Source organism: Esox lucius, chromosome 2 (assembly GCF_011004845.1).
Source record: "Esox lucius isolate fEsoLuc1 chromosome 2, fEsoLuc1.pri, whole genome shotgun sequence".
Classification (NCBI taxonomy): Eukaryota; Metazoa; Chordata; class Actinopteri; order Esociformes; family Esocidae; genus Esox; species Esox lucius.
Window position 1 is genome coordinate 34510279 of NC_047570.1, and position 276722 is coordinate 34787000.

A 276722-nucleotide genomic window follows, 5' to 3' on the forward strand; every position below is an offset into this window, starting at 1 on the left:
GTATTACAGAGGGTTCAAAGTTCAGCCTGGGTGCTGTATTGCCTTGAATTGGTTGTGGGGAGTGTTTGGTGGTTTCTTGTGAACAGGCCTATCCACCTGGATGTAGGTGATTGTGCTTTCAGGTGACTCTCTGTGAATTTAGACAGTCCTCTGATCCGCGTGGGAGGCAGTGTCTTGGCCAGGGTTGAAATGCTTCCAGTTCACAATGAAATTGCTCTGACGTTCTTGTACTACGAGCTTTTAATGTCCCCTCTTGTTGAGCATACATCACAGGTACGTCTTGTTGACAACCCCATGGAGGGCCTAGTGAACGTGGGGTTTGATTTCTTCCTGTCAATTGGTGACCAGTTGAGACCCATACAACCAGGTGAGAGGAGATCTTAACTAATTAGTCACCTGGTTAATCAAGTACGAGGTAAGAGGAGGAACCTGCAGACACTGGGCCCCCTGCGAAACCGGTTTGACACCTGCAATATACTTGATCCTATGTTAAATTCCTATCCAGGCATCTGTAATGTGAATCCCCACTAACCTCACTGCTGATGTCATCTCACCTGATCATCATTTGGTCAAGTTCTACAACATATCTCCTTAAAAATCCTTAATGTAACCCAAACCACACTGCTGAAGATATGCCTAAACACGTTTTTTTTTATATATTTTTTTTAATAATCTTTTTACAATTGCAAGCTTGACCCCCCTGAAGTGGGTTACAGAGGTGTTGTGACCATAATTACAATGTAAATCTACAGACTGATGTCATTGGCTGGAAGAGGACCTCAGTCAGGAAAGGGTCCAATGAGCGCTGGCCGCATCAATCGTTGACAGCCGAGAGCACCAATACCAGAGTGGTGCAACTATGCAAACGTGAAACAAACGTTGCCGCTGCGAAAGCTGAAGAATGTATCAGTGAACCAACCCAGCAGTTGCACTGGACAAAATAAAGCACGGCCTCGCGAAAGTAAAACATGCGACATACATGTCAATAGCTTTAAAATAGCTGTCCTGTCGGTCTCTGTGTACCTGTTGTGTTTTTAGGAAGCCTACACAATGTTCTGTTGCGTTTAGGCCGTTGTGACACTTCATCTGACATTTCTGTTGAACGTCTCGTGTTGTTTACGTGCCTCTGTACCCAGACGTGTCTGTGGATCTGATGAGATTATCAACGTACTTGACTGGATCCTCGGGATCGTCTCCGACTAAATAAAATCTGTAGAAATAAAACCTAGCCGAGGTGTGTGTGTGTTTGCCTGATGTGCTGAAATTGCTCTGTACTTGTCTTTTTATTGTAAATCGATGTAGGAGAAAGCACCCTCTACATTGAATATTGTCTCTGAGAAACTAAGGCGGAGTTATAAAAAAGCAGTTACAGTAGATCTGTACGTGGTTTTAATCCCAAAACAAAAAAAACCCCACAATCAGCTTTCAGTATTTTAATCCCAATCCTCACCCACACTCACACTTGCTCATCTCAATCAACAGAACACTCCCTTTTACTGAACATTATAAAAAATAATTTAATCGCAGCTTGGATTGTAAGTACAGCATAAGGTCAGTTTTCTATGGTCAATACATTACTTTTGCATCCACCTTACCCACCTCACAAGTGTATCGCACAGGTACTGTATAACATATGACTCTACAATACTGACGACAATAACACAACGGTCACAAATGGGCGGCTTCAACTACACCCCTTATCGGTACTCTAAGGACACAAGAACACATGAGACGTCAAGCTGCTGTACTACTGTGCACCTGTAAAACCGTCCGCGTTGTCTTTGTGTGTTAAGAATGAATCACTAAAAAATAATAAAACTGGCTGTGTTGACATTTATCTAGGTCATGGTATTTGTGTCATGGAGGGCTAGTTCTGCATCCACTCCCGCACAAGAGACCGCGGTCGTGCATTTCGACGAAGACAAGAACGGCACAGCGATAGGTGTTCTGGTGAAAGACGAATGTAATCCCCAGACCCAACACAGACCACACAATCACTTCTGTGATGTAACAATTAACGGATTCCCCTTGACTCGCTGTGCCAGGATACATTGTAACGGACGATTGTACACAGTTTTGGCGGTGATGATTTCGAGGACCTACACTTCATCCGCCTCTTCTTCCTCTCTGTAGCATGATTGACCACAGTGACCATGATGCTCTGCGCAGTGTGACATAGCCGCTTTTATCTTTGCAAGTTACGATGTTCCCGGAACTCACATAGGTGCTGCATCTCCTTGTCAATCGTCCTGTTCTAGCATTCACTTATTGATGCATCATGGGTAAACTGTGACTAACTAACTGATCTACAAACAATAATCGTGTAATCATGAGTCCGTTTTTTCTTTTTTTTCTTCTTGTTTTCGGATCAGTCTCGTCACGCCGCCCCCCTCATCAATAAACCGGTTGACCCCTGAACACCTGCTCTTCTGGCGTCGACCTCAGATGGACACGGGACATACGATGATACGATCCTCCAGCATGACGCTGAGCACCAGGAACACGAAGTACAGCATGAACATGGTGAGGCCCAGGACCCGGCTCATCTTCCACCGGCACGCCGCGATGCTGATGATGACGAAGAGCAGCATGACGAAGAGCAAGACGATGGCGCAGAACAGTCCGTTGGAGTTGACCGCCACTGGCACGCCGCCGTGGATCGCGGAGAAGATCAGCCACGGCACGGGCAGGCTGGAGGGGAGGAAGGAGAGGGAGGAAGGGCGGGAGGGGAGGAAGGAGAGGGAGAGGGAGAGGAAGTGACCCCTGTGATGAAACCGGACTGATAATCCCTTGGTGAACGTTAGCCGCGGTGGTGCGTACTCACCCCATGGTGATGTCGAAGATGTTGGATCCCACTGAGCTGGACACAGCCATGTCGCCCAGGCCTTTCCGGGCCACGATGACACTGGTGATGAGGTCAGGGATGGAGGTGCCCGCCGCCAGGATGGTCAGACCCATGATCTCCTCGGAGATTCCTATGGTCTCACCCACCTAGGGAGACGACGGCAGGAAGTCTGTAAACCAACACGATGCCCGGGACTCCCATCAAGCCCAATGGATTTCCTGTGGTCTCTTGGACCCATGTGTGTCTAGATTAATTCATTGTTTCCCCCATTATTAATAGTGATTTATCCAAACTAAATAAACGTTTTAAAAAAATTTGGCCACTTAGTGCTCATTTGTGGTTTTAAATTACACCTTTTGCTTTTCAGTCTTCTTAAAATAGCCTGTGTAGCAGGACAACAGTTAGAACACTAACAAGAGGAGGTATTGTGATCTAAAGTCCTCGCCCAGGTTTACCTGATGTGCCCACCAGACCATCAGATAGGAGAACACTGCGATCCATGTGATGGAGCCGATGAAGGTCATGGCAAAGTACTTCCTGGAAGCCTGAGGGGTGACACCCGCAGAGGAAAACGTCAGCTTTGCTTGCACCTTACCTCGGGGTGCCGTCAATGTTCACAGACCAAATGGCGCCGATGAGGCCCGGACGTGTGTGGCGTGTACCGGGTTGCGGACGTCAGGCACAGTGAGCCACAGTGGAAACACTATGGGAAGCAGCAGGAGATACGTGGCCTGTTTACGCCTGGTGTCTGGCCACTCCAACGACAGGGGCTCCTCATTCTCCTCATCATCATCCGGCCCCCCTGCCGCTTCTCCCTCTTTGTTTTCCTCCTCTTCCTCCTCTTCCTCGCTCTCGTCCTCGCTCTCGTCCTCCTCCGAGCTGTCCGACCCTGCCGAGTCGACAGGCACTTGGTCCTAGTGAGGAGAGATGGGGGGGGGGGCAGTGGAAGGAGGGGAGATTAATAAAAGGATGTGGGTGGGAAGAGAAGTGTTATAGTGTCTCACACGGTCTCTCTTTTGCTCTTTCACACTCTGTACTCTGTATTCACACTCTGTGTATTCACACTCTGTACTCTGTATTCACACTCTGTGTATTCACACTCTGTGTATTCACACTCTGTGTATTCACACTCTGTACCTCCTTTGCCTCTGGCAGGTCTGGTTTCTCCTCATCCTTAACTGGGGGCTGGGAGGTGGAGGGTTCGGTCGGGGCAGAGGGCGACACCTGGACACTGACAGAGTTAATCTGCTCACTCTGGGTCTTGTCGTGTCCAGCTGAATATGAACAAGAAACGATGAGACCACAGTGGGATTAATGGTTCATGTGTCGTGGACGTATCATAACAAGCAAAAAAAATAAATGTTGCTGTAAATTAACATCCCAGAGAATCAAGAGGAAAACGCTGTAGCAAACTGAATAACAGCATCACACATTTACTTTACGCACATGACAACAAACCTCATCAAAGCAACAAAATCAATGCTTTTAAGTTACATCTTGAATTAATCAAACAGACCTGAGCAAGAGTATGAGAACAGTGGAATGACACTCATTTGGTCGGAGCGCAAAGCGGTTTAAACAGTATTCCTCATCCTTCCTCAGCCTCCTATATTTCCGCTGACCCTACGACATACGGTTGAAGTGTAAAGTGCTTCTTCTCAGACGGCCAACTTCAAAAGCAAATCGTTGCCTAGATAATACCGCAAGTAGCGATGCCTGCGAAAAGAAATGTATTGAGCGAATATTGAGCGAGCATCGAGTGATTCTCAGGGAAGCTGGGAAATTAACGCGGACCCCCTTGCATCGAGGAGCGCTCAGTGAGAGACGAGTGGGAGTGCAGACGGTTTGCCTTCGCTCACATAACTCTAGGCCTTAAGCGCTGGACATCAAGACAACAGTAGCCTACCAGCTCAGAGTAATGTGACCTGCGGGAGTACCCAGACTCACACCCGTCGGTACATAATGGACTTGAGTCCCAGAGAGACAGTGGCCAGAAACACTACACGTAGACGAGTAGCATTTTAGAAAACCCCATCTACCTGGACAATGGACAAAATGAGTAACAGAACAACAAGATGAAAAATAAACATTAAAATGAAGACAAAAAAATAATGCACATTTATAATAACAAAAATGAAGACAAATTATCTGAAAAGATATTTGTATCAATCCTCTCTGAAGGCATAGACGGCCCTGAAGTGTCCCCACAGAACCCAGGTCCTCCTCTGGTTGTTATGTGACTGTTGATTGGGGTCTGTCTGAGGGCCACTTCAGTTTGTGGTGCTCCTAACCCTGTCCTCTTCACACTGAGAGCCTGTGATGGCCTGAACAACTGAAGATCCTCATTAGGCCTTTCTGTCTCTCTCGCCCTTGCTCTCTCACACACACACATACACACACACATAAACATTCACACACACACGTCTATTATTTCAAGGTATATGAAAAATCTGAACCCTAACCTCATCTCCATTTACAAGTCATACAACAGATCAGCGACTGACAACAAAATTGTTGTTGACCACAAAAAAAGTAACTAAAATGCCCATGATTTCCAAATCACTTTTTTTCCCTTCAAATGCACAGTATACAGCGGGATATGGCAGTGGTCTCCAACTCCAGACCTCCAGTACCAGGACAGTACACATTTCTATTGCAGCCCCTTAGATGCACACCTGAATCAACAGGTCAACCAATCCCGGAGCGAGTAATCGGGAGAACTGGGACCATTCCCACTGGGCCGCTGGTTGTGGGGCCGGTGACGAGATTCGAGAAAGCAATTTTATCATTGCTATTGTTGCAGCGTTGCGGGGTGGGCCACCGGCCGGCCGATTTGCGGTAGTGCGCCACACTAGCGCTCCTAAGTGGCCTACCGCAACTCCTGTGCCCCAAAAATGAGCAGCCCCAATTACAAGTTTACATTCGAGAGACAGACTGATAAAATGTTTACAAATGCATAATATATAGAGAAAATGAGATGCAGAAAAGACAAGGTAAAAATAAAAAAAGTTGTACTGTAATTTATCATTTAACTTTTTTAAATGATTATGGGTGTGTCAAAGTTCACGAGTAAACGCGTGCGATTAATTGAAAATAGTTTTGCCTAATGTAGGTATTTTTTGTCGCCGTTAACGCGACAGAGCCATCCATAGTTAGAGTTTTACTTACTATGGAAGCTGTCAGGATTGCAGTACTCGCGGGCACTTGTTGTTTACCGGTAAATATATTGCCAGTTGACCTGAACGGTGATGGCGAAATGAGTCTGAATCTCTAAGGCTTTCCAGGCAATTGTGCCGCACATTATCTCATTCAACACAGTGCACAAAAAATAATTTCAAGCAACCAAATCGTAAAAAGTGTACTAGTGCCGAAACCACAAATGATTGTGATGTCGCATTATAATGTACTAAGAACCTGTAGTTACAATCATTAGGTAATTAATTATTTTGGACAAAAACATCTTCCACTTTGTAATGTCTCGATCACAGTACCTACAAACCCGATTCCAAAAAAGTTGGGACACTGTACAATTGTGAATAAAAACAGAATGCAATGATGTGGAAGTTTCAATTGTCAATATTTTATTCAGAATACAACATAGATGACATATCAAATGTTTAAACTGAGAAAATGTATCACTTTAAGGGAAAAATAAGTTGATCTTAAATTTCATGGCATCAACACATCTCAAAAAATTTGGGACAAGGCCATGTTCACCACTGTGTGGCATCCCCTCTTCTTTTTATAACAGACTGCAAACGTCTGGGGAATGAGGAGACAAGTTGCTCAAGTTTATGAATAGGAATGTCCCATTCTTGTCTAATACAAGCTTCTAGTTGCTCAACTGTGTTAGGTCTTCTTTGTCGCACCTTCCTCTTTATGATGCGCCAAATGTTTTCTATGGGTGAAAGATCTGGACTGCAGGCTGGCCATTTCAGTACCCGGATCCTTCTTCTATGCAGCCATGACATTGTAATTGATGCAGTATGTGGTCTGGCATTGTCATGTTGGAAAATGCAAGGTCTTCCCTAAAAGAGACGATGAGAGAGCGCTGATAACAACTTGGGTTGTCCTTGTCCTCTTTAGTCCAGATGACATGGCGTCCCAGTTTTCCAAAATGAACTTCAAATTTTGATTCATCTGACCACAGAACACTTTTCCACTTTGCCACAGTCCATTTTAAATGATCCTTGGCCCAGAGAAAACGCCTGCGCTTCTGGATCCTGTTTAGATACGGCTTCTTTTTTGACCTATAGAGTTTTAGCTGCCAACGGCGAATGGCACGGTGGATTGTGTTCACCGACAATGTTTTCTGGAAGTATTCCTGAGCCCATGTTGTGATTTCCATTACAGTATCATTCCTGTATGTGATGCAGTGCCGCCTGAGGGCCCGAAGATCACGGGCTTGATCAAGGTTTTCCGGCCTTGACCCTTACGCACAGAGATTGTTCCAGATTCTCTGAATCTTTGGATGATATTATGCACTGTAGATGATGATAACTTCAAACTCTTTGCAATTTTTCTCTGAGAAACTCCTTTCTGATATTGCTCCAATATTTTTCGCCACAGCATTGGGGGAATTGGTGATCCTCTGCCCATCTTGACTTCTGAGAGACACTGCCACTCTGAGAGGCTCTTTTTATACCCAATCATGTTGCCAATAGACATAAGTAGTTGCAAATTGGTCCTCCAGCTGTTCCTTATCTGTACATTTAACTTTTCCGGCCTCTTATTGCTACCTGTCCCAACTTTTGTGGAATGTGTAGCTCTCATGAAATCCAAAATGAGCCAATATTTGGCATGACGTTAGAAAATGTCTCACTTTACAACATTCGATATGTTATCTATATTATTTTGTAAATTAAATATACGTTTGAGATTTGTAAATTATTCCATTCGTTTTTTACTCACAATTTGTACAGTGTCCTAACTTGTTTGGAATCGGCTTTGTACATATCCGCAGCCGTGTGCACTACCCACAACTCCAAATAGCTACGGGGGAAGAGCGCTGGTGTAAACAGGCGAGGAAAATGAATGTGCTTTTGTAATTGGGTCCAGGTGCTAATGGATAATTCCTCATTGGATTATTTTTTTTTTATGTAGATAGCGACCAGAACTGTTTGGTTTATAGCGGTTATGTCCCAAAATCCAATATCAAATCGTTTCTCGTTCATCGTGTCGAAACGAAAAATGAATTGGCAGAAAACAAGTTTTCCTGGACATGTTTCATTGTTTACATTTCCGATTTTAACGGAGCTGTCACCAACCTGATGCATTTCCGTATTCTCGTTATTCGTTTTATTCCAAAAACGGAATAACGAGAAAACTAATAGATTTTCATTATATCTACTTTTTTCTAATACCACTAAGCGGTTTAACGTTTCCTTTCTGAAAAGAGGGTGGGGTTCAACGTGAAATGCCTGTCATTGGCCAATTTTAAAGCTAAAACTTAGGTCTACTTCCTTTCAAAATAAGAGTTGGACTTCATTTATAGTTTTAATCTACAATCTTGTAACTAATCAATACAAACATTTAATTATTAATAAATGAATACCAAATAGAAATCTCTTATCCAATACATTGATCTCTTTATAATTATTATTTAATTTATGTCGGTGTTAATGTTTAGCACTAAAATGTAATCCTATCAGTGTAACCTACATTTTTTGTCTTATGTCAATTCTTTCTGAATAGGTGAAATGTAGCAATGCTGGTGCTGTCATTCCATTGAATGTGCTCGGGAAAGGAGGACAGTATACTTTTTCTGTCAAGGACAGCATTCAACAACAGTGTTGAAATAAAGTATGTTGAGAGATTTAAATGAATAAGACCAATATATTACTTTCTAGGCCTACTTTCTCACAAATAAAGTCATAAAACAATTGGCCTCATAATATAAACACCATATTAGTCATGATAACTTGTATATTATTATACAGGCGGGTGACCAATGATAGGAAACACCAACTTGAAGTGTCTCAGATGTTGGGCAACCACAAGCCACCGGAACATCATCTATGTACTTTGCATAGATTCTACAAGTCTCTAATTCGACTTGGTGGATTGAACACAATTCATGCAAAACATATTCTCTCAGTTGGTGTTTTGACAATGTTGGTGGAGAATGCTGTGTGATACATTAATCTAAAATCTCCCATATGTGTTCAATTGGGATGAAATCTTGTGTTTCACATTTACCTTAATGTCTATTTTCACATTTCATTTTCATCACTCAACAAACCATTCAGTTAACCCTTGTGCCCTGTGAATGGGGACATTGTAATCCTGGAAGAGATCCCTCCCATGAGGACATAAATGTTTCATTAAAGATTAGTCTTTGCTCTATGGTGACACATGGACACAAACCATGCTAGGAAAATTAATCTATGTAAAGATTTGTTAGTTTCCTCCACTCATTTACTAAGGGTTTTCCTTTATTTTGTAACCTTTCTTTAATTTGGTCTGCATCTTAAAGTGCACTTTCTATGCAAGCATATCAAGACAACTCACAGTAATTCTTCCTCTAAACTGAATTGTAACTTTTGTCCTTAACACTGTAGTCAAAAGACAACTTGATCAAAATTGGGACATAAAAAATGTCCATTGGTGTAGTGGTCTCTTAATTTTTTCCAGAGCTGTATGTTTTATACAGAATTCTAACATTGCAGGTGTTGTACTTGGTACCTTAATTAAAAGAACAATATTCAGATTCCAATTCAAGCACCGTCCATATTTTACAATAGAACACAGTATGTCTTTAACATAATCCACTGATTTTTAAACAAAAGTGTGTATTAATGTCAAACCTTGAACACATACGGAAATATAAATTAATGGCGATTAATTACAGAAGATTGAGGGATTAATCAGAATTGATTATTTCAAGCGTATGACAGCCCTATATAAAATATGTTTTGTTATATATTTTATTCAAAAGCATTTCTGTATTACCTATATTCATATTTGTAATATAATACAGTTGTTAATTGCCCAAAAAAGCATGTCGTTTTCATTAGTACATTATACCTCACTCTAGCCCCCTATCTAAATGGGCTGGTGCACCATGCAACTCCCAGGCTGAAAAAGAGTCTCACTCTGGCCCTGATGTCAACAGTCAAGCTCCCTCGACTAAGACGTCGCCCGGCGCCACGCTGGACACAAACTAGTGGCTTCGCTACACACTTAACGCCCTCCTTGAAAACATTCCAACCGTTTGCAGAAAGATGGTACCAATTGTATAGCCCCTTCAGCGACATTTCAAGCTAGCCGTGGAGTGGGGCTTATGGTGTGTTCTCAAATCTGTTAAATACACAACACAAAGATTCATCAAAATGCAATAACAGGGGGCAGATTAAAACGTTAAATAGACTTAGAGCTTAAACACTCATGGCAGTATTTAATAAGTAGCTATTTTTCCTAATTGTCAAATTAACTCACAGGCTGGACATTGGAACGTTTTTACCAGGGTAATCGTCCTCACAGTTTAAACTTTAGAATTAGAAGTGTAGGGGAATGGGAATATTATTTTTCAATAGCTTTGAAATTATAAAGACAATGGGTGTAAATATTGCTACGGTGGTTTGAATTAATCCTAACATGCCCATATTAAGTAATTCAACAGTAAAGCAAGTGTGAATCAGGAACATGCTGAGGAAAAGCCTGGCAGACATTGTCCGGTAGCTCAGTTGTTCTCAAACCTCGAACAAGCTCAACTAATTCACCTAATCAAGGAAGTGATAATTAGTTCACAAGTTTAATCAGGTGCGCTAGCTCTGGAAAAGTTTTAAAACATGTCTGGTCCCTGAGGAGAGGTTTGAGAAACCCTGCTGTAGCACATTTAATTGTCTGTATCCATGGAGACATGGAATACGAACACACAACAGGCCTGGAACTCACCTGCGGGTTTGCCCTCGGTCCCGCTGGCAACCCTCTTTCCATCTGGTCTCATCGCCTCGGCCTTCACTCTATTCTTCACTGCAACATTACACAGAAGCACGCTCACTCAACGAACGAGCCGGGCCGCGAGACAAGTCTCACTGCGTATGCTTTACTGGGAGCTCATAGTCAACAACAAGACACCACAATAGTTTGCTACACACAGGGCTACATTCAGATTTCAGAAGAGTGGATGTATTTTTTTTATTTAAATCAACCTCAAAAGCCCAACAGCAGGACAATATTAGGAGGACAATATTTGCAATATAAACACTGAATGTACAACACAACACGCAAGTTATAAAAACAAGTACGGAACATATAAAACTCCATGCACAGTGGCACGACAACATCCACTTACATTCAGATAGATAGGCAGACCTACATTTGGACACACGGCACCCTCCAAACCACTGTGGACTACACCAAGACCGAGACAACAGCAAACGCCAGAAAAAAATGAGAACACAGTCCAGCACACCAACACACTCCAACTGTAGCAGGCACTTGGACCAGAGAGACAGACAGACAGAGGGAGAGAGTGAGCATATGGTTGGCCTTACCTCTCTCCTGCACTGACCCCTCAGCAATCGCCTCCCCATTAAAGGCTGTCGTTTCTAAATGGCCGTGGTACAACAGGCAGAGTTACAGCACTACCACACAAACCAATCCTATCCACACCCTAACAGTGTACCATTTATCCATCCCCACTCAAACAGTGTACCATTTACCCATCCACACCCAAACAGTGTACCATTTACCCATCCACACCCAAACAGTGTACCATTTACCCATCCACACCCAAACAGTGTACCATTTACCCATCCACACCCGAACAGTGTACCATTTATCCATCCCCACCCAAACAGTGTACCATTTACGCACTCCCCCAATGTGTGACTGAATCAGGGCACAGAATGCATGCACTTCTTCTAGGCGAGACTGAAAGACAGCAGAGATGAGATCTTACACGTTATGGCTTCCGAAGGGCAACCCAATGAAGTGATAGAAGCAGACTGATTTAATATGGAAATGTTGATCAAAAGCATGATGGTCAGGGTTACCAGTTGATTCAGGAAGAACACTGACATTTTAATTCCCATCAATGCTTTAACTTAAACCAAATCAATTTTTTCTCCCTTCCCCAATTTATTAATTCCCAATTCTATGTACCGCCCAGTCTCATTGCAACAACTCCCAACAATTTCAGGGGAGTTGAAGACGTTGTCAAGCACTAAACCATTGTTATTTTGCACATTGCTTGTCCAACTAGGAAGGACAGGTACACTCACTCACTTGACAACCTCAGACAGCTTTGACCCTGCTGATGATCCTTCCCACTCCCAGGGTGATGTTGCCCAATCAGAATTGCCCATTAGGGTTCCCAGCCAATCAGCTAGCAGCAAAGGTATGTCTTGAAATTATGCTTTTTGTCAGCTTCATGCTATAAAAATGAACCTAAAAAAGCTGCCCCACTGGGAGGTCCAGACATTTCAATAAGGAAAATGTGGGTATACTTTCTTGATTTGACTGGAATTTAAAGGAAACTGACCCCGACCCTGATGGAGGCTCTGGAATGACATGACAATACGAGAAGGTGACATGTTGATGTCCCTCTTACCTCGTCTAGCTTTCCTCTGACCAGGGCCTCTAACATCTCTGCTAAAGCCTGTTTCTACAACAGAGAACAACGGGAGAGACAACATCCAGTTAAACGAGGTAGTTTCAGTTACCGTCCCCATTCTTCCACTGTCACAGCCCCCTGGGTCTGGTTCTCCCTTGGCCATAGAAACCAGTAGTAAAATACCTGATTGAGCAAATCTAGAGAATGAGGATTCGTTTTAATGTTGAATCAGGTGTTTTACTCCTGGGTTAAAACAAAATCTTATTACCAGTTACTCTCCAGGACAAGTGCTGATGACCCTTGACAAACACCAGTGAGAGTAGTGACTAACAGAGCTGTTACCTCAGAGTCCAGTGCAACAAGAGCTAGTGTTATTGAGATAAAGAGATTGGGTGGCCAGTGGCTGGCTCTTAACCAGCTTTTATTAGCCTGCATTAAAAGCTGATTAAGGATCAGCCACAGTGCCTGGGAGACTGCAGTTGAAAGAGTAGAAGGAGGAAGGAAGGCCAGGTGCCCTGACAACCAATTCAAGGTCACTCTGTTACAGTACTATACATTTCATTTTCCAAAAATGATGGTAGGTTTCCAGACACTGGTGAGTTTACATAAATCCTAGTGGAAAATCCCTTGAATTTCAATTTTAGGAAGTCCTTGGGGATGAGGCTAATCTACATTGGTACCAAATTTGGTTATTTTATCTGAATGTGCAAAATTGGTCCGGATTTCCTTTTTGCTTAGCTGCCCCACTAGAAGAAACAGGAGTGGCAATATGCCATTGCCAACAGGTCGGCTGATGCAGAACATCCCTGCTAATCCTTCAACATGAACCCTACAAGGGGACTTTGCCTCTTGACTTGTCACTCATTGAGGACGCTGAACCAATACATTAATAAAAATATAAGAGGATATCAATACATACCCTAGATAATAAAGACACTCTTATATAACCTAGATAATGACGAAACCAATATATACCCTGGATAATGAAGACACTCTTTCATACCTTAGATAATGAATGCACGCACACATCCCCACAGATAATAAAGAGAGCAATACATGCCTTAGATTCCAGGTAATTTTAGTAGCCTTTCACAAAAACTAAAATAATAACAAGCTGCCAGTTGCTAACCCCTGGTTTTAAAGGTTTCAATGCCAAATGATAGAAAAACTAATACATTTCAGAGTAGAACACTGACGTTTTCCTCTGTTACACTGAACCTTTGATTAGGAAAAACCTAGAATTGCTCGGTCATCTTTCAGAGAAGCAATAAGCAAGGTCCTACATTTATTTATTGCGCAAAAAGGGATGTTTATTTAGTCTTTTGGTTAGACGTGGAACCATTTTGGGACCATGTCGAAACTTCTGTGGAAAGAGTTCTACTCTGAAATAAAAAGGTGCAAAATATTAACGAAAAATGGTCTCCTCAGAATGTCCTACTGAGCTCAAGTAACAATCTTCCTTTTTAATGTCTATATTCTGTTTACTAATACTTACTGTTGTTGGCTCATCCTACACTCTTACAGTATTTGTAGCCAAAGCATAAAAATTCTTATATATAATGTACAATAATATAACCACACACCATTATAATGTACAATTGACTATTACCACACACCATCATAACCTTAATAATTTTAAACATGTTTGGAAGGGAAACGACTTTGCTCATATTGTAATTAATTATAGGTCGTATTTCACATAAACTTGGTAAACACTGGACATTACTTTAAATGGAACATTATAACATAAAAGTACCACAAATATTTCCATGCCTGTAAAATTTAGGGTCTATACCTTCTCCCAGGGGGTCCAAGGTGTGAATCATCAGCTGGAAGATGGTGTTTCTGTTGGTGCTGTTGTGGAGAGAAGCATTACTGCCTCCTCTCTGGAGAGTTGGCTTTACCTGAGAAGCATCATAGTAAACACACACACAAACACACACACACACACACACACAATGTACTGCTTGTTCTTGATTGTGCATGTATTCCTAATTATCAAAACAATAATGAATCTAAGCCACCACAGTTAACCAGATAACATCCAGGTAAATATGTATTTTTCTGGTCCCTAAAATTTAAGAAAAAGCCCTGTTTATAACCAGTTGTATCTTGCAAACATTTCGATTTTGCTCTCATTGTGCAGACGATCGAATGACGCATTGTGATCAGTGCACAGAAGCGTGAACAAACGAGATCTGATAAAACATTTTTTTTTTAAGAAAGTCTGCATGTCAAAACCAGCTAAACAGGGCTTGAGAAAAACAACCTTGTACAATCGGTATACAACCACATCATTGCATCATAATCAAAGAGTGTTTCCGACCTTCAATTTTGCTGTGTCTCTGTTCTGGGGTGTGTCTTGAGTTTGGGGCTCTCGTTTGGGCTCTGGTGCGACATTGTTTTGGGGGGGATCGGTCGGAGGACATGCAATGTTTGGCTGCAAATACAGGAACACTTTACCACACATGCCCAACACAAACAGAAAGACGGGTATAGGAATAGTTCTAGACCACTACCCAGTTGGCAAAATATATCATCTGGCCAGGTTGTATACTGATTGTAAACCTTTCGGTTGAAAAAGATGTGGTTACTTTGTAGTGATCTGATGTTTATTCAACCAGAAATGTACATATTGATGTCGTCCCATGACAACTTTTGCCCGCTGGGTAGAGAGTGTTGGGTGCCTACTGACAACTAGGATTATATAACAACAGTGACATTAGTGAGAATGTGTGTGTTTTGTGGATTACCTAAAAGTACCAGAATACACAGCATCAAGCGCAGCTTCCAATGCATCTGAAGTCCTTATTTAAAGGCTTCATCCATGCCTAATGTGGTTCTACTGGTCACATACATGCGTGTTAACAGGTTCACATGCATGTGTTGTTTTTTTTAAAGCAAGCCCACGCCCAATCAAGCGGTAGCATCAGGGGAGTTAATACAGGATGAATCATATTAAACGATTCCTCTGCTGAGAAAACAAAAAACAAACGACAACTCAGGGTTCTCCATGCTGAGATGATTCAGACTGAGTGCAAACTGGTACTATATTCTCTATACGATTGATGGAGAAGGGATGCACATTTCTGTCACATCACCTAAAAGCCATCTACCTACCTTACTTGCACAGAGGTTGACTCCATTCAAATAATTATGTGACTTCTAAAGATTAGGCCTATTGGCTGCGCCACAGCTCATTCAGGCGTGTCATAGCAAAGGGAGAGAAAACTTATGCAATCGATTACTTTCTGCTTTACATTTGTATTTCAGAGCAATTCATTTTTCACATTGACATCATGTTTCGTGTGTTGATCAGTGTAAATCCTTGATTTTATGCTGTAACAGAAAATGTGGAAAAGGCGATACTAACTGTCCATACTAATCTACTGTACTTTATACTAATCCACTGTACTTTTCAATACTGTACTCTTCCCAATCAATTTATAACTGATTTATAAATTAGCCATCAATTTACCCAATGGCTGTGATCACTGCCAAAGTGGCTTCTAGAAAGTACTGAATAAAGGGTCTGAAAACTCATGTATGCTTTTGTCATTATGGGGTACTGTGTGTTGATTGACGGGCATAACAATAATAGATTTTTTGTTAAGTCTTTAACATAATGTAGAGAAAGCAAAGGGGTCTGAATACTTTCCAAAAGGCATTGTAAGCAATACAAATAAAGTACACTGCTCAAAAAAATGAAGGGAACACAATCATCACCGTAGAACACCAAGTCAATTATACTTCAGGGACATCAATCTGTCCAGTTAGGGAGCATAAGTGATTGTGAATCAGTGTCACCTGTTTTGGTGCAAATGAAAGTGACAACAGGTGCACTGGAGAAGCAACAGCAAGACAACCCCAAAAAATTGAATGGTTTTGCAGGAGGTGGCCACAGACAATTGCTTTCTCCTTATACTTCCTGACTGATTCTTCTCTTCTTTTGCGGCTTGCTAGTGTCCTTGTCACTACAGGTAGCAAGAGGTGGTACCTGCAGCCCATTCAGGTTGCACAGGCAATCATATGTGCATTCACAAGGTTAGCTGTGTGTCCCACTACAGTCTCAAGAGCATGGAGGAGATACCAGGGCACGGGCCGTTACACGAGGAGAGATGGACAGGGCCATAAAAGGGATGAACTCGCCAGCAGGGCCTGCATGTGTTCCTTTGTGCAAGGAGGAAAAAGAGCAGCACTGCCAGAGCCCTACAAATTGACCTCCAGCGGGCTACTCAAAATGTCAGAAACAGACTCCATGAGGGTGGCATGAAGGCCTGACATCTTCTAGTGGGACCTGTGCTCACAGCAGAGCACCATGCAGCTTGATTGCCAGAGATCACCAGAATTGGCAGGTCTGCAACTGGCGCCCCGTTCTCTTCACAGATGATAGCAGCCTCACACTGAGCACGTGTGAAAGCGTCTGGAGACGCCGCGGTGAACGTTCTGCTGCTTGCAGCATGTTTGGCTGGTTTGGCGGTGGGTCAGTGATGGTCTGAGGAGGCATATCCTTGGAGGGTCGCACAGACCTCCACGTTCTAGCCAACGGTGCCCTCACTGCTGTTTGGTACCGGGATGAAATCCTCAGACCCATTGTCAGACCTAATGCTGGTGCAGTGGGCCCTGGGTTCCTCCTGGTGCAGGACAATGCCCGGCCTCATGTGGCCAGAGAGTGTAGGTAGGCAGTTCCTGGATGATGAAGGCATTGATGCCATTAACTGGCCCTCATGTTCCCCAGACCTGAATCCAATTGAGAACCTCTGGGACGTTATGTATCAGTGCATCCGACTCCAACATGTAATGCCACAGACTGTCCAGGAGCTTAAAAATGCCCTGATCCAGGTCTGGGAGGTGATCCCCCAGGACACCATCCACCATCTCATCAGGAGCATGCCCAGACACTGTTGGGAGTTCTTACAGGCATGTGGAGGCCATACACACTACTGAGTCACATTATGAGTTGCCGTGATTATAAGTCACGCAAGTTGGAACAGCCCGTGATTTCAATTGTTTACTTTGATTTTCACTGCGAGTTGGAATCCAGCCCTCAGTTGGTTGGTGATTTTGGTTTCCATTGACCGCTGTTCCGTAATTCTGTTCTCAACGAATTACCCAATGTATAGTGATCTTTGATCTTTAATATATTTTGATCATCGAGACCAGATGTGTGATTTAAGTGTTCCCTCAATTTTTTTGAGCAGTGTATTTCAAGTTTGACTCGTCTTTTTACTAGGTACAATTATTCATCGCAGCGCCTAATATGCTAGGAACAGATTTGTATTTACAGCAACAACCTGAGAGTGATTAGGGTTAACTGTCTTGCTCGTACAGAGCAACACACTGGCTGGCTGATGGGTACTGGGTTTTTAAGGGCTGTTGAAAAATCCAACACAATCACAGGATTTGCATGATGCAAATTTGTACCTTTGAGAATTGAAGAATCTTACGCTGTCGGGTAATCAATGCCTGTGTGTGTGTGTGTGTGTGTGTGTGTGTGTGTGTCAAAGAGGCTACTTAATTCCGTGCAACTGCATTTGCTGCCAATGAATATATAATGAAACAGAAAATGCGTATGGAAACAAAAAATGGCCATCTCACCGCGATGAGAGGCTCCAGGTGTACGCCTGTTTCGAATTAATAATAGGCTCCTCCAATATAAACGTGGCACAATTACGGCTGACATTACTTTACATCTCATCAGGGTTACGGCACGCCCGCCTAAGCAGGCCTGTCCCTCTCTAACCTCAGCCAGCCGGGCTCTGACACCTGGGATCCATTCAAGGGTTCAGTCTCAATCATCAAAGGCGCCCGTGGCTGGCTGTCACACAAACACACATTCTCCGACCGGCACAACGGGCAGATGAATAAACACGGGACAGTCAAGAGAAATAACCGTTCCCTATCTCTCATCTGGACGAGAGAATTAACCGTTCCGTGTCTATCATCTGGACGAGAGAATTAACCGTTCCGTGTCTATCATCTGGACGAGAGAATTAACCGTTCTGTGTCTATCATCTGGACTAGAGAATTAACTGATCCGTCTCTCATCTGGACGAAAGAATTTACCGTTCCCTGTTTCTTCTGGGCAAGAACGTCTCTGTGCCAGGTGATCTAGGTGATATAGCAATGGGTCTCGTTCAGTATTGCCTTATTATGGTTTATGGTGGAGTTTTTCCCTTGTTTATTTCTCTGTCAGTCTGCCTGCCTGTAAGTCTGTCTGTCTGTCCTTGTCTATTGGTCTTTCTGTGCAGGTAACAGTGCCTACAACACTACTAACCTTCTTGGGTTCCTCCTCTTCCTCAGGCAGGATAACTTTGACGATGCTCTTGTGTTTGTTGATCTGGGTTTTGACCAGGTGCTCTATCTGAACGTTGAACTTCATGAAGCAGACATACGCCACGTAACCTGACACCAGCATCATACTCTCCCACCACATTATGGTGTTGTCCAGGAAAAACACAATTAGCATGATCAGGTCTACGAGAGAGGAAGAGGAGGAATGGAAAGAGGAGGCGTAAAAACACAATGATGTCGTCCAGTTAGAATAAATGGATCACAACCAGGTGGGGGATGGAGGCTGGACTAAAGGGAGGACACACCAGCCAACAGGGGAGGTATTATTATTATTTATCATCATCATCATCATCATCATCATCTATGGTATAGAAGATGTCTCGGAACAGGGGCCACCAGGTAAGGTATTATATTATTACCTAGAATATAGAAGGAGACGTCTCTGAACAGGGGCCACCAGGTGAGGTGAAGCATCTCTCTGGAGAAGATGGCGCACATTCCGATGACAAAAAGGATGTTAAACACCGCCGAACCCACAATCGTCCCGATACCCACGTTGCTATGGGAGATGAACACGCCAATCAGGGAGGTGAACAGTTCAGGGGCGGAGCCTCCGGCCGCCATAAAGGTGGCGCCGGCGACATCCTCCGAGATGTCGAGCTTCACGGTGATGACGCCGAGCGCCGGCACGAAGAACTCGTCGCAGACGATGGCGAGTGAGACGAACATGTAGACCATCCCTAAGATGTGGAGGGTGACCCACCCCTGCCTCCTCTGCTCCACCGTGAACAGATCCTCCGGGTACTCTCCCTTCCTGTGGGGCACCACCTCAGGGATGCCGGGTGGGGTCACCAGGGGAGGGGGGCTGCTGGCAGGAGTCAGAGGGGAGGTTGGAGAAGGCTTAGCGGGAGGCTCAGGGACCTCCTCCACATAGATGCAGTGTTTTATGTCCGTCCTGTTGACAGTTATGACCACGATGTCATCACCCTTGACCTCTACAGGAGCCCCGGTGATGAAGTCGTCATTGTACAGCTCGGTCAGATTCGACGGATTCAAGGTCACGACCTCTCGTGACTCTGCCTCCAGAGTTCCACTGCCGCCACTGTCACCCATCTCGTCGGGCAGCACTGTCCCATGATCCTCTCTGGCGGCCTGATGGGCCATCCACGGCTCCTCCAGCCGGGCCTTGAACGTCACAGTGTAGACGCAGCACAGTAACACTCCGGTGAGGAAGAAGAGGATGCGACTCCGATTGAGTCTTCGTCTTTGTGGCAAATGCATTTTTCACTGGCAGCCAGAAAGGTGTTGATTCCTAAAGCAGACTTTTATGCCTATCTCAGGTGCATGGTTGAGAATGGGTTTTTATGGGCCAGTGGCGTTACTCTGTCTAACTACACCGTTCATGGATGATGAAAGCACACTTTTTCTTTTGCATGCATAGTAATAATTTCATAGTCCAGGCATGATATCCAGGGCTTAGACCTACGAAAATATGTAAATAAATCAGTAGGTAAACCAGTTGTGACATTAGATCTGATTTTCACATTGTGAATTAACATCAGTGTAACACTACAATAACAAAAACCTAATTGTGCTATTATATTCTCTGTTGTTCATTAAAGTACTCATTAAATTGCGCGTTCACGTGAAGGCAGCCGCAGGAGCGCGGATGATGGAGATAGAGACACCTGTTACTATGGCTACATAATTGCAGTGCGCTGCTCTGCCGAGCGGTGCACGGATTAAAACACACGTGTAATGAAATGTTTAAAAATGTTTGTCAGAGAACAATTACACTCAAACAACGTCGAGTAAACGACAACTATCGTGTTTTTATTTTATTTACAAACGTGTGGGCGTTAAGACCAAGCTAATACGCGCTCCTCGAAACAGCATGTCAGCATCAGTAGTCAACACGACTATTTGTCACAATATTCAATCATGCAGTTTTCACGTATGCAGTAAGATTTGTCAGTCGAGTAAATATTTAGAAATTATGATAAATGTCAATGAAAGTTATATTGGAAAATTCCAGGTAAGGGACAATCCTCCATAATGACTAATTTACAAGTAGGCTTCCACAAGGTCAATGCAAATTATTGTAGCGTGCCCAAGTCCCTTTTTACTAAAAACACATAAAGCGCACATTTAAAAAGAAGTCTCAATAAAACGTACCTTTAACCGCTGAGTGGTGACAGATATTCTAGAAGCGAGGTCTCCCTCTCCAGCTGTGCGCGCGCTAAGGTGAAAGGGATTGATTGAGAGATGCTGACTCTAGTTTTTGGTGAGCTACAAGGGCGCCCCGCAGGACGTCTCAAACCGCCTCGCCAAGGCTCAGTATAATACCCGGTGCCTTTTAAGAGGATTAGAGTGCTCACACAATCTATCACGTTCTGACTAACACACTGAAACTGCATCAGCTCAACGCATCCCAACGCGACGGTTAACCATCCACCAAATGTATGCTGCAGTGACTTCCCACTGCAGAAAAAAAAAACGTGTCTGCGCCCCTGAAGTGGAAGTCGGCTGTCAAGGCATAATTGCAATTATGAGTGCTCCTTCATGTAGGCGGGCAGGCGGGGTTTTGGGAACAGAAATGCGACGGGAGGTGAGGTGAGTCATTGACCACACGATGAACTCTAACGGAGTTCATGCATTATATTTAGGACGATAGAATAATAGATAGGCTTTGAAAGCCTATAATATGCCTGTTTTTCTTCACAAAACTAGTTAAGGCATTTCAATAAATAACTATGCACGTCTACTTCTTTTCACACAAATTTATTGTTTATAATAATATCCCACATCGTAATTTACCCTTTAACCCCTCCAATCCAGTTAATAAAACACATGATTGCAGACAGTTCTCTCCTTCCTCAAGTCTATCAATGTCTATTTCCCTGAGGTTCTAGGCTCTGGCAGGTTCTCAAAACATGGCATCAATCAGCCTTTGAACATTCATCAAGGATGAGGGAATGGGTTTGTAGATTTCAAGGGGAGCATAACATCACTTGAGAACACAACAGCTTGCGCCCCAGAATGCAGTCTGAATCTATACTTAAGGAAAACACTGTTGGCACACATCAGTTAAACTTAATCAAAGTAAAGCATTGGGCAGGATGATGAAAAAATGTCATGTCAAACGAGAGTGCCGCTCTGTGAGACTGTTACATGAGAGAGATAAGGGTCAATTCACTTTCATATTCAGCCAAGAAAGTGTGTTGAAAATCAAATACTGATATGAAAGTGCCCCTCCTGAAATAAAATGGGCAGTTTCAGTTCACTTTCAGATTAAAAAACAAAAAAGGCAGGTACGTGTTGAATTAAGATTACTGCTCCAAAAAGGTGTTTATAAAATACATAATAGTGTGTGCGCTGTGGACAGAACAGTTTATAATAATATGGCTCGGATAAATAGTACAGTACATATGACGTATATAAATCAGAGGGTGGCCATCCCGGTCCTGGAAAAGCCACTCCACATTATAGATTTAACCAACCTGGAAGAACAGGCAGCAGGTGCTCAATCCAAGCAATCAATGAACTGATCAATTAGCCCTGATGGTCAGGTGGGCTGCCAGGTTGGAACAAAATCATGCAGCGCCTTCAGGCCTCCAGGAACATGGCTGCCCACCCCTGACCTACATCATTACAGGTGTGTGACATATTAATGCACTTGTGTCAGACGGACAGAATGGGGAACGAAGAGGAAGGAAGGAGCAGGGACAGTTGTGGTGTGTGTGTGTGTGTGGTAAAGTCTGTTGGAAGGGACCCTGATTCACTGGGCACAATATCAATGGCCCACCTCTCCTAACGGTTTCAGAACGTCATGTAGATGAAATGGTGCGGTGGCGAAAAAAACGATGTTCTGCAGTTATCCACATTTTGCCAGGGGGCCGAGACAGCCTTTCATTAAATACTTAATGCAAGCCAATTCATTTTCGCCAAATCACAGAAAACATCTGCTACTTGACAGCAAATCCTCTTCAGTTCATTACAGTTTGCCAAGGGGCCGAGATATATTTCCTAAATGCAATTTGAAGCAATTCTACACAACTCGCCGTGGCATTAACCGTGTTTAATGCAATATCTGGACATCAGGACCATGTTTTTAGCCGGTGCTCATTATAGAGCGATTATTACTACAGGGCTAAGAAAGCTGGCTAGACTCACTACCAATGGAAACACTGTTTCCATTTGACGGGACAGACTGCGGTTGACGGACAAAACTGGACTGTAGCGTCCTGGGGACCCAGGCAGCTGCCTATTTGACCTATAAGGCGCTGAGGAGGTTATGGTTGACAATTAATCAGTGAAAAGACCGGAGGGGGTTGGATAGAAGGGGAGGAGAGCAGGAGGGGAGCAGCGAAGGAGGGGAGGAGCGAAGGGGAGGTGAGGAGGAGGGGCAGGTGGAGGCCGTAGTCCAGAGGCTTGTCTTTCGGACCCTCAGTTCATCTTCCTCTTCCGGGAGCGGAATCGCCGCCTCCTCTGGCGGAAAAGGTGCCGGAAGTTGATGAAAAGGCCTGGGAAAAACACATGGAATGCTAATGGGAAACACTGGCTACTTGGCATTCCTATATAGCAAAGTCAAGAGCTCACAAAGAAACTCCTGTTATTTCTATCCCAATCCCACAATTGTCCAGCTAGAGGGACAAACTCCTCCAGAGTTTGTGTTGGGTTGGGTTCTGGTGAAGGGGTTTGGGTGTAGGTTGTAGGGGTAGGGTGTATGGTTAGGGTGTAGCTCAAAAACAACAAATAATTTTTTTTTTTTAAAGTCTGCTAATTAGCCCCGACAACTTTGATGATTTTCAGTGAATCAGTTAATTTGGGTTTCTGACACTAACTCACCGAGGAACATTAGTGCAAGGTAGAGCTTCAATGTGTAAGAAAAGCTGAAGGACGAGCCCAGGACCTGGGGTAGAGGGACACTGTACAGACGGGTCTCATCGAAGACAGGCATGGACTGGATCACAGCAACAGCTAACAAGTAAAAAAAAAAGAGGAATACTCATTAGACAATTGGATATTTTGGTGAAAACTACCAACTAGTTGCTACTCTATTTCATTTTCTTATTTAACCTTTATTAAGCCAGACCCAAGAGAGGTGTGACCAAACAGCAGCAGCACGTTAAAACTACTAGCAATAAGCAAACAAAAACTACAGGTTCTAACTAACCAGGGAGAGGGAGCTATGTCCCTGTGTGTGTGTGTGTGTGTGTGTGTGTGTGTGTGTGTGTATGGCCCACTGACCCTCTGCTAGGGTCCCCAGAGGGTAGAGGGGAATCCAGATGGTGTATCTGACCCAGGTCAGTAGCTTCCATTCTGTGTCAATACAGGCCAGCATGTAGAAAGGGTACCTGGGAGAGAACACAAACAGCTTACATTGACATTAGCCCCGCCAGCTAGCTACACAACCATCTAAGAAAATGCAATGGAGTTACCGTAACTCCCCGTTTATAAACCCCGGCTTATACACCGATTTGGAAAACATTTTCCACCACAGTGGTTAATACACAAGTTTACATTTTTAAAACTGATTCGACCCACAACCTTTTTTTCCACAGATGACTGCTTTGACGACATAGAGGTCTCAGAAACTCATGTAGCAAATACGATATAATTGGCGTTACAGGGTTTTCAAAAACATATTTTATTCTTCAACAAATTCATTTTGGTAGAGCCCTATGACAGATGTTTAATATTAATGTACAAGGTATGTACCAGTCATAATTCGCCAGGCAAATGAGGTTTATATATCGGTGCGGTTGATACTCGGGTTTGTATCATACGAAATAAATGGTGAGGTTTATACACGATGTGGGTTATAAAAGGGGAATTACGGTATTCCTTCTTCAATATATCAATGCAGTAACCTGTTTAATTGTTAACTTTGTGAAACCTGAAGTATTGGCTTTGTGAGGGCAAGGTCAGCACTAAGGCTTTATGATTGGTGAGAAGTTGAGGGGTTTGTATTGGCGCACTAAGGCTTTATGATTGGTGAGCGGTAAAGGGGTGTGTCTATTGGAGCACTCAGGCTTTATGATTGGTTATAATCATTGCAAACTATCTACTGCTTTTCATATTCTGAGTAAATCGTCAATAACCTTCGATTTAAAAATAATATTTAAAGGAAATGTATTGCGTTGTCACGTGTCTTTGTTGCGGTCCCATAAACATGTAGCTGACCTTGATGCATCGGCACCTTCTTCTGTAGTTTGTCTTCTTTAGTTTCGGACAACACATGACAAAGCAATGCATACACTGGAAAAGTCCAACCGACGTGACACCCTGCGGGCTCTGCAACCCAGTCCGGCAGTTTGCCCTCCCTTGCGATGAATGGACTACCGCATTGACGCTCACAATACAACACAACCTGACTGCACTCAGCCTAAGGCCTGATGAGAAGGATAGAGACAGTGCGTCTATTGAAAATGAATGTGAAGAACACCTGAAGATCTCTATGCTGCTCCAGAGATAGAAGACAAAGAAGACCACAGCTTTGTTCTGCATGTCCTGCAGGCTGCCAAAGACCACGAACAGGATGACGTTCCTCCCCACCACCTGGACAGCACAACAGCACACGACATTAAAGGGGTAGTTCATTCGAAATACAAAGGACTGTCTAAGGACTGGGCAAGAAGAGATCCCACTTTATTTAAAACCGGATTTTAAATGCATCTCCTAATTATTCGAATTACATTTTACATTGACAACGACTAACAGGATGCAGAATTTGAAATCATTGTGTACTTACTGGCTTAATAAGTTCCCCATCATTTTGATAGTGTCAAAGTCATGTTTCATGTCTCTTGTCAAAGTCATGTCTCATGTCTCTTGTCAGTCAAAGTCATGTTTCATGTCTCATGTCTCTTGTCAGTCAAAGTCATGTTTCATTTCTCATGTCTCTTGTCAAAGTCATGTTTCATGTCTCATGTCTCATGTCAAAGTCATGTTTCATGTCTCATGTCAAAGTCATGTTTCATGTCTCATGTCAAAGTCATGTTTCATGTCTCATGTCTCATGTCAAAGTCATGTTTAAGGTCTCATGTCAGTCAAAGTCATGTTTAAGGTCTCATGTCAGTCAAAGTCATGTTTCAGGACTCATGTCAGTCAAAGTCATGTTTCAGGACTCATGTCAGTCAAAGTCATGTTTCAGGTCTCATGTCAGTCAAAGCCATGTTTCAGGTCAGTCAAAGTCATGTTTCATGCTTCCGGTCAGTCAAACTGCAATGAACTGTGGTGGTACGATTAACTCTAATTCAAGTTTCGAACTGAATAAAATTCTAAAATTCCCTGAAACCTGGAAACCAAAAGCTACTAGAAGTCAATGTATCACAAATCTGCATGCTTTATCTTTTAAGCTGGGGTCGTTGCAAGCGGATTACTGGTGTGTTTGGACTGCACCATACCTGGATCATAGCTGGGAAGACTCCTGTCTTGACCAAACCAAGTAGAGGGTTAATCACCTCAGCCGCCGCCATCATCTGACAGAAGTACATCATGTCAGCAATGGTGTGAAACGTGTCGTAGAAGGAGTCTGGGCAGAGAATGTAAAAATTTGAACGTAAGAGAGGATTGAAAGAAAGGCTAGGACAGGAAAAATGTGACGCGTCTACATGGTTGTCAACAATGTGACGCGTCTACATGCTTGTCAACAATGGGACGCGTCTACATGCTTGTCAACAATGGGACGCGTCTACATGCTTGTCAACAATGTGACGTGTCAATGTTTGTTAGGCACTGCACATCGTAAGCACCAGCATCACTGGTCACATTATTTAGATAATGGAGTCTAGTGGTTCTCAAATTGTTTTAGGTACTCTAGTCCAACTACATTTAAAATGCTGCTCCCCAAACCCCCGGAGGAGTTTACCACTAGGCCTATTACCTTATGTGTTCCTCAAGTATGTACTTGTAATTTGTAAAATAATCCAGCAAAAGGAAATGTAAATGATGTGGAGTATCATTTTGTATGGGTTGATGTGTATCTTTTTATCCTAGTGCAAATTAAGTCGGACAAACAACACATTTTAGATTATCTTTTTTTTCCAAAACATAGAATACACTTCAATTAGGTGCACCTGAGTGGAGCAGTGGTCTAAGTCACTGCCTCCAGTACAGCTTTACAGTGGTCTAAGTCACTGCCTCCAGTACAGCTTTACAGTGGTCTAAGTCACTGCCTCCAGTACAGCTTTACAGTGGTCTAAGTCACTGCCTCCAGTACAGCTTTACAGTAGTCTAAGTCACTGCCTCCAGTACAGCTTTACAGTGGTCTATGTCACTGCCTCCAGTACAGCTTTACAGTGGTCTAAAGGCTATAATCGGGACATTGGAAAATTGGGGTACAATGTGTGTGCATTTTTTAAAAAGAATAAAGTATCCAGCGTCTCTATTGTTCGCTGCATGTGATACAGGGCCCCATTGCTAAAGACACATTGGTGTCAATAGGACTTCCATGCCTAATTAAAGGCTGAATAAGCCCTGCAGATAGGACAGGCACACCAGTTACACACTGAGATGACCCACGCAGAATTCTACAGATGCAACACAGAGCCCACAGAGAATCTAGTTGCCTACCCCTGAATAAATGGTGAAAACAGGTCACTATTATATCATATTTATATTGTTTTGTATTTAGGATTGAACTCAATTCTGTTCTTTCCAATAAACATTTTTTGTAGTATTGTTTCCTTACCAAGTATATTTTTTTAAGAGAAAAAATTTCAGACAATCACACTATACAGTATTCCAGTTCCTAGGCTATACAGAGCTGTTTCAAAGCTATTTGCAAGACAAATGACTCTACTGCACAGGCTCAGAGTAAACAATCCCATTCTCATATTCAAATTGACATCTGTAAAATAAAAACACTTGAATATCTCAAAGAAATTAACACACTGGCTTGAATTGTCAGTTCCAAATTGTCGTCATTTTTTAAATCTGTTTCTCAGATTAGCTGTCATACTAAATCTATCTCAACTTGACATCTTTCAGTTAAAAATAACAGGAAGTCCATGTATTTAAATGTGTGTGTTATTGAAGTGTCAGTATCGAGGAAGGAAGTTATTTGCATAGCCTTTATGATGACTGAAAAAACACTGAACCGACCTCCTCATTGGACGTGAATGTATTTCCGCTGTATTGAAATTGCTACATAACGTGTCTGTAAACTCCCAAAAAATGTCACTGACTCATCGAACGATAACCCACCCACCCAGAAGCCACCACCACTGACCTTGTCCCAGGATGAAGAGGCGGACAGTCATGTTGACAAAGATCCAAGAGAAACCTAGGAACTGGACCAGGTTGTACATGAACAGATATCCCTTTTTCAGGGCCAAGTATGCTGAGAAAACAAAACATGACCATTGTCATTTAAAAGACAATAACACGACCTATGTAGGTTTGTAAATTATTTGAATGAGATTTGCAATTTTTCCAAATGTCTACACTTGGACGTAGCCTGCACTTCATCTATGACACAACTGTAATCAACATTGTTAACAGGAAATAATCATTGGTGCACAGTTTAGCACATACGGTCTTTATGGATCTTCGACTCAATGCTCACTCGGTTAATGATCTCCTCTTCCTGAAAGCAAACGAATAAGGCACAGGCTGTATTACATGTCACCACAGGAGAAGCACAAAAAATAAAAGCATTACATTCCACATTTCATTATTACCTGAGCATGAAGCTCCATCTCTGCGTCTGATTCGTCGAGCCACCGATCAAAGTCTGGCGCCAGAAACAGTGGTTTCCTTTCCTGCAGAGTGAGTCTGTCCCACCAGCACTCCTCCTGCTTCCTCAGTGTAATGTTTACCAGGCGCTGGGTTGACCGGTGAGTCACCTAGAGAACACACGAAGACAGGTTATAATACAATATGCATCAACTGTATCATAAGAGTTGTTCCTGTATTATAAGAATAAAAAAAACATTTACAACATTACTCAAAACAGGAAATAATAGAACACAATATATTGAAATACCTCTGGCTTTACTGGCTGCAGGAATTCCAGACTGAATTCATAGTCATTATCTCCTTTGGCTCCATGGCCATGTGCTAAAGAACCAAGATTTAGAACCAAGATTCAGGATGTTGCAAAAATACATGTTATGTCTTGCAAACAAAAACATAAATTGGAGTAATTCTGTTCCAGGATAACACTGCAACAAACCTTTGAATTGCAGGGTGTTGCCTTCCACGCAGATATCAAGATTCTGAAACAAAACCCAAAATGTTTTAGGTTCCCCTTATTAGGGTTAGGGCTGGCTCCGCTGCTCTTACAATAAGTGCCTTGTGCTGTTGCATGCAGGTCTCCGGGAACACACAAGATAGCCAACTTAAATATTTCATAACATACATTACGTTATGGTACAGACGGACCACTAGGGGCAGTGGTAGGCATATTTAGAGTTAGAGTGGCATGTTTGGAACGGTGTTCTGGTCGCAGATGGATGGGCAGAGACACCTCTGAGCTTCACTCCAACGATTGCATGTACCATTCCACGGAAATACAATTGTTGTTGTTTTCTAATCCCCATACTGTAATACCTAACATATCTAATTTGCGGCATAGTACACTTACATTTAATTCGTAACAAACGATGCGTTTTTGCGCATTCGGGGTTACAGTTTTCGGTATGACATGTAACGTATTCCCCTGAGACCATTTAGACATTTGACCGTTACGCAATATTGTTCGTTGAGTGGCAAATTGGATCTAGCAAATCACCATGGCAATTCTTGAATATTTTATGAAGAATGACATTTGGTAGATGCACTATTCAATATTAATTAGCCTACAACAGCATACTACTGTAGCTACCTAGCTGGATCAAACAAGTTTGTTAGGTAACGTTTTAATGTTAGTACCTAGTAACGTCCGTATGTCAGTGCTATTTATTGTCTTGAATCACATTGTTATCACTTGGTATAATAATTTACAAGTAATTACTATTTTGCCATCGTTGACGATAATTAGCTACTGCAACTAGCTAGACAAGAATGTTTGCAAGTGCATGTCCAAGCAAAGACTTGATCTGCCAATACTTGCAAAATATCTTCAAGGAACGTAGATTATGCCGATAACGTGCTGCCCGGACCGGTTATATGGATCTACAGTAGTTATGTTTAATACTAGCTAGTTATCTTATCATTATCAACAAATCTACCAAATTGCAATGTTTTGGCAGTTCGCTGCATACAGCCCGGCAGCATCTGCCAAGACTAGCTTAGTTTGCTAACGTTACGTACCTTAGCGTCGCTCAGCTCCACACGCAAATAGATCTCTCCATGACGCTGTGCCCAATACACGTGCGGTGTAAGGGTCTGCATTGTGATATCCAAAGTTAGTGTTAATAAATCTACTACAATATTAATATCATATCATAAGAAACGATGGAGATCTTCTGCATCATTCATCCCGCCAGCAGCTGGCCAGCCAAGATACGGAAACAGCTTTCCAAGTTCTTTTTTTGTGTGGAACAGCTGCTGTTACGTGTGCACTCCCTCGGCGTAGGAACGTGCTCGTGCACAGACATAAATAATACACATGTATAAAGTGATTTTTTAATGAATAAAAAAAGGGGGAACGGGTTTGTCTAATCAGCCAGCCGTCACAGGTTATGTTTTTCTTTTTAGGGTTTAAATTCTTTTTTGAAACTTTAGTTATATCTGGGTGTTACCTACCATTTCGCCTGTTATCAAGGTGCATACAAAAAACAACAACATACAAATAAAAGGTCAGGTCTCAAAAAATACAATTTATTTTTCCATGAGTGAATGTCACTCAATATGGCCCTCATGAAACAGATGGTAGTGTGTTACCGTGATAGAAGTATTTCTACCTACGGATAAAACAGGAGAGATGTTGATTGGGCAACAAAACAACAAGAGGGAAGGGGGGTTAGAACATACACGACAGGAATACACCCCAATTGGTTGTCCTAGTCAATTGAACCGCTGCCAATACGTGCGCGCTCCCTCGACAAAGGAACGTGCTCGTGCAGAGTCAGATCAACAATACACATAAAATGTTATTTTCTAACGAGAAAAAAAAAAAAACTCGGCTATAATGAGTCTTTTGAGACGTATTGGAGAGTACAACCTGACAATTGAAGGCAGATGTTTTGCAGGGCTTACTCCTGCCCTCATAATTCATGTCACCCGAAATCACATCTGGCAAGTTAACAAGTGACAAGGCTACTGCAGCTTGTTCTACATCAAAGAGCTATACCGCCTTATGGATGTGTGCATCACTGACTGGACATTAGCTAATCATGTAATTCAGATGGGAAGTTGAGCATGCATGTGAGCAGAGCCAAGATGGTCTTCAAGAATTAATTTCATTAAGTCTAAAGTAAACAAATCAAAACCAAAATTCCTTTTTAATGACATTTATTTAAATAGGACATTTTTTTTTGTTTGTAAGAATGGTTATAATACATGAAAGCAACTGTATCTGAACTGCATTTCCCAGAGGGTATCAGAGATACAAATGTTGATTTTCCAGGACGATTCACGCTCTGGTGAAAACGTCTCGTTGTTTTCGGTCTTGCTGGCCACATCAACATCAAATGCCAGGCTCTTGTCTTGGAGGGCTACGGTGCATTGGGGGCAACAAGTACTGACAGAGACAGCTTTGGACCTTGTAAGCTAATAAAAAATTAAATAAAAATAAAAAAAACTGAAAGTGTTACGAAGGTTATTGGCATCAACATGTCACCATGTTGGATGTATCTGAAACGGCACCCAGTTCCCTGTTTGTATTGACCTCCTCGTTGTTTTGCGGTCTAAGGTAGTGGACTCAGGGCCCGGAGCATCATTTCAGACACACCCAGCGTAAACACCACCCCCATGGCCGTAGAGTAGCCCAGATGCCAAAGCTTCACAACAAGACATTAAAAAAAAAAGCATCTCCTCTCATGCCAGTTCTGTGATTAAAAATGCGGCCATCAAACAGGGGACTCTGCTCTTGAAGCGCATTCACCCAATTGCATGGTGCTACTGAAAGCAATACTCCTTTACAGAACACATGAACAGAGGCGGGAACAGGTGAGTCTTATCAGCCAGCTGCCACAGCTTCTATTTGTCTTTAGGGGCCTAGGACTAGGTAATGGCATGCCAACTGACTTGAAAGTTCATACAGTGCTTTCTGGGTTTTAACTCCCGCCTCCCACGTTACCAAGGTGCATACAAAAAAAAACATACAAGTAAAAGCTCAAGTCTGAAAAAAGAAAGACAATTACTTTATTTTTCAATGAGTGAATGTCACTCAATTTGGCTCTCATGAAACAGGTGGTAGTGTGTTATCTTGAAATTAGTACTTCCACGGATAAAACAGGAGGGCTGGTAATTGGACAACAAAACATCAAGAGGGAAGGGCGATTAGAACAGACAACAGGAATGCATCCCAATTGGACATCCTATTCCATATATAGTGCAAAACATATTGGGTAAAAGTTGAGCATTATATAGAGAATAGGGTACAATTTCAGCTGCACCCTGCCCCCTTTCCAAGTAATTCTCTAATAAACTCTCAAGACCCCTTAGGTGCAATTAGCCGATAACCTCTGAGGGTTGCATTGTTGCTTGAATAAAACATTAACTCCACCACACCTGTCTGAGTCACTGATAAAAATATGGTTCCTTCGTCAGTCCCACTCTCACCAACACAAATGCCATCCCTTTAATAGATTTTGTTTTGCCAGAATTGCTTTAAAGCTACTTTAACCCAGAGTTCGGTCACGCAGTACTTAGCAACCTTTTCGTTTCTTGTTCACCTGGGTAAAGCTACAAAACTTCCAAAACACTCACAAATAATAGATCTTAAAACAAGCGGTAGGGACCTTGTCTTCTACACAGCAACTGTATTGAATATTTGCAAAAGAATAAATATTGTTCTAAAAAAAAAAAAAAAAGAAAAAAAGGGAAAAATAAATCAGCGTGCCACACTTGCTGTTCCATGCATATGCCTTATTTACAAATTGAAAAAATTTTCATAATTTTTTTTGCACTCCCTATGCATTTGTCCTGTCGCCCCCCAACAACCCATATGGTTTTGCACCTTACAATCAGCAAATCAACATTCAAAAAAACTAAAACGGGATATAAACACTACAAACATGGCTTGAACAGTTGGACTGTGCTGAACACGACCCCATGTCCCACTCAAGGGCACTCGCAATAAAACAAAATGAATCTCACTGGAACTGAACAGTGGTGAAAAGGGAGTGATGTAACAAGTGACCAATCGAAAGAAGGGGAGGCTTTTTTTTTTTTCTCCTCACAATCAAATCTGCTACAAACAATACTGTTGTACGATTAAAGTTTTAAATATTCTACCTTTTTTTTATTTCGATATAATTTATTTAAACGTATTAATGGAAATTTTATTTTTCCATTAAACAAAACCCAAGAAAAAACAAAACAAAAAAAAAACGCAATATTGGGAAGATCAGCAGCGATAGCTGAAAACCAGTGCTTCCCCGTGGCATTGCATCAGCGCTCTAGTCTGTAGAGGATTTCAGTAAAGAGTCTGTCCTTAATCTTCGATGTACTCCCACAGGTCCTTCTCATAGCCCTCGTGCACATGCTGCAGCAGCACCCTCCGCCGGCTCTCACAGTATCTGGAGTAGACGACAAAACAAATGGCAAACAGTGGCCGGTTAAACAAACACAGAGGGGAGGGAGGGGGGGTTGGTCCAAATTGGTCCAGTCTCGTTCTGATATGTACGGCGAAGTGGCCAACAGACCACCACCTTTGATGTGACAGTGTCCTGAGGGGCGTTGCTGGGACCGAATGGTAGGTCAAACCTCTGAACCAACAACCGGTTTGCAAGGTGCTATTTTTTCAGCTGAAGGGAGACTTCAGAGGGCTTGCCACAGGACCGGTGTGGCTCTAAAAATCTGATTACCCACGATGCATTTCAAAGTTAACGCACAGAAAATAGCATTTGTATGACAGTGCCGTTATTTCATGAGATCATATGATCATGTAGTTATATAATCACCATATAGCCTGAGGAAGAAAGTTGTCTACACCTGACAGGCCATTTTATATTCTTAATAAAGAATACGTACTATACGAGATGAATGGTCCTTGCGCCATGTAACATAAAAACAAACATGGTCCCCTTGTGCTAGGATCCACCAAGGCATTGAAAAGTGTCCAAAATGTGTATAAACATGTAATAACATTGTTATAATTACATAAAGCATATAATTACATAAAGCATAATTTTGACATTACCAAACCCCTGTATTTAACTCACCTGTATTTGTCCTGTACTTTCTGTTTGATGTCCTGCAGAGAATCCTGGGAGATGTCCCGCTCCAGATATCCAGACAACACCTCAGTGGCGTTCTCCAAGTCAGCCTGATTGTTCTGAAGAGGACCACTTGGGCTCAGTCACAGAACATATAGGTCCACTGCTTCTTTCAATTAGCTAACTATGTACCGTAACAATATCAAGAAAAGAAAAAAAACTAGGCAAGTCTAGTCACATGTACTACTTGTTAATCAATCAACATCAAATATTTTAATATTTTCATGTAGTTCTATCAAGCCGATTAATTGGGATACATATGTTTCATTGACCCTCACTCTAACCTGCTCTTCCTGGGTGAGAGAGCAGTGTTTCATGACACACAGTCCAACACTTCAAGTGATTTATGATGTTGAACATGTTGGTTGCAGGTCATCCATTGCAACATAACCATAAACCATTTTATTTTGGTTTACTATATGTAGCTACTGAAGCTCGTAATCAGTGAACTTTTAGTTATTCCTCAACTAATCCTAATTTGTTTTGCGTCACAAACCATTACACTATTTAACAATGTCAAATAGCCCAGTGACATTCGCTCTTCTTGCATTATTCAGACTCAGAGTTGAAGTTTCTTTCCAAACGGCGCGCTTGCGCTTGCCAGCTCAGGAGCCCCACAACCACGTTGCACCCATGTTTGGAAAGACGGCCCCGTCGGCTTTCCGACGAATTTGTCTAGAGGCGCCTCGGAAACAGATCGCCGCGATTCAAAGCACGAGTCTCCATCTCACCTCGAAGATGATGGACTGGTTGTTCTTCTTGAGGTAGAAGGCGAAGACGTAGGTGAACATGAGGGTGGAGCGACACTGACACAGGACGTCCACGGCCTTCTTCAGGAACTGCACCTCGATCCAGGACATGTTGTGCTGCTGCATCTCCTCCATCTTCTGCTTCACCTGGGCGTAGAGCTTGTGCTCGAATCGCAGCGACTGCATGTGGTTCATGTAGCGGTTGCAGTAGAACAGGTACCTCTGCAGGGCAGCCCTGGAGCGCTGCAGGAGAAGGGACAAGGCCTGGCTCTTATTCATAACAAGAAGCTAGCCTGGGGGACTGGGTCTACCAGCAACATGCGCACACGCGCCATTACCCCTGTATCACAACACTGGTTAGTACCATGACAAGTATTAAACCAGAGGGTCGCATGGCTCTTCAGGAGAACAGGTAGCATGTCTACGGGATTGAATATATGTAAGAATTGGCCGGTCTTGGGTGGGGGACATGGACACTATGACTCATATTACCTCCTGGGCATCCCTGGCAGCCTTGGCGTCATCCTCGTTGTAGCGATTACAGTTGTACCTGGAAAACACCACAAGCAATTAATGACAGGAAGACAATGGGAACTACATGAAGAGTTACAGAAAATAATTGCAAAGCGACAGAGAGTGTCAGACGTCCAGCAACTAATGTTGAAAACCGGTTAATAACTGAAAGCTACAATGTACAGTCGTGACATCAGCCGGTCAGAAATAGATACTACTGTTTGAAAAAGATTCCACGTACGGGAAACTATTTTGGATGTAAATTGGTAAATGAGTTGTCCAGCAGGAGGTGGTGTCTGAAAGCAATTTGGCATCAGTGAACAGCAGGAGTGTCTGCAATGGAGTTTGAAGGAGGATGTGATCATGTATTTAGATTTAAATGTTGTGTAGGTGAAGTTACGTTTCAGAAGCTCCACAACTCTTGTGGACAGTTAGAATAATTATTAAACATTCCACATGGGCTTTTATGAACCTACATTTGGGCACTTGCCTGGAAAATCAGAATGCGTGCGCATTTCGGGAAAACAAACGTGTAGAGCCCTCCTACCACATATACCTTTCTTGACTCAACGTTTCAAGTTCGAGACTTCTTTATGAATATACTAAGATGTAGAGCATGACACCCCCAACAGACCGGCGATGGCCCGTAACATGAAATGCTTGGGAAGAGGCAACGTTCAGTGCCAGTTTTCAGTCAACCCAAAACAGGCATTTTGTTTTTTCCAGAGGAAAAAGTTTTGACCCTGGCACAAATCCACACAACTTACATCCTATTATCCCTCAGTCCTGGCATCTCCCGGGTCAGCTGTGTCAGACCTAGGATCTCCCCTCCCCTCCAACCTCACTAACATGCATTCATGTCTGTCTGGCAGAGGAGTTAGAAATGCAGTTCCATTCCTATTTATTGGACAATAAATGCACGGTGGTCTACCACAGCCACACCGGGCAGTAAGAAGCAGCTCCACCCACCAGGCAGAGCCATGAGGCTCCCACGGCCCCAGGCACACCCAGCAGAACTCAGCCTTGCAGTTCTGGTTCCGACACACCATGTGGTTGCAGCCTCCGTCCTTCTCGATGGTCACATGGCATTTGGGGCACTCCTGGGGGGGTTGGGGGGGGTGGACACGGCTCAGTGGACGCACACAGTTGCTCACACATGACATCAGCGGCACATTTACATGAACACAGGTCAGGCCAAGGACATCCGAAATGCACAAAGTAAAAATGCTTATCCACCCGTAAAAAGAAAATTGCACAGCGCGCTCTTAAATACCCTCGTGTTTGCTGCGATCCAGTTAGACGTCTCGCTGTCGTCATCACACTTCTTGATCCATTTCCGTAACCACTGAAGAAGAATGTGGAATGAATAAAGGTTCAAAGTTAACAGAATCAAAGACGTAAAAAAAATAAATGCACAAGTATAACTCCACTCATTTCAGCAGCTCTGGTCCATCACTATTTACCCCCAAAACTACGAGTGCCCAGTCCAGGGCCCTGTCCAGAACCCAGACAGTCACTACAACAGGTCCAAACGTCTTGGCCAAAGATAAACATGATAATGCCCAGGTTAAGCTTCTACCACAGCAGTCATCCAATCCATCAGAGGGTGCTGTGACGTACCTTACACTTGACAGGATCGTGCCAGTTCTCACCACAATTGAAGCTGCAATGGTAAAATTAGTGTCTTCAAATATTCATATTTTCACAATCGACATCGCAAAAGACATCAAGCATTTCAAAGACCTTGGTTACAGTGCATTCACATTATTAAAAAAATAAATAAATAAATAAATAATTAGTGTTGATGAAACATTGCACGCTAATGAAAGTGTGACAAACGAATGGCAGCGTGGCGGTCGCTTACCAGAACTGTCTGCCGCATTTGCATCTCACAGGTTTGGCATCTGGGTACTGGACCTTTACAACGTGATGACAGTCTGGCGCAGGGCACCATTTTAACAGTCGATTGCACTGGGAGGACAAGGATATTGGGAGGTTGGAGCGGGAGGGAGAGAAGAAGAGCATAAGAGGCTGGTACTAACACACCCATTGGACTACTTGTTATTTCCACTGACATGGCAAAAGGTTGTTTTTTTTACTTTTCACATCATGGGAACTGTGGCAAAACACTGCAGGCAACCGCGACAAAGCGTGCGCTTGCATACCATTTCTTTGAAACAAGACCACTGTGAGAGACATCTTACCTCTACAAAACTATTGGTAATCAAGTGTTGGTACTTCAACTTCACCTTTGACTCTGTGATCAGTCGCCTGCAGGAAAATCATAGGTCATCAAAACCAAATGGGTGGCAGCTAGCCTAGCCGCTAGAGCATTGGGCAAGCTACTGAAAAAGTAACCAGAAGCATGTAAGAGAAATTAAGCTAATTGGCAGTAAAATGGACTTAACATGGGCTTGTTAGGGACTGAACATAGAAACGGTATTAGTTTGTAAGTAATTAAAGTCTGTAAACATTAAAATAACAGTTTGGAAAATATCTTAATTTTGGGATTGCTACATTAGGAAGGATAATAGACCATGATGAATGTTACTGTGTGAGACGGAGAGCCAAATACTACAGACTTTTTGGAATTTGGACTTTCTTTCAACAGAAACTACAGCATATTGCATATTTGCAGGTTGACTTAATAGTACATCCAATCCGCCCAGGCACCACACCGAACATGTAGATGTTTTCATGTAAAAACCGTTTTAGTAAAAGTCTTACATAAAATGTGGTTAAGGTGCAAAAGCAACAGGACACATTATTATTCATCACATCCAGAACCGTTTGGGACGCCGCCGTTACAAAAAAAGACAGGACAATGAAAACCGACAATGAAAGGGAGATTACGCGACACCTTGAAGAAAGCTGCCTGTCAAATCCCCAGCAACATTATCCATGGGAAAGCATTCAGTTGTAAATGGCTTCAGAAAACCTACAGTGAGTGCCTCTGCAGCTGTATTAGGCAGAGACAGTATGGATGTTCTAGACAGTTCTAGACAGTTCTAGACAGTTCTAGACAGTTCTAGACAGTTCTAGACAGTTCTGGTGAAGCACCAGCGGGAGGGATTTCACGCTGCTGCAGCAGTACGCGTGGGCCGGCCGTAACAGCTACAGGATCATCGGCAGGCCACAGGGGAACTAAGACTGACCGTCGCGTGGAAATGCCCTACTAAATTTCTTCCAACTGTTACAGAAAACATGGTGTGTATGATCAGAAAAGGTCATGTGAGTGCTCAGACACGTAACGGAGGACCTGACCTCGTAAGCATGGCAAATACAGGGAACACTTACATGACTGTGCTATCGTCCACCAATATATCACAGTTGTGAGCAGGGCAGGAAATTGTCTTGAGGAGGGAAAAAAAGAGACAATTAATGCATTTATTTCTTTACTTCTCAATAAATGCCCGGCGAATGCTATCCCCCAGTCAAATCTTCCTTCAATCCTGACCAATCTCTCAGTCCCTGCCGCAGAGAAGAATTCCCATAGCATGATGCTCCCATCACCATACACCACTATAGGGATTAGCTAGGTGATGAGCAATAACATGTTGTTACCGAACATTGTTGTGCTTGGCACTGAGGCCGAATAGTTCAATTTTGGTCTCATCTTACCAGAGAATCGGTTTCCTCACAAGTTCTTAGTGTCATTTGGCAAATTACAGGCGAAATGTCACATAAATTTTACTCAGGAGCAGCTTTTATCTACCCACTCCACCATGAAGGCCTGATTGATGGAGCGCTGCAGAGGTGGTTGTCCTTTTGGCAGGTTCTCTCATCTCTGCAGAGAAAAGGCTCTGGCCCTTCCAGGCCGGTTTCTTAGACCGGCCGAATGACCAGCCCCAGGAAAGGTCTAGGTGCCCACTGGGCTCCTGGGAACTTTCCGTGTTTTAGCAATTTTTTGTAATTTTCCCCAGACCCATGCATCAACACAATTCTTCCTCTGACACGCACTGAAGAGGGGAACCTTATTCAGACAGGCGTGTGTCTTTTTATCAATTGGCCAAAGGCCGACTACAATCAAGGGTTATTTACATATGACATTTCCATTTCCCCATAAAAAAAAAAAAATCTCAGATTTGAAGAAATACATACATACAAACAAACAGTACAGTACCAGTCAAAAGTTTATACACCCATTCATTTCAGTGTCCAAACTTTTGACTGTTGACGGAATTTGAATACATTCTGAAGGCACTACATGTTCGGTTTTATCCAAGTGACATGTGCATTTATACAAACACATGCCTTAACCCTTGTGAGCCCCTCGGGCATTTTTGTAAATGTTTCAATTTAATTTTATTTGGGGATCATTTTGTCTGTGTTGCAGCTAGGGGCATGATTTTTTGGCAGAACTCTTATTTTTTGTTAAATTTTTTGAAATTCAATGTCTTTAACTCGTTCATGTCTTTCATACTCCGTTTATGAATTTTGCACCCCCTTGACACCTTCGTGGACAAAAATTTCCCATTGACTTCCATTAAAAACATTTTTTTTAATCTCACTGCCATTAGAGTATAAAACCATGCATTCTGTAATGTAAGCATTCCATTTTGAAGAAAAGTTGTGATATTTGAAATGTTTACTGTATTCCACCACACACACACATTTTATGTGTGCACACCAAAACTCTTGGGGCACCTTGGTAGTCACATGGCTCAAAAATAATAAAATAATGTGTGTGTGTGATGGAATACAGTCAAAATTTAATTTAAAATCCTGAAAATTATTGAATATTTGGTTGTTTTGAGAAGGTTTCAAGTTGTTTAAGAGATTTATGGAGGAAAAAAAAGGGCAGAATAAAATATTAACGTTTAAATATATTATGTCAGTTTATTGTACGGGTAAATTTTTGTCCACGAAGGTGTCCAAAGGGTAGTAAATTTGAGGGGCGCACAAGGGTTAACCTTTGTTAACTTCAATCAAGCTGACCTATTACCAGGTACCATTTGCAAAAGAGGATTCAATCCTCAGACTCATTTTTTGGGGGGTTGAAAACATAATGAAGGGTGTCTGTAGTGTTTACCTGTCCCATCCCCTCCTCAATGATTTTGGTGGTCAGGTAGTCCCCCCAGCACTGCATGCAGAACTTGTGTCCACACTCCAGGCCAGTGAAGTACTGCAGAAGAAACAGACGAGACTCAGTAAGGCTTTTAAAAAGGAGAGAAAGATGTCTCAGTAAGGCTTCTGAAAAGGAACACATTTCACTTTCTGTTTTGGCGAAGCTTGGCAGCAAACAGACTTGATCATGGCAACATTACCACTGCTTTGGCCACTGCTTTGGCAATTAAAAAAAAATAAAAAAACAGCATTGGCAGCCTGCAATAGCCATAAGCAGAGGCAAAACCCAGCGTTTTTCCTAATGATTTTTATCAGCGCCGGTGGCAATGTAATTGGGGAGGGGATTGGTGGTAGTGGTGCACAAGTTGGTGGTGTGGACAGATGGCGGTGTTAAATAGTCTGAAGCAGGCAATGCCCAAGTATTTTAAGTAATGTGTTTTGGTCCATTTGTATAATTGACCGTGAACACTTTAAATTCCCTCGAGCACTAACACACATCACTTTCTTCCTGAATACATAGTTATGTACACAAGGGCTTGGCAAAATGGCCTACAAATCATCTCAATGTATATTTAATTTCTTGGACAGCAACAACACACTCATTTGTTCCTTGAAATGTCAATAAATACAACATTTATGGAGTACAAGACTATATAATGGTAACTACTATCCAGGGGATAACTACTGGCTTTTTACATTGGCCCTTCAGTACACAGTGCATTAGGACAAATGTCATAAATACAATAAACTTCAGAATAGTACAATAATTGTTCATTCAAATGTTGCAACATGAATTCAACTAACTGCTACCGCATAGAACAATGCCATTAACAATATTATTCTCCAAATAATAATAATAATAATAAAAAACACTCACAAAAAGGAAACGGTTGACCAAAGGGTCAGCTTCTGGTTATTGACACCAGAAACAATGTCTGCATTGTGGCTTCCTGTTGGATACCGACACTACTATATGTTGAGGAGGACACTAATGTCTGTATGCATTCCACAACTTTCCTAACAGCTGCGCACACATCATTCTGAGGTGACAGAAGAGGTTGCTCATATCACCACAACTGTCACCTGACATACAGTATCTCACAAAAGTGAGTACACCCCTCCATTTTTGCTAATATTTTATTATATCTTTTCACGTGACAACACTGTAGCAAAGTGTAATTTCTTCAATGTAAAATAGTGAGTGTACAGCTTGAATAACAGTGTAAATTTGCTGTCCCCTCAAAATAACACAACACAGCCATCAATGTGTAAACCGCTGGCAACAAAAGTGAGTACACCCCTAAGTGAAAATGTCCTTACAGACAGCAGTTTTCACCTAGTGATCCAGCCATGTCAAAACAATGGAGGAAGACCACTACATTCTAACTAGTTGTCACAGCTCATCTTCACTTAGAAATACTGTGTGTCAATTTGAGCGTTTGTTTACGTTGAAACATAAGGAAAGACCAATATGTTTTAAAGAAACTGATATCACCTGGCAATTGGTATTGGCAGATTACAGGCAGAAAATGTAGCAACCGGTATATGAATATTAATGTGTGTTCATCAGCAGAAGTACACAATTTCTAGCCAACATGTTTGCAGCAACTTTACGTCCACGCCAAAATCCATGCCATGGCTTCCCATGGAATGGAAGGTATGGGCAAATCCATGCCACGGCACATATTTATTAAAGTACACAGCTTCCTACCGTCCATACTGACCCCCTCCTAATGTAAACCACATACTGAATTAGCACGGTCATTACGGATCTCTGACGGTGTTCATTCCGTTATGCCTTGTGGATACAACAGTACACGGTATGTTATCGAACCGTTCGGTACCACACTACAGTCCCATACGGCCCCCCTATGGTTCCATCCACACAGGTGAACCGCAGAGTTACGGGATGCCAGTCATTTCCCTATAATTTCCAAAACATGCTTATTGCGGTGAAAACGACACACACGTTGTAGATTTAGACACACAGAACCAGACGTGTAGCTTGTGAACAGGTAAGGCAGGCAACTGGCTTGGGGCCCCAGGCCGTTAGCGGGCTCCTGAGGGTCTAATAGAACAGAACGTAACGATGAGGGTAAGAAGACCGTAAACAAAGCACAGTCTGTAAGCATTGCTTTTCCACCGTGGGCTACTATGGTGGAATAACTTCTGACAAGATGACGTAATTCATACCGAAACCGTACCGTTAACAACAAACTGTGACACGTACTGAACCGTGGGCCCACTGCACCATTGCATCTCTAGTGGATACCTAAAAGAGAATTGAGTCATTCCCCCATGACAACATTACTCATGATCAGTGTGTGGTTCTTCATAAATTCTCATGACTCAGCACCCACTAATAAACCCTGTGATCAGTTATGGCCCCGACCCACTGTTTAGGAAGTCCTGCTGTATTTTAAGAAATCCCACTGTAACTGTAGCTTCCCACCAGACTCTCATACGTTCACTCCTCCAAGTACTCTGGCATCCTCTTCCTTTGAAAATTCATTACATAAATATCTGTGACTAGACAATTCCATAACCTAAAATATTCATTATTTTAGGGCTGCAGAAAGAATAATTTAAAACTGAAACCCTGACACCCTCAATGGAAGAGCAGGCAATATTTTTAAACATACTCCAGGATCTTCTCCCACTGTTGCTGCTTCCCACTAACACCAAAGCCCTGTCCCTTTGGCAGTGCAGTTCTACATTTATGGTCACAGATTCACCATGTTGGCACAGACAAATAGATCCATAGTTGATCTTCAACAACTCATGCAAACAGGTCACCCAGCTGTTTTGATCTACATTTCAAAAGAAACACATTTTTGAAAACATTTTGCAGTAAGATTTATCACATCATGACGACTTTCATTATATTACTGTGTTTCGATCCAGATTTTCTGTGATTTATTGCATGAAATTATACGTTATGTGGTAGTCATTTAAGAGACACTTATCCAAGGAGACTTACAAGTATACCCTACATAAAGGAGACACTGATTCAGAGACACTGGTGCAACAAACAACTCAATAGTAGGAAGTACATCCTACTCAAATTATTCCCCAAAATCGCCACCTTCCACAGGACAACATACAGGACAACATCCTGTCTTTTAGAAAAATAATTTCACTAATAACCAAGAATCCTCAATCCCACAACCGCAACTGGTAATGTGTAAACGTTTTCTTTTCCTCATCGTTCTGATTTTCTGCAAAATTACTGGTAAAAAAACCCAAACTGATCTGACTTTTCAAAATTACTGGATCAGATATGGGCTGTGTTTAAATGAAGCCTCTTGAATGCAACCTATATCCTGGGCTATCGAGTTTAAGCCTAAAAGGAGGGAATAGGCTTGTCTAAACAGTTCTGGTGGCAGACACAAAATAACATATAGGCGTTATGCATGGTCCATGAGCTTGCGCCAAAAGCTCTCTCTCAAAAACCACAGCGTGACCAAATATAGTAAAGATATAGGTAGCCACGCCAAAACCTGAATCATATTCAAGCCAAGTGTAACTGAAGAGTTCGGTGTTTCAGGTAGGAACGTAAAACGTGGTTAGGGTTGCATACAATGGTACATCTAATCCTCACTCATTTAGTAGCATGTAGCGTGCGGGATATTGACACACCATTTACCAATTTTTTAAAGTAGGCATTGATTGTGCTTAATTGTAATCTCCAGTGATAGGTATCAATGTAGTTCCGAGGAGTTATACGGCATTCCAATAAACAAAACTCTTAGAGCTTATCAGAATGTTTAGCTTGCAATGTTGCCAAAATGTTTTTTTAGCATAGCTGTGCGCAACGCAAGGCGGTAGGGACAGCGCAGCTGTGCGCAGCGCACGGTGGTAGGGACAGCGCAGATGCGCGCACGGCGGCAGGGACAGCGCAAATGCGCGCACGGCGGTAGGGATACGCAGCGCTCGTGAGCCGCTTAACACAAATGTTTCACACAAAAATGTAATTGTCCGTTAGAAAGGGAGAACTGACAATGCTAAAACATTTGAGAATTCACACTTCTAGGGACCACTACACATAGCCCATGATTGCCCTCAGCATACTGGTCATCATACTGGTCACCAACTGTGTGTACATGTCGTTGGTGAGGTTAGCTCTGAGTTCTGTGACAAGCTGTAGTTCTCAGATGCTAAAACGAGCAAGAGCAAATCACAAGGGTACCTCGTGGTTTGAATGTGTCCCAGCTCACTCAGACCTACATCAGGGGTATTAAGCTCTTAACCAGCAGGTTCAGGACCTCGTAAGGTTTATGTTCTACTTCATCAAAAAATTGCCTGCACCTGTGGTCCCAGGTCTAAATAGGTCCCTGATTAGAGGGTGGCAATGAAAAAACATGGAGGCCCAGAGTTTAGTCTGACCAGAATTGGCCAGGCAGATCGGTTTCAATACTTTCAGTACTGAGTTTAGCTCATTCTTGTCTGCTCATCTAAGGATGTTGAGGCCAGTTCCATTGCACGTTTTCATTGCAGCCCTCTAATCAGAGACTGATATAGACCTGGGACACCAGGTGGTTGCAACTGATGAGGTGTCAAAAAGTCTCTGTACCTTATTTGGTGAAGATACATTAGCAAGATGATGAGTGCCGCGGAAGCTCCCCTGCAATGCATTTTCAGTAAAAGAAAAGCATCAGGGAAGCAGTGTGCCTCCGAGCTTTGCGCACCTAGTCTGGGAGGCGGTAAACATCCGAGACACTTCAACATTACACGAACCACCAGCTGTCAATGCCCTGCAATAACCTGTGACGGTGGATGCAGTCGGTGTCTCGGTGGAACGTCTTCCGTGTTGTGAAACCAATGTTGAAATCTAATCCGCCACCCACCCACTCCAGTCAAACACGTCTTCCAATCCCAAATTGACACCCAGCTAACCGCAACAGTGGCGCACTCTGATCAGTGGCGTAAGTACAAGGGGCCGATACAGGATTCCCAAGTATACACTTTTGTTCCATTAATGAAAGTTGTGTCTACGTTGTGTTTGGGGGGTGTGGGGGGGGGGTGGAGAGGTTAAAGGTTTCGCAGTACAAAATGACATCAGCAGATCCTTTGGTCTCGTGGTCACACTACTGACTTCGACATGTAAAACCTAGTCTTTATCTCCATCGGAGACCCCGTTTAAAAAAAATACAACTAATTTTGTAACTATCAAAAAATATCTTTAAGAATATAGTTGCATAACGTGAGCCTTTTTGCGTACAATGAGATACAACCACTGCGTGTGAAAATATGGAAAATAACGTTGGCGTCCCCGGTGGGTTTTAATGTTCAGCTCAAGTTATTTCTGTCAATTTGTGATTCATGATGGAAATGGAGTTAATGTCAATGAGGTCACTATTAAACCTGACGGAAGTTTGACTGAATTTTCTGCCTGTGCAGACTTTCCATTTTAATCCTCATTAACATGAATAACAGTTCCAATGTCACACATAATCCTAGCGGCAACTGTCAAAAAACCGCAACAGCAGTGAATCGAAACGCAAACCCATATCACGACATTAAGTAGCCTTTTCCCTAGATCAAAACGGTACTGCAGAACACTGCACGTCACTATCTATGCAAAAGGACATTATTAGCACAAATATATTAGCATAAACAATCCTCTTATCAGGGACTTTTTCAGAACCTGGGATACCAGGTGGGGGACAGAAAACCCATCAGGCTCAGGAGGGTATCAGTTCAATACACCTGAGCTAGATAAATGGGTAGAGCTAGGTGGCATTATTATTAAATCCATATTGCACTAAACTGCCTTAATTGAGCGTATAAACATGAATAAAACAATATAAACATCAATGCTCTGATTATTTTTCTGAACAGACCCATAACACCATTTTGATTGTCATAGCCATTAAAATTACATTAAGATAGCAATGTGGGTTTATCAGGCCAGCTGAAGGCATAATGGCTTGGCATTATGCAGCTCTCTTCACAGTGGGGTACTGACCGAGTTTGGGTAGTTCAGGTAGCAGATTTGACAGGGCATATCCTGAGCAGAGGACCTCGTGTTCATCAGTCGTGTCCTCGACTTCTTGCTGGGGTTGATGACATGGCATTCCGAGAACAATTTGTCAAGGTTCCCATCAAAATACCTAGTGAGAGGGAAATTGACTTCACTCAGGTTGGGTCTCAAGGTACATCACAGCTTGATGGATCATACATCAGCATCCTGGCATGACTTATGGTTACAAAAAGAACAGCAATAGGTCACGTGAAGATCTAAGACAAAAGCCAATCAATAGAGTTGGCTGTGAAATTGGCAAACAGAACATTTATTTGATGAAATATCCTTTTGTGTAAGGCCATCAATTGTCATGCATGTTTGATTACAGACCATGGGCATACAATGAACCATCTAACGTTGTATTACAAAAGACAGAAATCCACTATTAATGTGGTTCAGCTTTGAATTTACAGCAAATCATACAGAAGACACTGTCAACTTACCTTTCCATCAGTTTCTCTTTGTCCCAGTTGAAGTGACTAAGAAGTATTCTTGTTATTGTTGCAGGGTTCTAAGGAGAGTAGCAAAAATTAGGCTAAACACACACACACACACACGCACGCTAATGCCTGGTTTAGTAGTATTACTGGAATACTACTAAATGAACAGCTACAATAGGCTTTAAAAATACTGAACCGTAGAAGTACTGCCATGTATTCTATTACACCAAGTTCTAATGTTAGGCTATTCCCTGATCATCCAAAGTTTCTAATAGGAATCTTAAAAATCTGCAATTCACTGCAGAAAAACTCCCAGGCTGACAGAAGTGGCCATCAAGTTTCGGCCATGTTGTTTTAGGCACTCCGGCCTTAAAAAACCCCAGACAGTACTAGCAAGTTGGCTAGCTAGCTATGATCTAGGACAAAACTATCTACATAATAGGCTGATAGGATTTAATGTAAGACAGCTAGCTTGCTCAGTACTTGAACTAACAGAGAAATACAGACACTGACAGTGTTGTAATTGCTATAGGTTCTTAACTACAGTAACAAGAAGGTTACAAACATAACTAGCTAAACTATGTGTCTGACTGGGCCTTATTTTTAACGAATTATTTCGCTGGGTCCACAGCATCTTTGTGCAGAGCTGACAGCTTATCATGCCGAGCCAGCCGTACTAGTCGTCACCCAAGACGAGACATAACTAGCTAGGCTAGGTTGTTTAGCTAACGTAGAAGCTAGGTTACTGTAGCTAGCTGACTAAACAAAAATAGACAGCTTCGCCAACGTTAAGATAGTTATTCCTAACAAGTTGGTTGGCAAGTTGGAGTGACGTTAGTTTACTGTAATATTTCCGTAGCTAGCTACACTACTAGTAATGGTAATTGCGCTAACTAGTTACTGCAACGTTACTAGTCAATTGACATACTAGCTACTGTATGCTAATTTTGAGTTAGCCAGCTATCAAATAAAGCTAACTGAAGTCGAGGCTCACCGTTACCTACGGTTATTTTTAACGGTCAGTAAACTAGCTAGCTAGTTCGGTAGCTAGCTGACAGTTAGCAAATGTTTACGTTTTACATTTGCGGCCTACCGAAACCAATAATCCTCGGGCTTTCCTTAGACCGGTCAGCCTCGAAACACCTCACCTGGATGACCTCATTGACCTCCCTGATACACTCGACCATATGCTGAAGTATCTGTTCAGCAGTCAGAACCTCGAACCGATAGTCCTCCTCGTCTTGACCAGGACCTAGGCCACTGCCCCCGGTCTCCCCACAATCATCTCGCTCTCCCACGGCCACAACAGGGTCAACCAACTCCACTTCCAGGGTGTCGTCTTCGTGATCCTCTTCAGCGCTGTCTTCGCTGCATTCCTCTTCCTCCTCGTCGAATTCATAATTGTACCCCTCGTCTGAGTCCATTACTCGGTTAATTCGATATTGTGACAAGGTAAGGTACAAACACTAGATATGAGGATTTGAGCAGGCCGCTACGAAACAAGAGACTAAATATTTCGAAAGAGAAAAATATTTCCGTAGAGAGTACAACAACATGAGCGTAGGTGCCGCTAGACCAACAAAGAGATGCGGCGTCATACAAACGAACGGACGCTCTACGTCACGTCAAATAAGGAAAATATAGTCCAAAGAAAAGTTGTGGCCGACAAAAAAAAACGTGCTCACCAAGATTAATGTTTATATATGACAACTTGTAATGTTTTAACAAAATATTTTTAAATACTGTGGTCTGCCATTCACAACTGTGTTCTCAACTTCTACTGTAGAGAAGCTGACTATTCTCTGAATAAACCTTTTCAAAATTCAGATATCCGTCAACGTATCACGTTTGTTCGTAACTGGCTATGAATATAGGGGGACACCTGAGGTTGCTATATCGTATAGGCAAATTACCCCATACTGAATTTATATATGCCTACCAGTTGAAATCAAGTTATACATTGTAACTGTAATGCATCGCCTTAGTTTTTTTATCATATTGTAATGTTGGTAGCACCTAATATCATATGTAAAAGTAGGTAAGACTAATTAGGGTTAGGTCTTGGTGACTTGATTGACAAGTATGAGGTGAAGACACCAAACCACTAGATGACAGCACAGAGTTAAGTTTTTGAACTGCATTTACATTTTAAGGGCACTCATTAAGCAATCTGGCTAACTGACCCATATATGGTGCAATTACAATGTCCTTTACCATAATTAATGGTATTTTGCAATTCATTAAGCAATTAAATATTATGTAAATTAATTACATTGGATGAAAGTAAATTCCTTATAAGCATTACTATTGAGACCAGTAGAATCAGGAACAGCTACTGTAACTGGGATTAAAAAAGAAATATAAAGGGTTATGTGTACACATACATACATTTTGGTGCAGACATGTCTTTCTAGACAATGACTGGGCAATACTTCATCCTGCATTGTAGTCCCTACTGAAATAAGGGACACAATTTTTACCTTGGATCTGTAGAGTTTACAAATGGAGCCACATTTTTCTCCACATAGATTACTTGACCGACAAGTATTTGAGATAATGGTAGCTGACAGCAGAAGGTACTTGGTTGGGTTTTAGTTACCATAGTAGTTTTGGAGTTGTTTGATGCATCGTTGATATCTGCTTATTCATATTTTATTAATCATTTGTTGTAGCATATTATTTCTTAAAGCTAGTTGTTAACCCTGAATGACAATTATAAACCCATTGTTTTCGCTTTTGAGCTTGTCTGTTGTTAGGGCATGCCTTTTGTGAAGCAGGTGTTCCTTTTGTTTTGTTGAAAGAACTGTTTGTTTTTGGACTATTTTTAAGCAAGCCACAGCAATAATCGTTGTATTACATCCCATTCTAACAATAACCCTTGGGACTTAGAGATTTGGAGTTTATACAACAGATGTCCATGACGTGAATTGTGTTGATGCAAGTGCCACTAAATATCTGTGGCAAGCTGTTTATTAGGGAAAAAAACTGAAGCAATAGCAATATTTGGATTGTGCTGTAGTAAACACAAAGTTAACATAATTAAATGAAAATGTGACATGTGTTGTAAAATAGCAGCTAGTTTGAGTAAAATATCTGTGTATGTAGAAATATTCCAATGATTAACAAAGCCATAATAGTGTTCTGCAGTCTCATATCTTTCAGTCAGTTTTGGGTCTTGAGGATGTGTGTGTACCTTTAAAACAATGCAGTACATTTAATACCTCTTACGTTGTTTCAGTGTTCTTCAATGGCACAAGAGAGACTTAGAAGACAGGAGCTCAGGGTTTAATGTGATACACCTTTAATGTGATCAGCTTCCGTCCTTCAATCCCCTCATTTCAGCCGGACCAGGAAGAACCAAAACAGAGCCTGTAAAAGCATAGGGTCACTCTCAACACAATCACTTCATTCTGCTTTGACCTGACTGACACTCAAAACGAGGATATAAAAACTCTCTTAATAACGCATCCCTTGGAATGACACCAGCCCACCTGGGCGTATACTAAACACAAGGCATGACTCAAGACATGCTAATGGCTGGGTTTGTAGTCACTTAACCCGCACGCACACGCACATGCATGCAAAAACACACATACACACACACACCAACACACACACAGATCAACCTTCTGGGTGTGGACAGAGTTACTATACCTGTAAGCCCAGGGGGGTGGCAGTGAGAGGGGCATCTGGGTGCCACGTTACAGCCCTTTGAGCCGGCGGGAACCAGGGACAATGCGGCTGTTAACACTCCTGACTTGTACCTTTGGGCCCTCTGAAACTTTAATGTGATTTGGTGAGCGACCTACTGCTCGCCGAGGTCAGAGATGAACCTGGCCCCCCTACAGCATCCTGGGGTTGCCTTGTGTCTTCGCCGCGGTAACCAGACGCCAGACCTGGCGACTGGGGCAGAGGGGGGCATCGGGTGCCGGCTCCTCTTTTTTTGAATGGATAATGACTTCGTCTGTCTTCACCTGTGGCATGGGGAGATGGGACTCAGTGTCTCTAGTAAAAAGAGCACAGGTTACCAATCTGATTTATACCAGGGAGGAAAGTGACCTGATCTACGGCAGAGGAGGCTGTTTTTTAATAATGTATACGCTGTGTTTTTCCTACCTGAAGGGTTTTGCCTCCATTCACACTAAATAATTCTACACTATTCTAACCTGGATCAATACAGAACTCTATCTGGCCAAAGTGGTTAGCATTTTTGTATTGTTCAAGTCCACAGCAGGTGTGGAAGACTGAAAGTTCCAGACATGCTTACTCAGATTCATGTCTCGGCAAGCCACTCTGCTTCTTCTCTGTTTTTACATCACTCATTGTACCACAAATTTGCAGACGGCAAACATGCGCCGCAGCCCGGAGGTGAAGGCATTCTCCTGCCAACATCCATTATCGAGCTTGCAGGTGCTGGTCCTACCATAAAAAGGTGCTAGAGTGCGACAAAACTAGGACATCCTGCCTGACATCCCCGTCAGCACGGAGCAGTACTGTTCCAGTTCTCTTGTATATCTGCTGGATACCTGGGCTCTGACAATGTGCGACTATTCGAATCCAAACACCCGGCTGTAATGACTCAGTTGTACAGCCAGACAGGGACCGAGACCACTGCTATGCTCCAGGGACTCTCTGGGTGAAGATTAAATGCTGCATCTTTAATTACTTTAAGATTATGTCAAGCATGTTTCTTTGCCAAAACTTGCATATCATTCACTGAGGATGCATTCATTTCTAATCTGGGGTCTTTCTTAAATACATCTGGGAATGAAGGTCACGCAGTTTTAGAAGACTCGTCTTTGATCCTGTTGATACTTATTATATCGATATTTTGTTTTAGCCACTTTGAACTTTCCCTTAACTACTGTCGCTACACAGGAGAACAACTAAAATGGCCGCTCAGCTCTTCTTGTTCTCCCGCCCTGGTTGTGCGGGAGGACTGACCTGGCCCCCCCTGGAGGACTTGGCCCGTTGGCTGTGCAGTGGAAAGGTGATCTCTGGCGTGTTTTGTCCCTTTGTAATCGGACAGTGACATCATCCATCATGAAAGAGGTTATTACAGCGAGTCTACAATGGGAGATAAGATAATGAGCCGGGCGACAGAGGCCCAGCCCGGATGGCCCCGTGGGGAGTGGGACAGCTCAGGTGACGGGCTAGGTTCCTCAGTACATGATCTGGCCTGACCTGGCGGGCCAACCAACACCATACTGCCCCGAGACGGGGGGAATAAGCCGGGCCGCAGTGAGAGCTGCCTGGCCAAAAACCCTGGTGTTACAATCAACTGGTTTATAGTGAGATGATTTTGCTGTGAATTGTCGTCTAAACCATTGTTTGTCTATTTTGAAATGCAGGACGGAGAACTGACAAACCATTTTAAGATGTTATAGCCTAAATGATTCGGTCAGTAATGTGGTGGACATTACTTTCAAATTCTTTGGCGCTAAGTTTGCTAATTAATCCAATGTCCAGTTTCCTCCCAGTCACAGTCATATGCATTCTCCTTAACGTGCTAACTGAAAATCAAGAGCTGATTAGTTATAATACATTTACATCTCAACTATTTATCTCTGACTCACCGAACAGACATCAATTTACACGTGTATCAGGATGGCTGAAGCACCCCCCCCCCCCCACCGATTCACTTGCATGATTGGGATCATCTTAAGACGATTACTGTAAGAGTTGCTAGCCTGGTAGAGTGTTTCAACAGGTGCCTGGGAGGGTTCACGTGTCACAGAGGTGTGTGTTGGTTGTGTGTCCGATAGGTTCCACTGTGCTGTCCGTACCACACGACACACACACACTCTCATTCACTGACATGTGCCGATAGCCTCTAATCCTGGATTGATGCCTCTCTCTAGCGTTACTATGAAAACAATACCTGACCACCGCCCAAATCTGTCTGAAGGTCTGGGCTGGTCTCTGGACATGGGTAATCTGTTATGTCTATGAGGATGGTGATCGTACCCTTATTTTAGTGTAAGAGGTTTATCTTGCATATTAAAAACACTAAACTGAGATTTTTTCCCCCGCGTTACGCAAATCTTGGGTGTGGCAAATTTAATTGGTTTGCCTCAGATTATCGATGAAATGATTATCTGAGAATTTTAGAAGATGTGCATAATGGTTGCCCAATAATAAGGTTTTATTTTTTTTTGGACTCATTTTATAAGATATGACAAATTAAATAAATATGACAAATTAATTAAAAGAGAAAAACTGCATGAGGAAAAGAACTGCTTGTTTCCAAATGGAATGTCCTGTCGCAGTCCTGCCCTGTTGTAAGCTAGAAGGTTTGATTTGGGTACATTATGTGCACAGGGGGCTCAAGGGAAGGCTGAGCAGGCTGCTTGTTTGTGAGTAAACAAGGCTGCTTGTTTGTGAGTAAACAAGGCTGCATGTTTGTGAGTAAGCAAGGCTGCATGTTTGTGAGGGACACAATATTTGTTGAATCTACTGACCACTGTTACAATGTTTATTGATTACACCATTAACTGGACACCTTTAACCAGAACTGGACAGAAACTGATTTGTTTGCAGAATCATCAAAGGTTCATATTTATACTCTTATCTCTTAATACTGTTCAAAACTTTCAAATTATGTTTAATGCATCTGTGGATATTTTAGGCAGATGGAAAAGTATCTATTTACAGAAGACTGTTTCTTTCCAATTACAATTATATAATTTTTTGGGCATTTTAAGTTTTTTGTTTTGTGTAGGCCTGTCATGTACTGTTTACTGTCATGTACTGTCTAGTTAATGTGTGTATGAATATGGTTAGTGCATTTTGTTGTGTGTTGAAGTGAGAGACCTTATTCTCATCACAACATCTGGTTAAAATAGATACACTCGATAAAAACACCCCAAACTCTGTCACAATGCAATGCTCCCTCCCTGTAATGAGCCTTCTCCTCATCAGCAGTAAATATTTTTTTTAGCTAAGTCGTCCTAATGTAATGTTTAATTTACTTGCCTGTGATATTTACTCAAGCAATTGATTTTCCCATTCTGATAATTATGGTCATCGCGGCAGATGGTTGCGGGGAGAGGGGATGGCAGGGTGAGGCAGGGTGAGAGGGGGTGGGGGGTGAGTTGGGGCGAGAGGGGGTGGGGCTTGAGTTGGGGTGAGAGGGGGTGGGGCGTGAGGTGGGTTTGGAAGACTGGTACTGGGGGATTATCCCAGTTGGCCGGTGTCCTGACCCTTTGCTATCTCCCCACCCCCGTCCACTCCCAATCCCTCCAACCTAAACTACTCCCTGCACCCCCACCTCTTCTCCAGCCCCAACTGCCCCCATCTACTAAACATGTCCCCCCTTCAGCTGTGTGTCGTGTGGTCAAGGTACTGGTGGCGCTTTAACCCGCAGGCAGCCCTGTCAGCAGTCAGGAGATGAGAGAGAAGCTGGGCTGAGGAGGAGGAAGGAAGGGGAGGTGAGAGAGAAGTTGGGCTGAGGAGGGGGGAGGTGAGAGAGAGGCTGGGGTGAGGAGCAGGAAGGGGTCGGAGGGGTGAGGCAGTTGGGGGTGATTTGTGTCAGGGTTGTGGTCAAGTGTGTTTTCAATTCTCTCAATCACCAAATCATCCATGTTTGTTTTTTAACATTTCTTTTCTTGTTGACCAAACTATCTCACTGTACTTTGGTAAGCTAAGGAATGTCTTTGTGTCTTAGTTTTTCTTTAACCAATTGATTGTCAGTATTTATTAAGGACTCTTCTCTGCCTGGCATCTCAGGCAGATTAGAAATAGTGGCCCTCTTAGATCCAAATTGCAGTTTGGTTCATTCTCTGTTTCAGTGTCCCTGTTTTGGTCATTTGGTTCACTCTCTGTTTCAGTGTCCCTGTTTTGGTCATTTGGTTCATTCTGTGTTTCAGTGTCCCTGTTTTGGTCATTTGGTTCATTCTGTGTTTCAGTGTCCCATTTTGTAAGACATGAGATTTTAATTGCAGAAACAATCCAATCACTGAGACAGTTGGCTTACTGACTCCCTGTGCTGCTGGTCGCGCTTCACACTGAAGACATTAAGCAGGTGCTCTTAGCCAGAGCCACTTACAATGGTGAGTGAACACACACTGCTATGTAACATTACCACAGGAGTCCCTGGGCCCACAAATACACCCAGTGACCACTCTGACATGTCGCCTTTTCCCCAGGCATCTTTAGAATCCCGCAGAACCTAAGTGCCAGGAAGGCCATAATGATCGGCATATAACACGAGCCACTGTATTAATCTGACCAATCTGTTCGATTACAATGAACAGTCAGATACAATAATGCTGTAATAAGGTAATTTCCCCCTGTTTCCCTGTAGCATTAAGAATAATCTGTGTGTCGTCCATATTTCCAGAAATAAAGAACCTAATCTAGATAGTAATCTAATCCCTGGTGGGTGGTGTAATCTAATCCCTGGTGGGTGGTGTTGGTGAGGGAACAGGGCTTTGGATGATGGACAACCATCTGTTTTAAGAGCCTTCTAATTAGTTTGTTTTACACACTGAGCCCCAAAATGAGATTATCGTGAGGTGAATGGGGCCGCAAATGTTCACTTCATCTTATTTCTACCAAGACAAGGACGAGGAGGTCCACTGACGATACCGTTGAGCTTTTCACTCAGATCAGCATGTTCTAATAAAATTAGCTTGGTGATCATTGTGCGCAAAGATTGGGACCTAATACATACAGCAATTGTTGTTCAGAAAGGAGAAACGAAATGGAGTACTGGTTTGAATATAATGTCCTACACTCTATCCTAGAGGACACAGATGGTGAATAGGTAATATTATACCTTACCATTGACTCATTTCAGATGACCTCTTAATATTTATCTTACTCTGGTGATGCCTCACTGTTTGTTTCTTTAAAATATAGCAATCTTTAAATCATACTTGTTGGTGTTTACAATACTGTGACCTACAGCCTTTATGTATAGGCTGCAGCTTGGATGCAAGTGTACACATTTTGTTTTTTCAAACCAAAGAAATCAACGTGAGGCGTGTGTCACCAAACTGCTCTCCCCTTAATCACTGTATCCCTCCATCAGATACTACACAAGCCATTATTACATTTTACTGGACTTTTTCTTTCACAGAGCCCTAAACATTTCTTCCCTGAGGCCTATGATTACCAGTTAACATGAATACTAAAATCCTCTTGTTCTCCGGTCTCTCAGGATGAACTACTCAAAGCAATTACATTGTGACAAACAGACAAATATTCCGATCTATTTTACAAAAATTAAAGAACCTTTTTGCTCACCTTTCATAATGTTTAACTAAAGATGAGGGAACTAACTTCAACCCAAAGATATGGGCTAATTACAATTTCAGGATGCAAATGGCCACTATAAAAGTGCTTAATGCCTAAAACTAATCGATATGTTTGCTTTTTGTGCTGTGACAATAGTTTTATATTAAATTGGCTGCCATACAGAACGAAGAAAGCAGGTGACAAAAAGTGTCCAAGTAAGCAATTAGGCTTTTGTTAAGGGTCGCTACATTGCTGACAGCATTCATGATTCACTATCTTCCAAAAACAATTTAACAGTATAAAAAGGGAGAAAAAGCAGGTTGGGTATATACTGCAGATTTTATTTGCATGTGCTTTCAGCTTTTTAACTTTGGCAGAGTAACATGGCTTTATAATATAACATGTGAAACCGGTAACGAAAATACATTATTATTCTGAGAACTTTAAGTTGAAGGAGCTTCCCCCCTCGTGTGTACATATTTCTTGGCTATTGAGATGTTGGTCATCAATTAGGAACACTTTCTATATAACTAGAGGGTCTGTTATAGCATCAATGCTTTTATATGGAGATAATACAGCATTTTCCTTTTAGCAAAATTCCATAATAGTTTGAGAAATGTACATTCATTTCTAACTGTACACAAGGCTCTGGAACTTACAAATCATGACGGCAACCAGCTACTGGCAGAAATTCTACCAGCGCGGAGAACGAAATGGTGAAGAAAATATCACACCTCATTTGGAAATGGTGAAAGAAAAATTCTGGGGAGTTCAGACTCTTCAGACTAACAATTCTAACAACATATCACAAGTTAGGAAAGTGTGGAAGAATAATTTAGTACAAAGGTATTAGTATAAGTGAATAAATGTGTAATGATAGAAAACTGCATTGTACAAATTATTGTATCGTATACACAGTTTTGTGCAAAGAGAAACTGAGAAAGTGTGTGCCTAATGTTCTGCAGAGTTGAAGTGAGACGAGGCTCAATTATAAGGAAGGAAAGACCTGATAGATGGGCATTTCCAATGACAGATTTGACACACACTGCATTTATGTGTGCACAAGTGGAAAGTTACTAGAACAGAGCATGGAGGAGTCGGTCAGCGCATGATAGCTGAACAGGAGTGTGGGAATGGAGAAATACAGACAATGTTGGAGTTAGGTAGGCTTCCCTTTTGCCAGTTTCTTAGAGACAGAGGCCCAGCTGCCTAGGACTGAGGTTGCACCCAAGGTCATGGGGTTAGAGCATAGCCTAGGACTGAGGAAGCACCCAAGGCCATGGGGTTAGAGCATAGCCTAGGACTGAGGAAGCACCCAAGGTCATGGGTTTAGAGCATAGCCTAGGACTGAGGAAGCACCCAAGGCCATGGGGTTAGAGCATAGCCTAGGACTGAGGAAGCACCCAAGGCCATGGGGTTAGAGCATAGCCTAGGACTGAGGAAGCACCCAAGGTCATGGGTTTAGAGCAAAGCCTAGGACTGAGGAAGCACCCAAGGTCACTGGGTTACATCAGAGCCAAGTAGAAACTCACAGAATATGTTGTAGACATGAAAGGGAGGAACAGTATGAGGGGTTGGGATGTTTCTATCAATGTATATAAGATGTGTGTTTCTTACCTTTCAATCCTTTGCTATCCTTCTCTATTTACACACCTTCTGTATGTTGGTACAAACTATTGCCTGCAAGCTTGTGTTAAATAATAAATCTCCGGAAATAAGGAAAATACTTCATCCTGTTTAGTCATTGTGTGTTCCAGTGTTCTGACTTGACCCTCGAAACCTAGGGCACGAAGTTGGCCAGAAACAAACTTCATCAGAAGAGGGGTCTGAAACTCTGGGCGGTAATTGTGCTCAAGCGCAAGCAGCAAGGCAGCAAGGCAGCAATGTCACTTTCCTCTGCATGTTTAGTTTCATAAACATCCCCGGTGTTTGGATTTTAATACGAAGTAGCTCAGACGTCTCCTAAATGTATGCCTTCAAAGACTGCAGAGGTAGCCGTCTGGCCATCCCCTGTAACCAAAACCCTTATGGCTTCTCCTAACTGAACCCAATCACCCATCCCATGTATTCAGAAGAACAGTGATTTTAAATATGTAAACAGAAAATATTAATAAAATAATGTAATGTAAATCTGTTATCCTCAAAAGGAAAGCTTTAATGGTAACATGCTTAAGCCACCAAACATAATAGTTCCCTATAGATACCGTGGACCGAATACCCAGAATCTTTAATCCTACTCTTTGATAAGAGTTGACATTCAAAAGGATTAGATGTAAATCTTCTTAGGTTGATTGGGAAGAAGATCTAGTCATGAACTGCACTGTGAAACTTGTGTCAGTGTCACTCAGGGACATATTCTTCACACTTCTAGACTAAATCTATAATTAATTTTATGAAATGTTGCCACAATTATACATTTATTGGTTTAAAACATTAATTTTAGCAGCTCCTGATTGTCACTTTTACTCATTACCCCAAAAAAAGCAGGGAGACAAACTTCAGACAGGTTTTCTTTAAAAGAAATATGGGAGACGGGCATGCTATTCAGGGGCTGCATTATAAAAGCTATCCCTGACACATATGTCCCGTAACTCATCATCACAAACACCCGCCCATAACTCCTCGTGCCTGCTATCGCCACGCCAGCAGTTGGCTTTGTTAAGTGCCTGTGTGGATCTCCTAAACAAGCCAAGGGGCTGTGAGCTCTGTCAAAGGGCTCAGCAGAGCTCCAATCCGACACTGATCTCCTCTCCTCCAGCCCGGCGCTGAGCCGAGGGACTGATCCGGCAGGTGTTACAAACCCCCGGCTGAAAGTAGGGCACCGTAAAGTGACCAGCGAGTGATTTGGGACGCGGGCCTGACCCTGCCGGCTGGGCGCTGGGGGCCGGGGAACCTCCCCTCTCTCCTCCCTGGGCCTTTCGTTCTGCTTAGGGCAGCACTTGTGCGGCCTTAGGAAGCAGCTGCTTACCGTCAGAGATCTAGGTCAGGACAGGAGAGACGGGAGGAGCGGCTTTAGCTGGACAGGCCTGTCCCCTATGTAGTGCACTCATTTTCACTAGGGCACTGGTTAAAATTCAGGCCTCTATAAAGGGATAGGGTGCCATTTGAGCCGTATTAATACAAAGTGGAAAAACAAAACACTGCCAGTATCTTAAACAAAGTGAACAAATTACGGCGGCGGTGTGAATGTAAAATGCCCGGGGTCAAGAACACGGGTCCCGGTTGGGCCTGGTGTACTGTTGGCCAGACTGGACCGACGGGACGGGAACTCATCGTGGCGGGTAACAGTGGTCCTGGCTCACTCCTCTGGCAGACGTTGACCAGCAGCAGATCCTCTTGAGGCAGCCGGGAACTGTGAGAGGACATTTGAAGAAGGCCGGGAACTGTGAGAGGACATTTGAAGAAGGCCGGGAACTGTGAGAGGACATTTGAAGAAGGCCGGGAACTGTGAGAGGACATTTGAAGAAGGCCGGGAACTGTGAGAGGACATTTGAAGAAGGCCGGGAACTGTGAGAGGACATTTGAAGAAGGCCGGGAACTGTGAGAGGACATTTGAAGAAGGCCGGGAACTGTGAGAGGACATTTGAAGAAGGCCGGGAACTGTGAGAGGACATTTGAAGAAGGCCGGGAACTGTGAGAGGACATTTGAAGAAGGCCGGGAACTGTGAGAGGACATTTGAAGAAGGCCGGGAACTGTGAGAGGACATTTGAAGAAGGCCGGGAACTGTGAGAGGACATTTGAAGAAGGCCGGGAACTGTGAGAGGACATTTGAAGAAGGCCGGGAACTGTGAGAGGACATTTGAAGAAGGCCGGGAACTGTGAGAGGACATTTGAAGAAGGCCGGGAACTGTGAGAGGACATTTGAAGAAGGCCGGGAACTGTGAGAGGACATTTGAAGAAGGCCGGGAACTGTGAGAGGACATTTGAAGAAGGCCGGGAACTGTGAGAGGACATTTGAAGAAGGCCGGGAACTGTGAGAGGACATTTGAAGAAGGCCGGGAACTGTGAGAGGACATTTGAAGAAGGCCGGGAACTGTGAGAGGACATTTGAAGAAGGCCGGGAACTGTGAGAGGACATTTGAAGAAGGCCGGGAACTGTGAGAGGACATTTGAAGAAGGCCGGGAACTGTGAGAGGACATTTGAAGAAGGCCGGGAACTGTGAGAGGACATTTGAAGAAGGCCGGGAACTGTGAGAGGACATTTGAAGAAGGCCGGGAACTGTGAGAGGACATTTGAAGAAGGCCGGGAACTGTGAGAGGACATTTGAAGAAGGCCGGGAACTGTGAGAGGACATTTGAAGAAGGCCGGGAACTGTGAGAGGACATTTGAAGAAGGCCGGGAACTGTGAGAGGACATTTGAAGAAGGCCGGGAACTGTGAGAGGACATTTGAAGAAGGCCGGGAACTGTGAGAGGACATTTGAAGAAGGCCGGGAACTGTGAGAGGACATTTGAAGAAGGCCGGGAACTGTGAGAGGACATTTGAAGAAGGCCGGGAACTGTGAGAGGACATTTGAAGAAGGCCGGGAACTGTGAGAGGACATTTGAAGAAGGCCGGGAACTGTGAGAGGACATTTGAAGAAGGCCTCCGGGCATTTTGAGGTTGTGAAGCTGTTCTGAGGTAGCGCGGCTTGGTTGATTGGGTTCAGGAATCGACCTGTTCATTAGTTTTTTACCTTTATCAACTGGTAAACAGGGGTGTGGTGTGATCCACATTAAGCTATTTGATGGATTTAGGAGGTTATTGAACAAATGATAAAATGGCCTGACGCCTGGGACCCATGAGCTTTGTGTGTTTACCGAGAGGTGAGGCAGGAGGCCCAGGGATTAATTACACATTATAACCTGGTTATATAACAGCTCCACCTTAAAACACACACACTACAGTCAACACCACACTCTCCTCCTCCACCCCCTACCACATTGTCCTCCTCCACCACACTCTCCTCCTCCACTCCTCCACTCCTCCCCTCTCTCCTCCTCGATCCCTCCACCCCACTGCCCTCCTCATCCCTCCTCCCCTCTCTCCCCCTCCATCCCCTACACCACTGTCTCCTCCTCCTCTTCACCGCCCTCCTCATCCCTCCGCACCCTCAACCACACTCTCCTTCTCCTCCGCTCCTCCAGCACAGCTGTTATGGGGGGGAGGTGGAGAGGTCTCTTAAGGTCATGTTCTTTAATAAATACTGGATTAAAGGAACAAAGAGAAATGTACAGAACAAGAGTAATTATTTATAAAAATGAATGTTACATTCTAACTAATTCCATGTTCATTTATAGTAAATTGAAACATTATAATACATTCTTATAGAAAGAATGCTAGAAATATGGAAATAAACTAATTAAATCATTACCAGAATAATAAAAATAGATATATATAGTTAAATGAATGTGCATACAATCTGTTTGCTATAATAGTGAATATTTTAATATAATCAAGGTCATGTCCTAAACCGAAGTATGAGGAACATAATATATCATCAATAATATTGTTACATAACGAGTGACTCTAATTATACTTTGAATTCTAATATTAGGCTCCTCCCACTATAATCTCGCCATCCTGCCATAATCTCTGCCCTGCTCATCTAAGCAACTCTACAGTCTCCAATTGCTGTTGCTGTCATCTGTACCAGGTCTGGTGTTACGTAAAGCTATCTAATGCTCTGTTCTACCTGGTCTAACTAACAGCAGGTGGTCAAGGGAACAACAGGTTGATGAATAGGATCATTTTCTATATAGAGTCCGGAGATCGTCTTTGGGTCAAGGATTTCAGTATAAATCCACACTCATATTCCTGGCGTCATACTCGAGGTCTAATCTGATATCTGTTGTTTTAGGACTTGCCTATACATATGCCTAGTATCACTTAGTTATTACATTAGTTTTCTTTCTACCCGATATTATCACAACCACTTGCATTCTTGACATATTTCATAATTTAATTTAAAAAAAATTGTTCTTTAATGAAATAGCTAGTCTTAAAAATGATCTCTCTAACCTTATTGTTCAATCCAGAATCAAAATTACTCTGAAAGGTTTTGCATTCCATTTCCTTTTTATTTTTTTTTATTTTTTTTTATAAAAGTGTGTATTTTATGCTTTTATTTGACAGGAAAGTAATAAAATATAGGAATAGTGGGTTGGACTCAATGCCAATCTGCACCCAGCACCCAGAGGGACTCAGTTCCAATTTTAAAGCCCTTTACTGCATTTCAGTTAGGAGCATTTGGAATTTTGTTTACTTTGGAATTGACTCCAAACTCGCTCTAAACACCTACTTATTCTTATGGATTATATACGCAACCAAGTATAACTATTGCATTTTTAGACACAAGCTGATTTGCAGAGAGCATATGTCTGGTTATGAACAGATTGCTAACAAGTAACAATGCGGTCCATGCATCTGTCCTGTTTACAGTGCCCTCCAGAATTATTGGCACCTTTGGAAAAGATTAGCAAAAAAGCCTGTGAAATAATTTTATTGTTTTATTTTTGCCAGCTTCATCATACACTCAAAACCTGAGAGAACTTTTGACTAATGTAAACTTTTCATTCATGACAAAATACATATTTTTGACATGACTATTGGCACTGAACCAAACCTATGTGAAATAGAAGTGAATTTGTTTCAATTGGAACTCTGGTGACACTTGCCAAATGTACCAACTTTGGCAAGGCAAGAATTTCTTTTTTATACACACCTGAAAATACCCACCTCCACTATTAGAGCATTGATAGCGTTGATATTTCCATCAACGTTGTGTTGAACCTGCTTCGAAGAGGACCATTTTTATTTCATACCCATGCAGTGAGGAGGATGCCTCATTAGAAAATTGTTGTTGTTTAAATGTTGGTATCATTGTGTCTCCAAAACTACAAATCAATCAATCAAATGTATTTATAAAGCCCTTTTTACATCAGCAGTTGTCACAAAGTGCTTTTACAAAACACTCTGCCTTAAACCCCAACGAGCAAACAACCGTAGTGCTGAATTTCAGTGGCTAGGAAAAACTTCAGAAGAAGCCCGAAATTTAGGAAGAAACCTAGAGAGGACCCAGGCTCAGATGGGTGACTAGTCCTATTCTGGCTGTGCCGGGTGAACATATTTAGAGTACAAATTTTAATAATTAATAAATGCATAAATGCATGTGAGTCCAGAGTCTATTTAAACTTAGTCCAGGTCGGAAGCATGACCAGATGGACAAGGAAAGGGACAACACAGGGGGGGAAGGAGGTGTCAGCACAGTGGCAGCTGAAATCGTCAGGTATCATCTTGATCTGCAATACAACCAGGAGGACATTGGACAGGGAGAGCAACAGGTCTTTCAAGCCTGTTACTCCTCAGGCGTGGGCCAGGACCTCATGTCCTCCTAAGCTTAAAACAGCAGGAGGCAGGAGACAGGGAACATTTTGAAAATGCATTCCTTAGATCTACAAGGATTTATAGTGGAGAAGGAAAATTGACCCTACTCCCCCAGCAAAATAATATAGTAGCGTAAGACCTTGGGGGTGAGACAGGGGGGTGCAGTGACACTGTGGCCCTATCTGGGGGAGGCCCCATACAGGGCCCAACAGGCAGGAAATCAATGCACCCATATTGCCAAGCATCAACCAAAGGGACACCCACCAACCGCAACCACCCTGAATGAGGGCCGAGTATTGCCAGCAGAGTTCACCCCAATTACACAAGTGCACAACAGAGAGACAACAACAAGCCAGTGACTCTGCCCCCGAGAGGCACTGGAGGGAGGGCATCCCAGTGGCAATGAGAGCCCACCTGGCAAGACAGCAAGGGTGGACAGTATCAAGCCTTTCTGGTCATCTTCACGCCCCCGGGCCAGGCTACACCTAATTATAAACCGTGCTGTAGAGATGAGTCTTTAGTAGACACTTGAAAGTTTACACTGAGTTTGCATTTCTAACATTAATTGGCAGATCATTCCACAGTAGTTGAGCTCTATGAGAAAACGCCCTGCCTCCAGCTGTTTGTTTGGAAATTCTAGGTACAATTAAAAGTCCTGCATCTTGCCATCGTAGGTTATGTGTAGGTATGTATGGCTAAATCATTTCAGTGAGGTAAGTAGGAGCAAGACCATGTATTGATTTATAGGTTAACAATAAAACCTTAAAATCAGCCCTAACCTTAACAGGCAGCTAGTGTAAAGAAGCAGTACAGGAGTATTGTGAGTATGTGTTTAGGGTTCTAGCAGCCGCTTGCGTTGGTAAACTCTTAAAGTAGAATTTGACCAATTAGTTTATACAGAGTAAATTCGAAAAGGTTTGGCAGGTAGCCAGTTAGGTTACAGCAAGCAGCGTACAGCATGTCAACAATCCCACAAACAGGTACCATCTCCATGCTAACAAGCTATTTTGATGTCTTGCCAGACAAAAGCCTTCATGTTCATCAAACATCAGTACCTATATTTGCTGAAGTTCTTTGGAACATATGAAACGTAAACAGAATATTTATTTTATTTTTTTATTTTTTTCATCCTTGAAGTCCTACAACTTGATTGGAGTTCAGCAATGAAAATTTTTATTGATTGGACATAATTTAAAATAGCATGGACTTGTCTATATTTGGTTCTAGTTTTCAAGTCTGATTTGACTGAAATCAAATTATTTGTATCTGAATGCCAAGGGATTTTTCAGGCTAAAAAAAGATACCGCTCAATACCAGGTTAATACCATCCCTGCAGTGAAGCATTGTGGAGGGAGCATCACTCTCTGGGGATAGTTCTCAGTTGTGTTGACTTGTCAGGATTGAGGAAAGCATGAACAGAGAAGTCTTTGGAGAAATCCTTATCGAGAATGCTCAGTACCAAAGACTGGAGCAAAGATTAATATTTAAGCAAGACATTGACCCACAGCACAGAGCCAAGACAACGCTGGAGAGGCTTTGAGTCTGTGAATGCCCAGTCAAAACCCAGACTTTAACTCCACTGAAAATCTGTGGGGAGACCTGAAGGTCACCTGAAGATCTCCAATCTGACTATTCTGTTTGAACAATGAGTCTGGATACATATGTTTTTATTTTCAATAAACGGACACTTTCTAAAAACAGGTTTTTCCTTTTTCATTGTGGGGTATTGTGTGTACTGAGGTGACTGGGTAACTGATGGCAAAAAAATATCTGATTAATAAAAAAATGTCTATAACAATAAAATATAGAGAAAGTGAATTGGTCTGAAGTCTTTCTGACAGCTCTGAATGCCAGAGGGAAAAGTCAAATTCCTACCTATTTCCTTCTCCGCGCCTCTCTTTACCTCTCCTTATATTTCCACCTGTCAATAAAAGCCCAGGTAAAATTATACAAATAACTAAAAAGTAGGAGGAAATAATCCAAAATCTCTCTGCCACTGCCAGGAGGCTACAACTGGGTCTGAAACCTTGTGTGGTGTGTTGAGGAGAGTCCACTAAAGAGGACCAAGGACTCTGAGGGATTTGGAGAGATTCTGCATTCATAAATGGTTTCAGATTCCGTACTATATGTTCTCCCACCTCGTCAAACGTTATAACAGAAGACTCAGAGCTGTTGTCTTGGCGGGGGGACGATGCACAAAGCGCTTAATAATGCCCGGGTGCCAATATTCCTGCCACGTTTTTTAGAAGAACATTTTCTGGCTAAATGTAACGATGCGGATCGGGAACATGTGCCGTCTTCCATGTCTTCCCCATCATCCTGGTCACTCAAAAGAAAATAAGACATTAACGAGATAAATCCAAGCAGTCAAAAGAAAATTGCCCGTCAGTGACTTCGGAAGACTAATTAGTTAAAGGCCAGATCTGGCAGAGGTCAGCAGAACGCAGCCATATGGCTAAAGATGCCTGTCCCCAGGATTCCGTCTTCTTTACTGCTCTTTTAATCTTTTTGGCTAATTGTTTTCTTCTCCCCCCTCCCCCAGATCACTTCTCTCCAGACCCCCCCAGCAGAAGACTACATGTTATTGTGGTGTAAGCTGATTAGCTGACTTGCGTCGTGTCTTATGGTCAAGGTGGAAGTTGCTGACATCGATGTTTAATCTGATCTCCAAGCAATTTTTGCAGTAAGACTTTTTGGATGTGTTCTATATTGTGGTGAGGATAAAACGATATAGCTGCCACTGTCTTGTGTTCCGTGTTCCCCATCCCAATCCTGTGTTCCCCATCACAGTCCCGTGTTCCCCGTTACTGTCCTGGGGTCTGTGTTCCCTGTCTCTATTCTGGGGTCTGTGTTCCCTGTCTCTATTCTGGGATCCGCGGTCCCCATCTCTTTCCTGGGGTCCGTGTTCCCTATCTCTTTCCTGGGGTCCGTGTTCCCTATCTCTTTCCTGGGGTCCGTGTTCCCTATCTCTTTCCTGGGGTCCGTGTTCCCTATCTCTTTCCTGGGGTCCGTGTTCCCTATCTCTTTCCTGGGGTCTGTGATCCCCATCCGTTCTGTCCAAATATTCACACCCATAGTTGCAACTTAACACACTCATTGATGTTTTGATTCAAACACATTGAATGTTCTATATTGCCACAGCAATTACAGGTATAACAGCTTTAATAGTCTTCCTTCAGGCAACAGGTGGTTTGGTCTATGAAACCAGAAGAGGAGGACCTCTGAATCCCTGAAAAGATGCCCATATAATAAATGACTAACATTTACAAACACATTTTATTTTCAATTATACAAAGAATGTATCCCAACCATGTTTTTTATTCCAAAGGGCATTAATTTCCTACCCTGTCATGATTAACCAGCAACGTTAATAATCGGCATGAACTGAACAACAAAAACGGAACAACAAATACAGAAGAACACAAATTGAAAAACAAAACAAAAGCAATTGTCACACTTGACAGATGTCTGATATTTGTGCGCCAAGTAGCTCCCTGCCCACCCCAAACAACGAACAAGAAACCACAAGCGGGGCCATATTGCATTCAGCGTCACGCCAGATTATTTTCTTTCACAGAAACCGGCCAACTGTATGGAGGACAAAACAACAACTCAGTCGTTTCTCTGAATGTGAATGGACTGTTGCCTCGAAGCATCAGACCTGTCCTTGAAGCAGACGCCCTGTCCCCGAACCATCATGCCTGTTCTCTAAGCATCAGACCTGTCCCTGAAGCATCAGGCTTGTCATCGAAGCATCATGCTTGTCTTTGAAGCATCAGGCCTGTCCTTGAAGCATCAGGCCTGTCCTCGCAGCCTTCTGGCCTGTCCAGGCAAAGTGTCCAAGATGAGTTTTTTCACAACATGATTACCCCATATTGCACATTTTCACTTATTTCTGCACCAGAACACATGACTGAATTAATCAAGAAAATATCATACTGTTTACTACTTAAATATTATGTGCTTGAGTGGAACTAGAACAAAATACTTGGGCAGGAGACTGGAAGACCTGACTGTGAAATACTTTCTACTAAAGAAGCCCATTTAGGATAGAAACCATAAGAAAATAAAGAATAATCACAAAAACAACATCAACACAATATAATGAGAGCTATTTTAAGTTACCACTTCTGGTCATGGCTTAAAGATGTTCCAAAAATCCTATATTGCCTTGCTAACCCTGCTAACCATGCTAACCCTGCTAACCATGCTAACCCTGCTAACCATGCTAACCCTGCTAACCATGCTAACCACGCTAACCATGCTCACCACTAAATAATGGATTGGCTTCTCCTATCCCACGACTAGAATGGAATGGTAGACAAACAACATTATTCCTACCCAAATCATAATTTAGCCATTTAATATTCTATTATTCCTCTGTGCCCCCCAGCCCCAGTCCACTATTGGACCAGGGGACGATCTCCAATCTCCCCGGACCGTCAGAAACAAGTCTAAATGGGTTCTAATGGATCAGCTGGGCAACTTGGCAAACACTGTGCATCATTATGAATGGGGAGCAATCACACAGATCATATATACAGGGTGAAATTGAGCTGGAATTCATGCTGAGGCACTGGGAGGACGGAGACGTTAGGGAGAGAGGGAGACGGGAATACAAATTGAAGGGGCCGGCAAACATAATAATGTTAGGTCCATGCAATCATCCCTTTAAACGGTGCAGACATCATAGACCACTGTTGACTGACGGATACCCTCACAGACCAGAGAGAGAGACATGGACAGATGGAGAGAAAGAGAGAGATAAAAGCCAGAGAAAGAGAGTGAGACAGAAAGAGAGAAGAACAGAGAGAGAGAGACAGAGAAATAGAGAATAAAAGATAGAGAGAAAAAGAGAGAAAGCAAGGGAGTGAAAGAGAGAACGGGGGAGAGAGAGAGAGAGAGAAAGAGAGAAAGAATTGGAAAGACAGCGAGGGAACGAGAGAGAGTTGGAAAGACAGGGAAGTCTAAAGTTACAGCCTCATGCCTGAGTGCTGGCCCACTGCATTTATCTGCATTGTTCTCGTTGGATATTTCCATCAGTATTTCCTTGGACACATGGGCAAGTCCCGCCCTCCTCTCCCACTACCACCTCCTGGCAATGTGACTGATTGACCGGACCGGTGGATGAACAGTAAAGATTAAGGGGATGAGTAACTAACAGGCAGCATGTGCTTACACAGCGCTAGGGGCTAATCCTGCCCCCACCGGTGGTCCCCGCTGTCCTCCCTTTAGAGGCGCTGCCGCCACCCAGAACCCGCAGACACACACAGCGCCGGCCCGGTGACAGGACCGAGGGAGACAACGGCCATAACCGTTGGCAACAGACCTCCATTGTTATCGGCCGAAGCCACAGCCATCCCAGAGAGCATCCAGGATCTGAGAGGGCTTGAGGGGCCGTTGCCGAGGGTTCCACGGGAAGGAAAGAGGCGAACGCTGCCCTCCACCGACTGGGTGACCACAGGGAACAAACCGGCCAGCCACCCCCCAGCCCCCCCCCACCCCACCACCAGTCTGACTGAGGACGCCAGGAGGCCGACGGTGTCAGGGGTTACCAACCATCAAAACTTTTTAAGGGCTTCTGACGCATCATCGTCACTGACAGCCAGGACAGCCATCCTTCCAGAGAACAGCCAACGACCAGCGGGGCGTGTTGACGGAATATACCTTTCCAGCTGTTTAAACTCTTGATTCCGCCGGGCAGGAAGCTTGTGTCCACGGTTACGCACCATCAGGACATCATTGGTGAATAGTATGGAGGAGCACCTGTCTAAGATCCCTGGAGGACCCATGCTCCCCTCCTCCTCCTCCAGTGACTCAGGGAGCAGTTGTACAGACGACAGCCGAGGAGGTAAAGATCTCCTTCTTCACGTAGTTTATAAACAGGTTCTGGGCCAAAAATACTCCGATATTCAATGAAGAGAAGCCTGACTGTGGGTCTCGGACGATTTTTCAGGAACTACCTTGACAATGTTTCAGTTGCAATAGCCTTTGGATCAATGATGGTTACATTCTGTAGTGTACAAATCAGGCACTTGGAACTGATTTTAACATGTCTCAGGATTTTGGATGAGGAGGATCTCAGTGCTATAAAGCAACAGATTGCTGATAGCATAGTAAACCTGAATGAACCTTCACTGAGACAGTCAAAATAAAATATTTCAAAATTAGGATTTCTAATAATAAGTCTGGAGTTGAAATGATAATTGTTTTTAAATGGTATTTCACAATGTTAATCAAATCCATGATTTAATGATGTGACCGAAAAGCAGGATGGGTTTTTACATCATATTAAATGCACAGTTTACTTTCACATTTATTTTCATATTCTGTTTAAATTAAAAAACATTCATGTTCCCAAGAGGTTAAGCGATTTCGCGATTTGAAACAATGCCACAGCACACTGCAGCCCACAATGATGTTCCCCGCTGTCACCAACCGCTACATCCTTCTCTCCCGGTCGTCCCCCAGCCAAGAGCCCGGCCCCGGGCAAAGCCCTCAGTCCAGCCCTGCTCTGCAAGGTGTGCGGGGACAGCAGCAGTGGGAAACACTACGGCATCTACGCCTGCAACGGCTGCTCCGGCTTCTTCAAGCGCAGCGTCAGACGGAGACTCATATACAGGTGAGTTTTAGACGTGGAGTTAGCAGGAAACGGAGCCAGAACAAACCAAGGGCAGCGTGTCACAGGTTTTATTTTATTATGTTATGGTGGCGCCTAACTAAGATTTGTTCGGCCACCGTGCCAATGATTTGTGTCCGACAGGTGTCAGGCAGGGACCGGCATGTGTCCGGTAGACAAGGCTCACCGGAACCAGTGCCAAGCCTGCAGGCTGAAGAAATGCCTCCAGGCTGGCATGAACAAAGACGGTGAGCGGGACACAGTTGTCTCGATGGTTGTTGTGTACATACTTAATCAAGCTAATTATCTGCGTGATAGCCTGTTGTTTCAGTAGAGCGGCTCGGAAAGTGCGTCATTCTGAGCCAAGCAGTCGGTCTCCTAGAGCAGTTCTCTCTGTGGTGTCTGAGCAGTGCATTGACTCTCTGTCTGTCCTCTTTGTTTGACTCTCGGTCCCTCCTCCTTCTGTTTGACTCACTCCACACCCCTCTCCCCCACCTTTCTCCATCCCAGCTGTCCAGAACGAGCGTCAGCCCCGCAGCACGTCTCAGGTGCGTCTGGACTCCATCGACATAGACACGGACAAGGAGCACCTGGCCACCACGCGAGAGCCCACCTCCTCCTCCTCCTCCTCCTCTTCCTCGTCCGCCTGTTCAGTGATCACGCGGCCCCACTTCAGCTCCTCCTCCATCAGCTCCTCTGCGGCCCCCCCACAGCGCTGTGCTCCCCCCAGCCCTCAGAACAACCACCGCTTCATGGCCAGCCTGATGACAGCAGAGACCTGTGCTAAACTAGAGCCAGAGGACGGTGAGGATGGTTTGGTTGTCTTGCCCTCATGTCCATTTGCCCATCTGCATGTCAGTACATCTGATCGCTTCACTGTTTCTTCTCTACGTTCCCTTTTTTCTCTTCATTTCGTGTATATTTTGTACAGTCGGTCAGTTAGCTAAAGGGGTGTACTTCCTTCGCAGTTGACGAGAACATCGACGTGACCAGTAACGAGCCGGAGCGGGCGTCGTCGGAGTACCACATGTCCCTGTACCCCTCCAGTACAGAGAATGTGTACGAGACGTCGGCCCGTCTCCTCTTCATGTCGGTCAAATGGGCCAAGAACCTGCCTGTGTTCTCCAATCTGCCCTTCAGGGACCAGGTGAGACAGGGCGCCTCTTCATTACAGGTTAACTCATAAACAGCTTATTGAACGCATCGCTACACAGTGTAGCTCAAACTGTCCCGGCAAACAGGTGTTTCTGTTTCAAATATTTTTGTATTAATCACAAAATCGTAGAAAGCGCCTATTAAAAATATAATTGGTGTTTTTTTTTCTTTTTACTTTTTACACAACAATTGCTTTTTAATGAGCTGGGTATATTTTGATACATCTTCATGTTTTTAGTCAGAACCAGATGTGAACTGCTTACACCAGAGTATCTGTTTCGAGACACCTTATTTCTGATTTAAGAAATCTGATCACCGCTTATAAAACACATTGCTGCGTGTTTCTGGCCTTTGACCCATGACCTCTAAGCCTGTGGGTCCCAACTCACCTGACTACCCGCTCCCCTCCAGGTGATCCTGCTGGAGGAGGCGTGGTCAGAGCTCTTCTTGCTGTGTGCCATCCAGTGGTCCCTCCCTCTGGACAGCTGTCCTCTGCTCTCCCTGCCCGACTTGTCTCCCACCATGCAGAGCAAGACATCCTACACCAGCGTGGATGTCCGTCTGCTCCAGGAGGTCTTCAGCCGCTTCAAAGCCCTGGCTGTCGACCCCACGGAGTTCGCCTGTCTCAAAGCCATAGTCCTCTTCAAACCAGGTGCGTAGCTTGGCTGGTCAGGGGGGGTTTTGTTTCACTCAGGCGACTCTCACAGAGGCATGTCCACTCTCAGTCCGGCCGTGTCGACGAGCCGTGGGACTGTTCTGTCTGACTGTGTTTGAGTGACGGTCCTTCTTCTCACAGAGACCCGAGGTCTGAAGGACCCAGAGCAGGTGGAGAACCTCCAGGACCAGTCCCAGGTGATGCTGGGTCAACACATCAGATCCCACTATTCCAGTCAACCTGCTAGGTAGGACCACCATGAACAACGCCTTTCATTCCTTTGGGTTGATTCCCTTAGATCTACTGTAGATTACTTAACTATCTGTGAATTACTTGATTTTGAGCTGATCTTGTTAGCTTGATAGACAACAGCATTGGAATCAGTTCAGCAAAATTCCCAAATCTGGATCTCACCTCTCTGTTCACCACTCTCCCCGTCTGTCTGCGTAGATTTGGGAAGCTCCTCCTACTTCTGCCCTCTCTGCGTTTCGTCAGCTCTGAGCGGATCGAACTCCTCTTCTTCCACAGAACCATTGGTAACACCCCTATGGAGAAGCTACTCTGTGACATGTTCAAGAACTAAGACTCTCAAGACCCAAAATGGAGGCCCAGCTTCTGCCGGGACCAGTGTGATAAAGATGAGATAGGAACTGGTGGTCTATGGGAGAAACCTTTGTTATTTACGTGTATTCGGCGGGAGTGTAGGGCTGTTTGTGGTCATATGGCGACTCGCCGCAGGTTAAGTTGCTAAGAGACACCAAGAGTCTGCATGTGAGGAAATGTTGTAAATATTGTACTGCCGCCGCTGTAAAATAGCGTTGAAAACTAGAATGTTCTGCTTTTTATGTACTTTTATGTACCGCTGTGTGTTTTGAACTAGACACGTGTAAACATTTATTTACATATCCTTACCGTGGACATAGAATTGAAAAACACATATTTTCTGTGTAAAAAAGTGTTTGAAATGCTCTCTAGCTATCCAACATGTATTTTTTTAAGGATTCAATGTAATATACTGTGTTGGTGTAATCTGTGTGGTGCTAGATATCATAGTGTACATTCATGCTTTCACAAATGTGTGCTGTATTCAATGCCTTCATAAATTGAAACACGCTTTCCATGTTTACGTAATTATTTTATTGAAACACGGACCCACACACACACACACACACACACACACACACACACACACACACACACACACACACACACACACACACAAAGACACACACACACACACACACATACACACACACACACACACATACTCAGACCTTCCTTCTTTATATCTCTTTGGAAATGTCACTGAACACTGCAGTGAAAGAATGGTATGAGTAGAAAGTTAAATGGAAAGTTAAATGGAGGACCATTAAATGGAAAGTTTACTCCAAAGTATTGCAGACATGCTGAGGGACAGGCCCGCTCACGCAACGAGCAAAAATATAAATCAGAAGAACAGTGCCCCCTCCTGTCCACTTCTAACAATTACAGCAGTAACTATTAGCTGCCACAAGAGGTCGTCCCATTGTCAACTCTGACAGTAATAATGAAATGCATTCAGAATGATAAGAATGCATAAGAAGTTATATTCTGTCAGGTTCTTATTTCCAATTAATGAGGGGAGATTGCAAGGCTGTTTAAAGATTTCTGGGGAGCATTTGTGAGGACCACACCACACCACTAGTAGCGTTACTTGGCCTGGCCAAGGTGGCCTCATCTTTAGACATTATTCTACATGCATGGAATGATAATCCAATTCCGTGAATTATCTTGGATTATTAATGAGGTAGGCACGATGTATGGATCATGCAGGTTTAAACTGTGTACTGTCGCAAGCTGCTGTTGTTTCTATGAACAATGTGTACACATGGTTGTATTTGTTGAATTGTTTGTTTTCAACTTTGTAGAAGTGTGGGGACCTAAAGCGACGCTCTTCTCTATGTTTTGGGCCCAGTGTTCGGACATAATTCTATTTTTTTGGTTTGGTTAATTTTAAAAGCAGATATTGAACACCGGCTGTGTGCTGTGATCACCAATCCTGTAGTTGTTCCTTGTCTTGTGGGACATCTATTTTACTTTTTTACACATGCATATCTTCTCGCTAATAGCCACATAAATGTTAAATACCAGAGAGTCAGAGAGTTCAGTCCATAGCTCTGAGAAGAGAGTCAGAAGTAAATGCAAAAGTGCCAACAGAGACCATTATAATGTTAAGTCTACGTGAGATCGCGTCCCAAACCACTACCTACACTCTAATGTGGTGCCCTTAGGGATGTAGTCCAACGTAGGGTACTGCTAGAGATTAGGGAGCCATTTTGGATGCTGTCTCTGTTCCACGTATCTCTCCTCAGACATCTGCCGTACCTCCCGGGTCCACGTGGCTGGGTGGGAGAACAGAGGAAATATCCACGAGTTACCCAAAGCATTCGGTTTAGAAACCAGCCTGGCTCCTTACCTCTCCGACTGAGACACGAAACATTCAGAAGTAGTCTTCTGTCCGAGCTCCAAGGAATGCCAGCCAGATAAAGACTGTCACTCAGTATTAGATGCGTCACGACTAAAAGGGATTGGTCTTTTTTTCTTTTTTTGAACAGATAAGAAACCCAGCTGGACCGGACCCTAGGGCTGCTGTGGGATGGGCCTCGAGACATCACCGGCGTGGATCAAGCAGCTCAGCCGGGAAGCAGCAAACGACGGGAACTCTCTCATCTCCCACGTACCTACTGATAATATGTATTGTGTTTGACCTCAATGCTCCAGTTATATAGTACTGTTATATAGTGCAGAAGGCACTGTACATGCTGTATTTCAGTGTGTATGCACAGTATCAAGACTCAAATGCAGACAACCGATAGGATACAAGTTGGAGACCGAGTGTTGAAATCTACGCCAACAGAAAAATTTTTAAACCCTATTCATCGGCCAAGGAATTTTTTATTTTTTTTTTCAAGCTTTCAGCTTTCAGCTCAGGCCCTGTGAGTGCCACAAAGTATAATCCCCACCAACGGAAAATCTCTGTTTCTCCCGCTTCCTCTGCTCCTGCCTCTTTTCTCCTCTTCTCTCCTCTCCTTCTCTGATCTTATGTCTTACAGTTCTTACAGATAAAGGAATTGCTAACCTCTCTAACCTAACAACCATCTCTTACTACCTTAGTTGGAGAGAGGACAGCCTGGTTGCCTTGAATGAGCAAAGGAAGTGGATGTCAATGGCCAAACTTAAGTGCCTTCTGAAGGGGCCCAAAATGCAATGGATGCACATGGCCTACTGCAGCTTGGTCAGTGAGTTAAAAGCATGTTCTCCTGTTCCACTTTATAAAATGTCGCATTAAAACAGCAGACAGAGGTTCATGTACTATTTGGGTATTTCCTTTGTCTCCTAGTCTGGAGACCATTAAATGGATAACCACTTAACCCTGGGCATCCACAGAAGACATACGAATGCTGTTTAGACCCACAGTGTACTGGAAGAAAAAAAAAAAGAATAAGAGCAAAAGCAGAAACCTCAGAAACGATTGGATGGAAGATGGCATTTAGAAAGAGGGTTGTAAAGAAAAGGCTAATTTAGCATCACCATGTGTAAACTGTTCAACATTCTCCCTCCTTTCTCTGTAACAGGCCCTTGCAAAACAAAGCTGGCCCCTATTTAGAAAACAATATTTTCATCTCATTATGAGCTAAGCTCTTTGTATCAGGCGGTGTGAGACAGGCAGGCTAACACCATGCTGCGGCACGGCCCCTGACATGTTTCTCAATAACACCCAGGCCCTTCTTAAAACCTTGTTTCTCGTGCTGATGTAGAATCAGTCCAGACCTTCACAGCGTAATAATAATAATAAAAACTGTTATGATAGATCCTAGATCAGAATTGTTTAATTTGTAAAGATCCTTTAGGAAAACTTGGCCTTGGTCAGTTGAAACCAAGCCCAAGAACCCATGATGGACCTTCCTGTAGATATCAGTCAGACATTACTGTAGATATTAGTCAGACCATAGTCCAGATATCAGCAAGACATTACTGTAGATATCAGTAAGATATTGCTGTAGGTATCAGTAAGACTGTCAGGGCCCGACTGCAGGGATGCCCTCTAGACATCTTTATGTTTTGTTTTGTTGGTCCCCAATTAGAGGCAGCTGCCCAGCATTTCCTCTAATTGGGAATCCTATATAAGTTGCCCTTAAGGACACTGTGTTGTAGATTAGTGGTTCTGCCCTTCAGTTTGTGGTTGAGGCAGTTTTTGTGGTGTAATTGGAAACCAATAAATGAATGTTCATTTATTCTTCCTCTATGCCTTGGGTCCTGCCTTCCAGCCATGGCAAAAACATCACTGTAGATTTCAGTAAGACCAACATCCAGCAGGCCCTAATATCTCAAAAAGACTGTCAGTGTACTGTACAAGTACCAACCTCCACAAACACCAACCCCCTCACCCAAACAGAACTCCCTCAATTTGCAGTAGTGGTCTGTGGTGTTATGTGGTTGGTGCGTGTGTTAGTGTTAGGTTGTGTGTTGACTGTTGGGGTATACTCTAACCTAAACTCTGGTTCGCCCCCCCACACACACCCTCCCCCTGGCTCTCCAGTACAGCGGAGAGGTCTGAACAGGTCACCTAACCAGAAGGAACATTCAGCCAGCCACTGCATTGCCCAGGCGACAGGCTACCTAACACAGCTCGGATTAAACCTGGTGAATAACAGCCGATCACGCAGCGTCATCAGTAGACTGCCACATACAGCCAGGATCACTGCTGGAAACGAGACGTGGATTGGCACTGGTGTTCCGTCTGGACGAAGCGGTCAAGATGAACAATACCACTGCGACTGAAGAGGAGCCGGCGTATAATTACTATGACTACTCAGACTGGTACTCGGACAACATGGAGCCCACCCTCCCTCCGAAAGAGTGAGTGCCTTGGTGGTTTGGGATCAGTGAAAGTGTCACCTCATTATGAGGGATTCTTCTTTTTTTTTTTACTTGAAGACGACAGATTGCTTGTTCTATACATTGTTGTAAGTTTATTACAAAGGCAGGCCTTTGAAGTTAAATCATCAGTTCTTAGATTAAACTCATTTTAGATTGATTACCGAGAGAAAAGCCAGGCTGAACAGTGTTGCGGGGGGAGGCTGAAACATACATTGTCTGACACATTGTGTTGTACAACTGTTTCAGAGTTATTCCCCTGTGCTACCCCACAGCCGAGGACCAGCTCTTTCACATCTGTATCGCTTCAATATCTGTAAGTACACATCCATCTGGTGGAAACCCGGCCCGGTACCACACATAGCTCAAATACAATTTCAAAGATGGATTTCTAGGACTTAACAGAACAGCCCAACCCTGTTCCTGGAGATCTACTGTCCTGTAGGTTTTCTCTCCAACTCTAATTTAGTACACCTCATTCTAATAACTGGTTGGATGAAAAGCTTCACCGGTTTAGTTACAAGTGGGGTTGAAGAGAGAACCTACAGGACAGTAGATCTCCAGGAACAGGGTTGGTCAGCCCTGCTCTGTAGGTAATGGGCTATTTCAAACAGGAAGTTAAGACAATTGCGGTGGTACCCACCACGACCTCAGAAAGACGCTTGGAATCCAAGTTCCATCATTAAGCCTTGGTCGGTTTCGGCCCGCGCCACTTTGCCCGGGAATCTCACGGCACAAATTGTAATCAAGCTGACATAATAGGACCATTCCCTCTGCTGTATGGAGGGCACTCAGTGGAGCAGATGGGTAGGTCAGAGGCATCCCGGTAACCGGAGCTCATCAAAAATAATTGTACTGCCGTCTGGGGTCATTTTTGAAAATGAGGACGGATAAAACTGAGCACGGTTTTGGAAAACGTAAAAAACAAATAACCTCCAAGGAATATTAAACTGAAGTTCGACTAGAGGAGCTCAATAGGGACAAGCTGTTTTCTAGAGTACATCATTGGAAGGCGGACTGCCCTCTCTAGCAAAGCCTTATGCATTAGAATGTTATACACAGTCCCTTGAAGAATTAACAAATAGAATAACAATAACTGAACTTTTCATCTCTTAGTTCGTTGTTGTGCTGGTTCTATCAGCCGTTAGAAAGAAAAACACCGTGTGTGACGGCTTCGCCAGGGGATCGCCTGGAGTGTCTAGGTAAGAGCAGGTCTTCGCCCAACTGATCAAATGTCAATAAAATGCCAAATCACTCAAAACTGCACAATAACAAGGACAACGGGCCACTCCGGCTGCATGAACAGTTTTATAACGATGTTCCACTGTGTCATTTTGTAATACCGTGCCACATTGTTGACAAGCTGCATGTGTTCTGATGTTAGCCCGGTCCTCTGTCTTCCCTCTGGGTACGCCCATAGTCCAGTGAACTTCCTGAACCAGACCCAACACAAGGGCTTGGCGGTGACTGTGTTTGGGCTGGTCTTCAGCAAGCTGTGTGTGTTGGTCCTGGCTCCTGACCCGCTACCCTTCTCTAAAGACACCCCCCAGGAAATCAAAGGTGAGCAGTCCTCTGTGGTCCTGTCCCAGCAACATGGTGACCTTCATTCTCAGTCTTCCTGCAGATCGGCCGTATGGAAATGTTTGATCCATGTCGGCTCAGATATCATAGTGGTTGAGATCAATTCAGGAAGTCAACCAAAATGCCACACACATGGTGCAATAACATCTACTGGACATGTGTTACTGATCCTTCCAGAGTACATGAAGATCATCGCCATCTTTTACTGGCCAATGCTGTACTACCCACTTCTGGCCTGTGGTACCATACACAGTAAACTGGGCTATGTGCTGGGCAGTCTGCTTTCCTGGACACACTTTGCGGTTCTGGTTTGGCAGAAGTTTGACTGTCCCAAAACACCTGAGGTAGGATCAGTTTTGGTCCAGAAGTCTTATCTGCTGCCTGTGGTGTATATGAACTGCTGCACTACGGTTTCAAATCCGGACCCCTGCCCTTTTAGTAAAACGTTTTTTTATTTATCTCTCCTTTCTTTGTCCATTTTAGAATAGAAGTATCTTAAAAATGACAGAGGTGATGAAGTGAACACGATGACAGTGAATGTGTTTCCGTCTCTCCACAGTTGTATAAGTACTACGCCCTGCTGGCTAGTCTCCCACAGATAGCCTGTCTGGGGTTCCTCTGTGTCAAGTATCCACTACTGTTCCTCAAAAGTGGGAAGGCCGGTGGATCTGAGGTGAGACCACTGTTTAACCAATGCTGCTATTGTCATGAGTTCTACCATCTAGAGTAATCCCTCTTTAAGAGTTGATAATACCAAAGTCTGTGTGTCCGGAGATAGGTTTGAAAACCCAGGGTTGCTATCATGCTTATAAATCTAAAAACTGAATGTAGCACTACAAGACTGTTATAGTTATAAAACCCATTTTCAGCCACATACCAAAGGTCTGATTACCATAAGTAGCTTTGGACTTAATTGGTTTGGTGCAATATCCCAGATTATGATCTGTCCGAGGTTTAAACAATGCCGTATTTATTTCACTGTAATCTGACTGTCTTGCTGTAAGTCGTGTGTGACTGTGGGAGCATGTGAGGGAGTCATGTATCTCTATTAGAATACACATTATAACAATACACATTATGATGCTTTACAGCACATGCGTTATAAGTGTTAAATATACATTACACACAGTGCGGTGTGTGTTGTATCAGTGCTTCTAAAACCCTGGTCCACGGAATGGCGCCAGTCCGTTGAGGGATGCCTGTCTATCTATGGCAAATCCCTCATGAGAAGTCCCATTGATTGCATTGCCGCTTCCTTCATAGAACCAAAGATGCATGCAGATTCACAGTCCACTATTTAGCTGTTGGCCCACACAAAGTGCTTTCCATTTCACCCCTCTAATGACTTTTGAACAGTTTCAGCTATCAACCCTGATCACCCCTTAAATTAAAGGTTTGACTCTTGAAAGCAATCCTTGTCATCTACTCTAAACTCAGTGATTTTACATGATAATCTTACCTAAATATTACATGAACTTCCCAATGACATATTGATGCATTTCAGAGTGCAAAACGTGGTCATGATTCCAGATTTCAGTTTGGTTGACTTACTTCAAAATAGCGTTTATTATAAATGCTGGGTTCTGACCCTACTAAGAGATGTATCCTAGGCACTGTGCATCAATTTCTTGGTGTTGCTTTCTCTGTTTGTTTTTTTGACTGGGTGACAACAGCTGATGTAAAATGGGCTTTAAAAAATAAATTTGTTTTGACTGATTAATAAAAAGTACCAAAAAGCCAAAAACATTAATTCAACCACATAATTGTTCCGAAAGCCCCAGTTTAAAAGGATATTGCTTGATGGTAGCAGTCATCATACAGAAAAGGTCAAAAATAATTTTTAAAACAAAATGTTATAAAAATCCTGGGCCAATATTTTTTTTATGCTAGCAGCCTAGAGCGGAATGAGGCCATTCTTTTGCCGTCCCTGGAAAATGTTTGAGGAAGCTCTGTTATACAGTATGTCCTGCATGTGTTCATTAGACCATGAGCTAATTATGTGTGTGTCAATCTGACAGTGTAACATTTTGCTTTAGGACCTTGACAGCAACTACTACAGAGACTACGTGAAATTGTTGCTAAAGAAGAAAAAGTCAACAAATGGCAGGTGAAAAACCAAACCAACATCAAGATATCACATGTGCTCGGTTATACATAATTCATTTTAATAACTGTATATCTTGGTTCAGCACCTCTATTAGGCCAGATAAACCCAACCTGTTGGAGATGGTGACCGACACCATCCAGTCTTACATCTACACCCCGGAGAAAGGTAGGTTTTCAGCGAGTTGACAGGAAATGTATTTGCTCATCTTTCTGATGTATAAAACACTGTAATGATATCATTGTCTTTCCTTTCTTTTTCCTAGTGTTCCGGTTTCCACTAAAGTTGGCAATTTCAGCATTCGTGTCCTGCATAGCAGTGTATCAGGTAACAATTACTGCTTACATTTGGAAATGAACATGGCAACAGTGCGGATGAAATGTTGGTCGTTAAAAAAACAAAAAACAGTCTGCTAAATATATTTTTGAACAACTGTGTGGTCATCCATTCCCCAGGTGGCGCTGTTGCTGATAATACTGGTGATCCCAACGATCCATATAGTTCGTGCTGGTATAGATGAGAACATCGCGTATCTTCTGTTGGGGTTTGGTATTGTTCTATCTGAGGACAGGATGGAGGTGGTCCAAATAGTCACACACTACACCTGGTGTCTGGAAGGTGGGTTGCTAACCTGTCACGTCCCAGTGCCAGCTCTATTGGGGGCCTTTTGGGGGCCCTAAGCAAAATCTGTTTTCGGGGCCCCTCTCCCATGCGGCTGTGGGCTCCCTAGCAGTCAGTTATATATCGCTTATGCCTAGAACTGGCTCTGCGAACACCCTAAAGGATAAACCAGCTTTTGAAGTTATTGGCTGTAAAGTTTCACAGAGCTGCAAAGTTTCATAAAGTGCTACAAAGTGTTATAAAGATCTGCAAAGTTTCACAAAGACCCGCAAATATTCATAAAGTACTGCAAAGTTTAATGAAGTGCTGCACAGTTTCTTAAAATCCTGTGAAGTTTAATTAAGGGCTGCGAAAATACTTTGAAACCTCACAGTGTTATAGGAAACTTGATTTTCCCCAAAATACAATGGCTATTGGCTGCTTTTTTGGGGACGACGCAAAGCTGAGCGTGGTTGTCTGACCTACAATTATATTTAAATTGCTGCACCAACCGTGAGTCACTGAACCAGAGTGTCTGCTAAATGACTTAACTCTTAAGACATTTTATAATGTCCCCCTTTCATGGATTTGTTTCATAGTGTGCTACCTCTGTGGTTTGACTCTGGCCTGCCTGGTGTCCCTCATAATGCAAATGAGGTCCATGATCCTTCACAGGTAAATGTTCTCCTCAGCAGATATCTGCAAATATGTTCTACAGCTCATGAAATCTTGCCAACGAATACTCTGTACGTTCAGAAAAACCAAACCAAACCATCTGTATTTTCAGTGAGCAACACAATAACGTTGTTTTTTCAAGGAACGGTTCTAGAATATTCTTATTGTGTGTTCTTTTCATGCCCAAGTGGTTCAATTCTACACAAAATCAAGTTTTCTCTTCGTGTTTATGCCGTCAGGTCAAACCTTCAAGGCCTGTACAGAGGAGATATTTACAACGTGTATAACTGCCCCAAGGCCATTCGTCCATCTCAGCCGGGCCTGGTCTGTTGGATCGGTTTCACTGGGTATCAGGCTGCTGTTGTGTCTTTAGGTATGCTAAGATGAGCCTGGTGATTTCATACTGAACAAAAGTGTAAATTAAAAATGATTGTTCCCACCTGAGCTGAAATAAAAGGTCAGAGACATTTTACATAGACACAAAAAGTGTGTTTCTATCATCCACATGTTAGGGCCTAATGCCTTTTTATATGAACTGTAACTCAGTAACAGCTCTGAAATGGATGCATGTTGAGTGTGTTTTTTAGCAGTTCCCAATGAACAGAAGTGTTTTTTTTCAACTATTTATTGTTGTATTATCAAAGTTTTTTTAAATCCAGTTAGAAGTATTTCTGAGAACGATGTGGCAGGTATATTCCCACTGTGGGCTCCTCTCTCTGACTGTTTAGTATTATTTTTGTCAGGGATGGTCCTGCAGACTGTGGTGTTCTTCATCTGCTTTGTGTGGTTGGTGTTCCTCATCATAATACCCATCTTATATGGCCACAACCTAATTCTCTTCCAGATGGCTGCCAAGTCCTGGTAAGTAGGTATACTTTTTTTGATTTGAATGAATTATTGTTCTGTCTGCCAATGTGTGGTCATACTTCAAAATCGTTGTGCTTTTCGATTTGATGGTCATACAAGTCATTTCTGGTCAGCTAGCTCATCACCACAACGGCCTTTGAACTGAACTCAACGGCTCTTGACACTCGACAATCATGGACCATTTTAACACTGTGTGATCTGATCTCTTCAGGCCTGTGTGGGTCACCTTAATACTGGCTACTGCTCTACAACACGCCACGGCCAGGTTTGCCTTCATCAAGAAGGACGCTGGGACGAGGGACTTGAACCACAGGTACTGATTTTATAAATTATTATTTGGGATTATTTAAGCGGAGCAGGTTGGCCTTTTCGCTGACACTCCCTGCTGTCGGCGGTCTCCCCAGAGGCAGTCTGTTCCTGCTGACCTACCTGCTGTTCCTGGTCAACATCGTGGTGGGGTTGATAGCAGCCATCTGGAGGACGGTCATCACAGCCCTGTACAACATCATTCACCTGGGGCGCATGGACGTCAGCCTGCTCAGCCGCGCCAGCGAAACCTACGACCCGGGTATGTGCACGTCCTTGTACACCACTCAGTGAACTCATTCGTTTAATTCCCAGAGCAGCGTTCTCCCGGAATGTATCCGCGCTTAGTCCACAGGTGCAACACACCGCTGTGTTTTACTCAACGATTGCATTTGTTTGGGTTTGTTTTGTGTGTGCGTGTTGGTTTAATGTTGCTTGTTGCTGTTTTCGGTGTGTGTAAGGCCTACGTTTTTTAATGTTTGTTTATGCCGAGCTCACCTGCCGGCGTGACCTCAGCGTGACCTCAGCGAGACCTCAGCGTGACTCCCTGTTTAAATACATCCGTGGCCTCGTTTTCTTCAGCAGCCATCTAACGATAAAACCCATCCAACGACCTGCACTGCCCAAACGCGTCTGATGGGACGAGGTTCATGCCGACCCAGACCCCATGAGTACCCGTATGCGTCCGAATCCCTCACTGACCCGTGACCTATCCTGAACTTTGACCCACAGCTTATCGTTACTATGCTCACTACCTGAAGGTGGAGGTCAGCCAGTCTCACCCCGTGATGAAGGCCTTCTGTGGGCTGGCCCTGCAAGCTGCCGTGGCGGGTGGCGCTGGGAGGAAGATGAAGGATGCGGAGGAAGGTAGATTCTGGCTCGCTGGGTTCTGGCCATTATTTACGTCACATGTATGTGTTAGCCATTCGGCAGACTAACTCCTATACATGGCCATACATGGTGGTGAGGGCAGTGTGCATGGAAGTCTTTCACATGATTGTCCCCCGGGAGAATCAAAACCTCCACACTGCCGACGCATACTTAGCCAAACGCGCATATCCACACAACAGACTTGAGGCATTCCATCCCATGTCAGCTTCCCACCTTGTTCTCCTCCTCCTCCTCCTCTCCTTCCCCAGGGATCCAGCTGGTGAATCAGGAGAAGAGGCAGAACAAGGCTGTGAATAACAGCAGGAGGGTCCGAGCCCGCTGGCAGCTCCTCTACACGCTGGTCAACAACGCGTCCCTGCTGGGGTCCAGGAAACATTTCAAGTTGCAGGTAGGTCAACCGTGTGGGTGAGGTGTGTTCGCGCTTGGCCTCGACAGTCGTCCTTGCTCTACAGGACAACCTACTACTGCCTGTCCATCTTCAGTCCTCTGACAGCTTCGTGAACGGAGTGAAGCGTAGCGCCGCGGAGGGTAGCAAGAAGGACGCCGGCAGCCAACCCGCAGCCGAGGGCGGTCCCGCAGCCGAGACATGCTCCGCCACGCCCGCTGCCGCCACGCCCGCTGCCGCCACTCCCGCTGCCGCCACGCCCACTTCCACCACACCTACTTCCACCGCGCCCACTTCCACCACGCCCACTGCCACTACGCCCGCTGCCGCCACGCCCGCTGCCGCCACGCCCGCTGCCGCCACGCCCACTTCCACCACGCCCACTTCCACCAAGCTCACTGCCGCCACGCCCACTGCCGCCACGTCCACTGCCACCGACTGAGACGCTGCCGTGCGGTCTTCACTGATGCTGTAGTATTCATGAGTTTCCTGATGCTAGAGGGGTACCGGCCCAGTAGGTTTAGGGGTACCGGCCCAGTAGGTTTAGGGGTACCGGCCCAGTAGGTTTAGGGGTACCGGCCCAGTAGGTTTCCAAGTGCTTCAGTCTTTGGGGGTAGAAGTTGAGTTCAGTGGCCTGCGTTCAGGTGCCTCGGTTTGTTGGGCTCCACATGAAGTGGATCTTTGTGTGTGCTGCTTTCGGTGGTGTACTCTGTTGTGTCTGTGACGTAAATGTTAACATCTGCTTCTTTTGTTTTGGTAAAATGCGTGGTGTCGTACCGGCACACAATGGCATGTTCGGTGAGGAGGTTTTAGTGTCCACTGTCCACCCCTTATTTGATGTCTTGCCTTTTATCAGTTGTTTTTGTAAATGATTAGGGATTGAAGTGAAAATAAAAAGACATTTTGAGATAATACATGCACACAAAAAACAATTGCTGTAACTATCCATGCGATCCACCAAAAAAAGTGTTTTTCCCCTAAGTGGGAGGTATGTGGTTTCGGGCGCTTGTTTTCATATAGACGTTACTCAGTACTTTATTACTTCAGGCAATACAGAGAATGAACAGTGAGGCATTTACACATCTCAACGCTATCTTACATTATCCAAATATAACATATATTACCCCATTAAAATGTACTGAGCAGCAGTGGCGCTTCAGCAAATCTGTGACAGAAACACTAGGTTCCACACATTGAGTCCTAGAGCATATTGTTGACATAACAGGTATACTTGCTACTTTAGAGTAATTCATAACAATGTTTTGAGACAGACAGATCAAGGTTGTTATGGCAACTGTAAAGCTGAATTTCTGTGCATGTGAAAAATCACACTGTTGCAATAGATTCACATACACATTCATGAGTGCTGCTGTTAAACAAAACATTTAATAAAAAAAAATAAAAGAGATATTTTACGGTTTAAATATTTCGCTCTCTCGTCTGAAACATACAGAAAATGGATGCTATGGAATAACTATCTCTATCAGTTACAAACAGTCATGGGTTTCAAGAAGTTCATTAATTTTAATATATATTTATACTCATGTGAAATATAAAACGTTGTCCCACAATATATTTGTATGCATTTTGTTGTATGTATTTTAATGCATGAAATACATTGGTAAATGAATTTTGAACAAAGGCATTTCTTTGACAATATATTATTACTGTTTTAAATTTCACATGTATTGAATATTTCTCACATATATACGGTGTATATACTTATATTGTTTTGTGTAGGTTTGAAGCACAACAAATACAGTAGAGCTATTGGAATTAAGCTTAAACATACATTTTTGTACCAAGACATTAAGTTATATACAGAGAAAGCATACGTAAGAACATATCTTCACCACTTCTCTGTTCCGAAGCAGAACCAGGTTTCACTTTGTCTACAGATTATATCCAAGTACTTGAAATCAGACATTTTTGAAATACGAGAAGCTCACATAGGTTTTTCGCTCACCGACAGACAAACAGTTACTGCAAGACATCACATGTAACCAAGACTGGAGACGACCAGAAGTCGTCTACTCAAGACCGTCCGTCAAACATCGACGCCACGACAACCAAACAGCGCAGGATCAACGACGCGCCTCTTTGTAGTGACCAGAAATGTTAACAGCTTCCGCCCCTAGAGGCAACTTATCGCTGTACTCCGACCCCACCTCACTGCCCTCCGTGTTCCCCTTGTACTGAGACAGAGTGAACGACTCGGTCACCACGCTCCCCTCCGCGTCTCCTTCCCTCCTGCCCTCCCCGCAGCCGCTCTCCGACCCCTGCTCCTCCCCGTCCCCCGCCTCGCTGGAGGTGATCTGCCTCTGCGACTCGGCGTAGGAGTTCCGCAGGTGGCAGTTGACCACCAGGTTCCTCTCCATGTGGTACTGGTGGTCTTTGGCCTTCATGATCAACTTGTAGGTCTTTCCCCGGTATTTGTAGACCAAGTGGAAGCAGGTGGCCCCCAGTAGGGGGACCGTGGAGACGGTGAGCAGACAGACACTGACCACGATGATAATCAGCAGGTTGGGAACTCGCCTCCTGGTTGTGAAAAGGACCTGGACCTCGCAGTCTTCCCCTGTGAAGGAGAGACACAGCGAGTAGTTGGTGCCAGGGTGGAGGTCCTGGAACAGGTAGGTGTTGACGCCATCTTCAATCCTGGACCACTGAACGGCTGAGTGACTGGGGTCAGAGGTTATACACAGATACAGCCCCGTGTCCACCAGAGTCCTCCTGGACACTTCTGATTGGTTTTGAGGCTCTACGCTGATAGCAGGCAGCCCCTCGGAGGTGCTGGGATGGTGGTCTGTGTTGTCTTTGGGAAGGAGGAGAGGGTTGAGTGTCACTTTAGCATCTGTCTCTGACAATCCCAATGCTATGACGCCAAAGTCAAATGTGTACTGCCTGACAACGTTCAGGCTTCCGTTGAAGGCCTGGTTGGAGATGTACTGTGTCTCACTGGTCAAGGTACATTTGCCACTCGCCCGGGATCGATATCTGGACCCTTTTCCTGTATGCTCAGTGTTAGCGGAGGGAGCAAGGCTTGGGAGGAGGTTGTTGTACTTTCTCTCAAAACTGGGAATATTGTATGGATCGACATGGTTACTCAGAGAGGTTTTGGTCACAGGTTGAAGCACTGATGGGATTTTTACCTTATTAATAATAACTGGTGTGTCCAAAACCTTTTTAACAGGTGGAGGGGGGGGTGGTCTTGGTACAATCTCTACTGAAAGAGAATTCTGATCTTTACCAAACTCGTTGGTGGCAAGACAGCTGTAGTTGCCATTGTTCTTTTCACTGAGGCGTGGTATGACCAGAGTGCCGTTATGAAAAACATTTATTTGACTGTCGGACATTTTTGAAACCTCACTGGATTCACTAGATTCACTGGATTCATTGGACATTTTCTCTTTGGTTGACAGAGGGTAAACTATGTTAAGTCCTGTTGTATCTACTTTCCAGATGACTTCGGGCTTTGGGTTACCTCGGATTTCACAATTAAGTATAAACACTGTGCCTTCAAAGAGTGTTGTATTGACAACGTTAGGCTCAGATGTAATGCTAACATTTGGGGCCATGCACTTTGACTCTGGCATTCTCACAATCACAACCCCTTTCATCTGCTCCGGAGTGTCACAGACGATCGCGTTCTGTTCCGGAACCGATATCCTGGTCTTTAGAATCCAGTCCCTCAGCCAGTCTATCTTACAGTGGCATGTGAATGGGTTGTTATAAATCTGTAGGTGGGCCAGGAAGACCAGCCCGTCAAATGTCCCCTCTGCCACAGTGGTGAACCTGTTGTTGTTGAGGCGAAGAGACCTCAGGTCTTTCAGGTTGGAGAAGGCATCGCCGGGCAGATGGGCCATCTCGTTGTGATTCATCTTCAGCAGCTGCAGGGCCGTGAGGTTCTGGAGATCCTGCCAGGGGAAGTCAACCATCTTGTTGTAGCTGATGTCTAAGTTACGCAGTTGGAGAAGGGGAGCTAGAGTTCCGGGCTCGATAGAGACTATCTCATTATGGGCCATCCAGAGGGATGTAACCTGGGTCACATTGTCAAAGCTGCCTGACTGCACCAAAGATATTTTATTGGCAGAGAGACTCAGAGTGGTTACGTTGGAGGGCAGACCTTCAGGGATGTCAGTCAGGTCTTTGAAGGAGCATTCAGCGAAGTGGCGTCCATACTTGTCAAAGCAGTCACATAGTTCAGGGCAACCATGTCCCACTCCAACACCAGCGCTCCATAAGGAGAGGAGGAACACAGAGAAAATAAACATTTTCCCTTCCTGTGAAGCAAAACATGTGTCAGTTTATTATCTGGTTTAATATCTGGTTCAGTTGTAAATTTTAAAGTGGCACATTCAGTCGCAGACTCTGTACCCATAAATGTAAATTTAACCTACAGTAGTACATAACTTGCTCCTAAGCAAAAATTCAGCAATGCAATTATTAATACTGATTAATAGGCAAATCAATCATTCAACTGCCAATCTCTGACTTTGCAATCCACTTAGAAGGATATCTAAGGTTTGTTTAATACATGTTTTAAACCCTTTGTGTTCATTATAGGTCGTTTTACCTTTTGTAATATTAAATTAGATCAGAATTGATGGCTACATTTTTATATAATTCAAACTATTTACAAAATGGTTTCAAAGCATCTCACACATTATTACAAATAATAGAACGATTTTTTTTTATTCGAAATCTGAACACAGGTGATCAGACTAACAAGACGACACAGTGAAAAAATGAATCGGAGAGCATGGAGCGCATGCAGTTTGTTTCAAACTACGCCACAGCATCGCCGGCGTCCTTCTTGCTCCCTGATGCTGACAGAGACAGCACCGCGCCTTACGTTAAGAGTGAATAAGGTAAAATGCCTTAAGCAAGTGTAGGATCCTATCGCCATGCATAAATCAAGGCACGCAATGACTAAAAAGACCAACGCAGCAAAAAAACAAACGCTTCGGAAGGAAACTAGAGTCACGGTGACTACATAGGTGCAGTTAGAGGTCAAAGCGCAATTAAAAGATGCAATGGCACATTGCATGAATTAGTGTACTTTCTAAACAGAAATAAAGAATGAAGACATAACCTGAAATGCAAGATCGAATATCTTACCTGTGCGACGTTTTAACCAATAGAAAAGAAGCGGTACAGTTATTCTCGTTGTAATAGGATAACAACTCTTCTATTTAAACACCAAAGTCTAAAGGCTACATGATGACTTCGGGGCAAGTTTCTGAACATGTCCGCGTACTGCACCCATCTCAAATATGAGGGTCCTTTCGTGCTCGGATGCTGATATGTATGAGCAATGCAGCGTATCTCCCTTTGCCATTGGGTTTAGCACAGTCGCAAGCCCGCCTCGGAGGAAAGACTCAATTAAAGTGATGCACCCTCCCACTTCAAACACCACCACATTTAACTGGTAGGTGATGTAAGGTTGAGACGCTTATAATTGACACATCAACACTTTTGTCTGTCACCAAAAAGACAGAGGTTTGTTGAATTATTAATGGATTTTCATTATGGTTATATCCAAATTCCATTGGAAAGATGTCAGATGAGTTGATTAGTAATCTTAATGTGTTATCACTATAGAAATCTGGACATGCTGGAATTAAAGTCTTTAAAGAGGAAACCAACCAGAACACGATGTTTGGTTGCATTTACCACCTCAACCAATTCAATATCCAGTTCTCTTTAATTGATAAATAGGTTTCAATTCGGAAAATGACAAAGAAAAATGTACCATAATAAATCAGTATGTCATGTTCTCTCCTGAAACTAATTTCCAGCTTCAACAGAGTAATAGTCTGGAACGTTTGCAAATAGTTGGGAAATGGCTTTCTCCTGCACTAAACACCATACTACTGGGTGCTGCTGTGATATGGGAACTGTCCTGTGAGAGCTTTAATAGTCAGGTTTTCGCAGCGTAAGCTGTGTCAAATATTTGAATATGTAGAACATGGGGTGAAAGATTAACCAGAAAAGAAACTAGGCAAACCTAGTTCAGCTTGCTCGCAATTAAAAGCAATAATTAGAAGCCGTGTCTCCCAAGGAATGGCGGTCTTTAATCACTACACCACGATTCTACACATCTGCCTAGTGTCGGTATAGCATATCTCGACATTAGATCATTTTGTCACGCATTAACATCACGCCACGTTTGAAACGTGTCTTATTAAGTTTACCTCCAGCACAAACTGCGTCTATGAACTGTATGGCTTTTGCCATTGGCCGTTTTAACAACGTATTAGGCAGTAACAGACTAGTATCTAACTTACAACTTGGAATATTCATAAGATTTGAGCAATTGCAAGCGAGACTGAATATGAACTTGACACAGCCAAAGAGATCTTGTGTAATTGCTCTCCTTCTCTCTCTCACACACGTAAAATTACCACCGTCACATTTACTAACCTAAAATAGGAACAGCAATGAGCTCAACGCCACTGAAGGCCACAACGAAGCGGAAAGACAACTTTTTAGAGATACAGATCCATTATATGACAACAACCTGAATAGATAAGCATGGACACACTGACACTCGTCACCATCTATATCAATCGATCCTGCACAAAAATATGACCAATGCACGGAATAATCTTCGAATAATAAAAATAACATAATTTTGTTGCAGTTCTTTTTCTTGACAACAGGCTGTGACCCACCTGCCCCTAATGACCAGTCGCCCCTGGTTCAAGGTTATATTGCCAACATTTCTGGTGGATTTTCGAAGTACGCATCTGTGCATGCATTTTGGGTCAGGATAGACAAAAACATTGCTGCATGGCTACAACTTTCAGTATAGCTACGTTATGTAAGCCTTAAATAAAACTATATATTTTGACTATTTCTGGTGGATTTCAGTCAGTCAGTGACATTCGCTCTTCTTGGCTGGCTTATGCGGTCCGACAAAAATGTGCCATCATCAGAGTATCTCTTACGCAGTGGCAGTCAAAATACTTCTAAGGGTCAGATGGTAGCAAGTTCAGTAGAACTAAACCGCAACATAACACAGCTATTCAAATGGAGGTTTCAGAAATGCTTTTTGTGATGAAAAAATTGTTGTGCCCTTTTATAACGATGGCACTTCACGTGCAGAAGTGAAGAGACATTAGGTTGTTTCACCGTGGAGTACTGACTCGCTCAAGAGCCTGAGGGTAGTTTAGGTTTGGAATTATCTTAGGGCTGTATAGTTCTTGTTTAATTAATAGGCTACGGGACTGATTTGGTATTCATTTTATTTCACACGTAATGAATAATCATTACTTTTGTGGAGTTTAGTGACGTCGTCCAGATGGGGGCGGCAATACACCGTTTAGGTTTTAGTCATCCATGAATTCCGTTTAAAAAAGGGAGGAAGAAGAATCACTAATTCCATGGCACCAGTCATAGATATAAAGCATAGATGGGACATATAGTTCTATCTGATGTCTCAATAGCTCCGCCATCTTACATGGGACCATTTCGGAAAAGTCAAGCCACTTAACACTAGTCATGGTGGTATTTTGTGCAGCAGTAATTTGGTCCAGAAAAAGGATGAATGATACAAAGGAGGTGGGAAACATTGTTCACGCATCAGCAATAGTGTAGAAATGTATAATAACATACTTAACTGTACATACCGTGTTTTTAATCAATGAACAAGAAAGCTAATCCAGCCTGATCTTAACTGTTGAGCTACGTAACTTTACAGTTTCAGAATTCATTTTTTAAAATTATAACGGTCTCAACTAGCTTGCTACACCAAACCTAGCCAGCTACAGCATGTTGCGCACAACATTATGTGAAATAATGCGTTTTTGTCAAAAAGACGTAATTACTGTGTATATAATCAGCAGATGGCAATGTTGGGTAGCCTTTGTCCACAAAAAAAAGTAGCCTTGTTAATCGTCCTCTGATTACAATGCTTCTGTTAGCAAATTCTGTGAGCTAGCTCGCTCCATTTAGAGTAAGTGATTTCTACAGTGAAATTACATTATAATATTTATATGTATATACACTACATACATGTATTATAATTTAAAACCACAGTTAATTGTTATCTTTGGAAATAAATAAATATACATTTGCACTGTATTTAAAGTGCTATCCTGTATCTTCCTACATTAGACCATAGCCATTTTGTACTCTTAAATTAATAAATTATTGAAAACCATTTCAAATTGATTTGTTTGTTAATATTCTGAAAGGTACAGTAGTTTTATTTATTATGCTATGCATGACAGTGGCTATTTATTAAGGAAATGTTACTGTTATAAGAACTGAAATGCCACTTCTACCATGTGTTTGTATTGTAGATTGTTTGGAACAGGTCCCAGGTAAGATGGCTGTCAAATCGCTCCATTTGGATTTATAGGGGCTCTATGACATCAGCCATCTACTGTTCTATTATCTATGGTACCAGTAACCATCGTCTATACCGGAGCCTTACCGGAGCTTGACTTTCAATGAATATTATTTGCTCTTGCAGTCACGTGTATGCAAACAGAACAGAAAGGAAGCAATGCAGTAGCAACATGTAGCATGACGAAAACTGCAATAAATTAGAAAACAATGAAATTATAAAAATAGCTACAAGATACGACTGATCAGTTGAGGAACCATACAATCTTTCGGGGCAAAAATACGCTCTTCCGACCGTCGAAGGGAAATAACACCCAGTGTGGAAGGTTTTGTTAGCAGGCAGTAACCGAATCGAACACGGACCAAGCCCCAAAATGACTGCAGCTGTGTTCTTCGGGTGTACCTTTATTGCTTTTGGACCTGCCATTTCCCTATTTTTGTTTACTATTGCTAGAGACCCACTCCGAGTGATCTTTCTCATCGCCGGGTAGGTTAAAGCAAATTAGTTGTGAGATCGATTTTTATATATAATAGTAACACAAATGAACAGCAGTTAGCAGAATGCTAACTAGCTAGCCCAGGACGAATGCTAATTTACAAACACAGCTGTATCATTTGTTAGCTAGCTGTGTTTCTTATTGGTCACAGATGTTCAGTACTGTTAAGATTTTATTCCACCCAGCACTATAAACATTTATTCTAATACACTAATGCTGACATCAACGGAGAGTTCAGCATCAAATCCCAAAGCTTTCCTTTTGTATTGTAATATTGTGTTTCCTGTAAAAAAAAAAAAAAAAAAGGAACACTGGTCGAAGTGTTTTTTTTTAAAAATATAAACTGACTGTTTTCTCTCATTCAGGGCTTTCTTCTGGTTATGTTCTCTGCTGCTGTCTTCACTAGTGTGGTTCATCACAGTTCAGATAAGCAACAAAGACAGTTCTTCCCAGCAGAAAGGACTTCTCATTTTCGGTGTAGTGCTTTCTGTTTTGCTCCAGGAGACTTTTCGCTTTGGCTACTACAAACTGCTGAAGTAAGTTCTAGACCGGGATTCAAATAGTATATCCTTTATACTTTGCATATTTGCCTCGTCCTGCCTAGTGGTAGATAGTCAGCAATGGCCGTTTTGATGCTATTCAACTGTTTTTTTAAGGCTGGTTTACTTTTCAAATAGTGTTTGAACCTAGGTTTGGCAAGCGGTAGGCGAGTCCCATGATTTACCACCGCTGGTCTGTAAATTCCGTCTTTGTATCTGCCGCCGAGTAGTGTTTGGACGGGGGTGAGAACTACATTGTAATGATTGACGTTTTGTTCTGGTAGTACTGGGATTCCCAAAGGACGGGGAGTGATTGTTTTGGCTATTTGGCCACGGACACTGATATTTTGTTGTTTTAAAACTGCATTGTCATGGAACTTTTTGTGTGAAATAAACATGTTGAGGTCGCAAATGTGGTAATTCTCATGTGTAAAAACACAGACATTGATCATTAATGTTTGGATTAAATGCTCTGATATTTGGTAATAACATGGCTTGATTTTTTTTTGTGTCTGTGTTATTTCAGGAAGGCAAATGAAGGCTTGCTCATGTTAAGTTCAGAGGAAACCATGCCGATCTCTATACAGCAACTGGCCTATGGTATGTGACTGGATGACTGCAATTAATTATGCCTTGAAATTCATGTGACATGTTACAGGGATTTAAATGGCATTACAGGTAGAATTATAGCCCAAACAGGCAATTACATAGACTTATGAAGTGTTTCTGCAAATGTTTGCAAAACATCTTAAATAGAGGGTAGAAGCAGATGGCAGATATTCGCTTTGAGATTGTTTCAGGGTTTTGTACTCTTCCTTGGTAATAGTTGATGTTGCACCGTAACAGAACTGGATATCGTTGTTAGGTTTGAGCATGGTTTTCTGTTTAGTCGTTCTATGTTACTGCATGCTCTGCACCTTGTCTGAAAAAGCTTGTCAGTGTTTTTTTCTCTGTTGGTTCACCAGTGTCCGGTCTTGGGTTTGGCTTCATGAGTGGGGCGTTCTCAGTGGTCAACATCCTGGCTGACTCTGTTGGCCCGGGCACGATTGGTATCCATGGAGACTCCCAACACTACTTCCTGTCCTCAGGTAAGTCACATTTTAAAATGTGTTTTGTTGTCTTATAGTGCAGTGTTATGGGGACAGGGAATAAAACGAGACGTGGCTATGCTGTGTTTTCCTCTGGCTTTTACTCTCCTTTAGGGCTCTGTTATGTCCTGCGAATATCAGTCGGGCTGTCCGGAGTGGGTGAGGGGGATATCGGTCACAGCTGCCTTGTCTTGTAGAAGTTTAGCGACTTGTATTTGTCGGTCGGACGCTGCCAGTTCAGTCGAGTTTGTTAGTGGAGTAATTGCACTCTCCTCCCAACGTGTATGTGCCAGAGAATATGTCCTGGATGAGAAAGCAGTGGGATAAAAGGGTTTGGCGAGTTGGGCTTTTGAAGGACGCCACACATGATCTTTGTCTATTCCGGACCTGCTGTTGAATTCCTGTGATGAGACAAAGCCATAATTGCGTTCTGGACATGACTGAATTGGAAAGAAAAATAAATCTTTGGATTTATCGTAAGAGTTAACCCTAATGTCCTGGCTACATTTCCAATCTGTCCTTCAAATAATCATGGTCACCTAATCATCAGCTTTCAGCTTGCAAATCATCAATAATTTAAATGTACTATAGGTACTAAATGTATGTAATTAATAATGAAAGGTTGCTTACCTATAAGACTAAAATTAAAATGTTCCTGTCTATGGCCTTTCTGTAAATACACTGCTCAAAAAATAAAGGGAACACATAATCATCACTGTGTAACACCAAGTCAGTAAAACTTGAGGGATATCAGTCTGTCCAGGTAGGAATTATAAGCAATTGTCACCTGTTTTGGTGCAAATGACAGTGACAACAGATGCACCGGAGAGGCAAGACTAACACGAAAAATGCAATGGTGTTGCAAGTGGTGGACACAAAAGGCTGCTCTCTCCTTATCCTTCCTCACTGATTCTTCACTAGTTTTGTGTTTTGCTAGTGTCCTTGTCACTTCTGGTAGCATGAGGCGGTACCTGCAGCCCATTCAGGTTGCACAGGTAGTCCAGCTGCTCCAGGATGGCACATCCCTGTGTCATCGCAAGAAGGTTTGCTGTGTCTCCCAGTACTGTCTCAAGAACATGGAGGCGATACTCGGCGATGGGCTGTTACACGGGGTGAACTAGACATGGCTGTAGAAGGGCATCAACCCAGTAGCAGAACCAGTCTCTACTCTTTTGTGCGAGGAGGGACAGAGCACTACAAAAATGACATTCAATGGCCTACTGGTGGGCATTTTTCTGACCAAACTGTGAGAAACGGACTCCATGAAGGTGGCATGAGGGCCCGATGTCCTCTAGTGGGAACTGTGCTCACTGCCCAGCACCGTGCAGCTCGATTGGCATTCGCCAGAAAACACCAGAATTGGCAGGTCCACCACTGGCGCCCCGTTCTTTTCACAGATGAGAGATGGTTCACACTGAGCACATGACAGACGTGAAAGAGTCTGGAGACACCATGGTGAACGTTATGCTGCCTGCAACATCATCCATCATGACCGGTTTGGCGGTGGGTCAGTGATGGTCTGGGCCAGGCACTTCCTAGCCAATGGTACCCTCACTTCTGTTAGGTACCGAGATGAAATCGGCAGACCTTATGCTGGTGCAGTGCACCCTGGGTTCCTCCTGGTGCAGGACAATGCCCAGCCTCATGTGGCCAGAGTGTGTAGGCAGTTCCTGGATGTCGAAGGCATTGATGCCATTGACTGGCCCTCATGTCCCCAAGACCTGAATCCAATTGAGAACCGCTGGGATGTTATGTATCGGTGCATCCAACGCCGCCAAGTAGTGCCACAGACTGTCCAGCAGCTCACTGACGCCCTGATCCAGGTCTGGGAGGAGATCCCCCAGGACACCATCTACTGTCTCATCAGGAGAATGCCCTGATATTGTCGGGAGTGCATACAGGCACATGGGGGCCATACACACTACTGAGTCACATTATGCGTTGCCGTGATGAAATTCACGCAAATTGCAACAGCCTGTGATTTCAATGGTTTATTTTGGTTTCCATTGACCGTTGTTACATAATTTTGTTCTCAATGATTTGCACGATTATTTTGATGTCTGTGATTTTTGTGTAATTTTTTATTTTTTTGAGCAGTGAAGTTATCCTGACCTATCCTGATCCTGGCTAACTATGTTATGTTAGCAGGGACTAGACAGGCTAACTGTGATATGTTAGTAGGGACTAGACAGGCTAACTGTGATATGTTAGTAGGGACTAGACAGGCTAACTGTGATATGTTAGTAGGGACTAGACAGGCTAACAGTGTTATGTTAGCAGCAGTGACCAGACAGGCTAATGGTGTTATGCTAGCTAACTTGTTGCTTTTTCTTTTTTCCTGTAGCTTTCATGACCATGGCAATCATCCTGCTACACATGTTCTGGGGCGTGGTCTTCTTTGATGCCTGTGAGAAACAGCTCTGGTGGTCCCTGGCTGTGGTCGTTAGCAGCCACCTCCTCGTCTCCTGTCTGGTAAGACATGAATGGACCCAGACTGGTGGATGTTTCTCAGTTACAGACGGATAGTGACAGGGCGATAAACGGACATATATGTTTTTCAGACAGACCGGTACACTGGGAGACAGACTTAGTTCAGATGCATAGTCTAAATCTCCTTTTTCACTAATATTACATCAAAAGCATGTCACCAAACATCTACAACTCAACTTCAGACATTCTGGAACACTCCGTAGGAATCCTCCCAGAGTTCCGTTATCACCAGCCTTTGTCTTTTCTCTCTCAGACATTCCAGAACCCTCAGTACGTGGGCAGCCTAGTACCAACCTACATCATCATGTTCCTCATGGGTCTTTGGGCGTTCGTCTGCGCCGGGGGATCACTCAGGAACCTCAAATTCTGCCTTACCTGCAAAGACAAGGACTTCCTGCTTGCCCATCACCGGCCCAGATAACGAAACAAGGCTATGCTTGAGGCACAGCACACACTCTCTGGGGAGTCCATGCAAAGATTGCACACACACACACACACACACACACATACACATACATACATACAGAGGAGTACACACTGGGTCAATTGACTTCTTTCCTATTCTCTGTTCTGTACCATTGTTTCTGCGGTGCTGGGTGCTGTAAGTAGGGATATATTGGAAAGTTAATACCTTTTTAACACCTTTTAAATTTTTTACGGCATTGGCTGTAAATAACTTGCTGCAAATTAGACTATTATTCAGCATTTACCCACCACTACATCCCTGGAAGGCACTGGTCATAACGCCTTATGCCCGTAAAAGGGGAAGTGACAAATTGTGGCTATCCCTGTGTTACAATTCATTAAAAAAATGTGTTCAGTTTTGGCCTTAAAGGGGAAGTTTACCCATTTTTTTATGTGGCCGTATGTTTGCAATTGATCTAGCAGTTTTTTTTTCTCTCTTTATGGACAATATTGGTTGAGATTTTTCGCTCATAATTTACTGTTGAATGCAATGCATTGTAAAAAATATTCTCCAAATCAAAGCATATTAAATCAGAACATTCTCCATATAAAAAAAATTATCAATTTGGCACTGCCATAAATTCATATTTGAATGATAATGAACATCAACGTTTGAGGGTTGTTTTTTTTGCGGACATATGAAGGCTGGTCCTGGACTACAAAATGAGAGAAGATTTAATCTTGATTTTTATTTTGTCCAGGATTAGACTTAATCTGTGTCTGTTATTAGAATGGTTCATAGTTTTTTAGCACTGTGTCGGCACGGGGACACACTCACCTTTCAGTCACTGATCCAATCAGGGCCAACTCCAGCCTTTTGGGGGCTCTATGCAACATTTGATTTGGAGCCTCTGACCGCTAAATCTCGCTTAATGTCTAGAATCGGCCATGGTTCCAATGCTCCCACCAACCTTTCTGCCTCCCCAAATCATGAGTAATAAATAAATATGAATTCATGGCACCAGTTGACCATTTTATCATGTAAATAATTAGTTTGGAGACGTCTACAGTAAAAAAAATAATAATGTTATAAAGTTTGTTTGCAGCATTTCAGGGCATTTTATAGTATTGTTAGACATGTTTTCATCACATTAAATTCGATGGTAAGTGATGAGTCAGCATCATGTGAAAACTTTTTAACTAAACAACAAACAACAACAAAAATGCTTTGGTCATGAATTCAGGCTGTATGTAGAAATGGGTGAACAATAAAGATACCAGACCTATACGCTCTGGGTTTGTGCCTTCTCCGGTAATGATTAGGTCTGTTGTGATCTGGGACGGTATTCATAAAGCGACTCGGAGTAGCAGTGCTCCTCTTAGATCAACACCCCCCTCACTGTGTCCATGTTATCTTCATAAGTCTATTGAAAGGTTAAACTGATCCTAGATCTGGATGGCTACTGATGGGGCATTCACATAATTGACAGCGTAAGAACGGGGTTGTCGTTGGGTCACTTTCAATAAAGGCTGTAGCTGCAGTGTGCGCGCTGTCCAAAAATACCATTCGGTTTCCGCTTGATTCCGGGAGTCACAGACCCAATTGTTCCAAGGACAAAACGGAGGATGAACTGATTTTGCTTTATGAGTTCTCAAGGCGATACAGCGCCACACTGTAAGGGCTAAGGCGATGTGTGCATCAGGTGGGGAATTTACACTCAGGTGGGACTGCCAAGCTAATAAATGTATAGCAGTGGTCACATTTCAAGCTATCCTCTTGTTTGTTCATTGATACCCAGCCAAGCTAGTTATTGAATAGGGTTGGTATGGTTTCTCGCTAATGTCAGTAGACCCGCACTGTTTTCTTTCTGTCTGGACTACTGGGCATAGAGAGCACAGTGGTATTGAGATCTGCCCCGCGACGTCAGTCCTACTCCGTTTTTTTCGGCTCCCTAATAAGGGACTTGTTTAAACCTGGGACCCCAGGCGGGTGCCATTAATGAGGCGGTAGAACAGAAGGATGAGTCCCAGATTAGGGCGTGGCAATGGAACAATGTAACTGGCTTTGAGGGGCAGATTTGAATACCACTGGCCTATCGTGAATGCCTACCAGACGTTTTGAGAACATGAGCCCTGTATTGCTGTGGCAAATGCCTCCTCCTGTTAGTGTTGAATCTGTATATTGTACCTCAGATGTTTGTGTGTATGTTTTGTCACGGTTTATTTTAATCTCCCGCTCTGTTGTTTGCGTTCTGTCAATGCCGCTGTTTCATTGTCCAGTTCGGAAGGGGCTTCTAATGAAAACCAATAAGTGCATATCAACATCTTGAATGTGGGTCCTGCTCGAAGTATTTGGAATAGTTTGATTAAATGAACACAAAAAACAACCCCTCTGTCTCAAAGAAAGAAAGTGGCATATTAAATATTTCAGATGTCTTTATTTGTTTGTCTAGATGAGTAGGCTATAATTGGCCTAGACCTGAACTTTACGTACTGATGATGAGCTTTACGTACTGATTCAAGCTGTTAATCCTTGTTTTAAGGACACTACATGTTTTTTATAATATCGCAGTCACCTAAAGGGCTGTTCTGAACTATTTCGCTAAGTACTGGTATCTTTTAATTGGCTAAACCTAATTTCCAATCAAGTGATTTACTTTACCTGTTAACTCCTATTAATGTAAATGCCAAGTTTGAGAAGACATGCCCTTCAGAAATCAATGATGAAATCTTTACATACACTACTTATATGTAAATTATTATGTTGATTTAACATGGATATGACTGGTTTAAAACACAAATCGTTAGAAACTTCAATGGACTTGATTTCAGACTAGACTATAAAAAAACGAGTGTCACTAATAGTTTCCTCGGATGACCTTTATGTATCTGAACATAGACATGATGATTACACTGACAGGGTAAATTTTCCCTCACAACCTTTTGGAATGTATATAATATTGTTTCTTAATTAAAGTATATCATCCTTAATGTCATTTCTTTTTGTTTCTGCTGTACATACTTTTGTCGCAAGGCTGTAGCCTGTAAATATACATTTCTGGGGCGTTGTCACTTATTTGGAGACAGGGATATCTGAGTGGAATTCCAGCCACTTTCTTTGGTAAAAACATTTGGTTTAAGGAATTGCTGGGTCAAAGCCTCAATCCTGTCAAAATGCTGTTGTGGGACTTGAGAAGTCCATGCTGTTTAGAAAGCCATTGAACATGACAGTTGAGGCTGTACTGTAAAGCAGGGTAGCCAAAAAGTCCTCCTAGTCCATGTAAGAGACTGACAGGAAAACACCACCCATTAAAGCTTGGGGTGTACCTACTTTTTCTGCACTATGAAATTAGATTTCTGCAGATTTTTGATTAAGAATTGATTGCAAAACTACTTTCTCTGTTGTTTGTTAAATTAGGTTGCCTTTATTTGTCACTAGTGTTGGAGTGAATATCACGTGGCATAAAGGATTTTATCACTGTACATTGCTTTTCTTTCTACCAAAATGTTCTGTCTCATTGCAAGCATTATTTTCTCACCCCAACAGCCGATTTCGTTACTTGATTCCAGATTTTTCTTCACATTTCAAGTTTTTTTTCGTAAGCCCTTTTTGCATGTTTTTTCCACAGTGTTCATCTCCACTATTGTAGCTGTCTTCTGATCCAGCCTCACAAAGCCCCACCACTGCCACCCTCCCCTTAGTACTCCCTGTCCGCAGTTTCTTCCCATCGCGACCCCCCCCCCCCCATCCTCAGGTCCAATTACAACCGGTGAAATCAGACTCACAATGGCAGATTGATACAAAGCAGCCGTGGGACATGGGAGCACCCCAGGAACTCTCTGAGGGGATTTGGTCATGGTCCTCTTCTCTGTGAGAGTCCGGCTACGACAGTCCGACACAGACCCACTTCCTCCCTGGGCAACCGGAGCCCTGTCCAGGCCCGGCATCCCCATTCACATTAAAATGCTACACTTGAGATCAGGGCTGCTCGGCCATGTTTGGCGTTCACGTTAAAGCGTTTAAAAGCTGTTGGGTATCAGGATTAATTTGAACAACTTTCCAAGATTGGTGATCTCGCTATGCGTGAACCTGATGGTCCAGCCAGAGGATGAAGGAAGGGGATTGATGCCTTCTTTAGGCATGTGTGTTGTTATTGGGTATTAATGATATTTCTCTTCTCTCATGCCCTAGTCATGAAAATTCTGCTTACCTGGACTTTATCTATTTTTTATAATAGTATAGTAATAATAATAATATTATATTTGTTATAACATATTATATTCTCTATCACATAATTCTTGACTTTTGATTTGGTACCAAGATTCTCTCACCCCCTTTTACTCACTCTAGAACTCTTCTAGTTTGAATTATTAATTTATACTCTTTGTATAAACCCAACCGTAATTTGGCAACAAAGTAGTTCACAAAACTAAAAGAATTGTGCTATACAACGTTTTGATTTCAAACATTTAATCAACTTCATATTAAACCTGTCATCTGAGCACGCCTATCTCCTCCGGAAGGTCGAGGTTTCACTGTATTCATTATTAGATTCTGAAAACTTTATCAGTATTAATTAAAGAGAACGGGGTTCCGTTACCAGAGCTTAGTTTTGGTTTTCTGGGAATTTCCCATTCACCACTCTCAAACAATGATTAGGCTTTATTTTGTAAAGGATCACATTTACTGTATTTGTTCTGGACCAGCCTCTTCTGACATCGGCTGAGTGTGGCAAGTGGGGTTGGTCGAGTCAAGAAGGCTAAGATCGAGGTTAGGATCTGTAGAGAAATGCAGATACGTCAGGTTCTTCTCAAGGTTTTCTTTTTATAGATTGCCAATGGTGTTCTAGGGTGGTTAGGTACTACGCGTTTGGTTTTTGAAGTGCAGCGACAATAATTACTTAACTGAGGGTGGTGAACTGGGTTCCGATTAGGGGCTTTCAGCAGGCCCTGCCAAAGCAGTCCTGACATCCTGCGTGCGTCCGAAGTCATGTCGAGCCTGGGGAAGGTACCATACAGGAAACGACTGAGTCAAAATATCTCCGTCTGATGGAAATGTTTTTAGCCTTGTAATATGTTTCTCAATGCATTTTGCGCCTGACAGAATGCTTGTTAGTGCGGACTGTACTATGACAGTAAGGACACATGAGGGCGCTGTCGAGGCAGCGTTAATACTTGCAGGTGTGGATGTGGACTCATTTAAGTTCAACAGCACTATCAGGTGTGAAATAAAACGTCACGTGCCCCAAATATAACATTTCGAAACACATTTGGCATGTTTAGGTGGTTTATAATGCAAGTTGCGTTTGATAGATATTATTGCATACCAACATTAGGGCTATTTAATTAGTAATCTAAGTATTCCTTAATTAGGACTAGTTAGATTACAAAGATAGGGTATTTATAAGTCACAAAATAGACGTTTAATAAAATTTTCACTCAACACGTTGAAGTGGTTTGCGAAACATTTGAATCCAAGTATAAATATTGGCCTACATTACACCACGTAAGAATCCGTGCCAATCTCTGTTCTCGCGCCTCTAGCTTACCTACTGGCTGCCAATTATGCAAATTGGCAAGTCGGGCGGGTGACTCCAAGGACCGAGGATGTTCGCTCGGAATAAACCGAATGGAAAAAGAGAGCGAAGGAGAAAGACTCTGTGCGGAGGAAATTATCCACATGTTATCAGAAAAAATGTATCGATGGTGCAGCTAAATTCCATTTTACCTGGCAGGGGAGAAAGCGATTCCACTGACCGTGGGTCGTATGAATCACGAATGGATCCTAATTTAATTTTGAGCAGGAAAAGATTTTTGCATTTTTTATCCTATTTTATCCTAATTTATCATGGTATGTCCCGTGTTCATTATTTTATTTGCACAGTCTAATAATTGGATAAACAATATGTTAATGTGTTTGCTTTTATATTTGAAGATGTATTTCAAACTGGTATAGTAATGTTTTCCGCAAGAATGTAATTTGTCAAACGCTTTCTGTTGATGCACACCTGTCACGAGCTTTATGTGCGTACCTTATGTTCATAGAAATTAACTAATTGATTGATCCAGGATATTTTTCTAATGTTTTTAATTTCATGTTACCGATTTTCATTTCCCTTTTTCCATTTTCCTTATTTATATTCGGCATATAACTTGCATTTATCACTTTCATTATTTGTTTTCATTTCAGCGCATATTTCGTGGTGCATTGACGCAGTGAACATAACAGAGTGGCATGATTTTGATAAGTAAGTTTCATTCATTTTATGATTAATTTACCATTCAGTTAGGATCTATTATTATTGTTATTATAATTAATAGTAATAAACCCATGTCTTAATTCTTAAATGTAACATACATATTACTCATAATACACGTTTAATTTGAAGTAAAATGTAACTACATGGTAAGACGATAAATATAACGAAAATATTCAGCCTTTATTCTCAGACCTTTAGTCACTGAGTAGTCATTTTCAGCTTATTCTGTTGATGTCACGGAAAAGGTCTTTGTCTTTTTGCGCAGTGGTTCTTTTCCCCGACCAACACAAGAGCTGATTACCTGCTGTGAACAAACCTTTCCTTGTTCTGCCTTTCTCCCAACAGCAAAAGCAGCAGTATAATGCTGGCGAAATGGGATACCGCTTCCCAAAGAGGACAGGTAGGCGAGCGGAGCCGGTGTTTTGAAACGCTGCATTGATAGATCACGTTAAATACGTCGGGCAAAGACACCAGCAGTCACGACTAATGACCTGAGCTTTTTATTCCCAGATAAATACTGAACATATCCCTGGTTTTCTTTCTTTGCTAAAATACTACAAGCTCGTTTTTATAAGTAGGTCTGTGCATTAAATTGGAGAAAATGCGTTTGCCAAAGTTTGAAGTTCGACATTTTTAACTGGCTATGCTTTAGATATATATTTTTTGTTAATTATGTAAAAGTTAATTCATTTTTAAATTTTATTATGTTATTAGTTATAAACACAATGAGATATTAAATGCACGAAATAAATGAAAATGCATGAAAAAACGAAATGCATACAAAATCTGTATATTACATTTCTGTGCTACTGGTTTATTCTGCACATTAGATCTATATGTTATTACTGTTCAATCCTAACAACAAATTCCACCTGATACTTTGTCTTCTTTATCGTTATTTTAACACTTAGTATTTAGTCAGTAATGTATATTTTAAAAAAACACAGCATCTTTATTTTATAAAATAGTTTATGCCTTAAACTTTAGTTCTTATATGGTCCCAATAGCATTGTTAGGGGAAATTACTTCAAAAAATATAATTAACCAAGCAACCATTTACCAAAGAAAAGTGTATAGCCCCTGTCACCACTGTTTGCTGTTCTTTAAATATTTTCACTAGTTAACTATACACTACATAGTGGTAACCTAGTTATTAACAACTAAAAATGCTACCCAGATGCACAACATTTTATTAAATTACTGCATTAGTTAACTATTGTCAAACACTGTCCCTTAGCCTATCCCTAAAGAAGACTGTATCCAAAAGACAAATCTCAGCTATTGCATGCAGAATTTCTTTCTAGACATTAATCTGTATTTCCTCCCATATCTATGTCTTTATTTGGCCTATGTGCATTTTTCAATAATTAACATGCAACATCTTGTTTGTCAGGGGTCATTATAAGGAGACACATCTGTTGTTGTACATCAGTGATTCTCAATTAACCATTGCCTGCCAAACTGCTGTTAATGATCCGTGGTTAATAATGCAGACCAGCTCAGACCTTCCCCTCTCTCTGTGTGTGTGTGTGTGTGTGTGTGTGTCCCCGGTGTGGTCTGGGAGAGGTCTGGGAGATGAAAGCAGGGGTTAGTGAGCTCCGGTGTCAGGGCTGGGGTGTAGCGGCTGGGTTGGGGAGCAGGGCTGGGATAGTGGGGGTCTGGAACCCAGTCCCTGGGGGAGTAATAGGCCTATGTGCCGCAACTACAGGGACTTGGCAGGAACTTGCAGGGATGGAACCCCACATTCTGTGGCAGCGGATACAAACTGAACCCTTTCAAGACCAACTTTGATCACTTCTAAACTGACGCGTCCGAGGATCTAGATTCCACTAGAGCGACCGGACCCTCTCTCATATTGTCCATCTCGGGTGTGTGTGTGTGTGTGTGTGTGTGTGTGGGGGGGGGGGGGGGGGGGGGGGGGGGGGGGGGGGGGGGGGGGGGGGGGGGGGGGGGGGTGGGGGGGGTGGACGGACGGGACGACACCCAACACTTTGAGACTGGTTTTGTAGTTTCAACGGTATAACCCACAGCCCTCTAGCAACAAAAACCCTACGAACACTCAGAAGGCAAAGGACGTAGAGGAGAATAAGGTTCTTAGAGTAGAAATAGCGTTACATTCAATTTGCTGTTTTTTCATTTAAAATAACCTTTCAAGAAATGCCCAACCTTTCAAGAAATTCACCATCCCAGTGTAGTGCTCTTTTCTTCCACTTGCCTGGAATTTTGTATATATTCAGTAATTTGGCTCATTCTCTTAATCCATACTGATTCTAGAATTCTTCCAAACTGAACTCTCCATCATGTCAACTGAACTGCGGTCAGACTACAAAGTAGTTCACTGTAAATCTCAGAGGAATGTAACTAAAACATAGAATGGCTCCATGAAACGTTTGTCAAAGATTTAATCAACTTTGTATTAGACTTGTCACCTGAGAACACAATTATGTTCTCCAGATGATCAAAGTTTCACTGTGTTCATTACTAAACTGAAACTTTAACGCTGTCAATTTATGACAATTGGGTTCTGTTACAGGAGCTTAGTTTTGGTTTCCTGGGAATTACCCATTCCTCACTCTCAAACACTCATTTAGACTTTATTGTGTAAAGGATCATGTTTAATTCAGTTGGTCAGGACTAGTCCTTTCCTAGAGGTGTTGGCCAGCAAAACTCTGGTCAACTCGGGACATGTGTATGACATTCTGAGTGCCCGTTACAGTGAATTACATTGCATTGACATGTATTTTTCTTTCTCCATTTCCTTAAAGGAATTTCATAGAATGACAGATGCATTAGCAACCAATGAGTTGTCAGCCAGCGAGTCAACCAGCATCGCCTCAGTTCGCTCAACTTCCTCCAACTCTTCGTCCGTCAACCTGACATCTGTCAACTCCTCCTCTGTTGTTGAGTTGCACTACTTCAACACGACTTTGGTGGTCTCGTCTTCAGGCTCCAAGGCAGCACTGAGGTCGACCATAGACAATCTCAAGGCCACAGGTACTGTAACAGAAAGCTTGGACACAGAAGAGATGATCTCTCTGGGTTTTCTTCTACAGGCATGGAAAGAGACAGTTGGGAAAGATAGAAAACCGAGTTTATAATATCCCATAAGGGTGTTTGTTTGTCTGAATGTTCAGAGTTGTCATTCCGCTCCCAGAACTTCCATCTGTTCTGAGAACAACTGACCCCCTGGTCCTGCTTGACTCTCCTCTCTACAACAGCCAGTGTGAGACGGAGACACTCAAATCCACTGAAGCCTTGCTCAGTTCAGCTGGTCTCTAATGTCAGGTGTATGTCTATAGAATGTCTGGGCTAACTGGTTCAGAGCCCCCCCCCCCCGCCCCGCCCTGCCCGACTCCTCAGACCACTGACCACATGTTGTCTGGGCCAGATAAGGAGGCAGAGCGCTAGCTGCTCAGCTGGTCTCAGTGTGCGACGGCTGGAACTGTTCTGGAGCTTAGGCCCACCTGGGCGTAACGCTGACATAAAGGTCAGGCTAGATGAATGAGGAGACGGAGGCAAAAGGGAGGTGCAAAAGGGATAAGGGGAGGCAGGGAAGGCAGAGGTGGGGTGGAACAGACTTCCCCGGTCACATGCTGCCTTATGGCCAATAGTGACACATGGTTAGGTGGAAGCGGTTTCAATAGAGAATTCAATAACACTTTATCATCTTCAGTACCCTTGTGTACATGTAGAGTAAAGTGTATCACACAGGTGTATCATATAGGTTGGCTATGAAGGTGAATCATATAGGTGTATCATATAGGTTGGATATGCAGGTGAATCATACAGGTGAATCATACAGGTGTATCATGCAGGTGTATCATATAGGTGGGCTATGCAGGTGTATCATACAGGTGTATCATATAGGTTGGCTATGCAGGTGTATCATACAGGTGTATCATACAGGTGTATCATATAGGTGTATCATATAGGTGGGCTATGCAGGTGTATCATACAGGTGTATCATACAAGTGTATCATATAGATGGGCTATGCAGGTGTATCATATAGATGGGCTATGCAGGTGTATCATACAGGTGTATCATATAGGTTGGCTATGCAGGTGTAACATACAGGTGTATCATATGTGTGTATCATATATGTAGGCTATAAAGGTGTATCATATAGGTTGGCTATGCAGGTGTATCATACAGGTGTATCATGCAGGTGTATCATATAGGTTGGCTATACAGGTGTATCACACAGGTGTATCATATAGATGGGCTATGCAGGTGCATCATACAAGTGTATCATATAGATGGTCTATGCAGTTGTATCATACAGGTGTATCATATAGGTGGGCTATGCAGGTGTATCACACAGGTGTATCATATAGGTTGGCTATGCAGGTGTATCATACAGGTATATCATGCAGGTGTATCATATAGGTGGGCTATGCAGGTGTATCATACAGGTGTATCATATAGGTGTATCATATAGGTTAGCTATGCAGGTGTATCATGCAGGTGTATCATACAGGTGTATCATATAGGTTGGCTATGCAGGTGTATCATACAGGTGTATCATATAGGTTGGCTGTGCAGGTGTATCATACAGGTGTATCATATAGGTTGGCTGTGCAGGTGAATCATATAGGTGTATCATATAGGTTGGCTATGCAGGTCAATCATACAGGTGAATCATACAGGTGTTTCATACAGGTGTATCATATAGGTTGGCTGTGCAGGTGAATCATATAGGTGTATCATATAGGTTGGCTATGCAGGTCAATCATACAGGTGAATCATACAGGTGTTTCATACAGGTGTATCATATAGGTGTATCATATAGGTTGGCTATGCAGGTGTATCATACAGGTGAATCATACAGGTGTTTCATACAGGTGTATCATATAGGTTGGCTATGCAGGTCAATCATACAGGTGAATCATACAGGTGTTTCATACAGGTGAGCTGTATATCAGTAGTGAACTGGTGAATATGGTACATGTACTGTACAGGTGTGTGTATGACCCTGTAGGTCACAGGTGTATGAGCGTATGTTACTATCTCACAGGTCCCTGTGTGTCTCCATGTCTGAACGGAGGTCACTGTGTTCATACGCAGTCATGTGACTGCAGTTTATACCAGGCAACAGGAACACACTGCCAAACAGGTAAAAACCCATTACATACATTATGTGTCTGGTGCCAGTGACATGCCTCCATTTTACTTTCCACATGGAAGATCAGAGAAAAGTAGAAATAAAATGCCTTATTCTGTCTCTCGCTCTGTCCATCTGTCCATCTGTCTCTCTGTCTGTCTGCCTGTCTGTCTGTCTCTTGGTCTGTCCGTCTGTCTGTCCGTCTGCGTGTCTGTCTCTCGGTCTGTCTGTCTGTCTGTTTGTCCGTCCATCTGCCTGTCTGTCTCTCGGTCTGTCTGTCTGTCCGTCTGTCTGTCCGCCCATCTGCCTGTCTGTCTCTCTGTCTTTCTGTCCGTCCGTCTCGGTCTGTCTGCCCGTCTGTCTCTTGGTCTGTCTCTCGGTCTGACTGCCCGTCTGTCTCTCGGTCTGTCTGTCCGGCTGTCTGCACCATCTGCCTGTCTGTCTAGTTCCCAACCTAGGTCTGGAACGAGAGATGACGTGTCGGTCATGGGGCCAGTATAATTATGAGACGTTTGACGGGCTGTACTATCACTTCCCTGGTAAATGCACCTATACTCTGCTGAGGGACTGTGAGGACAATGCCCAGGGCAGCGTTATCGTGCAGGTAAGCCCTGGTCAGAGGATGCTGGGGTATAGAGTCCCATTCTTCCCTGGTTTCAACTGTCCCACAGTGTTTTTCCAGCCACCATTCGTCAGCTCTTGTTGGTGCCTGCTGTTTGGGGTCACCCAGGCTGGGTGTCTGTAAAAGCACTTTGTGACACATGCTAATCGATTGATTTCATTGGAAGCTGCCGTTATTGATCAGGCTGCCATTGTCAATCAAGCTGACTGGGACACATAATATTACGGATTGGATATCTTCTTCTTACCCAGCATCCAGTTCCCGTTAATTGTGGTTAGACAATTATGTGATGAAGTAAAACATTGTTCAGTCTAATTTACTGAAATGATTACTATAATAATTTTATTTTACTTTCCCACCTCAGGAACTATATAAACAAAAAGCCAGTATTTTTCTTTCCTGAGACCTGCTGTTTATGCTAGTCTGTGGTCTGTTCTGAGAACTGGCTTTAGAAGAGTACAGTACTGCCCTAAGGGTAACAGCTCTGAAGATTAACTGAAAGCCGTCTCATTACTGGACTCATTTATGGCAATTACCATTAGAGTACTGCAATTACCCACAATGCTTCTCACTCACTCACAATGTTGTTTCAGAAACAAGCTGGGGAATCTGTTCCATGGGAAAACAAGAAATGTTAGAAGTTTATTGCGTCTAGTAGCAATTTTAAGTGAGAATTTCATGTGACACCTGCATCAAAGAGATGCTACTGAATTGGGTTTTTCCTTCAGATCTTTAGCCATGCACTGTTACTTTGTTATTCCAGGACAGACTGGCAGTAGGGCAATTCTGGCAAACACTAGATGGGCTGGTCCATCTTGTGCTTAGTGGTCCTGGAGGGGTTTAGCAAGAAAGTTTCATTATTTGTCTGATGTAGAAAATTAGTTTTTTGCAAATAAGTCCAGTTTATGAGAAGTGCTGTCTGTTTCTGAAACGTTCTCTGTTCAATAGAAAATAAAAATGTAAACCCCAAAACAACAGATATGGGGTGTTATAGTATTTTTCCTGTGGACATGCAGGTTCACAATGACCCAGAGTGCCGCTCCTCTCCCTACTCCTGCACACGCTCAGTCAGTCTCTTCCTGCCCTGGGAGGGAGAAATCAGGTTGCACAGGTCCAAGGTGACCTTCAAGGGACAGAGGTAACTGAGGATTTGATTAATTGACTGATTGATGGTTGATGTGGTGATTGGTTGATGTATTGATTTTTTGATGTATTGATTGGTGTGTTGAATTGTGTGTTGACTGATAAATGTGTTGAACACTTGATGTATTGATTGCGTGATTAATTGATTATAGGCCTGTTTAATGGAAAACCTGCTCCTTATTGTCTCTACGTAGCATTGCAGGCCTGGATCCATGGGGTGGGGGGGGCATTGCCCCCTCAGGTTGAAAGTCGCGCCCCCTCAGTTTTGTGTCCCAATATACACAGTCAATCGTATATGAACACAACTCGGTCCGATCGCCAAAGTCAGTACGTTACGAACAACGCGTTTCGGTCCTCTTTATATGCTTATACATACGTTTCAAAAAATTTCGTCTGGGGGGGTGGGTTGCGCAGTGATTAGACAAGCCCCCTCATTTATACAAAATGCACCCTCAGTCATGTGATCCTGGTGCCGGGCCTGTAGCATTGGGTTCTCCAACTCTTCTGGTTCCACAGGGGTTCTGGTGTGCTTTAGGGTGTTCAACGTCTTGTCTACTTCAACTAATTATCCCATCCCGCCGTGCGTTTCGTCATCCTCTCCTTCTCTCCACTCCGCCCGTCCTCTTCTCCCTTTCTCCTCTGCGCAGCGTTCAGCTGCCTCACCACATCCACGACGTGGAGCTCGAGCGGATCTCGGGCTATGTCCTGGTGACCCAGCAGCACGGCTTCACCCTGGCCTGGGACGGACACAGTGGCTCGGTCTACGTCAAGCTCAGCCCGGAGTGGGTGGGCCGCGCATGCGGTCTGTGTGGCAACTTCAACGCAGACTTACAGGACGACCTGAAGACCAGCTACGGTACGGGAAGACAAGGGATGATGGGCATGCAAGGCACTACCGTCGGTTCTAATGGTGGCTCCATCTGTAAAGCTGTGATGTCTATGTAGGCATTTGATCCAACTCTGATTCAACTCTTGATTGAACTCTTGATTGAACTCTTGATTCAACTCTTCACAAATGCACCCTGATTCAGCGAATAATGATCCTGATAACGAGTGTAATATAGAATGGAGTGTTAGAGCAGGGCCGGATCAGAAACCTGCCAGTGGCGCTAAGCTGTTGTATTGTAGTAAGCTGTTCTATTGTAGTAAGCTGTTGTATTGTAGTAAGCTGTTGTATTGTAGTAAGCTGTTCTATTGTAGTAAGCTGTTCTATTGTAGTAAGCTGTTGTATTGTAGTAAGCTGTTGTATTGTAGTAAGCTGTTCTATTGTAGTAAGCTGTTCTATTGTAGTAAGCTGTTGTATTGTAGTAAGCTGTTGTATTGTAGTAAGCTGTTCTATTGTAGTAAGCTGTTGTATTGTAGTAAGCTGTTGTATTGTAGTAAGCTGTTCTATTGTAGTAAGCTGTTGTATTGTAGTAAGCTGTTCTATTGTAGTAAGCTGTTGTATTGTAGTAAGCTGTTCTATTGTAGTAAGCTGTTCTATTGTAGTAAGCTGTTCTATTGTAGTAAGCTGTTGTATTGTAGTAAGCTGTTGTATTGTAGTAAGCTGTTGTATTGTAGTAAGCTGTTCTATTGTAGTAAGCTGTTGTATTGTAGTAAGCTGTTCTATTGTAGTAGCTGTTCTATTGTAGTAAGCTGTTCTATTGTAGTAAGCTGTTGTATTGTAGTAAGCTGTTGTATTGTAGTAAGCTGTTCTATTGTAGTAAGCTGTTCTATTGTAGTAAGCTGTTCTATTGTAGTAAGCTGTTCTATTGTAGTAAGCTGTTCTATTGTAGTAAGCTGTTGTATTGTAGTAAGCTGTTGTATTGTAGTAAGCTGTTGTATTGTAGTAAGCTGTTCTATTGTAGTAAGCTGTTGTATTGTAGTAAGCTGTTGTATTGTAGTAAGCTGTTCTATTGTAGTAAGCTGTTCTATTGTAGTAAGCTGTTGTATTGTAGTAAGCTGTTGTATTGTAGTAAGCTGTTCTATTGTAGTAAGCTGTTGTATTGTAGTAAGCTGTTCTATTGTAGTAAGCTGTTGTATTGTAGTAAGCTGTTCTATTGTAGTAAGCTGTTGTATTGTAGTAAGCTGTTCTATTGTAGTAAGCTGTTCTATTGTAGTAAGCTGTTGTATTGTAGTAAGCTGTTCTATTGTAGTAAGCTGTTGTATTGTAGTAAGCTGTTGTATTGTAGTAAGCTGTTGTATTGTAGTAAGCTGTTCTATTGTAGTAAGCTGTTCTATTGTAGTAAGCTGTTGTATTGTAGTAAGCTGTCCTATTGTAGTTGGGCTGATGGTCTGTTTCCTACTGCAGGTGTGGTGACGGAGGACCTGGCTGTGTTTGGGAACAGCTGGGTGGAGGAGGAGCCCCACCACTCCAGATGTCCCATGGTGCTCTCCATGTACCCCTCACCCTGCTCCTCGCGAGACCCACACATTTTACTGGTGAGCCACTTGAACCCTGACCCTAAACCTGACCCTAACCCTAATCCTAACCCTGACACTATCCCTACGGCAGTGGAATTAAATATGGGTTCTGGTGACCCCAAACACTCCTGACCCCAAACACTCCTGACCCCAAACACTCCTGCTAGTTTATTGAACGGTGTCTCATTGTTTATTGATCTGGTGCCTCAAATTTGGGTTCATGATTAGCAGGATAGGATGAAAACCAGAAATGTTTTAGAAGTGAATGCCAATGAATACCAATGTTTTGGAAGTGAACAACCATGAATACCAATGTTTTGGAAGTGAATACCAATGAGTACTAATGTTTGGAAGTGAATACCAATGAGTACCAATGTTTGGAAGTGAATACCAATGTTTTGGAAGCGAATACCAATGAGTACCAATGTTTGGAAGTGAATACAAATGAATGCCAATGTTTGGAAGTGAATACCAATGAGTACCAATGTTTTGGAAGTGAATACCAATGAGTACCAATGTTTGGAAGTGAATACAAATGATTACCAATGTTTGGAAGTGAATAACATTGAGTACCAATGTTTGGAAGTGAATACAAATGAATACCAATGTTTGGAAGTGAATACCATTGAGTACCAATGTTTGAAAGTGAATACAAATGAATACCAATGTTTGGAAGTGAATACCAATGAATACTAATGTTTGGAAGTGAATACCATTGAGTACCAATGTTTGGAAGTGAATACCAATGAATACCAATGTTTGGAATTGAATACCATTGAGTACCAATGTTTGAAAGTGAATACAAATGAATACCAATGTTTGGAAGTGAATACAAATGAATACCAATGTTTGGAAGTGAATACCATTGCCCTATGGTCTGTTGATCCCGGCAGCGATGTCTATTCCTTGGTCCCTAATTTGCACTGGAATGGAACATGACATTCTCAATCTTCTCTTTTTATTATTTGTTTGCTATTTAAAATATATATATATATATATGATTTTTTTATGAGACTACTGTTTTGTTTCCCCAGAAGGTGAAGGAGGTGTGTGCCATGCTGCTGGAACAACCATTTACAGCCTGCCATGAGTTTGTCAGTCCTCTGAGTTACATGGCCAGCTGCTCCAACGACCTCTGTCTGTAAGCACAACTACACCAATTAACTACCGTGGTCCAAAAGGCCTTGCACGAAATTAGACCAGTGGGGAAATAAAAAATCCTATGAGAAACAATGTTTCTATGTTCTTTTACAGTATGACACAATTTGAAATGGGATGCACCTTTGCTGGTCCCATGAGAATGATTTATCTTCAAGTTCCTCCGTGTGATATCGCTGCGTTGTCTTGACCTTTGTTGTCTTCAACCTGGCAGCAAGTGCTTCCTGCATTCTGGATTCAACTTCTAGATTGCACAGCAACATTCTGCCCACCCACCTCTGCTCTCCCTTTGGTGAAAGAGTTCTTTTCTGCCCCTCCTGCCCTTAATAAAGGTCGGGTCCCAGCAGTGATGAGGTATGCCAGGTGTTGACAGAGTACGCTCGGGCCTGTGCCCACGCTGACCACCCACTATTGGACTGGAGGACACACATACCACAGTGTGGTAGGTACCCTAATGATCCTACCGTTGATCCAACCATCCTACCATTATCCTTTTATTATCCTACTCTCTCAATGATACTGACCATAATCCTACAATAATCCTATCACCAGTGATCCTTGTGCTCTTGTGGTCTCAACTGTCCTTCCATTGTCCTACGATTATCATGCACTCTCAATGATCCTACCATTCTACTACCTCTATCCTATACACATTGATCCTTCCACTGTCCTGCAGTCTCAGTGATCCTTACATTATCCTACTATTATCCTACAGCCTCAATGATCCTTACATTATCCTACTATTATCCTAGTCTCAATGATCCTTACATTATCCTACTATTATCCTATAGCCTCAATGATCCTTACATTATCCTACTATTATCCAACAGTCTCAGTGATCCTTACATTACCTTACTATTATCCTAGTCTCAATGATCCTTACATTATCCTACTATTATCCTACAGCCTCAATGATCCTTACATTATCCTACTATTATCCAACAGTCTCAGTGATCCTTACATTACCTTACTATTATCCTAGTCTCAATGATCCTTACATTATCCTACTATTATCATACAGCCTCAATGATCCTTACATTATCCTACTATTATCCAACAGTCTCAGTGATCCTTACATTACCTTACTATTATCCTAGTCTTAATGATCCTTACATTATCCCACCATTATCATACACTCCTATTGATCTTAACATTATCCTACAGTCTGAACAATCCTACTGTGATCCTACAGGTGTTACTCAGATGTACTGTGTCCTGTAACATCTGATGGGTTCACACCTGTTGTTCTTCAGTAGTACTCTATCCTGCAACATCTGATCTGTGTGATGTCATTTCCTGGTGTTATTCAGCGTTAGTGTGTCCCGCGGAGCTGCAGTACAAGGAGTGTATCACCTGCTGCCCTGCAACCTGTAACATGGACCGGATGTGTATAGACAGCAAGCTGCAGTGTCTGGACGGTTGCTACTGCCCTGATGGTGAGACCACTCCCCTGTCCTGTTATCGCTGTGGCCCCGGTAGGTCCTGGGGTCCATTCCCTGGGTGGTCATGGGGTCCATTCCCCGGGTGGTCCTGGGGTCCAAGCCCTGGGTGGCCATGGGGTCCAAGCCCTGGGTGGTCCTGGGGTCAATTCCCTTGGTGGTCCTGGGGTCCAAGCTCCGGGTGGTCCTGGGGTCCAAGCCGCTGCTTTCCACTTCAGCTTGGGTCTGAATCTGACCCACTGCTCTTTCAGGAAAAACTCTCTCCTTTGTGTATTTTTTCAGGTTGTCTTTGACTATGCAGTGCATGTTTAAGAACTCCCAGGTTTGTAAAGGGATTTGGAAGTAGCGAAATTAGTTTTTGCGTGTTTTAAATACATTGCAAATACTGTGTTAGAACCTTGTGATTTTGATGCATATAAAAAATAACCAGTAGTACTTACAGTCTAAAACGTTGTATAATTGTGATAGCTCTTCCCCTGCTTGGAGTCTTTTGGCCAATCGCGTTAGGTCTTTTCCAGAGGGAAAAAATCTGATTTTTCAAAAGACAATTTAATGTTAAAAAAGTTGTGAGTTAAACGTAGCCAACATGTCTTGGTCCTAGAGCTGATCTATGAGGAGGGCAAATGTGTGAAGGCCTCAGAATGTCCCTGTGAATACCATGGCATGATCTACCCCTCTGGACAGAGCGTTCAGGAGGAGTGCAACAACTGGTAGGACATCATTCCATCATCTACCTTCTTAGACCCAATCACCATCTTTGTTTTCGGGTGGACTTCCTGTTGGTTTCGTCTTGACGTATCGTGCTTTGCATGCTGTTAGCTACTCAGCCACCCTGAAAACCCAACTCAATATCAGTAGCAGAGATATAAATTGCAATATTTCAAACCCGTTGTTAAAATTGGAGTACATACAGCCTAATACATCATGTATAGAATTGACGTTGCAAGTGAAACAAGATAATAGTATCATAACTCTTTTAGAAGTATTATTTAACATACTGTATATAATATTACATATCTAACTGTACTGTATAAAATATACTCAACCATCTCTGATCATGTAAAAATTCTTATATACAGAATAACCTGTTAAGAGCACATGCAGCGTTTGATGTATTTGATAGTTGCGTGCGTGCGTGCGTGCGTGCCGCGGTCATGCCGGTGTGTGTTCCACTCATCCCAGAAAAAGCCACTTGTTTAAGTAGACTATTGTATTGTAAAATATAGGCTGGAGGAGATCTGTTAAATGTCCGTCTACTCAATTTCCTCTCAATCTCTAGCATCTCAGATCCAACCGGGATGGAGTCATAGGGCCATGATGACTGACATTTATTTCCCAGAGATCCTTGTGGATTAGGGCTAGTCTTTCATATACCCATGGTGCACCTGTGACCACGTCTCGCCTTTCTCTCCCTTTCAGCACGTGTAAGGGGGGAGTGTGGAACTGCACAGAATACAGCTGCCCAGGTTCGACTTTACCTTGTCCTGGACAATTTGACAAACCCGTTTAGCTCTGAGGATTAATATCATACACTCTCGCTCTGTATTATTCATCAATGTTATACTGGCTATCACGGTACATAAACCAAATATGACACTACATTTGTGTCTAGTAAATCCCCTTGGATGAATTGTTTTTGCCTCTTCATCACTCACTTGCTCTGTTCCTCTCTCTCTCTCTCTCTATATCTCCCTTTCTCATCACAGGAGAGTGCTCTGTGACCGGTGACATGTACTTCCACTCGTTTGATGGCAGGATGTTTACCTTCCCAGCATCCTGTCAGTATGTCCTGGCAAAGAGTCACAACTCCGGGAAGTTCACTGTAACCATCCAGAATGCTCCGTGTGGACCCGTAAGTTCATTATAGATAATTGTAACATTAGAATGAACACCACAGGGAATAGTGATGCACCAGTATCCTGTATTATGTTGACACAAAGTATGGCCTTAGGTGGTCCAGCTTTGTCCATGTACTGCTGCAGCATGGATATGATTCTGGTCCATTACTCTCCCTCTAACTATCCCCACATTCAGGTGTAATAAAGTATAACAAGTGCCTTAAAATATATATTTTGAAAAAAAGATGCAACTAGTATGAAATTTTGCAATTTTGTGCCTCTGTGAAGGTATTTAACCCCATAATTCATATCAGGTTTAGATTCGATATCTGTCTGTTTTTAAATTTGAAACAATTTATATGACCCTTTTCAGAGGAAAAACCTGTCCAGCCCAACCTGTTTTGAACATAGAATGGCAAATGTGATGCTGTTCATCACATTCACATCATTATTTAGAACAAAGGGTTTCTCTCCATTTTTCTCTCTCTCTTTGTTGCTCTCTCTTTCTGATGACATTTCTGCTCCTGAAACCTGATGTCTGGGAGGGGGAGGAAGATCAAAGGCCATTAGAGTTACATTTGTGTCCTGATCAAACCGTCCAATATCTCTGACAGGTACAACATGAAAAGCTACAAAAGACTGAGAACTTCTCTTCCTCAAAGCCTCCAATTTCCCAGCAGCCATTGGCTGCTGACGTCCTTAACTCAGTGTGGCAGCAAGCAAGCAGGGCCCCAGGATAAGAGGTCATGCAGGTGTTTCTATTGGCCAATGGGGCCCCTGGATCTCACACGCCGGCTTTCTAGGGGCTAATGGGGCCCCTCTTTACTAGGGCTGGGTCCCAATTGCCACCCTATTCCCTATAATGTGCCCCATTTCTAACCACCACTCCAGTGTCTGAAACTGGCAACTCACTTGGATTACCCTACACGGGCCGCGAGTGACAAAACTGACGAGACAGAGAGAGAGAGAGAGAGGGAGAGGGAGAGGGAGTGGGAGAGGGAGAGGGAGAGAGAGATGGCACAGTGAAGCAGAGAAAGAAAAAAAACAATGTGAGAGAGACAACAGCTTGGGCGTAGCGGCAGGTAAAAGGGGCTGTCGGCTGCCCAGTCATGGGCTTTGCTGGGAATAAAAGAGGCGATTCATCCGGAGTGGATCACTTACGTCCCAGGCCCTGGTGCGGGCAGCCAGAGGTCTTAAAAGACTCCCCAGCCTTCCAGAAAAATTCCCAAACCCACCTCAGAGCAGAGACCTTTAAAGTGCATGCACATCATTCGCGGGTGATGTCACATTTAACAGTCACGTTTTCAACAAAGCAGTCAGTTCTCCTTTTCAAACAGCAGTTTTGTGTTTCAGCAGCATCTTTTGCCCTCCTCCTTCTCCTTCTGCCATCTCTCCATTCATCCCTTCAAACTATCCAACTGTGTCTGAATGGCTTCTATTATGGAGAATTGTGAGGTCTCTTTATCCAACCATCTTGTCTCAATTGCAGAATTTAGACGGGGCTTGCATCCAATCAGTGAGCCTGGTCATAGACGAGGACCCACGCACAGAGATCACGATGAGCCACCTAGGAGAAGTCTTCATGGCAGGACAGTACCGCATCTCGCTGCCCTATTCAGACGGTAACTCAGTCACCACACAATAACATGCTATTGAACACATATTAATCCTATCGCTCTGCTATCCCGTTACCAGACGGATGGAGCAATACTGTATAGCCCATTGAGGTTGGAGAAAGAACAGTGGCAAACGAGTGAAAGAGATAGAGACAGAATGAGAGAGAAAGAGGGAGTGGAAAACATAGGGAGGGGACAGAGAGACAGAATGAGACACAGATAGAGAGAGAAGGAGAAAGGAAAGGAGGGGGGAGACAGAATGAGACACAGATAGAGAGAGAAGGAGAAAGGGAAGGGGGGAGAGAGACAGAATGAGACACAGATAGAGAGAGAAGGAGAAAGGGAAGGGGGGAGACAGAATGAGACACAGATAGAGAGAGAAGGAGAAAGGGAAGGGGGGAGACAGAATGAGACACAGATAGAGAGAGAAGGAGAAAGGGAAGGGGGAGAGAGACAGAATGAGACACAGATAGAGAGAGAAGGAGAAAGGGAAGGGGGGAGAGAGACAGAATGAGACATAGATAGAGAGAGAAGGAGAAAGGGAAGGGGGGAGACAGAATGAGACACAGATAGAGAGAGAAGGAGAAAGGGAAGGAGGGGGGAGACAGAATGAGACACAGATAGAGAGAGAAGGAGAAAGGGAAAGGGGGAGACAGAATGAGACACAGATAGAGAGAGAAGGAGAAAGGAAAGGAGGGGGAGACAGAATGAGACACAGATAGAGAGAGAAGGAAAAAGGGAAGGAGGGGGGAGACAGAATGAGACACAGATAGAGAGAGAAGGAGAAAGGAAAGGAGGGGGGAGACAGAATGAGACACAGATAGAGAGAGAGAGAAGGAGAAAGGGAAGGAGGGGGAGACAGAATGAGAGAGACAGAATAAGAGTGTGAAAGGGACAGAGGAAGACAGTGTGGTGGGTGTCATGGAGTTCCTTTTCAACCACACATTTAATATTGTGCCTCATTGTCCGACCAGGTCAGTGTTCTCTCAGAGCTACGTGTCTGGAGTGGTTGAGTTAGGTGAGGTGTATTCAGATGTGTTGAATGACAGGTGCTCTCCCTTGATGAGAGAACTCAGCAATATACAGACTGGATCAAGAACTGGTAAACGCTGTATTATAATGCACTACAACATTTATTTACCCTGGATTTTGTTCCCACAGCTGGGAGCACATTTCACTACATTCTGCGGCTGGCAGGTTAATTAAACTTTAAATAGTTGAAAAACACATTTCGAAATGCAGGATAACCGATGCTAGAACATTTGCACCATCAAAATGAACCATGTCCTATTGTCCTGCCAATGATCTGTTGTTTAGGTTTCAACAACATAAAGAAAAAGTTTATATACTTTACTAATACGCCACAGCTTTCAACCAATCAGCATTCAGTATTCAAGCCACCTAGTTCATAATGTACTGTAATAGATAGCCGAGGACTCCTGCACTCTGTTTTATTACATTGAGAAACTAACCATGCTGTCCATACCGCTGCTGCTGTGATGAGCTCTAGGGGAAACACTGCACTGAAACCAAGCTAATGTATCACACCGACTACATCCTTTCCAACTCATCCTTCCACATCCTTTTCTGCCAGAGGTGTTCCACATCCAGGAGCTGTCATCCATGTTCCTGCAGGTACGCACCGCTCCGGGTCTCCATCTGCAGTACAGCTGGAGGGAGTTCCGCCTTTACCTGCAGGTGAGCAACAGACATCCCACTGTCGTGTCCTTGAGCAAGGCTCTTCAGTTAGGGGGGGTTATGGTGGTTGACGTGTGCCTCTCTACTTGCAGGTCGATGAGCTTTGGAAAGGCAACACTGTGGGTCTCTGTGGAACCTTCAATGGGAACATCCAAGACGACTTCCTGTAAGAGTTTCTGCGTCTGTTTCCGATACGATGCTTTCATGACTGTCAAAATCTTGTTCCTTGCAACAAGTGAGGTTTTCAGACTGACCCGAATCCCGTACTTCTTCTTCCTCCTTCCCTGTGTCTTGATCTTTCATTTGGATTTTTTTTCTCTCTTTTTTTCTCTCTATTTCACCGCTCTCTCCCTCCAACTCTCTGTCTCTCTCCTCAGTCTCTTTGACTTCCTGTAAGTGTGTCTGTCTGACCTCTGACCACTCAGCCCCTCTGGGCGGATCTCTGGCTCTTTGTTGCTCCCTATCGCTGGCACGGTCCTCCCTGTGGCACTCCCGGAGAGTAAAGAGAGGAGAGTGGATACTCCCATTTCAGACGAGGAGGAAGAGAGGGGCAGGAGGGAACAGCTCTTCTCCTCCCTGTAATGGACACTGACCAGCCAGGCAGGGAGGAGAGAGACGAACCATACAGTTTCCTATCCTATCCTATTCTCTCCTTTGCCTCTCTCTCCTCTTTGCGAATAGACTCTGACCTGCCAGGCCAGTCTTGGTCTGATGAAAGGTTACCTCCCTCAAACTGCCTCTTACTGGTAACAGACAAGAGCCCAGGTGAAATGGACGTGTTTGTCCGGACGTGTTTGAAGCTCTAATGGAACTGGGGAAGTCAGATGTGTGTGTTGACATGCTCTTGCCCACAGGTCTCCCTCCGGCATGATCGAGAGCACCCCCCACCTCTTTGGAAACGCCTGGAAGGTGTCATCTGCCTGTGTTCCCAGCCACAGTGTCCCCCAAATGGACCCGTGTGACACGCACCAGCAAGCAGGTATATTTGCCCTCAGTCCCTGTCAGGTGCTGAAGTCTTTCTCCTTCCTCACTGTCAAAGCCGTATTCGTCAGAGGCACATAGAAAGACGCTTGATCCAGCACGTTAAAAAACAATATTCCACCTGTGTGTTCTGGATCCCTCACACCCTCATTTTGCCCTTTATCCTGCCCCCCCCCCACCACCACCACCTCACAGCGTCCTATGCCTCTGAGATGTGTGACATTCTGAACCAGGAGTTGTTCTCATCCTGTCACGGGTACCTGAGTCCGGTGCCGTTCCACCAGCAGTGTTTGTCCGACACCTGTAAGTGTGGCCAGCCGTGCCTCTGCTCCTCCCTGGCCCACTACGCCCGGCACTGCAGGAGATACTCCGTCATCATCCAGTTCCGGGCCAGCGTTCCCGACTGCGGTGAGAGTTGTGCCGAATAGCGCAGTGGGCTTCTGTTGGTGGGACAAAGGACTGTGCTGTAAGCATTTTGTGTTTCACAGGTGTTGTCCAGACTGTCCTTAGTAGTCTGTCCTGCACTCGTTCTGTTGTGAGGGTCTACTGATCCCATCGTTCTGTTGTGAGGGTCTACTGATCCCATCGTTCTGTTGTGAGGGTCTACTGATCCCATCGTTCTGTTGTGAGGGTCTACTGTTCCCATCGTTCTGTTGTGAGGGTCTACTGTTCCCATCGTTCTGTTGTGAGGGTCTACTGTTCCCATCGTTCTGTTGTGAGGGTCTACTGTTCCCTTCGTTCTGTTGTGGGGGTCTACTGTTCCCATCGTTCTGTTGTGAGGGTCTACTGTTCCCTTCGTTCTGTTGTGAGGGTCTACTGTTCCCTTCGTTCTGTTGTGAGGGTCTACTGTTCCCTTCGTTCTGTTGTGAGGGTCTACTGTTCCCATCGTTCTGTTGTGAGGGTCTACTGTTCCCATCGACGATGCTCTTTGATTTGTTTTGATCTATTTTGATCTGCCTTCCTCCCCCCTGATCTGCCTTCCTCCCCCCTGATCTGCCTTCCTCCCCCTGATCTGCCTTCCTCCCCCCTGATCTGCCTTCCTCCCCCCGATCTGCCTTCCTCCCCCTGATCTGCCTTCCTCCCCCCTGATCTGCCTTCCTCCCCCTGATCTGCCTTCCTCCCCCCTGATCTGCCTTCCTCCCCCTGATCTGCCTTCCTCCCCCCTGATCTGCCTTCCTCCCCCCGATCTGCCTTCTTCCCCCTGATCTGTCTTCCTCCCCCTGATCTGCCTTCCTCCCCCTGATCTGCCTTCCTCCCCCCTGATCTGCCTTCCTCCCCCCGATCTGCCTTCCTCCCCCTGATCTGCCTTCCTCCCCCCTGATCTGCCTTCCTCCCCCTGATCTGCCTTCCTCCCCCCTGATCTGCCTTCCTCCCCCTGATCTGCCTTCCTCCCCCCTGATCTGCCTTCCTCCCCCCGATCTGCCTTCTTCCCCCTGATCTGTCTTCCTCCCCCTGATCTGCCTTCCTCCCCCCTGATCTGCCTTCCTCCCCCTGATCTGCCTTCCTCCCCCCTGATCTGCCTTCCTCCCCCTGATCTGCCTTCCTCCCCCCTGATCTGCCTTCCTCCCCCCGATCTGCCTTCTTCCCCCTGATCTGTCTTCCTCCCCCTGATCTGCCTTCCTCCCCCCTGATCTGCCTTCCTCCCCCTGATCTGCCTTCCTCCCCCCTGATCTGCCTTCCTCCCCCTGATCTGCCTTCCTCCCCCCTGATCTGCCTTCCTCCCCCCGATCTGCCTTCTTCCCCCTGATCTGTCTTCCTCCCCCTGATCTGCCTTCCTCCCCCCTGATCTGCCTTCCTCCCCCCTGATCTGCCTTCCTACCCCCTGATCTGCCTTCCTCCCCCCTGATCTGTCTTCCTCCCCCCTGATCCACCCCCCCCCATCCCACAGCCGTCACGTGCCCAGAGACCATGGAATATGGGACGTGCGTGTCGTCATGCCAACGTCGGTGCTCCGCCCTGTCCACACAGCAGCACTGTGGGGAGGAGTGTGAGGAGGGTTGCGTGTGTCCACCTGGAACCTTCTACAGCACCCGCACACACACCTGCGTGTCCAGGTAAGACTGGCGCCAGTGGAGAATCAGCGTTTTACTAATGAAGGGCAAACGATGGCCCCAGAGAACTAAAACCTGGTCACCTGTTATGTTCACGTTGGTTAGCGGTCACTTGTAGAGAAGGCTGATTGAGACTTGCTGTGAATAAAGGATGTGTTTTATCACAACTGCAAGTGGATAGTGGATACCTGAGCAAGTAAAAGAGCAAACCAAAACAAATCCTCCACAAAGTGATGCATTGGCAGTTGGGTTCTCCTGTCAGCACTCTCCGGCGACGTCCCCAATGGCACCCTATTCCTCATACAGTGCACTACCATTGACCTGGACCCGCTGGTCACCTCAGTGAGACGGACACGAGGCTTAATTCTCCTCAAATGTCCTCAGGTTTTTACATCCTACCGATGCGCTACGCTGTTACTTACCCGCCGCTAGAGTTACATCGAGGAATTTACGGAGAAACCCCCCCATTCATTCCCCACTCAGGCTGAGGACGGCACGGATACCTGATAACCAGTGAGAAACGGTCTGCTCTACAGACCCTGGTGTGTTGCTGTGGCCTGTATGTTACAAAGGCTCTCAGCTCCTTTGCTAAACAAGGCCTGGCCGGTCCACCCACTTGACTCTGTGGCCATTTTAGATAAGGGTAGAGATTGGTGTTATTATTTGTCTGAAGATTCTCTTTGTCTTGCCGGCCTCTTCAGAAGGAATGTCATGGAAATGGTGTAAATAAAGTGCTGCACTTGACAGCTTGTTAGCAACAAACCGTTTTTATTTTACAACCATGTTTTGGTTCATTTTTCTGTATGTGTGCGTGTGTGTGTGTGTGTATTTGTGTGTTTATGCGTGTTTGTGCATACTTGTCCATGTGTGTGCACGTGTTTCCTGTGTCTGTAAACGTGTGTGTGTGCACGTGTTTCCTGTGTCTGTAAACGTGTGTGTGTGTGTGTGTGTACTTGTTTCCTGTGTCTGTAAACGTGTGTGTGTGTACTTGTTTCCTGTGTCTGTAAACGTGTGTGTGCACGTGTTTCCTGTGTCTGTAAACGTGTGTGTGTGTGTGTGTGTGTGTACTTGTTTCCTGTGTCTGTAAACGTGTGTGTGCACGTGTTTCCTGTGTCTGTAAACGTGTGTGTGTGTGTGTGTGTGTACTTGTTTCCTGTGTCTGTAAACGTGTGTGTGTGTGCACGTGTTTCCTGTGTCTGTGAACGTGTGTGTGTGTGCACGTGTTTCCTGTGTCTGTAAACGTGTGTGTGTGTGCACGTGTTTCCTGTGTCTGTAAACGTGTGTGTGTGTCTGTCGACAGGCACTCGTGTCCCTGTAGTTTCCTGGGAGCGGACTACGCTCCGGGAGATGTGATCATGACGTCGTCAGGTGTACAGTAAGAACCGCCTCCTCATCTAAATCCAATAAACCGCCAATGAACGTTTCTCGGGACTGAAGAAACATATCTTTTTGTTCTGTGTTGAAAAGACAAGGCGTATGCCTCTCTCTTTCATTTTAGGCTTTGCCAAGATGGAAAGCTTGTCTCTCTAAGCTCTGCTGTCGGTAAGTTACCTCAGGGAGAATTACCTGAATGTTGTTGAATCATGTTGCAGATGTGTCTATAATATGATCATCCTGTTTCTGTAGGGATTTTCTTGCACAACAGGATATGCAAATATGTATTCTAGGTCTAAGAAATGCTTGTAATGTTTGCAATATCCTCTAAAATGTCTGACTTAAGTTGCCCTAACAAAGAAATGTATCAACCCCTATTATTAATTATAATCTTGAATATTATTTAGATTGCTTGTTACTGCTTGACTGTTGTTTGTTGCTGTGCTCAAATTAATTTACAACATCTGTACACCCTCAACTTATAATTAAGCTATATGACACAAAGGCGTATGGTATATGGCCAATATACCACGGTCAAGAACCGGTAAGCACAACGCATCGCATACCACAACTATCAGCCAATCAGCATTCAGGATTCAAAACCACATGGTTTGTGAGAGACCGCACGCCACAAGCACTACGTGGCCTTTATTTCTCTTTTTTGAAGCTTGACATTAACTTTTGACGGAAACGTTGTTATATTCCGTCCTTCTACGAGAGATGTTGTGACCCTTATCGGTTGTGCGACGCATGCACGACAATCTGAAATACAAACCGGTCGACGTCCTCCGGCCAATGGTACGCATTTGCACCGTGTCCCCCTCCAGACAAGCAGTGTCCCCTGGGCCAGACGTACGTCGACTGTGTGGAGGGCCTCAGTCCGGGAGGGGGACTGGGCTGTGAACACACCTGCGAGTCCCACCTGCTCAACCTCACCTGTTCAGCTCACGAGCCCTGCGTCCCTGGATGTGTGTGCCCCCATGGGTGAGTACTTTCGAACGTCCCCCCCCCACACGACAGCGTGTACTGTAATCCATCATTCAGTTCTCCTCGGTCGGGCCGTTATGGACTTTCACTGGCAGCAGCCACCACTGGCTAGGCAGCTATCAGGAAGTGTCAGCATAACTTTTCTTTCTCCAAAAATCAAACATCCAGTAGCATCGAACCGAACACGGGTTTTAAATATTCTTTTTGAACATGCTCAAATGCCCTAATTATTGATTTTCATTTGGCAGTGGTTAAAGTTTGTGGATGTTTGTAAAGATTGTCTAAAAAATGTAATCATGGTTTGTTAATTTTTTTTTGGATAATTTACTTCTTGTCGGGTGAGGAGCCACCTGACATCAAGTTGGACAAACGTAGTATTATCTTTCAGATCCTGGAGCAAGCCAATGTGGAATAGGTCGGATTGTAAGGGAAAATGTAGCAGTTGATGATTAAAGGCTGACACTTCAAAAGTTCATAATGCAAAGGTCGAAGAAGTAGAAGTCAATTATATAAAGGTCGGTAATGTAAAGGTTGATGATGTAGAAGTCAATAATGTAAAGGTTGATGATGTAGAAGTCAATAATGTAAAGGTTGATGATGTAAAAGTCGATAAGGTAAAGGTTGATGATGTAAAAGTCAATAATGTAAAGGTTGATGATGTAAAAGTCGATAAGGTAAAGGTTGATGATGTAAAAGTCAATAATGTAAAGGTTGATGATGTAAAAGTCGATAATGTAAAGGTTGATGATGTAAAAGTCGATAATGTAAAGGTTGATGATGTAAAAGTCGATAAGGTAAAGGTTGATGATGTAAAATGCCTAGATACATAACCATACAAGAGCTGTGGTGGTCCACACAAGCCAGCTGGGATTTTCCTGCAGAATCTCAGTGTGGCTAACAGGTTTGTCAGTCTGTGGGTCGTCGGGAAATCATCGACCAAATATTCAGGAGCCAGTGATCTGTGGCAGTCACTGAGTGTATGTGCTTCTGTGGGTGTTTGAGTCTGAGTTCAACTGCTCCGTGGGCTGGCTAAGACTCTGACGGGATGACCTCTAAGACTCTGACGGGATGACCTCTGAGTAATGGCAGAAGGAGGCGTAGCGATACTCCTCCCCACCTACAGTTTTTCCAGCTACCTCTCACAGAGGTGGTTGTTATCTGGTTACGATGAATCATATTAACCATTTTTGTCCAGTTTTTCGGCTGTTGTCCTGGGTGCCTATATGTCCTGGGTGCCTATACTGAATGCTGAAGCTGAACGGTGGCAGTTACCCATAGTCGTTTTCAGAGCTATACTGGAATAACTCTGTAACTGAGTACAACTATGAACGCGTTTATTTCTGGTTCAGACAAGAAAGTCTCAGTTCATGCTGTTGATACAAGACATCAACACTGATTATAGGGTCGAATTCAACCCACATGCTACTATTCTTTAGACTGGCCTTCCCTGGACTGTGTGCCTGGATTTGCTTAGTAATCTTTCATCACTGGCTGATACTGATTTCACAAATGATCCTAATGAAGTAGATAGTCGTCACCTTACCTAGGAGTGGCTGCTCTTCGTATGATGTTGGACAGCTATTCGTAACCACGGGATTCCTATCTCATTACGCCCCCAGCCGATGAGCAGAGACAGCCAGACATATGGCAGATTAAAGCCATCTGATCCAGATAAAACACTGAATATAGAGCAGAATGATGTCACCCGATCCTGCTAATACCCTACAAAGGTTAAGTGGCTGTATTATTAAATGAAACCAAATACTTTTAAGAGTCACTCTGATGAGAACATTAAGGGTCTCATTGATAAACACATTATGCATGCTAAACCAAGCTTATCTCACTTCTGTGTAGATTTAGACTGGTCACATTTGAAATCTTGATATGTTGCACAAAGGTCCAGCAATGTACCATCTATCACTCTGTTTTTTTATTCAGCATGTGATCAGGCACACCCCTGGGAAAATCCTGTAGTTGATGATCCTTATCCTCTGAAGTGTTCTCGTCTCTTAGATCGGAAAAGGAGATATCTAGATACTTTACCATGACCTAGAAAACTAGATATCCGGCACTTCAAACCACCAGTATTTGGGTTCAGTGTGCACTAGAAGTAGCCTATAGAGTTCTACAGTCCATAGGATCTGACATAAAAGGTGCCATCTAGAACCATAAAGTTGTTTCCAGGTGGTTCTAAGTAGAACCCTTTCCACAGAGTTTGTGGATCTCAAAATATTCAAAAAGGTTTTTACCCTGAACTTAAAAGGGTAATGCTCTAGTGTAATAAGTACTTTATTTAATTTTTTTGAGATTGTACAGATACAAAACCTGTCATTTTTTAAAGGTTGAAGGATTCCAAGGTTTTAACAAATCAAGTTTGGTTTGTCAGTCATTCTTTCTGCTTGAAAAAGATACATTGTTAAAGGGAAGATTATCAAGACCTGATATCCAAGATGGATCAGTGAGAGAGGAAGAAACTGGAAATTGGGGACTGGAGGGAGGGACGTGTGTCTGGGACAAGGTAACCAATGGAAAGAGGAGTCTTGGCACTCTGTAGGTGTGATTCATGGATTCCAGTGACACAGACCTCTCAACCTATAAAAAAACAATTTAGTCGAACATGACCTCAGCATCCCGCCAAGCAGACAGTGGCCTGTCCTTGGTGTTTAATATCTGCCTGGTACAGGAAAGTCTCGTTTAAAGGTTGGAGGCTGTGGTTATGGTTAGGAGTTAGGGGTTTGTCTATCTGTCTAATCAGTCTATGTCCAAACGTTTGACATGCCATTGGGAGTTTATGGGGGACAGCCTTACTACAGCAGTGGCACCCATGTCTGCAGGTTAAATACAAACTTATATATAGCTTGGTGTTGACTGTTTCAGCTGAACCCTGCGGTCATTGCCCCATTTCCACTACTTGTCAGCTACAGTGATTTCTCAGTACTAGCTAAGACTTCAAAAAAATATATACTGGGAAATCATTAGTTCATGTGCTGACAGCTAAACCCCATTGTGTTGTCACAATGGCACACTGTGTTTACAAACTAAGATGTGGACCATTCATTCATTACTAGCTTGAACACAATTAATGTTGATGAAAGTCAGAAGGTGCATTCAGGACTGTACAGCCAGCCTGTAATATATTTGTTTCTGTATTGGATAATCATAAAGTGATTGCTGCATTATAGCAGTAAAGGTGTTTTATTAAACCATATTCAGAATAAGCTAAATATTGCAAACTCAGTTCATATTTTATTTATTTTATTTCAGTCTCATCTTTATCTTTCTCTCTGATTTGTAGTAAGACAATTGTAAAACCTCAATCCATTCATATGATCTTCCTTCTGATAAGAGCATGTTCAAAATGTATTATCTCATTATTTTCTTCTGTCTTCACCTCTTTTTCTGTAGAAATTGTTGGGCATTAATCTGTTTCTGTTAAGATAGTTGGGCATTTACTGTTTCTGTAGAGATTGTTGGGCATAAATCTGTTTCTGTAGAAATTGTTGGGCATAAATCTATTTCTGTAGAGATTGTTGGGCATTAATCTGTATCTGTAGAGATTGTTGGGCATAAATCTGTTTCTGTAGAGATAGTTGGGCATAAATCTGTTTCTGTAGACATTGTTGGGAATGAATCTGTTATGTGAGCTGAGACATTCTGCTTGTTATCCATCCATCCATCTTCTTCCGCTTATCCGGGGCCGGGTCGCGGGGGCAGCAGTCTAAGCAGGGATGCCCAGACTTCCCTCTCCCCAGACACTTCCTCTAGCTCTTCCGGGGGAGGCGTTCCCAGGCCAGCCTGTTATGTTTATGTGTAATTCTGTCCAATGCCTTAATCCCACTCTCCTCTCTCTTCATTCTAGAAATAAATGTTCACTATGATTTTTGACACAAACAGGTGGTTTGTAGATAGATCAGGTGTCTGTAAAAGCCCCTTAGAAAATTATTTATGCCTCACTTGAATAAGACCATCAACACATTTTCATTATCACCATTACAAAGGAAGGGAGAGATATGCTCTCATTGTGGGTTTTCAGCAAACACTGATTCCTCATGTATGTACATAGAAAATCAAAGTTTTACACTCCCTTATTGAAAATGCAGCTTCAGTTGGATCTTGTAACCAACTATTTTAAGTGAAAAACAAATGGATACCTCCTCTGTCAATGCATTGTTTACATAATTGTTCATGCGCTACAGTTAATGCGTAGTGTATGCACCTTTTGCTAGGATTAGTGCAGTGAGTCTATTTGGATAGGGCTCCATCAATATAGCGCACCTACATTTAGCAATAGCATCCCACTCTTTGTAGAAAATTTTAAGCTCCGGTTTTCTATTGGACAGAGGTTTGGGCGGTGCCATTCCAGTACAATGGATCATCCTTTTTGCAAGCCATTATTTGGTTGATTTGGCTGTTTGCTTCAGATTGATGTTGTGTTGAAATGTGAAATTTTTCTTTAACTACAGCTGTCTGGAAGAAGGTAGCAGGTCTGTACCAAAATATCTTGATTCATTGTCCTCTTTGTCCTTACCAGAGTTTACAGATGAAGAGAAGCAGCCCCAGAGCATGATGCTGTCGCCACCATGCTTCAGTCGTGTTAGCTTTAACGATGGTCTTCACAGTCTTTCATGATATATTTAATGCTTTCAGATAGTTTTTTATCCCTCTCATGATCCAGAAATGTCAATAAGATTGTACAGATCTTTTGTTACGCCCTTGTGGACCTGGTTATCTCTGTACTATGCAACCAAGAAATATTCAAGGAAGTCCTATTGAAACAGCATGTTTTTGTAGGATCTAATCAGAATCCCTTTAATTGTTGTCTGGTGTAAGCAAATTAATTTGTATATTATTTTGAATGTAATTGGTGGAATATGAACAATTACAAAGCCTATTATTAAGGTTGTGCACACATATGCAACCAGGGCATTGGTACTTTTTTATTTATTCCAATTTTTAAGAGAGATCATTGTTTTCTTTTTTTTATATATATACCTTTGGTACATACAGTGAGGGAAAAAATTGTTTGATCCCCTGCTGATTTTGTATGTTTGCCCAATGACAAAGAAATGCTCATTCTGTAATCTTAATGGTACTGTAGGTTTATTTGAACAGTGAGAGACAGAATAACAACAACAAAATTCAGAAAAACGTATGTCAAAAATGTTATAAATTGATGAGTGAAATAAGTATTCACTCATTAAAACTTAATTATATTTCAAGTTTGTAAACAGACATGACATGATTTGTCTTGATGTTAGCCTTCTCATCAATGAAAGCTGTGTTTTCAGGAAGATTGTATACACTTTTGATGGTGGTGTATAAACAATACATTATGGCTGGGGGACACCAGGGGGTGTGGTATATAACAAATACATGACATATACATGCCTTATTTCTGTTATCACTTTTAACTGCATTTAGAGCCCATACCCAGCTTTTAATGTCTCACACGCTTTATATGGCTTTTAGACAATCTGTGTTCAAACCACCCAGTTTATAATGTATGTAAAATTGTGATGGCATTACACATATAGTTGTATGCCATCCATACTAAATATCTGGTCATAACAAATCCTGGGAAAACGATCCACTGCTGTAATTAACACTGCAGAATTCCCTTCTGGCACTGCTTGGCTCCGTCTCCCACATCCAGAACATGCCAATACTGCCAAAGATCTCCTCACCTTCGTATTGGGGCATTCCTTTGCGGAAATAAGATACTCCTAAACAAAAGATCGAAAGAGTAAAGACTCTGGGCAAGGTGAACTCTCGTGCCAGTCGTTTCAAGGCTTTTGGGGCCCTCGATCGGGTGGCGTGGGCAAGCTCCTGCGTTGGGTGGAGCAGTGCACTTCCAGATGGAATAATAATGAGATGGCGCCCAAACGCCAACTTCAGGACTCATTGACCTGATCTCTCCATTTATGCAGTTTAATCAGGAATTTGGAGAATTGATATGTTTCCCCAGGGCTTCAAGTGCGAATGTGTTAAAGAGGTTTGTGCACATTTTACGATTGTTATTATTAATTGTCTTGTTCAAATGCTGTATTATAATTTAGTAAATTGTACTGTTTAAATGTTGACATTTGAAGAGTTCGTTCAATCATACTAAACAGTTTAAAAAAAAAAAAAAGTTTTTAAATTGGTTGGAAAAATAATACATTGACATTGAGTTCATGTTTCATGGACTTCTTAGTAAAATATTTTAATTTACAGAATGACCATCACCTCTGTTCAGTAATATTTATTCATATCTATTGTACCATGGAACAGCGAGACCGTACCAGAGAATAGATGATTACGGGAGCTTTGATCAGGGTAATCGATCCAGTGGCTTGGCGGACAGATAAAGAAAGCTGTTAACACCACTTTATCTGCAGTGTAGCTTTACACAGATGAACCTCGAGGTTTGTAGCCAGAGCATTCAATGTGTCGTTTCTTTGTCTGCTGGCCCCAAGCCTCTCCTGTCTCTCGCCAGTAGATATAACTGCCACGCCGCCGTGATATTACAAGATTCTTATCGTCTCCGTCGCTCGAACGGTGTGGAAACCCGATGGAACGGCCCGGACAAAGACTGCTTCTCTCTATCTCTGAGAATCCTAATCGTCTGGTTTTCTCATGTAGCGAGTGTTGCCCCTTTTCATCCAGAGTTGCCCATCCCTGAAACCCTCTCATATCCTGGCTGTAGTTGTAGTCACTGAACCTAGACAGGCCCCCCCTGTTGATCAGGCCACTTGGCACAGAGCAGGCCAAAGATCTGGGTTCCAGGTGGACTTCGTATATACCTGATATCTCTATCTCTATGCATATGTGTGAAAATGCTAATTCAACAGCGTCAGTTCTTACTAAGTGAATTCAACTGACAATTTTAAGTTTCTGTGTGTGTGTGTTGGATTCCTAGACTGCTGAAACATGGCGATGAGTGTTTTGAACCGGATGCGTGCCCCTGCCTCTGGAAAGGAAAAGAATACTATCCAGGAGACAAAGTTACATCCCCCTGTCATCACTGGTAAGATTAGAACAAATGTACTTTATTCTTTCAGGAGATAAAAAACAAATCTAACCAAACCGCACCTCTATGGAACTAAACTCAGAAAGTATAACATAATAATCTACAGTTTCAGTACAAGACACACATATCTTAGATAAATTCTTGTGCAGAAGAATTGCACAGAGAAACACCACTCGTCTACATTAAACTCCTTATAAGATCTCTCATTCAGACAGCTTTGACTTTTAGAGTGTCCAGGTCAGAGAAAAATGTGCTCACTCAGCACTTCGCAACAGCTAACAATGTGCGCCCGGATTGAAGACAAATCCCTGTGCTTGGAGCGATGAGACCTCTACAGATTGGACCCACAGTGAGACTATTCATCTGATATAAATAACCCTCCTTTATCTGTCAGAGAAAATCACCTCACAGCCTCCAGATTACAGAACCCTTCCTTGTGTAAAGGTCTTTCATTGGGGCGACTCTCTCACCGGCCAGTGAAACGTTCTCACAGTGATCTGTCTTTCCTATCCTTCTTTCAACCCTCCATCAATTTTTTTTAAATTCTGACAGTTAGTGACGGAAAGAGGAAGATAAGGATCCGGGTGATAGCCCTATGATAGGTGGTGATTCAACATTTGGCAGCTGACAAGATCCCCACTTTTCGGCGAACGATAATCGCTGGCCTCCCAAACAAAAAGGCAGCCATTTGTTATGGATGAAAGTGCTTGCATTGAGTGGTTGCAGTTAGCCTACTGGTTGGTACTAATTCGTGCTGGTTGACGCCGTGCCCGTCTCTTTCAGTGTCTGCCAACATGGTACATTCCAGTGCGTGTTCCGTCCGTGTCCGTCCATGTGTACCACCTATGGAGATCGCCACTACAGGACATTCGATGGTCTGCTTTTTGACTACGTTGGCGCGTGTAAAGTCTACTTGGTTAAGGTATAAGAGTCGCATTACCGGGATTCAAGTTCGAGTTTAATGAATGGATGTAATGAACTTCAATTCAGTTCATGAATTTGTTACAAAAATCTAGAGCAGAGATGAAAGTGTTAATTAATACACTGTTATAGGGTGAGCGTTATGGTTGCCCTTTCATGCATTTCAGTTGTTCAGTTCGGTCTTGGCTTAGCTTAGTTCACATTTATTTTTCCACCTCGCTTACAGAGCAGTGGTGATCTGATGATGAGCGTGATGGCAGAGAACGTAGACTGTTACGACAGCGGTGTCATCTGCAGGAAATCTCTGCTCATCAACATCGGCAGATCTTTCATTGCTTTTGACGATGACAGCGGAAAACCGGTGAGTGCATGCTCTTGATACTGAACATTACCAGTTGGTTTGTTGGGGGTGGTCTGGTGAATGCTGGTCACTGGACTCCTGTTGATGGGCTTGGTATAAATCCATTCAAATTTGGTTTAAAAAGACAGCAGGGGCAACTACCCCCCCCCCCTGCTAATTTGACCTGTTTATAAACCTTATCTAAGTCCTGTCCATTAATTCCATTTTTCCCTTGTGTTTAGAACCCATCCAGTGTGATGGACCGGAAGCAGGAGGTTTTCATATGGAGCGCCGGGTACTTCACTGTGGTCCATGTTCCAGAGGAGGACCTGACCGTACTCTGGGACCACAAGACCACTGTCCATATTCAGGCTGGAGCACGCTGGCAGGTCAGGGAGTGGGGCTGTTAGCAGGGTTTGGAGACTGATTTCCGTTCAGTCAACTGTGCTTCCACATTAAGAAGCATTGAAAAGCAACTTGTCCCTTGAATCCAACTAATCCATTTGATATTATTTCAAAACATTTATTCTGGTGGCACAATTAGCAACAAAGTGGTAATAGGATATTTTTGCTCATAAAGTCAGTTCAAAGCAGATTGTTTTGATTTTGACAGTCTCCATTTTGCCACAAATTTTATTTAAGAAAACACGACATTCCTTAACGCAGCAGCAGAAAGCCTTAGATGTACAGTTGCTATCCAGAGTTTTTACGTCATATGTAGGTCACATTTTGGTATTCATCACTGATAATATAATCACGTTTATGGAAAAGAATTCCGCTGCCAAATGAGTCATTTCACAGTCCTTGTTCCAGTTGCTGAATAATAACTGATTCAACAACCATAATAACATGTAGCTAATATCTGTACATCCGTTACTTCATTAGTTACAGGGCAATTATGGCATTTAATTAAATTACTGACTGTAATTCAGATGGAATGTACTCCGTCCCTGGTTGTTCGCATCGCTAGAGTCACACAAATACCGTGAACTACAGAGACCTGGCTGTTTCCTCCTGATATTTCACCACCCAGTCCTCTTTGATCTCCATCACAACTGATTCAACCAGTCATCAAGCCTCTGATTAGTTGCGTCGGGTGTGTTGGATTTAATCCAGTGCACTAGCTTTATTCCCACTGTACATAGTTGAACCTATATTCATTCGGTTTTAATTGCCTAGGGGGGGGTCCCCTGTGTAACACTCACCACTGACTTCACACAGTGTCTGTAATTGACCGCTGGGGTGTCCATGGTGTTAATGGGAATTCCGTGTGTTCAGGGCAAGCTGAGTGGTCTCTGTGGGAACTTTGACCAGCGGACGGTCAATGAGATGAGGACCCCTGAGAACATCGACTCTGCTACTCCCCAGGAGTTCGGAAACAGCTGGACAGCTGCAGAGGTGTAGTGGCGTTTTCTTGTTTTGTGTTTAAGATAAGAACAGTGTCTGTATGTGTGTCTATGTCTGTCTGTGTGTGTGTGTGCGCAATATACAGTACACGTTTTAACAGTCAAAGTGTGTGTGTGCATCCACAAGTGTGTTGGCAGCCTACTTACAGCAGTTGTGTATGTTTTCAGTGTGTGAACAGCCCCGATACCAGACACCCCTGCACCCTAAACCCCCTGAGAGAGCCGTTTGCTAAGAGGCAGTGTGGAGTCCTGCTCAGTGAGGTCTTCCAAGTCTGCCACCCGGTGGTGAGTTTTGGGAATGACAACCAGCTGCTCAGCCAATGGAAGAGACGGCTGAGGCTATGTTGTGTGCGCGTGAGGGACTGAACAGTGAACCGTGGGTCAAAAAGTACAGACGGCCTGTGTCCAGAGTCTTTAGGCAGGATCCAGATCAGCCGTAAAGCTGATCAGCTGGACAAGGACAAGGGAAGACCAGGTTGGCTGTATCGGCGGCCTAGTTACAGCAGTCACGTGTGATGGCTGGAATCATCAGGCAGGAACTGCAACACAACAGAGAGGTCTTTGGGCGGGGACCGCTAGGGGTTGTCAAGCCAGGTAGTTCTGAGGCGTTAGCCATGGGTTCGAGTCCTCCCAGGATTCAGGAGTCATTGGATGCCAACGTGTATTTCAGTGTATATTTTAGTCTGTCGGTAATCCCCCATCACACGCTCTAATGCAACACTACAAAAGCAGGGCCTGAGACTGGTCAGACTGAGGGAGGGGGCCAAACACACGGCGGCAAACTCAGACGCTGAAACTCACGACCGATCGCCCCCCGGCTTCTCTCTCTGCCCTCCTTCCAGGTGGACGTGACGTGGTTCTACACCAACTGCCTGGCCGATACGTGTGGCTGTAGTCGCGGCGGAGACTGCGAGTGCTTCTGCACCAGCGTGGCGGCCTATGCCCACCGATGCTGCCACCAGGGGGTCGCCGTGGACTGGCGCTCCCCGTCAACCTGCCGTAAGTCCAGGGAAACTGGGAGGGTGTCGTGGGAGTTCACCTATGTTCTTTACAGCCTATGGGAAGAGCAACGGGCCAATAACTGAACGTCGCTGGTTCAGGTGAATCGTCTGTCGTTGTATGTCTGAGAGAGGCATTGAGCAAGGCATTGAGCAAGGCAGTGAGCAAGGCATTGAGCAAGGCAGTGAGCAAGGCAGTGAGCAAGGCAGTGAGCAAGGCAGTGAGCAAGGCAGTGAGCAAGGCAGTGAGCAAGGCCCTTGATGGGAAATATAAAACCGCAATGCAATACTTTTCTCTTGGCGAGTTTACTGACTACTTACTCTTTTGTGTTTTGTTTTTGCAGCCTACGATTGTGAATACTACAACAAAGGTACACACGTAATCTTCACCTATTTCTCATTTGTCATAAAATCTGATAATTCATTTATTTTTGCCCTCGACCAACGTAATTTACCTTTGAATATACTTAAGAATGTAATGGACAATATTCAGTACTTACTACTGTACAGTTATGAGTGAACCACAAGAGGGCGCTGTCTGTGCACCGATCAGCTGGCCATTCTGGACACCAGTCAGTACAGTAAAGGATTCCCCGCAACAACGTCTTGTTCTTCCTCTCCTCCTCATCCTCCTCCTCAAGTGCTGGGTAAAGGCCCCTACAGGCTGGTGACATACCGGGAGAAAAGCGCTGTCCTAGCGGCCAACCGGTCCAGTGGAACAGTGTTCGCCAACAAAGGAGAACCGACCAAAGCCGGGATCATGTCCCTCTTCATGATGACCCCTGGACTGAGCAGAGCACGTCCACATGGTGAGAGGAGGTCTCCATGTCACCTGCACTGCATTCTGCATACGCCGTCTCTAGCCTAGTTTATACTCCTAAACACATCCTTGGTCCTGATCTATTTACGCCAATCAGATCTGATCCCCAGCCAGATCACGCGTCTTTTAAATGTCTAAATCTAAAATGTGCAAAATGTGGGGACAGTCAGGATGCCGACGTCAGGACAAAGAAACCATGTTAAAACAAAGTGCCACAGCTGATTTTGTCCAGAATGTCTGCTAAATTTGTTGAATAAGTGGAGTTGCCAAGTGTTGGGGACGAGAGAAGCATCTTTAGCTGGGATTAGCCCAACGATTTACCATCACCAGCGACTACGCAATCAGTCATTATTCTGTTTCCTCCACACTGTACCATCCTAGCTACTCTGTTTCCTCTACACTGTACCATGGTAGCTACTCTGTTTCCTCTACACTGTACCATGGTACCAGTAAGGCAGACAGAGCGAATGATCAGCGAGGGCAAGTTAGCAATAGCAAGCCTGCGGCTAGAAATGTCACCTAAAGTGTCAACAACCTATAGTGGATAGCCCATAGTTACCCGACCAATCACACACCAAACAGACCTGGGTCACATGCATGTAAAATAATGCTTTCGCATTTTGCATCATTCAACTTTGATCAACCCTTTAAAAAGTAATACAGTTCAATAATCAGCATGCATTTCCTCCAGACACATCGCTGGTGTCATTCGAGGCTTCAAAAAGACCTAACTACTTCCTGGTGGCGAATCGCAGTGGCCATGTTAGGCTGAGCAAGTGGGACGAGAGTGAAGCATTCTGGGACGCGGCTACGTTCGTCCTGCACCGGGACACTTGGATCCAGGGTTACGTCTCCCTGGAGGCTTTCACCAGGCCACGCTTCTTCCTCCACTTCACGTCATCCTGGATCCACCTCATGAAGTACAAACACACCGACGGATTCCGCAAAGCGACACTCTTCAAACTGACCGGTGAGTAGGAGGGACCAGAGGCCTGGGGAGGCTGCGTGACAAGAGAAGGTTTGACATGTTTGGCATTGACAGTTATTCATGCTAACAACGAAGCCTTTATTTTGATGAGAGAATTTTCAAAATGGCCGTTCTGAACGTCAGAAGCTCTTGGTGAAGATGAGTCACGTTGTGCTCCAGCTACCAGCTGCATCCCATTATGTGCTGCCTGTGTCAAGACTGGGTGACAGCTGAGGACCAGAGACAAAAAACTCTCGCTTTGGAGTTTGGGCTACTAACCCCCTGGTCTTAAAGGGCCTCTGCCCTGCCAACCCCCCAGACCTCCTAACCACGGCCCCTTAGTGGGGGCTTGGTGGCGCAGGCACGGCACCCCAAACGGCAAGGCCCTGCAGCTGTTGCCCGGCACACTCCCACCTCGGGGAGAAACGACAGCTTTTGTCATTGGCGAGTGGCGAATGGCTGATGTGTGCCTTTAATCACAGACATGTTGAGATGTAGAGTGGGGAGGGGGGTGGTGTTAGAGGGGTGGAGGGGGAGGGGGGTGGTGTTAGAGGGGTGGAGGGGGAGGGGGGTGGTGTTAGAGGGGTGGAGGGGGAGGGGGAGGGGGGTGGTGTTAGAGGGGTGGAGGGGGAGGGGGGTGGTGTTAGAGGGGTGGAGGGGGAGTGGGGTGGTGTTAGAGGGGTGGAGGGGGAGTGGGGTGGTGTTAGAGGGGTGGAGGGGGAGTGGGGTGGTGTTAGAGGGGTGGAGGGGGAGGGGGGTAGTGTTAGAGGGGTGGAGGGGGTGTGGGGTGGTGTTAGTGGGGTGGTGTTAGAGGGGCGGAGGGGGAGTGGGGTGGTGTTAGTGGGGTGGTGTTAGAGGGGCGGAGTGCGAGTGGGGTGGTGTTAGTGGGGTGGTGTTAGAGGGGTGGAGTGGGAGTTGGGTGGTGTTAGTGGGGTGTTGGTAGAGGGGTGGGTTGCCTCATGCTATGGCTCTGCCATGCCTGGCCCCCCAGACCAGAGGCTTTTCCCAACAAAGGCCGACCAGCTCCTAGTTCACACATACCAAGACAGGGGCTTCGCCGCGGCTAATGCCCAGGGTTGAAACATTCGACTGCGGGAAGGGGAACAGGGAACAAGTGGGTCCAATACTGGGCCGTTGTGGTTCTTTTATCGTATTAACCAACTTTCACATCGGATGAATAAACTGATCTGTCGATGTCGCAGTATTAAAGTAAACGAGATCTATAGAGCTCTGAACACCCTCTGCCTTAACCTCTCGCTCAGAGCTGTCCTGCCGCTGCTACCGATGCAGGCTGGGAAATTACAGGGGCTAAAAATATGTCAGCGATTTGTTTTAGTTAATGGAAAAGTTTTACCAGCATAGCAGAGTCCACACGGGCAGAGGCAGATTGGGTTTCTCGCTGACAGCAGTGGATGCCGAACATAGCCGACCAGAGGAGGTCCGAAGGGGTTTGGCAGAGTCCAGATGATGGCCTCTAAGGAGTGATGCCCCCTCGAACCCACCAGAGACCCTGCTATAGAATTTGCCACAGGGGTTACATTTTCTCATTGTGACCATTTTGTGCTGAAGCACAGTTTACTGACAATGTGGAAAAAAATATGTTTTCCACATTTACCAACATCTTGTTTCAGAGACACAAGCACACAGTCTCCATTGTGCTATGGACGTTCCTGAGATCAGTAAAGCATGATGGTAGTAGTATAGGTGTTATTTTCAACTAATTTCTACTAGCTTCACTAGAAGGTGATGGCATTCACAAACACACAAGGACACTGCTGGCACGTCTTATTTTGGGGTAACTACTTTGAAGTAAAATGTCAACAACAACAAATCTCTCTTTCTTCACCTTTACCAAGTGCTTATTTTCAACCCATTCAAATAATGTTACGCAACATCCTTACATCAAGTTTGGTATTTTCCCTCAGGCTCTGTGTCGGACAGCCCCACAGGTCCTCGATGCCAGTGGAGGTATGAGTCGTGCGTCAGTCCCTGCTTCAGAACATGCAGTGACCCTTCAAGGACGGCATGTGTCACCATTCCAAAGTAAGGTTGCACAAAGTGACACCACTGTGTGTCCTAAAATAGCCCCCTATTCCCTAAGTTCTATACTGCTTTAGGCCGGGACACTGATCAAAGGTAGTGTTCTACATAGAGGATAGGCTTCCATTTGGAATGTGACCTACTTTAACAGAGACAATGGCAAAATCTGCTGTAAATCTTTAGCTCAGGGTTTCCTAAAACCTCTCCATGGATCTCCTCAGATGTTCTAGTTTTAAACATTATTTGGCGTACTTGATTTAATCACTCCAAGGTTTGAAGAAAAAGGGTCCTAAAATATTTCTATGTCATGTTTGTGCCAATATGTACCCCATGTCATCTAAAGCAGTTGCAGTCAAACTTGGTATTTTATGGCTGAGGGAGTTACAGCATGATCGTGATTTTCTTATGTGTTGTGCATAATACATACATACACAAACAACATGGTATACATCCTGAGCAAAATGGGAGGTTTTATTTTGAAAGTCACAGACTGCAAGAAAGGTTTGTCAGAGTTGGGATGGGCCGACAACACCTTGTCCATCAGCGCCTGCTTCAACTGGAGTAAAGCCTGTTTACACTACATCATCCAATCAGCTGCTGTCAACTTCCTGACCACTGAGTGTCGTCTTTACTGCCCGCGTGGGCACAAAGAGAGGCTTAGCCATAGTCGACCAGCCCTCAATGAAGTGTAGGTAGTATACTACCGTCCCAAGAAAGGACCTTCGTTTCTTCTGAGGTGGGACATCAGTGATGTCTTCCATAAGGTCAGTTTCAGTCACACATGTAATGGTCTGCACCTTCTCAGAATCTGCAGCAACACCATCGGCACTGATTACATGCCCTAAGAACTTGGTTGAGCTTCTCATATTGATTAGGGGAAGGTAAGTCTGGTAAGTTTGATAACGTGTAGAAAACGCGTTGCTTTCCCACCGTCCAACTTATGCCTGGAAAAGATGGCCTCGTTCTCAACTATGAGCTGGATGAGCTTCTCCTTACAACCCAGAGACAGTTTGCATGTGTCAGTGTCAATGTCAGTCAACCCTGGGTAATCTAAGACACCACAAGACTCTCTGTTTAGCCAACTAGAATGGTTGGGACTGTAGAAATCTGACCTTGGTGATGACCTTGAACTTCTGGGATCAATGATGACCGCACTGCCAGCTGAGATGTTCTGCGTATCTCGTAGTCTTCCCCAGACTACAAGTTCCTGCACAGGCTCCAAAGTCACAGCACTCTTCAGTCTCACTGTTCCCGCCCTGTAGGGCACAGTACTTCTGTATCTCCATCTCTCCACATTAGCCACCATGCTGACCATCTTGCTCTCCTCAATATTGTCACTCTGACGTGTGGACATCTTCTCCCAGACATCACCCTGTCATCTTGAGATGGTCGATCAAGTGTTTCAGTAGATTACTGCCTAAGATCAGGTCATCGTTCTGGCCTTCATTTTTGGGATGGCTGGGCAACCTTTGGTGGGAGTGAGTATCTCCTCTCTCCAATGCTCATCCAGCCTCTCATGAACTTCTGAGGCACTCCACTGCTGTAAAGGTTTACACTTGAATATTATTGACAGCTCAGGGTCTGGGCAATGTCTGGTGAACATTACTGTGAGCTCACGAGAAGGATCTTCAATACTCTTATTCGGTCTCTTCAAACAGTCCAAAGTAACGTCCATAGCCCTGTTCAGCCTGAGCCAGTAGTCAAATGGCTGCTCCCCGGTCATAGGTGAAATGGCATAAAATTCAGCTAGGGTCCTGTTTGAGATAACAGTGTCACTGAAATGTTGCTTTATTATGTCAGGAACGGTACTCGGGCCGACAGACAAACCAACAGAGTGGTTCCTACGTAGGCCCACTTTAACAACATCCCTGGCTCTGCCCTTTAGCCTACTCAAGCCCTCCTCCGCCTGGCTCACTACAGATGACCCTTTTTTTCCCGCATGTAATTCATCTCCTCCCATTCATAGATTGTGCATTTCTCAGAGCCATCACCCCTAAAGTCCATTGGCTCCTTGACATCAGACCTCAACTCCAAGGCAAAACACGTCCACAGAATTAGAGCGGCATTGTGTTTCCTCACAACACCGCCACATACCTTGGACTCGAAACAAGGGGCAATGTCTTCCCCAGGCGGAGTGGCCAATTTGACGTGCAGTGCCCGCAGTCAAATCAATAGAAACCTCCCCATTCCCTGGGTTTGGAGAGACGGTCACACCAGGCAATGTGACGAGTCTCGACGCGAGTAGCATCCTCCGTTTCCCCAAAACCCTCAATCCTCGGCATGGGTGCAGACATCAGTCTAATATAGGCTGGACCGCTACCGGCTGGTGGCGAGAGACTAAATGATAGAAGGCTTTTACCCCTCCCAAAACCTTCCATTAACACAATAGAAATATGGTATGGGTAAGCAAAATAACTGATACACACCCCCCACCCCACCAGCAAGCTACACAAGCCAACCAATGAGAATGGAAATGGAGTGACAAGGGAAATCGCCGATAATACTCTGTCACACTTGCAATAGTTTTTCATACACCCTTTGTTTTCTCTGTAGAGTGGAGGGATGTCAGCCTCTGTGTCCAGATCACATGGTGTTGGATGAGGTCACACAGAGATGTGTCCACACGGAAGACTGTGAGTAGCAAAACCTTCCACTTTTCTCTCTACTGCTCATTTTGATCTGCCAAGATGCATACATGGGGATACCTTTGTCTGGTCTGTATCTAATTAAGTACCGGAACTATTACATTCAAAAGAAACGGAACCTAATTAATTTTCATAGGTCCCGTAATTTAATTTTTCTAAATGTGAAAAAAGTGTGGGCCTTGGGGAAAAATATTTTGGTGACCCTTGACTCTCTTTTCTGTCCTGTAAGTCTTGCATGTTGTCTTCCAATTTATCTGGAGCCACATATCCAATACCTCTTGTCTTTTCCCCTTGCTCTCCTTTCTGGTTTTGTAAAATGAGTCAACAAACAACTCATACACGTGAAGGTCGCATGAAACTTACCCCTTACACGTGTTCCCTCCTGATCTCCAAATACAGGAGATGGTCACAGTAACCGATCACATTTCTGAGGCGCTGAGATACTCAAAGCTAACATCTGTTTAATCACGCTCAACACTCTAATCCACCACTGCTATGAGCCATGAGCTGCGTGGCGGAATTTCGGCCACAAGGGATGAGTTGGCCCCGCCTTCCCTCGCACTCTTTCCCTCTCCGGCACTTTCTCCCTCTTTCTTTCCTACTGTCCCTCTTTGTTTTTATCTTTCACTAACTCTCCCTCCCTCCCTGCCCGCCCCCCTCTCACCCCTCGTCTCTGGCCAGTAACAGAGCTTATCTAACAGTTGTTTTATTGTCTGTGCTCCAGGCATTAAGCCACCAGTTGCCGGGCGGCCCATTACCACCGTCAGCAGCACCGAGTCAACAGCCGCAGCTGTCGCTACGACCGCCAGCAGCCGCCCGGCTAGCCCTGGCCTCGTCACGGCACGCTCCACTGCGTCCCCCGGCCCCCCAGGGGTCCTTGTCACCACCACCCCGACGGACGCGGGCCGTCCCACATCGGCCACCGCCACCCCCCTTCTGACGACCTCCACCTCCCCGTCTGAATTGGACGCCCGGACCACCATGACCGAAGCGGCTCCACCTGTTACCTCTCCGGCCGTGCCGACCCCGGAGACTCCCTCCCACGTCCCTGCTGTAGGACCTGATGTGGAGGTGGTTGAGGCTGTATCGGCGGTGGAGACGTCCTCCGTCTTTCCTTCCACTACGGTAGGCCGCGTGGAGAGGACAACCGCGGTCCCAAGCCCTGTGGGCCGCAGCACAGAGAAGACCAGCCAGGTCCCCTTTCCTGTCACCACCTCCAACACCACCTGGCCCCCTTCGTCCACTACAGTGGGGCCCTGGGTGAGCTCCACTGTAGGGCCTACTCAGACCAGCACCCTGCCTACGCTATCTGTCTTTCCCACCAAGACGACCATCAGGGTCACCACACTTCCAACAGACACGGTGTCTCCTTTGTTCAGCATCAGTAGTCCACAGCCTACTGCAGTCACAGAGACATCCAGAGGCACAGCCAAGACTACAGATAGAATCACAACTCCCCTAACCACCCTTTCACTACACACAGAGTCAAGAACCAAGCCTGTCATCATTGAAACAACCCAGCGAACAACGACTGTGCCTCTCCCTCTCGGTGTCACGACTACAGTTGCTACCACAGTTTCGTCTCTGCCACCGACGACCCCGTTTCACACCTCAACTGTGACAAAACCACCAGAACCCACTTCAAAACACATCACAGAGTCAACCTCGCCTGTCATCCCCTTCACTACAATCAAAACAACAGCGTCCTTACGCACAGAGACAACACACCCACTGATTTCCATGGTTAGCACAGAGAAGATGGTACACACCTCTACGGAGGTCAGGACGTCCGTAACACATGTTCCTGAGCCACCGACAACCCCTGTTGTTGACAAGTTGCCAACATCAACAACGACATCAACCACACCTAGGCAACTCACTTCGCAGTGGACGGGAAGACCTAAGAAAACAACAATTTCAGTCACTATGGCAACGTCAGCACCCTCGGCAACGGCCAGTACCTCCGAAACGACGACCGTTGCCCCACCTGTGAAGTTAACGGACACGGTAACAACGACACCTCGTCCACCAGCGACATCTTTGGCGTCCACCGAGAAGACATCCCGGCCTACCAGTGTCGCAACCACAGAAAGAACCAGGACTGAAGGTGTAGACTGGAGACTGACTGCAACCACTACCGCCGGTCCCTCCGCGACACAACCAATCCCTCCTGAACCATCCATCACAACCACCAAACCTCCAGAGGTTCCTGTAACGACCTCCCAGACCACCTTCCCTACTTCTACCTCAGTCTCGACAACCACCAGGGTGATGGTCCCGACCATATGGCCTGTTTCACCGGTGTCACTCACAGGGACTGCTACTGTACCACGACCTGCGACGTCCCAGGCTCCGACCCAATTGAAGACCACAGAACTTTGGGGTCCGCCGCACCGTGAATCCCCCTCCACCTCCTCGGTCTTTACGTCTAGTACAGAGAGGGTAACCACACCTGAGATCTCTGTGAAACCTGATGTCAGCACAAAACTGGAAGTGTCTCCCCACCAAGTAATCTCCGCAACTCCCGTCACAGGTCTGCTTCAACCAGTTCCAACATCTACACAGCCGGTCATCACCATGGGTACCTCAGATACCATGATGACCACAGCCAAAACCTCCACCATGGCCGACACTTCAGCCGTGGTGATTTCAACTTCCAGGAGCGAAAGACCAGAGAGGCCAGTGACACCAGAACCTCTCACTACTATGGTCTCCACAACAACTGTCCCACCTCTACCTGGTGTCGATACCACCACCATCAGACCTGTGACTATACGACCTCTAACAGAGACCACCAGGACGCCTCCGGACACAGGGAGGGTGGAAGTATCCACTGCAACTACACAACAGCCAACATCTTCCTGGTCTGGTCCAATAACAACCACCCCCTTCACCTCTACGACCACCCGCCCAGAGCGAGTCACCACCAGGGTGGTCTCCAGCACGACAGCACCCGCCACCACCAGGACCACCCGCCCAGAGAGAGTCACCACCAGGGTGATCTCCAGCACGACAGCACCCGCCACCACCAGGACCACCCGGCCAAAAACCACAACCCACAGGACAACAACCGGACGGGTTCCCACGACAACGTCCAGAGCCACTGCAACTGTGAGATCCACCGGCATACCGCCAAGCACAGACAGGGTAACCATAGCAATGAGGCCGACGGTGGTCCCAACCACCAGCGTTCGAGCCACAATGAAGCCAGTCACCACAGCCAGAACCACTGAATATCCAGCAGATGTCAGCAGCACCGTCTCTACGTCCGAGACAACCACAACCGCAGCTTCCTCTGTGCCCATCCCAAGCCTGACCGTGGTAACATTGTCTACTGCGGTCCCCGCAGGCAAGACCACAGTGGCGGAACCAGCTAAGTCCACCACTCCAGTAGAAAGGATAGAAACATCCAGCACCAGAGTGACTCCCACAGCCAAGGAGCCAACCACAACTAGGACCCCTGTGCCCGGCCTGGTGACCTCTACAGAGGTCGGAGCAACTCCAGGTGTCAAGCCAAAGGTCACCACAGAGTTTACGCCAGCTGTGCCTGCAACCGCGTCAGTCCCTGCCTTGCCCACTACTGCCACCCCAGCTTCTACTGCAGTGACAGATGGAGTGGACAGAGTGTCTCCATATACCACACCAGAGAGGACTCCGTCGCCATCACCAGTGTCTCCATATACCACACCAGAGAAGACTCCATCACTGTCACCAGTGTCTCCATATACCACACCAGAGAAGACTCCATCACTGTCACCAGTGTCTCCATATACCACACCAGAGAAGACTCCATCACTGTCACCAGTGTCTCCATATACCACACCAGAGAAGACTCCATCACTGTCACCAGTGTCTCCATATACCACACCAGAGAAGACTCCATCACTGTCACCAGTGTCTCCATATACCAAACCAGAGAAGACTCCATCACTGTCACCAGTGTCTCCATATACCACACCAGAGAAGACTCCATCACTGTCACCAGTGTCTCCATATACCACACCAGAGAAGACTCCATCACTGTCACCAGTGTCTCCATATACCACACCAGAGAAGACTCCATCACTGTCACCAGTGTCTCCATATACCACACCAGAGAAGACTCCATCACTGTCACCAGTGTCTCCATATACCACACCAGAGAAGACTCTGTCGCCATCATCAGTGTCTCCACATACCACACCAGAGAAGACTCCGTCGCCATCATCAGTGTCTCCACATACCACACCAGAGAAGACTCCATCGCCATCATCAGTGTCTCCACATACCACACCAGAGAGTATAGAACCCCCAGCTAAGGCTACTACCACAATGGCCGTGTCCTCTACTAGGATGTGTACTGTAAGTACACTAGAAGTTTCCTATTTGTCTAGGGTGAACTCTTTTTGAAAAGGTGCTTTTTGAATGTGACTAATAAAACTTTGAAACTTTAAAATAATGAATAATCCTTGTAAATATCTGATATACTCTATTTATGTCTCTCTCTAGTCAGTTCAGCCAATCTCTACAGTCTTGTAAATTGTTTTTGTACAGCGTTTTCATGGTTATGTTTAATCCTTATGGTTTTCAGTAAGTGACGGATGTTTTTCCTGTCAGCCTCCTTATTCAGAGATGGTAGATGAGTGTACCAAGAATATCTGTGTGAGTGGCCAGCTGGTTATGTTCAACAAGTCCCAGAACTGTCCGTATGACGCCACCCCTCCTAACTGCGGTCTGCTCGGCTTTGCCATCCTGGTCAACGGCGACAAGTGCTGCCCACAGTGGGACTGCCCATGTGAGAGAAACCTCCACACACATACAAGCACACATGCACACAAAATACTGGTGTTCTTACCCTGTCAGCAGTCTATGGGGGTTCCACGCTTTGATTGAGTCTTCCGGCACTGTCTCCAAATGCTAGTATTTTGGCATTTGTGGCACGAATCCCAGAGACCGATATTAGACACATCATATCCAAATCACGTCCATTGATTGTGAGGAAAGGCCCCTGGGGATTTGCGGTCCACACCAGTTATATTAAAATATGCACACACACACACACGCACGTACGCATACATGCACGCACACACACACACACACACACACACACACACACAGAGGCACACAGACGCATTTCCCAGTATACAGATTTCTGTTGTCCTGTCATCGCCAGGTCGCTGCTCCGTGTTTCCTGACCTGAACGTGATCACGTTCGATGGCAACAGTGTGGCTGTCTATAAGGCTGCCTCTTACATCGTGAGCCAGCTCCCAAACGAGACCATCAGTGTCGTGGTCCAGGAATGTCCTGCTGCCTCGGACTCGGTGAGGCCGGGAAACTGGAGACTATGCAACGTTTTATATCCCTGGACAATGTATTGCCCTCCATCACGGTCAGACAGTGGTACGGCTTTAGGAGAGCTTCTGTTATCTAGGTTTCTTTTTAATTCATGATAATACTTCCATCCAAAGCTGCTGTGGAATTTCACCAACCTGTGCCTGGTGGCTCTTAACATCACCCACAAGACCAACCATGTGATCATCAACAGATTGCAGAGGAGGGTCAGTCTTCTCGTCAATTGTTTTATCTCCTCCATCTATTCTTTAGCTCCTCCTTCATCTCATTGTTAGCTCTTCCTTCATCTCGTCTTTAGCTCCTCCTTGGTTTGTTCTTTAGCTCCTCCTTCATCTCATCTTCCCCTCCTCCATCTCGTCTTTAGCTCCTCCGTCGTCTCATTTTAAGTTCCTCCTCTGTGTCATCTTTAGATCCTCCGTCATTTCTTTTAACACCTAAATATTTTCTATATTTTCTTCCTCTACCTGCCTTTTATGTTTGTATCTCACTCAGCTTACCTCTCCATTTTTATAATATTCAACAAAGGACAGGAAGTAAAATGTATCACACCAAAGACCTAAAAAGAGATATGATGATGTAACACATTATTTGTAGCAAATGAGATTACAACTAACGTACCCACCAAAATGTTGGATAATCACGAGATTTATATCTCCCAGCTGTATGTGAACTCAAGGTACGCCAAGCCGCGGTTCAAGAAGTTCGGCTTTGAGGTCTTGGACACAGGCAACATGTATCTGATCCGAACGCCGGCCGGACTGAGCCTGCAGTGGTTCCACAGCACGGGCATGATGGTCATCGAGACGGAGAGCTACGACAACAAACTGCCCACCATGGGCCTCTGTGGTACGTGCCCGAGTTACGGTTTACGAGGACATTGGCACGTGGCTTACGAGGACACATGCATACATTTGAGGGTTAGCGTGTCATTGTCACGTGTCGTTCCCCAGGAGTTAGTAGGGTGATTGAGGCGAGCATTTAATAGGGCTACTTTAAATATTGTGCATGGCCAAAATCCAGCCCACACCCGGCTTCCCTCCAATAATCATCTCACTTCATCCGCTCCTTTCAACCGGTCGCGTCCATCCTCTTCGGCCCTCCTCCGATCACATCTCTTTCACCGCATCCTCCCACCCCACATCCAGGCCACTGCGATGGCAACCCAGCTAACGACCTGATGCTGTCCAACGGGACGACGATCGGGGAAGGCGAGGACCCGGCGCTGTTCATCGACAGCTGGCAGGTCCCGAACACCACCAGCTACGTCAGCCAGAGCCGGAGACGCGAGGTCAACTGCACCACCAGCGACTGTTCCCGGTGCCTGGACATGCTCCAGAACACCTCCTTCAGTCCCTGCCATGCTTTTGTAGGTTCCCCCCTACACACACACACACACACACACACACACACACACCCCGTTCTGTAGATGTTTAAACCTCAGAGAAAAGTAATTGAAAACCTTGTTTTATTCCTCCCACATTGTACCGCAGGTGCCTGTCAGTACCTTCTGCGAGGTGTGGGTGCGTGACGCGGAGTATGTCAACAACCCGTGTGTAGCGCTTGCAGCCTACGTCGCGTCCTGTCACAAGTTCAACGTTTGCATCGAGTGGAGGAGCCCGGACTACTGCCGTAAGACCTGTGTTTGTTTGTGAGGCGCTAGCTGCCCGACGAGACCGTGGCAGACCCGGCGCAGAACTCTGGGACATATTCCCGCTGTGTACTGTTATAGTACCGGTCCACTTCCTTGTGGGAAGGACAACTAGGTTCTAGCCATCGGCCGATGTTTTAATTCAATGCTCTTTGCCTCACTTACAAATATTATTCAATATAATTGCAGTCTGTAGTGTCATGGTTATGATCATCTCTGTGGGGTTAAAGTATTTTGTCTCGTTTCTCTATTCCCTCCTCTTCTCTCCTCCCTCTCTCATCTCCTCTCTTTTCTCTTTCCTCCCTCTGCCTCTACCTTTTCTCTTACCTTCTCTCTCCTCACCTTTCTCTCGTCTGTCCCTCATCCTCTCTCCTCTTTCCCTCATCCTCTCTCCTCTTTCCTATCACATCTGTTCCCTGGATTTCTGTCCCCTCTCCCCTCCTCTCCTCTCCTCTCCCCGCCCTATTTCCTCCCTCTCCCCTCCTCTCTCCTGTGTCGTCTCTCCTTCATTGTCTGTCCTGTCCCAGCCTTTATCTGCCCGGAGGAGCTGCGTTACCAGGCCTGCCTCCCAGGTTGTACAGCCCAGTCATGTTCCAACCATGACTTTGACTACAACCACGTGCAGTGTTCCGGCCTGACGGAGGGCTGTGTCTGTCCTGAGGGGACCCTGCTGCACCGACCCTATTCCGCCCTCTGTGTCCCCCAGGAGAAGTGCGGTGAGACACCCAGTCCGTTTTTGTTTTCCGAGAGCATGTTGTGGTATTTGGAAAGTATTAACATTTACACAGTCGCTGACTGTGAATCTCCTAACATTTTTTTTAATAATCTGTAATGAATGGATATTATGAATATGTAGATCAGTGGGAAGACTACAACCTTTTTCTCTTTCTCTTGGAGGTGACTGAGGTAAATGTGTTTTTTTAATAACTATTATTTTATATTAGAATTATTACTTCATATCAGAATATTGGGATGTAATAATACATAATTTACATTATCTAGAAGTCAACTGAGGCTTAGTGGCACTTCAGTTTGGGACGATGTTCCCTTGGCAACGGCTGGAATGGAATAACTGGGACAATTTTTTTTTAAACATGTCGCGGATCATCATTTCCATGTATTCGATTCCATCCTGTTCCCACCCTTCCAGCCGTTATGACAAGACGTCCTCCGATGGCAAGCCTCCTGTGCTTACAGAACGGACCCCATGCACGACCCCAGGGCCGGCTCTAGCCTTTTTGGGGCCCCATCCGCTATCAGCACCTAGTGGGCGGGGGGCCCTAAGCAACCGCTTATGTCGCTTATGCCAGGAACATAATCTGACGCGTGTGTGTGTGTGTGTGCACCCAACAGCCTGCACGGACAGTTCTGGCGTGCCCCACGCCCACGGTGAGGTGTGGAAGGCCTCAAAAGACGGCTGCTGTATGTACCGCTGTGACAACGACAGCGTGGTGCCCGTGGAGTACAACTGTTCCGCCGTGCCGCAGCCACTCTGCCGCCGGGCGGGCGAGGTCATCGTTGGCCTGGCGGACGACGCCTCCTGCTGCCCTCGGAGAGTCTGCGGTAAGCGGGATTTGCGGAAACCGTGGCAACGGTGTCTGATTGTAGTCCGCGGCGGCGGCGCCGCCTTTGAGAGGGTTTTGTAACTCGTGTCCGTCCGTCCGTCCAGTATGTAACCAGACCCTGTGTGACGTCTTCCCGCCGGAGTGTCAGTACGGGGAGAAACTGGTGTCGTACTTCAGAGAGGACTCTTGTTGCCCCGACTACGCCTGCGGTGAGTTGGCTGAAGCCTCTCCAGGCTCCCATCGCCGGGCCGCATCGGAACCGTGCATTAACCACGTTTTGCCAAAGTAGTTTCTTGTATGAACACTCTCGGGGGACGCCAAACGTCCGCTTGTTGTGCCGTTTTATTCAGGCCATGTTTCTAAAACCTCGGAAGATGTCCTCGGGATGTTCATTTGACACCAGAACACAGTCCAGTCCGTGGATGCACTGTCCTGAATGCCCATCCATAAAAGGATTTATTAGCTGCTCTGTTTTGCTTGTTTGCTTGGATAATTTTTATAGGGAATTGCATGAGGCCTTCTTGATTTATTACAGCACCCACAATTCAAGAGTTAATCAACTAGCACAGCGGGCAAAAACCTGGCCATTCTAAAACCTAGCTGATTTTATAGATGGCTCAGGGGTAGCCCTGAGGCAATATCACAATCATACAGTGTGATGTCCTTATTCTGCATTGTCTCTGTAATTTACCTGCCACAAATTTACAATGCAGAATATTATACAGAGAAAATTCACACTCAATAGGATCATGGGGCTTGCCAGGGTTATTGCTCCAATTGGGGAGCCAATATGAACACTGATGTACTAAATAAGTTAAATATAAACATTACTTAAATATAATATATATATTATAACTATGGATTGAATGTATATAATGTGTGTGTGTGCGTGTGTATACAGAGTGTGACCCAGAGCGCTGTGAGTTAGACATCCCAGCTTGTAGGGACGACCAGACCTTGATTGCTACCAGGGCTGATGGAAGCTGTTGTCTGGCACATATCTGCAGTGAGTAAACCACTACGAGCGTAACCATGACTCATCAACCACCGTGACTCACCCACAACCACTGTGACTCACCCACAACCACCGTGACTCACCCACAACCACCGTGACTCACCCACAACCACCGTGACTCACCCACAACCACCGTGACTCACCCACCACCGCAGCATGACCATGACTCACCCAGCAACCATGAGCTACAACACAACTACACTGTTACCAACGCAACCACAACGTCACCATAACTCAACCGAAACACAACCACAAAACACGAGTCCCATTCAGCCCCAGCTGTGTGTTTTTCTTCAGTGTGTGCTGCTTGTTCGGATGTGGTTCCTGAGTGCCAGAATGGAGAGGTGTTGACGGTGGACTTCAACAGTACAGACCGCTGTTGTCCCATCTACCACTGTGGTAAGTGCAACACACACCACCTTATTGCCAGCATGTGTGCGAAGTGCGCGTGTCTCTGAATTGTGTGTGTGTGTGTGTGTAGTTTGTGAGCCATATCGGTGCGCTGAAATCACCTGTCCCTTGGGAATGTCTGCTGTATCCATGTCCACTCCGGAGCGCTGCTGTCCTCAATACACATGTGGTAAAGTACCACAACTTTTACTTCTTACACCATCACAGAATAGGAAATGAGTGACAGACACGCTGTAACTCATATGTAGGGTATTCCTTTACAACCCTGTGTAGTGTATTCCTTTACAAACCTGTGTAGTGTATTCATTTACAAACCTGTGTAGTGTATTCATTTACAAACCTGTGTAGTGTATTCATTTACAAACCTGTGTAGTGTATTCATTTACAAACCTGTGTAGTGTATTCATTTACAAACCTGTGTAGTGTATTCATTTACAAACCTGTGTAGTGTATTCATTTACAAACCTGTGTAGTGTATTCATTTATAAACCTGTGTAGTGTATACATTTACAAACCTGTGTAGTGTATTCATTTACAAACCTGTGTAGTGTATTCATTTACAAACGTGACAATTATTTTGTTTTCCTATTTTGCAGAGTGTGCATGTGACAAAATGTCAAGTCCAAAGTGCTCATTGGTAGGTTACTGTTTCATACAACTCTAAATGATAATGTAGTAGTTTAACCTTTATATATACTGTAGATGTTTTAATTCATATTAACTGATATGTTGTCACACCTATAGGGTGAAACCCTGCAGGAGGACAGGGCTTCCCTAGCAGACCCAGTGAACCAGTGTGGCTGTAAGAGATTCAGTTGTGGTAAGTGGACACAGCAGGACACACAGGCCACCATATCCTACCTGTCCCATCTGTAACCTACCTGTCCCATCCGTAACCTACCTGTCCCATCCGTAACCTACCTGTCCCATCCATATCCTACCTGTCCCATCCGTAACCTACCTGTCCCATCCGTAACCTACCTGTCCCATCCGTAACCTACCTGTCCCATCCATATCCTACCTGTCCCATCCGTAACCTACCTGTCCCATCCATATCCTACCTGTCCCATCCGTAACCTACCTGTCCCATCCGTAACCTACCTGTCCCATCCGTAACCTACCTGTCCCATTTCTAACCTACCTGTCCCATCCGTAACCTACCTGTCCCATCCGTAACCTACCTGTCCCATCCGTAACCTACCTGTCCCATCCGTAACCTACCTGTCCCATCCGTAACCTACCTGTCCCATCCGTAACCTACCTGTCCCATCCGTAACCTACCTGTCCCATCCGTAACCTACCTGTCCCATCCGTAACCTACCTGTCCCATCCGTAACCTACCTGTCCCATCCGTAACCTACTTGTCCAATCAATAGCAATATGAACAACATTTGAAAGATTTCTTCTGCACATTTCCAGTGCACCTTTGACTTCCAGCATGTTCATGCTTGTGTATTTGCATGTGTTTGTGTGTGTGTTAACCCCTTTCCAAAGTGCGTGAGGCAGTTTGTGTGTACGGTGAGCGAGGTGTGATGCATCCAGGACAGACCCTGGTGGAGCATGGTGAGGACGGTGTTTGTCTGACCACTCAGTGCACCCGGAGCCTGGACCAGACCACAGGTTTCCACCGCCTGCGAACCACCACCAGCAACTGCTCTGCCCACTGCCAGCCGGTTAGTCCACTATAACCCCGGTGATGATAGCGGGGTACCCCAGTTGCTGGAGATACTGCAGTGGCGCCAAGGCCATGCTACTAGCCCTACTTCCAATGTTGCTAACACATAACTAGTAGTCTTACTGCTAATATTGCTAACACATAACTGTTAGCCCTACTGCTAATATTGCTAACACATAACTACTAGACATACTGCTAATATTGCTAACGCGTAACTACTAGATATACTGCTAATATTGCTAACAGAGAACTATTAGCCCTACTGCTAACGCATAACTACTAGACATACTGCTAATATTGCCAACACATAACTAGAAGCCCAACTGCTAATATTGCTAACACATAACTTCTGCTCCAGCTAAAACAGATACTACTATCCCTACAGCTAATATTGCTAATTCAAATAGTACCAGACCAATATTTCTTATACAGCACTGTAACTATTACTACAGTATCTGACTCAGTTGGTAGAGGCAACAAGGGTTATCGGTTCATTTCCCACAGGGGCCCGGTTCAAAAATGGACATTGTATGAATTATATGAATATCGTTGTTATTGTAACATTTACAGTACTGACTGTATGTTATAGAATCAGATATACATCCCTCCCAAAGACCAGACGTCGTGCTGTGGTGTCTGTAAGAACATCTCCTGTCTCTACCAAAACAAAAATGGCACAGCAATCCTCTACAAGGTACTGGAGGAAACACTGGTCCATTCTCACTCCTTTTCTCAGTTTTCTCCTTCTTGTTACTTTTCTTGTTGTCCACAGTCTTCTTCTTTTCTATTTTTCTCAGCGTCATCTTCTTTTCCTTCTTAATATATTCAGTGGCTGTGTTGCAACTTTGTGTTGCAGAGTTGTTTTGAACTTTTCTGTTTTGTTTTTCCAGCCGGGGAAGTCGTGGGTGTCTAACTGCACAAAGTATGAGTGTACAGATACCCTGTCAGGACCCACCCTGGTCTCATACTCCTTCAGCTGCCCTCCCTTCAACGAGACAGACTGTATGAAGGTATAGATAACAAACACACACACACACACACACACACAGACAGTTAACATGCACGCACACACTGGTGGTAACATTTCTTTTACAATCCCGTCTCCAAAAAGGTTGGGACATGCGCAAAATTTAAATAGAAACCGAATGCAATGTTGTGCAAATAATTTAAAGCCTATATACAATAGAAAATAGTACAGAGTCAACATGTTATTGTTTCTAAAAAATACATTCGAATTTGATGCCAGCAACACGTTCCAAAAATGTTGGGATTCAATTGTCAACAAGTCAGGAAACATGACTGGGTATTAACCAGATTCTGGGGAAAATGTTTGTCCCTGTTTATAGGGACACCCAGTACTCACACACACACTGTATCCCGACTCATACACAATCTAACAACAGGTGCAGCTCTGGGTGTGTCTGTGCAACATTACCATTCATTTCAGCTGTTGTTTTAGTTGACCCTTGACCCCTGAGAATTGCCTGCTGTGCTCCCCTTAGATTGGAGGGACCGTTGTGAGTTACATGGACGGATGCTGTAAGACGTGTGAGTACCTTCATGTCAAGCTGACAGTTTCCATGTGGCCGTGTCAGTGTTCACGCTGCCTAACACCGACCTGCATCTTCCCTTCGTCTGTCTGTCGGTCGATGCGTGTTTCCAAATGCATGTTCGAGCTTCAGTTTATTAAAACACAAAGACATGCTCCACATGCAATTTTGACTCCCCGAACTGTATGTGAAAGGTAATAGAAAAAGTACACGTCCACAAGAAGAACTAGCTTATTTTCCATGAGAAGGACTGACTTATTTTCTGTGAGACGAACTAATAACTTCGTCTCACAGTTACACTTGCCATAGTCATTGGGATGCCACGTCCTTCTAACCAAACACTTGAAAAGTATACAAGACAGATGAGATTGGGTTTATTTTTCTGCATTTCTTTTGTGTTCGCCTGCAAGCTGACCATCATGTACCGATTCCACCAGGTACCGGATATTCCCTGTTCCCCTTCCCCGTTAGTCCCCTGACTCCTACAGTTAACACAAACTGTGAACGAGGTACCCGTCACGGATTCAGATCAGTGAGACAACAAGGCTTGCCAGCACCATTGTTGATATCCAACAATGTACTCCCTCTTCTGAGGGGAAACACGGACAAAACCCGCTCTCAACAGTGTTTCGTTGACTGTACATTTTCCGCCACCATTTTGTCGCCACCTCTCTCAAATTGTCCTCAGAGGATCACACACACGACGCAGCCAAATCTTTCCCCGTTCTGCACTGTCGGTGCAGTGCATTGTTGATCGCCAACAATGTACTGTTGGTAGTGGCCGAGTAGTCTGCAATCCTCTAGGCATCTGCATGTCCTGTGTCTCGAATGGTAGAAAGTAATCCTGTAGTCTGGTCTTTGGAGTGGTGTGGCGTAGTTTGTGTTCTTCGACATTGTGTGATTCTGACCCTATGCTTGTGGTTGTCAATCCCCCCCCCCCCAACTAATTACGGTCTGCTGATTACACTCTGCATGCCATATTACCTGAATAATAGCATCACCAGCTTACATGTAGTTGATGCATTCCAGTGAAAGGGTGTCTGTTGACATTTTAAAGTAACTGCCCAGTGAGAGTCTCAGTTTTACAAGTTAATGTTGTTCATTTTCTCCTACACAATTAATGTTGACTATTTGAGGTGAAAGTTGAAAAAAATTAATAGAAATGAAAAACACCTCTATACCACTCCTCTTTGAACTATGTTCAGTAGGGTTACATCATTACTGTTTTTGAGTTGGTAAATCAACACTCAAGAGAAAAAACTAGCTGATCTGCTTTGCTGTTTCGCTATTGAAATCTGCAAACACTGGGCAGTTACTTCAAACTTTTCATTCTTACTTTTATTAGAGGTTTATTAGTGGGACTTTCACTCTTACAACATCTGAAACATCCATGTTACTAGGCACTAGTTCTAAAATGCTAAATTAGCTTCATGCAGTGTAACAGGGACATCATTTCTCATGTATTTTTGGCACAACATACGACATACACACAATGTCAGTTTTGAAACCATTGGCTTGTACTTCTAGGAATGCGTGAAAATAACAGCCACGATATTTCTTGACACTCACAGAGAATTGTCCAAGCATGGAAGACCTCTCACAGTTATAAAATAATGCGAACAGAGACGTTTTTTCGTCTCTGGTCTGTCATCCATTGCAGGGCAGTGCCTTGGGCTTAGCTAACACATGTCTTGTGCATGACTGACAATCTGACAGCATGAGGTCCATGATGCCTGCTAACCGTGAACAACAGACCAGTGCTACGATTTCATCTCCCGTTGTCTTTCTCCGTTCATGTTATTTGTTCATGTTTTTTACGCTTCTTTCTCTATGCAAGCTGCAAGTTCCGTATTGTTCTGTGCTACTTCAGAAACCATCCCGGCTGATACATGCGTATTGTCGTTGTGTTTTGTCAACCTTCCAGGTAAAGAAGACGGGAAGGCCTGTCAGAAGGTGACCGTGAGGATGACAATACGGAAGAACGACTGTCGCAGTAACAGACCGGTAACCATTTCACAGTAACGTCTCCTATCGCGACGCGCCATGTCGAGTGGGATTCGTCACCACGATAGCATATACGCCGCGGAACGTCAGAATTGGCGTAGCATTTTTCCCTGTGACCGTGTGCTGACACGCCGTGCCGATGATTCGTCTTTGTTCTCTCTCAGGTCAACATAGTGTCGTGCGACGGGAAGTGTCCGTCGGCCAGTATTTACAACTACAACATCAACACGTACGCCAGGTTCTGTAAGTGCTGCCGCGAGATGGGCCTGCAGAGGCGTTCGGTGCCGCTGTACTGCAACGGGAACTCCACCTGGGTCAGCTACTCCGTACAGGAGCCCACTGACTGCTCCTGCCAATGGTCATAGCACACACACTCACACACGCACGCACACACACTCACACACACACACACACATCTTGCTGAAAGTCTACTACTGTATGTGAATGGATGAAGGGACAGCGTGTGTAGCTGGGCGTGGTTTAGCGGCTTTGGGGGCTGCAGGTTACGGGGATTAAAATGTAGAATACCGTGATGGCCTCTAGACATGCTGAAGTAGAAGCTGTGGACGGCCCTGCTGCAAGGCGCCGCTCCGGTATGTTTTCCCTTTACAGTTTCTCACTCAGCCTCCCTTATTACTGTAACTCAGACGTTCTCTGAGGGTCCGGTCAGACGTCACACGGCTCGGTGGACCCGGAGCCCCTAGGAACACCTCAGAAAGGAAATAACACAGAGTTAAAAAAAAAAAGAAAAGAAGGAGATATCAGTTCAGAGTGGACTGTCTGTGTGCATTTCACAGGCTGTTACTGTTTGTATACCTCAGTGGTCGTGCTTTCAGAGTTGTTGCTGCATCACCTTGTAAGTCATCAAAATAATTAGAAACATTATTTTTTTAATTTGCAAATGGCACTAACAGTACAAAGCTTCAGTACCGAATTCAACTGCAGAATGCATTTTTCTGAAAACACAGAACGTTCAACACTAATATTATAAGCACACACAAAGTAATCGCAGCTTCTTTAGAGTAGTATGCCCAGCTCTTCTTCAGTAGAGTAGTATGCCCAGCTCTTCTTCAGTAGAGTAGTATGCCCAGCTCTTCTTCAGTAGAGTAGTATGAGCAACTCTGTAGCCATGTAGTGGATTGACATTTGTAGCCCAATTTCTGCTATGCAAAAAACATAATCACCACAAATCAGCCTCGGATTTTCTAACTTCACCCAATCCAGCAGCATTGCTGTTTTGAATATCTGACTGCATTCTGCTGGTCCATGCATACAGAGTTCATCAGTCAGGCTTTACTCTAAGCCAGTCCCATTGTATTTTTGCATAGGTAAGATATGAGTCTAGTGACCAACAAACATTGAGTTGTGCCTTGTTTGTACATAAGTAAATTCCCTTTCTTTTGTGCTTTTTGTTGAAATACATATTTTTTACATTTAAAAATCACATTTAGATGTTCAACTTTTAGCGATGTAACACTTCAGTATGCTGTATATCAAGTGATATAAGATAAGCCTAATGTAACCATGCTAGCGGTGTTGATGAATAATTACAAATCAAGCTGTATGTCGAGCACTTTATTTATTTATTTCTATACAACCTAGCACAGCATTTGTTACTTTGATTTTGATGATTTTGTGAACACAAGTCAAAGCATTTGGCTCTGATTTTGGACCCCTAGCCAACTCCAAAGACTGTTTGGTTGTAGACAATAATACAACTTTCATTCTGGGACAGTTAAAGAATGTAAAAAAATAAAAAAAGTTACAAGTTTAATGAGTGGTAAGAATGTCGTTTTGGAAATCACTTACGTGAAAATACAGTTTTGTTTTGACAGTAATTTTATCATTTAATTGTGTAAAAAAAAGTTTTGTCTTCACAGCTGACTAAAATGTCAATGGAATGGTTGGTGTGTAATAATTTAAGGGCTGTGATTGGTTTGCTTAAGTTTCAAATGTCTTTTTTATTTTATTTTGCTATTTCCGGGGATATCAAACAATGGCCACAGGTTAGCGCAGAGAGACTCAACGTGTACCATACTAATGTACATTCGCATTTTCAATAAATATTTCCACAGAAAAACACGCTATATTAAGTCTTATTCACATCTTAGGGTGTGTACAGGTTTTGCAAGGGTGTCTGAATTGTGACGTGGGATTCATTCTTGTTTTTGTTTTAACTAGTTAACTCTTTCGGTGCTGACTAGATGTTCCTGTTATCATGTTTTTTAATACCTTGTAGCTTGCGTCGACAGACGCTAACGCATACACACATTCATATTATGAACACACACACACACACACACACATGCCTCCCATTCGTCCCCAGTGTAGTTCGCGCCGTGGCTCCAGCAGCTGTGTGTCTCTGGAACATTGGGAGATTGTCCTATTGGACATGTTCAGACGCAGAACAAATGTCCCTGGCCCAAATGGGAAAACAAGATGTCCTGGTTGAACACACTATTCACTATCGTGTGTGTGTGTGTGTGTGTGCGCGTGTGCGCGTGCGCAGAAGGGTGGAGCAGGGATGGCGTGTGGGGTGCTGGGGCAAGCGGGCAGGTTCTCCATGTGTCGGCAGTCTCACTCGAAAGGTGATGATGGATTACTGCCAAGTGGTAGAAGTGTGTCGGCAAGGCCGAGGCAAGGATGGAGGAGGGGGGTGGGGTCTATTGACTTACTGTAGTCTCCACAGAGTGGCCATTGTCTGGTTAGACCCATCAACCCGGGGAGCGAACACACACACACACACACACACAGACACTACAGGTGCTTAAACCACTTAAACCACAGGGATTCCCACTGGTCAGTCATTTCTAATCGAGTCATTATCGTGAATGTCACGCCATCACAAATGTGGCTACATTATGTCGATGAAAGTTATCCTGGTTTATGTTACTAATCGTGGTCTCGGGCTAGCGGTGTGGTCATTCTGTATGTGTCCACTGTCCTATATGGCTGCTCCATATCTCTAAGTCAGAACGAATACATAAGGCTTACTCGTCGATTGTAGAGATGACTGTGGGTAATCTTTTTTTTTAAATTTTGTCAAATCGCTTGCGATTGAGTTATTTCTAATTATTTTTAAGACTGCAACAAATGTTACAATTTAAAATATATTTAATTATTTTTTGTTCAACCTATTAATGTATATCAGGCACATAATCATTAGGTGATTGTTCAGTCTTTCAGCTGTATCAGTCAGTCCTCCAGCTGTATCAGGACATCACCGACTGTATATTTAGCCTGCCGGTGTTTATCCTGAGAATATTTAACTAGCATGCTGGAATTAACACTGGAGCTGGGGTAGCCCTGTATTTCTCAGCTGCCCAGACTAATGAACTTTCCCAAATTCCTTCGCTAACCCTGTCTATACAAACACCAGGCAGATGCAGGAAAGTGAGCACACGCATGTGGGGTGACCTGAAAAGAAGAGGACGTGGACCAAGGACTTGGAAGGATCTGGAGATACTCTGCATTAATGGACAGACCCTTTCTGTCTTCTCCCACCTGTCAAACACTATAGTATACACTCACCTAAAGGATTATTAGGAACACCTGTTCAATTTCTCATTAATGCAATTATCTAATCAACCAATCACATGGCAGTTGCTTCAATGCATTTAGGGGTGTGGTCCTGGTCAAGACAATCTCCTGCACTCCAAACTGAATGTCAGAATGGGAAAGAAAGGTGATTTAAGCAATTTTGAGCGTGGCATGGTTGTTGGTGCCAGACGGGCCGGTCTGAGTATTTCACAATCTGCTCAGTTACTGGGATTTTCACGCACAACCATTTCTAGGGTTTACAAAGAATGCTTTGAAAAGGGAAAAACATCCAGTATGCGGCAATCCTGTGGGTGAAAATGCCTTGTTGATGCTAGAGGTCAGAGGAGAATAGGCCGACTGATTCAAGCTGATAGAAGAGCTACTTTGACTGAAAAAAACACTCGTTACAACCGAGGTATGCAGCAAAGCATTTGTGAAGCCACAACACGCACAACCTTGAGGCGGATGGGCTACAACAGCAGAAGACCCCACCGGGTACAAATAGGAAAAAGAGACTACAATTTGCACAAGCTCACCAAAATTGGACAGTTGAAGACTTTAAGAATGTTGCCTGGTCTGATGAGTCTCGATTTCTGTTGAGACATTCAGATGGTAGAGTCAGAATTTGGCGTGAACAGAATGAGAACATGGATCCATCATGCCTTGTTACCACTGTGCAGGCTGGTGGTGGTGGTGTAATGGTGTGGGGGATGTTTTCTTGGCACACTTTAGGCCCCTTATTGCCAATTGGGCAACGTTTAAATGCCACAGCCTACCTGAGCATTGTTTCAGACCATGTCCATCCCTTTATGACCACCATGTACCCATCCTCTGATGGCTACTTCCAGCAGGATAATGCACCATGTCACAAAGCTTGAATCATTTCAAATTGGTTTCTTGAACATGACAATGAGCTCACTGTCCTGAAATGGCCCCCACAGTCACCAGATCTCAACCCAATAGAGCATCTTTGGGATGTGATGGAACGGGAGCTTCGTGCCCTGGATGTGCATCCCACAAATCTCCATCAACAGCAAGATGCTATCCTATCAATATGGGCCAACATATCTAAAGAATGCTTTCAGCACCATTTATATATATATATATCAGTCTCAAAACCGTTGGCCACAACTGTAGAGTGTAGGAGGGGTGTTGATGGGTGGAGGGGTGTAGATTGGAGGATGGGTGTAGATGGGTGGAGGGGTGTAGATGGGTGGAGGGGTGTAGATGGGTGGAGGGGTGTAGAGTTTAGGAGGGGTGTAGAGTTTAGGAGGGGTGTAGATTGGAGGATGGGTGTAGATGGGTGGATGGGTGTAGATGGGTGGAGGGGTGTAGATGGGTGGAGGGGTGTAGAGTTTAGGAGGGGTGTAGAGTTTAGGAGGGGTGTAGAGTTTAGGAGGGCTGTAGATTGTAGGATGGGTGTAGATTGGAGGATGGGTGTAGATTGGAGGATGGGTGTAGATTGGAGGAATGGTGTAGATGGGTGGAGTACATAGAAGATAGAAATGTGAAAAAAAACATTGGAGTTCTAGAATGTCATTGCTGTTTTCTGGGGCCAACTGAAATCAGGGAGATGAAAAAGTCTTGAAAGCACAATCTTTCTCATCGGGGTGATTTTAAGGTAAAGTCATGGAAAGCATTATGTGATCTTAGTTATGTCGAATAGCGATAACAGATCAAATGCATAATACTGTGCCAACAGGACCATTAACTTCTACCGTTGCCAAGATCCCTGTACCCATGCAGTGTCTGGGTTACAAGATCCCAGTACCCATGCAGTGTCTGGGTTACAAGATCCCAGTACCCGTGCAGTGTCTGGGTTACAAGATCCCAGTTCCCGTGCAGTGTCTGGGTTACAAGATCCCAGTACCCGTGCAGTGTCTGGGTTACAAGATCCCAGTACCCGTGCAGTGTCTGGGTTACAAGATCCCAGTACCCGTGCAGTGTCTGGGTTACAAGATCCCAGTACCCGTGCAGTGTCTGGGTTACAAGATCCCAGTACCCGTGCAGTGTCTGGGTTACAAGATCCCAGTACCCGTGCAGTGTCTGGGTTACAAGGGTTCCCGGCTACACTTGCTGATGCATTCAGAGTTTCCATGTAACCAATAGATCCCAGTTAGAGAAAGATGATCTGCTTCAGACACATGCTCTTCCTCCACCCTGTGCTACTCGGTAATAAATTCTCAACATGACGTGTCAGTCAGCGTTATCCAGTTTCTGGGCAGACTTTCAAAATGGCAGCCACAGTAACCAGGGGGAGCGGGTGGGGCGAGGTGGGGTGTTGGGGGTGTTTGGGTGGCTTTTTTTTTTTGTCACTGAAAGAGACAAAGTTCTGTAATTTCTAAAATGTTTGCACAGTATAATCTTCTAATTAAAGTGGTCTGCTTTTTTCATGATCATCAACTCCTTAAAGGGGTGGGGTGACATCCCAAACGGCGGCCACGTCCTAACACTGTGTTCCGGTAACACTAGTTCCCTGTGAAGGGAACACAGCAGGGAGTCAAATGGGAGCCACACGGTGGAACCGCCAGACGTCCATCCAGAGGTGGCCCAACACATTCCAATGTGGAAACCTCACAAATATATTTCCCCATTGACAAGTTCAGTATTTCGACACGTTCAGTCATAAACGTGGGGCATTTTAACGATCACAAACACTAGTGGTGTATTTACCCGCTTGCGTATCCAGACGGATAAGCAGAATTAATGAACTGAGCTTAAGCTGAGTGTTGCTCTATATCTATTCACAGGAGTTGTGCTATGGGTTCATTAAACCCGATGAACTGAGCTGATATGTCTGTGCATTGGGTTCATTAGGTTCAGACTAAAATTTGATTCTAGTACTATTCGTAGAGGTTTCTATCTAAATAAAAAATATGTCTGGCTGTGATTTAGTTCAGGCCCTATTTTGATTCTAATACTATTCATAGCTGTTACTATCTAAAAAAAAACATCTAGGCTGTATTCCAGTTCAGTCCAAGTGGGGGGCCATCTACTGGCCATCTACACACAGAGCTCACCCCAAAGGACAGCGGTAGGAAAGGCGCAGGCTCAAGCAGTAACACACCTGATTACACAACTATCGTCACCCTTGGTAAATATGAATAATAAAGGTTGTGAATGTCACTGTGGTTTAATAGCTTGAGCTTACACTCAAAAAATAATTTGAATCGAATCTTACACTGAACGTAAATTGTTCAAAAAGAAAATGGTCATCAACAAATTATTAATACATTTGAAAACATGTGTGCCACAATCATTGTCATCAAAAAAACATTTTTGAACAAATGTAATGAATGTGCATTCTGATTTTACATTTTAAAATAAATCTCACTGTTTGTGGAACTCTTAAAATGGAATCTCACCATAGTTCACTTGCTGACCGTAGCATTTAGTAATGTTAGCAATAATACATTTGTGTCATAAAAAATATAACACCTCTTCAACACAATCAAGCGTGAGCAAATTCCAATTTCACTGCAGAATCCGAAGCTATCAACTGCCACTGGGCCGGTGAGATCCATCGCCCTCTCTCTCTCGTTTGGACCATGGACATCTGTTCGTCCTCACCTTTGTTCTGAATTACTCTCCCTGTTCGAGTTCTTCCTTCCATAGTGTATCTTGTCGGTCATTATTTGGTTTTCATGTGAATTAAATGTTGTTTCTGTTCTCCCTGATTCTCTGTCCTGCCTCCTGCATATAACAAAATATCAACCTTTTTTGTATTTGTTTGTTCATAAAATACCAGCCTTAGAAACCTTTCAAACATGATACACAGGACATAAAGTCCTCACATACTGTAGTGCCCCTTTAAGTGATCATTCGTAACATCCTGTTTCACTGGGGTATAAATATGAGATGACACAAAAACTAAACACCTTTTGTCATCCATCAACAGGGGAAGCGCAGAGATCACAGAAATGTATTAAAACATAAGGCTGTTGAGCTTAGTTATACACCTGAAAATACTAATTTCCAGTATAAGAAATTAAGAAACAATAAAGAAATGTGAAAAGACTGGAGCTGTGATGAACCTGCCTACAATGGGACATGATTGTTCTGCCCACCACGCACAGTGAGAAAGATGGTTCAAGGGTCACAGTTGGAGAAATGCAGACGTTTGATACACCTTGGGGTCACCAGGTCTTGGAAAGATTAGATATCACCTCCATGCCAACAACTTATTTGGAAGGGTTTGCCAGAAGAAAAGCATCTGCTGTCACCAAACAACAACAGACAGTGCCTGGAGTTTACTAAATGTCATTGGAACCATGATTGAAACTAGGTTCTACGGTCTAATGAGATTAACATTGAGATTTTTGGCAACAAACACCAGAAGTGGTTTGGCGTAAAGAGCCATGCAGAAAGGAACACCCACTGTTAAGGATGGTGGTGGATATGTAATGTTGTGGGGGTGTTTTACTTCCAAAGACCCCGTGAACCTTGTTTTTCAATATAAAAATTATATTTCTTTAACATTTTTCACTCAGTTAAAGGTGTGATTCATATGCTTTTTCACAGCCTTTTTACTTCATATTACCCTATGGGTCCAATGACGATTAGATCTATCAGGTTTCTTTCTACTAAAGCCTGAACTCATATTACAAGGTACCTTGATAAGATTAGGAACTCTTACCTCCGATATTTTGCCATGGAAAACATTTGTGCATCTAGCTCTGTATGTGGTTGTGGTACTGACAGATTTATTTGGTGACCTCTTTTAAGACGTCCTGACAGTATCATTATCACTGCATGTGAATCCTGGATATCCATCTCAGCAACTTTACAAGCACCAGCAGGCTCTCAACAGATGATAAAGTGTTTTTCCGTTGCTCCACCTTGATCTACACCTTCATTAGAAAACAGACACATGTATACTGACACCCTGCAGTGCGTAGGAGACAGAGAGAGATGGAGAGGGACGGAGACAGGGAGAAAGAGAGAATGACGGAGAGGGAGACCGAGAGAGGAGAGGACAGAGAGAGAGACAGAGAGGAGAGAGATACAGAAACAAGAGACAGACAGAAGGGCACTTTGTGATCTAAGAGCAGATCTGATCCAAATGTGTCAGGATGACGTGGGGGTGGGGGGGCAGTGTCATCAACTCCTTAAAGGGGTGGAGGGACAGTGTCATCAACTCCTTAAAGGGGTGAGGGGACAGTGTCATCAACTCCTTAAAGGGGTGGGGGGACAGTGTCATCAACTCCTTAAAGGGGTGGGGGGACAGTGTCATCAAATCCTTAAAGGGGTGGGGGGACAGTGTCATCAACTCCTTAAAGGGGTGGGGGGACAGTGTCATCAACTCCTTAAAGGGGTGGGGGGACTGTCATCAACTCCTTAAAGGGATGGGGGGACTGTTATTAACTCCTTAAAGGGATGGGGGGACAGTGTCATCTACTCCTTAAAGGGGTGGGGGGACAGTGGCATCAACTCCTTAAAGGGGTGGGGGGACAGTGTCATCAACTCCTTAAAGGGATGGAGGGACAGTGTCATCAACTCCTTAAAGGGATGGAGGGACAGTGTCATCAACTCCTTAAAGGGATGGAGGGAGAGTGTCATCAACTCCTAAAGGGATGGGGGGTGTCAGGGAAATTTTTTAAGCTGATGTATTCTTACTGATTAAAGGACTGGGTCCCCATGTTTAGATAAGTAAAGGAATGTGGGATTGGGGGATCTGTGAGTTTTCCTCTGTCTTACCTACCATTTTCGTAAATCGTTTTGACTTTAGAAATTGCCATCACAGGAGACAGTGTCATCAACTCCTTAAAGGGGTGGGGGGGACAGTGTCATCAATTCCTTAAAGGGAAGGGGGGACAGTGTCATCAATTCCTTAAAGGGATGGGGGGACAGTGTCATCAACTCCTTAAAGGGGTGGGGGGACAGTGTCATCAATTCCTTAAAGGGATGGGGGGACAGTGTCATCAACTCCTTAAAGTGTCATCAACTCCTTAAAGGGGTGGGGGGACAGTGTCATCAACTCCTTAAAGGGATGGGGGGACAGTGTCATCAACTCCTTAAAGGATAGAAGTTGACCATAGGGAGGTGCCACACACCTGCTGATGTCACGACATGATGTCACGACATGATGTCACGACATAGCGTCCTGCCAACCTGGCACCAAGTCGGCATTGGAACCCAATCTTCAGAGTACGTGTTCTGCGTTGTTGTGTACACGTTCCGCGGCGATGAGTACGTGTTCTGCATTGAGGTCACTGCTGGGGTGTTAAGGTACTTGATAAATACTGTTCTAACAGTACACAAAATATCTGTGGTACAGGCTTAATAAAAGTATTTTCGATGGGTTTCATGATCTTTGTATTATTATTAAGGTTTTATTTACTAAAAATACTTTTGAAACTCATTTTGTTTTTCGATATCTGTATGTGAAATCTATATCTTTAACATGCCCTTTCTTCTATTTCCTTGGAGATGTAAATGAGATAAAAGTCCATCTTGCACCCTAATCCTGTCCCAACAGCTGCTGCCCTCCCCCCACCCCTGCCCTCACCCAACCCCTGTGCCCCCACCCCCACACACACCTCCAGACACCCCCACCTCCAAGCCCACTTCTTTCATTGGAATACCATAACCCAAACCAATCTTTAGGTTGTGTACTGTCCCACAGCAGGGTAAAACAGGACAGAGGCACTGAAGGAGAGGAGGGAGAAATGAAAGGACACACAGAGACATTGAAAATGAGGACAGACGAGATCACTGAGTGGTATCAGTCATTTAAAACACTGTGCAAATATCCTCCTTCAGAACAATGATTCACAATTAATGAATAATGGTTACTTTATGTTCAAAACAGCAATGAAGCAGAAGGTCTAAGTCTCTCTTCTTGCCTGTCCTTCACAGGAGGGTTAGTTCATGACAACACATCGTCCTCCTAAGCTGTCTGCACAACCCCAACAACTCTGTGGTTGGGTCTGATATCAAAGACCTCATGGCCAGCTGAATCAAACCACAATTTGGAAACTTCTGAAGATCTCATGCTGCTGGATACTATTGGAAATGAAAGCTATTAAATCTGTTTTTTAAGTGGAGAAATGAAATAAAAACACAGATCTAAGAATTATAACAATAATGGTAATAATCATCAATCATAACGATCATTAAAAAGCATTCACAACATGTAAGCACCTATAACAAACAGTGCCCTCTTCAATTTTTGAATGGGTGACTAAATTCCTCCTGCCCCGGCTTGGTTCACCAAAATCAAACAATCACCACGAGGCACAGAAAGGCATAGTCTCAGCTTTCACCCTATGTCATTTGGATATGTGGTTGCCTCACCTCCCAAAAATGACAACATTCATTATATGAAGTCCCCCTATTTAAAAAGTGATCAACAGTCTGCATATCTGAGGGGTCATCAACATGAAACAAAGGGTCAACTTACAATGATGCTTCCAGAACCTTCCTGTATGTGTGACTTTGTGGGCATGTGTGTGAATGTGTGCGCACACATGAGTGTTTGTGTCCGTGTGTGTGTGTGTGTGTGTGTGTGTGTGTGGGCATGTGTGTGTGTGTTTGTGTGTGTTTACCACTTATTTCTTATAACACTTCAGCAAATCATTACAGAAGGGTTTTCAAACAGTTTTGACGGCATTGAACGGGTATTGAATGGATACCCATTACATTTTTTTTTCCAAAATTGCAAATACTGTTTCCAGGCAAAACCGCAGTCACTGCGTTAAATATAGCTCCAGAGTTGAGACTTGTGAAATCTAAGACAAGTGCCCTTTTACTTGAGGCTGATATTATGCTGGCTTTAGTCCATCCATGGGACTGGTTCAGACCAACCAATCGGCAGGAGTTGATAACCCGGTAACAAACCACGGCGTGGACAAACGGCGTGGACGAACATTATGTACCGCACTCGCTGACAGTATTTAACCGTATCTACTACTTTTGTACGATTTTCATTTCATTGGCTCTGCCAGCAAAAACCGTGTGTCCTGTGGTATTTATAACAACAGAAGTTCTCTTACTGGTTGATTGCCAAATGAACTATATGAACCTGAACCAATAGCTGAGGTTTAATTTTATCAGCCGTATCTCAACATTTCTGCAAGTAACGACCTGTTATTTTTAGCAGCTCTCTAACCCCGCCGGAAATTTCTCATCCCAAATAAGATTTTCTGGGAAAGTTTGGTTTTATTTTACAATCCCCTCCAAAATAATGTCACCCTTGATAAAAGGCGTGTATAAAAGGCTGTATGACAATATATATGGGAAGAAGATGGGAGAAATAGATGGGATAGAAGGGATTCAACTCAAATTACACATTTACACAATTACACAAAAATATTATTTTCTTTTCCATTAAGTTGGCGCCCTTGTTTTCAGTACCTTGTGCAACATCTCATTGTAAAGATACTTTGCTTACTTTTTGTGGCAAACACATCTGTTTCCAGTATGGATGTAGTGATTATCATTTAACAGTAAACTGATCAATGGCATCCATAACTGTTAGAAAACAAACAACTTCACATTATTTACAGAGAATATACGTCAATTTCTTTGCATGGAGGTATGCACCCAGTTAGTCAATTCACTTTAGGGACAAAGTGGACCGATAAGAGACATGTTTTAATCAAACCACGATCGGATATTAATTGGATCATGTTGATCAGATCACAAAAGTCTGATGTAAGTGCCGGGTGTACACTAATCCTGTGGTAGTGATCATAACACCCCTCCATTCATGTTCGTCACATTCCCTTTACGACTTATCTGTCCTCAGCGTTAGTAATCTCTCTCTCTCTCTCTCTATCTCTCCATCTCTCGCTCATGTTTTTAGTGTGTGTGTGTGTGTGTGTCTTTCTAGAAGTCGAGAAGTGGCAAGTCAACATCAACCTTTGACCTTCAGTAGCATCCAAGGTTATAGAATAACCTAACTCCATACTAAGCTATCGTAAGCCTGTTATAGACATTCAGAGCATGCCTATGACCACTTAAATACTACGGCCCTGCACTGTTTGTGGTCTCTATGGGGAAGTCAATCTTAATTCACTTCCTGGTTATTGAAATACATTACATTAATTTCCTTACAAAAGATTATATGGAGGGCGTTTTCATAGGAGGTGTGTGATCTCCCAGTCCAGTGTGTGTTGCGGATATCCAGGGACGGATAAACAGATACCCGAAATATCTCTCTGAGCATTTGGTTCGGGGGAAACCATGTTGCCTCTGCAACACCAGAAGTGTGTGTTCCGCTGTAAATGTGCGCTTTAAAGGCTCAACGGCAACACAACAAAACCACCAACAGACCACCCACAGACCAGGCCAAACTAAAATATTGACTTTCCAAACCCGTGGAAAAGCTCCCTTTTGCCTCAAGTATTTCATTTCTGTGGTATTACACTGGGGGGGGGTATAACACTGTTCCACAGGCTCCTTGTGAGGTCTCTATTTCCCCCCTGGTTAACTACCTCGGGTCTGGGTAGAAGTCTGACACCCCAAATGGACAAGAAGGGGGGCACCTTCATTATTTAATCTCCCATTAAATTCTCCGATGTGAGCTGAGGCCTGGGGGGGACCCCGATGTGGCTTGGGTTGTGGAGGGCCAGTCTTACAGTTTCTACCCCGCTTTTTGATTTTGTCATGTTTGTCATGAGTTCACCCAACTTTCGTGGGGAAAAAGCAGGTGCTTTTTTTCCTGAAATTTTCTTAGTTCTCTCAGCAAAAGACATGGTCCGCAGAGAGCTTCCAAAGCATCAGAGGGATCAAATTGTTGAAATATATCAGTCAGGAGAAGGGTACAAAATAATTTCCAAAGCATTAGATATACCATGGAACACAGTAAAGACAGTCATCATCAAGTGGAGAAAATATGGCACAACAGAGACATTACCAAGAACAGGACGTCCCTCCAAAATTTATGAAAAGTTGAGAAGAAAACTGGTCAGGGAGGCATCCAAGAGGCCTACAGCAATTTCTGGCAAGTACTGGCTGTGTGCTACATGTGACAACAATCTCCTGTATTCTTCATATGAATGGGCTATGGGGTAGGAACTGGGGCCTTAGTCAGGGTGGAGGGCATTATGAACAGTTCCAAATACCAGGCAATTTTGGCACAAAACCTTCAGGTGTCCGTTAGAAAGCTGAAGAAGAAGTTTACTTTTCAGCACGATATTGACCCAAAGCATACATCCAAATCCACAAAAGCATGGCTTCACCAGAAGAACATTAACAGTATAAGGTCATGGACAACGTTTTGGAATGGCCCAGCCAGAGCCCAGACCTGAATCCAATTGAACTGTGGGGTGATCTGAAGAGGGCTGTGCACAGGAGATGTCCTCGCAATCTGACAGATTTTGAGCACTTTTGCAAAGAAGAGTGGGCAAATATTGCCACGTCAAGATGTGCCATGCCAATAGATGCCTACCCAAAAAGACTGAGTGCTGTAATAAAATCAAAAGGTGCTTCAACAATGTATTTGTTTAAGGGAGTGCACACTTATGCAACCAGGTTATTGTGAGTTTTTTATTTTTCCCCCTCAAAGATTTCAGTTTGTTTTTCAATTGAATTGTTCACATTATAGGTAACATTAAGGGTGGAAAAATTTCTGACATGATTTATCTTTGTCTCATTCTTTTACATCACAAGAACCTGGCATTTTAACAGGGGTGTGTGGACTTTTTATATCCACTGTAATGGGCAATCACACACACACACTGACCTGGGCCAGATAGCTCTCCAATGAAACATACATTGTTATTAGGAATAAGACCACCCCCCCGGGATCCTCTGGCATCCCAAACACAGTCGGCCAAGAGGAACACCCACGCAGAGGTGAAGTCTGACCCCCTCCACGCTGCAAGGATCGACAGGGACAACAGCAGGTGACAAAGCAGGCCAGGGGGGACTCCGTCTGGGGCTGGATTTAGCTCAGGTGGCTAATATAACGTTTGGGCTTGGCAGGTAGTGCCGGCTGTAACCCAGGTGGTCTGTTGCCTTCCCTAAATTGTTGTGCTACAAATGGCTTGAGGGATCACACTGTTTTTACAATACAGACGGGGAGGGGGGACCTGTTTTTCTGTGACACCACTGCAAGGGGGGACCCGGTTGGATGTGACACCGCTGAGATTGCTGCAGGGCTGTCTGTGCCTCCATGTGTGTGTGTGTGTGTGTGTGTTTGTGTATGTTCCTGTTTTATCTGAGGTTAGGTTTATGGTTAGTGCAAGAATTAGGCATAGAATTTGTGATACAGTTAAGCATTAAGGGTTATGTTTGGGAGGTAGTATATTTGAAGCTATTGAGGTTACGGTTAGGGTTAGGGTTAGGGTTAGCTTAGTGTTGTAACACTGTAATATGATTTTGCTGGGTTTCAATGAACCCAGCTTAGGTCAGTGTATTTCAGTCACACACAGTCATGTCTCCCACCCTCAATACATGTGACGTCATTAGGGGTTCATTGACACTGAAGAGTCACACATGATAAAGGCCATTAACGTTTGCGTAAGTTATTTACCGGACGGGACTGAGGTACAGCAGCGAGTGCACACCTTCACATGCTTTTTCCAGCTTCCAGAAATAATATTTTTCTGGTTATCACATTATGTCCGGGTTCATTACATTATCTCTGGGGTTGTACTATTTAAGACACTGCTTTTTGACTCCCCCCAGAGCGACCACCACACTGTACCAAAATCTTTGTTTCTGCCTTGTAAGACCTCAGATGAAAGCAAACCGTTATATAGAGAGTTTGGAGGTTTTGTTGAAGTACATTTACATATGTACTTTTGGTGACATTCTTGTCTAAACGTTGTGAGTGTACATCCTCACACTAACTCCATGCCCCCAACATGCAATGGGGGTCCTTGGATTTCCTCTTGGTTTGGTTGGGGGTCCCTGGAAAACAAGAGGTTGAAGACCCCTAACGGACCAACCAGTATAAGGTCATGGACAAGCTGATATCAGTTTTGCCACACAATGCATATTAAACTTGTTCCTCTCTGTCTCTTTCTGTCTCTCTCTCCCTCTCTCACTCTCTCTCTCCCTCCCTTTCTCTCTTTCTGTCTCTCCGTCTCTCTTCCTGTCATTCTCTCTGTCTCTCTCTCTCTTTCTGTCTTTCTGTCTCTCTCTGTCTGGATTTATCCATCCTCATTCTAATAATCCTCAGAGATGCATTGATGTCAAACATTAAATGTTATTGGAAGCATCAGAGGCACCATCCTGACTGCAATGGCTTTTCTAAAGTAGCTTCACAAACACACACACACGCACACACACACACACACACAAACAGACATGCACACACAGATACATACACACGCACACTCACAAAACACATGTTCATTTATGAATTCCCATACTAAATCCTGCTTATACTAATCCTAAACATTAACCTAGCCCTAATCCTACACACATAGACAAGACAGTTGGATAGACACACACACACACACACACACATGGGAACACACACACACGCATTGACCTCGTAACGTGAAAAATGTGTTCTCAGGGGGAAAGAAGAGCTAGGGACCAATCACAGCCCAGCGATGAGAGATGCGAGGAAGCTGGGATACCCTGGACAACTGTGAGTCCTCACAGACACAAGACACACCACACACTAACCCACCTCAACACACCCTATCCTCCACCACAATAAACTCAGATCTGTGCTTAAACGGAACCGAGCCTAAATGTTTAACCCTAATTCTTACCCTTAACGCCAATATAGGGTCTGCCATGAACCGAAAAGGTAAGAACAAATTCCATTTCAGAATGGGAACAGAAATGTCACCATTACTCAAATATTTCTGATTTTGGCAAAGGTTTTGTCCTTGTAATGTACGATGGGGAGAACAAGTATTTGATACACTGCCGATGTTGCAGGTTTTCCTGTAGAGGTCTATATCATAGGTACACTTCAACTGTGAGAGACGGAATCTAAAACAAAAACCCAGAAAATCACAGTGTATGATTTTTAAATAATGAGTTTGTAAGCATGTTCAATTACAGACTTGTACATGCTTTGTAAGTGGGAAAACCTGTAAAATCGGCAGTGTATCAAATACTTGTTCTCCCCACTGTAGTTAAGACAAACACACACACACACACACACACACACACTGTTGGTCGTGTTGTTCTGCTTATTCTTCCCTCAGGCCCGAAAGCCTGGTGTTCAGAGCAGGGCACACACGGAGCGTTCGTAACACACATTACAACGTGTCCTTGTAGCTGTGTGATTGTTCCATTTGTCGATTTTGTTCACACCTCCATCAGTCCGGTCTTGGGCCGGAAGGTCTCTGATTGGTCCCCTTAGCTGAGCCAAGTCCAACACCTACCAACAGCAGCGCATCAGCATACTCACCTGCAGACAGCAAATGCTAATCGACTCACTGGGTTTCTAAAGGAGTTCTGAATCCTTCTCCATCTGAAATGGTAAGGCGAGGCTTGTGAGGCCTGTGACAAACACTTATGCACTTTGCTGTCACAGGGATCCATGGGTAACATGCGTGGGGCTGGGCCTAAAACCGGGGTAGCAAATGACTCGTATCACATGTAATGCTGTGGGGCTGGCCTGTATGTCCTAATGCCGCCAGGGCTTAGTAAGAATGAGAGCTCAGAGGCGACTGGGAATCTGAGAGGGCGTGGAGAATGATTCCCAGGTACTGGATGACTGGCCTGGAAACGCACATCCACACGCACACGCATCAAATGGAATACCGTCGCATTTCTCACACGCTTTCATTGACAGCTTGTGCTGCGTGGGAGAGTGTTGGCAAACACAGGGCCTTGTATGGATCTAGTGGTTTTCTTTGAACACAGGCGGAAGTTGCTTGTCTATACACAGCTGTGAGAGGACGAAGAGATTGAAATATAAATATTATATAAATATTGAATCCTTTATACAATCTGCTCAGATGACTCAAATTGACCCCTTCACTTGTAGTGTTGATCTGGTTTAATTTAATTGAATTTCTGTTTGTCCGTGTTGATTTGGTAATATCGTATTTTACTCTGAGACTCTGTGGGTGTAGTATTTTATTGTTTCTGATACCAGCCTTGAATGTTTTTATTAGTTCACATGTATAATGCAGGCAATATGTAGAGCCTATCCCCCATAGCACAAATACACATATTGTATAGGTATTGATAACCACCAATATGCTCTGTGTTTTTCAGTTCATCTTTATATAATATTTAGTTTTTCATCTTTTAATAAGGTGCCAACACGTAAAATCCTATAGTTAAAATACGTTCTAACTTTAACTTAGAAGGTACCCATGTGAAATATCACATATGGTCCTGGGGCTAGAACTGTGTCATGATCTCAAATGCACGCTTCTTATTGGTTTTTCTCCATCTCCTTGTTTCGAAATTCATCTACATGTTTATTTAACGCCCAAAAGACAACAACATTAAACCAGCAGTAGCCTCCTCTCCCTTGGTTCTCACAGAGACGACCTCCTCAAACGGGTCAAACGTGGTGTTAAATATCCACCACAATCAATGACACAATCAAACCTCTGTGGGACAGGGACGTAGCAGGACTTGTCTGGACATGTTTTCACGCCATCCTATCTTCCCAGTATTAGGCGCAGCCTGGCAGTGAACGGCACAACTGTGTGCAGTGCCTTAGTCTTCACCAGGACCCATTACACTATTGAGGGAAAAGGGTTCCATTTGGGAAGATTTAGGGAGTGGAAGGATGTGGATTCCAGATGTCCCTGATGTCCTCCCTGCTGTTATCAGCCCTGCTAACGTCAGAACAGTGTTTATAGGACAGGAACTGTTCTTTTTATCTCACCACAGAACTTAGAACCCTTACTGAAGATGGACGTCTTGGTGAGAGTCCTCTAACAGTTTTCCACCTACACTACATTTTCCATACAGATGGAATGAAAAAAAGAAATGATCGGATCATTACGATAAATGCAGCTTCTTACTCAGGGACGGCGAGGTGTAGGTTTTCCGCTTTTACTGCATGACTAGGCCACGCAAGTAACTCGAGCTGGACAAAGATCGCTCTATTACTCAATCGTTGTGTAACGCAAATTACACTGCACTGCCAAGTCCCCATGCTGTCAACAAGTCTCAGTGCAAGTCAGCCTAACCAGAGCCTTTGCCTTTCCCGTTTGTCCTAACCAAGGATCATCAGTGTTCAGCGAGTTGAGCTGTGACCACCGAACGAAGTCGACAGACCCACAACCAAAGTGCTGGAATAGACGACGAGTGACGGAACCCCCTAAGAAAGGCGCCGAAATATTGGTCCTCTCCATTACAGATTCATGGAGTAAACTATACATTTTTTAATGCTTTGCACTTATTTTCCTGCAGCGCACTTGGCCATTGTCCTCCTAACAGGTGTAGAGGTGCTGTCAGTGTCACAGAACAGGGTCTTCAGTTCGGCACATGCAAAGCCTGAAAGACGAGGTAGCTTCCTGAGTCGCGACCCAGGGTTGGTGACCCGTGGACCCGCTGTGCTCTCTGTGACTAAGGGGTCTAATAGGATGTCATTGGCCTGCTGTGTGTGCTGGTCCCTGACTTGACTTACGATTGCTGCAGCGGAGAGGAGCAGAGAGATGAATAAACCAGGCCTCTTTACTCTCCTGTCACAACCTGTTCTCTCCTGTCTCTCTGTCATTCCCTGTTTCAACCTGTTCTGTCTTTCTCTCCTGGCCTGTCTCTCTGTTCTGTTCTGTCCTGTCCTATATCTCTGTCCTGTTCTGTTCCTGTCCTGTCCCTCTGTTCTGACCTGTCTCTCTGTTCTGTTGTATTTCTCTGTCCTGTTGTGACCTTTCTCTCTTTTCTGACCTGTCTCTCTGTTCTGTCGTATCCCTCTGTCCTGTTCCTGACCTGTCTCTCTGTTTGGTTCTGTCCTGTCCGATCCCTCTGTCTTGTTATTAGGGGGGCAGTGTGATCAATACTTTAGGTGGAATCGTGTTAATGATAATCTATTAATGCATTTGTGTAGGCACAGATCGACAGCTCATGTTTAAATTAAATGCTCAGCAGTAGAAGTGAATAAGATGAAACATCCACAGTGGTGAAAAGAAAACAAATTTTCTATTGAACCATGACTCAACATCTTGGATCAAAGGTTCAGTCCTCAGACCTCTCTCATGGGCTAAACTTAGCAAGAATCCTGGAAACGTGTGGCCGGCATAACATTTCTCGCTAACCAGTGGGGGTTTCAGGCTGGGCCATTTCCTTTACACAAAAGTAATTTTCTACTTTTGTACAATCAATGTGTCCTGCTTTCAAAGTGACCCTCTCGACATTCAGACTCTGCCAATTTCTCACTCTTACACTCATTCTTTTTCACTTATTCATTCCTCCTTAAATATCTCTGTCACCTACTGCTGTAAGGTCCCTTACTGTTATCCGGGATGGATGAAGAGACCATTTTACATAGGATGGAGGTGTTTGAGTTAATGCATACAGGTCCAAGGCATTTCATTCTGATACAGGGTTGTAGGACCTACGTGAATGATTGGATATGACCATGAAAGGGACTTTAGTGTTATTGTATTGTGCTTCATATTTATGAACTAACTGTAAATCGCTCTGGATAAGGCCTGCTGGATTACTAAAATGTGAAACACATAAATGAACGTCTCCTGAATCACTAATTGTATTTACACCACACCATTTAAGAGGCTCTTCGAACAACAATGCAACTGGTATTAAATGCGTTCTACTAAATTAATTAGTTTGTCTGCAATAGTCAGTGTTTACAAATAGTTAACATAACAAGCATTAGTTCACAAAGACAACAGAAGAGGTGGCTGTGTATTTATTTCAGGTATTCTTTGAAAATGTAGGTTTTCTGATGTTTTGGGCAGAGACTCTGCTATCCTCAAGGCCAAGCTGGGTCCAGCGTGGGGTTAAGAGTTTGGACTGGACAGATCTGGAGCTGACTCCTCTTAGGGGTGGAATGACCAACAGCCCAGGAGTGGCAGAATGAAGAGTAAGGCGTTGGGATGTGGGCTTCGAGCATTGCCTGAAGGGATGAAGAAGTCCTCCTATCTGCTTGGTTGGCAAACACCAATTCCCTTGTGGTGGATGCAGGCTTCAACTGGAAGCCAGTGAGAGGAGTGAGAGAGAGCGGAGGAGCGGAGAAACATAGGAGAACGTGGGAAAGTTGAACACAAGGCCGGCTAAGTCATTCTGGATAAGCTGCAGGAGTTTGGTGACACACTCCGGGTGCCATACTAACAGCGCATTCATAGTGAAGAGCAACTCCTTCCTGTTTTATGGCTGAGATAGAGTGGTGGGCATGTACATCCAAGCATCTTTTTAACCACTTTGTGGTTAACCTCATGTTGCTGTGGGTTTGAAAAAACTCTGCCTCTTTCTCAATTTGAAAACCCAAGACTGCTGTGTCTTGGTTGCTCATCAATGATTTGGAAATACTACTCAATATTCTGCCCACTCACCCTATTATTTGGAGTAATTACACTACCGATTGCATATTGCTCATTTCAATACAATTGCTAAGTTCATTGATCAGTTACACAGTTTAAAGCCATTGCTTGCTCCAGCAAACTGGCTCAACTGATGAACATCAAATAGAGCAGCCTTGTAGTAGATTGTGTGCCTGAGAGCTCAGTCGTGATTGGTGGCCAGGAAATGTTCACCTCCCCCTCTTGGAAAATCAACCGTTTGAGCGAGGAGTGCGATAAGAAGCCAGATTTGCATTGGAGGGCTTGACTTCCCTGTCATCCGCTGCGGTGGCGCAGCAAAGAGTCGAAGTCACACGTGCAAATAGGAAGGCAGGACAAAAAGGGAGGACAGAGACATCAGATCTGATTGGTTAATCGCAGAGGTGTCGAACCAGGTTCCACGGAGGGCCAGGTGTCCGCAGGTTTTCGCTCTCACCTTGAACTTGATTGCTTAATAAGGAGACTGATTACTTAGGATCTCCGCTCGCCTGGTTGTTTAGGTCTGAATTGGGCACCGATTTTGAGGAACAAACTAAAAGCAGCATATACTAGGCCCTCCATGGAACTGGTTTGACACCTGTGGGTTTATGTGTTCCCAATGCCACTCACCTGCTTATGTTTGCATACAAACAGTCAGAACCATAGTGAAATACCTGCACTCAGGCGTTCATTGTTTTAGGCGTTGTGCACAAACGGCATGACATCACACGTGAACCGAACGACAACAACAACAAACCCTAGAACTGTTTATTTGTTTAACTTCTGGATTCTGTTTTGATTTCCTCCTGTGAGAAGAGAAGGACAGAGTCTTGAGAACACATCAGCCCTGCACTCACTCCTAAACAGATCAAGCCCTGTCCTACAACTCCAGGGTCAGAGGTTAAGGGAATGATAACCTCCAACAACAAGAGACCTGTTCCCTCATTGGGTCCTGTCGTGTACTAAGGTGTCAGCAGGCCACTTCCTGAACAGGGGACAAATGTCACGCACTCTCTCGCTGGGACAGTCCATCGACACCTGGTTGGTCACTTTTCCACCCACTCCACCCCCCACCCCCACGAGCCCCATGTCCAATACTCCCCTCTACTAAGAGCTGCCCTGTCTTGGGCTTGGTTTCCCCCTTAGGGCTCTGGTGAAATGCTTCCCTGCTTTGTGGATAAAAGGACGTTAAGCCGTGTTCACACAGATTAGATTGGTGTCTCAAATTCCACATTGAGTCGAGCACTGATTGGCGGTGGTTCTCTTTATCGGGAAACGTGTGCTGTTTAGGGAGCAGCGCGGGACTGAGTCCTGACAGCTCGTCACCTGGCCAATCACTTGACCCCCAGGGGGCGTGGCCTGGCTCGGGCTCCCAGGGGACCTCTGGGGTCTGGGCTTGTCGTTGTCACCGAACGGCCGCGGTGTTTGTACGATTCTGACGTGAGGATGTTTTCCTAAATGTCGGGGCGCAGGGTGTAAATCAGAGGGTTTAATCACGTCGGAGGGTGACTGTCCCGGGGTCCTTTCAAAGAGTGTCGCCATGGCGATGAGGGGTTTCATGTAGATTCGCCCCGTACGTGGGGGGGAAGAAAGGCATCATAGATGGAACACGAAAAAAAACTGCACTGATCGATGAGGTCAGCAGCACTTCATCCTGGTCAACAAAGGTAACAGACAGAAGGGGTCCGACTAAGAGAGATCAAAAAAGAGAGACTTATTGACATGGTCATCATTAAATTAAACATTGATTTCCTGACAGATGAACTTACTTACATTAGTTGGCTTAGGCACTTTTCCTCCACGTTGATGTCTGTCACAGACATAGATTTCCCCGGTGAGGGGAGAAGAGCAGATTCATAATTGAGGAGATTTACGATCAACGGCCGGAAACATAAATCACGTCTCTTTTCTCGACACTGAATATTTCCTGACTGCTGCGTGCGGCGCTAGCCGCATCCAGTCCCCCTGGGTGAGGTCGATTTATGGGCCTGTGTGAGGAACTGGGGCTCGGGACAGCTGCTGCCACCGTCACGGTTGGGATTCGAGGCCGATCAAGGGGTCCCCTCAGTCCGCAGTCCCCTTACCCCAGCATTCAGCCCTGCCTCCTCAGCTGACAACTCTCAGCCCTGTTATCACAGAGCACAGTGCCCCTTGGCTTTCACAGTCAGAGATCTGGAGGCTGCTTACAACTGTCAGGAGGTCCAGATACCGCAATTAATTTCTTAGGTTGACAGACAACTTTCAACTGTCCCTGAAACCTTCTCAAAATAGTAGTAAATAAATAAAGAGTTTAATGAGCAGGTACATAGTTTGTATACACTGACTTAAGATTTATTAAATGTGGCATATTCCTCTTTTCCTAAACGAAGTGGAATTACAATTTGTTTTTGTGGAATACTATATTTGTTTTTCTTTTAGACCTGAACTAAGAGATTTCTGATGTAAATTAATCATTGACATGGACCTGAAACATCTGTTGAATTTTTTTCTCTATGAATACATTTAAGGAAATATTTTAGGAATTTTTTTTACTGAATCCTTGGAATATAAATAACCAGATTTCATAGGGACCCCAAAGGAGTAGTTAATGAAGCCTCATTTAAGCAGGTATATTAACAGAAAATAATGTGCATTGTGCACTAATGACCTGGGGGAAACGTGAAGGGGACAGAAGATTTTCCTATTTAACTGAAAGTAGCTCTAACGTAAGTTCCACGCCAGAAAATGTAAGAGATCCCTGAGAAAATCCTGGTGCACTGATCATCAGGTCACATTGGCTTCAGTTTGCCTCAAAAGCAGATGCGATGCACACTCCCTCAGGAACCAACAGCATACGGTTCTTAACCTGAAAACTGATTGCAAACAGCTTCCTCTCAGCTTCCCATCTGCAGTCCAGTAGCACAAAAGGGTTTGAGCAGATCAAAGTGGACACATTTTATATCTCTCTATTTGGTCAAAAGCAAGGTAGGTCTTAAGTCGAAAAGTCTACTTATTTTAAAAACTCGGCAACATCATAGCTGTTGGGTGTCTGTAAATGCCAGTGGAGTCACTCCCCTAACCTCCTCCAGGTTACAGCCCATAGTAGCGGGTGGACAAAATAACGGAAACATCTAGGGCTGTTACTTCGAAGTAGCTAAATCAGGCCTGGCATTACTGATGTTTGATCATGAAAGCAACTGTTTGCACTGCCGGATAATTTGTAATAAAGCAGAGAAGTTACCCAACGTGTTGCCCACGACACCTTTATCCCAACAATGAGTTTTCAGTGAAGATATGTCACATCCAGCGCCCGGTGTCTGTTGAGAGGAATCGGCTCCGCGCGCTATGCTCAGCTGTCTGAGGGCAATGTTGTGGCGCGGCAAATGGTGTTTGGATGCACAAGACTTGAGGTAATGTGTTGCGGGCGACGACTGGTTGCTGGACACCTAACAGATGAAGCTAATGACTGACGCACCGGAAAAATTCTTGTTAGCTAATATGAAGGCCACGTTTCTGGCTGAAGGGCTCGGCCAGACCTTTCACAAATTTGCTCGGAGGTGTCTGGGAACTCACACACATTTCACTGTACCCAAGGTTTAGGAGAACCAATGCCACTGGACATTTTCACCAGGCATGCTTTCAATCAAACGATTAAACATTCCACTGACTGCATTGCAATGCCTCCAATGGCAAACTGCTGCAGGTTTTTAATCTAATGTCTTTAATAAAAATAATGAGAAAAGGCCTGTTGTTAGCCAGTTTTCGCTGTTGCAGGTTGAGGACCATGTTAACGCGTGGCAGATGACAGTGTGTGTAACTATCAGTATCCACGTCCCTTCTAACTGTCAGTGTACACGTCCCTTCTAACTGTCAGTATACACGTCCCTTCTAACTGTCAGTATACACGTCCCTTCTAACTGTCAGTATACACGTCCCTTCTAACTGTCAGTATACACGTCCCTTCTAACTGTCAGTATGCACGTCCCTTCTAACTGTCAGTATGCACGTCCATTCTAACTGTCAGTATACACATCCTTTCTAACTGACAGTATACACGTCCCTTCTAACTGTCAGTATACACGTCCCTTCTAACTGTCAGTATACACGTCCCTTCTAACTGTCAGTATGCACGTCCCTTCTAACTGTCAGTATGCACGTCCATTCTAACTGTCAGTATACACATCCTTTCTAACTGACAGTATACACGTCCCTTCTAACTGTCAGTATGCACGTCCCTTCTAACTGTCAGTATGAAGGAAGAGGAAACATTTTTGTGACATCCCTCAAGCAGGAACGCTCTGCAGCTCATTTTCAACACCATCATTAACACAACACAGCCCAGTCATTGGGATGTCTCGGTTTCTCACACCCTCTCTTCTCTCTTTCTATTCTTGCCTCGCTGTCTCATTCAATTTCTCTCACCTTCTTTCTCATTCTATTCCTCCCTCTCTTTCTATTTCTCAAACCATATTTCTCTCTTCGTCCCTCCCCCTCTCTCTCTCTCTCTCTCTGACCCTCCCCCCTCTCCCCCGTCGGTTGCACCTGTTTTCGGCTCTTCAAAGTAACATAACATAGGACTCTTTTTAAAGTGTTGCCATGGCTTTGGGGGGAGTGGGGTGACCCGCTCAGGACCACAGGGGCAAAGCAGAGTCATGTCTTCTTGTTCTGCCTCTTAACACTGAGAACCCATAGAACCTTTTGCTTAACTCAAGGTATGACTTTGATGTCATGATTTTCAGAACATCCAAGGTGTCACCATAGTCTTCTCCCCTAATCTCCCCTATGCCTCCCTTCCCTCCTCTTTCCTCCCTTTCCGTCCCTCCCCTCAACTCCCCCAGCCCCTTTTCTCCCTCCCACCCATCTTCTCCCCTCCTCTCCCCACTGCCCCTCTCTATTGTTGCTACGGAGACAACAGCTGTCCATGGCTAGGGATGAAGAGGCCACTTTGAGGGTGCCAGTCTGTCTGACTGCTTGGAAAACCAAAGAGGCCCAGGGGTCCAACTGGCTCTCTCTCACTCCACACACACCCATACACACACACACACACACACACACACACCTAAACATACCACATACACACACGTGAACACTGAGGAAACATTCAGCTGAGAGGAGCAGCGTACATGCCTGTGTGTGTGTGTGTGTGTGTGTGTGTGTGTGTGTGTGTGTATGGGGAATGTGTATATGTGTGTGTCTGACTCGTCATCTCAGTGACTCCGCAGCTGGTGTGTGACAATGTGGAGTCACTGTGTCCTACAGGCTTTGCACGGTTATTGGAAAGGTGCCTGCATCTCAACTCACTTTTAATTGGTTATATTTTCAATCACTTTCAATCACAATTTCTGATTAGGTCGTTCAGGTTTATTTAAAATGGCTGGAAGACATCTAGATAGCTACACTAACCCACAACCAAGCTACACCACACATAACCAGGCTACACCGACCCACAACCAGGCTACACCACACATAACCAGGCTACACCGACCCACAACCAGGCTACACCACACATAACCAGGCTACACCGACCCACAACCAGGCTACACCACACATAACCAGGCTACACCGACCCACAACCAGGCTACACCACACATAACCAGGCTACACCGACCCACAACCAGGCTACACCACACATAACCAGGCTACACCGACCCACAACCAGGCTACACCACACATAACCAGGCTACACCGATTCACAACCAGGCTACACCACACATAACCAGGCTACACCGAACCACAACCAGGCTACACCACGCATAACCAGGCTACACCACACATAACCAGGCTACACCGACCCACAACCAGGCTACATCTCACATAACCAGGCTACACCGATCCACAACCAGGCTACACCACACATAACCAGGCTACACCACACATAATCAGTCTACACCCACCCAGAACCAGGCTACACCACACATAACCCAGCTACACCACAAATAACCAGGCTACACCAACCCAGAACCAGGCTACACCACACATAACCCGGCAACACCACCCATAACCAGGCTACACCCACACCTAACAAGGCTACACCACCCATCACCCGGTTACACCTACCCATAATCCGGCTGCACCACCCATAAACAGGCTACACCACCCATAACCAGGCTACACCACCCATCACCAGGCTACACCACCCATCACCAGGCTACACCAGCCATCACCAGGCTAAACCCACACATCACTAGGCCACACCCACACATAACCAGGCTCCACCCACACCTAATCAGGCTACACCACCCATAACCAGGTTACACCACCCATAACCAGGCTACACCACCCATCCATCACTAGGCTACACCACCCATAACCAGGCTACACCACCCAAAACCAGGATACACCCACACATCACCCGGCTACACCCACACATAACCAGACTACACCACACATAACCAAGCTACACCCACACATCACCCGGCAACATCCATACATCCCTAGGCTACACCCACACATCACTTGGCTACACCCGCACATCACCAGGCTACAGCACCCATGAACCGGTGCCAAAGGGGTTTAAATATAGAGACCTGATCAGTTTCACTACGGCCCGGAGGGTTAAGACAGGGCAGACATCACTGTGAGAGGAGACAGAAATCTGACAGAAAAAAACACTGTGCCGACTGGTCCCTCCCCCGGTGTCAGTTGGCAAGATGACCTGAAATCCAGTAAACCGAATCAGTGTGTGTGTCAGATAGTCAGTGTAATGTTGTGTGTGTATATTCCAGACAGAGTCAGTTTAATGTTGTGTGTGTATATTCCAGACAGAGTCAGTTTAATGTTGTGTGTGTATATTCCAGACAGAGTCAGTGTAATGTTGTGTGTGTATATTCCAGACAGAGTCAGTGTAATGTTGTGTGTGTATATTCCAGACAGAGTCAGTGTAATGTTGTGTGTGTATATTCCAGACAGAGTCAGTGTAATGTTGTGTGTGTATATTCCAGACAGAGTCAGTGTAATGTTGTGTGTGTACATTCCAGACAGAGTCAGTGTACTGTTGTGTGTGTATATTCCAAACAGAGTCAGTGTAATGTTGTGTGTGTATATTCCAGACAGAGTCAGTGTAATGTTGTGTGTGTATATTCCAGACAGAGTCAGTGTAATGTTGTGTGTGTATATTCCAGACAGAGTCAGTGTAATGTTGTGTGTGTATATTCCAGACAGAGTCAGTGTAATGTTGTGTGTGTATATTCCAGACAGAGTCAGTGTAATGTTGTGTGTGTATATTCCAGACAGAGTCAGTGTAATGTTGTTTGTGAATATTCCAGACAGAGTCAGTGTAATGTTGTGTGTGTATATTCCAGACAGAGTCAGTTTAATGTTGTGTGTGTACATTCCAGACAGAGTCAGTGTAATGTTGTGTGTGTACATTCCAGACAGAGTCAGTTCAATGTTGTGTGTGTATATTCCAGACAGAGTCAGTGTAATGTTGTGTGTGTATATTCCAGACAGAGTCAGTGTAATGTTGTGTGTGTGTATATCCAGACAGAGTCAGTGTAATGTTGTGTGTGTACATTCCAGACAGAGTCAGTGTAATGTTGTGTGTGTATATTCCAGACAGAGTCAGTGTAATGTTGTGTGTGTATATCCAGACAGAGTCAGTGTAATGTTGTGTGTGTATATTCCAGACAGAGTCAGTGTAATGTTGTGTGTGTATATCCAGACAGAGTCAGTGCAATGTTGTGTGTGTATATCCAGACAGAGTCAGTGTAATGTTGTGTGTGTATATTCCAGACAGAGTCAGTGTAATGTTGTGTGTGTATATTCCAGACAGAGTCAGTGTAATGTTGTGTGTGTATATTCCAGACAGAGTCAGTTTAATGTTGTGTGTGTATATTCCAGACAGAGTCAGTGTAATGTTGTGTGTGTATATTCCAGACAGAGTCAGTGTAATGTTGTGTGTGTATATTCCAGACAGAGTCAGTTTAATGTTGTGTGTGTACATTCCAGACAGAGTCAGTGTAATGTTGTGTGTGTATATTCCAGACAGAGTCAGTGTAATGTTGTGTGTGTATATCCAGACAGAGTCAGTTTAATGTTGTGTGTGTATATTCCAGACAGAGTCAGTGTAATGTTGTGTGTGTATATTCCAGACAGAGTCAGTGTAATGTTGTGTGTGTATATCCAGACAGAGTCAGTTTAATGTTGTGTGTGTACATTCCAGACAGAGTCAGTTCAATGTTGTGTGTGTACATTCCAGACAGAGTCAGTGTAATGTTGTGTGTGTACATTCCAGACAGAGTCAGTTCAATGTTGTGTGTGTATATCCAAACAGAGTCAGTGTAATGTTGTGTGTGTACATTCCAGACAGAGTCAGTGTAATGTTGTGTGTGTATATTCCAGACAGAGTCAGTGTAATGTTGTGTGTGTACATTCCAGACAGAGTCAGTTCAATGTTGTGTGTGTATATTCCAGACAGAGTCAGTTCAATGTTGTGTGTGTATATTCCAGACAGAGTCAGTGTAATGTTGTGTGTGTATATTCCAGACAGAGTCAGTGTAATGTTGTGTGTGTATATTCCAAACAGAGTCAGTGTAATGTTGTGTGTGTATATCCAGACAGAGTCAGTGTAATGTTGTGTGTGTACATTCCAGACAGAGTCAGTGTACTGTTGTGTGTGTATATTCCAAACAGAGTCAGTGTAATGTTGTTTGTCAATATTCCAGACAGAGTCAGTGTAATGTTGTGTGTGTATATTCCAGACAGAGTCAGTTTAATGTTGTGTGTGTATATCCAGACAGAGTCAGTTTAATGTCGTGTGTGTATATTCCAGACAGAGTCAGTGTAATGTTGTGTGTATATATTCCAGACAGAGTCAGTGTAATGTTGTGTGTGTATATTCCAGACAGAGTCAGTGTAATGTTGTGTGTGTATATTCCAGACAGAGTCAGTGTAATGTTGTGTGTGTATATTCCAGACAGAGTCAGTGTAATGTTGTGTGTGTATATTCCAGACAGAGTCAGTGTAATGTTGTGTGTGTATATTCCAGACAGAGTCAGTGTAATGTTTTGTGTGTATATTCCAGACAGAGTCAGTGTAATGTTGTGTGTGTATATTCCAGACAGAGTCAGTGTAATGTTGTGTGTGTATATTCCAGACAGAGTCAGTGTAATGTTGTGTGTGTATATTCCAGACAGAGTCAGTGTAATGTTGTGTGTGTATATTCCAGATGGGACGGCTGCACCACACAGACCCTCACTGTGGATTCCCATGGATTGACTGAAGGGGCAGGTGTGTGAGGAGTGTGTGTGTGTATTTGGTGTGTGAGGAGTGTGTGTATGTGGTTTGTGAGTAGTGTGTGAATGTGGTGTGTGAGGAGTGTGTGTATGTGGTGTGTGTGGAGTGTGTGTATGTGGTGTGTGAGGAATGTGTGTGTGTGGTGTGTGAGGAGTGTGTGTATGTGGTGTGTGTATGTGGTGTGTGAGGAGTGTGTGTATGTGGTGTGTGAGGAGTGTGTGTGTGTGTGTGTGTGCGCGCGATTTTTGGGTTCCCAAGGCACAATTTGGTTAATTGGGACTAATTATTTTAGGGGCTTGAATGAAGAAATACATTTGACATATTTTAAGTTCACCAAAAACAAAATGTAGAGAAAATGTTGCTTTTCTGAGGATTTCTGCATACATACACATACTGGCATGTTTCACCACACGACCTGAACATAATACCTGTCAATCTTATTAAAATGTCTATATATTCTTATTGTTAGAATAACTTATTGTTAAAAAATACAGTAATTCAAAAATACTTCAACTTGAAGCTCAAGAATCGCAAAGATTTCATTCTTGATGACTAAAACATGCCTTTAGTCTGGCTTGTTCACTGAAGTAATTAGGACTTCTTTTTTGCTTTTTGTTGGCTTCAGGTGTTGCAGGTTTAGAAGTTATCTAAACCAGGGGACCCGTGAAGTGCAGCTCAAATGTAAGAAAATCAACGGGTCTCTCTTCGCGCCAAATTAGTTTTTCACCACATTTTCAGCCAGCCAGACAGACTTACTAACAACGATTGGCTAACATGGCCCTCTGATTGAGTCGCAGTGGCTAACAAAACAATTGAAACTGCCGACGTGCAGACACCTTTTGAAATGACACCTGTTGGATTCTACTACTGCTATATTTCAGGGGGGACGGGGGACGGGGGTACATCCCCTCCCTTACAGCCGAGGAACCTTAGGCAGCCGGCTATTTGGTCGTCGTGTGTCAAGCTGGCCCTGTGTGTTTATGTGTGCGTGCGTGTGTTTGCTTACGTGTGTGTGTGTTTGCTTGTGTGTGTGCGTGTGTGTGTGTTTGCTTATGTGTGTGCGTGTGTGTGTGTTACAAGTGTCTTACTCCAAACCAGCTGTTGCAGGATCCATCTGATGGGCATTTGACCCGTTGACCAACTTCCTGTCCCCCAGGTCAAAACGTGTAACACTGTGACCCCACCCCCACGGCAACTGGTGCCCTGTAAAATGACTGATCATGAGTTCCACCATTTGATTGGCCCACAGCCAATCACCGCCATCCACAGTTATAGGCCTGTTCATTACAACCTGACTGGCCCTTAACATCCCACAACCAATCACCACCCTCCAATCTTATAGGCTTATTCATTACCACCTGACTGGCCCCTTAGCATCCCACAACCAATCACCACCCTCCAATCTTATAGGCTTATTCATTACCACCTGACTGGCCCCTTAGCATCCCACACCCAATCACCACCCTCCACTGTTATAAGCTTATTTATTACCACCTGACCTGAATCGCCCCACACCCTTATTGGCAAGATGTTAAAGGCCAAAGATGCTCTAAATCTAACCACACACACAGACACACATGCTGAAGACAAAATATGTCATCTGGTCACAGTGTACAGGCAGCAGTGATATCCTGGATTGGTTGTCTCGTCACTTACTGGAAGACAGGTTTATCCTTGATTATCAGATGTATAACAGGTAAATACCTTATGATGTACATCTCATCATGTTGGCAACACATTTACAACGTGTTCACACATTCAATCACATTCAAGAGATTTTTTTCAGAACCTCTTAACCACAATAATAATATGTTTTATTTTTATTATTATTTTAATGTTGTTTTTTTTTTTATTGTGTGTAAAGCACTTTGTGTACTGGTACTAGAAAAGCACTGCACAAATATAGTTATTTATTTTATTTATAATTTATTTTTATTTTAACTAGTAACAGAAACACTTGGCCATAATAACAGAAGCACTTCGTTGTAGTGACAAAAGCACTTCCCTGTATTAACAGAAGCACTTCCCTGTATTAACAGAAGCACTTAACCATAGTAAGAGAAGCACTAAGCCGTAGTAACAGAAGCACTAAGCCGTATTAACAGAAGCACTAAGCTGTTGTAACAGAAGCACTAAGCTGTTGTAACAGAAGCACTTGGCCATAATAACAAAAGCATTTTGCCGTAGTAACAGAAGCACTTCACCGTAGTAACAGAAGCACTTAGCCGTAGTAATAGAAGCACTTCACCGTAGTAACAGAAGCACTTCCCTGTATTAACAGAAGCACTTAACCATAGTAAGAGAAGCACTAAGCCGTAGTAACAGAAGCACTAAGCCGTAGTAACAGAAGCACTAAGCTGTTGTAACAGAAGCACTAAGCTGTTGTAACAGAAGCACTTGGCCATAATAACAAAAGCACTTTGCCGTAGTAACAGAAGCACTTCACCGTAGTAACAGAAGCACTTAGCCGTAGTAATAGAAGCACTTCACCATAGTAACAGAAGCACTTCCCTGTATTAACAGAAGCACTTAACCATAGTAAGAGAAGCACTAAGCCGTAGTAACAGAAGCACTAAGCTGTTGTAACAGAAGAACTTCCCTGTAGTAACAGAAGAACTTCCCTGTAGTAACAGAAGCACTTCCCTGTAGTATCAAAGTGCCTTCATGGTATCGACAGCCAGAATCCTCCCATCATTCAAAACAACTCATGTTTTGTTGACCACCGTGGAAAATAATTTTATGACAGTGAACTGTTGTTGGCTGTCCAAAAACATTTCTGTGTACAGAGATAATATCCAAACTCTTGGCTGTATTGAGATCATGTTTAAACTGTGTGGTAATCAGATAATTTCCAAACTATTGGCTTCACATGGATCATATCATGTCCAAACTCTTGGCTATATACTGATGAGATCATGTTCAAATGCAATCATGCCTGTATTTTTTTATTTACCCTGTGACACTGAATCTGTGAGGACAGTTGGCACTCAATCCAGTCAAACTTGCATTGCAGTATTAAAGCAGCAGCTCAATTTCCAGTGGTCAAGTTAACTCACAGAGTTTTGGGTACTGAATGAAATCTGTGCCTTCTTCCAGGGTGACAGACCTCACAGGTTGGCTTTGCCTTTTCTGAATTACAAGAATGTGTGGTCACAAGATCCCTTTTGTGATTGCGTTGTAAATACATGTTTTCAATGCCAGTAAGGTCCTTCAAATTTGAATTTTGACCACTGGCGTCTCTCTAGGAGAGAGGGAGTGGAGAGGGAAACAGATACATGAGACAGGTTCACACAAGTCACTCAGTGAAACAGTCACACATCTCGGTCATGGTCAGCTGAGCTGCATATCACTGAATCAATTTTTCTAGAAAAATAGGCTAGCTCACTTTTTGCCTACAACATGATAGGCAGTTATGAACAAGCGTCTTTGCAGGGCTTGTTGTCCGTAATATCAACACACACACACATACATACACACACTTAATGTCAGCCATGGTGTGTATTACATCAGTGTTCTGGACTACCCTGGTGCATGCTGGGTAAAAGGAGATGGCAAAGACATTAATAACCCAACCAGATGGAGTGCGTTCTGAGAACTATGGAGATAGAGACAGTCTTAGAACACATGAGAAAATCATCAACTGCCTTACATTAATTTCTGTTTAGAGTATGTGTTAGGGCAAAATAAAGTACCCTAAAACCAACTCCACATTTGATTTGGTGCTACTTAAAAGTAATCCATACATTTATAATAATAATAATAAAAAACATGCCCACACAGGACTTCAGTTGTTTTTTGTTTTGTTTTGCTCTAGGTAGCTGAAATCAGCTGATGTTTGTAATGGGTATATCACTGTATAACCATACCATATATTATAGTTTTCGCTGGCCAATAGAGTTATTTCTAGGGGGGGAAATTAGGGGGAAATTGCCAAAAATAGTTACATTTCTATTTAACATTTGTCAATCTTAATGACAGTTATTATGTTACCTGAAAGCTGGATTGCCCTGGCTTTATCCTTTCTTATGCCTACATCTAAAGCATCGAGCAGTCTTGTCAGTCACAATAACCGCTGATTGTATAACACTGGAGAAGTGGTCACTTGGGATAGTATCGAGAAGTGGATAGACAGGGGACAAGTGTCCCCTCATCACCAGATCAAAAGACTAATTGACCCTTTGACACTCTCAGCAGGGTAGGGACAAACAGGACAGCATGAGAGACATGTCTTTCAGTTCAGTTCCTCTAGATGTAGCGTGTTTATTTGGAATATGAAGTGTTCGATTTGCTTTCGTTGCTTGTTGTACAAATGGACAAGTTTGTTTCCCCACGAATTCTCACTACTTCGCTGGTTTGGCCAAAATAGATACCAGTTTTGCCAAACAATGTAACTACTTCGCAAATACAATTATACTTTTTTCGTTTTAATTGCCTTATGTTCATTAATATCATTATTTATTTCAGGGGTTTAGTAAGTGGTTTGGAGAGGAAATGAATGAAACTAACGATTTCGTAATTTAGACTACTCTACTGGCTTTACATGCAACATTAAACGCCAAGGTGTTTTTGTAACATTATATGCGATGCATTCGAAGAAGAAAACACAACGTACCTGTTAAAAATGTATTATAATTGGACTATACAAGCAGCGCTTGACTTGGAATAAAATAAGTGCAGGAACAGACAAATCGCAAATTAGACTATGTTCATGAAAATGTATGCGTTAACAAGCCTAGAAAAAGGAACCGGAACGCTGTTTGTTCCGAACCGTACCGGCCAAACTCAAGCACTGTATACAAATGAAGTTGTGGTTGTGTATACAAGCGAGGTTTGCCCTACTCCATGCGTAGATTCAAGAACATCGTCTCTTCACCGCCATCTGCCGAAGAACTGATGGAACTGACTGATTGAATAACAAACTGGTATGGCTAAATGAATGACAGTGGCGTTCAAAACGAAACCATCAATATAACTTACACAAAGGAAACGACCACACACAGAATACTATTTGTCTTGAGCAACAGGAAGTGAGTAACTAAGCATATATTCCGAGAGTCACAAAATATGCAAGCTGCATGAAAGCGCACCCCGATGTCGTTTTTTCCCGATAGTGATTCAAATGATGTGCTCTGACTCACTTCATATAAAGCTTTCATCACTTAGGGTATTTTACAAAAGCACTTATCAGTTAAATAAAACCACGACGTGTTCCACATTTTATCTAAAGCATCGGCAAAACTGAGATCTCTCCAATACTCATAATTAGGCATACAAAAAAATGAATAACCAACTTCTAAAAGGTTTTAACAAACACTTTTTGATTTTTCTTCCAGTCACAATAAGGCCCCAGACTCACATAAAAGACCGGAATTGATTGGTCCTGTCAGATAATGGTTTGGGTAATGACACGCCCCTGGAGTCCCAAGTATCCATAAATATAGCTCAGACTCCTGATTCCCATCAAGCCAACAAGGCAAACAGTCCGAACTAAACTAACCCACACTGCGCCCTCTGAATTAGTCGCTGCGCATTCATTTAGAGGAAGAGTTAGTTGAGTGTGTGGATACAAGTTTTAAGAAGACAGCTGAAGCGATCTCATTGTGATTTGGAAGAGCCGAATAGTTACAATGGAGTTGCCAGATATTTCATTTCCTATCACGTCTCCAGATGACTTCTACGACGACCCTTGCTTTAACACCAGCGACATGCAGTTCTTTGAGGACCTGGATCCAAGGCTGGTGCATGTCGGTCTCCTTAAACCGGACGACCACCATCACAATGAGGACGAGCACATCCGGGCACCAAGCGGGCACCACCAGGCCGGCAGGTGCCTCCTGTGGGCGTGCAAAGCCTGCAAGAGAAAGACCACAAATGCGGACCGCAGGAAAGCGGCTACCATGCGGGAGAGGAGACGACTGAGCAAGGTGAACGACGCCTTCGAAACGCTGAAGAGATGTACCTCCACTAATCCCAACCAGAGGCTGCCCAAGGTGGATATTCTGCGGAACGCCATCAGCTACATCGAGTCCCTCCAAGGCCTGCTTCGCGGGGCCGGACAGGAGGACAGCTATTACCCGGTGATGGATCACTACAGCGGGGATTCGGACGCGTCGAGTCCCCGCTCCAACTGCTCGGATGGAATGGTAAGAAACTGAACTGCCAGAATTGCGCAGTTATTACGCATTCGTTTAATTGGAGAAATGTGTGTGTTTGTGTGTTTGTGTGTGTGTGTATATATATATATATAATGTACAATGGAAATTGAGTATTTGGTTGATACCAAAGTTTGCTGGTGTCAGTATGCTTATCGCTGTTTTGCTTTCTTGTAGATGGATTTCAATGGCCCATCTTGTCCTCCAAGACGACGAAACAACTATGATAGCACCTACTTCAACGAAACACCAAATGGTAAGTGTTATTTCCAAGTGAACAACACTCATAAACCGCTTGAAAGCTAATGGTTCTGTGGACCAATTTGTCATCATGCCTGGCTGAAATGGAGCAAGACCAACACATAATGTAGTATTAGGCTAAGCCGAGTAAAATAGTGTCGTTAAACAATTAAACAATATTTCAGTCCTGATATTTTGAGGATGTTATCCAAATATCAAACTAGCTTGCTTAGGATTATATTCCATATTCAAAATGTTTCAACTAGCACTAAAACCTGAATGGAGGTGATGTTAAAGTTAATTTTTTTATTTCAGATTCCAGAAACAAGAAGAACTCTGTTATTTCCAGTTTGGACTGCCTGTCAAGCATTGTAGAGCGCATCACCACTGACGCCTCTGCCTGCCCCGCTATCCAGGACGGCTCTGAGGGCAGCACCCCCTGTTCTCCCGGAGATGGTTCTGTAGCGAGTGACACTGGAGCTACCATCCCGTCTCCGACCCACTGTATCCCAGCGTCGCATGACCCAAACACTGTCTACCAGGTGTTGTGAGTGTCCCCGTAGAAGAATAAAAAGGACAGCCGAGGATCGTGCCAGGTCGGTGGACTGTGCGGCAGCGCAATCGTACATTCTTCAAAACAACCCGTATTCCGTTAAGGGAAGGAAATGCCAAATAATAAATAAAAAAAAGACTTGCCAAGGGTCGCGACGAAGCTGCACACGAAAATAAGTTCCCATGCAAGCTTTGAGACAGTAAAAAGGACGGTGTCCAATTTCTTAAGGAAACTTTGGTCTTCATTGGATACTGTTTGTGTGTGTGAGAATGTGTGGTCTGTATGTGTTTGAATGTATTTATGTGTAGGCCTATGATATTTTAAGATACTTGCTATGACTGGCGTTGAAGATTCAATTCATATGAACGGATACTACTCGATTTTCGATCAACATAATTTCAATAAGGGATTATCAGTGTAATATTGTCATTTCCAGTTGGGAAGGCAGAAACGCCTGTGATAAATTAATCCGGAAGCTGAGGACCATTTTGTATATTTGTTAATAAGAGCTGTTTTGCGAAAAGAAATTATACGGAGTGTTGCTCTTAGATAGTTGTGTCAGATGTTAATCTTTATATTTATAATATCAGGAACTGAGTGAATGCCATTTTAATAAATACATATTTATATATAATCCATCGGTATTTTTTGTCTTTCTTTGGCATGAGTTTATTTACAAAATGTGAATGCATGCTTACGGAAAACAAGTATTTTCCCGATAGGCCTGTAAAATATTTAAATATAAAGTTTTGTATAATTTATTTGATCCATAAATAATCACTTCATCCCAATGCCATCATAATTAAGGACCTTTTTTTCTAACACGAAACGAATTAATTATTTTCCAGAAATGTAACATTAATTGAGAATTATTAATCTCAGGTTATATTCGTAGTTTCCCAAAGAAGCGCCTGATACATTTTCAGTGTTGTGGATTTTCCTACTTCACACCTCTTTTACATAGTCTATCGAATTGACACACATAAAGTAGCCTATGTCCTAGTGCAACTAATTAACATCTAGATTTCAGTTTTACAGACAGCCTTCAGTCTTCATAGAGTATTTCATGTAAATAAATCAATAGATCTTCGATATTCATTTTCGGAAGGAAGTTTTTTCCTGAATTTGACTTGAGCTGAAATGACTTAATGCCGGTCCTTGCTAACATTACATTTTCATCCTAGGGCCCGGTTTAGTTTGTCTACATTTCACCGTATATATAAAAAGTATTTAGAAACGTCCCTGGGCAATGTATGATATTTTAATTTATACCACAATTTGTTATTGTCTTCCTTGCACTTATTTTGTTGATAGCTACTTCATCGAGTGTATGAAAACTACTGAGTGGTTGGTCCACCATCAGAGAATGTGGGCACTAATTTAGTCTGCCTGTTGACCAATATGTAAATGTAATACTGATACAATTGATCAGATAAATGTATTTTGTTTAATCTATTACTGATTCACATTATTTCAAACATGAACAAATCATTTATGTATGAACAAAAATAACGCACATGAATAATCGAACATCGTTTTATTGAAAAAAAAAAAAGATTGAGAACCTAAACAGTCTGCTGTGCGAGGACATGACTCGAGAAGAAGGAAGCGACTACATTTTTGACAACAGTTGTCACATTACAAAAAGAAGAAAGTCGGATGTCCAGTGCAGATTGTCTAGTTGGGGTCTGCGTGGTTATGGAGGACAGAACCAAAGGCATGTGCCGCCTGCCGATACCAGAGCGGGCAGAACGACAGTCACACTCCGGTGGTGAGGCCTCTCTGGCGGGCCGTTTACTTCCTGCGACGGGCCGCAGCTCCCTTCTTGCTGCTGTAATGCGCCAATAGCAGAAACACAGTCGTCAGGTTTCCTGTTCCACTCAGTGCGTCCTCTAGTGTCATGCACTGGATTTTAACAGCACCCATTGGTCATATCCACTTCAGGCATGGTAACAATTTATAGTTTCTATCCAGATTTAGCCTAACATAGCCTTACATTTATGTAAATTACAAATGGCCTGATAAATTATTAAGCAGTAAATGTACTACAAGCTATATTGCAGTATAGGCTAACCCTACTATTTGTGTAATATTATTGCATGCTTTGGCATTAAATTTGGACAGTATCGGTTTTAGTTGCCTGACCATAAAGCTTTGCAATGTCTTGCCATGTCAGCTCTCCGTGGAATTACTATCAGTTGAGAAACTAGTCATTGCATGGACCTCAAGACATAAATCTGTAACCTGAAAGGACTCATCAGAGACAAACTGAAAATCAGACGCAATGAAAGTCACTCTTGCACAACCTAGGCCTGGGTAATAAGACAGACGGCAATATAAATTTTTTTCCCCTTTGAGTATGTTATTTGCTTCAGTATGACTTTGTAGAATGTTAGGGCAAATGAAAGGCTTATGGCAGAACCCTGTGAGGTTAATTATAAACGAATGGTAATTCCACCTTTAAGAACTGACATAAATATAAATATGTCTCTATAAATATGTCTCTGGCTTGGACAGGGGTTCTCTCATTTGCATCATACCACGATGATTACAATATGACCAGGGTAAATCAGTCAACATTGTCTATTCTCCTGAGGTAGATGGTATTTCAAGGGGGTCAGCAATGGAATTCCTATATACACTTCACCCCAATAGTTTCCAGTGGCCTTGCCTTTTCCAAAAAGACTGGCCAACCTTTTTACAGGTCTGTTTTTGTTTACCGGCCTGGTTGGACTGGCATTTTGTGTGCTTCTTACTGCTACAGTGGCGCATTAGAGTTGCATAGATGTATGTGTTGCATATGTGTTGAACTATGAACATTGTGAACACTTGTCAAATACTCTATTGCAGATTGAAATTAGGGTGATTCCAGGAAAGCAACACAAGACTAATTTCCAATGACAGGAAAATGCATCTGATCTTATCATCCAGTTAGTCTGAGTAATGAGACTCTTCAGTACCAAAAGACACCCTTTTTCCTGCATAGTACATTACCACATAGTTTGGAAATGGGGTGTTATTTTGGATGTAGTGTCTGTAAGAGGAAGGAATCTGCTTTGGAAAGATGGGACTTACTGTTTCTGCAGCTCATCAATACGGTTTCTGAGAGAGATAACCTGAAAATGACACATGAGAATGTTTAAACGAATTCAGCAGGACAACAAGACAGTGAGGTGAGACAAAGACCATCATAAAGACAGTGAGGTGAGACAAAGACCATCATAAAGACCGTGAGGTGAGACAAAGACCATCATAAAGACCGCGAGGTGAGCCCGCTCACCAACCATACCAGAATATTACAGCCCTGGTTTGTATTGATCATAAATGGCTTGTCCAGTCTGACTGTAATTTGTGTTAACTTTGAAACAATGTTTTTATATATATAAATATAATTAACCCTTTTGCACATTGAGCCTGGGTCCTCTCTAGGTTTCTTCCTAAAATTCTGCCTTCTTAGGGAATTATTCCTAGCCACTGAAATTCAACACTACTGTTGTTTGCTCCTTGGGGTTTAAGGCCGGGTGTCTCTGTAAAAGCACTTTGTGACAATACATTTGATTGATTGATTGATCCCACCTCAACATGAAGGTTTCACGTCTTTTTTGCATCGAACGAGACTGGCCCGGTGGGCTGACTTTTGCCTCTCACATCAATGCAGAAAAAGTCACTTACCTTCAGGGTGCAACAGGCTGCCCTGGTTGGGAGTAGACATACAGCCAAGAGGTGCCATCGTTATATTGGTCACTGCTATCGGGGAGACCGGGGGAGGTTACACTTTTCGAACATGGCATCCTCACTCTATTTAGTGCACTATGTTAGACCTTTTGGCTCCTGCTAAACATGTTTTACTATACAGGGAATATGGTGTTAAGTTCACCATGCCACCCTCTGACTTTTGACCCCTGACATGTCACCTTTCATCTGTGGGTTGACATGGCTGCCCCTGTTTGGGTCTGGTTTCCAGGGTCCTTCTGAAGTGTCCTGTGCCATGTAGGCAGAACAGGCCCCTTACCTGTCCATCCCCCATGCTTCTCTTAGGACCTGGGTGCAGCTCTGTGGCAGCAACTGGGCCATACACACAGAAGTAGTAGTGTTCTGGAACATTGCGGTTAGCTTTTTGGTTGGGAAATGTGGGGAGGTGCGGATTTGGGCAGTGCAATCTCCACGGATAATGGTCTCAGACCTTAGTCATTACAATTGTGACACTGGCCTGTTTGTGGAATATGAATTGGTCTCAAGCATGCCCTGGACTGAAACACGCCATTTATCTGAGGCTTCATTGGTGTCCAAGAATCAGCTCTTAAATGCGTTATTAGGATACATTCCAATAGATTTCTTTCTGAATGGATTTTATATCTTTGCTACGTTGAAACGACAACTGACTGGCCTGAGTAAACAATGTAAACTTTACAAATCAGTGGAAAACAGAAAAAAGGGCATTTACAGTACAATCTAACTGGGATCAATCATCTCAGTTTTGAATACTTTAAATATTTTCCAATAGTTTCTCTATAAAAGTAGTACCCCAGGTGTATGTGTAAGTGCTCACCTCATACTTCTGCCTCTTCAGTTTCTCCATGTGTTCATACTTCTCAGACTCCAGTTGGTGCATCCATTCCCAGAGTTCCCTGGCTTTGTCTCTGCACAAGGAAAACGACAGCCAAACATTTAGGTTTGATCAAATACGGTCGGTCTTACATTCATGAGAAGTTGCTCAGGTTCATGGCCTCATTTCTAACGCCACAAATATATCCAAACTTCCACCAAATAAAAAAAAAGATCTTACTTCAGCTTGTCCTCGTTCAGATGGTCGATGTTGAGTGGCTTGCGTCTTTCAGCCAGGATCTTCTTCTTCTTCTCCCTCTCCGTTTGCTTCTTACCTCTCTTGCCATCAGCCTGGTGGTGGAAGGCCAGCATCAAAACAATCAGAAGCACGAACCGTCAGCAAACGAAATGTGAACATCTTCTTGTACCAGTAGTCAGTCAACACATATTCATTTGAAAGCGCACATTTCCCACATACAACGCTGTTTAAAAAAATACTAAAACAATATTATACAGGAAATAAAATAGCAAAGTAATAATAACATAACAGCGGTGGTTGTTGTAACCGTATATTCAGGCATCAAGGAGCAGACATGTCCAGACATCCCTTACCTTCTGCAAGGAACTTGTGTAGCTGGAACCCATGTTTGTCAGAGCTGACTTCTTCTTGGCGTCGTCTTCCGCCTTCCTCTTCTGATCCGCCTCCTCCTTCCTCATCCTCTCCTCCTGTAGAACCAGTACATGCAAGTTGGCATGACGTCCCTAGAACGCCCCGGATGGGAATCTGCTTTTGCGGCGGTACAGACCTCACGCCTGGCCTGACGCTCCTTGTCCTTCTCGGCCCGAACCCTCTGTATTTCTGCTCTCTCTGATCGGCGTTTTTCCTGAAAGGAGAGGACATACACACAGGATTACACGCGTCTGCCACCAGGAAACATCTTTAATGGTGAATGTACCTATCGTCCAAGTTCTTTGAGACAGAATGGCCCAGAAAGGTCAATGTCAACCGGTTGTTTTGGTTTAATCCGTTCATCAAGTCAAACACAGTTTCTGCAGCCGTGCTCTCTGAGCTTTTTGCATGCGTAACGGGAGTTCATGACCGCTCACAATTCTTTCCTTCAGAGCGATAAGCTCCTCCTCCTCCTTTTTGCGGTTCTCAAAGTGGACATCAATCAGACCTTGCAGCTCAATCAGATCTTTGTTCTGACGTTTCTTCTGGAGATCCTGTTAGAACGAGAAACAGAGAGAGTGAACGACAGAGGGACAGAGGGAGTGGAATCCTTAAGTATATTATTGCATTACCAGATCTAAAAACCCTATTTTGATTAGTGACTCTGCTTATAAATATATATATATATATACACCTATCAGCCATAACATTATGACCACTGACAGGTGAAGTGAATAACACTGATAATCTCGTTATCATGGCACCTGTCAGTGGGTGGGATATATTAGGCAGCAAATGAACATTCTGTCCTTAAAGTTGATGTGCTAGAAGCAGGAAAAATGGGCAAGCGTAATGATCTGAGGGACTTTGACAAGGGCCCTGATGACATTGGCCTCTTTCAGCAGGATAATGCGCCCTGCCACATTGCAAAAATGGTTCAGGAATAGTTTAAGGAACACAACATAAGGTGTTGACTTGGCCTCCAAATTCCCCAGACCTCAATCCAATCAAGCATCTGTGGGATGTGCTGGACAAACCGGTCTAATCCATGGAGGTCCCACCTCTCAATTTATAGGACTTAAAGGATCTGCTGCTAACGTCTTGGTGCCAGATACCACAGCACACCTTCAGAGGTCTAGTGGTGTCTCGACGGGTCAGGGCTGTTTTGGCGGAAAAAGGGGGACCTAAACAATATTAGGCAGCTGGTCATAATGTTATAGCTGGTCGGTGTATATATTACAGGTGCATCTCAAAGACTTTCCATAATTCAAATAAAAAAGTGACACCATCATATATTGTAGGTTCATTACACATAAAGTGAAACATTTCAAGCCTTTTTTTGTTTCAATCTTGATGATTACGCTTACAGCCGGTAATCTTGATAATTACCTGATTAGAGCTCTTCTCAGGTCAAAACTTGGATCGTAAATGTTTTATTCTATTTTGAGATACTGGATTTTGGATTTCCATGAGCTATAAGCTGTAATCATTAAGATAGAAATTTCAATCTATGTGTAATAAATCAAAAATATATGAAGGTATCACTTTTTGATTTGAATTAGGGAAAAAAATGTACTTATCAAAATGTTCTTAGTAGCACCATTGTGTGTGTATATATATGGCCCACCAATCTATCTTAAGATAAATGCACTAATTGTAAATGCCCTCAGATAATAAACAAACATTTTAGATGTAATCGCCGGTACTTACATCAAAGTCCACCTTTTCACCATCAGGGATCTTAGGGACTCTACAGAAAGTTAAAAGATGCCAACAAATAAATTAGTCTCTGTATAATTCTTTACATCAACTGAGAAATATTAACTTGGTTCTGTTGCTTAACTTATTGGTTCTGTAAATTAAAATCTATGAAACACATAGAAGCCAGGATCAAGTTCATTTCTTTTTTTTTTCATTCAAATTTTTAACAAATCCAATAAAAACATGACTTTTATTTATTTATTTTACCTTGTCAATTAACAAGGTCATGAACTCAGGTAACACCGTGGCTGTAGATTACTTTAAGATGTGCAATTGAATTTTTGTACACATTGAAATGTTTTATTGAAAAACCTTTCTGTAATGCTAGACCAATTGTTGAGAGTAATTTTTTCATTTATGTATCTTTAAGCCTAGCAGTCAGAAAGGTAAGCAGTCGGAAGGCTGACAGTTTGAATGCTATGGACATAATTCCAATTGCATCTTAAAAGAGGATAATCTAAATTAATATTAACATTTGGCGTGCTTCATTTCTGTCTTACCAGGCTACATACAACTACCTCTGTGCCAAAATCTGTGCTTTTTAATAAGTTTATTAACGTGTATAATTAATTTTTAAGGCATTTTCAGTAATAAACAAAATAGAGATATAAACTGGGTTTTCATGTTGGTAGTAACTTGACGAAGTCCCACAAGTTTAGTAGGTTATAATAAAGGGATTTTTCTCTGTTGAATTTATCTCAACCCAGATGGACACACAAACACAGTTTGGACTGGTTTGATATTGTTGTTGTTGGTTGGACTACTCACTTGAACTTGGGCTTCTCCTCTGTACGTAAAACAATTATAAAAGGGAAGAACATGTTAGAGACTTTACACACAATGGGTAGTCCATGACAAAGATCTCAGGCAACAAGCCAAAATGGGTGCTCTGTTAATCAAGGGGACATCCGTGTGGACACACGGGCTGCAGTTTCAGGTTGCTTTTAGCTGATAAAACAATTTACAAATTATTATTATAATGAGCAAGTTAACCGTTGTAATTACAATGGGCAAGTTAAGGTCTAACTTTCAAATTCACTATGTTAATTTGGTGTGTGTTAGTGGAATGATTGTGTACAATTGAACACCTATAAAAACAGACATGGAATCTGCTTATAAATATAATTATCCCAGTTTAATTATATTCTAATACCTATATAGGGAATTGCTCACCACTTAATTGTCAGATATACACTCCACAATCCAAGACTGAATTCAGAACTTGGATGAAACATGTTAATTGTATTCCAAATGTAACGTTGGAAATTGTGGGGCAGAAAGACATTATTAAGTCAAACATTACAGACCATTGTCAATAAGTACCAAAATATCTTGTAATTTGTGATTAGCTTTTTGGCTTGACCCTCACACTCAGAAAGGTACAAAAAACCCAGGCAAAGCATTAGCACTATCCTTCTAGAGAAAGAAATACAAAATACCATCTTGTTCTCCCTCTTCCACTGGTTTGCCAGAAAGTCGTGCAGAAAGAAAAAAAGCAAAGGGGGACATGAACAGGGAAGTCACTACATTATTTTCTGTCCCAACACCCTTCTTCACACAGCCTCTTGTGACAAACTATTCAAGCAAAATCCGTTTCTTGGTTTTGAGATTACTCTGACTGTCAGGAGGATGGGGGAATTATATATATATATACATGTTTTTCTTTGCAGGAGACAAGGTGTGAGCAGTATTTTGTTGCTGGAGCACATGGACACGTGGGGAGGTCTTGCTCGAGCCCAGCGAGGCCAAACGCCCAAACTTGAGACCGTAGACTGACACGGTCTCCATCAGTTCACTCAGAAGTACGGATACAGTTTAAGAATGAGGTTACACATACCTTCTTCCTCATAGGCCTCTGCATGCAGCAAGCGTCCAAAGCAGGAGCAGAACAGATACCATTATTAGTTACGAATACACAGGCCAAGGACAAGCCATCAGTGCCTGCTGGGGTTGGAAAACTCCGGAAACTTCCAGAAAATCCTCCAAAGGGATTTTTGACCATCCTGGGTAGTTTGCGAAGGTTCCGTAATTGTTCAACCCTGGCGACGACTAGCACATTCGCCGCATGTTCATTTCACAATGCACAAGTTTGCAGAGCATTCATTCAGCCAAATTGAGGTGTTTGCGGTCATATACGGTACAATACATTATACATGAAAATAGATGTGGGGAAAACATTGCAGTTTAAGGAAATTCCAGAACGTGTATTATAATAAACATACACTGCTAATGTAAACTGGGTGAATCCAACCCTGCGTGCTCATCGGCTGAAAGCCATGTTACATCAGATGGTATTGCGTGAGTATGACACAAACATAGGTTTTTGGTGTTCTAATGACATTGGTTACTGGTTTATAATCACAATAAGGCTTTTTTCTGTTTGACCACTGTACAACACTGTTTCCAAAAAAGTTGGGATGCTGTGTTAAATTGTAAGAAAAACAGAATGCAACGATGAAAATCATTTAAACCCTATATTCAGAAAAGACAACATGTCAAATGTTGAAACTGAGAAATGTAATTGTTTCTTGGAAAATACATGGAGACATTGAATTTGATGCCAGCAACACATTTCAAAAAAGTTGGGACAGTGGCAACAAAAGACTGGAAATGTTGTTTAATGCTAAAAAACTAAACCTGGTGGAATATCACACAACTAATTAGGTCAATTTGCAACAGGTAAGTAACATGATTGGTTATTAAAAGATAATTCCAGAGAGGATGGGTCTGTCAGAAGTGAGGATGGGAAGGGGTTCACCACTCTGTGAAAGACTGCGCTGACAAATAGTGCCACAATTCAAGAATAAAATATCACAATGTAGAATTGCAAAGAGTTTGGGGACCTCATCATCTACAGTAGATAATATCATTAGAAGATTCAGATCATCTGGAGTAATCTCTGTATGCAAAGGAGAAGGCCAAAAACCAATATTTGATGGCCGTGATCTTTGGGTACTGAAGCAGCAATGCATTAAAAACAGACACGATTCTGTGTGGAAATCACAGCATGGGCTCAGAAACACTTCCAAAAATCATCTTCTGTGAACACAGTGCGTTTCACTGTGTTAAAACTCTACCATTCAAAGAAGAAACCATATATAAACTACATCCAGAAACGCCGGCACCATTTCTGGGCCCAAGCTCATTTTAGATAGACTGAGGTGAGGTGGAAAAATGTCCTGTAGTCTGACAAATAAAAATCTGAGATTATTTTCGGGAATCATGGATGCTGCAACCTCCGGGCTAAAGAGAAAAGGGACCATTTGGCTTGTTATCAGTGAACAGTGCAAAAACCAGTATCAATGGTGTGGGGGTGCATTAGTGCGCATGGCATGGGTGAGTTGCACTTCTGTGAAAACACCATAAATGCTGAACAATATTCAGGTTTGGAGCCACATATGCTGCCAACCAGATAAAATATTTTTCAGGGAAGGCCTAGCTTATTTCATGCCAAACCACATTCTGCATATATTACAACAGTATGGCTCTGTAGTAAAAGAGTTAGGGTGCTAAAATGGCCTGCCTGCAATCCAGACCTGTCACGAACTGAAAACATTTGTCTCATTATGAAATGACAAATCCAACAAAGGACACCCAAAACTGTTGAGCAGCTGAAATCCTACTATATATCAAGCAAGAATGGAAAAACATTCCACTTTCAACAGCAATTGGTCTCCTCAGTTTCCAAACAGTTACAGGGTATTGTTAAAAGAAAAGGTGACGCATCACAAAAATAAAAATACCCCTGGCTTAACTTTTTTTAAATGTGTTGCTGGCATCAAATTCAAAATGGGCATGTATTTTTCCAAAAACAGTAATTTCTCAGTTTCAACATTTGATATGTTGTCTTTGTACTATTTTCGGATAAATGATTTGGACATCATTGCATTCTGTTTTTATTTGCATTTTATGCAGTGTCCTAACGTTTTTAGAAACAGGGTTGTAGCATGATTCCCTGGCACTCCACATATCATTGTGCTGATTGACTACCCTCAGCCATGTCATATTGGTTATAAACCACACACCCCTATTGAATAATGTATAACGACACTACAATGTGAGAACTATCATCATTACTTTACAGACAGATTAATATGTTTTATACAAGTTCTCAGGTGGCGAAGAAAGGTTCTTTACATGAAGAAAAGTCTTGCTTCATCCATGGTAATATTATAAGGTAAAACACAACATAGTTCATTATGGATTGGGATTATGGATTTCCTCAAAACCCTTACTTTCATTGGGATGATTAGGAAAGAGCCAAAGGAACAGGTATGATTGACAAGACCCTGATCCATGCAAATATATTAGGTTATAGCCTAATATTACATTAGTTATGGGAGCTTTCTTTGCCTCACTGAGCATATTCATACATTTGCCATATTCAATACAGACAGGATTTATGGACAACTTTGTTTCTATATAAAGAAACAATTAGGTTCTTCAACATTCCCAACATATGCAGAAAGTTCTGAGCGCTAAAAGTGCACGTCATGTTTTCTCCGGTTGCATTCTGGGAGAAGCATTGTTAGCACTGCTTGGGGTGAGGTGAGATTGTCTGTTTGGAAAATAGCAGTTAGCTGATTTGGGTTGGTTAGCTTTGCATCAGCCCGAGTAGCTATTAACCTACAAGCACAAAAGGTTTCTGAGTAGCACAAAGCTATAATCCCAAATCTACCTATCACATCACGTAGGACGCCTAGCCTCTTGTGGAGATCTGAGAGAATTGGATAAATATCAGCTATTTGTCTAAAAAAAAACATCTAGCCTCTTATAGAAGGTAGAGATATTGCCATGTTTTTATTAAATCCTCAGAGGTGGCCACAGGGGGTTTGCGCCTTAGGGTTATATTTGGTATCGTTCAAGTTAGCAGTTCAAAACGAAGTCGCTAAAGCCACTTCGTAAGGAAGAGGGGTGCTTTGGGAACGCACATGTCATGTCCATGTATGTGTTGTTTGATGAAACCTCTTAATTCCAAAAAAGGCACTTTGACAGAACAACAGTATTCTTTCTTTATCTTTAATAACGGGTGAGAAACGGCTAGTCGGTGCTACGGTCAGCACACGTAGCATTTCAATCAGTTACGTCATTCGCTCAGAGACTTTGATGTAGTTGTTTCACTTTGTCCCCAAGCCCCGCAGCCTTTGTCCCCGAAGCATTACCATTTCAGATTACGTTAAGTGGCAGCTTTCAGTAAACGTATTTAAAAATTCTAATTGTCAAAAAGGAGTAACGGTTTCCATCAAACAGACTACGCATACAGTACATAGATCATTACATTTCTTCATAGTAGACAGTTATGAAGAAGAGGTTCCTCCAGTAGCTAAACAGTTTACAACAGCGCTTTAGGGTTTCAGGGGACAAGCGGTACTGAACTATATTAGTGGGGCTAAGCTACCTCTGCTGGGACACAGGTGCGGTTGCACATGGGAAGGATGAATAAATACCCCATGCTACATACCTTCCTCATGCACCTCCTCCTCTGGCTCGGGTTCTGCCTCTTCCTCTACCACTTCCTCCTCCTCCTCTACCACCTCTGGGGCTACTTCTACTTCCACTACCTCTTCTTCGGCTAAGGCGGAGCACACGGCATGCAGCGATTGACCAGGGGGGAGGAAATGGTTTTGGAGAGGTTAGCGATTTTGTTTATGATCTCTCGAGGGATAAAGGGGAGAGAGAGTTGGTTTGGGTTATAGGGGGGAAAAAATGAGATTACTTCAGTTAAAAGAAGGGATGAGAGAAAAGAGGAGTGGACAGCACTGTACTGATGGAGTGGGCGCAGCGAGTAGCCTAGCGACGGTGAGGAAAACAGAAAGAGAAGGGTGAGAGAGAAAAGAGAGGGAGAGAAAGATGGGTACATGGCATGATTTCAAAGGAGAGACATGATGGGTTATGAGGAAATGATGCTTTCTGCATACCGGAGATACCTGAGGTTGAAAACGTCACATGCCCAAAAATTCCTTTTTGTCTGATTACAATTTTCTAAGTCATCTGAGTTGTTGAAAATCACAAAGTTATTCGGAATGTGGTCAACCTTATCTAGGCAGTGTTTGACAGGCAGTTTGATAAACTATTAGGCGTCAAAATGGGAAATATATTGGAAACACTTTTCAGTTGCCCTAATAACTATGTACAGTAGTAACATGGTATCATGGCTGTTGTCAGTTATTACATAGTTATAACAAGGCATGTACAATTACACATTTACTTCATTAAGTTTCTTTCAAATGTGTAAATACTGATGTAATTGCATATTCTCTTTTTCCACTGTGTAACCAATGTTTTGTAATTGCACATTTGAGAGTCACCTCTCAATAGTTAAATACTATATGTCGCCTGTTAAATAAATAACCATGAATATTAAATAAATAAATGATTACATTAACATTTTTCAATAACCTGCAGTAACACTGCATTCAGCTAGTGAATGTGTAATTACATATTCCTTGTTTCAATTGTGTAATTACTTCTTCAGCAAAAGACAAAAAACATGTGACAATGTAGTTATGTAGTAATGCCTACTGTGTTGTTACTACAGTCATTAATGTGTTTTCAACATAATTCATATTGTTCCCAATGTATTTAGTTTGAATTAAAAACAAGCAGGTGTGTTCTTTACATGTTTAATCAGTAACTAGGAATTTTTTTTATGTGCGGATTCTGGGATTACAACAGATGCAGTATGGCCAAGATTTCCATAAGTTAGTTTACAATTATAGAGGTTGAATGATGTGTTTGAGGTTATTGTGTTACTACAGATTTTCTTTTCTCCACCTGGATGAAAAAATACCTAATGCAGACCAGGAGTCATAAGAGAATGAAGCATATCCCAAGCTGGTCGTGTTGTATGTAAAAACAGATATTGCATTTTTAATATGGCATCACCCACTGCTAGCTAAACATTATACTCTGTATCTTAAATGGTACAATTAAAAATAGTTGTTTGAAATAGTTGGCAAAGCAGGCATTGTCAAACACATTTCAGACTAATAGTGGCAAGAGTTGACCAATTTAGTAATAATGGAAACATCTTATTAACACCGAATCATCAGATTAATTATATTTTTTACCTTCCTCATCTTCTTTTTCCGCAAATGAAATATGTTGAAACAATACAAAAACAAAGGTAATTTGTCAGTATAGCCTTGCCCTGCAACATTGTGTTATAAGATAGATGGATAGATAGATTAATTAGATACATAGATACATTGATAGATGGATAGATAGATTGATATTTCTTAGGGCTAGTCAAATCCATGCTAACTAAACATACACCATTATCAATGACTGCTCACTGACAAATCTTATTTAAACCGACAAATATTCATGCAGGTTATAATTTGTAGTCGTTCCATATGGTATTGTGTTTACAGTCAAGAAGGAACCTGAAGCATCTTAGGATCTTCATACATACTTTCACGATTAATAAACAAAATGTAGATAAAAAAGGAATAACATTTTAAGATACAATGCAAGCACAATAAAAATATTTTAAAAGACATGATGATGTCCTAAAAATACACTCTATACTTTAAATGGAAGGGTATTATAACATTCAAAAGTATCACATTGATGGAAACACACAAGTTATTAGAGTCAAGCAATGCTTGCACAGAAATCGGCAAATATTTGCAACTCTTTTGGTTAATGAGAACATAAATAAGAGGATTCTTACTTTAGGAACCACTTGGGGGAGACATAGCTATAGAAATAATATTTGCAACAGTACTGGAGACATTAGCTTAAAGGAGTTTTCACTTCAGAGACATGCATTTTGTCATCACAGTAAGAATACATTTTGAAACAGTTTAATTATCCTGTCAGTGCTTTTTTACTCACCCTCAATCTGATCACTGAAAAATAAAAGATAGCACATAGTTAACGTTATTAGGCCTATTCACCTCACAATCAACCACCAACGTTCATTTAAATGAAAGACCCCATAAATAATCCATAGTGAAAATGATTTGAAACATTAGTAATGTTACGACTACCAAACTTCATTCCAACAGAGGACTACGGGTAAATTCATGCATTTCATTCACTGTGCCACTGAATGAAATGTGTTATCTTGCTGGCTTGACAAGAAAATACAACCCCATAAAACATACTTACACTTCCTCAGTGTCAGACATGGTGACAGTGGACTTGCACCTGAAATAGAGTAACAAGGACAATTAGAAATGTATTGGATTTCATTACTCTATCTGGCAGCTACTGTAGTGTATTTAGTCTTTGCTACACCGTGTGAAAGATTAATCAATGTTTTGTTGCCTAGTTCATATACACTAAGGCTAGTGTTTGGAAATCTGGAGAAATTGTAAAATGATGATCTCAGCTAGACACAACTAGGAAACACTTTATTTAAAATGTATAGCTTTTATTGATGAAATATTGAACATACAGGAAGTTGGAAAATACAGGAAGGGTAGGGGGAGTACTAGGAAAGCAGGCTAGAACAAACCCATGTCCACTTCAGGCTTAAGTGCTTTAGACTGCTAGACCAATCATTCAACCATCTGATATTATTATTATTTTTTTTTTTACAAATCCCATTTAAAATCAGCCATTGTCATGAATTGGCTTTAGAAATATCCAGCCCAAATAAAAGCAAAAACATAAAAATGTATGCACAGGGGCTCCAGAAAGCTCCCAAGACCGCCCATAGGCTCCTTCATCTTAGCCTCCACTCCAAGGGCCGAAACTGTGGACACAGATTATAGTCTGGAGACTGGCCCTAATCTGCATAGGTCAGACAGTCTCTTCAAGCAGAAGGATTGTGGAGGATCCTCTCAGGGTGCTTCACAATAAAACGGCATGGCAACCTCAAAAAATGGCTCCTACAAAAGATCTTACACATCTTCCAAGGACCTTTTCTTCTGTTTTTTTTTAGAGTGCGTTTATTTTTAGGAAGAACCTTCATTTGTAATCCTCTGGATGGATAAAGTGTCTTGAGAGGAATCTTTCACACTTAGTGTTGCAGCTGCAGATGGCCCCCCTGGCTTATCCCATCAGGATCGTATTTCTCAGCCTCAGCTGAGACCTTCTCTGTCCACATAGCTCCCAAATCCCTTTCTCCTGTCCTGTCCTATTCATGTTCATTAATCACAAGAAAGATGAAAGATCAAATATAAGATGATGGCAGTGACGAAACGCACAGTTCCAGTGAGGTCAAAGACCAGTTGATGTTTGACATTTCACACAAAAAATTTGACAAAATAAGAATGCTGAAAATACAATTTGTAATGTAGTTCTAAGGACAGTTCTTGGGTTTACTTTAATATTTATGTATGTCCTGTAGGCAACAGGACACTGAAACATATGTTTATCAGTGTGTTTGGTTGTGTTTGAATTATGTCTAAAATGTGTGTGTGTGTGTGTGTGTTTATGTGTGTGTGTGTGTGTTTGAACGCTTAGGAATAAATGTATGCCTGTTTGTGTTCCGGCATGTGTGCGCTTGAAGTGGTTTGTTGGGTTTCATAAAAAGCCTGAGACAGTTAGAGAGCAAGAGGACATGGCAAGGATGTCCAATATTACCCTTCGACTTTTAGCTGTACTCCAATCAATATGATAGTCAACATACCAGCCGTTTAACACTAAGCTGCCTTTACCATTGTTTACGCAGGCATGATGTGGCATAACAACCGAGCGGATAGGTTTGTAAATTGTTTGGCTGTTGAGAACAGTGCCTCAGGGAGTTTAGGGGGTTCGGGTCTGACAGCATGAAAATGGATGTGACTTGTGAATGGTTCAGTGTCGAGCCCAGTCCAGGTTTCATTTCCACATCTGGATAGCACTGTAATTAAAGTACCCATCCATAGATTGTAATCCAGACTTCTTACTTGCCCAAACAATAATAATAAACACCTTGAGAACTACTGATGTCCTGCGTTTGCATTCAATATAAAGGACTTTTCCATTGGTCTACTAGGTGTTGTTATTGTTGAAAATTGATTTGAAAAATACCATTCCTGTAGAATACCATTCCCAGATTTTCCAGAAACCCAGGTTGGACACTTCTGAATTGTATGCTTATTCCTTTATTCACTTCTTTAATCTTCCAATAAAGATTTCTGGAAAAATTAGTAACTGTGATTCACTCCATATTAGAAACTGAAGAAAAATATGATATATGAAAAAAGAAATGAAAATGATATGATAAAAATGTGAGAAAAAAATATATATTTACTGTAATATAATTAAACACAGAAATGGTTACTTGATTTTAAATGTCCCATAGTCCAGAGTCCCGGCTCAAATGTCCCAAGCAGTTGGGTTGGAGCAGTTTAGAAGTGGTGACAGATTGCTTAGCAGTCAGAGAATCTGACAAGTGACCGGAAGGTTGCTGGACTAAGCCTTGGAGCCGGCAAGGTGTCCTTGAACCAAAACAGTTAACCCAAATGGCTTATGTAAGTTGCTTTGTTTAAGTGCGTCAAATAAATGACTAAAACTTAGTAGTAGTGGCTATAGATTAATCCTGTTGTAAATATAACCTAGAGAATCAATAACATTTTGAATAGTGTCTCTCTGCATCAGTGGAACACATATGTCCAAGGACAACAGAAAGTAAGTTAAATGACAAGAACGCCATCAAAACTCCTTGTACCAACCTTTCCCATTCTATATATCCATCTATCCATCAATCTTTCTTTCTTACCTCAGAAGAGTTGAAGGAACTGATAGCGACTCTCGGATGATGCAGAGATGGGCTATGAGGGCTCCGCAAACTCCCCTCAACGGATAAGTCCTTGTGTTATAGTGATACTTGATCTTCTGAAGCTGCTTATTGGCTGTGGTCTGACAGTGTGAAGTAGGGGAGCCAAGGGGGCTCTGTGGCATCTTAACCCCCCCCCCCCCGGTTCCTCAACAAGGAGATGGATGTAATACACTGCGTTAAAGGAGGAGGAATATTGTGTGTGTGTGGGTGGGTGGGGGGGTTGTGTTAATGAGCAGCTGAGATGTGCCCAATGCTATATTTGTCTTGATCCAAGGCAAGCATAAATGATCTAAGCGTCGCAGTGGGTGTTTTTACGTTAGCGGGTTCCTAGTGAGCAGAACCTGAGGGCGCCTCATACCTCAGCGGCTTGGCATCCAGGCTACGCCCCCTGTCTGTTCCCGCGGTGGAAACAGAGATATCACTCACTGGATTCACCGATCAGTCAGTCGATTGTGAGTGTGAGGCTTGGGATGGCAGAGCAGAGGTTCACGAAACCTGGCCATTGTGATTTATGATGTTTCACCCCTCTGGGATTTTTGACTTGTTGTTTTAAATACTGGAGCTCTACAATTATTTTGTAATACTCTTTGTTTACATTCTTTCATATAAGGCGGATAATGTCAGTTATTCTAGTTTATTGTCAGGCATTGCATTTTCTTTATTGTCATGTTATCGTTAAACCGTTATTTAATCAAGTAAGTATGACATTTAATCAGTTACACCTTCTCGATTTGAAAAACAACCATTATACTGTCCGAGTAAATGCAATTACATTTGTGTGCTTTCAGAACTTTATTAAATGTTGCTTGATTATTCTGTTAAATCTACATTCTTAAAAAAGTTAAAATGTAATCTTTACCTGTATTTTTTTGTTGGTTAATTAATTTGCACATTTTCCGTAACATTTTCAGTTTTGCATGATATTCCGTAACAATTATATTTTCTCATCTACATATTTATGTGAGGTGTTTTCACATCTATGATAAAACTCAACATTTACATTTCACATCGAAAGGGTTATAAAAGTGTTTTCACATCCATGATAAAACTTGACATTTACATTTTCACATCTACATGTTTATGTGATGGGTTTTCACATTCATATCTATTTGTTTACCTTTTCACCTGGTGACATCAGACCCATATGGCTATGGGTTTAAATGGGACCAGAGGTGGTGGTGGCTGTCAGCTCATGTCTGCCTCTAGGGGATGTTGTAGTTGCAGCAGAGAAGAAGCTGTGCAAATTGGATCAGATCAGTGTAGATAAGGTCAGCTCCATGAAGACAGAGAGAAAGCATCCCTATATAATCCCCACGGTGTCTATGAGTACCCAGGCAGCAACATTTAGGACATTTGTACAGTATATCTTTGCTTCCTAAAGATTTGCAGATTTTCATTTAACTTTTATTTAACCAGGAAAAGCTCTTTGAGATTAAGAATATGTTTTTTAAGACTGGCCTGGCCCGGCTGATCTGTCCTGATGACCTACTTTAAATTTAAACCACAAATCGCACAAGATCCATTGGTACAATCCTCCTAACTTGGCCTTCATTAGCAATTAAGTACATTTTGAGAACTTTCTGGAGCAACAGGCCAATGTTGTTGTGTAGCACAGCAGAGCTGTCTCAAACAGTGCTCACACTTGGGCCAGAACAAGGCACTTCTGACTTTGTTTTTAGATCATGTCACTACAGTAGCTACTAGTTAGCTAGTTAGCTTTTCTGAAAGAACATGCATTTAGTCTCATAGGCTATTAGCTAGTTAGCTTTTCTTATGTAAGTGACATACTTTTGACAATTGACTGGATGTAATAAACACTATCTAAAACTTTTACCTGGTCAAAATCTTGACCAGGTAAGGTCTAATCTTTTTGAAACTGGGTGATTTGTGAGGTTTTATATTTTTAGCATTCCATGACTACTAAAACTACTACTGACAAAACTCAGAAAGCTGTCTGGTTAAACTATCAATAAAAAATGTACATGGCTAAGAAGCAACTAATCAAGTGACAGACATAACCCACTTCTGCACAACTCTGCTATTCTTATTATTAATAGTAAATGGAAACTCCAAACGAGTTAAAAGAAAAAGTACATAAATAAATACATTTTGGGATAGAAAGATGTAATTTTCACAATGGCCAACTTTAAATGGGTATTGTGCATATGAGATTTTGCGCCATAACCCAGTGACAAGTTTAGATTGGATATGACCAAAAGGGTCATCAGGCGAGATCAGCCAATTAAGTCGGAAGATCTCACCCAGTTGACTAGGTTAAAGTGGTGGAAGGCCACAGCAGTGCTGCCCCTGCTGAAACCTCACATTTCTGTGCTTAATTACATCCACTAGAGGCCTCTATCTTTCTCCTCTATCATCACGTTCTTTCTGCAAGGCTTGGCCTGGTCATATATCTCAGTTGGTTGTGGAAACCCCCTGCCTGGCTGGGTGAAGATACAGTAGCTCTCTAGTTATCCCACACCAGTCCCACCACAGCACTGTGCAGACCTGCAGTGCTGCTCCCACAGTGGAACATGAATTGGGTGGATCAGGGTTTTATTTTTGGATCTGTTGCCATTGGGCGATCGTTGCCCTGCTGACAGTGGATAGCTCAGTTGAACACGGCAAGGACCCTGTGAGGTTAATCTCTGTGTCTGGGATCTAGCAGTCAAAGGCCAGCAAGAGAGTTTCCCCTGAACTAGAAACCCCTAAGGTAAACACAATGTAATTCAGTGTGACCATCGGTCGATTGGCAAGATCGTGTTACTGTACTTTATGTGTTGCATGAGCTTGGATTGGACAGCTTGAAGGCCTGTTCGTCTGTTGGGGATTTGTTCCCTGAAATTGCACTTGAACCTGTCGTGGATATGTTCAATCACACAATGTCCAATTTTTATTGTTGTACAATTTGCACAACCATAAGAAGTGGTTTAATAAACTGTCTCTGCATAGAAAGGACATTAGTTGGTACTGTGAATGTGATGGCTTTCTGTGTATATCTTCTGAAGCTGCTTATTGGCTTTCTGTGTACATCTGTGTACAAAAACAGTACAAGTCTGAATTCTTTGCTTTTCAGAACATCAAGCGAAAAACCATAAACTGCTCCATTTACCTTGTGGTAAGTTTGACAAAACCACAATTTTGCTGCCACAGAAAATTATACACTATTATTATGGCCATGGACAACATTAGGTGTAATCATTCACAATAATCAATGTCATTGTTTGTTAGTGGTTAATTTATTTGATCAGTTCTAAAATAAAGGAGCTTAAGTTGAGGTCAGAGTACAGTGCAAATATTTTACGGCATGGCTAATCTTACCCTTTCCTCTTTTGAGCCTGTGTTGGAAGCCTCCCAGATATCTAACCCTATGCTTTAAAAGGTGACCTCCTCTCATGTATCAAGCACCAGTTTCAGTGTCTGAGGCTGTAGAAGCAGTAGAAATAAAATGGTCTACATTTGGAAAGCCTGTGGCATATTAATAAATTTAGCGCATATTTTTTTTATACAAGTTACACGAATTGGAGGCTGCAGAAAGAATCACTTCTCAGAATGTGGCAAACAGACTCTGTTAAGAGGTTAACATTGTTTTGGGACAACCCGAACAATGAACATTTCATGGAAATGTAGTGAAAACTTGCTGCAGAGAAAGAAAATCCCCACCGCGGCTAAATGTCTACATGTAGACTATTATTTATAGTCTACTTCCTCTCAACCAGAAAAAAAATATATCTAAATGTCATGCAGTAAAAACTGTGCAACAAATCCAAATCGGAATCGAGTAACAACATTGTGAGCACATTTTGTTTGATCACAGTTTTTGACTTCGTCCTTCTGTCCCTCACGGAGCAGGAATCCATAGACCTTTTCACATTCACACTTTAAACAAATGTTCGAAGGTTCCCGAAAGCATTCAATTCCAAGGACAAAATTAATCGAAACCCGTCATTGCAGTGTTTCTGCCATGTCAGTTTTCATGCTGATCCTACCCACTTAAGTGAATGCAATCCTGTGCGAGGTATTACTCCTGGTAGTAGCTGTCGGTTTTAACACAGGGCCAAAGATCAGACTGTATGTGCTAGTCTGTTAAAAGACCTACTAGGTGAGTACTTATGTTAATGATGTGTCTGCGGTCCTGTTCAGTGGGTCAGTCGTCTCTACAAAGTGACGCTTAGCGTTGGGCACGTTCCAGCTGAACTTTACTGCTGCAGGTGAGATTTTCTGAAATCATACCGTGCGTTGTAATGTGGTGCAGTTTCTCCGACCAGGCGACGGGAGATCTGATCATCTGCGCAGGGTGACGGAAATAAACATGACAGGCGTTTTGAGACCAGAAATAACGATGATCTGGATCACGGCCATTGGTTTACTGAGCACAGTGTGGTTGATTCCCTACTCCCTCTCTCAATCTCTCTCTCTCTCTGCTACTCTGTCTGTCTCTCCCACCTCAGACTAAATTAAGGCCCTGGTCCATTTCACTGTGTCTCCAAAGACAGCCAGACATATATTAGGTGTGTGAAACCAAAACATGTTTTCACTGTGACAAGCATCATTGGCTGTATCTTTTGGACCAAACCTTTTTCAACTGGAGGCTTTGTAACTGAACAGACGTGGAAATACAGAAGACTTATTGTTGATCCAACATTTATGTTTGACTTCATGAAGTTGACATTGATTTATGTGGTTGATCCGAATTTACATGGTTAATCCAGTGTTGTTGTAGTCTTGATCCAGATTTACATGGTTGATCCACTGTTCCGTATTGAGTTCAGTCATAGTTCCTGAATCAAATAACCAAAAGGAAAGCCATGTCTTTCTTAAAAAGATTTTGCAGAAGCATTAACATGGGTTACATGAGCAGCAGCATTTGTGAGGGCTTGCCTACATTAGTAAAACAGCAGACCATTGTCAGTAATCGACTGTGAGTTACACCATGAATTCACCTACTAATGGAAACCAAAACAAAAATAAATGAAGCCACAATAACACTGTAGACTTTTACTGTAAGTTCTGTAAACACCCTAGACATTTACTGTAAGTTCTGAAAATGCTGTAGACATTTACTGTAAGTTACTGTAAATTTACTGTAATGGCACAATTAGCTAAATTATTTACTTTATTAAATGGTTTTATTGCAAGTTGTTGTTTTGTTGTTGATTCAAGTAAACAAATCATGAACAAAAACAATTCAATTATAATCAGAAAAGTACAAGCTGATCACCTTCTGTAATTTCATATTTAGACTTTATTTTACACTTTTTTTTTAAAATGCTGGTAAATTAGCTGATAGATGGAACAAAGCAAAATATTGTTGACCTACACATTGTTTTATGTATTGATGGATATGTAGGCCAGTGATTGAATGCAAACAGTGAATGATAAATAAGAAGTGACATAATGATTGTAGGTAATGACTTATTTGCGGAATCCAAAGTCTCTTCCCAATTCTCTTCCCAAGGAACTGTCAAGCTGTGAAAAAAAGAGATGAGTGCTGTCAATTATTCATTCAAATGTATAGTCACACACTAGAATGTTACATCTTCTGCTCTCATCAAATGTTTTCTGTTTTGTTGATAATCTTTACATAATAACAGATAACTATATATAAACAGCTACGGAAAAAATTAAGAGACCACTGCACCTTTTTCTTTCCTTTCCAAAAAAGTAAAAAAGGAAGGTTTTGAGTGAGGAACAGAAGGGTTCAAATTAAGAGACCACTGCAAATTGAACGCATCTGTTCCTCACTCAAAACTTTCCTTTTCAGCTTTTTTGAAAAGGAAAGAACAAGGTGCAGTGGTCTCTTAATTTTCTCCCGTGCTGTATATATTTGGGGAAAACTTTTTCTTGATTTATTTTCTTGATTTATTCCTAAAATATTTTTTTGCTTTAAATTCAGGATGCCTTATGTTTTGGTTCTGTTTGGTCTTTTCAGGGGATGAAATGCTGATGGCAGTCAGTTACAGTAATGGACTCCAACCCGACCTCCCCGACTCCACCCAGCCTCCCCCTCCCCTGCTACCCAAGCCAGACAAGGATAACGCTCGGCTGCAGAAACTCATCAAGAAGAGAGCGAAGAAGAAAGCCAGGCCCTCTCATACTCCCATTCCCTTCCGTTCCTGTCTTTCCCCCGTGAACGAAGCCTCTGATCTGGAACACAGCGACACGCACTCAACTCCGCCCCGCTCCCCGAACTGCATTTCCCCCGTTAGGCCTTTTTGTCAGCAACAGCCCCCCTCAACATTACCATGGCCTCCCAGTAGCTCCTGTGGAAGCGGTCCATACCTGCAGACCGGGGTGTTTCCCTCACAGAACTATGCAGCTCCCACTCAGGCTGAGGAGCAGACGGCTCCGCTGTACGAGTGCTCAACGTTTATGTTTGACGAGGACTACGCAGAAAACCCGGCACCAGCCTTGCCTCCGCCCCGCCCACCGCCACCTGTACCTGAGTTGTCTCGAGGCCCAGCCGCGCGTCACCATGACCTGTATTCATCTGTATCTCTCAATTTGAATGGGTCGGTTGCCACGTCTAGAGTATCTCCGGGCCTTGTCAGTGCCATGCCAGAGTTAATGCCCCAGATTCCAGGTTCCCCTAAAATATCGACACATAGAATTACTCTTTCCCCACCTGCACCTAGTTGTCCGAGCCTGGGACCGGGCTTGGCTCCCTTACTGGGTCAGGTTACAGTCCCATCTCCTGCCCCATTACTGGTGTCTGTGCAACCCCCTCAGACACAACCTCCTAACCCCAACCAGAAGGTGATGACACCCAAGGCTTCAGTTCTCACACTAGATATGGCCACTCATGTCCCTGGCATTGAAGGTCACAAGATGAACAAGGTGCCTTCCGAGACAGTCAGCTCACAAACCACTGCAGCTGGAGAAGGCATTGTCAACCCACAGTCAAGGATTTACACATCAAAGGCCACATTTTACGAAATCTCTAAGCCTGCGCTTCCAGATATATCAGGGGTAAATGCATTCTATCAGGGAGTATCATTATCAACTATGCACATGGACAAAACCCAAATGACTTCTTATCAAAGTGAGCCATCAATCCCATATACAGTTTCGGTGGGAAAGACTCCTTCTGGGAGACCAAAAACACCCTCTCACCATCCTTCAAGGGGGCGAATGGCACCTGCTTTTGAGATATCAAAAGCCAACCCTCTCTTGTTTGCTGCCAGTCCAGTTTTCTTCTCCTCTCAGGATGTGCATGGCTTGGTCGTAAACAACGAGCCAGAGATATACCAGTCACCAATGACTGTAACCAAGACCTCATCCGCAACTGAACCAGCAACACGAATAGCACCTCACTCAGATATATATAGATCCCAAAACAGTGTCATTGAACCAACTATGACAAATGTATCTTATGCCTTCACCTCTTCACCTGATATACATTCTTCAATCATAAACACACAGAGATTTATGTCCTCAATGACTGTTGCCAGTAGAGTCAAATCTCCCCCATCAAAACCTATTACCAGTGAAGCCCAAACACCCCCAGAAATTGTTTTCACAAGTGTAGCCCAAACACCTTCAGCAACCCCTGTTTCTAGTAGAGTCAAATCTCCCCCAGCGAGGCATGTAACCTCTACAAACAACACTCCCTCAGGTGCCACAGAATCAGCAAAACCTACTGGATCTGCACCAGACAAACATGCACAAGGTCTGACCAGTGTTGATAGTACAAGTCAAACCAACAGAATATCCTCCAACATGACAGGATCTGTGGTCAACATGTTTTCCACCTTTGCTTCCTCTCAAGACGTAAATGCTTGGGTTGTAAATGAGGAGTCTCATAGATCCAAGGAGGTAGAAGATGCATCTCACACAAGCAAGTCGATGGCTAATATTTATAATGCCTTCACCTCCTCTCAGGACATATATGCCTCAGTCTTAAACTCCCAGAGATACAAGCCACCAATTCATATTGTGAACAGAGTCAAATCACCCCCAGCGATGCCTTTGTCCAGTACAGCCCATACTCCTCTAGCAATTCCAGTAGCAAGCAGAGTTACAACTCCCCAATCAGTTCCTGTTACATATCCAGCTACAACTGAACAATCAAAAACAGTTAAATCTGACAGAGCTAATTCAGTGAAACGTTCACAAGGACCAATTAGTGATGGGAGCAATAGAAACCAGAACAATAGATTCACTACCACCACTGAAGGATCTGTGGCTAAGATATCACCCAATGAGATTTCAGCATCAACAATTGCTGCAAATGATCATGCAGGTCCCATGTCCAAAACTAAGACTGTAATGTCGACAGAATCTCCAACAGGGAAAGTTAAAATGGAAGACAGATTTGAATGTGGAATACCACCGGGGAACCAAAAGCAAGAAACTCAATTATCCCCCAAAAGTGGAACCACTAGTCTCAGTGGACACAACATGACAACTATTTCAGCAACACAGTTGTCTCCAAATGGACAAACTTTGCCCGTGATTTCATCGCAAGTACCTCCTAATACTGTTCGAACCCCACCTATTTCAGCACCTGAAGCTACATTGAACCCTGGATACCCAGAATCACCAGTACTTGGTTTACATAAAGTTCTAGCACCATTAATAGAAAAGCAAAAGGCCCCAACATCCAAAAAACCCAAAACACGTTCTACATATTACGGACTGACCCCAGCTGAGTACGTTGCCCATGGTGGGATCCGGGCATATTACGGCCCTTCCGCACCCAAGGTTAATGAGTCATTACTGTTACCATCAACAACACAGTCTGACGAATTACTAAACGGGCCATCTCCTCCTAACAATAAGCCTGACATACCTTTCGCAGGTTCAAAAACTCCTGACAATGAACTACTAAAATCTACCTGGCCGATGCAGTATTCACCTGTTGCAGCACATTCATCCTCAACAATTTCAGCTGAAACTGGCCTTTCTAAGACGCAAACAGATAATAAATCGATATCTAAACTCAATACATCCCAAGTAAACAAGTCTGAAGTACTGGCTTATGGAATACACACTAATTTCACACCTACGGTGGATGTAACAAAACTGGAACATTCATTGGCTTTGGGACTGCAAACTATTGAACCACCCCCCGGGGAAGCGCCCACACCAAAGGCCTCACAGTCTGAGGCATCAATACCAGTATCTGAAGCAGGTGAGGTACACACAACAAAACAAGCAACTGAAACTTGTCCATTCTCGATAGGTAGTAGTGTTGTGTCAAAGTCCCTTCATCCATTCATCATTTCAGATTCTGAAGTTCCAAAAAACCCAACTGTAGAGAGTATGCCCGAACACAGTGGAAAGTTAGAGGCTGCTCCTGCAGTCATGCATCTTCCTGTCAAGTCTTATTATAGCCAAGACTCTAATCTGGTCAGCAACCCTGACATAAGAAGCCAACTCCCAAGTGAACCTAAGTTAGCAAATATACTATCAGACAAACCTACCATAGATGCCATACTACCTTGTATGCCTTGTGCCTTAACCAAAGAAACAAAATTCCCTTATACCCTTACTATTGAAACTAAACTGCCCACCAAACCTACTATGAAAGGAATACAGCTCCACAGTCCGCCTACCAAAACAGCTGAACTACCAAGCACACCTACAAAAATAGCCCTACTACCCAGCCCGCCTACCATAGTAGCCCAACTCTCCACCCCACCTACCCTAGGATCCCAACTCCCCAGCTCACCTAACCTAGTAGCCCAACTGCCCAGCCCACCTAATCTAGTAGGCCAACTCCCCAGCCCACCTATCCAATCAGCCCAACTCCCCAGCCCACCTATCCAATCAGCCCAACTCTCCAGCCTGTCTAACCTAGTAGCTCAACTCCCCAGCCCACCTATCCAAACAGCCCAACTCCCCAGCTTGCTTACCCTAATAGCCCAACTCCCCTGCCCACCTACCCAAATTGCCCAACCCCCCAGCCCACCTACCCAAAAAGCCCAACCCCCCAGCCCACCTACCCAAAGACCCCAACTCCCTAGCCCTATTCTAGTAGCCCAAAATATCATTGAAACTATAAAGCCCAGCACACTTACATCATCACGAACACAGCTGCCTACAATGTCAACTCAAACTTTCATAAGTCCTCCACTCCCTGCCACTGAAATGATTTTTCCCAGCTCCCCTGCCGTAATAGCCAAACTGCACAGCCCACCTGCCATAGACACCCAACTTCCTAGCACACCAGCTGTTGGAAGTCAACTTACTGGCTTCAAACCTACCAATGAAATGAAAGATCCCAGCACACCTATATCAGGAACCAAAATCCCAAGCATGCCTGGCATGGCAACTATGTATTCTAGCACATCTACCACAGTGGCCCAAACCTCTAACATTCCTACTACTGTTGCCCTACTCCAAAATGTACCTGTCTCTGAAAGCCTTCTCCTCCACATGCCCACCACTGCAGCCCAGTTCACTAGTAGCCCTAGCATAGTAGCCCAACTCCATAACACACCTTCATTGGGATGTGTACTTTCTGGCAATTTTACCACAGAAAATATTCTGCAGAGTACAATGCAATACCATGCAAATCATGCCAGAATGCATTTCATAGAAACCAACTCTCACCAACCTATCAAAAGCAGACAATTAACAAACTCTCCCCTTGATGAAAACCCCTCCAACAAGTCCAATACTGAAAAACTATCCTTAGAAAACTTACCACACAAAGGTAAACAACATACATTCTCTGCTGAAGCAAGCATAGCTTTGCCCAAGCCTTCCCCATATCCTACACCTACTAATGTATCCATTGAAGGTGCTCAGCCTTCCACAGAAAAAACACAACCGTTAAGCCCTAATTTACAAGATAAGCATAGTAAGCGTGTCATAGACACTAGTTCCGCCCCAAAACCGGTCGCAGACTTTAAACTTAATAAAAACCCTACTATTATTCCGAATTTTCCCACCACTCAAGAAATCAATTACAGACCACCCCCAGATCTTACCAGTTCCACCATTTCCACTGCAAATGTACACTTTTCCTTAAAGCCTGAAAGTAGTGCCTCCCCGAAACCGGTTTCAGAGTATCCTAACAAGCCTGCCTTAAAGATCCTACCCTCTTCACCCCCACATAGACGCTCCAGGCCATGGTCAACCCCACCTACAGAAACTAAACATGATACAACATTGGTAACAGAACCTGGTCCTTCTGATAAACATGCAATAAATACACAGGCCTCTAGAAAGCCTGGTGTGTCAGCTGACATTTCTTTAAGCCCTGCAGCAGAAGCTAAACCATTTCCACAGCATAACTCTGAACCCAGTGCCTCCCAAAACTCTTCACCAGAACTTACACCAGCTAATATGCCTAATAATAATATAAAATCTTCCACAGAACCTACCATGGACACAATAACCTCCTTAAGCCCAATTACTGAAGCTAAACCATGTACACTGCAAAAAGTATTAACTAGTTCCTCCCCAACTTATCTCCCAGAGGCCAAATCAGCAAATATACCTAAAATGAATGTGCAGCCTTCAACAAACCTCACTGTAGAAAAAGAAACTCCCTTTAACCCCCTTGTTCAAGCTAAACAGTTTCATCAGATTAATATGGAATTGAATGTGTCTCCCAATCCATCCCTAGGCCATAACACAGGTAACAAGCATTCAGTAAATGTAGAGTTTTCCTCAAATGCTAAAAAAGAAACAAGATCCTGCTTCAGCCCTACCATAGAAACAAGACCTTGCTTCAGCCCTGCCATAGAAACAAGATCCTGCTTCAGCCCTACTATAGAAACAAGACCCTGCTTCAGCCCTACCATAGAAACAAGATCCAGCTTCAGCCCTACTATAGAAACAAGACCCTGCTTCAGCCCTACTATAGAAACAAGACCCTGCTTCAGCCCTACCATAGAAACGAGATCCTGCTTCAGCCCTACTATAGAAACAAAACCTTTTATAAATAAGTCTAGCGAAGCTAGACGCTGCTTTAGTCCAACTAGACCCTGGCTTAATGCTTCTATTGAAGCTAAACACTTGACAAAACCTCATATTGAAGCTAGTGCCTCCCCAAAACAATCCCCAGGGCTGAAATCAACAAATGCCCCTAACACCAATACACAGCCTCCTGCAAATCCTGCCATAGAACGTATATCTACCCCAACCCCTACTATAGACACTGTGATGAAACAACCTGCTGTTACCAAGGCTGATCTGATTGACTGTACCACTCCTGCCTCTCTGCCTCAGGCTTCAGCCTCAGCAAAAGCAGCTCCACCGTCCACAAACAGCGGAAGGTCATTGCCATCTCAGCAAAAGAATGGACCAACAGACAAGAAATCTCAGCAGAAGAATGGTCAGACAGGCACGAAATCTCAGCCAAAGAATGGACGAAAAAACACGATGCCATCTCAGCCAGAGAATGGACGCACTTGGACAGACACAATGGAAGGTGTGGAAGCAAGTGCATCAGGTGCACGAGGGACGCCAACACCCAGAGAGACACCCTCTATGAAGTCTACGACATCAACTGCATCTTCGACTGTTGATAAAATACATCCACACCAGAAAGACATGGCCCAATCTCCGTCTGCTAAACCTAGTCCTGCTAAAGCTGTGGTAAATGCAATGAAACCTAAAGGTCTGATGGCCAAGTTCGGGGGCTGGTCACGACTGAAAAAGCACATGGTGGTCGAGCCTGAGCAGCCTCAGTTCCCAGAGCCAATACTTGAATCTAAGTATGCCAAAGACAACAAAAAGGCCACAGACCAGAGCAAAACTGGTGGAGTGTCAGCAGATGTCAAAGACCACTCTGAAAAGGACAAGAAATTATTGAAGGAGTCAGAAGTGCCCAGAGCAATGAAAATGTGGGACGCCATGCTTTTTCAGATGTTCTCAACCAAGGACGCAATATTGCAGCAGATTAGAGCTAGCAAAACTTCTGATTCATCTGACAAGACAAAGAATAAGAAAAACAAGACAGACAGGATGGGAAAAGACAATCAGCAGAAAGAGGATGAGCTAGAGGTTGTCCCTTCCTTTGCGAACCGTCTGCCACTTCTGCTGTACAGTCCACGGTTTAATGCCAGGAAGCTAAAAGAGGCTGCAGAGAAGCCACTTGTGAAGATGTCGGCAGTGTTCGAAAGAGGACTAATCAACCGTAAAAATCAGGATGGGGAGGGGAAGGATTTCAACAAAACCGCCAGAGGATTTGGTACATCCAAAACAACCAATGTCTGACTTTAAACTCACGCCAGAGTATTCATGCATAGGCCTATGTACTGGGATATACAGTTGAGATTGGTAGCAATTGTAGATTGACAATGATTACATGCTAAATGTACTCCATAATGAAATATAATAATAATAATAATAAGATCATTATGTGGTGTCTAAGATCATTATAATGTCGGTTGCATGCAAAAATAGAGTCAGGTTTTGTTTACAATGCTATATATGAAATCTCTTGAGAATATTTTTTTTACGCGCTGCTAGTCTTAGTCTTAGAGAGTGTAGACCGGGTGGGGTTATGGATTGAGTGTCTGACGTCGGTGTGTGATAAATAGGGCTCGTACATTCCTGGATTGACGGGACAGAAGGGCATTGGATGATGGAACAGTGCAGCTGTGAGAGAGGGACACGCACAACTACATCAGACTAGAGGGACAACTCGACCTTGGAACACAACACAACAAATGGTGATTGGTACAGATATGCAATCTGAAATTCTTCCAAGTGTTCTATGATGTACAGTAATGATGGTAATGGGCACAGCTGCAGAAGGCAGATCTGATATACGTCGAGTCTGAGAAGGTGTGTGGTTTAAATAAAGTCAGAGGAAGGACATGTTGTCCCTACTGGAAATGAATGTTAAGTAGCTACGCATTTAACAAATGACAAAAAAAAAAAAAGAATTGTATGAAAAGCTTTTTCAGTTTTGAGTTTTATTAAAAAATATATTGGAATGGCAAATGGAATGTATAACAAAAATATTGTGCCGCATTTCCAGTAGGGATAGAAAGACCATTTTAGACATGTTTAGGACCTGTGCAGAGAGGAAACGTCCGCCAGAAAATAAATGGACATTAATTCTTATGAGACATAGTGAATTAATTAGGATTGCTGAATGATAAGATTGCAGAATGGATAATAATGAAGTAATGAAAGATAACGGCGACGAACAACAGACGGGTCTTTAGGACATAGGAAGAGATACAAGAATCCATGGAAAATATTAGTTAATGGTAAAAGGTGACATTGGAAGATGGGTTTGTTGTTGATGATGATACAGTTGGTGTTTTTGATTAAGCTGTTTATTATTTTGCATCTAGGGTAAGATCCCAATTGGGAAATGGAAAGAGAGAGTGTGATGCTACTTCCGCTTTTGAATGTTAACATATAAATATATTATCTTATTATCTTAACTGCTCCTCCACATTTACTGGGTTGGTTGAACTGTATAGAAGGATACCTACCACAACAGTATATTTTCTTATCATCAAAACCAGTATGTGGTGGATATAGTTTCAAACAGATCTGTGAATACTGGCAATATTCAGTTACTAGTAGTTTTCTTAGGCATGTTTTTATTAATATGAGTTCAATAAATTCTCTGAAATCTTCTTGCTGTTAACAATATTGTTTGCATTTTTTGTAACTTAATGATGTTTTGTGGTAGTTATTTGATGCTTCTCAGGTCTTTTTAATTAAATTTTGGACAGAAAAGTTATATTTTGGATATATTTATTTACAGTGGTGAATCCAAATGAGCTAACCATTATCACATTGCTGCTTTAGACTTGCTGGTTGTGTGTTCATTATTTTGTATAGAACTGTACAGTGTATAATGCTCTTGGCAACTGTGTGATTGACTGATAGATTGCTCATTGTCTACATCAAAGTAAACTCTAAGCTTTTGTACGTGTCATCAGTGTGGTGGTTTGTGAAGCCTGTGTTCAATGTTGACTTATTCAAGATGACTGATGTACTTCTAGTGATGTCTTATGCTAAGACATGACGACACACACTCGCTTTGGCCTAAAAACTAAGGGTCAAGACAAAAATATATATCTCAGGAGTGCCCATTTTACTCACTCATGGAAACACATTGTCAAAAATTATTTGAAGATCATTTTTGGATTAATCGATCCAAAATGTCAGACTTTAATTTCAGTGATCTTCATTTGTTTTGAAAACGTTTGAAATTGATTTTGGTGAGTCACTTACCATCATCACCAACCGCCACCTTTTCATACTTGCCGTGGGCCATCATCACAAACTTGTACTTTTTACCAGCGGCTCCCTGAAACGAGTGAAGTACTATCAATTTGTTTTTGTGCCAAATAACATCAAAATGCAGATCTAAATCCATGCGTCCATGTCAACTGCTTTTCGATCTGTATGCCAAATATACAGATGCAAATTTTTACTGTAAATTACGTCACTCATGTCAGCTACGATAAAGTGCAGCCAAATCTTACCTTTCCTACTCTCCCAGGTGACGGAGAGTCTCCTACGTTCTCCCAGAGGTTCTTCTTGCTCAGCACATCACCAGCCTTCACCTCCTACAAAACCAAATCTCATTATTCAGACACAGTCTTCCCACTTAAATTATTAAGAATCAAATACAGGCCTTGATTTTGACATAAGTACAAAAAAGTCTATATTATTTATAATTGTTAACTTGTGGATAGCATTTTTATCTCTGCATCCATCATGAAGAAAGTCAGAAATTGTCCCAGAGTCAAACTAGCACTAGTTAATTAACAATAGCAACTTGTAAAAGTTAACACAATCAATGGTAGTCAACGTGACTATTGTTTTCTAACTGAATGCATAAAAAATGGTGCATCAAGTTCATTTGACTGGAGAAGGAGTTGAAGGGTTAAATTGTTATAATCCGGTATTGTCTAGGATTTGGTAGTTAATATTGAGAACAAACGCTTTACACCTGGAAAAGAGCATAATGTTTTGAATGCGAATAGGTTTTCCTGAACAGTTGTAGTTTGTAGTGGTAATAATATGTCATGGTCTTTGGATGGCAATGTCATGATCATTTTATAAATTCATTATAAAAAAAAGCCTTTGTGGAAATGTATATTTAAAATTATTGATCGCTATGAAGACTGAAAGATTAAGTGGTATGCAGCATTGATTGAGCAGTGGTTTGCAATAGATTTTTTTTATGTAAAGAAATTGCTAATTTGTGGTGAAATAATATATAACTCTAGACCAACTGTATAGATGATGTTATACTAAAATTCCCCACAGAGGGGCAGCATTCCATTGAGACTGGTGACAGACAACGGACACGTCCTAATATGACCTGACAACATTAAACGTCTAATAAAGCTGTGGGGTTGTAATACATGAACATGTGTTAGCTGTGAAGGAAGTATAGAAGGTAGAGCTTAATAGAAATACATTGGGAGATGAAGGACAGTTACCTTAAGGAAGAAAAAGTTAAGAGGATACCAGATATGGAGATAGTTGAAAGGAAGACTGAGAGGAGAAAGGATACAGGAAAAAGAGAATCAGCTGAAGTAGTTTACAGTTCAAGCACATGCGTAATGATAGATAAATAGAATAATGAATAAATCAGGGCTGGCTGACCCTGAAATGGAACAGCACCAGCTGACCCTGAAAATGGAACGGCTTTTGCACCAGCCCTGCTCTAATGGACAGCCAATCAGCAGCTCAAACACTGCATTCGCTGCCTGTGTTAGATGTTGCTTGTTGCAAACGCCTGAAGAGAGCTGATTAGTTGACTTGTTGTCCTGACGTTGTGAGTCATCACAAAGAGCTCTGGAATAATTGGAAAGAACAGGTGTCCGTTGTGACTCACGGCTGGTATGGAGGAGGGGCTTTTGCAGCTGCCGTCTGGGTTTCCCTTCACCCATTGGTGGATGAGGTCGGCCACGCCTACTTTCAGACCTTCCGTATCCTGGTAAAAAGAGATGATGAATCGTGGTGAAGTCTTACGTCATGGTCACAAATACGAGACAGTTGAGGTGCGTACTCAACGTCGCCCTATTCCCCCAGGGGCCCTGAACACACGTACTTTACCATAAGGGGAATAAGGAGGCACTTCAGACATAATAAATGCCATGTACACAAAATCATAGGTTTAATCATCGTCAACATTTTCACTGACTCACAGACAGGATTCACAGACAGGATTCACAGACAGGATTCACAGACAGGATTCACAGACAGGATTCACAGACAGGGCCTACACCTGGAAATTAACCTACTCATCTGGCTCGTCTATAGAAGTGCTGATCCCTGACTGTGTCCCTGTCATGTTAACTTAATAAAGTAGGAAGTGTACCTTTTTGTTAGGGGGCAGAGGCGTCGCTAGGATCACAATACATTCTGGGCTTATCCCCCCCCACCCTGCCCCGCCCCGCCCGGGACAGAAACTACAGGGTTTTGAATGTACACGTGGCCTAGACGTCTACAATGTCATAATGTGCGATCGGTATTACAGATGAATAGATCAGGGGCAACTTTATTTTTGTATTTTTTTGTGGTCCAATTGAGATCCGGGGCTGTTCCAGGGCTAACAACGCCACTGGTTAGAGGTACGTTCTGTGTGAATGTGTTTACTCAGTTATCCTCTGCCTGCCTAGGTCCGGTTTTTATAAGAGAAGTGGGTGCGGTTGTGGAAGCAGCACACGCCCCCTCACCTTGGAGGGTGTCCCCTTGGGGGTCTGACTCCAGGCTTCCCCTGCCTCAAACAGGCTCTTCTTGGAGGCTACAGGCTCAGAGGGGCTGGGCAGGTCCGTCAGGGCCTGTTGCTTGGCGACCTTTGCTTCCTGAGAAGGCACATGACAGTCAGTTTCCATTTAAATGTCTGGACATCACTAGTTACACAGTGTCGTTTAAGTCGTTTATGTTATAATTTGTTATAATCCCTAATGATGAGAATGTAGAAGAGTAGATCAAAACAGAATAGGATGAAGTATGTTAGGGTTAAGTACAGTTTTATATTATAGAACTTGATACTATATTATAGTATTATGTAGTAATGTACAGTAGAGTATAATACAGTATAATACTCTACAGTACTGTATAGCACTGTATAGTACAGTATATTAAAGTACAGTATTGCACTTTAGAGTATAGTACAGTATATCTTTTAACTTCATTGTATAGTATTATAGAATAGAATAGTTTGATATATTATAGTACAGTTTATTATATTATAGTACTGTACAGTACAGTGTACTACTGTAGAATACAGAATAGTATAGCACTGTATTGTACAGTACAGTAATGTATAATATGGTACAGTACTGTATAGTATACTATAAAATAGTACTCTATTCCACAGTGTAATACTGTATACTATTGTACAATACTGTAATGTACACTATGATATGGTGCTGTGTATATATATATATATATATATATATATATATATATACATATTACTGTATATTTTACTACAGTATGGTACAACAAAACAGTAGAGTATACCTCAATTGCATGAGTGTACTGTTCCAGTCTGTTGTCAATCTTGGAGATGGGTAGGGGAGGCTCAGTCTTCTTTATGCTGTTACTGTTTTAAAATCAACATCAAGGATGTTACATTGTCTTCTTCATGCTGTTACTGTTTTAAAATCAACATCAAGGATGTTTTATTGTCTTTTTAATGCTGTTACTGTTTAAAAATCAACATCAAGGATGTTTTATTGTCTTTTTAATGCTGTTACTGTTTAAAAATCAACATCAAGGATGTTTTATTGTCTTTTTAATGCTGTTACTGTTTAAAAATCAACATCAAGGATGTTACATTGTCTTCTTCATGCTGTTACTGTTTTAAAATCACCATTAAGAATGTCAAGGTGTTTATAATCACAATAATGTTAAATTAGCATTCTTCTCTATGCAGTTACCGTATTTTCACCAGATACATTTGATAATATATTATCAGGATCTTTTATCATCATTGATGGTGTATTTTAGTTTTAAGAGGATTGCAGGTAGTTTTTAAGTAAAGAGACAGCTAACACTGAGACATCTATTTACAAACTAGACATTTGGGTATGCCTAAAAAGTCCATTGGATCATATGCTAAATATAAAGCAGTGTCAGAGTTGCCTAATACAAAGCGCCAGTAGATTTAGTATGTGTCCACATGGGTCCACACAGAGCACACATTACACACACTGTGACTGGTTTAACATCCCGCTGGCCTCCAAGAGTCGCAACCGCAGTCAGATCCCAGCGCCAGCGTGTTTTAGCTGAAGCCACATGCATTACATTTTGTTTGCCACTAGCCCAGGATCCTACAGCCCAGCTCAAGCCTTGCTCCATGCCTAGCTCCATGCCTAGCTCCAGCCCAGCTCCCTTTCCAGCTCCAGCCCAGCTCCCTGCACAGCTCTCAGCTCCAGCCCAGCTCCCTGCACAGTTCCCAGCTCCAGCCCAGCTCCCTGCCCAGCTCCAGCCCAACTCCAGCCCAGCTCCAGCCAGCTCCCTGCCCAGCTTCCAGCTCCAGCCCAGTTCCCTGCCCAGCTCCCAGCTCCAGCCCAGCTCCTTGCCCAGCTCCAGCCCAGCTCCCTGCCCAGCTTCCAGCTCCAGCCCAGCTCCCTGCCCAACTCCCTGCCCAGCTCCAGCCCTGCCCAGCTCCTTGCCCAGCCAGAAGAGACGAAACTCTGTGGTTTTAACTGGAGCTTCAGCATGGATGGCGCTACGGTACGAGTCCCCAATTAAAACCTGTTCCCTTCACCATAGAGGCCATTTCAGTTGGGGTCTGGTCAAAAGCGGAGCACTTCATAACAATTAGGGTGCCATTTACAACACAGATAGCTCTTAGTCATACATGGTCCCTTTAAACAGCTGATCACAGACACAGACATCTAACATCATATGAAGGGCTGTATTCATAAGGTCTCCCTACAGCTCGGGACCAAATATCAGCCCTCTGATGACTGACTCTGCCTTATTTTGGCTGGATAACAGTGGCACCATGTCTAATGTTACGGGATCGTTGGACCAATGTTTGTGCAGTAACACTGTCCATGGGTGGAGATCACTGAGGTATGGTGGACCTCCAGACAGTGTTGTCTTCCATCTTCATTAGGATTTTCATGTCTGTCTGATTTGGACCAACAAAAAACAACATTTTGACCGTGGAACAAAAACAAGCGCCTTCGCCACCAGAGCCAGAGACAGACTCTTTGTGGGGATGTGTTGGGTAAGCGTGAGCAACAGTAAAAACATTGCCTTTCTGAGGATCTCTTCACTATATTTACATTGTGTGAACTGCACAGAATGTTCCCTCTCATCTGTGTGTGTGTGTGTGTTCCCTAGTGTTCAGGAAGCAGACAAGAATAAAAAAATTAAATAACACTGGGTAAAGCCGGGTGATGTCATCTGCCAAGGCCCTCGGGTTCCTGACCTACACCATTCTCCAAGCACTCCTAACCAGCTGTACACCACATCCAGTGTGACAGCAGGATCGGGGTAGGGCCTCCCCACACACGAGGGACAGCTGCAGGCCGAGAGGAGCCCGGCAGGTGCCCAGGCATTTGTCTGTCTGACTACGACGCTAATCTATGTCACCAGTCACCACGGCAGCTGAGTGTATATCACCAGAAGCTGCTCTGTACCGTATATATAACCAATGGGCTAACATCGGAGGGGGAATGTATCTCACCGCACAGCTGCTATAGGGGAGGGCATCCAGCTCCCCTGCAGCCTCCAAAGAAAACACATCGGGGGTTAAAAACGATACATTTCTAAATCCTTTCTGACAAAAGGGGGACGCAATAAAGAGCGAGAACAGAAAAGAGAGAAAGAGGAAGTGAGAGGAAGGGAAAGGGAGAGAAAAGAAACGAGAGAGGAAGGGAGAGAGGAAATGAGAGTGCGAGTGGAACCAAGATGCAGCTCCTCTAGTTGTTTCAATATCTTAAACACTTCCTGCCTGACGACCTGCACGTCCGCCACGTCTGGCTGTAGCAACAGCCATCAGGTTCCAATGTAACGTTGTTATAGTTACTATAGAAATGATTAATTCTTGCAATATTCGGCAGTTATTCCCATACTGTTTTATGATGAGGTGTCGAATGGTTCTACAGTAGACATTTTCCACTCACCTTTTCTGTAGAGAGCGATTCAGAGACTCGGTCCTCTCGTTGAGCTGAGGAAGCGGACAAAGAAAGTCAGTTGGTATTGTGAGATAACAGATGGCTGTGTGTGTATGCCCTTCATGTTGATAACCATAACAACAGCCTGTCTCATGCTATGGAACCTTTCATGTTGATAACCATAACAACAGCCTGTCTCATGCTATAGAACCTTTCATGTTGAGAACCATAACAACAGCCTGTCTCATGCTATGGAACCTTTCATGTTGATAACCATAACAACAGCCTGTCTCATGCTATAGAACCTTTCATGTGGATAACAAAAGGAACTGAGAAGGTGTATGAGGGAATCTGAAATAGGATAGCCTGGTCCCAGATCTGTTTGTGTTGTCACATGATAATGAACATAGGAGTTAGCACAGCAGACCAGGGACCAGGCTATAAACCAGAACAGACTTTGCATGCAGCACAACAAGACATCACAGAGACTGACATGTGACAGTAGATGTCAGGTTACAACCACAAACAACAGAACTAAAACGTATATTATCTCCACTGTGACCTTTGACCTCAACAAACCCTGCACAGAGTTAGTCAAACAGAAAATGCAATCCAGCCCTAATGTTCCTGTGAAGTGGTGATGAGCAATGTTTATCTTCAAACAATGCACCTCAATACTGTCGCATAAAATTACACAATGAGATCTCCATAGAATGATATTTCACTCAATCTCTTGATTAAGATTGCAGGACATTCCACTGACTTTGCAGTTTAGCTCTTATTGTGGAGGGAAAACGTTCTAAATTGACAATACAGGATCATTCTGAGCTGGATTAAATGTTCTGAAACACTGTTGGCCTCTCAAACGGCGGTCCCCCAGCCTTTGGGAAAACTCACCGTACACGCGCTCTCTGTTGTCATTCTCTCCTCCACCTCATTCTACAAGGACACACACAGCACAGGGAAACACATTGACGCCAGGAAAGACATTAGCCAAGAGAAATGCCGCAGACAATAGCTTCAGATGGGATGGAAAAGAGGTCAGCCCCAGTATGCTTCAGAGTAGTAGGAAGTGTGCCTAACCAATCACTGGGATCGAGGGACATTCTGAGTGTTTTTTACTTGTTGCCGGAGATGTAGCACCTGGGCAAGTTGATGTGGTGACCTGCTAGCATGCCTGGCCAGTATCCAAATCTCTCATGTTCCATTCCTGCTGCTGACTGTGATCGACATGACCAGTATGGTTATCATTTCAAATGAATTAAATCTGCTGGTTACATGTATTAGAAATATCCGTAGTGCATTTTTGCTTAAAAACACAAGCCTGGAAAAAGTGTGACCGCTTGAGGGAAGTGTGACCCCTTAAACCCCAGGCAGTGGATGATAAGGTGGCTGTGGTTTGTCATCTAGCTGTTAGCCAGACAGAAGGTTCAGTGCCTTTCCCCCAATACATTAACCCACACTCGGGCAAAAAAGTTTAGGCATTTAAGGCAATCACAAGCACACAAGCAGCTACAGACACTACAGCAAAGGGGATTAGTTTGCCACTGAGGAAGCAAAAAGTCTATGCTGTAATTTCCATAGAGTAATTCTGTGTATACTCTACATAGAATACATAAAATCAATCAGTCGACATTTTACATGACATCTGTCATTCAGGCCAGGCAGACACTGTGGTCGAGAGACAATTACAGTGAATGTAAGGCTATGTTGTTTGCTAGTATGAACATTACAGCCAATGTACTATCTAGTTGATTTCACTGCCAACACAGGAAGTTTGATAAGCATTTCTTCACACATGAAACAGAAAACGGAAAGTTGAAGAAATTAAGGTTGTATCATCATGCCCTGCAAGAGGTGGAGAGGTGGTGTGATGAAACCAAATGAAAAGAAGTGTGAAAGAGAGAGGAAAAGGTTTTCAAATAACAGATTGTATTTGTGTTGCTATGGCAATGTGAGTAAAAGGAGATGTGAGACGTTAAACTGTCTGGTATTTTGAATCTGCGCTGGATTTTTACAGATGTTTACAGTGGATGTTTACAGCAGTGTAAAGTGGAAGAGTGGTTTAACTTGGATGTTTAGTTTAGTCAACATAACACTGTCATTACAAAATGAAACAAAAGGAAGCCAGCATAGTACTGATATGGGGCTCCAAATGGAGAAGCATGTGATGTGGAAACAGAACCTCAGACCAAACTGTCAATTCATTGCAGAAACACAGAAACAGTCATCTACAAACGGACCCTACAGGCAGTCTTTTATACACTGTCCCTACAGACAGTCTATTACACACTGACCCTACACACAGTCTATAACACACTGACCCTACCGACATTCTATAACATACTGACCCTACAGGCAGTCTTTTATACACTGACCCTACAGACAGTCTATAACACACTGACCCTACCGACATTCTATAACATACTGACCCTACAGGCAGTCTTTTATACACTGACCCTACAGACAGTATATAACACACTGACCCTACACACAGTCTATAACACACTGACCCTACATACAGTCTATAACACACTGACCCTACAGACAGTCTATAACACACTGACCCCACACACACTCTATAACACACTGACCCTACAGACAGTCTATAACACACTGACCCTACACACAGTCTATAACACACTGACCCTACACACAGTCTATAACACACTGACCCTACCGACATTCTATAACATACTGACCCTACAGGCAGTCTTTTATACACTGACCCTACAGACAGTCTATAACACACTGACCCTACCGACAGTCTATAACATACTGACCCTACAGACAGCCTATAACACTGACCATACAGGCAGTCTGTTATACACTGACCCTACCAACAGTCTATAACACATTGACTCTACCTACAGTCTATAACACACTGACCCTACAGACAGTCAATAACACACTGACCCTACAGACAGTCTGTAATACACTGACCCTACAGACAGTCTATAACACACTGACCCTACAGACAGTCTGTAATACACTGACACTATAGACAGTCTATAACACACTGACCCTACAGACAGTCTATAACACACTGACACTATAGACAGTCTGTAATATACAGACCCTGGAGAAAGCCTATAACTTACTAGGTAGAACACACTGATCCCACAGAAAGTCTATACCATATAAAGCATGCTGATCCTACAAACAGTCTATACTATGACAGGAACGCACAGACAGTCTATAACTTACTGGGTAAAACAGAATGAGGAGTTTCTGGTGGAACGACATTAAGCAGCATGAAAGAGAACACATGTATGATGAAGAAAGATGCAAACTGGCTAAAATATGTTTCAGTGAAAAGCAGAATGTATGCAATGTCGTTCATTTTGTATATAGGCTGAGTTACATTAAAAGATTTTGTGATTTGATAAACATGTGATCTACAGACATACAAACTGATAGGTAAGCTGATGGATATTGGACAGCACTACCTTGAATGTGGGGCTCATGGGACTAAAATGGCCGAGTGACTCATCTCCTTCATTGCTGGAGATACTGAGGTTCTTCAACCTTCTCTCCGCCGATGCCCTCCTCCTGTCTATCCCCTCATTCACGGTCCTGGTCTCCTCCTGGATGAAGAGAACAACACACCAAACCAAAGCCTAGTTTAGTGATTGCCACTTTTCCTTTTTCAATGTTTATTTAAACTTGTTGAGAACGCTAATTCACCATTACACCAGCAAACACACAATAAAATTATTGATGCAGGACAGTCGTTCCCCTGGGCTTGACGTTTAATTCAAAAAATATATATAAATGGCTGATGCAGAAAATAGTTGACTTTTCCGGTGGCTGGTTACTTGTAGACAGAGAATATCATACATCTTGTGGTTCCAATAGGCCTACCTCTTGGACTCATAAGCAATCAGCAAGATTTTTGAAATACATTTAGATTGGCAAACGTATTAACATTTAACTAGAAACGAAACAGTTAAAAGGAGATGATCTCTCTCCGAGGTTGAGTTGGAGTCAGAAAACTAATTTTGATCTGAAGGTGTCACATAGAGACAACACCATTTCCTGATTTCATTTCTCGCACCACAAACTCTCCTCCTCACACCCCTGCCTCACCTCCTTGAACTCCTGATTCACCTCCCCACTCTCTGATCTCACTCACCTCAACTTGCTTCTGTTTGTGTGACTCTTCCTCCCCTCTCCGCTGCTCCTCTTCCTCCCTGGCTCTATTTCTTTCCTCTCTCCTGCGGTTCACCTCCTCCATCTCCTCCTGGTCCTCCTGCTGCCTCTGTCTCAGCTGCTCCAGGGTTCCATGTCCCTGGCCCAGCTTCTGCTGTGTCTCCATCAGGCCCTCATGAGCACCTCCATCTACCTCCTCCACCTGCTGTCCCAAGCATGGACTGAGACTGAAGGGAGAAGAAAAGAGAGAAAGAATGAAAGACAACTAGATAGTGATAGCATGGAGAAATGATTAAAATACTTTTAAATCTTTTAAACATGTTATAATCTCTCAAAAGAGTTGAAGATGCATTACATATGTCACACACATTGTTTTAACTTCTCCCTGCTGCAGGTAAGTAATATAAACTACTTAACATGGCTCAATTCATTGTTCAATTAACTTTGGAATGTTTCTGTTTACCTGTCTTCTTCAGATACCACTGAGAGAGAAGTCTGTCCATCATCCATGCTTTTCTGTTGCTCACCCAAGTCTTTCTGTCCCTCATCCATTTCATTCGGTGTTTCACCCATGTCTTTCTCTAACTCACCTATGTCTTTCTGTCCCTCATCTATTTTGTTCTGTGTGTCACCCATGTCTTTCTCTACCTCATCCATGTATATTTGTTCCTCATCCATGTCTTTTATTCCCTCATCCATGTCTTTCTGTTCTTCATGCATGTCTTTCAGTCCCTCATTTATGCCTTTCTTTTCTTCATCCATGTCTTGATGTCTTTCAGCTATGTCTTTCTCTGCATCATCCATGTCTATTTGTTCTTTATCCATGTCTTTTTTTTCCTCATCCATATCTCTCTCTCCCTCATCTCTGTCTTTCTGTGTCTCATCCATGTCTTTCTCTGTCTCATCCATGTCTTTCTGTGTCTCAGCCATCTCTATCGGTCTCTTTAAGTTGTGTGGCAACACGCTGCTGTGGTTCACTCTAAAGGCATGGCTAAACTAAGGAAGTATGTTGAGCTACCTAATACAGGAAGTGATAAGAGTCACTGATCTTGTCATGCATTTTCTTTCATTTCAGTGAGAGCTAAGAAGTGAAGCAGGAGATGGAACCAAGAGATGCTGTACATAAGTCCTTTTTCTCCCTGTACAAGTCATAGTATCATTTAAAATAGACTGCAGGAAACGACAAATACAATTTCAGTTTGTGGTGATTAATTCTCGGCTGTCACACTACAATAGTTTCTTTATTTTGGCCAGAGAGACCACCACCTCTCAAGTTTCTGCATATGTATCTGAAATGGCTTTGGCCAAAACCACTAAAAATGGGTGGTGGTCTTTCAGACAAACACAGACTATTTTTGGTTTGTTACCTTGGGGTCATTTTCCCTGCAACTAGATATGAAGTAACTTCCACCCCAGGTGTTTCCCCGTTCCTCCTGACGTGCTTCTTCATGTTAGATGTGTAGGATATCTTCAATTCGGACCTCTTCTTTTCTGCCACCTAAAGAATAAAGGTCACCCATCAAACATCGACATCCATGTACCTGAGAGGTTCCTGATTTTCTGTCTTCGTTATGGCCAATCACTGCTAAGGCAGACTCTGTGATTTAAACTATTACTTTGAAACTGGACCGGTTCTCCGACTGAATCCAGTTTGGTCGGCACCGTAACCGCACCTTGTCACCGTCTACCGTCTGGGGAGCCTCTTGTGTCTCGCTCCCACTCCATTCCCACTCCTCCGTCTCCTCCGGTCCAGGCACGGACCGAGTCTTAAGGCATGGTTTGGTGGGGGCCACCCCATTCAAGCCGGGCTGCTGGTCCAGGGCTGGAGGAGGCCGGTCCCCTCGGCCCTCCTGCTCCTCCAAGTGACGCTGTCTGCGTTTCTCCAACCTTTGGGTCCAGTCGCTGAAGCCCTCGTCTTCTTCCAAGGCCAGCTGGCAACCGTTCGCCTTCAGCTCGCTCTCACACCTGAAGTAAAGTTCACAGGTCACAGTTTATTGTAACTGAGGAGAAAGTTAGAATCAAACACTATGAAGGGAATATCATATTGCTTTTTTGAATGGACAACTCAAACCTATTGTTGATTATTAGTCGTCAGAAACATTAATTTAATAGTTACAAGGTTTCAGTTCTCTTCACAATTGAGAGGATGTGGGTAGCCACATGTGAATTCTCTGGTCTCTCGAGAGGTTGTTCTCAGCTTCAAGATGAATGAAGATTAAATATAGGTCAGGAATGCCTTTAGGTAGTTGGACCCAATGTCGTCACCAGGCGCTGTCAAGCGATTCCAAAGTCAGCCAAATTGTCGTCATGAATGTCACATTTCCTATGTTTCATAAAATATCTAACCAGAAGCCAATATTTAATAATCTGCCTCACATCAAGGGCTCAGAAAAACTGGATGGACTGAACATGCCAGTTGACCAATGAGGGGACAAATGTACGGTGTTAGCAGTATTTAAACATTTAAACAATGGAGCAACAACGGCAGCTTGGCAGGGAGTTACAGATGGGTCTCAAGTACCAGGGCGAAGTCACAGGAAGCGATTCTTTTCAGCCAAACACCTGCAGCTGGGGATGAGGGTGGAGATTATTTGTGTCTGTGTGTGTGTGTGTGTGTGTGTTTGTGTCTGTGTAAATGGTAGGTGTCAGACCCCAGGACCCGGGGTGTCATGGGAACCGACACACACGTAATGTGACCATGGAAACACACACAAACTGACTGAACGAACGACCTCGCTGCCAACGGAACAAATGCCCCCGCTGCATCCTGTTTCCTCAGAGAGCTATGGGCCGTTCTCCCCAAACGGCACCATATTCCCTCCCCATAGGCCCCTGGTCAAAAGTAGTGCACTAGAAAAGGGAAGCAAATGCCATTTGGGATTCTGGCACCATGTCCTCTCCTCCTCTGGCCATGGGCCGTTGGTCAGTTCTGCATTTCTCAAAGTTGCACAACTACAAACACTGTTTGTTTGTTCATACTAGTAAGCAGCATGCATGCATACACACTTAAGGGGGATGTGGTAATGAGTTCTCATGATGCACCAGGGTCCACTTGGTGGTGCAAGGCATTGGGTTGTGGGTTTAAATCCCACGGGGTGGCCAGGACAGGGAGTACGAGAATGTGTCCGTCCACTAAACATAGTTAGCTTGAGATAAGAGTGTCCGCTGATGTTAAAATGGCAATGTTGCCTGTGTTGTACCATAGCTACGGCGCATGACAATACATTCAAGATATACAGCTGAGACTGTGTCCACACAGAGACTGCAAGTATTAGTTCTCTGGTAAAACTAGAATTAGAACTAGAATTACTACCCCATGAACAGGCTTTCCTGTGTGAAGTTTGCGGCTTTAGGTCTTTTTCAACAGCTAATAACCTGCCCCTGTTTCGAAGATGTGAATGAACTCAGACCAGAAGCTTTGAGATTTTCCCTAAATGGGACTGCTATCTTCCAATGATAATGATGAGCACATCGAAAAATAAAAAAAAAATCTATGGGACAAAGGAAATAATCAACCAACAACTGATTCAGTTTATTCGGCATTCATTATGGAACAAGACTCTCTCGCACAGACACACACATGTGCATGTACACACGCGTGTTGTGAGGAAGGGAAATATTTCCTGCCATGTCAGACTTAACAACACTTAAGCAATGTTTACTCCCTCTCTGCACAATACTTTCCCTGGATGAGTCTTAGTACACATCTACTCTGACTGTGTGTGTTTGTGTGTGTGTGTTTGCCAGTTATACTTCACCAACGAGGACATATAATGGACTTTGTAGCTCCCTGTGAATACAAAACTAAATATTTTGCCAACGTTCGCAGCAAGTAGCATGTTTGCTAACAATGTAGACATAACTGAAAAAACTGTCAAAATTCATAATAAACTAAAAAGGAATGGGATTTCGAACACCTAATGATGAATGTGTTTTGTCCTCTTTCTGCTAGCTGCATTAACCACTCCTGCTAATTTAGTAGCTATCTAAAAGGAGTTGTTTATGAATTAGCAGCTGCCATGTGCACAGCTGATAAAAAATAATTGCAGAGAAAACTTCTATCTTCTTTCCAGCACGGGACAACTAATTAATTGACAAGGATGTGCTTAGGACAACTTAGTCGTGTGATTGTGTGAACTGACTGTAATCCACTACAGCTAAGAGTGTCTGCTGATTGACCAAAATGCAATGTAAAAGCAGAATCATTTTAACGGTTTCCACCCCAAGGACTGAAACTGAAATGAAATGTCCGGATGTACATGTTTTCGCATGTCTGTGTGTGTCTGTGTATCTCAGTTTATATCTGGAATAGTGCACACAGCACACAGAAGGTACAAAGGGAGCATGCACTCTAACCTCTAGAGACACTTGGCCAAGCCTCATAACAAAACACAGGCTTGCTCGTCTGCCACGGTCATTTAACATTTGGTTTGTTGACATGTTTTTTCCCCCACCAGTCAGGACCATTGAGACATCAGTCAGCCTTCTGAAGCAGTCTCCACCCAATGTCGATAACATGACAGAAACTGTCTAATTGCCACATAATTACAACAAGGCTGACGTCGTCATTCGTCGTCAAGACTTTTTATTAGTAACCTTCAAAACAACAGGCTGGATGGAGAGACTGAGGGGACTTTGGTCGCGTTTCATAGAGGCTGACAAATTCTGATCTATTCCCTCAATTTGGACCAATCAGACCATCTCAGAAATCGTCTGGCCCTGTCGTATCGTATGTACATATGTCGCGCAAAGTATTTTCGGGCACCCAAGCTCCAGTATTGAAGACTTTTGTGTGCATTTTGCCGAAGAGATCACGCAACAACAGACCTACACTAATAGCCCGACAGAGCTACATTACAGGTGAACACTTGGGTGAGACTTGGGTGAATGTTGCGTCTTGCTATTGAGATCAACCATTAACAAAATCTACCGATTGTTGAGGGCCTCTATAGGAATTTTTACAGTGGGAAATGTAATGATCAACTGACATTTTATCAGTCACACGCAATGTATCAACAGGACACAAGGGGGCGCTGTGTCATTGGGGGGGGTCGACCGCATGTTTCTGGTAGCTTTCTCCCCATTTACCCCGTGACTTACAGTGCATCTGTTTCCTGAGGCCCGTTGTCCTGTGTAAGGCGAGTGGGGCTTGCTGGCCCGGTCTGGTCGTTGTGGGACCCCTGGCTTCTCTCCCGGGCCCTACGCCGCCGTTCCCGCTCGATCTCCTCGGCATCCTCCATGCTCCTCTGGGTCGTCATCCTGGAACAGGGAGAAAACACACGGGACAGTGAGAAACACACGGGACAGTGAGAAACACACGGGACAGTGAGAAACACCCGGGACAGTGAGAAACACACGGGACGGATTCCCTCCCACTGGAACAGAGGGACAGTGAGAGACACATGGGACGGATTCCCTCCCACTGGAACAGAGGGACAGTGAGAGACACATGGGACGGATTCCCTCCCACAGTGACAGGGGGACAGTGAGAAACACACGGGACAGTGAGAAACACACGGGACAGTGAGAAACACACGGGACGGATTCCCTCCCACAGGTGGGATTGAAGCGAGAGACAACAACAGACTATAACACCAAAATGCTTAAAATATTAGATGGACAATATAAATACTTGTTTTGTTTTTGTTGAACATTTAAAATACCAGATGTATTTGGTGCTTCAAAACTAACAATGGCCAGAGAAATCTGATGCCAGACAGGACCTCTTTCTCAGAGTGGTAGGCTGTGTTATACTGTAACTTTAAGTGGAAATTTGAGGTTTATTTTATTTTAATTAAGTGATCATTTCAGCGTGGTGTTAACTGTGTCAGCGTCCTTGCTCTGGTCATCAGGGCTCCGTGGAGAATGAGCCCTGGGTTAAATAAGAGAAAAGTCAAATCCCCAAAAGAAATCTGAATAAACTGTGAGGGGTTACGCCCTGTTACTTTTGGTTGGCTGCTGGGTCAGTCTTTTGAGCCAATGGGGTCATCAGCCGGGGCCTAATGAGTCCCAGACTAAGAATACACTCACACCCTGGGAGCCACATGCACACACTCACTTCAGTACATTATGTACCCGTTTCCAGATATTCCTCTGGTTTACAATGCACACAGGTCAGACATGGACTCCACTTCCACTTCCATGTAAAACCTTTTCCTTAGACATTTGAGCTGCTACTGAGGAATCTGCCTGGCACAACGACACCAACAGGACGGAGGCAGGAGACGTGACATTTCTAAGATTTAAAATATATCTACATTTCAACTCTGTTCTTGTCGCAGCTGTTTGCAGGCTCAGGCAATTCGCCCACCCCCCTTTTTTTCCTGTCAGCCGGCCACGGCATTAGCTCACAGCCCTGATGCCTCCAGTGCATGTGAAAGAGAGGAAACAAGCTGCGGAGAGTGGGTGATGGGGTCAAAGGGCACAGGGGGTTAGAGGGATGGAGAGGCTCCATAGAGATTCACGGTCAGGATAGAGGATGCGGGGTTGAATCAGGTTACGGGATGGACTGGCATCCTACTGTGACCTCTAAACAGGGGATCTCCGCACGGACACACTCACATACACACACAGACATACACACACACACACACACACACACACACACACACACACACACACACATACACACACACAGACATACACACACACAGACATACACACACACACAAACACAATCCCCGACTTCCGCCACATCCGTGTACATGGAGCCACCACAGCAACAGATATCCCCCCTGAACAGTGGCCTGTAATTCATCACAATGAAAACATTCATGACAAATAATCTTTCTTTGTTTTCTAAGCTCTTTAATTTTCAGACCAAGCTGATTCATTTCACTCAGGGGGGAGTTCTATTTCTTTGTTAGCGTTTCGAATACAAACCATGTAAAATCGAGAATCTAATAAGCAGACACAGGACTCAGACTGCAGTTCTGATGAATACCTGCCGATCTCAGATCTCTTTTTCATTATCGTTTTGAGATTACTTCTAAATATAGCATATCAAAGACCACTGTTCTCAGTTCCCATGCGACTGCTGCAGTAGCTGGGTCACAAAGAAGACAGAGAAGCCAAATGGTGGTTCCCATGGGGGGCGCAGCGGCCTCCGTTCAGCAATATGATAGCGGCATGCACACTTCTTTCTCATCCATTCTGTCTGTCAGTGGGAGGTGGTCTTTGGTTCTAGGTGGGCCTGGTACAGAACGTGAGAAGCTGTTCCTTCTAGGAGGTTTTCCACCATTGCAGCTTTCTCCATTTCACCACAGGACAAACAAGGACTCTCTCAAATAAGGCCTCAAAACAATCAGACCAGCTTTGCGGTATTTACTCGGCAGCTTGTTTTCATTGGTGTAATTAAGTCAGAATTGTTTGGGTCATGTACTAAAACCTAAATTACTCTGGGATTACAAACCCCAACAGAATTGAAAATGAATCATAATTTTTCTAATTTGGTATGCATTTTTTGGTAAAAAAGTTCTGCCAATTTGAAAAAGAAATGGCATTGTGTCTAATTCATTTCCATGGTCTCTACAGTACAGTACTAATGCACTGAAAAGTCAAATGTTTATGCTTTTATTTACTTGTGATGTAAAACCAAAAATTTTCTCTAAACAAAATTAAATCGCAATGCTTATTTAGCTATTGGATTTCCTCATTCCTCCTAGCAACTGCGCAGCTCATTAAAACAATCTCAATGGATGCTTTACATTTTGATTTACCAGTCAGGTCTTGCATGTCTCTTAAAAACGGTGGGTGGTGTTTCCATAAAACTGAAGCAGTTTCCTGAGCTAAACGTGGGCCAGCAGTAGGCTAGCTCTTTTAGCTCAATGGCAGAAAAAAATGTGTACTATACTAGCCATTCCTAATTATATGTTGATATAATTTGCTGCACAATTGGCAAAAATGTTTATTAGCATTTTCAATTGAGTCATGTCAGTCATAAAAATTAATAAGGGATCCGTCATGCCAATAAGAAATAATTGAAATACCAGAGAATCAAGCAAAGAAAAAAATAGGTCAACTGAGGATCTGGGCTGGGATTGGTCAGCATGATCAGGAAGTGGCCAACAAAGCAACAGATGTAGCGCTCAGTCTCCAAATAATGGGGCCAACTACAGGTAATATTTAAAGCCACAATGCTAGATTCATGTCCTCAATCCAAAATCAATGGGTATGTTGTATTTTAGACCCTATTAGTTAACACTAGGTAGCTTAGGTAACATTTAATTTTTCAGCTGACGTTGGCAAAGTAAGCCCCAGAAATGCTGCTTACTCGCGCACAAAACACCTCAACATAAAGTGTGCTTCACTGGTTATAAATCTCTATACCTTTTCGTTTCATTTGAAGTTTAGCTGGATGTCTCAGGTACGGTAGCTGTCCAAATTAGGAAAGGATGTTCACTGGTACACAAAACACCTAAGTTAAAGCTTTGAGAAAACAAGACAGAAAGAAAACCATATTCTACTGCATTCATCTACCTATTGTTCTATATATATTACACTGCATTTATTAAACTATACATTTCATTGTATATATCCATGAAATATACTGTGTATATTTTTATGTACATATTGGACTGTGTATATTATATTGTACTGTATATATTATGCGGCATATATCGTGTGCTGTATAAATCATATTGTATATTTTACACTGTATATTGTGGAAAGATTAAGCTTGGTTTTCTTTTCCAGTATTATTGAAACAACCCAACTCTGTGAGTCAGCAGAACTAACCTCTTCCAACTATTCCATTCCATTATTTCCCTGTCATCAGCTGTATGATGATACCCCCATATGATACTTGTGTCCTGGGTTATGATGGGCCAAATGTCATGGGTGGCACTTTTTCCACTTGTGGAACACAGAGGCAGCCGATGAATCTGGTGGACAGATTGAGTTTGGGGGAGGACAGCAGGGACCGGAAGGTGGGTGTGTCTCCCCATATAAGGTTGTCTCCATTAGGGAAGTTCCAGCCATGAAAGACTTCATTGAACACAGTATGTAACTTTGATTATGTCATTACTAAGAGACGCAGATCACCAAAGCAACTGAAACAAACAGGCAGTGATACAGCCCTGGGTTGGCTTCATAACCACCATCAATCACTCTGCTGTCTTTCTTTTGGTCCAAGTCACTGCTTCCAGTACAGCTGTACAGTGGCCCAAGTCGCTGCCTCCAGTACAGCTGTACAGTGGTCTACCTCACTGCTTCTAGTACAGCTGTACAGTGGTCTACCTCACTGCTTCTAGTACAGCTGTACAGTGGTCTACCTCACTGCTTCTAGTACAGCTGTACAGTGTTCTAAGTCACTGCATCACACGTGTCTCCATCATTGACTCTCCCAAACCTGCTGGAGAATTGTTTCAATGAGTCAAATACGTCATAGCAAATGGAACATCGCAAAAGTCTGAAGTTTGGAAAATCTGAGAACTAACACAAAATAAAAAAAATGCAACAGCAGCGTTGTTCTGGTTCTGAGTCACAAATAGGTTCTTAGATTTTCTTTGCTTTTCTCTCTGATATACACTGCGTGAACAAATACCTTATCTGCAAAACCAGCTTTCCTTCTCATCCTGTTTAGACGTTGCGTGTTGTTAACGGTCATAAACAGAAACAGGTCTGGTAACTGAAGCGCTCCTGACATCCATGCCATTGCATCATGTCTCTGACTTGTAGCACTAGATACATCTTGACCAATCAGCCAGTACCTGTACCTTGACTACCTTGATTTGAGGTGGTCTGTGGAACTCACCACCACACCTCTGGTTACATCCCTCACAGGGATGTTTCTTTCTCTGAGGGATGAGGAGTGAGGGGGGATGGTGGATGTTCAAACACCAGATGGAGGGATGAGGATGAAAGGGGGGTGGTGGATGTTTAAAGACAAGATGGAAGGATGAGGATGAAGGGGGATGAGAGACCTTTGGATGCCGCACGGAGAGGGCAAGGGAAGGTTAGGAAGGATGTCCCAAGGCAGGAAGCGTGGAGAGGAGAAAAGAGGGGGTTGAGGGTGCCGGGGACGTTTCTCTCATATCCCGTCAGCTAGTGTTGGCCATTCAAGACTTCAATACTGTTCTTCTAGCAGGAGGATATTATGCTAGCAGTGCTGCCTCAGATTTTATTCATTAGCGTTAAAACAACGCTAATGAAGCCTCAAATGGCCATCGCTACCGTCAGCTGACGGTGAATACAACACAGCCCCCCACAAGCAGGACGGGCGACAGTCGGGAGCCTGCTGGGGAAGTTGGTCGGAGGCAGTGATACAGTTACAGGTTGTGTTTCTGCAGACTCAGGGCATTCCTTTCGCCTTCTTCTTATCACTGTCCGACCAGATGACAGACGACTCCCGGCCTGACTATTGTCTTATCACCAACAGATGGTCGCTATCTCACCAGCAGCGTGTCGGCCGGGGTGGGAACGTGGGTTCGTGGTGCTTCCGACACATTTGTTGGTGGTGACTCAAAGTGTTTATGGTGGTGCGGCGAGGTTTATGCGCCGGGGTGTGGGCGGAGCTTTAACCTGAGGCCAGAATCGGGATACCTCAGGTGAAGTCTTCAGTGATTCACGCCGCACCAGACTTTGGAAGGAGGTGCGTTTGACCGGCATAGCCTGGGGCCTCGGGGAGGGGATGGCTCAGATTGAACAGATTTCTCCAAAGTCACCGAAGAAGCATTCCAGACCTTCATGAATCATTTTACTCCCATTTCACCTTGCGGTCACCCGAGGGACAAATGTGAGGGACTCAGTTACAGCCTAAGAGCACAAGGGAAGTGTGCCTTGGACTAAGAAGACGCTTTGACCTGAAGTACTGCAAATCCAAGCCAGAAGGACTTGACGTCTCTCCCCAAACACAAAGCCCCCAGCTCAGTAAGTGCTACTCAGTCCACTTGGGATGTTCCTGTAAATTCACTCCAGGAGTACTTCACCCAGCCTCCCACAGAAGTGCTTAACGGCAGTTTTGCGATTGTGTTTTGATCCACACAATCCTGCCCCAAACAAACCTGTCAATGAATCTGACAGGTCCTACCTTGGTGCCAGAGTCCTTCAAACAGGCCTTTGTATGTCCCAGGCCCGTGGGCTGCACTGTCAACTAACCCGCGAACAATCAAGCAGAGGATAACTGCCATCTGGAGGACAAGTAATTTTTCCTCCAGTTAAACTGAGCTTAATCATGTCCCACGAGACAACGGAGCACAATAGCATATTATAATCAGCTCTACAGAGCTGAAAGAGAGCCCTCACAGCGGGGAATGGTTATGGTTGGCTGAAGAGTGTTCTATCTGCTGCTGATTGGTTGGCCAGCTTGTTTATCCATCACTGAATACAGGAATTTAACTGGCTGCACCGGGAAAGTGATCGGATTGGTTTTGGACCTGGGCTGCCTGCAGGCACGAGACGCGTGTCCGATTCAATGCCCACAGCAGAGCCGGATCCAAAACAAAAGTGCCATAAACAGACGCATGGAGTGGATGTATGGTTCCTCCTGTGCTCAGGGAATTGCTTTTGACGTAAATAATACATCTGCTATTCCAGTGAAAATGATTTTGAAAATGTACAAATATTAGTGGAGAATCATGAATGACCGGCCGGTGCAGGTCACAGTTTGATTTGGGCTGTGCTCTACATCCACACCTCATTTGCCATTTTAATGTAGTCACCTAGGTGGGACTTCCGACTTCATTGAGTCCCCCCCCCCGATGATCCAGTTTATCACCCGGGTGATCAGAGCAGCCAATGAATAATACAGCTTTAACATGTTGCTTCTATTTGGCTGATCATGCTGGAACACGTCACAGTCCGACGTGAGGCCTCTTTCCACGTATATGGACTCCCAGAGATCACTGTGATAATGTGTGGTGATCAAGGCTTGGTTCTCTTTGGTGATGTCACCTCAAGTCTCATTTTCGGTTCTCACTGAACTGATATCAAATGTCAGGGGGTTTCTGCTTGCTTTCTTAGGAAAAGAGTCGATAGCATTGTCTCACGAATGACCAAACTTTAGCAGTCTACCAGCCTGAGGTTTATCACATTTTGATCATAATTCAGCAGTCTACCAGCCTGAGGTTTATCACATTTTGACCATAATTCAGCAGTCTACCAGCCTGAGGTTTATCACATTTTGACCATAATACAGCAGTCTACCAGCCTGAGGTTTATCACATCTAGACCATAGTACAGCAGTCTAGTTCTTGATGGTCCAAATAATAAAGCAAAGAAATTAGGTAATTGATGACTGTTTCTTGATCAGTCTGCATTGACACGTGTAGATAACCATACCACTGTGCACAATAGGTGTAAAAAGTACAAAGAAAAAGTATTTGGCTGTGTTTGGCTGTGTTCACCAGTTTAGGGAAGTGTCTAAGACCTAAATGACTTGGTAAAGGAATTTCAATAATTCCCAGAAATCAATCAAATGAAAAGAAGTGAAAATGTATTAATTAAGGCCTGTGGTTCGACACAAACTCCCCTTTGCCTACTCATTTAGATCTAAATTAGGAACTTCTGAAAACTGGTTACAACAACCAAGGACTATTACTTTGTACTTTTACACCTCTGGTTGCATTAAAAAAAGAGCTTTGGCCCATGTTTATTTCTATATGTTTAATTTTATCAGGTAGACAAAACCAGGTAGAACATTTCTGGAAACGCTAGAATGACTATTTTCTCCTCTCCAAGGAAGATAATTGGCTGACCAATCCTATCTCAGTAACCTCAGAGTCTAAGTATATGCACACACACTGAACCCCAATCAAAGGCCTGTACTGGGGTCTGTGGAGAGGGGAGGGGGTCGTTTAACCTCCCCCAGAAGAAAACCATAAACACCACTTTAACCTCCACCTAAAAACAATAAACACCCGGGGATGGGGGAGGGAGGAGGCAGTTCCCTCTTTGTAAGCATTTGCTCCCCCATTTGTCTCCCTCAGGGATGTGTTGACCGCTTCACCTCTTTTCACGCAACGTTACATAGTTTGTCGCATGGTCACTTACCTCATGACCCAGGGTTGTCCATTAGCAGGCCATTAGCGGTAATTATGAAGCGATTGGCTGTAACGGCGCTGGCAGAATAGCATCTAGTAAAAATGCCTCTCCAGACATTAGTGAGCAGTGAAGAATGTTCAGTTTTCCATCCATACACTGCTTCATTTAAAAATATGTTTGTGTGTGTGTGTATAAAATATTCCTGTCCTCATTGTATGTTTTTATTGATTTAAGTTTTACAATAGTTCATTTCTTTTACACTATTTGCATTGTCCAGCTGGAATTGAAGGAGTTCTTACATGAAATCTTTGAAAAGAAGAGTGTTTTTATTTTGACGTCGCTAGTGTACACTGTTGTTCATGTACAAGAAAATTTAAGACAACTTCTCTCTGGAAATGAAGCAAATGTATCTCTTCTAGGAACCCAATGAGTGTGTTCGCTCTCAGGGTGATCGGTTAAAGATTAAACCTGTCATTTAACGTCGCAACAAATACAGTCAATTTACCAAAATGTCTTAAAATGCACAAATGTTTCCACAGAGCCACATATCGTCTGAGAAACAAGAGGTGACGAACAGGGTTCACCAAGCGTGGTATTACACACGTCCCAGGAACACCTGAATACAGTACGATGGGTCCGGAAGGATGACGCCGACGCTGCAGGCAGACCCAGATCTCACTTCATAAACAACCAAAGAAAAGGGCTAAAAGTCTTCCAGCAAACCCGAGCGCCACGCGATGTTACCAATTCAAGATGCCACCGGTGACAGACACACACGTGTGCGCACACAGACAAAAACACGCCTACAGCCGCACACACATACAACACACAGGTCATAGAACAGTCCACGGGCCTTACCTCAGCAGGTTCTGGAGACCTGCCTTGCTGGTGTTTCTCCTTAGTAAATGACCAGACATGTCTTCCTTCGTGAATCAAGCCTCACCCGAATGACACCCACATTAAACTGTCCCTCTGGACTAAAGCTCTCTGTCTCTAACTCTTGGCCTTTGTGTGCCTGTGTCACTCAGGGAGCGGCGACAGTCCGAGAGGACCAGAGTTACCAAGAGGAGGTCTGTTCCGTCTCCTTGATTGAAGTTTTTCTCTTAGCTCTCTGTCTTTTTCTACTTGTCTTTCTTTCTCTCTGTCTCTCTCTATTCCTCATTCACTCCGTTCTCCTCACACAAACACAGGACTTCCCTCAGGATCCACACCCCTTGGATGCTCGCTGGGAATGTCCTCTCTTTCTCTCATAAGACAGGCTTTAGTCACAGCCCTGCCTCCGTTCTCCACCTCCTCCCTCCGTTCTCCTCCTCCCTCCCCCCTCCCTCTGGCCAGCATGTGGTTTTCATTGAGGGCTTTTGAAAACCTGGCAATGCACCCCCCCTTCCCTCCCATGATTCTGTAGGAGACATCTTGGTGTCATGTGACATCCCCTCGGGGTAAATGAAAGATGATATCCACACAATGCCTCTCTGATAAACCCCTCGACACACACACACACACACACACATACACACAAACACACCCACACAATATTATTTTAGGTCAGTCATGGATGAATCCTAAATACTGTGTACATACACACACACACACACACACACACAGAAACAGATACTTTAAATTATATCAGTGAGTACCAGCAGTGTCTCCAAAAGGCACCCTGTTTTCTATGAAGCGTACTTCTGGACCAGGGGTGGGAAAACTGTGGCCCGCGGGCCGAACACGGCCCCTGAGGCACTTCCATCCGGCCCACTGTTTATAAGTTTTATTAATTATTTTCAGGCCTGCAAATCATTCATGATTAACAAATTACAAAACAAATGTGGCCCTCCGTTTAATTTCAAAATCCTGATGTGGCCCCCCCGAGCCAAAAGGCGGGCCCTCCCCTGCTGTAGTGTGATCACAGCTCATTTTGATTGGTAGCCACATCTTGCGAACTATCAGAGATTTTCACCTTCACGTCTCAGGGATAAGAACCAGGGATCTTTCATTTACCGGCGCAATGCTCTTAACCACTAGGCTGGCCTGCCACGTCCTCCGCCCCATCAATATTCCTGTCAGCTGACCAAGGTGAGCTTGGTGTCTTTTCACCGCCATGACTAGTTCAAACCATTAAAAAAAAAAAAATGCTAACCCCGTGTTTATCTGGGTTACCGGAACATTCACTGTAGGTTAGAGGAGATACAAATGGTGTTGGTTACCCGTCAATCTGGGTACAATCCATGTATCGTTTCAATGACGGAGCACACGTTTACAGAGCCTGAAATAATAGTTTGTCTATAAAAGGCTGTTAAATCAACAAAATCTGGTGTGTTTTAGGTTTTAACAAGAACTGTTACCCCAACAAGGCTTCCATTGTCCCCTAACCTTCTGAGGTGTATTCATTCCACCAAGCAAAACTGTATAGTTGTGAAAGAGTTAGTGAAATTGGGATTTATTTTTCCCAAATTCCGCCAGATCCCTCTTTGTTTCATTGCCATTGTCTGAACCTACTGGTGTTGATTAGAGGCCAACTAACTAATCAGACAAACAGCTTATTCAGAGCACCAGGCCAAATCCAAGCCCCCTAAAACATCAAACATGTATTTGAATAAACACACACGCTCTCTCTCACACACGCTGACACGCCAACACACACAGGCACGTATGCAAAACAGATGTACACCCTTACACACACACACACACAGACACACACACCAAAACAGTTCATACTCCCTTCCCAGTTCCCCCATGGGAGAAGACACCTCTGACTGGTCTTGGCTCTGTGAAAGAAGTGTTGGATGTAGAAGTCAAAGTCACACCTCACAAAGGAGCAGAAGGGAAAAGCTGAGCTATTAGATAACTCGTGTTTCTCTCTCACTCTCTCGCTCTCTCTCTCACACGCACACACACATACACACAAACACGCACACACAGAGGCAGTCACTGTACCACAGCTGTCAGCAGGGTAGATAATGTTTCCCTCCTCTTCCTCCTCCAGGTATCTTCTCTACAGCTCTGTGGTTGCCATGGTGTCGTGAGGAAGCCTATACGCAGATAGCTCCTGTAGAGTTTTAAGAATTGTTTACACTGTACTGTTTCCAAGTTTGTTTCTGCGGCTTGGATGACTCTGCACTCACAGGATTCTAGGTTTTTAGTTTCACCTACAACAAAGCAGATGTCTGAGAGGATATAGAGCAGGTCTGAGGGGATATAGAGCAGGTCTGAGGGGATATAGAGCAGGTCTGAGGGGATATAGAACAGGTCTGAGGGGATATAGAGCAGGTCTGAGGGGATATAGAGCAGGTCTGAGGGGATATAGAGCAGGTCTGAGGGGATATAGAGCAGGTCTGAGGGGATATAGAGCAGGTCTGAGGGGATATAGAGCAGGTCTGAGGGGATATAGAGCAGGTCTGAGGGGATATAGATTCACCTACAGGATTATTAGGAACACCATACTAATACTGGGTTTGACCCCCTTTTGCCTTCAGAACTGCCTTAATTCTACGTGGCATTGATTCAACAAGGTGCTGAAAGCATTCTTTAGAAATGTTGGCCCATATTGATAGGATAGCATCTTGCAGTTGATTTGTGGGATGCACATCCAGGGCACGAAGCTCCCGTTCCACCACATCCCAAAGATGCTCTATTGGGTTGAGATCTGGTGACTGTGGGGGCCATTTCAGTACAGTGAACTCATTGTCATGTTCAAGAAACCAATTTGAAATCATTCGATCTTTGTGACATGGTGCATTATCCTGCTGGAAGTAGCCATCAGAGGATGGGTACATGGTGGTCATAAAGGGATGGACATGGTCAGAAACAATGCTCAGGTAGGCCGTGGCATTTAAACGTTGCCCAATTGGCACTAAGGGGCCTAAAGTGTGCCAAGAAAACATCCCCCACACCATTACACCACCACCAGCAGCCTGCACAGTGGTAACAAGGCATGATGGATCCATGTTCTCATTCTGTTTACGCCAAATTCTGACTCTACCATCTGAATGTCTCAACAGAAATCGAGACTCATCAGACCAGGCAACATTCTTAAAGTCTTCAACTGTCCAATTTTGGTTAGCTCGTGCAAATTGTTGCCTCTTTTTCCTATTTGTAGTGGAGATGAGTGGTACCCGGTGGGGTCTTCTGCTGTTGTAGCCCATCCGCCTCAAGGTTGTGCGTGTTGTGGCTTCACAAATGCTTTGCTGCATACCTCGGTTGTAACGAGTGGTTATTTCAGTCAAAGTTGCTCTTCTATCAGCTTGAATCAGTCGGCCCATTCTGCTCTGACCTCTAACAAGGCATTTTCGCCCACAGGACTGCCGCATACTGGATGTTTTTCCCTTTTCACACCATTCTTTGTAAACCCTAGAAATGGTTGTGCATGAAAATCCCAGTAACTGAGCAGATTGTGAAATACACAGACCGGCCCGTTTGGCACCAACAACCATGCCAGTTCAGGAGATTGTCTTGACCAGGACCACACCCCTAAATGCATTGAAGCAACTGCCTTGTGATTGGTTGATTAGATAATTGCATTAATGAGAAATTGAACAGGTGTTCCTAATAATCCTTTAGATGAGTGTAGAGCAGAGATCTGAGGGATACAGAGCAGAGGTATGAGGGGATATAGAGCAGAGGTCTGAGAGGATACAGAGCAGAGGTCTGAGGGATACAGAGCAGAGGTCTGAGGGGATATAGAGCAGAGGTCTGAGGGGATATAGACCAGAGATCTGAGGGATATAGAGCAGAGGTCTGAGGGATACAGAGCAGAGGTCTGAGGGGATATAGAGCAGAGGTCTGAGAGGATATAGAGCAGAAATCTGAGGGGATATAGAGCAGAAGGGTGACTACATTGGGTGACCGTTCCAGACTATACTGTAAATGTGTTATTGTCTTTCAAGTGTCCCCCAGGTGACTGTCACACCTTTCTGCCGTTGATGCTTCAGCCAACCAACAGAGGAGGTTGTGGCGAAGCAGCCACATAAAGGTCAGTCTTCCCACTACCTGACTGCTTGACATTCCCTCCTCCAATCCTGCCTGTCTGAACTGCCCTCCAGATATTGTCCAGACCCTCCAGATCCTCATCCAGACAGAGAAAAGGATGCACAAAAAACACACTCTCAAACACACACACATAGACTTGTTTTACCACAATAACCTCAACCCTAACCCTAAAACCTAAAACTACATTATAACCTTAACCTCAAGACTGAAAATGATTAGATAAGTCAGGATTGGCAAAATGGTGACATGTGATGTGGTACTTACAAGACTAGAGACATCTGGACCTCACAACTACAGTTCTTACAGACACTCCCTCCCCTTTCACAGGACCCACAAACTCACAAACACCACACAAAAACATTACCACGGCAACACGACAAAGCCGGCACACCCGGAGACGCAGCTTAAATTCTTAAACGATTACATGTAAGACTGCTGTGGGACAATAGAATTACACGCGCAACAAACGGGCATATCACGCAGATATACACACACAAACCCAGAAACACACAAATCCAGAAACAGACACACACATACACACACACACGCACGGACTGGTTGGTCAAAGTAATCCTCAACACCAACCAATAGGTCTTCCATTTACTGGTTTATTCACCATTAATTGTATTACATGGTTTGGCTAGAGTGAACAGTGCAATTAGCCACTAAAACATCCCCTATTTCAAGGTGGGGTTTTGTATCACTGAAGTTTCAGGACATTTTGTTGCTCTGCATCCAGATCGGAGCACAGCCTACACTGAGCAGTCAGAGTGGGTCAGCATGAGCTTGGTGGGATCCAATGTCATCACGGGAAGCCCCTTGACTTTTCTCCTGAGTTTGTCTTCTTATTTTTCCACTGTGCACAGGAGGTTCAAGAGGGGCTGTTTGAAGAGTTGGCATGTCCAGTCATTTTTCAAGGCAATCAATTAACATGAAAATGTAAGTATAAATACGAAGTGTGGGTACTTAGTGGTTCATTTTTCAGCGCCTTTGTCTTATGTAATACAAAAGGTTTTAACATGTAAAAATGCTTTGTGAAATCGATTTGCTGATTGAACAGCAAGACCCATTTAAAAACAAAAGTATTTTAATAGGTGTCCTACAAATTGTAAAATGATCCATGATATGCCCATTTAAGAATAATTTCATATGTTATCCCAGTGCCGATTTGTAGTTGAGGAAAAAAAAGAAAATTCAGGGTTAAGCTATTCCTGCTCTAGACACTTGATATGGTTCACAGTTATACCCAGGTATAACATTTAATAATTTAATAGGTTAAATGTAATGGCAAAATTGCAGATTCCCAAGGCAGGCAAGATGCTCAGCTTTAAGCAGACATTGTTTTCACCGCAAAAATGTGTCAAACCGGTTCCATGGAGGGCAGAGGTGTCAAGCCGGTTCCATGGAGGGCAGAGGTGTCAAGCCGGTTCCATGGAGGGCAGAGGTGTCAAGCCGGTTCCATGGAGGGCAGAGTGTCTGCAGGTTTTCACTCTCACCTTGTACTTGATTGATTAATTAGGTCACTAATTGATTTGTTTCTGCTCTCACCTGGTTGTTTAGACCTGAATTGGGAACCAATTTATAGAAAAAACCAAAAACCTGAAGACACTTGGCCCTCTGTGGAACCGGTTTGGTCTAGGGGTTCCAGTGCCAGGTTATTGTCCTTCATTACATGTTTATTAAATCAGCCCCTGTTTGGAACACTTGGGTTGCATCCCAAATGTCACCTTATTCCCTATGCACATTGTTGCTTTTGACCAGGACCCAAGGCAGTACATTGTATAGGTTGTAGTGTGTCATTTAGAACACACTAACAAACTCTGTCCTTGACATTCTCCGGACCATGCCGTTGTAACAGAACGCGAGGGTCACTAGGCAGGTGGTAGCACCGTTTACATCTGTGAGATGCGAAAAACAAAACCATTGAAGTAGACACAGGCGCTGAACCTGGCAACACAGCCAGGGTCACTCGGAATGACCCCCACTGTGAAAGTCACTCCAGAGAACGTGTACGATTTGACACCTTCACAAAGACATGAATCTGTTCCTGGTTCACTCCGGCTTCATGTTCCAGTAGGGACCGGAATCCCAGCTGAAATCTAAGGAGAAATAGTGAAATTATTTTAAATCACAGGTTTGAGTCACACAGCGGATTTTAACACTATATAATTCAAACATCCATTGCAGTCACATCCACTGCAGTCACATCTACTGCAGTCACATCCACTGCAGTTAAGACGTCACTGCTGGGGCAACAGTGAAGAATGTGGGCTAACGCCTCCACATGACTGCCAAAGGTATATACATTAGAATACACCTGATAGAACCCGTGGTGGGGTCTATACATTAGAATACACCTGATAGAACCTGTGGTGGGTTTATACATTAGAATACACCTGATAGAACCTGTGGTGGGTCTATACATTAGAATACACCTGATAGAACCCTTGGTGGGGTCTATACATTAGAATACACCTGATAGAACCTGTGGTGGGTTTATACATTAGAATACACCTGATAGAACCTGTGGTGGGTCTATACATTAGAATACACCTGATAGAACCCTTGGTGGGGTCTATACATTAGAATACACCTGATAGAACCCGTGTTGGGGTCTGTACATTAGAATACACCTGATAGAACCTGTGGTGGGTCTATACATTGGAATACACCTGATAGAACCTGTGGTGGGTCTATACATTAGAATACACCTGATAGAACCCGTGTTGGGGTCTATACATTAAACTTGCTCTCCGGGGAGATCTCTCTCTTTCTCCTTCTCCCACTCACTCCCTCTCTCTTCTCTCCAACTCTCTCACTCTCCATTGTGCATGTTTTATTAAACAGTGTTAACAGAGGAGAAAAGCTTAATGGAGCAGGTCAGGTAGCAAGAGGAGATACAGTTGAAAAAAAGAACCCTAATCCTAACACTAACCATCATTCTTAAACTAACCCTAACCATAACCTCAGTAAGCTTTATTCCTTACCTACAATCACTCTCTGATCCACGACTACCATCACTCCCTGATCCATGACTACCATCCCTCCCTGATCCATGACTACCATCACTCCCTGATCCATGACTACCATCACTCCCTGATCCATGACTACCATCACTCCCTGATCCAAAAGACGCATCTTCGACTGACAGCCTGGTGGATTCCATTTCAGTTCCTCTTTAAATAAAACAGTAACGAAACACTGTTCTGCCGAAAATCTGACTCTATTATAGCTTGAAAAAAAATTTACCTTAAAACTATGAATCATCCCTCCACAATTGACAGGGACATAGCAGAGATGTCTGTTGAGACAACATTGTTTTCTGCTCAAGGTCAGCCCAAAAGGAGTGGTGAAAGGTCAATGTTAAACAGATACCAGTCCAATGGGACCGTTTGACACTTTTTGCCATGGCCAAGAAAAATAAGACCCAGTCCAACATCAACAACGATCCTTTAAATCCGTTTTCACTCTCAGTAGGGAGTGCAGTACTCACACACACACCCACACACACAGTCATCTGGATGCATGTCATCAGAATTACCTCACCAGGCTCACAGACCAGTATGTGGGCCAAGCTCAGAGATGTGTGTTTAGGTGACATACGCCCTCTAGTGGTCAAGACAGGAACAGGCATAGAGAAGGAGCCAGTTCTCACTGTGGTAGCCATGGTTCCCACAGTAAAAACATCGAACAATTAGAGATCTGAAACATCTCTTATATGCCCTAGAAAAATCTACAAAATCTGCTAAAGCGTGTGAACTCAGATCACAAGTATTTAATAGTATTGTGGAACATTAATGGAACATCTACCCATCCTAAATAGATGTACACAATAAAGTAAATATCTAACCACTAACCAATGCACATTTACCTTAGCATAGCTCTATTTTTACCACAACCAAAGCTATCCGTTAAGTACTTCCAATTCTCTGCCATAATATTAATACACAACCCCAGGGGGTGACTGTGTTCCTCTCTAGCCCCGTCACTTATCAATCCTAATTATAGCTACGGAGGAATCTAACCAGGGGCTTGGAAGATATCTCTCCTCAATCTTCCTGTCTCACCCTTCTTGGGCCTGCTCTATTTAAGGAAGATGAATTAAGATGTTACTGGCATAGGGACACAGTTGAAATTTAGTAAGGGTATGAGGAGGGGGTGTAAGGAGGGGGTGAGGAGGGCATGAGGAGGGGGTGAGGAGGGCATGAGGAGGGGGTGAGGAGGGGGTGTAAGGAGGGGGTGAGGAGGGGGTGTAAGGAGGGGGTGAGGAGGGGGTGAGGATGGAGTGTAAGGAGGGGTGAGGAGGGCATGAGGAGGGGGTGAGGTGGGATGAGGAATTTCTTTGTGGTTCTTCACTTTCATAGGAATTTGAGAGTGTGTGTGTGTGTGCATGTGTGCATGTGTGTGCATGTGTGTGTGTTATATGTAGATTGAAAGAGGAAGGAGACATAGTGATAGCGCAAGAGGGGAAGGAGACCGAGAGAGAGAGACAGGGTTGGTGAAAGAGAGAGAGACAGATAAAGAGAGGAGAGAGACAAAGATAGAGAAGGAGTGAAGAGAGAGAGATATGGACGGGAGAAAGAAATGACAGCGAGAGAGAGAGGAGATAGAGTGAGTGTGTATGTGTGAGTACATATTATAGCCTGAGGTATGGAAACTGTATCTTTGACTCTCCCGGCTACCTTAAGATGAATGAGCTAACTGGACGTCACCCAGGATAAGAGTGTTGGCTTAATGACTCTAACGTCAAAATGGAATGTAAACACACACAGAATGGGGTTTGCTCGCACTTACTTTAAGTTTGTGTGTGTTTTATGTGGTTGTGTGTGTGTCCGCGTGTGTGTACAAGCATCCTGGAGCACCTGTTTGTGCTAATTACTCTCACCTGTGTTCCTTATGTCCCTATTTAAGTTCCTCCATCCCTATCCATTCCCTATTTGGACTGTTTCTTTTTGTGACGTTGTTCTTTTCATGTCTTGTTTTAGTTTGATTACGTCTCACTTCAAGTCCTCCATTCTTCCAGTGCCTGTGTCCTGCCTCTCACCAACATCATTACATTCTGTTTCTTTATTGGACAGAGTTGAGAGAAAAACACATAGACACATAGACCAGGCAATGGGTCTGATTCTAACCCACACTGACACAAGAATATGTTCTGTTTCAGTCATTCAGCGGACTCATATCCAGAACAACTCAGACCATGGATAAAGGAACACAAAGATAAAGTTTAGTTTCTTATTCATTCCCTTCCCACTATTTATATACATTGTCTAAATGAGGGAACATTGGGGTCATGAAACACTTGACAGTTTTGGTTAACTAAATAACATTGTTTGTGACACTACCAATGTCCAGGCAATGACCTCCAGGAAGAAGAAACCATAACTCATCCAAATACACACCCGATCTACTGGCATTGTGCTTGTACATGTCCCTAGTTCACAAGTAGTACTAACACTACATTTACCACTACCACTGCTACTACTATTATAATTAGTATTACCACTACTACTACTACTACGACCACTACTACTACTATAATTACTATTACCACTATTCATAAAACTATTGCCTTTACTGCTACTACTAATATAATTACTATTACTACTACTACAACTACCGCCATTACTACTACTACTATAATTACTATTTCTGCTACCACAACTACCACCACTACGACTACTAAAATATATCACTACAACAGCTACAACTACTAGCACTTCTATTACCACTACGATTACTACTTTTACCACTACTACTACTAAAACAGTTACTACAGCTAATACTAAGAGTAGTACCATGACTACTATTATGATCGCTTGTGTGTTTGCATTCCGCATACACATTTAACTACCCTCCTGAGCAATGCAGCCACGTCCTCATTCTCATAAAAAGGACAGTGTCATACAATCTGAGGACTTTATTACATACACATCGAGTGGTTCCGCTTGAGGGTATGGTCTGTTCCTGGTGGAATGGAAAGCTCCCAGTAAGTAGAGTGAGGTAGACGATTAGAATGGAAAACGTTATAAATTGATCAGAGAAATAGCAACACGAATGCAGATACTGAAGGTCTTGTTTATGGGTCGGACTCAAACATTTTCTTTCTGCCATCCATGCCAGACTTGTCCTCGATGTTCTTACGCCAGTCAGCAGTGTCTTTCACCTGGTGAGTTCAACAGTGCAGAGCGAGAAAGATAGAGGGGAGAGGAGATGTGAGGAGATGTGAGGAGAAGAGAGGAGATGTGAGGAGATGTGAGGAGAAGAGAGGAGACATGAGGAGATGTGAGGAGCGGTGATGGGAAGAGAGATGAGTAGAGGTTCAAAAAGGATATCACATTTTACATTTTGCAAGTCAGTTTGTATAGCATAGGACCACACAGACCTCTCAAATCTCCACTGAATTTAAACCCACCTCCTCCTTGACCTCCTTCTTGACTTGCTTCAGGTTAGATCTCAGGTCCATGGACACCTTATGTTTGGAACCCAGCAGAGCCTGAAGCATTGCATCAGCAGACATACGCACTTTCTTAAGTGCCGGCTTCTTGAACTTTCCGTTTAGATCCTGCACTTTAATCTTCAGATCTTCAATCTGAACCGTGGGAGTTGAGGCAAGTTAATGAGTGTTTTATTTGAAAGAATGATCATCTCTGCTGCTGGGTGTATGTAAAATGTGTCTACCTCCTTATCGCATTTGGCTACTTTGCCACTCAGGTCATATCTCTGTTCATCCACTGCATCTATTTGCTGGTGGAGCTTCTTACACAAATCCTAGAGAGAGAGAATGAATGAATGGGAGAAGATATTTGTGGAATTCCACTGTATATCCCGAAGAGAAACACTCCAGCAAGATTTTGTTCCAACATTATTTTGCTGGTCTGAGGGCACCGCAGGATCTTGATAAGCTGAATCAGTTGTGTTTGTGCGGTATTTTGCACGCTAGGAAGTTTCTACAAAAGGAGACAAAGGCTAGCAGGAAAACTGCTAGCATGCATACTACCCAACCGCTAACAGGAAAACAGCTAGCATGCTTCCTACCCAACAGCTTGCATGATAACAGCCAACTAGACAAAAGCTACCATGTGTACTACCCTATGGCTAGCATGACAGATGCTAGCATGGTTCCTACCTGGAGTTCCTCCATGGATCCAGGGATGGAGAGTGAGGGCACATTCTCCTCCATGTACCTGTTCTTATCCTCCAGTGCCTGGATTGCTTCAGCCTGGATGAGCCCATGGGCAATCTGTAGCAGCAGGCTCTGAGGGGCACAAGGAGAAATAGTGTACCCAGTTATCATTGAGGCCAGTTGCATTGAAATGTAGTTGTGTTTAAATGCACATTTAAGTGCTGTCAATACTTGAATTGGGTTTGAATTCAGTTTTTCTTTACCTTTAGATGCTGCTTACGACTGGATGTCATCTTTTTACTTTGGGGTTGAGGAAGGATGACATTAGTTCAGATACACAGCTTTATGAGCTTGTTGAATAAACAAAAGCACCATTTGATGTCTGAGGTGCCCATTGGGCATAAAGGTGACTGCAACAGCTATTTTACAATAGCATACTGCTTTAATGATATATACTGTAATTTTATTTTCATTCTAAGAACATTTCATACTATAACAGAATTAATACTTACTCCGACATTTTAGCTGGGGGTTGAATTCACGTCCTTTAACAATAAATGAGAAAATGTGGTTGGCATTTTAAGGTAAAGCAGCTGGGGTAAGTTACCTCTGTATCCCTGTACAGGCATTCCTTTGTTGGAGATTTAACACAGTGGCCCAAGGGTGGAGGGGCACCAAACATCTCTACATTTAGAAAGGGGTGTGTTGCGGCAGTTGTCTTTTGGGGGTACGTCTTTGGTGCGTTCCTGTGCGGTGATGTGAGGGGGACGTCTAACAAACACCCGAAACCACAACAGCTGAGAACTCCCTGCCAGCCCGTCTGCCTCCTGTAGAGTTTCCTTGAATTCTCCCAAAACAGCGTCCAACAAAGTGCCAACCCATCCCAGAGATACCCGACGAGGCTGCTGCCTCTGGCTGACATAGACCATGATCACGACCATACAGTCTATAGACCACTTAAAACCATATAGTCTACGGACCGACAAAATATAATAAATGCTATGCTCAATATCATACACCGACCTTTCGAGAGGCAAGTAGTGAAACATTTTGATCAATCAATCACTATAAATTCTGTACTTGCTACCTTCGGAGTGAAACCACAAGAATACATTGTTTTCCTACAGCGTGGTTAGGCTGCTGTCTGAAGTTAGAGTGAGAGACCCATTAAAAACTGTAAAAAAACAAACAATTCCACCACAAAAATGTGTTTCTGTAAATTATCTAACCCATAGACTTCCTAGTGTTATTGTATGCAGTAGGTTAGCATCATGATCTTGAATGTCAAAAGATGCCTAGGCAGAGTCATGGATTTCCATTGATGATTAGAGTCAAGCTGTTTCTAGCTCCAGTTTAATATTAAGGTAAAATCTCAGTAAATGAAAAGACTTAATTTAGCCTACACAATTTTACGTGAGTGTCGTCTATATATTGCATGTGTAATAATTAGCTATGTTAGCCCTACAAATCCCAGTGTTACTGAACCCTGACTGAATCCAACAAGAAAGGAAAGGAGATAGGAGGTAGGAAGAGTCTCACCTAGAAAGAAGACAGACGTGCTGGACTGGATGGACAGATGAGTGATTGCCAAACCAGGGAGGAGCAATACGATGAGGCTTATATATAGGCCATGTTATAGGACCAGCTGTCATTTCAGAGAGACAAAAGACCTCCTTAGGTCAAGGGGTCACTTCAGGGGCGGGCCGACACAGAAAATAGGATGATACCATTGCTAGGTTGGACAGATTCTTTTGTTGTTGCAAAACATCCGTTTTAAACTGGCTCAGTGGGCTGATAATAGAACTGCCCATGTGGCATTTGCCCGACATGCCAGATGGCCTGTCCACTTCTGGCCTTGACTATCTCTGGGCCTAAGCCAGGGGGGCTTGGACATTCCAATTAACATTCCATTATTCTTCCTTAAGAATTTTTTTATTTGCTTCATTGACAAGGATGTCTTTTTCCTGGAAAATTATGTAAACAGGAGTTTGCTGAATAGTTGAAAATGACTTAGCTGAATAGTTGAAATTATATGATGCAGTCAATTAACTTTGTTATGTGTTATGACCGCTTAAAATGTATTGAAAATGCTATGAATTCTGAGACTGAAAAAACTAACATTATTTGAGTGATTTGCACGATTGGAGTTTTTAAGGTAGGTTAAGCCGGAAATAAAAAGAAATAGATTAAGATTAGGTAAAGACAAAGACAAAGACTCTCTACAATCTAAGGAGTTAAGAAGATAAAAACAGATCAGTTGGTTCCATTAAGACCACACCTGCCTTGTTCTAAACTGGTAGTGTTTATTGGTCAATGGGTCCCAGCTGACCAACAGGCTGTTTCCCAGACATTTCGGATCACATAACAACTCCTCCCAGTCCCTGGTGTCAATCTGTTGTCCCTTCCAAATATTTGACCCCTTGAACATGGTTATTACTATACTGTCATACAATTTCAATAGCTGCTAAAATCAGCCTGCGCTGTTCTGCAAAGTCTATCATTGAGCACAGAAATCAGTTTCTATTTGTTAGGCAGGGTTTATTTGAAGTTATAGCTTAGCACAATATCATCTTTCATATAAAATAAAATCCATACACAAAACTCATGGCACTTGTTTACACACATTTCACAGCTGTCCAAACAGTTCCAGGGCTTTGTATCTACTCCTTAGTAGTCTCAAACATCTTCTTTCTGTCTGATTTGTCCTCAATGTTCTTTCGCCAATCTCCCACAGAATCTTTTTCCTGTACATGAACAGTAACAGAATAGTGAAAATAAACTGAGGTTGAAATATGTAAAATAAGTTTTCAACACTCCATGCTAGCATGATTGCAATTTGAGCAGTGATACTTTAAAGTGACATAATTGCACTCAACTAATGAAAAATAACATTATTATCTCCAGATAAAACCCACCTCCTCCTTGACCTCCTTCTTGACTTGCTTCAGGTTAGATCTCAGGTCCATGGACACCCTGTGTTTGGAACCCAACAGAGCCTGAAGCATTGCATCAGCAGACATACGCACTTTCTTCAGGGCCGGCTTCTTGAACTTTCCCTTCAGGTCAACCACCTTTATCTTCAAGTCTTCGACCTGTTTGGATATTGAGTCATAACACAGCAGTTGCTTCCACAAATCCACAACCAAACGGCAAATCCACAACCAAACGGCAAATCCGCAACAAAACGGCAATTCCACAACCCAACAAATATTAATATTAATAAGAAAACTAATGAGAGAAGAGTCTGGAAATCTCCCCCAGGGGTAGTGACCAATGAAATTAGATGAATAAAAGCCCTCACCTCCTTGTCCGTCTTAGCCACCTTTACTCCCATATCATATCTCTCCTCATCAACCTTGTCAATCTCCTTAGACAGTTTCCTGCACAAGTCCTGTGGAGGCCGAGAACGGGGTCAGGGAGGAGACGAAAGACAGAAAGAGAGAGAGAGAGCAAGAGACGCAAAGCAAAGAGTGAGAAAGCAAGCGTGAATGAGGAGACAGAGGAAGCGTCTGTGATGAGAGCTCACATCTCACCGTGAGCTCTGCCATGGATACCCGGAGATCTGGGGAGGGGCAGTTCTCCTCCATGTACCTGAACTTCTCTACCTCGGCCTCAGCTGCCTCCACCTGCAGCATGCTGGCCCCGATCTGGAGCAGCAGGCTCTGTGTGGTGGGACATTACAGATCATTAACAGCGCATTATCACAGCACATTATCACAGCACATTATCACAGCATATTCTCACAGCACATTATCACAGCACATTATCACAGCACATTACACATTATAACAGCACATTAGGTGCACTTTATTTTGAGTGTTTCAAAAGTGTGTATGTGAATGCTCTAAGGATTATCTATTGACTATAAATAAAATTGAAACAATCCACTGACCCTAACCCCTTCCACTAACCTTAACCTTTATCCTAACCCTTACCTTAACCCTCAACTTGAACAGTCTTATAAACCTAACCCAAACCTTAGCAAGCAGTTGCTTATCAACTCAATAGGTGTCAAAACGGCCAAATGAGTAACAGCCTACATTAGAAACAGAGAGTTACGTTCAAGAGCAGCTTCTTACCTTCAGAAAGTGCCTTCGGCTCGATGTCATCTTTTTACTGATTGGATAAGGCAGAGAGCGTCATTCAAGTGACACAACAAATTTTACTACATTATGATAACATGTAATACTACTACATTATGATCATATTTAATAACATTTAATAATAATGTCCTAGGCAGAAACATATCAATCAAATTTTATTTGTAAAGCGCCTTACAGCAGCCAAAAGGTGCACAAAGCGCTTTCCATTAAAAGCTTCAGTAGACAACAGAATATAAAAAAAATATTAAAACATATAAAAATATAAGATAAATAAAGAAAAATGTATATGTACATATATATATACACATACACCCGCATACACATATACACACACATACACACACATACACATAAAATATATAAAATGAGCAGTCGAGTCAGAGATTACGTGTTAAAAGCCTGTCTGAACAGATGTGTTTTCAACTGCGCTTTAAAAACACTGAACACGGTAATGTTACGCAGGGATGGTGGTAAAGCGTTCCACAGAGTTGGGCCCTGAACTGCAAATGATCGGCCTCCAAACTTTTTGTATTTGAATTTGGGAACGACCAGAGAGGTGTGTTCAGAGGAGCGGAGAGCTCTAGCAAGTTGGTAGACCGTTACTAATTCGGCGAGGTAGGCCGGGGCCGCACCGGAAGCCAATGGAGCGAGCAGAGGACTGGGGTGATGTGTGAGCGTTTGGAGGTGTTAGAGAGGAGACGTGCTCATTAAATATGTTCATTAAACGTTAGGTGATCATATTTAGGTAATCACCTAGAATTAAAATATTAAAAGTAATTAGTATTTAGAATAAGAAATTAGAATGGCATGCCATTGAATTGAACTGGGACACCTGTTCAAACAATTGTATGATGTACTCAGCAACTTAAACTGATCACACACCATAAACTGAGATTATTGTGTTTGGCAACAAAAATAAAAGAACAAGTATTAGTAAAGAGCCGGATTCTCGGGCCCTTAAAACCAGGGATCAAGTGTGTAATCTTGGTGTTCTGATAAACTCAAACCTCACATTTAACATATCAAAGCGGTCACCAAAACAGCATTCTATCATCTAAAAAATATAGCCAGAATCAAAGGCTTGGTGTCCCAAAAAGACCAAGAGAAGCTCATCCATGCTTTTATCTCAAGTAGGGTTGATTACTGTAATGGCCTCTTAACTGGACTCCCCAAAAAGACTGTAAAACAGCTGCAGCTCATTCAGAATGCTGCTGCTAAAATGTTAACCAGGACCAAGAGAACAGAGCACATCACTCCGGTTCTTAAATCTTTGCATTGGCTTCCAGTCAGTTACAGAATAGATTTCAAAGTGGTGTTTTTAGTTTATACATCTCTGAATGGTTTAGGACCTGAATACATTTCTGATATGTTTGAAGAATATAAACCAAGCAGGGCTCTTAGATAGAGCCCAGAGTCCAAACTAAACATGGAGAAGCTGGGTTTAGCACTTATGCTGCACAAAACTGGAATAAACTACCAGAAGATCTTAGACGTGCCCCAAACGTATTCCTTTATAGCGTTATAGCTTCCTATGTTTTTATCCCACTTTTAATCTTTATATGTTTTCTTATTGTATTTTTTATTATTATGATGTACTTTCATATATTTGTATTTGTAAAGCACATTGAACTGCTTAGATGTATACATTGTGCTATATAAATAAACCATTTTACTGTCTGGTTACTACAGTATGTGGAAATAATAACAGTGTGTTTAAGGTTAAGTTGCTATGTAATGAAAATGGAAACTTACTCCGACATCTTGGCAGGTGGCTTTCACTTCCTGTTTAGAGAGATAAAGATATAATTCACAATACAAAACCAAATAATACAGATTATGAGATACATAATCAGCATTAACCTACCCTCCTTCACTGCAATTTGTGTACATGCAGGAATCAGTAAATATTATATAAGTTTCTGTACCAGTGAGGCAATTACTGCCCAAAAAGCATCTACAGGATTTCCATTGTGCCAGGTATTCTTTATACAACATCTAACAAGCTGAAATCCAAGAGGAAACAATTTTCAAGCCATCAGCACATCCTGGAAATCCTAAAGTATTTACATGTACATCTGCATTTCTGAAAGCCACAATCAATTTTATTCTACATGCTACCCAAAACCAATTATTCTAACTTTTGAATTAGTTTGTTCAGTCTTTGATGGAACAGCCTGGCTAAATAGTACATTGATTTAAAAAAAGGGCACAGAGGACAGAAGCTTCTCTCACCTTTTGGGAAAATATCAGGGATCAAAAGTGCAGGAAAGCCAGAGGCACAAACTGGTACAGAAAGGAATATACTCTAGGTTTTCTAAAGACTCAGCAGTCTTTAGAAAGTGCCACCTGCTTTTTATGGTAGTGTGTTCAGGTCAGGGCCAATGGTTCAGTCAGGTCCTAAAATACCACCTGATCCACTGTGCTGAACCACTCTGATTTATCTTTAAAAATCATCCAGGAAATTAAAAGCATGTCTGAAAAGGTTTGTTTTCAGATCTTAAAATAAAAACCAATAGTTTCAAATTTATTGAGCTAAAAAAAACTAAACATTAATTTTCTATACATAAAATGTGTTCCATACCGCTGTCATATGATAAAATGTATTTCCTAAATGCATAATAATACATGATTGGACCGATATTGCGAAATGCATAAAAAACTGTGGTAGGAATGGGATCTGAAAATCACTTTATCAGTTTGTGCCTATATTAAAGAGGACCGACCTCAAACTGATGCATTGCTCTGACTAGGCCCTCTGACCCCTCTGACCTTCCTGTCAGACGCCAACTGTCAGTTACCAGCGATTGGGGAGTATCCAATCGCTGTTCTAGAATTGTAACTTGAATAGTATTTCTCAAACTAGTCGATGTTTGCTTCCAAATACATATTTGTTTCAGAGAAATTCATTAGAACGGTAAAGTGGCACTCTAGTCTAATTTTCATCTCCTAAAAAATCTGATATGTTCACAAAAGGCACAGCTCAATGGTCCAGGTATATAGTGACAACAAAGCAGGAATAGGTGAAGTAAATCCAATGCTCCAAGGAAGGAGTGTGACCAATGACGTTATGAATTATAATTAAACCAACTTATAGAAGGATCTACTGCTTAAAGTTCTGAAAATATGTACTGCATTTGTACAAATCAAATTTGATTAAATCAAGATTTCATTAAAATTCTTTTAGTGATAAAACAGCAGCCATTAATGGAAGCTCATTACAATCTGTAGTCACTTGTGGATGACTTAAAAACCCAATTTTTAATACTTTTTGTTCTCTTACATTTGGTTCTTAATAATATTGCGTTGTTTGTTCACTGGTCCAATCCAGCCTGTCATTTCTGTTAAAAGTAGCAGACTGCTGAGACCATTTGTTCCTCAATGCAAAGTACGAAAGAGACATGAAATGTCAGAATACTTCCTGAACTGACTGCAAGTCCACTGTCTTTTCTGTTTGAATCCTGCCACCTAGAGGACAACTGAAATGTCACACAATCAAAGAATCAGTCTGGGTAGGCACCCTACAAACCAACACACTGAACAGCACTCTGGTCAAAAGTAGTGCACTAAATGAAAGAAAGTGTTCAATTTGGGCTCTTCTAGAGGACTCTAAATCACTCAATTTAAATTTGTATTACTTGTCTAGAGCAACTTACATTTGGCACATGTATCTTTAGATAGCTAGATGGGATAAAATTGTTATTCAACAAAATAGCTACACAAATTTGATACACACTTCTGATACACAAATGATTCACACTGAAAATACACACTCACGATACAAACCTATGCACGCTTTTGATAAATCTTTTAGATGTGTACTTTTGATACACACTCATAATGCATACTCACATAAAGTTTATACTCATGTATAAACTTTTCATAAAAAGTTGTGACAAACGTGTTTGATAAACATTTTGAATACACACGTTTAATACACTCTTATAATTGTAAATGTGCACTCGTCCTTTGTGTCATTTTAATTACTTTTTTCAAATATGATTTCTGTTAAAGGACATCTGACATTGTATATTCTGTACGGGAGTTAGCACTTGGATACATCCTTCACATCAGCTAAAATGCGTATGAGACCAATACATTTCTATTTAATTTTATACAAACTATTCACGTTGCACTACTCCCTTTGTACTACTGGACTCTGACACTGCCTTGCAAAAGTCTAATAGGTAGTTTTCAGTTGTCACATGTAAGTGTCTACCTTGGGAGCTTCACTGCTGCTATCCCTGCATTTCAGCTGCACATGCACCTTGCACATTCAATTTGCCTTTATTGCACATTTAGAATTGCCATCGTACTCGGTTGTCACATATACATGTCTACCTCAGGGACATCAATGCTGCTATCTCTGCATCCTGGCTGCACATGCTAACTTACTCCTTCAATTTGTCCCAATTACACATCTAGAATGTCATTTAGTATTGCCATTTGTACGCACACAACTATTTATCCAACTTGTAACATACGTTATACTTAATACTTGTACATTTTCTGCCCTCCTCTATTTGCCTTAATTGCACATTTAGTATTGCCATTTGTACTTCATATGCCATGGCACATAGATTCCACTTGTAATAAACTGTACATATACTTAATACTTAATGCACTTCTGGTTAGATTCAGCATTTTGTTGTTCTGTACTTGCACTTCTTCAATGACAATAAAGTTCAATCTAATCAAATTAAACACACAATCAAGGCACTGTGACTCCAATATGGCAGGAGATGAAATAGGTGTCAAACCAAATATACTTCACAGTCAGAGACAGAAGCAAGAAAATTTAAGAAGAACTTGCACTATTCGAAAAAGCTTATGCCTTTATCCAGGGCACAGTACAATCTTGAGTGTGAACTTTGGGTCAGATTCCCATGTGGGCCAGGAGGAAAATACAAGCATTCACTATCGTAAATCGGTCTGGAATGAAGTGTCTTCACTGTGATGCTCGGATTTAACTGGAAAGAGTGATCACACAAAATGACACATTTGATGAGAGTGTCACGACTGATGAGGCAGGACACAAGGGCATGGAGAACGGAGGCCATTAAATACAGTACAAGAACTTGACCTATAACAAAAGAGGCAGAGCAACCGACAAGTGAGGCATACGCCAAACAAAGACGGACAAGACAAACTTGGAAATGAGGATCTTAAGTAGGATCAGTGATCAGGGAAACAGGTGAGGGCGATAAACAACCAAACAGCTGTCTGTGATCCAAATGAGGGAGAGAGGGCATTGGAGGTAGACCTCAATGTTCTTTATTTTGGATTACCAACATAAATGATTTGTAAAAACTACTCAAGGATTACCATTGATGATGGCGTAAAAAATGCGACAAACTAATAAGCTAAATTAAATATTACATAGATAAGATAACATTACATATGTCAGATTTGACTTCCTTCATCTCGTCTTCTCCAGGCTTTTCTCCCGTGACTGGATGTCTTTCCGATTAGCAGTTGTAGAGTCTGTTGATCTTCAGGATGTCAGTGGAGGACAGTCCCACTCTCTGGCCGATGGGCACGTTGGGGTCGGGGATGGGGGTGATGGTATCCTGTCCATTGATGGAGAAGGCTGTGTTATCATAGTGCATGACAGAGCCGTAGTCATAGGGAGTGTTCAGGTTGTTGGTATGTGTTTTATCAAAGTTGAAGGAGTTGTCAGGGTCGATGTTACTCCAGTTGATTACGACGTAATCGTCACGGTCGCTCCTGGTTTGCTCGTGCTGGAAGCCCAGAGCGTGGAGACTCTCGTGCTGAACGATGCCGAAAGCAACGCAGCCGTCACTTTGCAGGGAGACAACCTGTTGGTTTCCTTGTCTTCCAAGAGAAGACCAGCACCCGTCTCTAGGCTCATAGCTGAGGTAGTCAGCCTGATTCTGACGAGGCACGAAGCGAATGCAGGTCTTGGAGTTGATGTTCTTGACAGCAGTCTCAATAGTATGCCTCTCATTGGAGGAGAATTCACTGCTCACTATGTAGGGAACTTCAACCTTTCCATTAGAGCCTTTCCTCCAGAAGCACCCTGAACTGCAAAGAAACACAATTCAGATGATAAACTGTAGACAAAGAAATTCACAAAAACATTGACATATGAACATAATATATGAAGTGCTTTTTATCATATTCATTAGAATTAACAATTAAAAAAACACCAACATTGAAATACTTGATCATATTACGTTCCTGGAACAACTCATGAAAACTAGCCACAAGGCTCATGAACTGGTATGATTATATTTACCTGTAGCAAATCATGGCATTTCTGGTTGTTGGTGTTACAATGTCCCCCTCCAGAAGAAACTGCCTGGATCCGTTGTTAATGGTGAGAATTGTCTTAGTCATGCTGATCTCTGGTCCATCTACCTGCTTCATCACAGGGCTGGCCTGAGAGAGGCCCAACAGCAGCAGTAGGAGGGAGACAGAGGGAATTTGTTCCATCTTCAGAGGAGAGGAGAGACTAGATGGGTTCTTGGTCCTGGAGATGCTTTGGAGAGGCTCTAGATGGGTTCTTGGTCCTGGAGATGCTTTGGAGAGGCTCTGTGGAACTGGTGCTCCAAGTGTGATTGTGTCTGGTCAGTCCTGGGCTTTTATACAGTCCTCTACAGGTGTGTCTCCAGGAGGATTACGGGTTGGGGTCCATGTTGTTTGTCCTAAATAAACCTCTGATGGGAGGACTCCACCACCAAGCCCACAGATTAAACACAGTTTTAATCCATACAGGTCAATTTACACCTGGTCATGGGATCTCAACAAACACATATTCACCCACACATTTGAACACAAATGTTAGCGCACACTCACACAGCCTCAAACAAACTCTCACAGTTGCAAACACACACACACACACTCACACACATTCAAACTCACACACAGTACAGACTCAAGGGGTGTAGTCATTATTGAAGATTAGGGCAAACACCTGTCAGATGTGTTTTTTTTGTTGAAAATACTACACAAATGTATTGCATCGCAAATGCCATATTGTTGTGTTTTTCTTAAATAATCTGTCACATTTTATTAATTTCTATAGAAATATTTGATACCTTACTTTACATTCTATTTGTATTGCATTGTTAATATTTTCACAAGTATGTGGTCATTTTTTAATACTCTTGGTACAAAACTAGAAAAGTGTTATGCATTTAACAGTTAATCTAACCTTCAAAACCACTGAATAACCTTTTATTTTTGTGGAAATGTTGACCACTGGTCCAAATTGAAAAGAAATGAGTGAGAACCTTTGTTTAATCACCAAAACACAATATAATGAATACCTCAAAGTGTATTCATTGCAACAGCCAGTTAGTTACAATATTATACTTTTAAGTACTGAAGATAATGTCCTACAGTACATTTCAGTGTCTCTACATTAGGCAACTAACATGATCCCCAACACAACAAAACGGACCAAAAATATATGATTTCTAAAATGTTTATCCACTGTGTAATCAAAACAAAAACCAATGAAGGACTCTTCTCCAATCATTAATATAAATCTTTAGCTTTAATGAAAGATCGGATTTCTCTCTTATGAAATGTGAAAGTTATAATTATTACCAAAATACATTACACTCGTCATATAAATGTTTCGTTCACAGTTATTTGCATGTAGTTTGTCATTTGGCATTCAGTGATACTTTCCTTTCCACACATGGTGAGTGTCCTTGTTATTAGTGGACTAGCAATGCGTTCAATACCCTCATCCAGCGGACTACAGAAGCACAAACTCTCCAACTGAACATGTCCAGATCCATCTGCCAGTAGATAAACATCCTGACCAATAGGACACAACAAGTGAAGATCATGATTATTTTTCCCTCAGCACTTGAGCGCCGCAAGGATGTGTGCTCTCATCCCTCATTTGGTCACAAGATCTTATCCACAACACGGTGAGTATCTTTATTATCTGATGATCCATTGGGTACTAAATGACTCTACGGCCAGAATCATTGCTGACCCATTCCAATATAGGTACTCACTCTTCCAAACATTCTTGTACAGCATGATTCTGGTCTGATGTTGTCTACCACAAGAAGCATTTTTAACACCATGTGTCATTCATGGTATCTGTTAATTTACTTTGATTGTGATTCTGAACAAATGAGAAGAAAAAAAGTTCTCTAACCAATGCAAGATGTTAACAACCAATTCATAATAAACTTTACTTGAAACTTTAAGTCTTTACTTGAAACTGTAGAAAAAACTAATGACAAGGACACTCACTGTGTGTGGAAAGTATCACTGAATGCCAAAGACAAACTACATGCAAATGACTGTGAACAAAACATTTATATGACGACTAATGTATTTTGGTAATTATTATTTCTTTCACATTTGATAAGAGAGAAATCCGATCTTTCATTAAAGCTAAAGTTTTATATTAATGATTGGAGAAGATTCCTTCATTGGTTTTTGTTTTGATTGCACATTGGATAAACATTATAGAAATCATATATTTTTGGTCCGTTTTGTTGTGTTGGGGATCATGTTAGTTGCCTAATGTAGAGACACTGAAATGTACTGTAGGACATTATCTTCAGTACTTAAAAGTATAATTTTTTATCTATCTGGCTGTTGCAATGAATACATTTTGAGGTATTCATTATATTGTGTTTTGGTGATTAAACAAAGGTTCTCACACATTTCTTTTCAATTTGGACCAGTGGTCAACATTTCCGCAAAAATAAACGGTTATTCAGTGGTTTTGAAGGTTAGATTAACTGTTAAATGTATAACACTTTTCTAGTTTTGTACCAAGAGTATTACAGTTTTTTTTATTCGCTTTGGTACGATTATCGCAAGTATGTGGTAAAACCTCACAACTGTTAGTACAAAACTCAAAGCAGATCATCAAAAAGTTTTTTTTTCAAACATGTAATCACATGTTCAATTGACTAAGTACAACGCACAATATTAGACATTCACTCTTTCACCACACCTAATCAGTGTGTCATCAAGACTTACCTTTCATATGAAGTAATTGTCTTTCACAA

General features: G+C 43.3%; 14 protein-coding genes and 1 long non-coding RNA gene across 32 annotated transcripts; 6 read left to right on the plus strand and 9 right to left on the minus strand.

Annotated features, from left to right (window-relative positions):
- Nucleotides 1-1491: 1491 nt before the first annotated feature.
- LOC105026499 (sodium/potassium/calcium exchanger 1) lies at nt 1492-21319 on the minus strand. Of its 4 annotated transcripts, XM_010897992.5 has the most exons (13): nt 20874-21217; nt 19118-20180; nt 18682-18881; nt 14731-14844; nt 14200-14308; nt 12402-12455; nt 11344-11397; nt 10742-10819; nt 3983-4119; nt 3508-3759; nt 3301-3390; nt 2825-2991; nt 1492-2691 (listed from the first exon to the last, which is right to left on the minus strand). In XM_010897992.5, the coding sequence occupies exons 2-13, from the start codon at nt 19977-19979 to the stop codon at nt 2442-2444; spliced, it is 2367 nt and encodes a 788-aa protein (XP_010896294.2). In that variant the 5' UTR covers nt 19980-20180; nt 20874-21217; the 3' UTR covers nt 1492-2441. The 4 variants fall into 4 exon arrangements, with proteins under 4 accessions (XP_010896294.2, XP_010896295.2, XP_010896297.2 ...); XM_010897993.4 differs by lacking the exon at nt 14731-14844 and having other exon boundaries at nt 20874-21319; XM_010897995.4 differs by lacking the exons at nt 10742-10819; nt 11344-11397 and having other exon boundaries at nt 20874-21214.
- Nucleotides 21320-21465: 146 nt separating this feature from the next.
- LOC105026498 (very-long-chain (3R)-3-hydroxyacyl-CoA dehydratase) lies at nt 21466-30199 on the minus strand. Its single transcript, XM_010897991.5, has 11 exons — nt 29958-30199; nt 28879-28921; nt 28690-28763; nt 28385-28549; nt 28239-28290; nt 27934-28044; nt 26108-26235; nt 25147-25259; nt 23949-24055; nt 23547-23678; nt 21466-23221 (listed from the first exon to the last, which is right to left on the minus strand). Exons 1-11 carry the CDS (start codon nt 30036-30038, stop codon nt 23145-23147), a joined length of 1083 nt encoding a protein of 360 aa, XP_010896293.1. The 5' UTR covers nt 30039-30199; the 3' UTR covers nt 21466-23144.
- Nucleotides 30200-31083: 884 nt separating this feature from the next.
- On the minus strand, nt 31084-48420 carry LOC105026496 (E3 ubiquitin-protein ligase arih1). Of its 2 annotated transcripts, none has more exons than XM_010897990.5 (14): nt 47973-48420; nt 46828-46895; nt 46328-46472; nt 40325-40417; nt 38590-38645; nt 37497-37563; nt 37157-37263; nt 36913-36955; nt 36566-36637; nt 36262-36392; nt 35272-35329; nt 34762-35022; nt 33977-34089; nt 31084-33331 (listed from the first exon to the last, which is right to left on the minus strand). In XM_010897990.5, exons 1-14 carry the CDS (start codon nt 48246-48248, stop codon nt 33247-33249), a joined length of 1575 nt encoding a protein of 524 aa, XP_010896292.1. In that variant the 5' UTR covers nt 48249-48420; the 3' UTR covers nt 31084-33246. The 2 variants fall into 2 exon arrangements, with proteins under 2 accessions (XP_010896292.1, XP_010896291.1); XM_010897989.5 differs by having other exon boundaries at nt 34762-35043.
- A 20101-nt stretch (nt 48421-68521) lies between these two features.
- LOC105026495 (photoreceptor-specific nuclear receptor) lies at nt 68522-72977 on the plus strand. The gene is made up of 8 exons (XM_010897988.5): nt 68522-69281; nt 69902-70052; nt 70194-70297; nt 70560-70853; nt 71018-71196; nt 71616-71856; nt 72001-72106; nt 72310-72977. Exons 1-8 carry the CDS (start codon nt 69185-69187, stop codon nt 72440-72442), a joined length of 1305 nt encoding a protein of 434 aa, XP_010896290.1. The 5' UTR covers nt 68522-69184; the 3' UTR covers nt 72443-72977.
- Nucleotides 72978-76071: 3094 nt separating this feature from the next.
- LOC105026494 (receptor for retinol uptake stra6) lies at nt 76072-85097 on the plus strand. The gene is made up of 19 exons (XM_034288259.1): nt 76072-76758; nt 77026-77092; nt 77893-77978; nt 78197-78336; nt 78535-78701; nt 78917-79030; nt 80394-80464; nt 80547-80629; nt 80727-80788; nt 80917-81079; nt 81661-81736; nt 81976-82109; nt 82480-82597; nt 82815-82916; nt 83008-83171; nt 83642-83776; nt 84049-84188; nt 84283-84411; nt 84544-85097. Exons 1-19 carry the CDS (start codon nt 76658-76660, stop codon nt 84625-84627), a joined length of 2136 nt encoding a protein of 711 aa, XP_034144150.1. The 5' UTR covers nt 76072-76657; the 3' UTR covers nt 84628-85097.
- A 105-nt stretch (nt 85098-85202) lies between these two features.
- LOC105026492 (immunoglobulin superfamily containing leucine-rich repeat protein 2) lies at nt 85203-89539 on the minus strand. Its single transcript, XM_010897984.4, has 2 exons — nt 89304-89539; nt 85203-88465 (listed from the first exon to the last, which is right to left on the minus strand). The coding sequence occupies exon 2, from the start codon at nt 88454-88456 to the stop codon at nt 86270-86272; it is 2187 nt and encodes a 728-aa protein (XP_010896286.1). The 5' UTR covers nt 88457-88465; nt 89304-89539; the 3' UTR covers nt 85203-86269.
- A 3053-nt stretch (nt 89540-92592) lies between these two features.
- aph1b (APH1B gamma secretase subunit) lies at nt 92593-100547 on the plus strand. The gene is made up of 6 exons (XM_010897986.4): nt 92593-93024; nt 93400-93570; nt 94100-94173; nt 94539-94661; nt 97006-97133; nt 97405-100547. Exons 1-6 carry the CDS (start codon nt 92912-92914, stop codon nt 97570-97572), a joined length of 777 nt encoding a protein of 258 aa, XP_010896288.1. The 5' UTR covers nt 92593-92911; the 3' UTR covers nt 97573-100547.
- A 3204-nt stretch (nt 100548-103751) lies between these two features.
- otog (otogelin) lies at nt 103752-160644 on the plus strand. The gene is made up of 57 exons (XM_020051418.3): nt 103752-103804; nt 104162-104216; nt 106582-106810; nt 108832-108930; nt 109365-109522; nt 110557-110678; nt 111331-111539; nt 112974-113104; nt 114121-114227; nt 114577-114686; nt 115555-115680; nt 116285-116393; nt 117103-117149; nt 117390-117535; nt 119011-119143; nt 120732-120835; nt 120928-121001; nt 121213-121227; nt 121690-121814; nt 122012-122224; nt 123705-123870; nt 125168-125242; nt 125366-125409; nt 126069-126225; nt 133127-133234; nt 134021-134159; nt 134385-134519; nt 134741-134887; nt 135777-135896; nt 136073-136189; nt 136747-136903; nt 137247-137273; nt 137544-137711; nt 138414-138692; nt 140615-140732; nt 143283-143362; nt 144099-147715; nt 147971-148148; nt 148527-148675; nt 148823-148912; nt 149366-149552; nt 149852-150072; nt 150197-150335; nt 150882-151070; nt 151708-151917; nt 152024-152128; nt 152821-152925; nt 153232-153333; nt 153416-153514; nt 153942-153982; nt 154090-154165; nt 154840-155018; nt 155610-155714; nt 155911-156030; nt 156523-156568; nt 158495-158574; nt 158739-160644. Exons 2-57 carry the CDS (start codon nt 104178-104180, stop codon nt 158937-158939), a joined length of 10572 nt encoding a protein of 3523 aa, XP_019906977.3. The 5' UTR covers nt 103752-103804; nt 104162-104177; the 3' UTR covers nt 158940-160644.
- Nucleotides 160645-194183: 33539 nt separating this feature from the next.
- LOC105026491 (myoblast determination protein 1 homolog 1) lies at nt 194184-196289 on the plus strand. Its single transcript, XM_010897983.4, has 3 exons — nt 194184-194851; nt 195038-195116; nt 195416-196289. Exons 1-3 carry the CDS (start codon nt 194336-194338, stop codon nt 195649-195651), a joined length of 831 nt encoding a protein of 276 aa, XP_010896285.2. The 5' UTR covers nt 194184-194335; the 3' UTR covers nt 195652-196289.
- Nucleotides 196290-197175: 886 nt separating this feature from the next.
- LOC105026489 (troponin T, fast skeletal muscle isoforms) lies at nt 197176-214482 on the minus strand. Of its 11 annotated transcripts, none has more exons than XM_020054456.2 (16): nt 214464-214482; nt 210745-210783; nt 210469-210482; nt 209700-209708; nt 208091-208201; nt 204467-204484; nt 204069-204089; nt 203398-203416; nt 202579-202618; nt 201306-201422; nt 201005-201082; nt 200811-200924; nt 200440-200549; nt 200203-200293; nt 198729-198769; nt 197176-197484 (listed from the first exon to the last, which is right to left on the minus strand). In XM_020054456.2, exons 2-16 carry the CDS (start codon nt 210762-210764, stop codon nt 197448-197450), a joined length of 840 nt encoding a protein of 279 aa, XP_019910015.1. In that variant the 5' UTR covers nt 210765-210783; nt 214464-214482; the 3' UTR covers nt 197176-197447. The 11 variants fall into 11 exon arrangements, with proteins under 11 accessions (XP_019910015.1, XP_010896278.1, XP_019910008.1 ...); XM_010897976.4 differs by lacking the exon at nt 214464-214482 and adding an exon at nt 213287-213425 and having other exon boundaries at nt 209700-209711; XM_020054449.3 differs by lacking the exon at nt 214464-214482 and adding an exon at nt 213287-213394.
- A 4088-nt stretch (nt 214483-218570) lies between these two features.
- LOC105026488 (lymphocyte-specific protein 1) lies at nt 218571-252742 on the minus strand. Of its 4 annotated transcripts, none has more exons than XM_010897970.4 (14): nt 252361-252742; nt 243622-243780; nt 240138-240486; nt 239889-240019; nt 238505-238748; nt 237819-237956; nt 235267-235308; nt 234379-234422; nt 231758-231839; nt 230965-231093; nt 230121-230219; nt 228757-228840; nt 228503-228578; nt 218571-218812 (listed from the first exon to the last, which is right to left on the minus strand). In XM_010897970.4, the coding sequence occupies exons 1-14, from the start codon at nt 252417-252419 to the stop codon at nt 218808-218810; spliced, it is 1641 nt and encodes a 546-aa protein (XP_010896272.1). In that variant the 5' UTR covers nt 252420-252742; the 3' UTR covers nt 218571-218807. The 4 variants fall into 4 exon arrangements, with proteins under 4 accessions (XP_010896272.1, XP_010896276.1, XP_010896273.1 ...); XM_010897974.4 differs by having other exon boundaries at nt 240195-240486; nt 252361-252741; XM_010897971.5 differs by lacking the exon at nt 235267-235308 and having other exon boundaries at nt 252361-252741.
- On the plus strand, nt 220348-228483 carry LOC105026487. The gene has a single exon (XR_004576713.1). It is a non-coding gene; the product is annotated as a mucin-17 (long non-coding RNA).
- Nucleotides 252743-261564: 8822 nt separating the features above from the next.
- Nucleotides 261565-265198, minus strand: LOC105026486 (troponin I, fast skeletal muscle-like). Its single transcript, XM_010897969.4, has 7 exons — nt 265151-265198; nt 264124-264156; nt 263875-263911; nt 263615-263743; nt 263167-263256; nt 262901-263077; nt 261565-262651 (listed from the first exon to the last, which is right to left on the minus strand). Exons 2-7 carry the CDS (start codon nt 264129-264131, stop codon nt 262565-262567), a joined length of 528 nt encoding a protein of 175 aa, XP_010896271.1. The 5' UTR covers nt 264132-264156; nt 265151-265198; the 3' UTR covers nt 261565-262564.
- Nucleotides 265199-266128: 930 nt separating this feature from the next.
- On the minus strand, nt 266129-270032 carry LOC105026513 (troponin I, fast skeletal muscle-like). Its single transcript, XM_010898018.3, has 7 exons — nt 269947-270032; nt 269467-269496; nt 267691-267727; nt 267145-267273; nt 266913-267002; nt 266527-266703; nt 266129-266355 (listed from the first exon to the last, which is right to left on the minus strand). Exons 2-7 carry the CDS (start codon nt 269472-269474, stop codon nt 266272-266274), a joined length of 525 nt encoding a protein of 174 aa, XP_010896320.1. The 5' UTR covers nt 269475-269496; nt 269947-270032; the 3' UTR covers nt 266129-266271.
- Nucleotides 270033-273179: 3147 nt separating this feature from the next.
- On the minus strand, nt 273180-274176 carry LOC106024615 (high choriolytic enzyme 1-like). The gene is made up of 2 exons (XM_013136759.4): nt 273971-274176; nt 273180-273756 (listed from the first exon to the last, which is right to left on the minus strand). Exons 1-2 carry the CDS (start codon nt 274165-274167, stop codon nt 273180-273182), a joined length of 774 nt encoding a protein of 257 aa, XP_012992213.3. The 5' UTR covers nt 274168-274176.
- Nucleotides 274177-276722: the final 2546 nt, after the last annotated feature.

Coding starts and splice junctions, on each gene's coding strand:
- LOC105026499 (XM_010897992.5), bottom strand. CDS start 19,979: ATGCATTTGCCACAAAGACGAAGACTCAATCGGAGTCGCATCCTCTTC. Junction 10,820..11,343: donor GGGGTCAGTGCAGGAGAGAG/GTAAGGCCAACC, acceptor GTAATGTTGCAG/TGAAGAATAGAGTGAAGGCC. Junction 3,391..3,507: donor TGCCTGACGTCCGCAACCCG/GTACACGCCACA, acceptor GTCACCCCTCAG/GCTTCCAGGAAGTACTTTGC.
- LOC105026498 (XM_010897991.5), bottom strand. CDS start 30,038: ATGCAGACCCTTACACCGCACGTGTATTGGGCACAGCGTCATGGAGAG. Junction 28,764..28,878: donor CAACACCCTGCAATTCAAAG/GTTTGTTGCAGT, acceptor TTGGTTCTTTAG/CACATGGCCATGGAGCCAAA. Junction 25,260..26,107: donor TCTTCCCAGCTATGATCCAG/GTATGGTGCAGT, acceptor TGTGCTGTCCAG/GTGGTGGGGAGGAACGTCAT.
- LOC105026496 (XM_010897989.5), bottom strand. CDS start 48,248: ATGGACTCAGACGAGGGGTACAATTATGAATTCGACGAGGAGGAAGAG. Junction 38,646..40,324: donor TTGAGGAGGGGATGGGACAG/GTAAACACTACA, acceptor TCCCTCCTCAAG/ACAATTTCCTGCCCTGCTCA. Junction 37,564..38,589: donor GTGGACGATAGCACAGTCAT/GTAAGTGTTCCC, acceptor ATTTTCCTGCAG/GCGACTGATCACAGAGTCAA.
- LOC105026495 (XM_010897988.5), top strand. CDS start 69,185: ATGGAGGAGCACCTGTCTAAGATCCCTGGAGGACCCATGCTCCCCTCC. Junction 70,053..70,193: donor AGACGGAGACTCATATACAG/GTGAGTTTTAGA, acceptor TGTGTCCGACAG/GTGTCAGGCAGGGACCGGCA. Junction 71,857..72,000: donor CATAGTCCTCTTCAAACCAG/GTGCGTAGCTTG, acceptor TTCTTCTCACAG/AGACCCGAGGTCTGAAGGAC.
- LOC105026494 (XM_034288259.1), top strand. CDS start 76,658: ATGAACAATACCACTGCGACTGAAGAGGAGCCGGCGTATAATTACTAT. Junction 80,465..80,546: donor AAAAAGTCAACAAATGGCAG/GTGAAAAACCAA, acceptor ATCTTGGTTCAG/CACCTCTATTAGGCCAGATA. Junction 84,412..84,543: donor CCGCCACGCCCGCTGCCGCC/ACGCCCGCTGCC, acceptor ACGCCCGCTGCC/GCCACGCCCACTTCCACCAC.
- LOC105026492 (XM_010897984.4), bottom strand. CDS start 88,456: ATGTTTATTTTCTCTGTGTTCCTCCTCTCCTTATGGAGCGCTGGTGTT.
- aph1b (XM_010897986.4), top strand. CDS start 92,912: ATGACTGCAGCTGTGTTCTTCGGGTGTACCTTTATTGCTTTTGGACCT. Junction 93,571..94,099: donor GGCTACTACAAACTGCTGAA/GTAAGTTCTAGA, acceptor GTGTTATTTCAG/GAAGGCAAATGAAGGCTTGC. Junction 94,662..97,005: donor ACACTACTTCCTGTCCTCAG/GTAAGTCACATT, acceptor TTTTTCCTGTAG/CTTTCATGACCATGGCAATC.
- otog (XM_020051418.3), top strand. CDS start 104,178: ATGCTGGCGAAATGGGATACCGCTTCCCAAAGAGGACAG. Junction 114,228..114,576: donor TGCTCCAACGACCTCTGTCT/GTAAGCACAACT, acceptor CCCTTAATAAAG/GTCGGGTCCCAGCAGTGATG. Junction 137,274..137,543: donor TTGTGAATACTACAACAAAG/GTACACACGTAA, acceptor CTCCTCCTCAAG/TGCTGGGTAAAGGCCCCTAC.
- LOC105026491 (XM_010897983.4), top strand. CDS start 194,336: ATGGAGTTGCCAGATATTTCATTTCCTATCACGTCTCCAGATGACTTC. Junction 194,852..195,037: donor CCAACTGCTCGGATGGAATG/GTAAGAAACTGA, acceptor GCTTTCTTGTAG/ATGGATTTCAATGGCCCATC. Junction 195,117..195,415: donor CTTCAACGAAACACCAAATG/GTAAGTGTTATT, acceptor TTTTTATTTCAG/ATTCCAGAAACAAGAAGAAC.
- LOC105026489 (XM_010897976.4), bottom strand. CDS start 210,764: ATGTCTGACACTGAGGAAGT. Junction 198,770..200,202: donor TGAAGAGGCAGAAGTATGAG/GTGAGCACTTAC, acceptor TGTCATTTTCAG/GTTATCTCTCTCAGAAACCG. Junction 197,485..198,728: donor ATTGATGAGCTGCAGAAACA/GTAAGTCCCATC, acceptor GGCGCATTACAG/CAGCAAGAAGGGAGCTGCGG.
- LOC105026488 (XM_010897970.4), bottom strand. CDS start 252,419: ATGTCTGGTCATTTACTAAGGAGAAACACCAGCAAGGCAGGTCTCCAG. Junction 240,020..240,137: donor AGAACCGGTCCAGTTTCAAA/GTAATAGTTTAA, acceptor TTTATTCTTTAG/GTGGCAGAAAAGAAGAGGTC. Junction 238,749..239,888: donor GCAGGGAAAATGACCCCAAG/GTAACAAACCAA, acceptor TTCTCCCTTCAG/TCTCAGTCCATGCTTGGGAC.
- LOC105026486 (XM_010897969.4), bottom strand. Junction 263,744..263,874: donor GTCGTAAGCAGCATCTAAAG/GTAAAGAAAAAC, acceptor TGTGCCCCTCAG/AGCCTGCTGCTACAGATTGC. Junction 263,078..263,166: donor TAGCCAAATGCGATAAGGAG/GTAGACACATTT, acceptor CCCACGGTTCAG/ATTGAAGATCTGAAGATTAA.
- LOC105026513 (XM_010898018.3), bottom strand. Junction 267,274..267,690: donor GCCGAAGGCACTTTCTGAAG/GTAAGAAGCTGC, acceptor CCCACCACACAG/AGCCTGCTGCTCCAGATCGG. Junction 267,003..267,144: donor TATCCATGGCAGAGCTCACG/GTGAGATGTGAG, acceptor CGGCCTCCACAG/GACTTGTGCAGGAAACTGTC.
- LOC106024615 (XM_013136759.4), bottom strand. CDS start 274,167: ATGGAACAAATTCCCTCTGTCTCCCTCCTACTGCTGCTGTTGGGCCTC. Junction 273,757..273,970: donor AATGCCATGATTTGCTACAG/GTAAATATAATC, acceptor GTTTCTTTGCAG/TTCAGGGTGCTTCTGGAGGA.